This window comes from Muscardinus avellanarius (assembly GCF_963383645.1).
Source record: "Muscardinus avellanarius genome assembly, chromosome: 12".
NCBI classification, from domain to species: Eukaryota; Metazoa; Chordata; class Mammalia; order Rodentia; family Gliridae; genus Muscardinus; species Muscardinus avellanarius.
Window position 1 is genome coordinate 73,739,585 of NC_137798.1, and position 280,877 is coordinate 74,020,461.

General features: G+C 43.9%; 2 protein-coding genes across 4 annotated transcripts; one reads left to right on the plus strand and one right to left on the minus strand.

The window, feature by feature from the left end:
- Positions 1-41,369: 41,369 nt before the first annotated feature.
- DCAF5 (DDB1 and CUL4 associated factor 5) lies at positions 41,370-176,306 on the minus strand (the record flags this gene model as incomplete). 3 transcript variants are annotated; one of them, XM_080707414.1, is made up of 9 exons in its annotated part: positions 41,370-43,139; positions 52,491-52,618; positions 72,396-72,462; positions 99,841-100,054; positions 129,631-129,760; positions 131,619-131,755; positions 133,420-133,456; positions 137,857-138,000; positions 176,093-176,306. In XM_080707414.1, 9 exons carry the CDS (start codon positions 176,304-176,306, stop codon positions 41,370-41,372), a joined length of 2,841 nt encoding a protein of 946 aa, XP_080563540.1. The 3 variants fall into 3 exon arrangements, with proteins under 3 accessions (XP_080563540.1, XP_080563539.1, XP_080563541.1); XM_080707413.1 differs by having other exon boundaries at positions 131,619-131,758; XM_080707415.1 differs by lacking the exons at positions 41,370-43,139; positions 52,491-52,618; positions 72,396-72,462 and adding an exon at positions 98,793-98,879 and having other exon boundaries at positions 131,619-131,758.
- Positions 176,307-237,727: 61,421 nt separating this feature from the next.
- On the plus strand, positions 237,728-258,674 carry EXD2 (exonuclease 3'-5' domain containing 2; the record flags this gene model as incomplete). Its single annotated transcript, XM_080706977.1, has 8 exons — positions 237,728-238,063; positions 242,438-242,694; positions 245,551-245,677; positions 250,718-251,049; positions 252,376-252,482; positions 252,706-252,841; positions 254,079-254,435; positions 258,458-258,674. The coding sequence occupies 8 exons, from the start codon at positions 237,728-237,730 to the stop codon at positions 258,672-258,674; spliced, it is 1,869 nt and encodes a 622-aa protein (XP_080563103.1).
- Positions 258,675-280,877: the final 22,203 nt, after the last annotated feature.

Below are 280,877 nucleotides of genomic sequence, written 5' to 3' on the forward strand. Positions count from 1 at the left end.
TGCAGGACCCACAGTCTGCCCTTCCTCAAAACCCTTTCCATTCTTGGCTCCTGAAACAAAGAGGCGCAGAAAATCCTCTAGGCCAGGCTCATCAGAATAGCACCCAGGTCACACTTAATTAAGAGGAGTAATTTGAAGACACAGTAGTCAGACAATGGAAACATTAAGAGTTTCCAGTGAAATGTAAACTTGACAGCCCGGGCTGGGTCTCCAGAAGCCTCTACAACATTCTCAGAGACAGAGAAGAGCTTCTTCCCTAGCCTGGGGGCTGGGAGTGGGGTTTGGCTGGGAAGATGGTTTGAGAAAGAGAAGCCAGGGATAGAGCTCAGTGCTAGAGCCCTTCCCTAGCATGCTCCAGCCTGGGTCCATCCCTAGCACTCCTAAGAAAGGAAGAAAGAAAGAAATCAAACCCTTATATACAAGCCTGCATGGTGGCACATGTTTATAATCCCAGTCCTTGGGAACCTGAGAGAGGAGGACCATAGGTTCATGGCCAGCCTCAGCGGATTAGTGAGAACTGATAGGTCCGGTCCCCACTCCACTCCCCCCATGTGACCCCTCAGCAGGGACAGGAGGCAGAACCCTGGAAGCCAGAAGCAGAGATATCGCGAGACTCAAAACATCACAAGACAGATTCCAGAGGTTGCGAGATGACAGATGTCGCGAGAAAATTGGCATGCCTATAAAACATGGCGGTGCTTCCGCTGCGCCATGGGACTCAGCCAACTGGGACTAGGCGCGACTCTCCAGACACATGGCTCCTTGGTCCCTTCCCTCACGGCCTGCTGACTCCTCAAGGGTGCCAGGTCTGAATAAAGCAGCAGCTTTTGATAACCTGGCTGATATTTTATCTCCTTCGCGACTCCCTAGCTCCATTTTTAGCGTTTCAAGAACCTGTTTCCAAATAGTAATAACAACAACAACAACAACAATAATATAAGGAGCCAGGTGTGGAGGCGCACACTTTTAATCACAGCATTTGGGAGGCTAAGACCGGAGGATCGTGGTTCAAGGACAGCCTCAGCTACTTAGTGAGGCCCTTTGCAACTCAGTGAGACCCTGTTTCAAAATAAAGAATAAAAATAGGGCTGGGGTGCCGGGGTCCAGCCTCAGCCAGTCCAGGGGTTTTGAAAGAGATGTAGGGTCAGCAAAATTGAAGAATGAGAGACACCGTACTTAGTAGCAGGGGGAAGGCATCTCTGCTTATGCCCTAGAATATACTTTATTTATCCATGAATCTGACAAATTACAGCAAGCCACATCATACATATTTTGTTTTTCATTTAGTTTTTCAAAACCACATTACACATTGTTTTTCATCTAGTTTTTCATTAACCCGAATTTCACATAGCAGGCACACCTCAAAGCCATCTATTTTTTTCTGGTTTTTGTTTTTTATTAATTTGTAATAAATTGACCTACAAAACTTATTACTACTCTACATCACACATAATAAACTTTAAATGAACTTATCCTATCCTCTATCTTAGCTACTAAATATTAAACTTACTGTATCTACTTCTAAAATTAGCTGCTAGTTTTATCTGCTATTTTGGCCACTTGGTATTCTATTAACTTATTTTGACCCAACCACCAAACCCCCACTAAACTTATTCTATTTTTCTAGCATACAATACCTATACCTAATTTTCTATAGTACCTATTAAGTTGTTTACCAAGAGAACTCTTTTGTGCTTTAGTGAGCGGGCACCAAGGAGGTCCCTGCCTGCCCAACCCTCTGTAGGAACGGCAGAGTCCTGACATCAAGCCATTTCCCAGGAATATTAACTCTGTGCTTGCCATTCATCATACACTCCTGTATAGGGAAGTGGAGGATGGTTGAAAGTGGAAAAGTATTCTGATTAGCTCTAGCCCCCCCGAGGGGGATACCACAGTCGACCCCCTAACTTATAAGCAACATATAGAGGGCCTTGCACAGCAGGCATAATTTGCCTAAAGTTAACCTTTTCCTTTCATGGCTAAAACCTTAAGTGAGTTAGGTGTTGTAAGCAGAGGAGCAAAGAGCCCTTTTCTATGTCGCTTCTTGAAAGTTCTCCCACAGTCATATTCTTCTTAGTGCTATTCCCAGCACAAATCTTAGGGCATTTTCCAGTCATATTCCCATCCATTTTCAGATTATTACAAAACAGCAATCTTCATTCCAAGAAAATTTCAAACTTCAGTAATATTATCATTATTATAACTAAAATCAAGAGGGAAAATGGCTTCAGTTTTGCCAGAGTCTTCCAGCCCTGCGGAATTCTCTTCCCAGCTGCGACCCTGTCATACAGCAGGAATGGCGCCACCTCAGCCACTGGGGTGTAGTTCGGAGGTAGGATGCCCCTGGGTTCCATCCCCAGTACCACAAATAATAATAATGATAATAATAATAATAATAATAATAATAATAATATAGGGTCAGGGGTGCAGCTCAGTGGTAGAACCTCTCTGAGTTCAATCTCCAGTTCCACATAAATAAATAACCCTATATATGCCTGTAATCCCAGTACTTGGGAGCTGAAAAAAGAGGACGACAGAATCTGTACCAACCTCAGCAACTTAGCAAGGTCCTCTGTAAGATCCTGTTTCAAAAATAAAATATAAAATATGGCTGGGGTGTAACTCAGAGGTAGAAAGCCCTGGGGGGTGTAGCTTGAAGGTAGAATGTCCCTGAGTTCCATCCCCAGGACCATACACACACACAAAAATGTATATATTGCCTCATACATTCATTTTTTCAAATCTTTTAATCTTTAACAATTTTCTCATGACATAAATATTATTCAATACTAGTTTTTTTTTCTGTTGTTTTTATACTAGAGATTGAACCCAGAGGCATTCTACCTCCAAGCTACACCCCCAGCCTAACTTTTGTTTCTTATTTGCAAACTGGGTCTCACTAGATGGCTGAGAGCCTAGCTAAATTGCTGAGGCTGGCTTTGAAACTGAGATCCTCCTGTCTCAGCCGTCCAAGTACTAGGATTACAAGCATGCGCCACCACGCCCGGTTATACATACATATATATATATATATATATAGTATATATATATTAGTAATTATTAATATATATATATATATATATATGTGTGTGTGTGTGTGTGTGTGTGTGTGTGTGTGTTACTAGGGATTGAACCCAGGGGCATTCTACCTCTGAACTACATCCTCGGCCTTATTTTATTCTTTTATTTTGAAACAGGTTCTTACTAGGTTTGCAGCTGAGCCTGGCTGCAAACCTACAATCCTTCTGCAAACCTGAAACCCTTCCATTTCAGCCTCCCAAGAACTGGAATTACAGGCGTGCACTACCGCACGTCTGTGTATGTGTTACTGAAGATTGGACATGGGGCATTCTACCTTTGAGCTATGCCTCCTGCCCTTTTAAATGTTTAACTTTGAAACAGCATCTCACTAAATTGCTGAGGCTGGTCTCAAACCTGTGATCCTCCTGTCTCTACCTCCCAACTACTTGGATTACAGGCCCGCACCCAGCTTCACTGTCCCATTTTTTTTATAGCAAAATCCCTCAACTAGCCAGCCTGTCCACCTCCCAAGACTCCTCTCAGGCCCAGTGCCCGCCCCTCTGAGCAGCCTCCTCTAGGCTACGGGGCTGGGGTGGTCCCCGGTCACCTCCCTCTGGCTCTGAGCCGGCATTGGTTTCAGGCGGACCGGACCTCCCGGGCTCCTCTTCTTCAGCCTCCTCTATCTCTCCACATTGCAGACCAGGACTCTGTCTTCTGTTTTCTTCTCCTCCTGTCTGTTTCTCTAGGGAATCCCATCTCTCCCTGCGAGGCAGTGAAATGTGTGTCTACATCCTGACCCTCCACCTCGTCCTCCCCCAGCTCAGGACTCCTAAGGGTGAGGCCCTGATCAATAGGATTAGTGGGGCGCGCGAGAGTGCTGGGGAAGTTCTCATTCCGTTCCTCCCCACACCCCTGCCCTGCCCCTCTCCCCCAGGGGAGAGGGAGATGGCTGTCACCTACAAGCCAAGAGAAGTGGCCTTAGAAGGGGACCTACCTTGTTGGCATCTCCATCTTAGACTTCAGCTTCCTGAACTGCCAGAGGTGAATCTCTGTGGCTTCAGGGCCCACCTGTGAGATCTGGCTAGGGCAAGCTCCAACTGACCAGGGGCAAGCAGATTAGCCACGGAGGGGATTAGGGCGAATAAACAAATACACGTTCCTCTAGCCCTCTCTGTTGACCCCCCTTGAAATCCTACCCTTAGAAATTCACACTCCAGGAATGAGAGGAATGCGCCTCCAGCCTCTGAGAAGCTCCAGCCCCTCCCTTGCTAAGGCCCCTCTTCAGCCTCGGGGCCAAGCCTCTCTCTCCCCAGGAAGGTGCCTCTGAGGGCAGGGCTGTTCTTCCTCACACTGGGTTCCTCCAAATAGCAGCGATGCTTAAAACGTTTTTTAAATTTCTTTTCTTTTCTTTTCTTTTGATGTGGTATTGGGGATTGAACCCAGGTTCATTCTACCTCTGACCTACACCCGCAGCCCTTTTTATTTTTTTTAATTATTTTTATTTTTTATTTATTTTTATTTTTGTGTGTGTGTGGTACTAAGGCTGGGACCCAGAGGCTTTCTACCTCCGGGCTATACTCCCAGACCTATTTTATATTTCATTTGGAAACAGGGTCTCACTAAATTGCTGAGAGCCTCACTAAGTAGCTGAGGCTGGCTTCGAACCTGTGTGATCCTCCTGTCTCAGTCTCCCAAGTGCTGGGATTACAAGTGTGCACCACCACATCTAGCTATTTTTTACATTTTGAAACAGTCTCTCTAAGTTGTGGAGGATCTCAACTAAGTTGCTGAAGCTGGTTTCCCATCTCAGCCTCCCAAATACTGGGATTACAAGCGTGTACTATAGATACCTAAAATTTGCCCCGGGTGTGGTGGCGCACGCTTGTAATCCCAGCATTTAGGAGGTTGAGACAGTAGGATCTGGGTTCGCAGCCAGCCTCAGCTACTTAGTGAGGCCCTCCACAACTCAGTGAGATCCTATTTCAAAAATAAAGAATAAAAAAATAGGGCAGGGGATGTAGCTTGGAGGTCAAATGCCCAAACCTGCAAAATAAATAAATAAATAAATAAAATAAAATTTGCTATATAAAAAAGAATCTGGCATATTATGCATGCCTATAATCTCAGTACTTGGGAGGCTGAGACAGGAGGATCACAAGTTTGAGACCAGCCTCAGTAATTTAGCAAGACCCAATTCAAAATAAAAAACATAAAGGGCTAGTCAGGTATGGTGGTGAACACTTACAATCCCAGTGCTTGGGAGGCTGAGACAGGAGGATCGCACAGGTTCGAAGCCAGCCTCAGCTACTTAGTGAGGCTCTCAGCAACTTGTGAGACCCTGTTTCCAAATAAAGTATAAAAAATAGGTCTGGGAGTATAGTCTGGAGGTAGAAAGCCCCTGCGTTCCATCACCAGTAACACACACACACACACACACACACACACACACACACACGATAGATAGATAGATAGATAGATAGATAGATAGATAGATAGATAAATATAGATATATGGCTGTGGTTGTAGCTCAAAGGTAGAATGACACTGTGTGCAATCCTCAGTATATAAAGATAGGAAAGAAGGGAGGGAGGGAGGAAATGAAATCCCAGGAAGGAGGGTCAGGTGCAGATACTAGAAGCCATCACCAGAGCCTGATTCATCTGTCTGGGGCTAGGCCCAAAGTCTGCATTTTAAGCAAGCACAGGGCTCTTCTGCCACAAAACACCTCAGATAACACTGAAGCAGACTGTGTAAGAAATGCTAATGCCCAGGCTCTGTCCCCAGACCTGGCGTGTTTGGTTCTGGTGAGTCCACACATCAGGATTTCAAAGCCCTGTCTCCTGTGCCATCAGCCCTAAGTTAGAGAGCCACTGACCTCCCAGTCGCTCCGGGAACAGGCGTGGGCCTGGGCTGACCTCTGGGCTGACCTCCTGGGAGATGTGAGTCACCCTACCCGCTGCTGGCGGTGAGGCAGTGAACAATTCAGCTGGCAGCCTTTCTGAGGCGCCCTGGCCAGGTCTCTGCTGGTTGCCGGGGAAATACAGAGACAGGGTCCCTCTCAGAGTTTCCAGGCCCCATGGAAGCCAGTGCTGGAAAGTGGTTCACAGCCAGGCTGGGTGCTGGTGATGAGCTGCTGATGAGAGGCTGGGGAGGGCGGATGGCGGGGCCAGCGGGCTCCACGCGGCCAGCACTGGTGGGACGTGGGGTGGTTTTGTGAGGAAGGAGTGGTGAAGTGTCTGGCCTTGAAGCCAGGTGTGCCCAATCTCGAAGAAGCCCAGCTTCATCAGTCCTAAGGTTGCCTCCTGAGGTCTGTGGGGACCTTGGGGCTTGCTGACCAGGAGTGAGTATCCCTCTAGTAACTGGGGGCTGAGGTTGAACCAACACCACCACCTCAGTCCACAGTGTCTCATCCACCCGCTCTAGCCTGATCTCCCCAGCAGATCCTGATATCCAGTGTGTGGGGGGGACAGGATCCCCACCTCACCACACCTTGCAATTGCCCAGCCCACCTGGTGGGGAGCAGAGTAGACCTGACCAGCAAGCCAGGCAGCAGGGGTAAGTGAGTAGGGGGCATCCGAGGGGCATAGGGAAGCCTGGTGCAGAACCCAGCCCACGCACGCAGCCTAGCAAGGGGCTTGCTAGGTTGATTAGTTTCTTTACTTGCTAAGGCTGGCTGGGAACCTGTGATCTTCCTGTCTCAGTCTCCCAAGTACTGGGATTACAAGCATGCACCACCACACCCGGCTTTACTTTTCATTTCGAAATAGAGTCTTGGTAAACTCCTGAGGGTCTCTCTAAGTTGCTGTGGCTGGCCTAGAACCTGTTTCAACCTCCCAAGTACTGGGATTACAGGTGTGCCACCATGCCTGGCCCCAAATTTTGTGGGTTTTTTCTTTTTTTTTGTGGGTCTGGGGATGGAACCCAGAGGCATTTGACCTCTGAGCTACAGCCCCTGCCCTATTTTTTATTCTTTATTTTGAAACCGGGTCTCACTGAGTTGCAGAGGGCCTCACTAAGTAGCTGAAGCTGTCCGCGAACCATGATCCTCCAGGTCTCAGCCTCCCGAATGCTGCGATTACAAGCGTGCGCCACCACGCCCGGTTCCCACATTTTGTTGTAAGCTTTGTCTTTCTTTCCACCATTGCCAACTAGTTTCTTGAGATTGTAGTGATAATGATATTGCCCCCTAAACCAGGCATGGTGGCACATGCTTGTAACACTTATAATCCCAGTGCTTGGGAGGCTGAGACAGGAGGATCGCACAGGTTCGAAGCCAGCCTCAGCTACTTAGTGAGGCTCTCAGCAACTTAGTGAGACCCTGTTTCCAAATAAAATATAAAATAGTTCTGGGAGTATAGCCCGGAGGTAAAAAGCCCCTGGGTTCCATCCCCAGTACCACCAAAAAAAAAAAAAAAAAATGACGTTGCCCCTGAATGACATTTTAGAGCCTCCTTGGATCCCATTTGAGAATAGTACTGCTATTTATTGCCCAGGATTCTGCGAGGTAGGACGTTTCTCATTTGGAGTCTTCAGCTCTCTGGGTTAAATATTGAGTGGGGGGATCCTCAATGCACTCACTCAATGAAAGCTGCGCAGGCTGATTAAAATGCCATCTTTTTTTGCTTTGAGCTAAAATTACTTGATCTCATGCTGATTGGAAGCTCTGGCAGCTAAATGCTTTTGATTAATTAAAAATGCAGAAATAAATAATCATTATTTATTGCACGCATTCATTTCTCTCAGCAAACTTCTCAAGTACGAGATTCTAGAAAAAAAAAGAATGCTAGCAGTACAAGGGGATTGCTGCTAATATCAGGGCAGGGACCCCAGATGGGAAAGGGTCAGAGGGTGGTGGTGGAATCCCTTTAGCTAATTCACCTCCAGATAAATTAGGGCCTGTTCTGAAAGGGTGCCCTTGTACTCTGGGGAGGGAGCAGGAGGTCACCCACAGAACCTGTCCCCATCCTAGGCAGGCCAGGACTGCTGTCTGCAGTGGGGGAGGAGGGGAAGCTGAGTCACTGGGAAGCCATCGTGGCCAAGCCTTTGCCTTCACAGACATGGTTATTATAGTAGCTACCTTTTCTGAGCTCCTACCATATACCAAGCATGTTACACACTCTCTTGCTAAATTCTCCCAACAGCCCTCAGTATTAGGTGTCAACATCTTCAGCCGGGCATGGTGGCACATGCTTATAATCCCAGTACTTGGAAGGCTGAGACAGGAGGATTGCAAGTTTGAAGACAGCCTCAGCAAGTAGTGAGACTTTCATCTTAGCAAGACCCTGTTTGAAAATAAAAACAAAATAGGGATGGGAGTGTAGCACAGAGATAGAATGCCTCTGGGTTCAGTCCCCAGTGCCACACACACACACACACACACACACACACACACACACACACAGCATTTATTGAGTCCCCACTGCATGCTCAGTCCTTTGTGGTTTTTTTTTTTTTTTTTTTTTTTTTTTTTTTTTTTTTTTGTGGTACTGGGGGTGGAACCCAGAGGCTTTCTACTTCCAGGCTATACTCCCAGACACATTTTATATATATATATATTTTTTTTAAAATTTGGGAACAGGGTCTCACTAAGTTGCTGAGAGCCTCACTAAGTAGCTGAGGCTGGCTTTGAACCTGTGTGATCCTTCTGTCTCAGCCTCCCAAGCGCGGGGATTACAAGCGTGCGCCACCACGCCGGGCATGCTCAGTCCTTTTGGATGACAGGTATTCAGCAAAGCTAACCCAGTCCCTTCCTCATGGAGGGCTGATCTTACTTGGAGAATTGTAGATCAGTGTAGCAGAACATTTTCAGTAATATTGCCAGGTCGAGCTGTTCCAGAAAGCCCCTATCTCCCTACCATGGAGAAATGCTGCAGAAAAGCTGGGCGTGGTGGTGCACACTTGTAATACCAGCACTTGGGAGGCTGAGACAGGAGGATTGCACAGGTTTGAAGCCAGCCTCAGCTATTCAGTGAGACCCTGTTTCCAAATAAAGTATAAAATAGGTCTGGGAGTATAGCCCAGAGGTATGAATCCTCTGGGTTTCACCACCAAAAAAAAAAAAAAAAAAAAAAAAAAAAAATGCTGCAGAAAATACAAGAAAAACACTTAAACATGCCTAACTGAGCTCAAGTGAAAGAGGAAAATCCCCGGATTCCAGAGATGGTGCAATGATTCCAAGCAAAGCCTGGGTTTGTGGAGTTTTGCCTACATAAAGGTGAGGCTCTTTCAAAGATGGGAGACAACCACAGCTGTTAGAGGCAGGGGAGCTGGAACTGCACACCCCAAACCCAGCTCAGAGCCTAAAGAGTCAGGGAAAGGAAGGCTGGGAAAACTATCAACCCAGCCTGCGGAAGAAGCTATTTCCTAGCTAGGGCTTGGGTGGGAGAAAAGTCCTGTGAAAAATGGAGGGTCCGGGCCTGCTCCATAGGAGGAAAGGTAGAATGTTTGCTCTACTTTCCTGTATTTGGCCTGTCATTGGTCCCACGACCCCCTGTGCAAAAAAAAAAAAAAAAAAAAAAAAAAAATTAATTAATTAAAATAAAAGTTAGTCCATGCCTGGTGTGGTGGCACATGCCTGTAATCCTAGTATTTGGTAGGGTAAGATAGGAGGTTCCCAGGTCTGAGGACAGCCTCAGGAAGTTAGTGAGACTTTAATCAGCCTAGAGAGACCCTGTTTCAAAATAAAATAGAGTTGAGGATGTGCGGTAGAATCCCCGGGTTCGACCCCTAGTACCACACACATACTCACACACTCCAGGCAGTGCATAGTGATGTATGCCCATAATTCTAGTACTTGGGAGGCTGAGGCAGGAAGATTGCAGATGTGAGGTCAGCCTCAGCAACTTAGTGAGGATCAGTTTCAAAAAATAAAAAATAGGCCAGGCATAATCATGCACGTTTGTAATCCTCCTACTTGGGAGGCTGAGACAGGAGGATCACAGGTTTGTGGCCAGCCACAGCTACTTAGTGAGGCCCTCCACAACTTAGTGAGACCCTGTTTCAAAATAAAGAATAAGCCAGGCGTGGTGGCACACGCTTGTAATCCAGTATTTGGGAAGCTGAGACCAGAGGATCGTGGACAGCTTCAGCTACTTAGTGAGGCACTCTAACTTTAGTGAGACCCCTGTTTCAAAATTAAAAATAAAAAATAGGGCAGGGGGTGTAGCTCCGGGGTTGAATGCCCCTAGGTCCCATCCCCAGATCCACACACACACACACAAAAAAAAAAAGAATAAAAAATTGGGCTGGGAGTGTAGCTCAGAGGTAGAATGCTCCTGGGTTCAATCCCCAGTTCTGCAAGAAAAAAAGAAGAAGGAGAAGAAGGAGAAGAAGGAGAAGAAGGAGAAGAAGAAGAAGAAGAAGAAGAAGAAGAAGAAGAAGAAGAAGAAGAAGAAGAAGAAGAAGAAGAAGGAGAAGAAGAAGAAGAAATAAAAAATAGAGCTGGGGTGTAACTCAGGGGTAAAAAGAGATTGGGTTCACTCACCAGCACCAAAAATAAATAAGTATATATATATAAATATTAAAAAGAACTATGGTTATAGCTCAAAAGTAGAATGCCAGTGCACCTAGGTTTGATCCCCAGTACCTAAATAAATAATTTTTTTGTGTGTGTGGTACTGGGGATGGAACCCAGGGGCTTTGTACCTCTGGGCTATAGTCCCAGACCTATTTCTTTTAATACTTTATTTGGAAACAGGGTCTCACTAAGCTGCTGAGAGCCTCACTAAGTAGCTGAGGCTGTCTTTAAACCTGTACAATCCTCCTGTCTCAGCCTCCTAAGTACTGGAATTGCAAGCATGAGCCACCACGCCCGGCTATTAAATAAATTATTAATTTATAAAATTAAAAATAAAGCCGAGCGTGGTGGCGCATGCTTGTAATCCAGCATTTGGGAGGCTGATACAGGAGGCTTGCAGTTCGAGGACAGCCTCAACTACTTAGTGAGGCCCTTTGCAACTCAGTGAGACCCTGTTTCAAAATAAAAAGAATTAAAAAAAAATAGGGCTGGGTGTGTAGCTTGGAGGTAGAATGCCCTTGGGTTCCATCCCTAGGACCGCAGGGAAAAAATAAAATTAAAAAATTAAAGATTTTATTTTTTATATTTATTTATTTATTTTTTGGTGGTACTGGGGGTGGAACCCAGAGGCTTTCTACCTCTGGGCTACACTCCCAGACCTATTTTATATTTTATTTGGAAACAGGGCCTCACTAAGTAACTGAGTCCTGCTTCGAACCTGTGCGATCCTCCTGTCTCAGCCTCCCAAGCGCGGGGATTACAAGCGTGCACCACCACGCCCAGCTAAGATTTTATTTTTTAATTGAAAGTTAGTTTAGTACTTAGACCCTGGCAAAAGTAAACCTCAGAGTATGCTGTGACATTTCCGTAAGCCAGGCTCACAGACATTCCACAGCAAACACAACTGCTTTGAAGATGAGCTTCCAGCCCAAACTACAAGCCACACATAAGAGACAATCAGGAAAAGCGAAAACAAAACGACTAGGCGCAAAATATTCACCTCCAGAGAAAAGGAAGTCACAGAAAAATATGAAAACATAAAGTAAATATCTTTAGTGATTGCAAAGAGTTTTAAATAGAAAAACAATAAAGAACAAGTTAATATGGAAACAAATTACAGATGTTTAGTTTCTAGAACCTCTAGCCAAATAGATGTTCTAGAAATGAAAAATTAAGGAGTTCAGAAATTACTTGTTAAAATTAATGGATTAAGCTGGGGACAGGGGTGCATGCCTATAATCCCAGTAGTTAAGAGACTGAGACAGGAGGATCTTAGGTTTGTGGCCAGCCTCAGCTCTTAGTGAGGCTCTCCACAACTTAGTGAGACCCTGTTCCAAATAAAAAATAAAAAATAAAAAATAAGGCTGGGGGTGTAAGTCGGAGGTAGAATGCCACTGGGTTCAATCCCCAGGATTGGACACACACAGATACACACACACACACACACACACACACACACACACACACACACACCACCCTGGCTGCCTCTCCTCTCACCTAGCACCCGAGCCACCACCCCTCCGAAGAGCAACAGCTGTGCCAGAATCATGGGCCAGGGTGTAGCCCAGTGGCAGAGCATTTGCCTAGCCTGTGTAAGGCCCTGGGTTTTGTCCCTCACCCTGCAGAAAAGAAAAAAGATTACAATTTCAACTCTTACTAAGTTTCCAGCCTGCATTCCTAATCATATGAGTCAATTAATTAAAATTAAATTCTCTGTCTCTGTGTCTGTCTTCTAGGCAACCAGGCAGGTGAGGGAGCTCAGCAGGCCAAGGAGGTGTTAGCTCAAAGAAGAGAGAGAGAGAGAGCACTTTGTGGACAGAGGAATGGCCCAGGTCCAGGCCCTGAGTCAGGGCATGGAGCACACTAAGCCTTGAAGGAATGCGGGGCTTTTTTTCCTAGGCGCAGTCAGAAGTCTGGTGGGGTTTTAGTGGGGGACGTCTGCAGTCCCCGAGCCAGGCATGCCAGGGCTGGGTCTTAAGCAGGTCTCCTTGGCCCCAGAGGTGATGCTGGGACCCCAGCACCACCCAGCACCCTCCTAAACCATTTGGGGATGTTTGTTTCGTGAGTCCAGCATACATTCTCCCCTTTTTTTTTTTCTTTCTTTTTTGTGTATGTTGTGTGTGTGTGTGTGTGTGTGGTACTGGGGAACCCAGGGATATTCTACCTCCAAGCTATACCCCCAGCCCTATTTTTTATTCTTTATTTTGAAACAGGGTCTCACTGAGTTGCGGAGGGCCTCACTAAGTAGCTGAGGCTGTCCGTAAACCGTGATCCTCCTGTCTCAGCCTCCCAAATGCAGGGATTACAAGCGTGCGCCAACACGCCCAGCAATTCTCCCCTTCTTTAGGAAGTAGTACTCATTTCATTCTTATGTGCTCCATCTCTCTGTCTCTTTCTCTCTCTCTCCTTCCCTCCCCTTCCTCCTCCGCCCTTTCTTCTCCTCCCTCCCTCCCTTTCTCTCTCTTTCTCTCCCTTTCTGTGCAGTCTTGGTAGAGTTGTCATTCTAACTTCCTTCCTCAGGACTCCAGGTTTTGAACAGAGAGACCAAGGACAGGATGAGGCCAGAGCTCCTGGCCCCGGGCAAGGGCTAGGGTCGGCGCCCGTCCTGGAGAGTGGACTGAAGCTGTTGGTTTGACAGGTTTGTCATTTGTCTCTGCTATGGTTTGAATATGTTTTGTCCTCACCAACTGATGCTGAGGCATAGCCCCCGTGTAGCACTGTTGAGAGGCACTGGACTTCTAAGAGGGGTTTGGGTCGTGAGGGACCGCCCTCATAAACAGAGTGATCGTTGTGTTTTGTTTCTTTTGCAGAAGCGAGTCCTCTTTCTCAGGGGACTACACTGCCCACCCCAAGAGCGAGAGCTGGTAGTTATGAAAGGAGCCTGGCGCCTCCTTCCCCTCACACACGTGCTCCTCTGCCGGGACCAGGTCAGCCAGGCTGAGGCCAAAGCCAAGCAGAAGTCAGCGCCATGCTTTCAGACCTCCAGACTGTGAGCTACAGAGATCTCTTTTATTTAGAAATTGCGCAGCCTTCTGTATTTTATTATATCAGTAGAAAACAGGCTAAGACAATTTCTATTACATAGTAAGATAAGTTTCTATTAACCCCCTAGAGTGCTTCTGCGTTCACTAAAGTTTGTGAACCACTGAGCGAGAGGAGGGCAGGTCCTTATTCAGAAGTCTGGAGCCTTCCAGGCTGCCCGCCAGCCCGAGCCAGCACAGTCCTGTGCAGCTGCTCCTTAACGTGAAACCTCGAGCCTGATAGTTCACAGAGTTATGGGCTCCGAGCCTACACAAGGAAGTGGTGGGGGCACGCGCAGGACCCAGCTGAGCTCCCTGTGCACATGATGGGCCTGCCCTGGACTCCAAGCAAACCGCCCTCCACGGAGACCAGCCTAGCACTTCTACAGCCTGGGGTTGGGACCGGATTCCTAAGAGAGAATTTCTTAGGAAAGTAGCCAGTGGCTCCTGCAGGGAGCTGGGTTGTGTTATGCTCACATCTTCAGTCCTTACTCTTGTGCTGGGCACTAACAGCTCAGTACACATACGAGGGAGGGAGGGCGAGAGGAAGGGCCGGAGCAGGGAGCTGCTTCATCTTTTACCTCAAAAACGTTGAGAATAGGTTCCTCTGTGTAAGGCTGACTAATGGCCAGAATGTGGCAGAATTATTTAAATACCAAAAGGCTTCCCTTCTGCTTGGACAGTAGCCATAGTCCTAAGCCCCCCCCCCCAAGTGCCCCCAGTGCTCAGCTGCCCCTCTCCAGGGACCCTGTCGCAGTCGCTCAAGCTGAGGTCAGCAGTTAGGTCGGTGCCCTGCGGTCCAGGTGTTATGTGGACTATCACTTGTGCCCATGGATCTTCTGGCCCAAGAGCACAGCTGCTTCCCAGCCAGGAAGTTTAGCATGGTAATGGCATCAAGCCCACTGAAACCCCAGGGCCAGACCTCCGGGGATGGTGTGTGGAATCAGGCGGCACCTTGCGGCCCCTCTTCTCACACCCAGAAGTGGCTGTCACAGTGGTTTTAAGGGTGACCACTGCTTGGACTGCATCAGGGAAGGCCTTGACCTTAGAATCATAAGACCCGGGTCCTGCTCTGGCTCTGAATGTCCGGACTGTGTGGCCTTGAGCAATTTCCTCAGCCTCTCTGAGCTCCTGTACAAAATCTTCCTTGCACAAGGTTGTCTGGGGAATAAATGTATAGAAAACTTGGGAGCTCGATCCCTCTTCTCAAGGTCCTGTGCTAAATCCAGAGCTGTAAATATAGCAAGGAAGGCTCTGCCCCCGCCTGCTGGCTCCGCTGCTCCCGGTGGCTCGCCCAGTGCCCGGCGATGGCAACCAGGAGGCCTGCTATAGGTGGTCCTCCCTCAGCCACGGGGAGCCCCCTCCTCTGCGGGACCCCTCCTTCTGTAGACAGCGGTGTCCTCCCCCAGCCTGTCCCCACCACACTCACGCTCTGCACGCGTAGGCATGCGCACCCTTTCACACACTCACACACTCACAGCACGCTCACATCGCCACCCACCCCCGCACACATGCCCCCACACATCCACACGCATAGTTACAAGAGCATGTGAAAACCAAAGTGCAGTGCGTGAATTCCTTTGAGGTTGATCACACACACATTTTTTTTTTTTTTTTTTTTGCATGTCTGGGGATGGAACCCAGAGGCATTCGACCTCTGGGGATGGAACCCAGGGGCATTCGACCTCTGAGCTACATCCCCTGCCCTAGTCTTTATTCTTTATTTTGAAACCGGATCTCACTGAGTTGCAGAGGGCCACACTAAGTAGCTGAGGCTGTACGTGAACCACGATCCTCGGGTCTCAGCCTCCTGAATGCTGGGATTATAAGCGTGCGCCACCGCGCCTGGTGATCACACACATTTTTAAACATCTTAATAGAGATGTATTAGCCTGGCATGGTGGTGTATCTTGTAATCCCAGTACTTGGGAGGCTGAGTCAGGAGGATCACAGGTTCACGGCCAGCCTCAGCAGCATAGTAAAGCTCTTCGCAACTTGATGAGACCTTGTTTCAAAATAGAAAATAAAACAGTCAGAGGTATAGCTTGGAGGTAGAATGTCCCTAGGTTCAACCGGCAGCATGTGCATGTGCGCACACACACACACACACATGTTATATATATATATATATATATATACACACACACACACACACACATATATACATATATATATATATATATATATTCGGGCTGGGGGTTTTGCTTAGAAGTTCAACAATAACAATAATAATAGTGTTCATTTATTTTCATACATAATGGAGAAAAATGACAAAACTCTCAAACTAGGACTCACAGCAATGTTTAGGATAAGACAAAAGTAGGCAGGACAAAGTTTAAGTAGAAAGGCATGAGATGCAGCTGGTCAGGGCTGAGATAGGAGGATCGCACATTTGAGGCCAGCCTCAGCAAGTGAGTGAGGCCCTCTGCAACTTAGTGAGACTCTGTTTCCAAATAGAAAAATAAAATAGGGCAGTAGCTCAGAGGTAGAATGTCCCTGGGTTCAATACCCAGTGCAGCCAGAAAAAATTTTAACAATGAAGGAAAAGGAAAGAAAGAAAAGAAGAAAGAAGGAAGGGAGGGAGGAAGTCAGATGCTTTGAAGGTAAATCACATGTAAAAACACTAATAGCTGCAGGAACCGTGATGGGCTGGGGCTGGGGCCCTGCAGCAGCAGGGGTAAGGGTTAGCATCTCAAGGTGTGGCTTCTTTGAGGCAGCAGCCGCAGGAAGAGCCAGGACCTGCCTCAGAGAAGGGCCTTTAATTCTTCTGTGCTTACTGCTTTCTGTGCCCTGCAGAAAAATCTTTGCCTACCCTGGGCTCGATATTGTCCTACTACTGTAGTGGAACTTCAAACAAAACAATTCCCAGAGCTCAGCTGAATCCTGGAATGGCTAAACTTCCCTCTAAACCAGAGTTGAAAGCCGGGCATGGTGGCGCATGCTTGTAATCCCCGCGCTTGGGAGGCTGAGACAGGAGGATCATCAGGTTCAAAGCCAGCCTCAGCTACTTAGTGAGGCTCTCAGCAACTTAGTGAGACCCTGTTTCCAAATAAAGTATAAAATAGGTCTGGGAGTAAAGCCCAGAGGTAGAAAAGCCCCTGGGTTCCACCCCCAGTAACACACACACACACACACACACACACACACACACACCTCAGAGTTGGGGAACTTGGCTAAATCCATGGGCTTTCAGTAGAGACTGCAGAAGAGATACATCTTTGACATGGAGCTAAATTGGCCCTGGAATAAAAGGTTTCAGTTCATCCCCAAAGAGTCTAAAAACAAAGATAATACTCCAAGCTGGGCATGGTGGTGCATGCCTGTAATCCTAGTACTTTGGGGGGCTGAGGCAGGAGGAGCGAAGGTTCACAGCCACCAGCCTCAGCAACTTAGCAAGGCTCTCTGCAACTTTGAGAGAGCTTATTTCAAAATGAAAAATAAAATAGGGCTGAGGGTGTAGCTCAGAGGCAGAATTACCCTGGGTTCAATCCCCAGGACCACCAAAAAAAGAAAAAGATCAAAATAATCTGCATGTGGAGCCGGGCATGGTGGCTCTCACTTGTAAACCCAGCACTTGGGAGGCTGAGACAGGAGGACTGCATAGGTTCGAAGCCAGCCTCAGCAGCTTAGTGAGGCTGTCAGCTACTTAGTGAGACCTTGTTTCCAAATAAAATATATAATAGGTCTGGGAGGGTAGCCCAGAGGTAGAAGTCCCCTGGATCCCATCACCAGTACCACATTAAAAAAAACAAACAAAACAACTCATCTGCATGTGTCTTAACTGCCTATTAGAAAATCTATCACTCAAGCTGGGTGTGGTGGGACACACTTGTAATCCCAGCATTTGGGAGGCGGAGACAAGAGGATCATGCAGGTTCAAAGCCAGCCTCAGCTACTTAGTGAGGCTCTCAGCAACTTAGTGAGAGCCTGTTTCCAAATGAAATATAAAATAGGCCTGGAGCTGGGCATTGTGGCGCATGCTTGTAATCCCAGCATTCGGGAGGCTGAGACCTGAGGATCACGGTTCACGGACAGCCTCAGCTACTTAGTGAGGCTCTCTGCAACTCAGTGAGACCCTATTCCAAAATAAAGAATAAAAAATTGGGCAGGGGTATAGTTCGGAGGTCAAATGCCCCTGGGTTCCATCCCAGACCTGCAAAAATAAATAAAATAAATAAATAAATTAATTAAATAGGTCTGGGAGTGTAGCCTGGAGGTAGAAGGCCCCTGGGTTCCATCTCCCATACCACATACACACACACAAAAATAATTAATAAGGGCTGGTGGTGTACCTTGGTGGTAGAATGCCCCGAGTCCAATCCCCAGAACAACAACAACAAAAGAAATTAAAATCAGGGTCATTCTGCCTCTGAGCTACACCCCCAGACCCGCCTTTTGATTTTCACATAGAGTTTCACTAAGTTGCTAAGGGTCTCACTTAGTTACTGAGGCTGGCCTCAAATATGTGATCCTCCTGTCTCAGTCTTCCAAGTGCTAAAATTATAGGCATAAACCTCCACAAGCAGCCATTTATTTGTTTTTATTTTTATATTTGTGTGTGTGTGTGTGTGTGTGTGTGTGTGTGTGTGTGTGTAGTGATGGGGATAGAACCCAGAGGCATTCTACCCCTAGGTTACACCTCCAGCCCTCTTTATTTTGAAACAGGGCCTTACTAAGTAGCTGAAGCTAGCTACAAACTTGATTCTCCTGTTTCAGCCTCTCAAGTACTGAAATTTCAAGCATGTGCTACCATACTAGGCAACTAGACTTTCTTTCTTTCTTTCTCCCCCCGCCCCCACCATGCCAGGCAACTAGATTTTCTTCCTTTCTTTCTTTTCTTTCTTTCTTTACTTCTTTCTTTCTTTCTTTCTTTCTTTCTTTCTTTCTTCTTTCCTTTTTCATCTTTCTGTCTTGTTTTTTGGTACCAGGGATTGAATTCAGAGACATTCTACCTCTAATTTATATCCCCTATCTATCTATTATTATTATTATTATTATTATTATTATTATTATTATTATTTTGTAATGGGGATGGAACCCAGGGGCATTCTACCTCCGAGCTACATCCCCAGCCCTATATTTTATTCTTTATTTTGAAACTGGGTCTCACTGAGTTGCAAAGGGCCTCACTAAGAAGCTGAGGCTGTCCTTGAACCATGATCCTCCAGTCTCAGCCTCCCGAATCTGGTATTACAAGCGTGTGCCACTATGCCCGGCTCCATTATTATTTCTTATTTGGAAATAGGGTCTCACAAGATTGCTGAGAGCCTCACTAAATTGCTGAGGCTGGCTTTGAACCTGCAGTCTTCCCCTCTTAGCCTCCTGAATACTAGGATTACAGGCACATGCTACGCCTGGCTTAAGTGTTTTTAGAGACGAGGTCTCACTAAGTTGCCCAGGCTGGCCTCAAACTTGCAGTCCTCTTGCCTCTGCCTCCAGAGTCACTGGGATTACAGGCATGAGTCACCACCTCCAGCTCACATTTTATTCTTTGAAAGAGACTGTTAAAAAAATGGCAAGGCAAGTCGGGTGTGGTGGCACATGCTTGTAATCCCAGCATTCAGGAGGCTGAGACAGGAGGATCGTGGAGGATCGTGAGGCCCTCTGCAACTCAGTGAGACCCTCTTTCAAAATAAAGAATAAAAAAATATGGCTGGGGGTGTAGCTCGGAGGTAGAATGCCCCGGGTTCCATCCCTAGTACCGCAGGAAGAAAGAGAGAAAGAAAGAAAGAAAGAAAGATAGAAAGAAAGGAAGAAAAAAAGAAAGAAAGAAAGAAAGAAAGAAAGAAAGAAAGAAAGAAAGGAAAAGAAAATGGCAAGGCAAGCTACAGACTGGGAGGAAATATTCATAATGAATATTTCTTTAAAAAATTTATATCCAGGCCGGGCGTGGTGGCGCACGCTTGTAATCCCCGCGCTTGGGAGGCGGAGACAGGAGGATCGCGCAGGTTCGAAGCCAGCTGTGCTGGCGTAAGAGACCCTGTTTCAAAAATATAAAATAGGTCTGGGAGTGTAGCCCAGAGGTAGAAGGGCTTCCAGGAACCCCAGTACCACCAAAAAAAAAAAAAAAAAAAAATTTATATCCAGAAAATATAACTAATGCTTACATCTCAACAATAAGAAGGAAACTTTATTTATTTATTTATTTATTTATTTATTTATTTATTTATTTATTTATTTATTTATTTTGTGGTACTGGGTGTGGAACCCAGGGGCTTTTCTATATCTGGGCTATACTCCCAGACCTATTTTATTTTTATATCTAGAAACAAGGTCTCACTAAGTTGAACCTGTGTGATCCTTCTGTCTTAGCCTCCCGAGCACTGGTACTACAAGCATGTGCCACCACTCCCGGCTGCAACTTGATTTTTTAAAGGTAAAGAGTTGCCAGGTGTGTACTTGTAATCCCAATAGTTGGGAGGCTGAGACAGGAGGATCACGGGTTCAAAGCCAGCCTCGGCAATTTAGTGAGACCCAGTTTTCAAATAAGAACTAAGATTGGGCTGGGGGTATAACTTGGAGGTAGAATGCCTCGGGGTTCAATCCCCAGTAGCCCCCATCCTAAAAAAACATAAATAAAGGTAAAGGCCTGAACCTACATATCACTTATAAGTTATATAATAGATAAACATATGAAAAGGTGCTCAACATCATCGGCATCACTGAAATATTAACTATAACCACAAGGAGACATCACTACTCACTCATTATAACGGCTACAATAAAAATACCAACAGCAAGCTGGGTATTTGGGAGGCTGAGACAGGACGACTACAGGTTCGAGGCCAGCCTCAACAACTCAGTGAGGACCCTAACAGCTTAATGAGACTGTGTTCCAAAATAAAAAGGGCTGGAGGTATAGCTCAAAGGTAGATTGCCCCCCCCCCACACACACACACACTACCACCACCACCACCACAAGTGTTGTTAAAGATGAGGAGCAGATAAGCATGTAAAATCTGCACTTTGGTGGTAGGGCAAATACTCACCCCTGCAAAAGGACCCAATACACATATGATGTGAAAGGAAACTAATTAGTTATGGATGGTGCGCCATAGTATATGCTAAATACCTTTTTTTTTTTTTTTTGGCGATACTGGGGGTGGAACCCAGGGGCATTCTACCTCTGAGCTACACCCCCAGCCCTAAACTCTTTTCAAATATTATTTAAATCACAACATATAGCATGAATTACCTGTCTTTCAGAGTGAGAAATCTAAGAGTCCCGAAGGTTCAGGGATTCTCAGAAAGGTAAGCCAGAGACTCTCAGAGAGGTAGGTCGAGTATATAAATTTGAGCGGCTAAGCTGGGCGTGGTTGCGCACCCTTGTAATCCCAGCATTTGGGAGGCTAAGACTGGAGGATCGCGGTTCGCGGTCAGCCTCAGCTACTTAGTGGGGCCCTCCACAACTCAGTGAGACTCTGTTTCAAAATAAAAAATAAAAACATTGATCTGGGGGTGTAGCTTGGAGGTAGCTTGCGGGCCAGGCTCAGGAGCAGGATGGTGGGCACAAGTGAGCTGTCCTCACTGGCTATCCCGGGTCCCCAGGATCCGCGTCCTGCGGGAGGCGATGTTTCTGCTATGAAGTTAGAGAACAGGGGGAGTGAATCTGTGGTGATGGAAGAGTAATTTCCTGGCGGAGCGTGAGTGGAGGCGGGGAGGCTGGGACAGGAAAGGACAGAGGGAGTGCCCTGGGCGGCAGGACTGCCCGTGTCTTGACCGTACAACATGGCTAATGACTCTTGACTGTTGTGTAGTAGGGGGCACGGTTACACAGGCATGTAAAGGTGTGAAAATCAGGGGGGTTTTCACTGGGATTCCTCAATGAAGATGAGTGTGCTTCATTGTATACAATTATACCTCAATTTAAAAAATGCCCTCAAAATGCAAACATAAGGAAGGAAAAAAGAAGAAATGCTAAATATTAGTGTTACAAAGAAAGAAAAAAAAAAGACCAACACATCTCCCTTATTTTGTATCCCTAAAGTAAAGATTTTACTGGGCTGGGGTGTAGCTCCCTGGAAGAGCGCTTGCCTAGGGGGTATGAACTCCTGGGTTTCATCTCCTGGGCCACGAAACAAATATCAAAAAGAAAACAATGAAGGTAACTGGGCATGGTGGCACATGCTTGTAACCCCAGTACTTGGGAGGCTGAGATGGGAGGATTGGAGGTTTGAGAACAGCCTCAGCAAATAGTGAGACTCTCATTAACCTAGCAAGACCCCGTTTCCAAATAAAAATAAAATAGAGCTAAGGGTGTAGCTCAGAGGTAGAATGCTCCTGGGTTCCAACCCAAATGCCAGAAAGAAAGAAAGAACAAACGAACCACTGAAGTGGAGGATTTCAGTATGAAGAGGGTTGTCTGGAAGCCCCTCTGCCCAACCAGGCCACGACATCTCCAAGAACTGTGTGTGGCGGGAGCTCTGGGGTCCTGCAGGCTGCGGGTCCTTTCCAGGTGACCCTTGCTTCCTCGCCCACGGTGCAACTGTTGTTGGCCCTGAAGCAGGACGGAAGGGTCTGGCGTTTTATTCTCTCCAGCCAGGCCTGAAACAGCATTTCCACTTACTGCCTTCATTTTCCGGGGCTGGTAATTTTCTGAGCCCATTCCTCTGGGCTATGCTATTCTCATCTCAGATATAAGTAGGAAGGGGACTTTCATCTGCAGTCTGAGAACTGAATGGGTCTCTCTCTGGACCTATTTTTAACCTAAGTACTCAATAAATACCAGCCCACAAGCAGTCATAAGCCTGTGTGCACCAGACAAATAGAAGCTAATTATAGACAGCAAAACCTGTTTAAAAATGCAAAGAGGAGTTTATAAAAATTAAGATGGAATGTTTTAGTATACCTCTTTCACGATTAGCCAGAACTAGTCATTAAAAAAAATTATATGCCAGGCGTGGCAGTACATGCAATAAAAAAAAATTATATGCCAGGCGTGGCAGTGCATGCCTGTAATCTCAGTACTTGGGAGGCTGGGATAGGAGGATTGCAGGTTTGAGATTAGTGAGGCCCTCAGCAGATTAGTGAGGCCTTAGCAGATTAGTGAGGCCCTCAGTAACCTAGGGAGACCCTGCTTTAAAAGATAAAAAATAGCAGGGCGTGGTGGCACACGCTTGTAATCCCAGCATTCAGGAGGCTGAGACAGGAGGATCATAGTCCAAAAACAGCCTCAGCTACTAGTGAGGCCCTTTGCAACTCAGTGAGACCCTGTTTCAAAATAAAGAATAAAAAACAGGGCTGGGTTATAGCTCGGAGGTAGAATGCCCTGGTTTTCATCCTCAGTACCACATACACAAACAACAACAACAACAACAACAACAACAACAATAATAATAATAATAATAATAATAATAATAATAATAAGCCAGGCGTGGTGGCACATACTTGTAATTCTAGTACTTGGGAGGCTGAGACAGGAGGATTGCAGGTTCAAGGACAGCTTCAACAAGCAGTGAGACTCTCATCAACCTAGAAAGACACTGTTTTCAAATAAGAAATAAAATAAATCTAGGGGTATAGCTCAGACGTAGATTGCCTCTGGATTCAATTTTCAGTACCACACACAAAGTTAAATAAACAAACAAATAAATAAAATAAAAATAAAAAAATAAGCTGGGCATGGTGGTGCACAAAGTACTTGGGAGGCTGAGACAGAAGGATTGCAGGTTAGTGGCCAGCCCCAGCTACTTAGTGAGACTCTGTTTCAAAAATAAATAATAGCCGGTCGTGGTGGCACATGCTTGTAATCCCTGCACTTGGGAGGCAGAGACAAGAGGATTGTGGAGGTTTGAAGCCAGCCTCACTGGGTTAAGAGACCCTGTTTACAAATAAAAATATAAAATAGGTCTGGGAGTATAGTCCAGAGGTAGAAGGGTTTCCAGGAAACCCAGTACCACCAAAAATAAATAAGTAAATAGATAAATAATAAAAATAGGGCTGGCGGTGTAGCTCAGAGGTAGAATGCCCCTGGGTTCAATCCCAAGTATTGCAAACAAACAAACAAACAAACAAACAAATAAGGGCTGAGGGTGTAGCTTAGAGATAGAATCCCCTGGGTTCAATTCCAAGTACACCTCAAAAATTAATTAATTAATTAGTAGTAATTAATTAATTAGTAATTATTAATTGAAATAGGCCTGGGGTGTAGCTCAGTGATGCCTCTGGGTTCCATCCCCAGCAACACACACACACACACACACACACACACACACACACACAAAAGGAAAGAAATAACTACCAGCTGGTAGTCCCAATACTTGGGACAGAAAGAAAGAAAAAGAAAAAAATAAAATAAAAAATAATGAAAAAGAAGCCAGGCGTGGTGGCACATGCTTGTAATCTCAGCATTTGGGAGGCTGAGATAGGAGGATCACGGTTCAAGGACAGCCTCAGCTACTTAGTGTGGCCCTTTGCAACTCAGTGAGACCCGGTTTCAAAATAAAGAATAAAAATAGGGTTGAGGGTGTAGCTCGGAGGTAGAATGTCCCTAGGTTCCATCCCCAGTACTGAAAAAAAAAAAAAAATATATATATATATATATATAGCTTAATTGGTTAATGAGCCCACCCATTCTTTGGCATGCCTGTGTGTTCTCCTGAGATACCTGGCAGGGAGAAGAGCCACAAGGCCCTGAGTACGTGGAGCTCACATGGGTGGCATGGGTCTGCGCTGGGGCAACAGGGGCAGGGCTGAGCCAGGCTGCTCCCACAGAAGCAGCCTGAGAGGAGGGCGGGGTGGGGATGCAGGCTGTAACTTGGGGCACCTGGCTGATTCAGTAGTGGGTAGCAGGCTGGCAGCCTGGGAAGCTGTACGCACTGTCTGGTGGAATCCATTGTCACTTCCCTGGCACGGTGGGTACACCTGCACCTTAGCTCAAGGTCCAAAAGCCTTCTGCACAGCTGCCAGGGCAGAACATGCGCGACTACACGTTACTCTGTGTATTCATTTGTTTGCTGTCTGTTGTTTATTTGTTGTCTGTTTGTGTGCTGAAAACTTGAGCTCCTCGGGGTAAAGGATCTTCAAGGAGCAGGTGGGGCGGGGGCCTCTGGTTTGCATGTGACAGCTAGCTGGTGAGCCTCGCTTGCCCACACTGTTCCTGGAAGGAAGTCATGGTGTGTGTAGGGGTGTTGAGGTGCTGGAAAACACCTCAGCAGAGGACGATTCACCATTCTTACCTCAAACAATGAGACTGGCCAGGGCCCATGCTTGTATACCAGTGACTCTGGGACTAAGGCAGGAGGATCACGAATTTGGGGTGCCAGCCTTGGCAAGTGTCACAAAATAAAACAAGAAGGTCTAGGGATGTAGTTCCTTGTATTTAAACCCCAGTACCACAGAGAGAGAGAGAGAGAGAGAGAGAGAGAGACAGAGAGAGAGACAGAGAGAGAGACAGAGAGACAGAGACACTAGAGTCTCTCAGTTATGTATACTTTATCTAAATTCTTACCCCTGGAGGGTAGAATACATTATCTCCATTTCCCGGATGAGGGATCCTCAGCTCAGGGTTTAGGTAACTTGCCAAAGGTCACATGACTAATGGGGCAAGGCTGCTTCTCCAGGACCTTCTGTCTTTCTTTCTGCCCTGCTGCCCCCCAGGACACTTGGCAGGGAGGCTAAGCTTTGGGATGACATCCGCAGGCATGGGCAGTTGCTATGGGAACAGAGAGGCTGGTGGAGGAGACGCTGGGAGCCTGTGTGTAGGAGAGGACACTTGGGTCGGATGCTGTTTTACGCTCCATCAGTATCTCGCCCTAGAAACACGGAGAGCTGGCGGGAGTCCTCCTGCCCAAGGGCACAGGGACCGAGAGAGAGGTGCATGCATGTGATGAGGACCCTTAGCCAAGAGTAACAGTCCTAGGCCTCCGTGGCCCAGGGTGCCTGTGGACTCTCCAGGGTGGTAGCCCCTGTGCGGCATCAGATCTGGAAGTGCCTAGCACCGAGTGGGGCACGTAGTAGGGGCTCAATCACTGTTTGCCATTATTATAATGAAGATTTAACTTGCTTATGCAGAAATTGAATTGGAAGCTGAATTTCCTTCTAGCCCGAGACCAGGGGAGCTCTCCAGGGCCAGGGCTGAGGAACCAGATGAAATCTGTTCTTAATGGGGGTTCTGTGGAAGCTCAGCAAGTAGTTCTATCAAATTAGAACACCCCCAATAGATGTGAGGGGGTGGATCTCTTCCTGAGCCTGGTCCCTTCCATCCCTTTCCCCTTGAAAATCAGATTATGGGGGAGGGCAGGGCCAGGGAGGAAACTGACTAACACAATTACCAGCCCTGGCGTGTCCATCTCAGCCTGGGCCAGGGCAGGGGGAGGAGGGAGCAGAGGGGAAGCCAGAGCCTCTCTCAGGAAATGACAACTCCAAGAAAGCAGAGAGGACAAGCTCACCCGCCCTGCCTTGCCGTGGGGCCCACCCTGGCGCTGGCGGGCTGGTCTCTCTGGTGTTCTCACAGGGACCAGCCCTCCCTTGCACATCACTGTGGCGATTCTTTTATAGCCATGATACCAGTGTCCTGGCTTCCCTCTCCCTGGTGATGGGGTGTTGGTACCCATCAAGAATTCTGTGCCATTATCCATCCAACGGCAGCCGTCTTTACTGCTCCTGATAGCTGGGCTTGGATTTGCCATCATCCTGTCTCAGCCTCCCAAGAACTGGGATTCTAAGCGTGCACCACCACATCTGGCTAGACTTTCCTTCAGGGACTGCAGGAAGCTCTTACCTTTCCCTAGGTGAGAACTGGAGGGCGGGGCCTAGAGAAGCCGTGAAAGACTGGCCACTGCCCAGTCAATCCTGATGGGAGACTGGCTTCTGTGGTGGCACCTGAAGGCTGCAGTCACGCCCTGCCTGGCGCACTCGTGGATGCCCCTGCTCTGTTTCCAGAAAGGAGACGGATCTGCCTTTCCGCCCCCCTCATTTCCCACCCACGGGCTAAGCTAAGAGCCCTGGGAAGTTTGCTAGGCTACAACGCTGCAGAAGACTGTCCACAGAAAATGGCGCCAACTCAACACAGAGAGCTGCATATGCTCTTGTCAGCTCTGCCAGTTTAAATGGGGCCTCTGGGGCTACGGCTCAGTGGTGGAGGGCTTGCCTAACACACATACATTGGATCGTAGACTCATAAAACCTTTCTATTGACCTCTGCTTCCACACCCAACACTGTCTGGCATTTAACAGATTTTTTTTTTTTATGGTAGGAATTGAACCTAGAGACATTCTCCCTCTGAGATATACTACAGCCCTATTTTATTTATTTATTTAATTTTATGACTGTGTGTGTGTGTGTGTGTTTGTGTGTTACTGGGGATGGAACCCAGGGGCATTCTACTTCTGAGCTACACTCCCAGGCTTTCTATCTCCGAGCTATACTCCCAGACCCATTTTACATTTTATTTGGAAACAGGGTCTCACTAAGTTGCTGAGAGCCTCACTACTTAAGTAGCTGAGGCTGGCTTCGAACCTGTGCGATCCTCCTGTCTCAGCCTCCCAAGTGCGGGGATTACAAGCGTGCGCCACCACGCCCGACAAGTATTCTGGTCTTATTATGTGATTTATTTTTTATTTTTGGTGCTGGGGATTGAACTCAGGAGCATTTTACCTCTGAGCTACACCCCCAGCCCTATTTTATTTTTTAATCTTGAAACAGGGTCTTACTAAATTGCTAACCGCCTTTCTAAACTGCTGAGGCTGGCCAAGAACCTGTGATCCTCCTATCCCAGTCTCTCAATTACAGGCATATGACACCAAACCCAGCTGTGAAATTGTTTTTTATCCCTCTGGGTTGAAGATCTGAAAATAAACTACTGCCTCAAGAACTTCTCTATGTTCTTGGGATGCAAGGACCTTTGACCAGTAATGACCATGTTTGTGTTTTTTAACTGCGAAGTGTGGGGAAAGAACTGGTTCCTGAAGCCAGGCACTAAGAAATTATCAAGGAAAGGAATTCAAATGATTAATTGGAAATTTTTAGTTTTTTAATTTTAATTAATTGGTATTTTGTGGCATTATGGATTGAATCCAGGGGCATTCTACCTCTGAGCTACCCCCTAGCCCTATTTTATTCTTTATTTTAAAACAGGGTCTCACTAAGTTGCTGAGGGCCTCACTAGATTGCTGAGGCTGGCCTGTGATCCTCCTGCCTCAGCCTAAGTACTGGGATTACAAGCATGCACCACCATGCCTGACTACCATTATTTGGGAATTTTACCTTTGATGACTGGTGGCTTCCTACAGAGGTTTGAGCCCTTCTGAGTAGAGGAGCCTGAGACATTTCCTCCCTGGGGAGTGTTCCTGCCAGTGGAGTATCTCAGCAAGCCTCAGGTTTGCACGTTACTCTAGGCCTCAGAAGAGGAGGGGCTTCTGCTTCAGGGACTCAGGGGTGCCTTGCACCTTTCCACTCCAGGGGCCTTTTTACACCACGGAGGAGCAGGAGTCCTCAGGTCTTTGGTGAAGAATTCACTTGTACGTAATGTGAATTCCTCTGTCCTCATTTGGTTTCCTACATTTGGACTTCTCAAAATCACCTTCTTCTTCTTCTTCTCCTCCTCCCCTCCCTCTCCTCCTCCTCCTCCTCCTCCTCCCCTCCTCCTCCTCCTCCTCCTCCTCCTCCTCTCCTCCTCCTCCTCCTCCTTCTGTCCTGGGGATGGAATTCAGGGGAATTCTACCTTTGAGCTACACCCCTCAGCCCTATTTTTTATTCTTTATTTTGAAACAGGGTCTCATTAAGTTCCAGAGGGCCTCAGTAAGTGGCTGAGGTGATCCTTTTGTCTCAGCCTCCCAAATGCTGGGATTACAAGCCTGTGTCACCGCACCCAGCTCAAAATTAGCTTCATTTAAAGTGAAAGAAGTCAGGTTTTGGGAAGGGTGACGGTTCAGGCAGGGAGAGAGACAGAGTAGGAGCACGGGGGTTTGTTAAGTGACACAAGAATAGGGATGGAGATGGGATAAGTGATCAGGGAGGGGATCCAAAGAGACCATCAGCCCACCCGCTGTTGGATGAGGGTAGCCTTCAGAGGAAAATACCAAGACAAGGTCAACAAATGTTGTTATGGGAACAGTTGAAGGTTAGGGAACAGAAAACATTCTGTGGTACGTGGGCAGGGTGGTCATAGACCATGACATGACCATCTGTGGTCAGAATGTCCATGACAAGGTTATGGCAGGGCCCAGATGAATCAAGTGGGAGAAGGGATCTGGATTACATTTTCTTAGAAAAGCCAAGCTAGGTGTGATGGTGAACAATTGTAATCTAAGTACTTGGGAGACTGAGACAGGAGGGTCACAGGTTCCCTGTCAGCCTCCACAACTTAGTGAGACCTTTTTTTTTTTTTTTTTTTTTTTTTTTTTTTCAGTACTGGGTATAGAACCCGGGTACATTCTACCTCCAAGCTACACCCTCAGTCTTATTTTTTATTCCTTATTTTGAAACAGGATCTCACAGGCATAAATAACTAAGGCTGGCATTGAACCTGTGATCTTCCTGTATCAGCCTCCCAAGTACTGGGATTACAAGCGTGTGCCACCACACCCAGCTGAGACTGTTTTAAAAGAAAAGAATAAGATGGAGCTGTGGTGCTGGGCGTGGCGGTGCACGCTTGTAATCCCCGCGCTTGGGAGGCTGAGACAGGAGGATCGCATAGGTTTGAAGCCAGCTACTGAGTGATGCTTTCAGCAACATAGTGAGAACCTGTTTCCAAATAAAATATAAAATAGGTCTGGGAGTATAGCCCGGATGCAGAAAACCTCTGGGTCCCACCCTCAGTACCACCAAAATAAATAAATAAATAAATAAATAAATAAATAAATAGAATAGGGCTGTGGGTATAGCTCAGAGGTAATGCCCCTGGGTTCCATCCATCTCCATTACCATACACACAAAACAAAGAAGGAAAGAAAGAAAAGAAAGAGAGCCACACTAGGCATGGTGGTGCACAACTGTAATTCCAGTATTTGGGAGACTGAGACAGGAGGATCTCAGGTTCCAGGCTAGTCTGAGCAATTTAGCAAGACCCTCAGCAATTGAGCAAGACCCTGTTTCAAAATAAAAAAAATAGGGCTGGGGGTGTAGGTCGGAGGTAGAATGCCCCTGGGTTCAAACCCCAGTAACACACACCACACCCTTGCTCCCCAGAAGGAAGCAGAGAGGAACTGGGCAGTGCTCGGACAGGGTCATTCTCTCAGCAGACACTGGGAGGGGAAGCAGCACCGTGAGTGCCCAGGGCTCCGCGGCCACTTGCTTCCCCTCACCAGTTTCTTGTTCTCAGACTAGCTCTGTGGAGCTGCTTCTGCAGCTGGCTTTATTCAGAAGTCTTTAGAACAAAAAAGGAACCCTGCATTTCACAACACTGAGCAGACTTCCATGCTGGTTCTCATAAGTGCTGAGAGGGAATAGATAAGGAGGAGATGACATTTTTGGAGAAGTCACCAGGATCCCTTATCTCTATTTGTTTCTAACATTTTGCTTAGTATTAATAGCAGCAGCATGGGCAGAGGAACCAAAGGCCATTCACTGGGCTTGAAGGAGACATGATTATGATGATAATTAATAGCAGATCTCGCCCAACCCCTCGGTCCTGGGGACTGGACCCATGGGCACTCTACCACTGAGCTGTATCACCACTCTTTTGTATTATTTGACACAGAATCTCACTTAGTTGCCCAGGCTGCCTTGAACTCAAGGTCCTCCTGCCTCAGCCTCCCAAGTAGCTGGGCTGACAGGTGGGCACGACCATATCCAGCTAAAACAGCCTTTTATCAGGTATCTTCTGCACGCTGGACAGTGTGCAAGATGCTTTATGTTTTCATGAACCTGTATAATAATGTTGCAAGGTACGTCTCATCTTAACTTTGTATGAGGAAGTTCAACTTGGAAAGGTTAACAAGTTGGCCCATGTCACGAGGCAGTGAGTCTACCTGAGTCGGCTTTATTTTTTGGTGTTGGGGATTGAATCCAGGGCCTGCTAAATACATACCTCACCACTGAGCGATAGTCCCGGCCCCTCTCTGGCTTTTAGAGGCCACATTCTTCCTACTCTCCCATTTTTTCCAGCCCGTTTTCCACCCCTCCAGCAACCTCACCTCTCCCTGACTTTCTGGTCTTCTAAGGCAGCTGAGCTCTGATTCCAAGCAGAGGGGAAATAGGTTTCTTTGAACCAGAAAGGGGCTCAGGGAGACAATTGATAGAGTTGGAATAAGCTTGTTAGTTGCCTCTCTGCTGGTACCAAGGGAATGACCAAAGATGGGCAAGAAGGGCGCAGAAGGATCTGGGACACAAGGCCCAGGTGTGCAGAGACTGCTTCTCCATCTTGCCCTCTGGTTCTGCTGCCCCTCTGAGCAGGGCCGTGTTTCCTCAGGGCAGGAAGAGGTGTGTGTGTGTGTGTTGCTGAGGATTGAATCCAGAGCATTTACCTTTGAGCTATACCCTTAGCCCAATTTTATTTATTTTTGTAGTACTAGGGATGGAACCACATGGGCATTCTACCTCTGAGTTACATTTCCAGCACTATTTTATTTATTTATTTTTATTTGGAAACAGGGTCGTACTGAGTTGCAGAGGGCCTCACTAAGTAGCTGAGGCTGGCTGAGCACCTGCCATTCTCTTGTCCCAGCCTTCCATGTACTAGGATTGCAAGCATGCACTATATACCCGGCTGGGGCAGGAAGCTTTAATTGTAGGGCAGTCTGGGGAACTGGACCGCGGAGCCTCTCTTGAGCCCTGAAGCCACATGGCTGAGAGGAAGCAGGTCCCTGTAACTGTGGGCCTGGCAGGTCCAAGCACGAGTGCTGGGCTCAGGGTTTCCCTCCACCCAAGCCTGAGGTCCTGAGCTGGCTGGTCGGGGCTTAGGAGAGGAGAAGCAAGGAAGGCCGAGTGAGGGTGTCCTCTCTGGAAAGGGTGGACTCAGCGGGACACTGGGGGGCTCCCCCTGTTCTGGATTGCGTGCCCACCTGTTGCAGTGCACAGGACTAGGCAGCAGGCCAGCAGGTCGTGCCTCCAGCAGCAGCCTCCAGGATCAGGCACTAACTACCCAGACTATAGAAGCACGAGCAGTCCTACTCTTGCCTACCTAGATGTCATTTAGGGGCTTCCTGTGTGTGTGTGTGTGTGTGTGTGTGTGCATGCGTGCAGCCCTGGGATTGGATCCAGGGGCATTCTATCTCTGAGAATACCCTCTGCCCTATTTTATTTTTTGGCGGTACTGGGGATGGAACCCAGGGGCATTTGTGCCTCCGAGCAACACCCCCAGCCCGATTTTTTTTATTCCTTATTTTGAAACAGGGTCTCACTGAGTTACAAAGGGCCTAAGTAGCTGAGGCTCTCCGTGAACAATGATCCTCCTGTCTCAGTCTCTCAAATGCTGGGATTACAAGTGTGCACCACCATGATTGGCTCCCTATTTTATTTTTTAAGAGTCTCGCTAAATTGCTAAGGCTGGCCTCAAACCTGGGATCTTGCTGATCTCAGCCTCCCAAGTACTGGTATTACAGCATAAGCCACCACACCTGGTTTTATATTTTGAGGCTGGGCCTGGAGCTTAAGGAAAGCGAAGACCTGGCCCTGGGAATTCCAGGAATCGGGCTGTCCTGAGGCAGACACTCAAGGTAGTGCCTGGCTAAAGATCTCCTTCCTGCCTTTCACATCTTTGTCCTTGGCCCCAAAGTGCTCCCAGGGGAGGGTGCTTGATCTATCGCTTGATCTATCACAGGAGCCAATTAGAACAGAAAGTAACTTACAATACAAATGAGCTGATCTTCTTAAATGAAGACATGCTTAGCCTCTTGTGTCTCTTGCTCAGCAATTCCAGCTTACCTGCGAGTTTGGCTTCTTGAAGGAGATCCTGTAAGTACTCAGCATTGGTCCTCTGTCTGTTCAGGGCTCCCCTCCCCGCCCCGCTCCAGCACCCCGCTCCTCCAGGGCAACATCAAGAATAGCCCGGCCTACCCCTCCTTCTTTCTCAGTGAAATCTGAGAGCTCACCTTTTCCTGAATTCATTTCATGTATATTACCCTGGATGATGAAGAGGTATAGGTGTGTTGAGCAGGCAGAGGGTCCAAACACTTACATAGCTTATCCGCTAGTCCTGTAGTTTGTCTACAGGACTCCACATCAGGAGAGGGCAGTCAGTAGACTGAATATAGCTGCTGACTGGCCTCTGGAGGACTACACCAAGCACACTGATTCAGCGGGGCCGACACCTGGGGCATCTCCATGGGTCTCTCCACAGTGGAACAAACCACACTGAGGGGTTTGGATACTGGCCTTTGTGTTCACTCTTGCCATGCAGTCAGCCAGACCTGAATGTGGCAGCGTCTGGGCCAGCTGTCTACCTGTGGTGTGACCCAGCTCCTCGCGGCAGTTCCTGTCCGTGGAACCCCAACCCAGGCAGCTGCTTGAGGAACCAATTGCTGGAGTTTTCTTGGAGCAGGAATGTCTGAGACTGGGATCAAGGTAAAGGGATAGGAGCTGCAAGCTGCTTATCACAGCTGGTTAAGGGAAAAGATCGACCTGGACCAAATAGTCAAGAGAACAATGATCTGAACCAGCCTTGTAGGCCTGCAACTAGGCAGACTACATTAAAACCTGTCCTTTAGCCGGGCGTGGTGGTGCACGCTTGTAATCCCTGTGCTTGGGAGGTGGAGACAGAGGATCACGCAGATTCCAAGCCAGCCTAGCTGGCTTAAGAGACCCTGTTTCCAAATAAAAGATATATAGGTCTGGGAGTGTAGCCTGGAGGTAGAAGGGTTCCAACCCCAGTACCACCAAACAAAACAAAACAAAACCCAAACCCCACAAACCTGTCCTTTTTTTTTTTTTTTAACCACTTGAAAGATTTCCCATTTCAAAGACCCAGCATGCCTAAAACCTAAAGAACTCAGCTCCCATCCTCTGGTCCCTTTTATCTTTTCTTCTAGTCCCCCAGCAAGTTTATGGTTCTCCTCTGAAAGTCACCCAAAAGATGAGTTTACATCTCCCAAGTACTGAAACATGGGGACACCATCCAGCAACCCAAAGAGGTCAGAGCTGGGGAAAGGCGCCGGCCCTTGTGTTGACTTTGTAGTGGTCAGAGTGGTGACAGCTTGGTGGACTTTCTTTTGCTGAAAGCTGCAGCCAAATCAACCTGCCTCTTCACAGGCCATTTTCCATCTCTGACTTCTCGCTACTGCTGTGCTGCTGCATGTTATGATCAAAGCCCTCACCGAAGTCACACTGCTGGGTGCCCCCCCCCCCAAGGCCCAGGAAGCAGCTGTGAGAGCACTGGTCTCAGAGGAGGTCCACCACTGCCTGGGCTTGGCCTCTGCCTCTCCAGAAGGAAGGAGTGGAGCCACCCCGCCTCTGCAGGGTGAGCTCAAAAGGCTGCTCTAGACCCGGATTCTTCCATGCCCTCCCTACCTTGCTCTGGCTTCTTTCTGGCAGATGTGTTTCATTTGAAAAGCTTTTCCCCCTATGTGTAATTTCATTGCCTCTTTTCCAAGAGAATGCAAAACCCTTCCCTCAAGCATTTCTCCAAGTGTCCCTCTTACCTGTGCTCCTGGATCTGCAGCTCTATGCTGAGAGGTCAGGGGCCCACTGAACTCCTACCCCTACTCCCCAGTCCAGTCAGACTTTCCTGTTTTTTTATGGCTTAGTTTCTTCTCGAATCAGATGTCCAGGGTATCAGGGTGTCTGTCTCTGTCTCTCTCTCACACACACACACACACACACACACACACACACACCCCTGATCCTACATGGAAAACTCTGGCCAGCATGTCTTTGGCACACACAGAACTTTTCCATAGCTTGCGCCTTTCTGGTTCTCTTAGGGCTGGCCCAGCTTCTGAGGTCTGGAGTGTCTCCAGCACCACACCATATTAAGTCTATAGTTTAGTAAAATCTGCTGCTCCTTGCCCCAACCCTGCAGACTTGCTGTCAAAGCAAGGGTCTATGAGGCCTGTCAGCCAGGCTGGCTTTTCTTTCTTTTTTTTTTTTTTTTAAACTTACAGCTCTCAGAGTTGACTCCCCAAGTCAGAGGAGGTGCCTAATGCCCCAAACTCTGCTATGTCAAGTCCACTATAATGGGGATAATGTACTCTTCCTGATGTTTCACGTTAAGGCTTGTGAATAAACAGTAAATTCTTTTTCTCTTAACTTACTTTCTACTCCATTAAGATGTATGGCTACAATGCACCAATAAAAAAATTTAAAAAATTATATACTAAGCTGAGCATAAACATTATAATGTGTTTTCTTTACAGAATAAAAACATCAATGTTAAAAAAAAGAACTTTCTATATTCCTTGGCAGATCCCATCCAAAAAAGCCTTTGATGTGATGTGCGCAAAGGGAACAACAACAAGCAAGGAGAGCACTGAGGGCAGGAGTTAGTGGCAGCAGACAGTGCAGTGCTCCCCAGGAACCAGGGGCTGTTCTAGGCTACATATGCATGTATGTAAAATAACGTTATACTTACGTCACAAATGTGTTGATAACACATATAATACATTTAACAACACACACTGTTATTGCATATGTTATATACAGCCTGCTTGTTTTGTTTGAGATGAGGTCTATGTTGCAGGCTGAACTCCTGGTCTCAGGTGAGCCTCCCACCTCAGCCTTCCAGGACCTAGGACTCTAGGTGCATACTCCTGCCCCCAGCTACACTGACTTCTGGTTCTGGCAGGCAGTATAGAGCTCTCAAGAATAAGAATTCATCAGCGTATAATCTAGAGAACCCTCTCATCCCCAGGGAAGGAAGCTGATTTAGAGGAGGAGCTCCATCTCAGTTCCCAAAATTTGGTGACCTACCCAAGGCTCATGCTGCGACTTCATTGAGAAACCTGAATAGAATTCTCTTGCCTTGCTACCACCATCTACCAATTCCCACCACCTACCAATCTCTTAGGAGGAAAAGAAACTAGCCTTAACTATTTATTTTATTTATTTTTATTTTTTTGGTGGTACTGGGGTTCCTGGAAGCCCTTCTACCTCCGGGCTACACTCCCAGACCTATTTTTGCATTTTTTTTTTTTAATTTGGGAACAGGGTCTCCTAAGCCAGCGCGCGGGGCTAGCTTCAAACCTGCGCGATCCTCCTGTCTCTGCCTCCCAAGCGCGGGGATTACAAGCGTGCGCCAACACGCCCGGCTAGCCTTAACTATTTAAAGTGGTGTCCTGGAGAGGTTAAAAATGTTAACAAACATTAACTCTGAAAAATGAAGAAAAAAATAACATAAGTAAAAAAATAGGTTAGAACAGGCCCCAAATAAAATCGACCAATTTAGAAATAGTCAAGTAGGGAGATGTGTGTTATGCTATGAAAGCCTATGCCAATCACCAAAGACCATACACACGCCTGCTTCTTGTACATGTTTAAGTAGGCTGGTGTTCGATCATTCTATAGTTCCCCTCCCCTCATGGTATTTATACCTTCTAATAAAGGGGGCTGCAGATAATTGCTTCCAAATGAATCATGCATTTTTATTGACCTCTATTGTAAATTGGGGATTTACTGGGGGGGTACTAGGGGTTGAACCCAGGGGCATTCTACCCCAGATCTACACCCCAGCCCTTTTTATTTTGAAACAGGGTCTAAGTTTCTGAGGCTGGCCTCACACCTATCATCATCTTGTCTTAGCTTCCTAAGTACTGGGATTGTAGGCACGTGCCACTGTGCCCAGCTATAAACTGGAAATCATACTTGGGGGGTTTGGGTTGGAGAATCTTGGTAACCGAGTGTTTAGTCAGCTCCAAGTGCCAAGTGCTAGTTATACGGGTCCAAGAAGCTGCTGAACTCACCTGGCACTTCATTTCTTCCACTGGAGAGCCTAATCCCCTTCCCCAAATGTCTTCCCTCTTATTTTCCCTAGATCACAAGAATGTCTCAAGCCTAAGGGCTCTGGGAGGAGATCTGGGCATCTTAGTGTTTACTGTCTTTCCCTAGTTTTGGTGTGGTGCTTAACAGAGGCAGATACAGGGAGACTTGACACCAACATTCTGTACTTCAGTTAGACAGTCGGGAGCTCATGGCTTTGGGCCCATCAAGGAGTCATTTCCCAACTTTAGTAATTTGAAATGACTAAACTTCAGTAATTTTGAATATCCATTTCCTTACAACATAAGCTCTGCAGACCCTTCTGTACAGCTCCGGTAAGACTCTTTCTCTTACTGTCCTTGGTCATATTAGTGTAAGGCCCCCTGAAACTTATCTTTGCCTGTAAGTCTCCATCCTGAGAAGCATCTTACCACCTATGTACTACTAATAAAAGCAATTAGAACTGGGCATGGTGGTTGGTACACACTCGTAATCCCAGTACTTGGGAGGCTAAGACAGGAGGATCACAGGATCTTGGCCAGCTTCAGCTACTTAGTGAGGCCCTCTACAACTTAGTGAGACCCTGTTTTACTAAGCTGGGGGTGTAGCTCAGAGATAGAATGTCCCTGGGTTCCATCCCCAGTACCAAATAATAAACTAGTAAATAGATAAAGCAATTAAAGTGCAGATGAATCACACATTCTCATTTATACTATTCTCTATATAAGGAGCACTAACAAATTTGCAATTACCTTTTTTCTTTTTTGGTACTGGGGATGGATCCTAGGGGTATTCTATCTCTGAGCTGAATCTCAGCTGTTTTTTAAAATTTTAAAACAGAGTCTAAGTTGCTGAGGCTGGCCGCAAACCTGTGATCTTCCTGTCTCAGCCTCCCAAGTACTGGGATTACAAATGTGCCTAGCTGTAATTACTTTTAAATTATTTGAATTCATATCATTTAAGTATAGTATGAATGCTCAAGGAAATGAGCACTCTCTGACTGGAATATCTAACTGGAGAAAACCACTTGTCAAAATTGGTTATCCTGCTGCTAGGGGCAAGTCTAGGCCTCACTGAGCCTCCCTTCACCATGATGTTTCCACCCTGTACATACCTTGCTCAGTCACAAGGACAGCCTTCCTTTGGAACTGCTGTTTTCCTGAAAAGAATCTTAGTTGGAAAGCACTTTTCAGTTAACTGTAGTAGGCAGAATTATAGGCAGGGCATATAAATTTTGCCCTTTCCCCCTTTTTAATGATAAAAGTCTGTGGGCTGGGGATGTAGCTCAGTGGTAGCATGCTGCTGAGTTCAATCCTCAATAATGCAAACAAACAACCAAAACAATTAAAAAAAAAAAAAAAGGAAACAAGTTAGGAATGAATGCCAAGACAGGTCAGGAAAAGCAATTTGATTTTTGGAAATACCAGAATTCATCATGGAAGTCAGGTGTGGTGGTGCATGCTTGTAATCACGGTACTTGGGAGGCAGAGAGGAGGATAGCAGGTTCCAGGACAGCCTCAGCAACTTAGTGAAGCTCTCCACAACCTAGTGAGACCCTGTTTCAAATAAAGAATAAAAAATAGGGCCGGTGGCACCACACTTATAATCCCAGTATTTGGGAGGCTGAGGCAGGAGGACTGCAGTTCGTGGCCAACCTCAGCTACTTAGTGAGACCCTGTTTCAATATAAAGAATAAAAAATAGGTCTGGGGTGTACCTCGGAGGTAGAATGCCCCTGGGTTCCATCCCCATTACCACCAATAAATATATAAATTAAATTAAATACAAATTTTAAAAACAGGGCTGCAGGTATAGCTTGGGGGTAAAATGCCCCTAGGTTCAATCCCCAGTATTAAAAAAAAATTCATCATGGGATAATATGGGGAGGGAGTTGTTTTCAGGATCTATCCTGAGTCCCTATAAATCCAGTAAACCAAATAGATACCCTCTTCCTACCCTGCATACATTTTGTTTAGATGTGGCCTTTGTCCCATCTGTGACAACGACCTTTGTCACAGATGGGGTATGTCTTCTAGTTCTTCAGCATGGCTTTGAATCAAGTTCCCAACTAGGCAAGAATTAAAACAAAAAAGAAACAAAGGAGGAGGGGTGTCTAAGCAACCAAGTCTTCCCAGGAAGAGAAGAGGAAGACAGGAGAAGTGAATAACAGATTTATTTGCATATACACAAGAGAAGAGTTAACGCTGCTGGGTGAGAAGAGGCAGGGCTGTGAGGAGGTAAGGCTTCAGCAGAGGAAGGCACCTTGACAGACAACAAGAGACTTTCCGTTCATTAAATCAAGCACAGGTGAAACTTCATTTGCTCCAAGCTGACAGCTCTTTAACTCATTTGCCTGCTGTTCTTGAGAATCATTTACAAAACCAGGTGGGAAATAAAGTGGAGTGAAATGCTTTTACATATCTGGTCCTGCCACTTGAAATTTCATGTACAGGATGCAGAAAAAAACCCAAGAGGTACTTTCAAATAGTCCTCAAAGATTATCAGTGCCATCTGTCCTGCTAGTAAAAATATCAAGAAAGAATTTTATGATTAAATGCACCTCCAAATTTGAGACCTCTATTCTACAAAGGTTGAGGCAAAGGGACCCCAGGAATGTTCCTGACAGGTTTCCTGGATCCCCCCACCCAACACACACAACATCTCTGATGTGAGGATGCAGCGGCTACGGAAACAGCCATCTCTGAGCCCACTCAGTGGGGATGCCATGGTGGCCTGTTCCTGGAAGGAACCTGCAGCGCTGGGAGGAGCCTCTCTCAAGGATGGAAGTCATCCTAAGAATGATCTTTCTTGGTTTCCAATTTAACCAAAATGAATTTTGACTTCTCTTTTTAGTACCCAAATGAGATAAAGTCTTTTAATACAAAAGTCCAAGTTCTGCATTTGGGAAGTGTAACTACCAATAGATAGTTCCCAAGGAAAACTTACTTCGTTTTCTCTAAGAAGATATGTGGATTGTCTTGAGAAGCCAGAAGAGGCAACCTGCTGATTAGATTAGTCAAACAAAATATAAAGACTGGGTGTGCTGACTAAGAAGGGGAAGAGAAACAGACACTGAGTGGTTGTATCTTTTTTTGTATATAAAGGTTTAAAAATTCCAATTTAATACATTTTGGAAAAGTAAATGTAAAATTACTTGGGCTTATAAAACCAGAATTTACAATTATCTGTGAATAGTCAAAGACAAATCATAGAACCATTTTGATTACAAATCCAAAGTAATTCTAATGTTGGTTACAGGATCACTGTTCAGCCCCCTAGGAAAAGTCCAGTTGTTGGGTTGTATGCAACCCCACTCCACTCCCACTCCCTCATCTCCTCCTAAAACAGTGCTTTCATAGCTCAGCCCATCATTTGTAGACTAGGCACGCCCTCCCCTCCGCGAAACTCTGCAAGATTTCACCTTGGCCTATACCAAACACCTCCCTTTTATTATAAAGAAGCCCCTCCACAAGTTTGCCTGACTTCATCTGAGCCTCAGGCTCCACAGGTGGTCTCCCATTGGTCCCAGTTCCTGCAGGACAGGTCCTGGTCTAAGTGGAATGCTGGGTCAGGGAGGCCACAGTGGTCTGAGTTGGGTCCTCCCTATGCCAATCCCAGCTGGGCTCCCTGCTGTCTAGCACCTTTGCTTTCAAGAAAGTTACACTGTTCTCTCTTCCTCATTTCCTGCAGTGTTCTACCTTTCATGACATCTATGCCAGCAAAGCATTGGTCATTCCCAGGGCTTCCTGCCTTGTGCAACTCTTCATTGATAACTGAGTGACTGTAACCACCAAGCCCAATGCTAAAAATCTCTTGCTCTTTCTCCCTACTGCTACCTACCTCAGCAGAACAGAGTCTCTTCTGGGAGCCAGAAATCGAACCAGATGATCCTCTCCACCTACCCTCTGCTTTCAATAGACCTAAGTCAATAAGAATCTGCCACTTTGAGATGCCCATTGCTCTGTAAAGTTCAATCAGAACACCACAACCTTTGTCAACAGCAGCCTGGGGGAAAATGCCGGTCTCATTGATTCTGATCAATGGTTTTGGGTTGAATTAAAAGAATACAGTACCATACTGTTCTTCACTACACTTCTTCATAAATACACCTCTAATGGCCACGTTAGCAGTTTGAGCACAAAGCTCTTGAGAGCTATCTTTCCCCTTCTTTCACTATGTCTTAACTCCATCATACGGAGCACCTGCTGGCCTTTTGAGTGCCTCTTAGAAACTAGCACCTAGCTGGTTAACGTGTGTTCTCCACTACTGGTCATATTTCATGGTCTCCATATAGGACACATTGAAGCTTCACTCAATTTGCAAAAGTGAAATTTATCAGGGACCGAAATGCTCTTGAATCTGATCTTAAGTGCTAACCTCTCTAGCATTAAAAATGCTCCACTGTTGTACGTCCAAATTAAATGCTTAGTAAAGAGGGGTTACTTAGAGAAAACATGGAAGATTTCTTTAAGGAACCATGCTTTCCTTTCCAGCATAGCCAATGGTCTGAAGGCCTATTTCCATTCTCCTCTCTACTCTCTCAGCATAAGTCTACAGCCCACTGGTAGTATAATCTGAATTAACAGGCACTCCTTGCTAAGACCAGAACACCTACAACATGTGAACAGGGTGAGATGGCAAAAACTGCAGACCCATAGAGTACTTGCTGATGGACAACTAAAAGGTCTCACGAGACAATGAGCTCACACGCACCACTGCACACACACACAAGTCCCAACAAGGATTTACTTTCACAGAACCTGGCACAGGTAAACTATGCTCACATCTCATTAGAAAGGAGTCATCTGGATTTTCCTCCCTTTCTTAACACAGCACAGCCAACGGCCAGCTAGACATTCAGACCCATTGTTGAATGTTGAATAGAAGGGAGCAGCAGCAGAAACAAAATTTCAGGCCCTGGTTGTATGTGCCTTTAATACTTTTTTTCCTTTCCTGTGTTCACTAAACAAGAATTTTTTTTGTAAGGCTACTTTTTGTAGCTTTTTGTTTTCCCTTTGTATTTATCATGTTTTAAATTTCTTCTCTGAAGAGCAATTCTCTGAATCTGTGTCTTCCAATTCGACTCGGTGCCTTTTGAAGCCACTGTGGCCATGAACAGCCCTGCTGCTGTCTGTGGCTGAGGGGTCAGTGGGGTCCTCTCTTGTTCCAGCAGTGGGGGTCTCACAGGCCATTTCAGACCCACAACAATCTTTGTGTAGGAGTGTCCCTGTCAGGGACGAGTTATCATGGTCAGCGTCTGAGTGTCCCGGGGAAGAGTAGGCTACTGCCTCTAGCTCTCCAAAGTTTTGCCCGTTGTTGTGGGGGTGAGGGGGCCGGGAGTGCAAGTGTCCGTTGTTGTGGTTGGCACAGATGGTTTCGAGGCTCCTCTCCTCACTGTCATCAGACTGGGTCCTGGGACAGTTGCCAGACTCACTGTTGAGAGTGGAGCCAGATGCCTTGGGGACAGGAGAAGAGGCTGGCTCCTCAGCCCGGCTGCCCAGGGCCTTGCTCAGGGCCTTCCCATTGAGCTTCTTGGTTTCGAAAGTGTGTTCTACAGAGCTTCCATTGTTAGTGTCCTGAGAGGTGCTCTCTGGCGCCTCTGCCCAAGAGTGAGTGCTATGCTCATGGCCAGGGCCACTGCTGGGGTTTCTAGTGAAAGTCTCTTCTTTAAAAGCATCCTTGCTGCAGCCCTCAGGTGGGAGGTCCTGGTTCCTCTGGGCCACAGCTGTATTTAGACAGGTCTCCTTACTGGAGGAAGGAGCTGGGTTATCTTTGTGGCTGGTTCCTGCTCTCCCTTCGTCTGCCTCCCCTGTCACTAGGGAAGTCTCTCCATCTTTGTTGTTTGAGTAGGAGATATAGGAATAGCGGAGCCATTTGTAAGCTTTATAAATCTTTCGCTCAACTGACTCTATGTCAGAAGTTGGTGACGCCCGGCTGGGCTGACTCTCCAGAGTGGAAGTGCTCCGCTCAGGGGAGGACGTGGGGGAAGAGGAAAGGTCATCCACTTTGATCTGGGGGTAATCATAGTTGTCTTCTCCAATGTAGGTGCTGGTGGGCTTGACTGGGGCACTAGGCCTCTCTTCTCGGGGTGTCTTTTGTCGCCGTCGCATGGCGTTCCGTTGTCGGGTAGAGGCTCGGCGTTCATTCAGTTCCTCCTCATCCTCTGAGCTGCTGGAGCTGCTGGAGCTGCTGGACTCATCTTCAGGACTGGGTGACCGTGGCCGGGGAAAGAGATCTGTATCCAGTTCAACGTCACAGGCGTTCTCTTCAGAATCAGATTCGTTGGACAGAGCCAAGAGGCGCTTGTCCTGGTAGCGCCGCAGAGCAGACAGGCGTTGCTGCCGAGAGGCTGCGTCTTCGCATGTGGGTGTTGGTGGGGTTGCTGCCACTGCATTTGTAGTGGTGACCCGCAGAGGCCCTAGGTGGAAGGCGTTGTCAGCAGACTCATCTACTGTGGGAGGCGGGGAACGGGGCAGTGAGGCGGAGGACTCTGAGTCAGTGTAGCCAGAGCGCTCGCTGACCCCTGCGTGCAGCTGAAGGATAGTACTCTCACTGAGGTCGCTGTCTGAATCAGAGCTCCAGCCCTCAATCTCTCGGCGTACCAGAGAGTCGAAGAAGGCCATCATCCGGGGGTCTTCCTGGACTGATTGGTTGGCATAGTCATGGGACAGGCCACTCCCACTGTTTAGCACAAGGCTGATGTACTCTTCATGGGTGTAGAGGCAGCGGGAATCATCCTCAATCCGACCATCCAGGTCACCAGTACATCCTGGCTGCTTGTACGGGCTCCAGATCTGCACAGATGAAAAACAAAAGCAAACAGGACTGACTGAATGTATTCTATAGCTGGTGGTGATAAAGAACACCAAGGCACCACCAGGCGTGGTGGCGCACGCTTGTAATCCCAGCATTCAGGAGGCTGAGACTGGAGAATCATGGTTCGCGGACAGTCTCAGCTACTTAGTGAAGCCCTCCACAACTTAGTGAGACCCTGTTTCAAAATAAAGAATAAAAAACAGGACAGGGGGTATAGATCAGAGGTCGAATGCCCCTGGGTTCTATTCGCAGACCCACAAAAAAATAAAAAAAAGAACACCAAGGCATAATTTCCTCAGACCCTCCCTGTCATTTTACAGTTTCTAGCCAATTTTATTTATTTATTTATTTGTTTATTTATATATTTGGTACTGGGGTTCCTGGAAGCCCTTCTATCTCCGGGCTATACTCCCAGACCTATTTTATATTTCTGAAACAGGGTCTCTTACACCAGTGTGGCTGGCTTCGAACCTATGTGATCCTCCTGTCTCCGCCTCCCAAGTGCGGGGATTACAAGCATGCACCCGGCTCTAGCCAATTTTAAAAGTATGGTCTTGGCTGGGTGTGGTGGCACACACCTGTAAACCCTACACTTGGGAGGCTGAGACAGGAGGATCGCACTGGTTCAAAGCCAGCCTCAGCTACTAAGTGAGGCTCTCAGCAACTTAGTGAGACCCTGTTTCCAAATAGAATATAAAATAGGTCTGGGAGTATAGCCCAGAGTTAGAAAGACCTTGGGTTCCACCCTCAGTACTACCAAAAAATAAAGTATGGTCTTGAGCCAGGCCTAGTGGCAAATGCTAGTAATACCATTACTTAGGGGCTGAGGCAGGAGGCAAGATCACGGCCAACCTCAGCTACTTAGACCCTCTGCAACTTAGTGAGACCCTGTTTCAAAATAAAGCATAAAAAAATAGGGCTGTGGGTGTAGCCTGGAGGTCGAATGTTCCTGGGTTCAATCTCTAGTTCCACACACACACACAAAAAGGATGGTCTTAGCCAGGTGTGGTGGTACAAATGTGTAATTCTAGTACTTGAGAGGTTGAGACAAGAGGATCATAGATTTAAAGCCAGCCTCAGCTATTTAGGGAGGCCTTCCACAACTTAATGAGGCCCTGTTTCCAAATTAAAAAAAAGTATGTTCTTTATCAGACTAAATCAGGCGAGCAGCACATGAAAACTGAGGCTTCCAATGTCAGATGTATCAAAAGACCTAAGTCTTGTCTGTAGGCCCAGGATAATTACATACTGTTTCCCATAATTGCCTCCCCTTCAATTTCCTGTTAGTACATTAGAAATTATAATCGTAATCTCAGAGGATGAAAGATGATTGAAAGACTGGACAATGTGAGCCAGGAAAAGTGGTGCACACCCGTAATCCTAGCACTTGGGAGGCTAAGACAGGAGGATCACGGGTTCATGGTCAGCCTCAGCAACTTTTTTTTTTTTTGGTGGCACTAGGGACTGGGCTATACTCCCAACCCTATTTTATTTTTATTTTGAAACAGGGTCTCATTAGGTTGATGAAAGTCGCACTACTTGTCTCAGCCTCCCAAGTACTAAGATTATAGGTGTGCACCACCAAGCTCAGGAATTTAGTGAGGCCTTCTGCAACTATTACGACCATGTTCCAAAAAAAAAAAAAAAAGGACTGGGATTGCTCAGAGGTAGAATGACCCTTGCTTTAATTCCCAGCAACACACACACACACACACACACACAAAAAAAAAAAAAAAAAAAAAAAAAGAAAGAAAGAAAAAAAAAGATTGGACAATGTGTAAAAAACTTGCATAAGAGCTAAGCAGCCCATACCTGTAATCTCAGTACTTGGGAGGCTGAGACAGGAGGATTGCAAGTTCAAGGTTAGCCTCAGCAACCTAGCAAGACCCTGTTTCAAAACAATTTAAAAAAGGTCTAGGGGTATAGTTTGGAGGTAAAATGCCTTGGGTTCAACCCTGCCCCCCCAAAAACAAAATAAAAACAAACAAAAAAACCCCAAAACACAAACCTTTAGAAGGTTGAAACTGCACACAGAGAGATACCACTTTTTTTGGGGGGTACTGGGGATTGAACCCAGGGGGATTCTACCTCTGAGCTACACTCCCAGCTCTATTTTTTATTTTTTATCCTTCCTTCCTTCCTTCCTGTACTAGAAATGGAACCCAGGGGCTTTCTAGCTCTGGGTTACACTCACAGGCCCATTTTATATTTTTTTAATCTGGAAACAGGATCTCACTAAGTTGCTGAGAGCCTCACTAAGTAGCTGAGGCTGGCTTCGAACCTGCGCAATCCTCCTGTCTCAGCCTCCCAAGTACTGGGATTACAAGCATGCTCCACCATGCTCAGCTGAGATACCACCTTTTTTTTTTTTTTTGCAGTACTGGAGATGGAACCCAGGGGCATTCAACCTCCACGCTGCACCCCAGCCCTATTTTTATTTTTATTTTTGGTAATGGGGATGGAACCCTGGGTCATTCTACCTCCAACCTACACACCCAGCCCTATTTTTTTTTTTTTAATTATTTTGAAACAGGGTCTCAGTTGCAAAGGGCCTAAGTAGCTGAGGCTGTCCATGAAGCGTGATCCTCCTGTCTCAGCCTCCCAAGTACTGAGATTACAAGTGTGTGCCACCGTGCCCGGCCCCAGCCCTATTTTTTATTCTTGATTTTGAAATAGGGCCTCACCAAGTTGCAGAGGGCCTCACTAAGTATTTGAAGCTGGCCACGAACCTGTGATCCTCCTATCTCAGCCTCCCAAATACTGGGATTACAAGCGTGTGCGACCATGCCCGGCTGAGATACTTTATTAAAGCCAGAACCCAGTCAGCATCTCTATGACAGTTAATATCTCAGCCTACAGCTCCACTTCTCTCCAGTTGCAACATTTCTATTTTATTCTTTTTTCGGTGTGTGGTATAGAACCCAGGGGCATTCTACCTCTGAGCTACACTCCCAACCCTATTTTTTAGTCTTTTATTTTTTTGAAACATGGTCTCACTGAGTTGCAAAGGGCCTCTCTAAATAGCTGAGGCTGTTTGTGAACCATTATCCTCTGGTCTCCACTTCCTGAATGCTGGGATTACAAGCATGTGCCACCATACCCAGCTTATTGTTTTTTTGAGATGGGTGTTACTAGGTTTCCCAGACTGGCAATGAACTAACAATTCTCCCATCTTAGCCTCCTGAGTAGCTTGGACTACAGGTATGTATTATTTCGCTCAACCTTGAACATATATCTATATTTAACTAATGGTAATTGCTTACTGGAGTTTGGTAAGAATAGCCAACTGCCTACACTGTAGTTCCCCTTGGCCATGCATGCATCAGTTACCCAGGAAACTGGGTTCTCTTAACCAGGGAGCTGCTTGCTTTCTCCCCAGCTTTTTTGTTGGCTGCAGGAAGAGGTAAGGAACACATCTCCTGGAAGGGTGACTCCAGCTCCTCCTTTAACAACACTTCGCTTCCTGGTCAGGGACATGGGCTCATAGCTAAAAGATGGCAGAACTAGGATTCTAACTCAGAAAGAAACAAAAGGGTCCAAAAGACAGTTGGGTCTGTCTGATTCAAAGGCCCAACTTTACAAGTTGGATAAGTTATGCAAAAATCAAGTTCAAAGTAATTAAGCTGTCACTGCAAAAGGGAATGATTAGCTCCACCTGACTGCCAGACTGGTCCGCAGCAGCACAGAGAAGCTGGTTACATCAGCATGTAGTCATGGTTACCTAATGAAATTCCAGGAGATTTTCTTGTCTGACAGGGGCTGTCTATCTTTAGATGGCATCCAACCCAGAGAAGAGTGGTCCCTCATTCTCCATCCTCTGTCAAGACAAAGGCTTTGTTTCCCCACAGCTATCTCAAGACAAACTCACCTCCTTCTGGGGACTTTCCTGAGGCTCATTACAGCGGTGCTTGACTTGGCAGTCCCTGAGAGGTGGGGACTCCCAGGAAGACATGCAGTTCACAGGGGGCTGAAGAAACTGTCTAGAGTAGCTTCTTCCCAGTTCCCAAATCAGATTCATTCTTCCATCAGTTTTGTTCCCTGACCACAACTCCTCAGGGGTTCTCCCTTCTCTAGCTTCATAATCTCATTCAGGTGTGGTTATGTGTGTCACTAGGGATTGAACACAGGTGCAGTCTACCTCCAACTGGCACCCCCAGCCCTTTTTTATATTTAACCAATTAATTAATTAATTTTGTAGTACTAAGTTAAAGATTAAATCCAAGGACATTCTATCTCTGAGCTATACCCCTAGAGCATTTTTATTTTGAAACAGGTCTTGCTAGGTTGCTGAGAGTCTATTTGCAGATGCTAGCCTTGAACCTGCAATCCTTTTGTATCAGCCTTCCAAGTACTGGGATTATAGATGTGTGCCACCATATCCGGCTTCTCCAGCCCTTTTTACTTTTTATTTTGAGACAGGGTCTCCCTAAGTTGTCCACCCTTAGTGAGACTCTGGCCTCCAACTTGCAATCTTCTTGCCTTGGCCTCCCAAGTTCCTGGGATTACAGGTTTGCACCACTGTGCCAGGCAAGACTGCATTTTTAACAAGCTCTCAAGGGTAGAGGTAAATCAGTTTTAAGAAACACTGAATACAGTTAGCTGAAAATGAAGAGTCTTTTTGAAAGGATTCTGAGCCAGGTGTGGTGGCGCACGCTTGTAATCCCCACGCTTGGGAGGCAGAAACAGGAGGATCGTGCAGGTTCGAAGCCAGCCCCGCGCGCTGGCTTAGGAGACCCTGTTTCCAAATATAAAAATGTAAAAATAGGTCTAGGAGTGTAGCCCGGAGGTAGAAGGGCTTCCAGGAACCCCAGTACCACCAAAAAAAAAAAAAAAAAAAAAAAAAAAGAAAGGATTCTGAAGTTCTTTGTGAGACTCAACATTTGGAAAACATTTAGACATGGTCTCCAGCACAACGCTCAAGCTATAGATGATTATCTCTCTCTGCAAACAGATGTATGGGGGACCAAAGAGTTTGGTGTCTTAGGAAAGAAACAAAAGGGTCCAAAAGACAAACCCCTTAGGATTTTTTTTGGTCTTATTTTAAGTTCTGAGCCAAGTCTTTTATCTCCCCAGTCTAAACAGTAAAATGTTATTATCATGTTCTATAATATGAAGCTCACTCTATTTGTACTTTACAGAAATTCAGAATTTGTTAAGAGAAGTGTAAAATAATAATGGTGAGCCGGGTGTGGTGGCACACGCTTGTAATCCCCGCGCTTGGGAGGCGGAGACAGGTGGATTGCGCAGGTTCAAAGCCAGCCTTGCTGGCTTAAGAGACCCTGTTTCCAAATTAAAAAAATATATAAAATAGGTCTGGGAGTGTAGCCCAGAGGTAGAAGGGCTTCCAGGAACCCCAGTACCACCAAAAAAAAAAAAAAAAGGTGAAATGTTGGTCTACTTCACAAGCCAGTTTTAAGGTTCCAATCTACCCAATTTTCCATTTTCCATGTATTCACTTCAGGAACGAAAATCATAACATTTAACTTGAAGATTCTTCTTCAAGTTAAAACAGGGAGCTGGGCATGGTGGCGCATGCTTGTAATCTCAGCATTCGGGAGCCTGAGACCAGAGGATCGCGGTTTGTGGACTGCTTCAAGGCCCTCCGCAACTCAGTGAGACCCTGTTTCAAAATAAGGAAAAAACAAATTGGGCAAGGGGTAGAGCTTGGAGGTCAAATGCCGCTGGGTTCCATCCCCAGACCCACACACACACAAAAAGTTAAAAAAGGTAGCAATACAAGGCAAGGAAAGAGAGAAGGTAGGTAGAGTGGAGAGAGAAAAGCCAATCATAGGCTAGGCACAAATTTGGTAGGTGATGCTCTTTGAGTCACTAACTCTCTCAAAAGGAGCAAGAAGGAAGTGACATTTATTAAAATAGATTTCAGGCACAGGTAATTCCCAAGGCACTCCTTCCTAGGTGGCAAGTCCTCACTTTATAGATGGGAACCAGACCTTTGGTGCTGTGTCTCATTGGCCTTTCAGGGTGATGTGGGCACAGGCAAGGGCAGTAATTCCAGCAGATACATGAAGCCAGCATTGCATTGGTCTCCTCCTCTTTCCCCCCTTCTGCAATGCTTTGTACATCACACCATTCCCAAGCAGAGGTGAATGGGAAGACACCTGTGAGCCCTGTGAACAAGCCAAAGCTGAGAACTCCACAGCTTTTGCCTTCTCGCTCACTGTGGTCATCTGTGCAGACTTAAGGTTTCAAATAGCTACAGGCACCTCCTGGTTCCTATGGGAACCTGAGAGCAGTGAGCTGCTCAGTCTGTGTAACCTCAGAGAGAAAACATTTTCTTTCTTGAGAACTTGGCTAGTTTCCAACCTATGACCTTTAGGGTAAAGACTTCAGTTGACTAAACAATAATGGGGGAAACTTAGCACAGAAGCATCCCAGAGTGCATGGCCAAACAGGAATTTCTCTTCTAAAGGAGATGCCCAAGCAGAGAGCTCTGTGAGAAAGAGAATGACATCCACAGGCCTAGACTGGACACATTACAGTGCCAACCCATTAGTCATAGGCCAAAGGAAAGGGGAAAGCAATGTCAGGGATAGAGTCATTTCCATGATGGCCCAAGTGAAGAACTCACCGGGATGATTAAAGCAGGCCTGCCTGCTCCCTCCCCACCAGAATGGCAAATACGGTGGGACAGAGGGCCCTACCCTAGCTTTACCACCAATTAACTGTGTGATCTCAGTAAATTTATAAGTTAAATTTCAGCATCTATAAAAAGAAAAAAGTTGTAAAAATGTCCTTCAAGTCCCATTCTAGCCCTCTATAAAAACCAATGCAGTAAAAAAAGTTAGCCCTAGTGCCCAGGACTAACAATGCCCAAAAGAGAGGAAATGGACTAAGAGCAAATACAAATACTAACACATGTACCAATATTATATTTCTGATAGTTGTCCCTCATCATCAAATGTAACTTAGTTCCAAACAATTAAAAAATAAAAATTACACATTGTTTCAAACCAGTTCTCACTTTTTCTTTGAAACTTTTCAGTTTCAATGGCTTTTTTTTTTTTTTTTTTGGTGCTGAGGACTGAACTTGGGTATTCTATCTGAGCCCGCCCTTTTTATTTTTAGAAAGTTTTTTTTCTTTCTTTTTTTTTTTTTTTTTTTTTGTGGTACTAGGCATGAAACCCAGGGGCTTTTCAACCTCTGGGCTATTTTCCCAGACCCATTTTTTAATACTTTATTTGGAAACAGGGTCTCACTAAGCTGCTGAGAGCCTCACTCAGTAGCTGAGGTTGGCTTCGAAAATGTGCAATCCTCCTGTTTCAGTCTCCCAAGCACGGGGGATTGCAAGTGTGCGCCACCACGCTGGGCAAGCCCTTTTTATTTTCATTTACTTATCTACTTTTTTGCAGGTCTGGGGATGGAAACCAGGGGCTTTCGACCTCTGGGCTACATTTCCTGCCCTAATTTTTTATTCTTTGAGACAGGGTCTCACTAAGTTGTGGAGGGCGTAAGTAGCTGAGGGTGTCTGTGAACCGCGATCCTCCAGTCTTAGCCTCCCAAATGCTAGGATTACAAGTGTGTGCCACCATGCCGGGCTGCCCTTTTTATTTTTAAATAGGGTCTCAGTAAGTTGCAGAGGGTCTTGCAAAATTGCTGAGGCTATTGTCAAACCTGTGATCCTCCTGTCTCAGTCTCCCAAGTACTGAGATTACAGGAGTATGCCACCATGCCTTCATTGGCATTTTAGGGGAAAAAATTTCAGGAACTTTGGTGTATTTAGTATTACATCCAAGTAGCCTCAATCACAAAATGTAGTAGTTTTTGGATACACCCTGAAATGATTCAGGTGGTGCAAGCTTGAAATCCTAGGACTTGGAAGGCTAAGAAAGGAGGATTGTAGGTCCAACAACAGCCTTAGCAATTTAGCAAGGTCCTCTGCAACTTTGTGAGACTTTATTTCAAAATGAAAATAAAATAGGGCTCAGAGTGTTGTCAGAGGTAGAATGCCTCTGGGCTTAATCTCCAGTAAAACACATACACACACACACACACACACACACACACACACACACACACACACTGTCTCATTCTCATTCCCTCCCTCCCCCCCCCTCTCTGATTCTGGGGTCATACCCTGAGGCCACAGGGAAGCCAGGAGTTTTTGCACCAGCATTCATGTGAAGTTTGGAGATTTCTGTAATGTCATTAGTGCTAGGCTGATGCCTATATGGCCTTCTTCATAAAAATTGCCAAGTCTAAGTAGGATGGGGTGGTGCACTTCTATAATCCTAGCACTTGGGAGGTGGAGACAGGAGGATTGTGGGTTTGAGGCCACCCTCAGCAACTTAAAGACACCCTACTTCAAAATAAAAAATAAAATAGGGCTGTGGGTATAGCTCAAAGGTAGAACACTCTTGGGTTCTATCCTCAGTAGTCTCCCCCTCAAAAAAGCCACGTCAAGTAAATAGTTAATTACCTACATATACAAGCAAGGTGATGTTGTATGTAACATATAAGCACACATATTCATATAAGTACATATATATGTAAAATATAGGATTTTTAATGTACTTGTATATAGCTCTTCTCACTGGTGTGGGGCCCTTTACCATAGCAAGTGAAAGAAAAGCTATCTATACTTTTCTATGGAATTGTGTACATGCATGGGCACAAATACATATATTTCTAATAAAAGATACATATAAAATGTACTGATTTCTAAACAGATATAGTAAAATCCTACTAAAAAGAGGGCTTTAAATAATTTTTAAATATCAACTTTTCAAAGTTTTAAAATTGGAAAATTTTAGCCGGGTGTGGTGGCACATGCTTACAATCCCAATACTTGAGGGGTTGAGAGGAGAATCTCAGGTTTGAGAACACTCTCAACAAGTAGTGAGATGCTCATCAACCTCGTGAGACCCCATTTCAAAATAAAAGTAAAATAGGGATGGGGAGTAGCTCGGAGGTAGAATGCCTCTGAGTTCAAGCCCCAGTACCACAGAAAATAAACATTTTTTTCCTTTTTGTGGTACTGGGGATTAAATCCAGGAACCTTCTACCTCTGAGCTAAATCCCCAACTGCATTTTTTATTCTTTATTCTGAAACAGGGTCTCACTAAGTTGCAGAAGGTCTCACTAAGTAGCTGAGGCTTGCCGTGAATCTTCGATCCTCCTGTCTCATCCTTCCAAGTACTGGGATTACAAGCATGCAGCACCATGCCTGGCTAAAAAAAACAAAACAAAACAAAACAGAATTCTGATAGACCTTAGTATGTTAAGTGAGGTCCTATGTACACTGTTGCAGTTTCTTCTCCTTATGAACTATAATACTGTTTCTAAAAAGACAGAAGGGGGAGGTGTCTCACCTTGATAATCTTTTCTACACCAGAAGAGCAGATCATATAGGTGTGGGGATTAAATCGGACCTGATTAACAATAGACCGATGCCCTTTCAGTACCATGAAGGCTCCATTGACCACTCTCCCAATGCCACCTGAGAAGAAAGAAGAAAACAATAATTAAACAATGAAATGGGTCAAAGTAAATAGATTTAGTAATGGCAGATAAACAGCTCTGAATAGGAGCTGAGTTTTTTTTTTTTTTATTATTACTTACTAGAGCACCAGCAGGATGCTTAATCTTAGAGATGAAGTTGGTCTAGAAAGGGGGGTAAAACACCTCTCAGCATATGTGCTCTTACCAAGAGCCTTTACTGAGCCTGTAAGCACTGCCCAACCCACCCGCTGCAATTCCACTGTCAATGAAACCAAGCTACTTAGAATGTTCCTTAAGTGTGTGATCCTCAATTTAGAACCCAAGAGTTAGCTTAGAAAAGCCCAATCGAGCAACATGAGTCTATAAGGCTTGGAAATAGTTTGCTGAGTACGGACGTGCATAAACAGAAACATATAATGATTTAAATGCACAAAAGGCATCTTGGATTCATTTGCCCTCAGTTTCTATGATGAAGTGGGGGTGGGAGGAAAATAAGATAAAAACACAGCTCACTGGAAAATAATGGAGAGAATCATCCCTCCCACCCCAACCCCCATAGCAGGAAGGAGATTCATATCACTGCAGGGTCCAAGAATTAAGAATTTGAATTAGAGGGTAGGCCTTAAAAAACACCATGTATGAGCAAGGTGTGTAGTATAAACCTTTAATCCCAGCTACTTGGGAGGCTGAGGCAGGAGGATCTCAAATTCAAGGACAGCCTGGGAAACTTGGACTCCATCTTAAAAATTTTTTTAAATGAAAAAAGGGCTGCAGTATAGCTCACTGGTAGAGGGTTTGCCCAGAATGTGCCAGGTGCTGGATTTAGTTTTTATAGTTTTATAAAAGACAAAAACAAAAAGTTCTATCATATATGGATTAAACTCAATAGGCCACAATTCTTTTGTTTTTTTTTTTTTTGGTGGTTTTCTTTTTTGAGGATGGAACCCAGGGGCATTCAACCGCTAAGCTATACCCTCAACCCTGTTTTATTTTTTAAGTCTTTTAAAATTTTTTTGTGGTACTGGGGTAGAACCCAGGGGCTTTCTACCTCCGGGCTATACTCCCAGACCTATTTTTAAAATTTTATTTGGAAACAGGGTCTCACTAAGTGGCTGAGAGCCTAAGTAGTTGAGGCTGGCTTTGAACCACTGCCATCCTCCTGTCTCAGCCTCCCAAGCACGGGGATTACAAGCATGCAACGCCATGCCCGGCTAATTTTGAAACAGGGTCTCACTGAGTTGCGAAGGGCCTTGCTAAGTAGCTGAGGCTGTCAGCAAACTACGATCCTCTGGTCTCAACCTCCTAAATGCTGGGATTATAAGCATGCGCCACCATGCCTGGCTTAGGCCACTGTTTTTATTTATTTATTTTTTATTTTTGTGGTATTGGGGGTAGAACCTAGGGTCTCACTAAGTTGCTGAGACCCTCACTAAATAGCTGAGGCTGGCTTCGAACCTGTGTGATCCTCCTGTCTCAGCCTCCCAAGCGCAGGGATTACAAGTGTGCGCCACCATACCCAGCGGCCACTATTTTTTTAAGGACCATTCTATAGTCTTTCTTTTTCAGTGAATGAGAAGCTGTGAACTTTAAACAGATGAAAGATTTTTATCATTTATGACTTGGGACGAACTCAGAGGTTCAATGCCATTATTAATGGTACGACAGAACACTCCAGCTCTGAGTTCTGAAAGGTTGCTTCTGAGCAATCACGAACAGTCATTATAAATGTTTCTTGAAGTCTCAGTACCCAGTGCCTAGAGAAAAAACATCTAGAACAATGTCCCTTCCCCTGAAATGATCTTGTTCTAGTGCTGTCTTCTGTTTTTCGCCCCCTGACACAACTCCTCCATGCCGCACTTAAGAGATTACCCTTTATTGCAATGGGCATCTAGAAACAAACAGCAAAAAGGCTTAATAGCAAAAGGAGTCAGACTGATTTACTCCTTGATGGTGCCAACTTAGCCAGTTCTCGGTGCTTACTTGGTGAGTGACAAAAGTATCCTTTTCTTAAATGTTTGACTTTATTAGTATTTACATTATCCAGGATGGAAAATACATTTAAAGTTATTCATATCTTAGTCCAACATCATTATATTTGCTAATAAATCACAAAAGAAGAAGAGATTGACCAGGACATAGGATGGGAAGGCTTCAAACCTGCAATTCTCCTGTCTCAGCCTCCCAAGTACTGGGATTACAAGTGTGCACCGCCATGCTCAGCTTTGAGTTTTACTTTTCTAACCTCCAGCTCTTGTCCCTATCTCCACATACTGGGTGGTCACTAGCTAAGAAACTTTGGGTTAAACTTAGTGTCAATATTTTAATCCTACTGTCTTCAAAGAGAGAGAGAGAGAGAGAGAGAGAGAGAGAGAGAGAGAGACAGACAGACAGACAGACAGACAGACACACCAAGGATTGAACCAGAGGCCTTTTACCTCCAAACTACACTCCTGGTCCTATTTTCTAGTTTTATTTTGAAACAGGGTCTCTCACTAGGTTGATGGGAGTCTCACTACTTGCTGAGCCTGTCCTTGAACCTACAATCTTTCTATCTCAGCCTCCCAAGTACTGAGATTACAGGCATGTACCATCATACCCTGCTTCAAAAAAGGAATTTACGTAACTCAGAGAATATAAGTGACTAATCCTAACTCATTCAGCTAGTAAAAAGCAGAGGCAGGATTTGAACCTCAGTCTGTTTATGATGGTTTGGATTTAAAATGTTCTTCTAGCCCTCACAGAAACAAGGCAGCAATGTTAGAAGCAGGGCTCATTGCTAAAGAGGGGTCCCTATGAGGTGTGGCCATCTCCTCCCCTTGTCCACTCTCTGCCTCTGGTCTCCACACTGTAAGAGTGGAGTCTGGTGTTCACCCTCTTTCTGCTTCCTGCTGCCATGCTCTGAACTCTGTAGACCCAGTCTGAGACAGGCTGAATCCTGAGCTCTCTAAAAACTGTGAGCAAATAAATATTCCTTCCTCTAAATTGTGCAGTCAGTTGTTTAGGATTATAGCAGTGACAATGTTGATGGAAACTGATATCAGAGGAGTGGGGTCACTGGTATTTCTAAGTGTTACCAAGTGGATTATAAATCTTTGCAAATAGTTTGTGAGAGAAAGTTGGAAGGGCCAGAATATAGCTAGAAAGGTGGGTGGAAGAGAATTCAGAGATTTCAGAGGGCAAAGAGGACTCCATAGGAAAATGAAGTTGAAGCCAAAATTAAAGATGATGGGCTGATTACACTGGTGGAATAAATCTCAAAACAGAAATATATCTAAACTGCATTATTGATATTGGTGGTTTTTTTTTTCTTTTTTTTTTTTTGGTGGTACTAGGGGTGGAACCCAGAGGCTTTCTATTTCCGGGCTATACTCCCAGACCTATTTTATATTTTATTTGGAAACAGGGTCTCACTAAGTTGCTGAGACCCTCACTAAGTAGGTGAGGCTGGCTTCGAACCAGTGCGATCCTCCTGTCTCAGCCTCCTAAGCACAGGGATTACAAGCGTGCGCCTCCATGCCCGGCTGAGAGTGGTGTTTGTGTTCAGCGAATTGTATACCAAATTTCAGGAGCAGAAAGCAGGCAGAGAGACTTTATAAATTTGCAGTTTGCCCAGCAAGTCATGTGTAAAATTGTGGCCCAGAGAGATGATGTTGTGGAAGGAAGTAAGATGGCTAAAATTCCAGTGGTCATGATAAAGGCAGGCCCAGAAGATATGAGTGAAAAGGGCCCTGCATCAGTGATTAACAAAAGCATGACTACTTTTCCTGTTGGCCATCAATCTTGTCAATCTAGGTGCTCACATAATGCTGGTTTTGCTAAAATAAAGAAATCATTGAGACATCCTCCCAGATTTCAAAGACAGGCCTGGGAAGTCAGGTTAGAATCCCTAAAAGTAGGTCCAAATAGAGCAATTTGTGAAGCTGTGGAAGTGAAGCCAAAGTTGCATGGAGGAACCTCTGAGATTTAGAGATGCCAGAAATGTGGAAAAACCATAAAAGGCTTCGAGTTGTGAGCTATGGAGACAGGCTAAAAAAGTGGGTATGCTACTCACTGCAATCAACAAGTCATATGAGAGGGAATGCAAAGACCTCTTGGAGATTGCATCTCACCACCATGTGCCCCAAATGCCAGAAATAGAGCTACAGAATTAAATGCTTGCCCTGCTGGATTTTGATACTATTTTGGTCTCACTCCTTCTTTCTATGGCCTTATTTCTCCCTTTTGGAATGCAAATGTTTACTCTGTGCCATTGTACACTGAATGCATATAACTGGGCTCACAGCCAAGAGTTTATCATAAGTCTCAGAGATGACTTTGGACTTTTGAATGATGTTAAAACTGTTGAGAATGTTGAACTCTTGAAAATAACTAAATGTATTTTTCATTGTGAGGTGACTGTGAGGTCTGAGGAACAGGGTTGAAGTGTAATGGGTTGGATTTAAAATGTCCCCTTAGGCCAGTGAGGCCGGGATCGGAGCATGCCGTGAGGCAAGGCCAGTGCTGGGGCCTCCGAGGCCGGGATCAGAGCCTACTGAGGGGTTAGGCCAGTGCCGGGGCCACTGGCCAGCATCGGAGCCTTCCGTGAGGCAAGGCTGCTATTGAGGCCTCTGAGGCTGGGATCGGAGCCTGCCGAGGGGTTAGGCCGGTGCTGGGGCCAGTGAGGCCGGGATCGGAGCCTGCCATGAGGCAGGGCCGGTGCCGGGGTCTCGGAGGCCGGGATCAGAGCCTGCCGAGGGGTTAGGCCAGTGCCAGGGCCAGCGGCTGGCATCGGAGCCTTCCATGAAGCAAGGCTGCTACTGAGGCCTCTGAGGCCCGGATCAGAGCCTGCCGAGGGGTTAGGCTGATGCTGGGGCCATCGGCTAACATCGGAGCCTGCTGTGAGGAAGGCCGGTGCTGGGGCCTCCGAGGCCGGGATTGGAGCCAGCTGAGGGGTTAGGCCAGTGTCGGGGCCAGCGAGGCCAGAACTGGGGCCTCCCATGAGGCAGGGCTGCTGCTTAAGCCAGCGAGGTCTGGATCAGTCCACCGGGTAGCCAGGCCACAACTGGGGCCATCAAGAGTTGGACTGGTATTTGCAACATGGCATGCACAGAGAAAATTAAAACCAGATGCTTCCCCTAATCAGCAGTAACTAGGAGGAAAGGGGCAACAGGAAGAGGTCGAGTTATAGAAAGGGCCCTATAGTGAAGCAATTAAGGTGACCAATCAGAGGGTATGGAATAGGGGAGGATAGAGCCTCTTTAAAAAGCAGGAGGTACATAAACATATGTATCAAAGTTAATCACCAAACAAGCATGGGATCGAGGGAGGGGGAGGGAATGGGATGGGGACTGGACGAGGGCTAATTGGATGATGTGTGCTTGTATATCCTCTCAAGTGTTGTATTCCAATGTGATGTATGATTACAATGCACCAATAAAAATAAATTAAAAAAAGAATGTCCCCTTAGCTCTCACAGAAACAAAGTAGCAGTGTTGGAAACAGGGCATGGTTGCTAAGGAAGGGTCCCTGTGGAGTGTGGTCTTGGGGATTATATATGGGGGTGTCCTTCTTTTACTTGCTCTTGGCTTCCAACCTCCAAGATATGAAAACAAAGCCTTATGCTTACTGTTTCTCTGTTTCCTGCCACCATCTATCTATCTATCTATCTATCTATCTATCTTTCTTTCTCTTTCTTTTTCCCTTTTTCCCTTTCTTTCTTCCTTTCTTTCTTTCTTTCTTTCTTTCTTTCTTTCTTTCTTTCTTTCTTTCTTTCTTTCTTTCTTTCTTTCTTTCTTTCGTGTGGTAGTAGGGATTGCACCCAGAGGCATTCTACCTTTGAGCTACACCCCCAGCCTATTTTTTTTTTTTTTTCTTATTTGGAAACAAGGTCTCATTAGACATCAAGAGTCTTCTTGCTGAGGCTGTTCTCAAACCTGTGATCCTCCTGGCTCAATCTCCTATGTACTAGGATTACAGGTGTGCGCCACCATGACTGGATCTTGGTTTTCTTTTGAAATCCTAAAATTAAAAAGGGAGAGGGATTCCACCCAATGGTATCCTGACCTTTAGATATCACCATGGGGCATTTAAACTCACTGCCAACATTGAATACTCCAGAGTATTCAATGAGAGCAGAGCTGGACCTTTACTCTTACACAACTAGAACCTCAGTTTAAGCTAACATAGAGCAGGTGCACAAATACCTCTTGAATGAAAAGTGCAACTTTAGAGTAAGTATAACCAAAGGAGGACAGATAAGAGGATCTGCCCGGCTGGCAGCAATTTTAATATGAGGTTTTTTTCTCTTTCTTCCCACCCAAATTGATACCTCTAGTGCTAACAAATCTAAAAAAGGAACGAAGTCAATAGAGCCAAGAGACTAATGATAAAAACAGGTATAGACGCCAGGTGTGCTGGTGCATACTTGTAATCCCCGCACTTGGGAGGCAGACAGGGGGATCGCGCTGGTTTGAAGCCAGCCTCGCTGGCTTAAGAGACCCTGTTTCCAAATAAAATATAAAATAGGTCTGGGAGTGTAGCCCGGAAGTAGAAGGGTTCCATCCCCAGTACCACAAAACAACAACAACAACAAACAGATACAGAGCCATGTGTGGTGGTGTATGCCTGCAATCTTAGTACTTGGGAGGCTAAGACAGGAGGAGTGTGGTTTGAGGCCAGTCTTAGCAACTTAGTGAGACCCCATTTCAAAACAGAAAATAAAATTGGGCTGGGGGTGTAGTTCAGAGGCAGAATGTCCCCAGGTTCAATCCCCAGGACCAAAAAGCAAGAACAAAAACAGGTACAAAAAGAATTATTGCTGCCATTGTTTCAGGGAGCCAAGGCTGTATACACAAAATCATAGCAATGCATGGCTTGAGAGGTTCTCTACAACATCTTTTCTAGTTTCCAATGATTGAATGTAGTTGCTACTATGTACAGTTTACATAAAAAGGTTTATTAAAAATAAATTTTTATTAGTTTTGAAGATTTGTATAAACCAGATAGTTTCTGCTTTAATCTGAATTGGCTAAAGTCAAGATGCCAATAGTAAGACCTTGAGGTCTTTCCTCCATTATCCTGCCAGAATTGCTGGTAAATAGCAAGGTCAAACTGGATAGATATAGGGAATTTTTTCCCCAAGAACTGGTATAACCTACCTAATCTTCCTTCAGGGTCATCTCCAAGACTGAAAGCCCTGGTGAAGACTGACTCTACTCCATGGCTCTGTGCTGAATCATGACCTAATCACTACTAACCAATACCAGTGAAATAAAATAGCACATATTGAGGAAAAAGGTAGGTAGGTACTAGGGATCAGACCCAGGGGCATTCTACCTGAGCTACACCCCTCAGCTCAATTTTAGTTTTTGTTTTGAAACAGGGCCTTGCTAGGTTTCTGAGGATCTCACTACTTGCTGAAGCTGGCTGAGATCTCTGATCCTCCTGTCTCAGCCTCCCAAGTACTGGGATTACAGGTGTGTGACACCACACCCAGCTACTCAGTCTCTAGCTGCCATTTGTTTACATGTTATGGATGGCTTGAGAATGCCCACCTGACCTCATGCGATAGACGAGGCTGCTATGTTGGAGGTGGGACTTGGCTGCTGGGGAGGGTTCCCTGGGGAGTGCGGCCCAGGACATTGCTCCCTAGCGAGTGGCTGCAGCTTCCAGTCCCTCTTTCTCTACCTTGCCATCAAAAGCTGGCAATAAGATCTCCTCTGCTTCCCACAATCATGCCCCGAGCCCTCAGATGTGACCCAGCCCAACATGGACCGAAAGCCCTAAAACCTCCAGAACTAAGAGTAATTAGATCTTCCTTCCTCTAAGTTGGGGCCATCAGGTTCTGGGGTAGTGAGAGTGCTGACTGAAACAATATTCTGTACAATAACCATTTCTTTTTGTGTGTGATACTGGGGACCCAACCAGGGGTGTTCTACCATTGACCTACCATTCCCAGACATTTATTTATTTATTTATTTTTTATTTTTGCAGTACTAGGGGTGGAGCCCAGGAGCATTCTACCTCTGAGCTGTACCCCCACCCCCTGTTTTTTATTCTTTATTTTGAAACAGGGTCTCACTGAATTTCAAAGGGCCTCACTAAGTAGTAGCTGAGGCTGTCCTCAAACCACGATCCTCCTGGCTCAGCTTCCCAAATGCTGGGATTACAAGTGTGCGCCACCACACCTGGCTCCTATTTTTTATTTTAAAATAGGTCTCACTGAGTTGCCAAGGGCCTCATTAAGTAGGTGAGGCCGTCCCCAAACTGTGATCCTCCTGTCTCAGTGTCTCAAATGCTGGGATTACAAGTGTGCCCTACCATGCCCAACTCCAGACCTTTATTTTGAAATGAGATCTTGGCCAATCATACATTGGCCTTGAACCTGCTATCCTCCTGTCTCTGCCTCCCAACTACCGGGGTTGCAGGCATATGCCATCACACCTGGTTTATATAATAGTCATTTCTGGCTGGCTTAGCTAAACATGCTGTACTCCCCTGTAGTTTCATTCAAAAGCCAAATCCAAAGTTCTCCTAGAGCCATCTTTCTTTGGTTTGGAAAGGATGCTAGAGAGGTAGGGAATACTATAATCACCTTATCTCTTCTAGTATAAGACCCCAGAAAAGAAAATGAGAGCAGGCCATCTCAGAGAAATTCAGTGTCAGTAACTCATTCACTACCTTAGGGGATCCTAAAATCCAAGCAACTCAGAAATGATGTTGCTCAGAATTTATTGTGGTACTGGGGGTGGAACCCAGAGGCTTTCTACCTCCGAGCTATACCCACAGCCTTTTTTAAAAATATATTTTATTTGGAAACAGGGTTTCACTAAGTTGCTGAAAGCCTCACTAAGTAGCTGAGGCTGGCTTCGAACCCGTGCGATCCTCCTGTCTCAGCCTCCCAAGTGCAAGGATTACAAGTGTGTGCCACCACGCCCAGCTTCTTGCTCAGAATTTAAAGAACATAGCCAGGGGTTTATCCCCTTAGGCCTTCCAAGGGCCAGAACGCCACACTCCTTATTCTAGCCAATTTCAGTCACTTCTTTCTTGCCAACGTCACTGGTTTCATAAAGTCCTTCAAGAATGACTATGCTTTCAATTTGAAAGTTAAAAGCAATGTGGTCAAGATTTCTTTCTTTTCTTTTTTTCTTTTTTTGAGGGTCTAGGGATGGAACCCAGGGGCATTCAACCTCCAAGCTACAGCCACTGCCCAATTTTTTTTTCTTTATTTTGAAATCGGGTCTCACTGAGTTGCAGAGGGCCTCACTAAGTAGCTGAAGCTGTCCGTGAACCTAGATCCTCCGGTCTCAGCCTCCTGAATGCTGGGATTACAAGTGTGCACCACCACACCCGGCTTGGTCAAGATTTCTTGATACCTTAGTTTAAGAATAACTTATTAATCATGCTGTGAAGTGGTCCTCAATGGCTCTTGGGGATATAGAACATGGCACTTAAGTATTTTGTAATGATATCAATTCCAAATGCAACCTGAATAAAATACCACTATTGATTTTCTTGTTAGAGTCCTTGGATTCTTTTCTTTCCTAGTAACCAATTAATAAGTGGAATAAACACCTTTGTGAGAGTGGGAAGCAAAAATTATTGAGTAATGCTGAGATTAGGGAGGAGAAGGTATGAGGCAGTAATGAGGAACAAAGCCCAGATGACTGGAAAGGGCCAATGAAAGAAAAAAATTAAGCCTGTAATCCTAGTACTGGGAGGCTGAAACAGGAAGATTGCAGGTTTGAGGTCAGCCTCAGCAACTTAGTGAGGTCCTCCAAAACTTAGTGAGACCCTGTTTCAAAAAAAAAAAAAAAAAAAGAGGGCTGGGGGTGTAGCTTTGAAGTAGACTGGGTTCAATCTTCAGTACCAAAAAAAAAAAAAAAAAAAAAAAAAGAAAAGAAAAGAAAAGACAGAAAACAAAAACAACCTTGCATGCATTTCCAGAAAAGAGCGCTGGCTCTTATGAAGAAGAAAATAAACCTGACATTGCAAGATTTAGATGCTGACATATCAAAGTAGTAAAAATAGCATCAGGCATATAAGAAGAGCTTGGCAAACGATTGCTAAATGGAAATGAGTGAAGAACAATTATTAGGAGTGTATTTAAAAAACTAGCAGGAGCTGGGCACAGTGGCATACACCTTGCAGTACTTGGGAGGCTAAGATAAGAGGATACTGTAGTTCTGAGGACAGTCTCAGAAATTTAGCAAGAGCCTCAGCAACTTAGCAACATCCTGTTTTTTAAATTTTTATTATTTTTTAAAAGGGCTGGGGTATAGCTTGGAGGCAAAATGCCCTGGACTTAATTCCTAATATCAAACTAACCAACCAAACTTTAGCTGGGAAGCAGTGGTATACACCTGCAATCCCAGCTACTCAGGAGTCTAAGGCAGCAAGATCACAAATTTGAGGCCAACCTTGGCAACTTAGCAAGATCTCTTCTCAAAATAAAAAGGGCTAGAGATGTAAAGCCCTGTAGTAAAGCATTCCTGGGTTCATTCCCAGTATAACAATAATAATACTATACTTAGGTAAAAGAGACAGATAATGGTATTAGAAACATTTTCAGCATTTCATGGGAGAACTTTACTTTGTAGTTCTATACTGAGACAAACAAAATCCTACAAAACATACCAATTAGGTAACAGTGGTCACCCAAATGATACAATGGACATCAAGCCTCTATAGTTACCTTCTTAGGCTATGTGATACTTGCCAAAGAACCCAATGGTTAATTCATTTTTCATCCTAACTTACCTGACCTATGTAAGGCTCAGCATAACTTCTCCCTCCCTGGTTCTCCTAGGACCTCACTGGCCACTCTTTCTTGATCTCCTTTTCCTCCTCTCCTTAACTTCTAGACATTGGAATGACTTAGGGTCAGTCCTTGGTCTCCTTTTCTTTTTTCTTTTTTCTTTCACTACTGGGGATAGAACCCAGGGGCATTCTACCTCCGAGCTACACCCCCAGCCCTACTTTTTTTTATTATTTTATTTTTGGTGGTTCTGAGGATGGAACCCTTCTACCTCCGGGCTATACTCCCAGACCTATTTTTTAATATATATATTTTATTTGGAAACAGGGTCTCTTAAGCCAGCGAGGCTGGCTTCAAACCTGTGCGATCCTCCTGTCTCTGCCTCCCAAGCATGGGGATTACAAGCGTGTGCCACCATGCCTGGCTTTATTATTTTATTTTGAAACAGGGTCTCATTAAGTTGCAGAGGGTCTCACTAAGTAGCTGAGGCCTTTTGCGAACCGTGATCCTCCTGTCTCAGCTTCCCGAATGTTGGGTTTACAAGCATGCGCCACCACACCTGGCCTCCTTTTCTTGACTAGCTTCACTTGCTTGGTGATCTCATCCACTCTTTTGGCTTTAATGACTACCTAGATGGTACCAAAACTTAAATTTTATTTCTAGTCTGGACCTTACTCTAACTTCAGACCTCCAAATTATTTATTCAACATCTCCACCTGTATGTTTAAGAGAAATCTCAAACTACCTGATCCTTGCCCTTTGACAATCTTCAGGAAATCCTCATGGTTTTGCCTTCAAATTTTATCTAGAATCTAACCCCTACTACATTGGTTAAAGCCACCACCACTCTCCTATTAGACCTGGTATTCTCATTTCTGTCCTTAGAGTCCCACTCCTATTATCTATCCCTAATCAGCAGCCAGAAATTGGTTGTTAGCTCAGCTAAATACTGACAAAAAAAATAAAACAAAACAACAAAACCCTGATGTGGTCAGTATGGGCCAATCCCCGTGCTCCAGACCTATCCTGCTTAAAGGTCATCCAACCATGTAACTACTGTGATAAAATTTTCACCCCTATCCTAACCTCAATAAAAAGCTTTGCTTAACTACAACACAGGGCTCTTGAGACAGACCCGCTAGTCAAAAAAGTCCAAGAGTCCAAGCTTAAGCCCAAATAAAGGCTCTTTGCTTTCTACATAAAGGAAAAAAAATTCCTTAAAATAGATCACTGCATGTCACTCTGCTCCGTATTCTCTAATGGCTCCTCATTTACTCAGTAAGAACCTAGATGGGACTTCACTTGGTCTTAACATATTGGCTTTCATATGATCTATCAAACACACCAGGTACACAGACTTCTGGATCTTCACGCAGGCTCTCCCTGAAATATTCTTCCTCTAGATGGCTGCATGGCAGACCAGACTTCAGAATCCTCTAAGGTTTTTTCTTTTTTGGTAATGGAGGTTGAACCCAGAGGCATCTTACATACAGACTATATCCCCAGTCCTACTTTATTTTTCATTTGGAGACAGGGTCTCCTTAGGTTTCTGAGAGCCCCACTAAGTTCCTGATGCTGGCCCTGAACCTATGATCCTCCTGTCTCAGCCTCCCAAGTACTGGGATCACTAGTGTGCACCACCACACCCAGCTACCTTTTAATATTTGTTCAAATGTGATCTTCTTGGGCCAGTAGTGGTAGTGCTTGCTTATAATCTCAGGACTTGGGAGGCTGAGACAGAAGGATCGCAGGTTTGAGGAAACTCTCAGCAACTTAACAAGACCCTATTTCAAACAAAAGGATTGAAAAGGGTTAGGGGTCTAGCTAAGAATTAGAACACTCCTGTGTTCAATACCGAGCACCACAAAAATGTGACCTTTTCAATGAGGCCTATACTGAACATCCTATCAAAAACTGTGTTCCCCTGCTGCCTCCAACACTACTTCCTATATTCCTTACTGTGTTCTACTTTTTCTATCACACATCTAACTTTTGTTTTCTTTTTGTGGTACTGGGGATTGAACTCAGGGGCATTCTACCTCCAAGCTATACCCACAGCCCTTTTTATTTTTTATTTTGAAACATGGTCTCTCTAGGTTGCTAAGAGTCTTGCTATATTGTCAAGGCTGGCCTCGAACCTTCGGTCCTCCTGTCACCCTCCCAAGTACTGGGATTACAGGTGTGTACCACCATGCCCAGCCCATATCTAACCTTTTAAACACACTATTTTATTGTGTTTATTGTTCATTTCTATTTCTCTTACTAGGAAGTAAACTCCATGATAGCAGGGTTCCTTTGTCTCTAGAATAGTGACTAGCACAATGGTAGGTTTTCAACATATACTTGATGAATGAATGAAAAGATGTGAACAGTATTACACTGTGGAATACAAGTATGCAATAATCTCCATCTGTGGGCTCTATTACTGAGCACGTGGACCACCAAGTGTTTATGTCTATCCTCCTGTTCCAATTTCAGATGTTTCTTGAATAGCATTTTTACTGTAGTAAGAGCAGAGATTCCTGAATCACTGGTAAAGAGTTTATTGCTATGAGGGACAAAAGACTACTTCTCTTCCTGGTATGCAACCCTCCCCCCAAACACACACACATACCTTTTGGTATTGGAGATTGAATCCAGGGACACTTTAGTGCTGAGCTACAATCCTAGCCCTTTCTGTTGTTGTTTCTTTGTTTTTATGGTACTAAGGATTTAACCCAGGGGCATTCTACCTCTGAGCCATACCTCTGGCCATTTTTTATTTCCCTTGGAAACAGGGTCTTGCTAGGTTGCTGAGACTGTCCTCGAACCCGTAATCCTCCTGTCTCATCCTCTCAAGTACTAGATTCACAGGCATGCACTACCAGCATACCAAGTACTTAAAAAAAAAATTTTTTTTTGTTTTAAAACAAGATCTCACCAAGTTGCTGAGGCTGTCCTCAAACTTGTACTTCTCTTGTCTCAGCCTCCCAAGTATTAGGATTAAAAGGTCTGCACCAAGGCACCTGGCTTTTTCCTGGTACATTTTTAAAACATGCCCTACCAATGTTTTAGCATTTCCAAAGGCCTGAGTGAACAGTTACAGTGTCTTTAAGTTTCAAATCAGGAAGAGAAATCCAATCAAGGATACTGACAACACAGAGAGGGCAGTGGCTGCTTCTTGGGAACTATGTAGCCACTTAGGAGATGAGAGAAGCCAGTGCTGTTAGTAAAGCTCCAACAGCTCTATACACAGCAATGGTTAGTTGTACAAAAAGTCAGTTTTACTGAGTTCTTTCAACACATGCACTTCACATGTGTCTGCAAATAACCACTTGTGACCAATTAAAAACAGGTGTTTTTCCAATTACATAGGAGGAAAAACCAGATGCCTAGGGCTAATTCACTGAGAGTGAATACATGTCTAGAAAAAGGAGGAAAGAGACTACACACATGTGGCCTGCAACACACATTTACAGCTGTTTCCAGCCCACTTCCTCAGCCTGCTGCTGGTGGGGGTGGCCGCACTGACTTGGCAGTGAACACATATGCTTCTCCCTTCCATTCAGGGAAGAATTTGAATTTGTCAAATAAGGAAACCTTTTAAACTACTGATCAGTCAAAAGCAGTCTTCATGTAAGAACAGCCAGCCTTTCAGGAGGGCACAAAGGACAATGCTTATTCTGTAAGGTTTTTTTTTTTTTTTTTTTTTAAACAGGAGAAAGCTTTTAAAATGAGAAATAATAATTGAGTAGCTACTAAGTACTCTCAAAATAATCCTAAGAAAGTAGATATTATTGCTATTGATAATGTTATTGTCTTGGTTCTACAGATGAAGAAACAGAAATTTGGCAAGATTAGGTAATTTTTTTCTATACCCCCAACTGGAATATAAATAGATCAGGAACTGAACACCAGGCCTACCAATATGTCTTTCTGTAAATAGTAAGGCATTTGAAATAGAGGCACATTTCTGTGAAAACTTTAATGCCCTTTCTAACAAGAATTAGGAGAAAAGGAAAGAAAAATAAATATTTTCAGGAGATCCTCAACTCCCTCATACTTTGCGAGGTCCATCATTCCCATATATAGATTACTAGGGAGAAGCTAGGAGTGGCAGTGCACAACCATAATCCCAATGCTTGGGAGGTCGAAACAGGAGAATTGCAGGTTTAAAGCCAGCCCTAACAACTTAATGAGACCCTGTTTCAAAACAAACAAACAAATAAAACACATAAAATAGTACTAGCTCAGAAGTAGAACACCCCTAGGTTCAATCTCCAGTACCACAAAAAACAAACAAATGAAAACAACAATAAAAAACAGATGCCCTTCAAAATTGCCACTCCTCTTCATTATTCTGTTTTTTTTTTTTTTTTTTTTTTTTTTGTACTGGGGATTGAACCTAGACACATTCTGCCTCCAAGCTACACCTCCAGCCCAATTTTATTTCTTAGTCTCACTAGGTTGCTGAGATCCTCCCTAAGTTGCTGAGGCTGCCTTTGAGTCTGTGATCCTCCTGTCTCAGCAGCCTCCCAAGTACTGAGATTACAGAATGTGCCATCACGCCCAGCTCTTTCCTCTGAATTTTTAAGGTTTTTTTTTTTTTTTTTTTTTTTAAGAAATGAGTTATGCTGGGCATGGTGGCACACGCTTGTAATCCCAGCGCTTGGGAGGCTAAGACAGGAGGATCACATGGGTTCGAAGCCAGCCTCAGCTACTTAGTGAGACCCTATTTCCAAATAATATATAAAAATAGGTCTGGGAGTGTAGCCCGGAGGTAGAAAGCCCCTGGGTTCCATTCCCAGGACCACCAAAAAAAAAAAAAAAAAAAAAAAAGAAATGAGTTATTATTTGAAATCAACTTACAAAAGGTGATTTAGTCTTGCCAAGTAGCAAGTTTCATCTCTTTGGAGTCTATATGGTATTTATAAAGAGAGAAAGAGAGACAGAGACAGAGAGAGACAGACAGACAGACAGAGAGACTGACAGACACATACTGATTGGCAATATTTCTGGATAGGAGAATAGATAAGAAAAAGATGCTCTTGCCTTTGGCTCACACTCAGGACTCTCTCAGCAGGCATTCAATAAATTGATTGCTTCTCATCTAAAGTCAAATACTCATTATGCCATTAAGGTATAAAGCAACAAGCCAGCTTTCCTTTATTAATCTGCTTTAGTATCTTTAATTCAACAGGTATGCAGAAAAAAAAGCAAGCAAGAGTGTGTAAACAAGTGTACATGCTTGCCCTCAGTGAGGCTGTCTGCGAACCGTGATCCCCTAGTCTCAGCCTCCCAAATGCTGGGATTACAAGCGTGCGCCACCATGCAGGCTTTTTGAGGGTCTTGCTATATTGCCAAGATAATCCTTGAATCCTGTGATCTTCCTGTCTCAAGTACTGAGATTACACACACACACACACACACACACACACACACACACACAAACACACACATTTTTTTTAAGGTCTGGGGATGGAATCCAGGGGCATTCTACCTCTGAGCTATGCCCCAGCCCTATTTTTTATTCTTTATTTTGAAACAGTCTCACTGAATTGCAAAGGGCCTAAGTAGCTGAGGCTGTCCATGAACCTGGATCATCCTGTCTCAGCTCCTAAGTACTGGGATTACAAGCATGTGCCACCATGCTCGGCGACCAGAAAATGCTTTACAATGGGGACATGGGGCACAGTGGGGGGTGTGACTAAACAAAAATATGCATATAGATCTATAAGAACCATGGCTCCATTCCCCTATTAGACTCTTAGAACCATAGTTTAACTGTCAAATACCCTACAGGTAGGAGATAGAAGATTCTTCTTTCAGGAAACCAAATGATTTCAATAGTAGTCGAGAGAATGTCCAAAATTGAAAATTCAAAAACATTATGAGCATGTTATGCCGGGTGTGGTGGCACACGCTTGTAATCCCCGCACTTGGGAGGCTGAGACAGGAGGATCGCATGGGTTCGAAGCCAGCCTCAGCTACTTAGTGCAACTTTCAGCAACTTAGTGAGACCCTGTTTCCAAATAATAAATATATATATATATATATAGTCTGGGAGTATAGCCCGGAGGTAGAAAGCCTCTGGGTTCCACCCCCAGTACCACCACCAAAAAAAAAAAAAAAAAAAATTATAAGCATGTTATACAGGTAGAAAGACTGTTACTGGTTTTAAAAAATAAGCTTTTAAGCCGAGTGTGGTGGTACACGCTTGTAATCCCAGCATTTGGGAGGGTCAGACAGGAGAATCGTGGTTCGCCGACAACCTCAGCTACTTAGTGAGGCCCTCCATAACTTAGTGAGACCCTGTTTCAAAATAAACAATAAAAAATAGGGCAAGGGGTGTAGCTCAGAGGTTGAATGTCCCTGGGTTCCATCCTCAGACCAGCAATAAAAAAGCTTTTAATATTATTTGATTAAAAAATTACATATCTGTACTATTTTAATAAGTACTTAATTATAATAATAGTAAAAGAAAAAAAAAAGAACAAGAAGGAAGCATAGAAAAAGGCAGATAAAAGAATGTGGGTGGGTTCTGTCAGAATAGTGGCAGGAAGGCTGAATCTTCAAATGAGCAAAGGCTGCTAAAAATAAAAAAAGGTGCTTTAGTTACATACAGAGCAAGATGATGATCAAAGAGACAAGCTTCCAAGACTGATGATGTAATGTTGACAAGACATACAGAAAAAGCCCTTCAACTACCAATCAGTGCATCCAATGAGAGATAATCCGAAGGTGCTGTCCTTGTGTACTGAGAAACCCAAGCACCCAGAATGAGCCATGGCCTGTGTGGAAATGATAGGCTTCTAGCCAATTCTCAGTATAATTTCAGTAGATTCTAGGTTCAATGGCCTCTAAAACAGCTTGTGACACTGGGTATCTTTCTTTTTTTTTTTTTTTTTGGTGGTACTAGGGTTCCTGGAAGCCCTTCTGTCTCCGGGCTACACTCCCAGACCTATTTTTACATTTTTATTTGGAAACAGGGTCTCCTAAGCCAGCACACATGGCTGGCTTCGAACCTGCGTGATCCTCCTGTCTCTGCCTCCCAAGCGCGGGGATTACAAGTGTGCGCCACCACGCCCGGCAACACTGGGTATCTTTCTAAAACACTAGCACACTTTAGAAACAATGAACCAAAGATTTTTAAGATTGTTCTCTGGCCTAGTCAGACTATACCTACTGAATTCAGTTAATCCTTAAACAAAGATAGTACAAATTCAGAGAAAAGAAATCAGTATATCAAAAGAACCAATGTCACTTATTTGAGAAACTACTGAATAAAATTGAGTATGTGTACTTTGTGTGTGTGTGTGTGTGTGTGTGTGTGTGTGTGTGTGTGTGTGTGTGTGGTACTGGGGACAGAACCCAGGGACATTATACCTCTGAGCTATACCCCCATCTCTATTTTTAATTCTTTATTTTGAAACAGGGTCTCACTAAGTTGCAGAGGCCCTCACTAAGTAAATAGGCTGGCTGCAACCCTGCAGTCCTCCTGTCTCAGCCTCCCAAGTACAAGGGTATTTACTTCTGAAAAACATCTAGAAGGGGACAAGAGAGCTAGCTTATAAGAAGAGGATGGGACATGGAAGATGCATCAGGGTGCACAGAGACAAATAAGGACACAGTAATAAGGTAGTCATCTGTAAGCCAAGGAGAAGGAGGAGCCTCCAGACAAACCAACGCTGCTGGCTTCTTATCTTGGACTTCTGGCCTCCAGAATTTTGAGAAAATAAATTTCTGCTTTGTAAACTATCCAATCTGTGGTATTCTGTTATTAGTGACTAGGTGGCCCACACCCTAAAGCAGCACAGCAGTGATCAGGGAAAGGGAAAAATCTATTGCTGATTCTTTCTCAATACAAATGTGAAAAGATTCCAGAGAAAAGTTCTAAAAAGAAGAGGTTATTATACACTTTGTATTTAAGAAGTCACATTGACTTAGTAATTCAAAGCTTTTCAAGATCAGGTAAAAGATACAACTAAGCCAAAGATTGATACCTGGGCTCAAGTATCAATCTAGGACTTGAAGGGTGAGACACTGAATCCAAAGTGACACCTAGTGATAGATTGCTGCTGTCCCATCTGGTGGTGCGTCAAAGGTAAGCTGCTTCCATCATGCTTTCAAATCCTAGAAGGGGAAAAGCCCTTCTGTAACTCAGTAACTAGACCACAGAAAGCAGCTAGCCAAAAGTGGGCTTCAACAGGTTTTAAAAGGCAGATGTTTGGTAAAAATATTGTTCATTCAGCAACAGGCAAAGCCAAAAACTTACCTCAGCTGTGAGCACTAGACACATTTTGGGTCAAACACTTGGCATCTTTCTATTATTTTTCTAAAGGCCATTTTCCAGCTACCATGCATCACCCAGAGCAAATGGCTGTATTGAGCTGTTCTTGGTATAAAATATGAGACATTTTTCTGCTAGGAACACTCACTTAGCATATGAGGACACTATTATCAAAAATCAAGAAAGATAATTCATGCTATTTGTATCTCAGATGGTTTGGATCCTAATTTACAGAACATGCAGGCTTTTCTAAGAACATATCTACAGAAATTGCAGAAATATTTGTTTGATGTTTGAGGTTTCTCAAACTCCAGAAAATGTACCTTTTTGTCAACAGAGAAGGCCTACCTGTAGTTAACATTACCAGAGGCAAAAGGAAGGGAAGAGTCCTAACACTGATTATAAAGTAATAAGCAGGAATGTGAAAATGAGGAACAAAGGAAAAACATGTAATAGCAATATAAAAATATTCCAGGTGTGAAACAGGAGGAGAGGAAATAAAGGAGTTGTATGAGGTCAAAGGAAAGGTCTTGAGATAGAAAAAAAAAAGCATCATTTATAATACATCAAGTATTTATAAGAGATATAGCTAAATCTGGCTTCTAATTTTTATTTAAAAATTCCCTTTGGTCATTTTTCTGATAAATTGCTTATTATGTTAAAAGAGAAAATACCTTCCTCTATCAGGACAGATCTGTCCTCTCAGGGCAATGTGTGCCAAAGGTCAACAGAACAGCCACACCAGTGGGTTTGTACCGGGGACATACTCACCTGCTTCTGGATCTGCAGGAATTCTCCACATGTACAGGTTGAAGTCATCTGAGCCTGAAAGGATATACTGTTGGAACAAAAAATAGTTTTTATGTATTTTTATTTTTTTTTTTTTATTTTTTTTTTTTAATTAATTTATTTTTTAAATTGGTGCATTGTAGTCATATATCAATCACATTGGAGTACAAGACTTGAGAGGATATACAAGCACACATCATCCAATTAGCCCTCCTCCGGCCCCCGTCCCATTCCCTCCCCCTCCCTCCATCCCACACTTCTTTGGTGATTTACTTTGATACATTTGTTTATGTACCTCCTGCATTTTAAAGAGGCTCCGTCCTCCAGTATTACATACCCTCTGATTGATCACATTAGTTGCTTCACTATAGGGCCCTTTCTATAGCTCAACCTCTTCCTGTTGCCCTTTTCCTCCTAGTTATTGCTGATTAAGAGAAGCGTCTGATTTATATTTTCTGCGATATTTCTCTGTGCATGCTGCGTTGCAAGTACCAATCCCACTCTTGATGGTCCCAGTAGTGGCCTGGCTACTCAGTGGACTGATCCAGACCTCGCTGGCTCACGCAGCGGCCTTGCCTCATGGGAGGACCCAGTTCTGGTCTCACTGGCCCCTGAACCGGTCAAACCCCTAAGCTGGCTTTGGTCCCAACGTTGGAGGCCGCAGGAGTGAACTTGCCTCACACCAGGCTCCGATGCTGGCCATTGGCCCCTGCACCGGTCTAACCCCTTGGCAGGATTCCAATCCCAGCCTCGGAGGCCCCAACACTGGTAATGCCTCACGGCAGGCTCCGATGCCGGCCTCACTGGCCCCAGCACCGGCCTAACCCCTTGACAGGCTCTTATCCTGGCCTCAGAGGCCCCAGTACCGGCCTTGCCTCACGGCAGGCTCCGATGCCGGCCTCGCTGGCCCCAGCACCGGCCTAACCCCTCGGCAGGCTCTCAACCTGGCCTCGGAGGCCCCAGTACCGGCCTTGCCTCACGGCAGGCTCCGATGCCGGCCTCGCTGGCCCCAGCAGCGGCCTAACCCCTCGGCAGGCTCCGATCCCGGCCTCGGAGGCCCCAGCACTGGTCATGCCTCAAGGCAGGCTCCGATGCCGGCCTCGCTGGCCCCAGCACCGGCCTAGCCCCTTGGCAGGCTCTTATCCTGGCCTCGGAGGCCCCAGTACCGGCCTTGCCAAACGGCAGGCTCCGATGCCGGCCTCGCTGGCCCCAGCACTGGCCTAACCCCTCGGCATGCTCCGATCCCGGCCTCGGAGACCCCAGGACTGGTCATGCCTCACGGCAGGCTCCGCTGCCGGCCTCGTTGGCCCCAGCACCGGCCTAACCTCTCGGCAAGCTCTTATCCTGGCCTCGGAGGCCCCAGTACCGGCCTTGCCTCACGGCAGGCTCCGATGCCGGCCTCGCTGGCCCCAGCACCGGCCTAACCCCTCAGCAGGCTCTTATCCTGGCCTCGGAGGCCCCAGTACCGGCCTTGCCTCACGGCAGGCTCCGATGCCGGCCTCACTGGCCCCAGCAGCGGCCTAACCCCTCGGCAGGCTCCGATCCCGGCCTCAGAGGCCCCAGTACCGGCCTTGCCTCAAGGCAGGCTCCGATGCCGGCCTCGCTGGCCCCAGCACCGGCCTAACCCCTCGGCAGGCTCTTGTCCTGGCCTCGGAGGCCCCAGTACCGGCCCTGCCTCACGGCAGGCTCCGATGCCGGCTTCGCTGGCCCCAGCAGCGGCCTAACCCCTCGGCAGGCTCCGATCCCGGCCTCGCACTGGTCATGCCTCAAGGCAGGCTCCGATGCCGGCCTCGCTGGCCCCAGCACCGGCCTAGCCCCTTGGCAGGCTCTTATCCTGGCCTCGGAGGCCCCAGTACCGGGCTTGCCTCACGGCAGGCTCCGATGCCGGCCTCGCTGGCCCCAGCACCGGCCTAACCCCTCGGCATGCTCCGATCCCGGCCTCGGAGGCCCCAGCACTGGTCATGCCTCACGGCAGGCTCCACTGCCGGCCTCGTTGGCCCCAGCACCGGCCTAACCCCTCGGCAAGCTCTTATCCTGGCCTCGGAGGCCCCAGTACCGGCCTTGCCTCACGGCAGGCTCCGATGCCGGCCTCGCTGGCCCCAGCACCGGCCTAACCCCTCGGCAGGCTCTTGTCCTGGCCTCGGAGGCCCCAGTACCGGCCTTGCCTCACGGCAGGCTCCGATGCCGGCCTCGCTGGCCCCAGCAGCGGCCTAACCCCTCGGCAGGCTCTTATCCTGGCCTCGGAGGCCCCAGTACCGGCCTTGCCTCACGGCAGGCTCCGATGCCGGCCTCGCTGGCCCCAGCAGCGGCCTAACCCCTCGGCAGGCTCCGATCCCGGCCTCAGAGGCCCCAGTACTGGCCTTGCCTCAAGGCAGGCTCCGATGCCGGCCTCGCTGGCCCCAGCACCGGCCTAACCCCTCGGCAGGCTCTTGTCCTGGCCTCGGAGGCCCCAGTACCGGCCTTGCCTCACGGCAGGCTCCGATGCCGGCTTCGCTGGCCCCAGCAGCGGCCTAACCCCTCGGCAGGCTCCGATCCCGGCCTCGGAGGCCCCAGCACTGGTCATGCCTCAAGGCAGGCTCCGATGCCGGCCTCGCTGGCCCCAGCACCGGCCTAACCCCTTGGCAGGCTCTTATCCTGGCCTCGGAGGCCCCAGTACCGGCCTTGCCTCACGGCAGGCTCCGATGCCGGCCTCGCTGGCCCCAGCAGCGGCCTAACCCCTCGGCATGCTCCGATCCCGGCCTCGGAGGCCCCAGCACTGGTCATGCCTCACGGCAGGCTCCGCTGCCGGCCTCGTTGGCCCCAGCACCGGCCTAACCCCTCGGCAAGCTCTTATCCTGGCCTCGGAGGCCCCAGTACCGGCCTTGCCTCACGGCGGGCTCCGATGCCGGCCTCGCTGGCCCCAGCACCGGCCTAACCCCTCGGCAGGCTCTTGTCCTGGCCTCGGAGGCCCCAGTACCGGCCTTGCCTCATGGCAGGCTCCGATGCCGGCCTCGCAGGCCCCAGCAGCGGCCTAAACCCTCGGCAGGATCTTATCCTGGCCTCGGAGGCCCCAGTACCGGCCTTGCCTCACGGCAGGCTCCGATGCCGGCCTCGCTGGCCCCAGCAGCGGCCTAACCCCTCGGCAGGCTCCGATCCCAGCCTCGGAGGCCCCAGCACTGTTCATGCCTCAAGGCAGGCTCCGATGCCGGCCTCGCTGGCCCCAGCACCGGCCTAGCCCCTTGGCAGGCTCTTATCCTGGCCTCGGAGGCCCCAGTACCAGCCTTGCCTCACGGCAGGCTCCGATGCCGGCCTCGCTGGCCCCAGCACCGGCCTAACCCCTCGGCATGCTCCGATCCCGGCCTCGGAGGCCCCAGCACTGGTCATGCCTCACGGCAGGCTCCGCTGCCGGCCTCGTTGGCCCCAGCACCGGCCTAACCCCTCGGCAAGCTCTTATCCTGGCCTCGGAGGCCCCAGTACCGGCCTTGCCTCACGGCAGGCTCCGATGCCGGCCTCGCTGGCCCCAGCACCGGCCTAACCCCTCGGCAGGCTCTTATCCTGGCCTCGAGGCCCCAGTACCGGCCTTGCCTCAAGGCAGGCTCCGATGCCGGCCTCGCTGCCCCAGCACCGGCCTAACCCCTCAGCAGGCTCTTATCCTGGCCTCGGAGGCCCCAGTACCGGCCTTGCCTCACGGCAGGCTCCGATGCCGGCTCACTGGCCCCAGTAGCGGCCTAACCCCTCGGCAGGCTCCGATCCCGGCCTCAGAGGCCCCAGTACCGGCCTTGCCTCAAGGCAGGCTCCGATGCCGGCCTCGCTGGCTCCAGCAGCGGCCTAACCCCTCGGCAGGCTCCTATCCCGGCCTCGGAGGCCCCAACACTGGTCATGCCTCAAGGCAGGCTCCGATGCCGGCCTCGCTGGCCCCAGCACCGGCCTAACCCCTCGGCAGGCTCTTGTCCTGGCCTCGGAGGCCCCAGTACCGGCCTTGCCTCAAGGCAGGCTCCGATGCCGGCCTCGCTGGCCCCAGCACCGGCCTAACCCCTCAGAAGGCTCTTATCCTGGCCTCGGAGGCCCCAGCACCGGCCTAACCCCTCGGCAGGCTCTTATCATGGCCTCGGAGGCCCAAGTACCGGCCTTGCCTCATGGCAGGCTCTGATGCCAGCCTCGCTGGCCCCAGCACCGGCCTAACCCCTCAGCAGGCTCCGGTCCCATCCTCGGGGGCCCCAACACTGGCCTTGCCTCACGGCAGGCTCCGATGCCGGCCTCGCTGACCCCAGCACCAGCCTAACCCCTCAGCAAGTTCCGGACCCGACCTCGGAGGCCCTAGCACAAGCCTTGCATCATGGCAGGCTCCAATGCCGGCCTCGCTGGCCCCAGCATCGGTCTAACCCCTCTGCAGGTTCCAATCCCGGCCACGGAGGCCTCAGTAGTGGCCCTGCCTCACAGCAAGCTCCGATGTCGGCCACTGGCCCCGGCGCCCGCCTAACCCCTCAGCAGGTTCCGATCACTGTCTCTGTGGTTAGTATTTCAAAGGTTCCAGTTGTAATGTATCAGATCTCTGCCTCCCCCGAATATTGGCCACTGGCATTGCCACTGCCTCCACCGTTTCAAATCCTTCCCAGGCTCTTTTTCCACTCTGAATGTTGTCCAGTGTTCCTAAGCATGCGTGATGGTAGCATTCGACATTTGGTGTAATTTCTCCAAAAAAAATAAAGTTGGTAAGATCCGGTTTCTGCTTCTCCTGAATACAAGTCTCTACCACCATCGCGAAGAACTCTTTCAACACCGCATTTCTCCTTGGTCTCCGCTAAACTCTCTCCTTATATGTGATGTCTGAGATTCTTAACAATATAGAGAAATAGCAGTCCTCTTTCACGGCGAATTTTTCCATAAGTTCCAGTGCATTTAGATAAGTTTTGTCTGCATCTCCAGTGTCCTGGCATCCATAACGGCTTTCTTACCACCTCTCCGATATTTTTCTTTATCTTTTTCTGTTCTGGGCCCGGTTTCTCCAGGGGTCTGGCGTGCTACTCGCAGTTCGGCAGGGACCCAGAGTCCCGCGATCCGGGCCCCAGCTGGCGTGCCCTGTGCTCGACCCCCGCCCAGAACCCAGCGTCTTACTGGGCCTTGTTTCTCCAGGGGTCTGGCGTGCTACTCGCAGTTCGGCCTGGGGCCCAGAGTCCCGCGACCCGGGCCCCATCTGGCGTGCCCAGCCCGCGACCCCTGCCCAGAACCCAGCGTCTTACTGGGTCTGGTTTCTCCAGGGGTCTGGCGTGCTATGCGCAGTTGTTCGGCAGGGGCCCAGAGTCCCGCGACCCGGGCCCCATCTGGCGTGCCCAGCCCGCGACCCCCGCCCAGAACCCGGCGTCTTACTGGGTCTGGTTTCTCCAGGGGTCTGGCGTGCTACGCGCAGTTTGGCCCGGGGCCCAGAGTCCCGCGACCCGGGCCCCATTAGGCGTGCCCCGCCCGCGACCCCCGCCCAGAACCCAGCGTCTTACTGGGCCTGGTTTCTCCAGGGGTCTGGCGTGCTACGCGCAGTTCGGCCCGGGGCCCAGGGTCCCGCGACCCAGGCCCCGGCTTTTGTGCGCCGTGTGCGACCCCTGCCCAGAACCCAGCGTCTTACTGGGCCTGGTTTCTCCAGGGATCTGGCGTGCTACTCGCAGTTCTGCCTGGGGCCCAGAGTCCCGCGACCGGGGCCCCATCTGGCGTGCCCAGCCCGCGACCCCTGCCCAGAACCCAGCGTCTTACTGGGTCTGGTTTCTCCAGGGGTCTGGCGTGCTATGCGCAGTTGTTCAGCAGGGGCCCAGAGTCCCGCGACCCGGGCCCCATCTGGCGTGCCCAGCCCACGACCCCCACCCAGAACCTGGCGTCTTACTGGGTCTGGTTTCTCCAGGGGTCTGGCGTGCTACGCGCAGTTCGGCCCGGGGCCCAGAGTCCCGCGACCCGGGCCCCATTAGGCGTGCCCCGCCCGCGACCCCCGCCCAGAACCCAGCGTCTTACTGGGCCTGGTTTCTCCAGGGGTCTGGCGTGCTACGCGCAGTTCGGCCCGGGGCCCAGGGTCCCGCGACCCAGGCCCCGGCTTTTGTGCGCTGTGTGCGACCCCTGCCCAGAACCCAGCGTCTTACTGGGCCTGGTTTCTCCAGGGATCTGGCGTGCTACTCGCAGTTCTGCCTGGGGCCCAGAGTCCCGTGACCGGGGCCCCATCTGGCGTGCCCAGCCCGCGACCCCTGCCCAGAACCCAGCGTCTTACTGGGTCTGGTTTCTCCAGGGGTCTGGCGTGCTATGCGCAGTTGTTCGGCAGGGGCCCAGAGTCTATGTATTTTTAAATAATTGGATATGTATTTATCCAATTATAATATATAATAATAAATAATATCAACATATGTAGATTTAGAATATATACCTGAAAAAAGAAACTTTTTCTTTTTTGTGCTTTTATTGGTACATTATAGTCTCACATCATAATGTAAATCATGTTGACAATGAGAGAAACTTTTATTTATTTATTTATTTATTTATTTATTTATTTATTTATTTTGTGGTACTGGGGGTGGAACCCAGGGGCTTTTCTACCTCTAGGCTACACTCCCAGACCTATTTTATACTTTATTTGGAAACAGGGTCTCACTAAGTTGCTGAGAGCCTCACTGAGTAGCTTAAGGCTGGCTCTGAACCTGTGCGATCCTCCTGTCTCAGCCTCCCCAGAGCTGGGATTACAAGCATGTGCCACCATGCATGGCCTGAGAGAAACTTTTTAAAAGGTAGATAAAGAAGATAAATGGGCATATATTTATAAGGAACCACATAGCAAACATCCTTATAAAAATACCTACAAATCAAAAGGCTTGTGGCGGCTAGGCATGGTGTTACACACTTGTAATCCCCGGACTTGGGAGGTGGAGACAGGAGGATTGCGCTGGTTCCAAGCCAGCCTTGCTGGCTTAAGAGACCCTGTTTCCAAATAAAAATATAAAATAGGTCTGGGAGTGAACCCCAGAGATAGGAGGGTTTCTAGGAACCCCAGTAAAACACACACACACACACACACACACACACACACACACACACACACACGCTTGTGGCTAAAACTCAGCAGCAATGACAACAAAAATGAACAAAAAACTTAAGCAGAATTTCTCCAAAGATGATAAACAAATGGCCAAATAGTATAGGAAAAGATATTCAATATCACATCTAATTAAGGAACTGTAAATCAATACTACAATGAAATACCATGGCATTCCCATTAGGATAGCTCTTATCAAAAGAAGAGACAAGTATTGGTAAGTATTGGTAAAGAGGTAGAGAGTGGAACCCTTGTCACTAACATTGACTGTGGGAATGTAAAGTGGTGCCGCCACTGAAGAAAATAGTATGCAAGTTCCATACTGGGGGCCTCACTAAATGCTGATGCTGACCACGAACCTGTGATCTTCCTGTCTCAGCCTCCCAAGTACTGGGATCACAAGTGCGTCACTGGGTCTAAAAGGTGAAAGGGTGGAAGGAGCAACAACAGAGTCATGGCTGTCGTGAAATCTACTGTTTTAACAGAACAGGAAGCATGGTGCAGCTTCCTCCTGGATACTCTGCTCAGATTCCCTTGGGGCTTACTGCTTGGTACGCTTTGCCTGATCTCCATTGCTAGTAGTGACATGTCTTCGCCTGAGGGCTTTCTCCAAAGCCTAAAAGTCTGTTGGGAGAAATGAATATTCTACAGGAGCAGCCTTCAACCAATGGCTGGCACAGTTTGGTGTAACAATAACCCAGCTTCCTGGTCCCCAAATAGAAAAACTTCTGAGATTTGTGTTCTATACCATTTTCCCCTCAAAGTCAAACTCTGATGGCCCACATGGTAGTTCTTTCTTTTCCTGCACTTACTTCTTGACTCCGCTACTATTTGTTTACTGCATTTCCAAAAACACCACCTGAAACTATTTTGAACCCAAACTAGAAAGGGCATTACAGATCACAAAAGAACTGTCCACTAATTACATGTATATATGATACATAACTTATTACTCAACATCTCATTGCTTCATGCTGTTTAAAAGAAGTTATATATGTTATATAGAATGTTGCCTTTCCTCCCTCCCCAAACCACCACAAAAGAAATGAATAAAAAAAGAGTCATCCATGTCTGGGCTTATCAAAGGTTTTACTATTTCACTGTGAAAGAACAGCGGTTTCCTATTTGTTCAGCTATTCATCAGGGCAGAGTCCTGAAAAGGTAAAAGGAAACTCCCAGGCGGAATGCTGACTCAGAAGATTGCCTTAGAAGGAAGAAAACTCTCCTACAGAGTTATAGCCTGTTGGATTTAGTATGACAGATCCTGAAATATGTAGAAAATGCATAGAATGCACAGCCTTCCTCTCAGATATAAGGGTAACTCCTGATCTTTTTCTTTTAAAACTATTCTTCCATCTACCACATGTACCACTGGAACAGCTCAGGCTGATTTCCAAGGAGGGGGCCTTGACCCACTGAAGTCTAGTCAGGCTGTTTAAGTATTCACACACACTAGATCACAAAATGCCCAGAGGAATTAATTTATGGCATTTTGTGGTTGTCTGCTGGACCCCTGCCAGCATTAAAAGTTGGCTGCCTGGGATACTGCTGACTGTGAGAACCCAAAATAAAAATGAATTCATTCCTTTATTCATTAAATAAATATTTATTAAATGTCTACTATGTGCTGGGCACTGTTCTAGGGAAAGGAATTTAGAATGGAACAAAAGAGACCCCATCCCTGCCCTTATAAAATTTACATTCTACTGAGTGAAAGAAGAGAAATACACACACACACACACACACACACACACACACACACACACACATACACATACACACATATAATGTAAGTAAGGGGGAAGAAAGTTCAACAACAATAAAAATACACATATGCAATGTATATGTGTGTATATGCAGTAATGTTAAAGTAAAACACTAAACAGCATGTTAAAGCATATAATGAGTGGTGGGGATGATTGGTTTCCGTTTTATATAGGTTGGTCACAGAAGGTCTCTCTGATAAGACAGCATTTTGAGGCGAGCCATGAAGGAAATGAGGAAGCAAATTATATGCGTATCTAGGAGAAGAGTATTATAGGAGAGGGTACAGAATTCAGGGCTATTTATGTGTGGTACTGGGGATTTAACCCAGGAGCACTCTACTTCTGCGCTACATCCCAGCCTGATTTTTATTCTTTATTTTGAAACAGGGTCTCACTAAATTGCAGAGTGCCTCACCAAGTAGCTGAGGCTGACCCTGAACTTGTGTCTCGGCCTCCCCAGAAGTGTGCCACGGCACCTGGCTTTAGGAGCCCCTTTGGTCTTCCTTCCTTCCTTTCCTAAGATATGCAGAAATAAAGATTATTTCAAGTGGGCTGAGTGCAGTGATACATTTGACATCACCAGAGTAGGAATTTAAAATTCTTCTCTTCTAAAGCTGTTCTAAAATAATCACTGCCTGTCGGGTATGGTGGCACACACTTGTAATACCAGCATTTGGGAGGCTGAGACAGGAGGATCATGGTTTGCAGCCAGCCTCAGCTACTTAGTGAGGCCCTATGCAACTCAGTGAGACCTTGTTTCGAAATAAAGAATAAAAAATAGGGTTGGGGTGTAGCTCGGAGGTACAATGCCCCTGGGTTCCATCCCCACTACCAGAAAAAAAAAAAAAAAGGAAAAAAAATCACATTGCCTCCTTGACTCTGGTTGGTTGGAGCCTCAGACTAAGGCCTGCTAATGGTTAGTACTCTAGAGGACCAGCAGGGCATTGCAAGTCTTTTTTTTTTCCCCCTTTAGTAACGGGGATGGAACCCAGGGGCATTGTACCTCTGAGCTACAGCCCCAGCCTTATTTTTTAGTCTTCCTTATTTTTTAAATTAAAAAAAAAATGCGGTACTGGGGATGGAGCCCAGGGGCATTCTACCTCCGAACTATGCTCCTGCCCTATTTTTTATTCTTTATTTTGAAACAGGGTCTCACTGAGTTACAAAGGGCCTCACTAAGCAGCTGAGGCTGTCCTCGAACTGTCCTCGAACCTGTCTCAGCCTCCCAAATGCTGGGATTACAAGTGTGCGCCAATATGCCAGGCTCTAGGCTTTTTTTTTTTTTTTTTTGAAACAGGGTCTCACTGAATTGTGAAGGGCCTCACAAGTAGCTGAGACTGTCTGAGAACTGTGATCCTTCAGTTTCAGCCTTCGGAATGCTGGAATTACAAGCGTGCGCCACCATACCCAGCTCACTGCAGGGTTTTTTTTTTTTTTTTTGCTGGTCTGGGGATGGATCCCAGGGGCATTCGACCTCCGAGCTATACCCCTTGCCCTATTTTTTATTCTTTATTTTGTAATAGGGTCTCACTAAATTGTGGAGGGCCTCATTAAGTAGTTGAGGCTGTCCACAAACTGCGATCCTCTGGTCTCAACCTCCCGAATGCTGGAATTACAAGTGTGCGCCACCACGCCCAGCTTCACTGCAAGTCTTGATGAATTATCTCACAAATACATGCTATGAGATACAAGGGAAAATGAGCAAGAAAGCAAAGAGAAAATAGTCCCAATAACAATCACTACCAAAATAAATACAAAGTACATAATATACTAAAACTTATAAACTAGGCATAGTAGCAATGTATAATTTCAGTATTTGGAGGCTGAAACAGGAAGATCACAAACTGAGGCCAGTACACAGCAACTTAGTGCTCTATTCCCTTCCTTTTTGTTTTGTGCGGTACTGGGGACTGAACCCAGGGAAATTCTCTAAGCCACACCTCTAGCTCTATTTTTATTTTGAAACAGGGTCTTGCTAAATTGTTGAGTTTATGCTTAAACATATGATACTCTTGTCTCAGCCTCCCAAGTACTGAGATTACATTTGTGTGCCACCACTCTCAGCTAAGAGTCCTTATTTATTATTATTTTTTTGGTGGTACTGGGGTTCCTGGAAGCCCTTCTACCTCTGGGCTACACTCTCAGACCTATTTTATACTTTTTTATTTTTGGAAACAGGGTCTCCTAAGCCAGCACGGCTGGCTTAGAACCTGTACGATCCTCCTGTCTCCGCCTCCCAAGCGGGGGGATTACAAGCCTGCACCACCACACCTGGCAAGAGTCCTTATTTCAAAAAAAAAAAAAAAAAAAAAAAAAAAAAATAGGGGTAGGGAAGCTGGGAGCAGTGGCGCATGGCTATAATTCCAGTATTTAGAAGGCTGAGACAGAAAATCACATTGTCAAGACCAGCCTCTATGTGAGATTCTCAGCAAACGAGCAAGACCATTTCAAAACAAAACATAAAAAAGGGCTAGGGGTATAACTTGGTGGTAGAATGCTCCGGGTTCAATACCAGTACCACAAAGAAAGAAAAAAGAAAAGGGCTGGGGGTATAATTTAAGAGGTAGAGCCGGGCGTGGTGGCGCACACTTGTAATCCCCGCGCTTGGGAGGCAGAGACAGGAGGATCGTGCAGGTTCGAAGCCAGCCATGCACGCTGGCTTAGGAGACCCTGTTTCCAAATTAAAAAAATGTAAAAATAGGTCTGGGAGTGTAGCCCGGAGGTAAAAGGGCTTCCAGGAACCTCCGTACCACCACCAAAAAAAAAAAAAAAAAAGAGGTAGAAGAGCCCTGGGATCAATCCTCAGTACCACATACATACATATATACATACATACCAACAAAACAAAATTTTATAAAATAATATTTGAATTAACCATAAAGTTGAACTTTACCTCAAGTGGTAAAAACAGGTATAGATTCTTTTCCTTCTCTCTCTCTTTCTTTTCATTTTTTGGGGGAAGGGACTGGTTGTACCGGGGATTAAGCCCAGGGCCTTACACATGCTAGGCAAATGCTCTACACCATGGCCCTCTTTTTATTCCTAGTCCCTCCTTTTTTCTTTTTATCTGAATATCTAACTTTCCTTCCTTCCTTCCTTCCTCTCTCCTTTCTCTTCCTCCCTCCCTCTCTCTCTCTCTCTCTCTCTCTCTCTCTCTCTCTCTCTTCTTTCTTTTACCTAGGGCATTTTGCCTCTGAGCTATACCCCCGCCCTTTTTATTTTTTATTTTGAAATAGTTTCACTAAATTGCTGAGTCTGGCCTTACACCTACAATTATCCTATCTCAGCATCCTGACTACTGGGATTACACACATGCACAACTACATCCGGCTGATATCTAATTTTAAGTAGTATCTGTACATTTTTACCCAGGCAATCTGGTGTTTTGAGTCTGAAGCTGACCCAAGTAAAGGGCTTGTGTATGCAGGTATGTGTGTGTGTGTGTGTGTGGGGGGAGTTGTGGGAATTGAACCCAGGGACATACTACTTTCAAGCTACACCCCCAGCTCTTTATTTTTCAATTTAAAACAGGGTCTTTAGCCGGGCGTGGTGGCACATGCTTGTAATCCCAGAGCTTGGGAGGCTGAGACAGGAGGATCTCACAGGTTCGAAGCCAGCCTTGCTGGCTTAAGAGACCCTGTTTCCAAATAAAAATATAAAATAGGTCTGGGAGTGTAGCCCAGAGGTAGAAGGGTTTCCAGGAACCCCAGAACCACCAAAATAAATAAATAAAAATAAAAACATACATAAATAAATAAGAGAAATTGTTTACCAAATTTTCTTTTTTTTAATCTAGCAAAAAACAAGTATTTTATTTTTTTGTTTTCATTTTATAACCTTTAAAGTTTTTTAATTCGCTGGACGTGGTGGTGCACACTTGTAATCCCAGCATTCGGGAGGCTGAGACCAGAGGATCGCTGTTCGCGGACAGCCTCAGCTACTTAGTGAGGCCCTCTGCAACTCAGTGAGACCCTGTTTCAAAATAAAGAATAAAAAAATTGGGCAGGGGGTGTAGCTCTGAGGTCAAACGCCTCTGAGTTCCATCCTCAGAAAAATAAGTAAGTAAGTAAGTAAGTAAGTAAGTAAGTAAATAAATAAATAAATAAAGTTTCTTAATTCAACTAGGGCAAATATATTTACACAAAGCCACCAGAACAAAGATCACTTAAAGAGCTTGATGTAAAAAATATTATTGCAGTATACTACAAATATGGAACCTTTTTATATGAGCTACAAAAAGCAGCATTTACGATTATAGAATTCAGTGCAATTTTTTACAACAAAAATCCTATAAATTAAGAAGGAAACAGCAACACAACAAAAGAAAATATACCCTTCAGACACATGAGCTCCTCTCTGGCGAAGCACATGGGGACTATGTTCCCTACAGCTTCTATTCATGATAGAATCCTTTTTTCTGGGATATGCAGATGCCTTTTCTGGGATGAGGGACTTGAAGACAATAGTGCCTGCCACAAGTGTGGCTCTGTTTGTATGGGAAGTGGATCAAATGGCAGCCTGAGTTGCACCTGATTCTGGGTCAGACTCCCTTTTAACCTCACCTGGGATAACATGTCACCAAGGGATGGTCAAAGACACTGCCCAAAAGTGGTGGTGCTTTCACTGCTGGAGAGACAGACAGCCTGGCCTTCCTTGTGGCCCTGAGAAGGCAGGACCAGATGGGCCCATGGCAAGTACTTTGGTGACAACCCGCCAGAAAGGAGGGAAATGTTTAAAATTTACATAGGGAGAGCACAGGGTAAAAAGTAGAGGGAGAAGGGGACTATCTAAATTTGCAGATGTTGCTGCAGAGAGCTGGGTAGCACTTACTGGTGTTCCCTAGCTTAGAAACAGAAAAGAGGACAAATAGAAAGGAGGAAAGGGAAAAATCCCTGATAATAAGCCCAAAGCAAACTTCAAATCCAAACCCATCCCTGCAAGCCAAAACTTAATTCTTTGGCTCTCAGACACTGCCTCCATCCCAGCTTCTGCCTGCTGGTATTAAGTGGCTCAACACCCTCAAGGGAAGAATTATGGGTCACCTTCCCTGGTCCTACCTCTTCTCATATTCCTCAACTCATGTGCCATGGCTTGGGGGGTGTTGCAGGTCCTGACCTGAGAAGATGGGGTGAAGAAGTGGGTGAAGGTGGAGGGCAGTGGCAGCTGCTGCAGCAGGCCATGGGGCAAGCAGGGTAGGGTAGAGAGCAGCATGTGGGACAGGGTAGAAGGTGAAGGGCCCAGGATGGATGGCTGAAGCAGGAATGATATGGATGAGATGGCTAGCAAGAAAGGTGGCAGGGTGGCCAGGGATGATTGAGTGAGTCAGGTGGGACAAGGAAATAGGAGTCAGATGGGGCTGGGGGATATGGTGCACTTGGGCAAGTGGCTGGGGATGAGAGTGGGGGTGAATGCCAATGGCAAGAGCTGCAGCTGCAGCATGATGTTTACCCAAATTTTCTATGTTTAACATTTTAATCCCTTTTGTAAAAAAATATCTACATATTGCTATTCAGTTTTTAAAAAGGCAGAAGTTAAAAAAGGTGATACAACATTTGTGAACAAGCGGAGAAATGAGTATGAAGAATTCATTTACCATTTCTAAGTTTTTTTTGTTTTGTTTTGTTTTGCGGGTCTGGGGATGGAACACAGGGGCATTCGACCTCCGAGCTACACCCCCTGCCCTATTTTTATTCTTTATTTTGAAACCGGGTCTCACTGAGTTGCAAAGGGCCTCACTAAGTAGCTGAGGCTGTCTGCGAACCATGATCCTCCGGTCTCAGCCTCCCAAATGTTGGGATTACAGGCGTGCGCCATCACGTCCGGCTCCTAAGTTTTTACGTCTAACTTCTAAACTGTGGGGCAAACCACAAATTAAAAAAAGATCACTTTCTATGAGTCTTTACCTTGTATTCTGATTGGGAAGAACAGGGAGAGATTAAAAAAGGAGGAAGAATGTTTCAGAAATCCTACTTAAAAGAGTATTGAGGTGAATGAGCCCTCATTTCCCAAAATGGTCTGAGTTGAAGGGGAGGTAGGAGAACCATAGGCTGCTTCAGATCAGAGAAAAGACATAAATTTAATCTAGCTCTGTGGACAAGATGGGTGATACCAATGCAAAAGTAACTGCGTGCTGCTGTACGGATCTACCTTAACCACAATCCTTCCTGGGGCCACAAAGGTGAATGGCAGGCCACGTTCCCACCCACTTCACTCTGTGGTCCAAGAGGTCAACCACTATGCGTGCAGTCTCAACATTTTAAGGAGTTAACCTGAGGGCAAAGCATGGCAGGCTTTTAGCTAACACTGTCAATATGGAGATATTACTTTGCTCAAGCACAGGGAGAAATCAACAATAGCTCCTTCTCAATAGATTTCAAAAGGAACACACCATATTCACCACCAGCAGCAACAATGAACAAAAGATTACCTCACTGCCACTCAGTCACTGTCTTATTTGTCCTAAGGTCCTCTGTTAATCCATTTACCTTTACAGATAATGGCCACTCAAGAATATTCTTGCCTGGTGTGGTGGTATGCACTTGTAATCCCAGCATTCAGGAGGCTGAGACCGGAGGATCTCAGTTTGCGGACAGCCTCAGCTACTTAGTGAGGCCCTCTGCAAATTAGGGAGACCCTGTTTCAAAATAAAGAATAAAAAAATAGGGCAGGCGGTGTAGCTCAGAGGTCAAATGCTCCTAGGCTCCATCTCCAGACACACACACACACACACACACACACACACACACACACAAAATATATATATATATATATATATATTCCTTACTCTCTGGTACTGTTATGCCTCCTATAACTGCCAAGAACTCCTGTGCCCTTTTCATTTCTTCTTTTTTTTTTCCTTTTTAAGTTTTATTTTATTTTTGAGGTACTGGGGATTAATCTGAGGTTCTTATACACTATCACTGAGCTATAACCTTAAAATTTTCCGTAAACATTTGTAGAAACCACTAATGAAGATATGTAGTCCTGTATTTTCTTTTTAGGATGTTTTAAAATCACTGATTCAATCATTCTATTTGAGATATGTCTATGTGAATTTTTTCCTGAGTCATTATATATATCCCAGACACGTGTCCATTTTATATGGGCAATATAATTTATTGACCTAAAATTCCCTTTTTATATGTATTCAAACAGTACTGATGTCCCTAATTTCCCTTTTCATTTCTTAAAGCATATTTGCTATCTAGAAAGATCTCTTTCCATTTGTAAGAAACTTTGCTAGTTCAATACCCAGAAAAGCTCAGAGTCACCCAATACTCTCCCAAATTTTTTTTTAGTGACTTGAAAGTTTAAGAAGAATCTAAATATGAGCTGTCACAGAAAAATTACTAAACAGAAGCTTCTTGGCAAAAACATCAAATTAATTAGCACCCTCAAACAATACAACTATTTGTCCCTTCCTAACACTTTTATTTAACCCTTAATGGTTAAATAAACTGAGGAAACCACTAATTTGGAATAGACAATTCCCTACTGTTTATATAGTATAAGCTTTGTAGGGTTTAGATGTGGATATAACAAAAATGCCCCACCCTCAACCTGAGTTAAGAAGAAAAGATTCATAAAGGATAAGCATTCACCAGATACACTCTAAGAACAACGACGTGTATGTCTCACCAGGACCTTTGATAATAACAGAAAACTCTCTTGCTGTTCTCTAATCACATAGATAGACAGACAGACGGACAGACAGAAAGATAGAGATGGAGAAGCAGATCAATGTGAGGGTGTGTGGTGTGCATGTCTGCATAGCATTTGATATTCTTGAACATCTGCTAAAGGAGAAGGAAAAATATCAATCAGTTACTATTCACTGAGAGCTTACATCATTCTCTCCAAAGGCTCTTTCCATAGTAATTGATTAATTATTCTCCAGTAAATGGCATGCTGGTCTAATTAACCTTATTGACTAGGATAGGAAAACCAGATGGCTCTGTAGCCTGGATAAGTAACAGAAAAGAGATTGCTATTTAACATTTAAATCAAGCACAGCTCTTATTTCTCTCTGACTTTCTGTTTCTAGAAGGGGAAAAAATATGATGGAACCACTTTATGATGAGCTCTCTAGAAGACCACTTCCAGCTGGGTGTGATGGCACAACCTATAATCTCAGTACTTGGGAAGGATTGCAGGTTTGAGGACAGCCTCATCAACATAGTGGGACTCTTAGCAACCTCGAAAGACCCTGTTTAAAAAAAAAGAAAAAGGACTTGGGTGTAGCTCAGAGGTAGAATGACCCTGGGTCCATTCCGTGTGTGTGTGTGTGTGTGTGTGTGTGTGTGTGTGTGTGTGTGTGACCATTGCCAGAAAATGGTTTTCTAATTAGTATAAAATTCATCTCTGATCATATAACTTATACTCAGTGTATACCATGAATATCCAAAGCAATCCCAAGCAAATTTCTTTGGAAATGAGAAAAGCCATACGTTTGTTTTGTGTTAAGAGAGATAGAATTCCATTGACTCCCAAGAAAAGCATATAAACATGTATAGCTGTAATATTAACACTGTTTTTCCATGTGAAGTTACATTGTTCTTGCTTGTTATTTCCATTGCATTAGACTCCTAGAACTATTTGGTTTATTAACATAAAAAATTAATTCTGAGTAGGAAACATTTTATTTATAAAGTAATATTCCAGGAGCCGGGTGTGGTGGGGCATACTTGTTTGTAATCCCAGCATTTGGGAGGCTGAGACAGGAGGATCATGGTTCCCAGGCAGCCTCAGCTACTTAGTGAGGTCCTTTGCAACTCAGTGAGACCCTGTTTCAAATATAGAATAAAAAATAGGGCTGGGGTGTAGCTCAGAGGTATAATGCCCCTGGGTTCCATGTTCCATCCCCAGTACCGCAAAATAAATAAATAAAAATAAAATAAAATAAAATAAATATTCCAAACTGGCATGATGGTACATACCTGTAAGATAAGATGAGACAGGAGGATCATAGGTTCAAGGCCAGCCTCAGCAACACAGTAAGACCCTTAGCAATGGATTGAAATCCTTAGCAACTTAACAAGACCCTAAAAAGAAATATTCCAACTAGGTGTGGTGGTGCATGCCTGTAATTCCAGTACTTGGGAGGCTGAGACAGAAAGATTGCATCACAGTTTTGTGGCTGGTCTCAGCAATTTAATGATACTCTCAGCAAGCTAGGAAAAGAGCTGGAGGTGTAGCTCAGAGGTAGAATGCCCCTGGGTTCAACAACAACAACAAAAAAGGTTGGGTGGATATCCTATAATGGCAGCCAACAATAGTCAATCAGGAAAGAAATTTTATTATTTTTATTTATTCTTTTTTTTGTGTGTGTGGTGAGACAGGAGAACTGTGGTTCGTAGTCAGCCTCAGCTACTTAGTGAGGCCTTTTGCAACTCAGTGAGACCCTGTTTCAAAAATAAAAAGACTAAAAAAATAGGGCTGGGGGTGTAGCTCAGAGATACAAATGCCCGTGGGTTCCATTCCCAGTACCGCAAAAAAACCAAAACCAAAAACAAATAAACAAACCAAACAGCCTTTAGTAGCCAGTTTTCCCTCTGTGGGCCTCAGTTTTAGTATGTGGAATCTGGGGAGTGGGGAGATGGCACCACTCACTGAAGACTATCTGTATTTATACTCTTCACTCAAAGGTCTCCAAGCATTCCAAGAAAAGAACATTATTTCATCCTTTTTCTCCAAAGTTTGAAGACACTCAGAAAAGACTGAGAGTCATATATCTAAGGAGGCTGGGCAAGTATAGAAGGAGAAGTTGAACCCTGTCTATATCTAACCCTGTTATATCTAACAGGGTTTCCAAGTGGGACCCACATTCCTACACAGGAGCTATGCATTCTAAGAGAACTTTGATATCATGTCACCAGATCATATAAATTCTACTTGTCCCTAAGAAAAAATCCAGGTTGTATAGTACTCTTTTTCAACCAAACCAGACCATCTCTAGCAGGCCTGTATATACTCTAAAATCTTTGTTTTCTAAGTTTCGTCCATCATTAAATGAACTAAAAGATGATCTAATCCAAAGGAAAAATCTTAATCCAGGATTGATAATAGCCTCTAAGTTCCAGGAATTCCATACATTTATTTTTACATTATTATTATATACTACTATTTTCCTGCGATGAAAGTTGATAGCTTTTAGATTTTCAAAGAGGTCCAGAGTTCAGAGAGTTAAAAATGGCTAATTTAATAAACAAGTAATTTTCACTCTATCTCTTCCCCTCTCTTTTTCTTGGATTGAATCCAGAAGTGCTCTACCACTCAGCTATATCCCCAGCCCTTTAATTTTTTTTTCTTATTTTGACACAGGGTCTCAATATGCTGCTAAGGCTGGCCTTAAACTTGCAATCTACCTTTTCTTTATGAAACAAAAAGTCAGTATCCAATACCTAGACAACACACACAAGGAGTTCCTCTGCTACAACATCTGTATTCAGCTTGTCCCTATCAGCCCATGGAGGACCATATCACCAGCTGATCCCAAAACAGTTGAGGAGGAGTGCACAGTCATAAGCAGGATCACTACTGAATTCAGTCCTGGTCTGGACCTACTACTGATTAGATCAGCCATTTCCAATTATTCTGGACCTGAGGTTCACATTGAGATGAAACCTATCCAACTATACCTAAAGGTCTCTCAGAGAACTTAAATACAATAGTGGGGGGGAAAGGCAAGGAGATGAAAAAAAAATTAGTCTAAAGTCACAAAACGAATCAAAGGATGGAATCTATGTGGAATTTTCTCCTATTAAAAGTATTTTTTTATTTCAGATAAAAGAGAATATAAAGCTGGGTGTGGTAGCTGAGTGTGGTGGCACACGCTTATAATCCCAGAATTCGGGAGGCTGAGACCGGAGGATTGTGGTTCACGGACAGCTTCAGCTACTCAGTGAGGCCCTCTGCAACTCAGTGAGACCCAGTTTCAAAATAAAGAATAAAGTGCTGGGTGTGGTGGCGCACACTTGTAATCCCCGCGCTTGGGAGGCGGAGACAGGAGGATCATAAGAGACCTGTTTCCAAATAAAAATATAAAAAATAGGTCTGGGAGTGTAGCCCGGAGGTAGAAGGGCTTCCAGAAACCCCAGTACCACAGAAAGAAAGAAAGAAAGAAAGAAAGAAAGAAAGAAAGAAAGAAAGAAAGAAAGAAAGAAAGAAAGAAAGAAAAGAGAGAGAGAGAGAGAGAGAGAGAGAGAGAGAGAGAGAGAGAGAGAGAATGAGAATATAGGGCAGGGGGTGTAGCTCGGAGGTCAAATACCCCTGGGTTCCATCCCCAGACCCGCAAAAAAAAAAAAAAAAAAAAAAGAAAGCTGGGCATGGTGGTGCACACTTGTAATCCCCGGGCTTGGGAGGCTGAAACAGGAGGACTGTGCAGGTTCGAAGCCAGCCTGAACTGAAACAGGAGGACTGTGCAGGTTCGAAGCCAGCCTCAGCTACTTAATGAGGCTCTCAGCAACTTAGACCCCGTTTTCAAATAAAATATAAAAATAGGTCTGGGAGTGTTGCCTGGAGGTAGAAAGCCTCTGGGTTCCATTCCCAGTAACACACACACACACACACACACACACACACACACACACACACACACACATACACGACATGTTCCCAAGTGGGCACCACCAGGACAGCATGCATGGAGTTCTTTTTTAATTTTTTTTTTTTTTTTTTTTTTTTTGTGGTACTGGGGATGAAACCCAGAGGCTTTCTACTTCCAGGCTATACTCCCAGACCTATTTTATATTTTATTTGGAAACAGGGTCTCACTAAGTTGCTGAGAGCCTTACTCAGTAGCTGAGGCTGGCTTTGAACCTGTGCGATCCTCCTTGTCTCAGCCTCCAAGCGCAGGGATTACAAGCGTGCGCCACCACGCCCAGCCTGGAGTTCTTTCTTAAAAAGAAAAGTTTGTAACCTTCAGAGTGCTTTTCTGGCCTGAGAACCCTTAACTGGTCCATTCCTATACCTCTGTTCTACTCATGTACCATCAGCACAGGGAGGCCAGGATATATATTCAAGGCCAGTCTGTTGGGATAACGGGTAGAAGTCAGCTCTTTAGGGGCTGGAACAGGATGATTTCATTATCATGATTTGGGGAGCCTGCCATCTGTCAAGTTAAATGATTCATGTAGATTCCAGTACTCAGATACTCCAATGCTCAATCTTTTCAAGAAAACATACTTTCTTTCCTTCCCCATCCCTCTTTAAGTAAGATGTATCCAGCCTAGCATTAGGTGAGACTAAAACAAGGGAAATGTTTTAAATGATCAGGCTGTTCATTTCCAGGCACCTGTGCCTCTAGTCTAAAAGGCTGACTTTTCAAAAGCCTAAGCCTCTCTACTGGACTCACAATCTAAGACAAGAGCCATTTAAGGAATTGTGAAAGAAAGGGAACAAAAGCTGAATGCTGTGTGCCAGAAAAGTTAGCAGTGGAACGCTGATATTCCACTGTAGTTCTATAAGAAACTGGCTCACTGAGGGTATAGAGAAATGTGTAACCTAGAAGAGAGAATACACCTAGTCATGAGGCTTCAGGGAGAAACAAACACACAAAATCCAAAGATATAATATGAAGTGAAAGCAAGGAAAATTGCAAGAACAGAAAGTGAGCAAGACTAAAAGAATGTTTAGCCGGGTGTGGTGGTGCAAACTTGTAATCCCAGTACTTGTGAGGCTGAGGCAGGAAGAGCACAGGTTGATGGCCAGCCTCAGCAAAATAGGACTTGGGGTGTAGCTCGGAGAAAGAATGCCCCAGGGTTCCATCTCTAGCAACACACACACACACACACACACACACACACACACACACACACACACACTCCAGTTTAAGTTACTGGGGCTGGTATGCCTGCTTAGGAGACTGAGGTGGGAGGATCACTTGGCCCAGGAGTTAGGGGCCAGCCTGACCAACATAAAACAGAGAAACATTAAAGTATTTGTTGAGATTGTTTCTGCCGATACTCAGCTAACCTAATGTCATCTGTCACCTAATCTAATGGTTTAAGTTATTAAACTTGAATAATGAAAATATTATACTAGAGCCAGGCATAGTGGTGCATCTTTGTAATCCCAGCATTCGGGAGGCTGAGACCCAAGGATCACGGTTCGCAGACAGCCTCAGCTTCTTAGTGAGGCCCTTTGCAACTCACTGAGACCCTGTTTCAAAATAAAGAATAAGCCAGGCGTGGTGGCGCACGCTTGTAATCCCTGCGCTTGGGAGGCTGAAACAGGAGGATTGCACAGCTTCGAAGCCAGCCTCAGCTACTTAGTGAGGCTTTTAGCAACTTAATGAGACCCTGTTTCCAAATAAAATATAAAAAAGGTCTGGGAGTATAGCCCGGAGGTAGAAAGCCTCTGGGTTCCACCCCTAGTACCACCAAAAAAAAAAAAAAAAAGAATAAAAAATAGGACAAGGGTTGTAGCTCAGAAGTCGAATGCCCTTGGGTTCCATCCCCAGACCCGCAAAAAACAAAACAAACAAACAAACAAACAAACAAACAAACAAAACTAGAAACAAACTATGTATTTAGAGCCAAAAGTAAGGATGACAGACTGTATGTAGGATTGTGAATGAAAATCTCAAAGAATGTGTGTCTGGCGAGGTCATGTCCTTGTGTCTATTGTGGCGTCAGACACACTGTGAATGCTCAGTAAACGTATGCTTTCATCTTTTAAAAGGTGGAGGGTAAAAAAGGCATGAAGTCAGGAATCATTCAGCTGGAGCTGGGAAAAAACAACTTTACTCATCTATGAATTAGTGATAAACCATGAAGCTAAATATATGAAAAAAAATCTCACTGAATGAAATACAGAAGTTTCAAACTGGTGACTCTGGAGGAGAAGAGGTATAGTACAGATTTGTTTTATCCATACAATAAAATATAAATTTACTGCAATTACAAATAAGAAGGCTTTACATACAAGCCTATCTTTCTCTTTAAGAAAATCAGAGCCTTGGCAACACAGAGGTGCCCATAGCAATGGACTGAAGCTGAGCAGAGGCCGTGCCATTTGGATGGATGAACTGGGCTCTCCAGCTAGCCAGGTCCCACCATTCCTAACTGTGCACTCCCAGACTAGTTCACTCATTTTTGCAGCTCGCGTACTTCTAATCACATCAAGTTATGATCATCATACAGTGAAAAGTGCTCTCTCTACTAAGAGCTCAAACATCTGATTCCTAGTTCTGACTCAGCTACAGAGTTGTATATGTGGTGACATATTACCGAATCTTTAAGAATCTCAGTTTCCTCATCTGCGAAAGGAAGAATCTGAGCCGGGCGTTGGTGACATACTCCTATAATCCCAGGACTTGGGAAGCAGGAGAACTGCAAATTCACAGCCATCCTCAGCAACTTAGCAAGACCTTCTACAACTTAGTGAGATTCTGTTTCAAAATGAAAATAGTAAAATGGGGCTGGAAGTGCAGCTCAGAGGTAGAATGCCTCTGGGTTCAATCTCCAGTACTACCAAAAAAAAAAAAAAAAAAAGTGAAGTAAGAGTGTACAAAATGATCCCTATTAGCTCTGTGATTAGAATTCACCTACAGTGGGGGCAAAAACATGCAGAAGACACAAAGTCTTACTTCATACTTTATTCAGAGTCTAATTTCTTGAAAAGTTCATTTCATTTTGAAACTAATGAACTGCCCCAGTGAACCTAGTGATAGCCTAAAAGGAAGCACAGACACTCTGGTCCAATATCTGAATCCATCTGTGCAGCTTGATTAACCCTTTGTAACTAAAAGCCAGAAGGCTGCCTCAGATAGATGGGATTATTTACTGCTTTTCTTGTACATGTTCATTCCTATCATGAAAATTCTCAGCTTCTTCTCTACAATGGTTATCCAGCTTATGACTAAATAAAGAGTTGCAGAAAACAGAGCCTCAGGCTATAGGCATCTCAGAGTATACACAAATATAAGGACCAACTGGGTATTGTGGTGCATGCCTGTATCCTAGCTACTTAAGAGGCTGAGGCAGAAGCATATCAAGTTCAAGGACAGCATGGCCAACATAGCAAGTCCCTCCTCCCATCCCCATCATATAAAAATGAAGACCAATATAAAGAAAAGGTAGACCATGCAGATCATACTGAACTGTGGTAGATGCTGTTTAGTCCTGTGTGTGAAAAGTCCAGGACTGGGATATATTTGAGCTCTTGTGCAACACTTAAAAAACTATAGCTTCAGCTAGGCGTGATGGCACATGCCTGTCAGCTCAGTATTTGGTAGGCTGAGACAGGAGGATTGAAGGTTCAAGGACAGTCTCAGCAAGCAGTGAGGCTCTCCTCAACCTAGTGAGACCCTGTTTCAAAACAAAAACAGGGATGGGGGTGTAGCTCAGAGGTAGACTGCCCCTGGGCATTCAACCCCAGTGACAGACAGACAGACAGAAAGACACACACACACACACACACACACACACACACACACACACACACACATAGCTTTAATGCAAATCCATTATTTAATTCATCCTCCCCAAAGTCCCTGCAAGTTGAACAGGAAAAGTATTTATCAATTCCGATTTGAAGTTGGAGGACCATTACACCTAGAAAGCTGAATACCATGCAATGATCTAAGCACTAAAGATTTATTTCAACAAATATATACTTTGCTCTCACTGGATATCAGAATTTAGAGAAAAGACAATAATAGATTAGCTATATTTCTTTTTTCTCTGAGCTGCCCTCTCATCTCTATTTTATTTTGAAACAGTCTCACTAAATTGCTGAGGGCCTCACTAAGTTGGTGAGGCTAGTCTTGAACCTGTAATCCTCCTATCTCACCCTCCCAAGTACTGGGTTACAGGCCTGTGGCACCACAGCTGGCTAAAAGACTATGGCTTTTTTTTTTTTTTTTTTTTTTGTACTGGGGATTGAACTCAGGGGCACTCTACTTCTGAGCTATACCCCTGGACCTTTTTATTTAAATTTTGAAACAAGGTCTTACTAAGTTGCTAGAGTTGGTCTTGAAACCTAAAATCCACCTGTCTCAAACAAGCTGAGAGTGCTGGTGCATGCCTGTAATTCCATTACTTTGTAGGCTGAGACAGGAGGATTTTCAGGTTCAAGTCCAGCCTCAACAACTTATACCTTTTTTTTTTTGAGGTACTAGTGATTGAAACCAAGGATATTCTATCTCCGAGCTACACCCCCATCCCTATTCTTTTATTCTTTATTTTGAAACAAGGTCTCACTAAATTGTGGAGGGTCTCATAAAGTAGCTGAGGCTGGCTGTGAACCTGGATCCTTCTGTCTCTGCCTCCCAAATACTAGGATTATAAGCACACACCACACTCAGCTAAGCCAATTATTTTTCATAGCAGACAATCATCTTTTCTGTTGTGAATATGATTGGCTCATCTCTAGAAACAAATTGCCTACAGTATCAAATAGGCAAATAATAACAAAGTCATTTAGGTGGTATGGCCTCTCCTGAAGACAACATTTATTTAACTGAGGCCATCTAGTGGTCTCCAGTGCAAATCTCTACTAGTAGGACCTAGGACTTCACTGGAGTATAAATTTTGAATTTGGACATATATTCTCTAACTATAAAGAGGGAAACCTCTGTCTTGGAAAACTTAAAAAAAAATATCATTGAGCCAGGCATGGTGGCGCATGCTTGTAATCCCTGCGCTTGGGAGGCTGAGACAGGAGGATCACACAGGTTCAAAGCCAGCCTCAGCTACTTAGTGAGGCTCTCAGCAACTTAGTGAGACCCTGTTTCCAAATAAAATATAAAATAGGGCTGGGAGTGTAGCCTGGAGGTAGAAAGCCTCTGGGTTCCACCCTCAGTACCACACACAAAACAATATATTCTCATCTATCAACATGCAATTCAATTCAACAAGTGTTTGTTCTGCTCTTGATACATATACTAATCCTTGAACTATATTAGGGAGTTTCTAACAACCTTAGTCTAGGAAGAAAAATCCAAATTTCTTGCCTCTAAAAAGCCAGCTTTGGCCAGGCATGGTGGCACACGCTTGTAATCCCAGCACTTGGGAAGATGAGATAAGAGGATTGCACAGGTTTGAAGCCAGCCTCAGCTACTTAGTGAGGTTCTCAGCCACTTAGTGAGACCCTGTTTCCAAATAAAATACAAAATAGTCTGGGAGTATAGCCTGGACATAAACACCCCTGGGTTCCACCCCCAGTACCACCAAAAAAAAAAAAAAAAAAAAAAAAAAAAAGCCGGCTTTTGGAACTTTTCATTTTATGTTTATTTTATGCCTCTTACCTCAAAATAACTCTAAAGAGGTATGGGACAGCCTGTGAGAATGGTATGTACAAATCTAACATAGTTGTTGGGTCCAAAGATGAGAATACCAAGCACTAGCAAAAGACTAGAGTTTTTCTTTTTCTCCAATCTGGATGTTAAGTTGCAATAAAATTGGTTATCCTTGAGAAGAAAAAAAAACTATTTATTTGATCAATCTTTCCCTATATTTGTTTTTACTCAGATAAGTTACTCAGACAACCCCAACTAGTCACTGAAACCCATTTCAGAAATTCTATGGCCAAACAGAGTGCAAGAATGCCAAGTATGTTTTTAAACTGCCAGCTTTAGATCAACATCAGTATCCCATTCCCTGTGGCACTGAGAAAAGGCTGGAAACTCACAGCGTGAGCTCTCCATTCCCAGTTGTGATTCTGGCGGTAAAAACAAATAGAGCAGCACCTGGCTCTCTCTCAAACAAAGCCACTTAGACCATTTCATCCAAGAAAAAGATATCCTCTTGAGCCGGGCGTGGTGGTGCACGCTTGTCATCCCCGCACTTGGGAGGCAGAGACAGGAGGATCGTGCAGGTTTGAAGCCAGCCTCGCTGGCTTAAGAGACCCTGTTTCCAAATAAAAATATAAAATAGGTCTGGGATTGTAGCCCGGAGGTAGAAGGGTTTCCAGGAACCCCAGTACCACCAAAAAAAAAAAAAAAAAAAAAAAGTCCTCTCAAAAGGCCATTTGAGATACATATATCTTGGATGGTACTCTTAACAGTGTTTGATTCACCACTACATTTTTTTTTTTTTTTTTTGCAGGCCTGGAGATGGAACCCAGGGGCATTTTACCTCCGAGCTACACCCCCTGCCCTATTTTTTATTCTTTATTTTGAAACCGGGTCTCACTGAGTTGCAGAGGGCCTCACTAAGTAGCTGAGGCTGTCCGTGAACCGCAATCCTCTGGTCTTAGCCTCCCGAATGCTGGGATTACAAGTGTGTGCCACCACGCCCGGCTACCACTGCATTTTAATGATACAAAAAAAAAAAAAAAAAAAAAAACCACAGTAAAACTGTCTCTCAGTGGTAGACTATCTTCCATGGATTACTTCGTTTTTTGGAACTGGTACATTCTTAGAACTAAATCTGTTAAAAAAAATGTGGCAAAACTGGGTTGCTCGGATCCATGCTGTAGGTAGCTTTGTTTATAATGTGTGCCTCCTAGGTACACATTACCTAGGTACCTCTCTGGCAACTTAGATAAAGAAACTCACTATAAAACCAGAAAGTATCTAGATATTTGCTGCTGGTCCTCAATGTTTCTAGTGGACAATGTGCTGTAGAGAAAGAGATCAGTACACAAGGGTGCAGGGAGGCAATAGGTAGAAGGCACTTACCTGGTCACGGTCTCCTGCAAAACAGCAGCTTTTCATGGTGCATGAGTTGAAGTATCCCTGATTGTCAAACTGGAATACAGGCAGGCGGGAGTGAATGTCATAAAGCACAGGGGGCAGGCGACGCCGCAAGGCCAAGAGCTGGGTCCCATTGCTGTTGAATCGCACACTCATGGCACTTTGGAGGGATAGGTTGCCACCGTAGCGCAAGAGAGAACTGGAAAGCAGAAAGCACAGGGATCAGGCAGGCTGGACAAAACCTGAAAAACATACTTAATTTATCTCTTTATATATGCCCAGGACTGCCTTTTAAGCTTGTATATAATCATTCCAGCAAAAGAATATTTCTATAGAGTAGTTAGAACATAGGTGGGCATGCCTGGGATTACACATGCCTGTAATCCTAGCACTTGGGAGGCTGAAACAGGAAGGCTGCAGATTTGAAGCCAGCCTCAGCAATTCAGTGAGGCTCTCAGTAACTTAGCAAGATCCTGTTTCCAAATTAAAAAAAAAAAATAGGGTTGGGGGTTTAGCTTGGCAGTAGAATGTCACTAGGTTTATTCTCCAGTAACATACACACACACACACACACACATACACACACACACACACACACACACACGTACACACAAAGTAAGAAGGTAATAATGAGGATAAGAATTGATCCTTGGTAGTCAGGCGTGGTGGTACATGCTTATAATCCCAGCGCTTGGGAGGCTGAGACAGGATGATCGCATGGGTTCGAAGCTAGCCTCAGCTACTTAGTGAGGATCTCAGCAACTTAGTGAGACCCTGTTTCCAAAAAAAGTATTTAAAAAGGTCTGGGAGTATAGCCCAGAGGTAGAAAAGCCCCTGGGTTCCACCCCCAGGACCACAAAAAAAAAAAAAAAAAAAAAGAATTGATCCTTGGTAGCCAGGCATGGTGATGCAAACCTATAATCCCAGTACACCGAGAGGCTGAGACAGGAAGATCACAGGTTCAAGGAGAGCCTTGGCAAGTAGTGAGATCATGTTTCAAAGTTGAAATAAAAAATAATATAAGTAAAATAGGGTTGGGGGGTATAACTTAAGAAGTAGAATGTGGGGAAGATGGCGACTGAGAAAAACAGTGTTTATGAGTTCTGCTAACAATCGATCTCCATTGCCACAAAATCAGCAATTTGATAGCCAGAAAACACCATCAGCAGAGAAATAAAAACTGTAAATACAAGGGACAGAGAAAAAGAAGGCTAGGAGAACAACCTGAGACCAGAAAAGAAACCAGCCCACATTGAGGCGGTGGAGCCATGCTGGGACCATAATGCCTCGCAGCATCAGGCTCCAGAGAAGAAAGGGACTCAGAACGGAGCTCAAACCAGGAAAGAAATACGCCAGCCTCATGGCTGAGGGTGCAGCAACAGCGCCATATTGTCAGCAGGGGCGGCGAGTTCACTGCGCCCGCGAGAGCTCCAGATCAGCGCACTCAACAACCCACCAGGCTCCAGAGAAGAAAGGTAAACAAGAAGCTGAAGTGAGCAGCTGTGGATCATTCGGGTATAATTCAGCAGTTTTTTAAGTGCAAAGAACGTCTAAAACTCCCAGTGGTCAAGCTCATCACGGCCTCCAGGGACTCAGAATGGAGCTCAAAACCAGAAAGAAATACACCAGCCTCACGCCTGCCGGGGGCAAGGCAGCAGCGCCTTATTGCCAGAGGCGGCAGCGAGTTCACCGCACCTATGACAGCTCCAGCTCAGCGCACTCAATAACCATAAATGAAATTGTGTCCCCTAAAGGAGAAATCCCAGTACGGCACCGCGTTTTTTTATTCACCCACACAGGCCTCCATTTCCTGTGCACACCCCTAGGAACTTGCGCAGCTTTGAAAATTTCCCTAGGTCTGAGATTTTGCAGTCCAACCCAGTGAAGGAGTTGCAGTGGCAGAGATATCACACCCTAGTCGCAGCTCCCCATGGGAAAACACCCAGCCTGGTACCCCCATGGTCTCACGCAGCCTCGATTACCTGGGTCTGAGACTTTGCAATACAACCCAGTAAAGGAGTAGTGGTGACTGAGATTACCACAGACTCGAGATCCAGAGCACCCTAAGTGAAGTCGTAGTGACCCAGGGAAGAACCCAGAGAAGGCACAAACTTATGAAATCATGGGAAAGAGGAATAACAATGGAGCAATGAATGCCCATAACCCCACAACATCAGAACCTGATAACACAGAAATTCAGAGATCTCCAGAAGATCAAATCAGGAATACAACTGTAGAAATAACACAGGACTTTAGAAAATAATTTAGAGAGAGTCTAAATGAAATAAAGGGTGTAATCATTGAAGTAAAGGCATCAATTCAAACTATAAACAACTGATTAGACCACATTGAGAATAGAATCTCGTTCCTAGAAGATATCACTCCAAAAATGAACACATAGTTTACAATTTAGAAAAAAAAAAATCCGACAGCAGGAATTTGACATTGAAAAAATATGGGCCCATTCTAAGAGAGCTAACCTAAGAATAATTGGAATAGAGGAGGGAAAAGAAGGTGAAACCAAAGGGATCAATAATTAACATATTCCAAACTCTTAAAGAAAACAATTTCCAGCCAAAAAATTTCTACCCAGCAAAACTATCAAATAAGATGGGGAAATAAGAAGCTTCCATGACAAACAGAAACTGAAGGAATTTATATCTTCAAAACCAGCGCTAGAGAAAACACTCAAGGAGATTAACTATAAAGAAGAAATAGGTAATACATGCCAGAACCAAAGAAACAAGATTTTCCATCCTGCAGACAATGAAGAGAAGAAGAATAAACAGTATCTCAAACAGAAATAAAATCTTAACATGTTAGGAATTAAAAATTATCTCTCAATAATCACACTGAATGTAAATGGTCTCAACTCCCCAATAAAAAGACATAAAGTGCCTAAATGGATTAAAAACCAGAATCCATCCATCTTCTCCTTACAAGAAACTCACCTTACAAGTAAAGATAGGAACAAACTCAAGGTAAAGGGCTGGAGCAAGGTAATCCATGCTAACGGAACTCGAAGGCAAGCAGGAGTAGCAACTATGATATCAGACAAGTTAGACTTCAAACCCAAACTTATTAGAAGAGACAAAGAAGCTCATATTTTACTGGTAAAAGGAATAATCCAGCAAGAGGAAATAATAATAATCAGCTTATATGCCCCAAACATAGGTACAGCTACTTTTGTAAATCAAACTCTTTGTGACATGAAGTCACACATAAATCCCAATACAATAATACTGGGAGACTTCAACACACCTCTCACAATACTAGACCGATCTTCCAGACAAAGGGTCAGTAAACATACCTCAGAACTAAAGAACACCATTAATCAAATGGACCTGTTGGACACATATAGAATATTTCACCCAATTACAGCGGAGTTTGCATTTTTCTTAGCTGCTCACGGAACCTTCCCCAAAATAGATCACATCTTGAGACACAAAATGAGCATCAGCAAATTCAAAAAATGTTACATACTTCCCTGTGTCACTTCAGATCATAATGGAATGAAACTAGAAATCAACTATAAGAAGACCCAGAGAAACAATATAAACATGTGGAGACTGAACACCACACTTCTGAATGAAGAATGGGTCATAGAAGATGTAAGAGGTGAAATCAAGAAATTTCTAGAAACAAAAGAAAATAAAGATACAACATATCAAAACCTCTGGGACACTTTGAAGGCAGTATTAAGAGGAAAATTTACAGCACTGAGTGCTCACATAAGAAAAACAGAAAGTCTTCAAATAAATAACCTAACGACACACCTCAAAGCCCTTGAAAAGCAGAAAAAAACTGAACCCCAAAGCCAGTAGAAGACAGGAAATTATTAAAATTAGAGCAGAGCCAGGTGTGGTGGCGCACGCTTGTAATCCCCGCGCTTGAGAGGCGGAGACAGGAGGATCGCACTGGTTTGGAGCCAGCCTCGCTGGCTTAAGAGACCCTGTTTCCAAATAAAAAGTATAAAAAATAGGTCTGGGAGTGTAGCCTGGAGGTAGAAGGGCTTCCAGGAACCCCAGTACCACCAACACACACACACACACACACACACACACACACACACACACACACACACCAAAAAAAAAATTAGAGCAGAAATTAACAAAGTAGAGAATAACAAAACCAAAAGCTCGTTTCTTGAAAAAATTAACAAGATAGATAAACCACTAGCCAGCCTAACTAAAAAAAAGAATCAACCCAAATTATGAAGATAAGAGATGAAAAAGGATACATTACTACAGACAGGGTAGAAATCCAGAGGATTATCAGAAACTACTTTGAAAAACTATACTCCAACAAAATGGAAAATCTGGAGGAAATTGACAGCTTCCTAGATAAATACAACCTTCCTAAACCGAGTCAAGAAGATATAGAACACTTAAACCAATCAATAACAATCAAAGAGATTAAAACAGCAATAAAGAGCTTACCATGAAAGAAAAGCCCAGGACCAGATGGTTTTCCAAGTTAATTCTATAAAAACCTTTATAGAAGAGCTAACCCCAATACTCCTCAAACTCTTTCATGAAATAGAAAAAAGTGGGACTCTCCCAAATACATTCTATGAAGCCAACATCACACGAATACCCAAACCGAATAAAGACAGTTCAAGGAAGGAAAACTACAGGTCTATATCTCTGATGAACTTGGATGCAAAACTATTAAACAAAATACTAGCAACACACATTCAAAACCACATCAAGAAAATCATACACCATGACCAGGTAGGGTTCATCCCAGGGATGCAAGGATGGTTCGACATATGAAAATCAATCCATGTAATTCACCATATAAACAAAATCAAAGACAAAAATCACATGATCATTTCAATGGACGCTGAAAAAGCATTTAATAAAATCCAACATCCATTTATGATAAAAACACTGCAGAGAATTGGAATAGAAGGAACATATCTCAACATCATAAAGGCAATCTACAATAAGCCTACTGCCAATATCATATTAAATGGGGAAAAACTTCGAGAATTCCCCCTAAAAACAGGCACGAGACAAGGATGTCCATTATCACCACTTCTCTTCAATATAGTACTAGAGACTCTAGCCAGAGCAATAAGGCAATAAAAGGAAATCCTTTCACTATTTGCAGATGACATGATACTAGAGAAAATCCAACAAACTCGATATTGCCACCGGCAGCGGCAGCAGCAGTGAATTCACCGAGTCCAGTACAGCTACATCTGCGTACTCAAGAACAGTGAGTCAAATTGCGGGCCACAGAGGAGAAATCGCAGTATTGTGCCTCTTGGGACTTGACCCAGTGAGGGAGTGGTGGTGGCAGAGATATCACACCATAGGAGAACGTGCAACCTGGCACCCCCCATAGTTTAAAGCAGCCTCTATCGACTCCTTGGGTCGGAGACTCTGTGATACAACCCAGTAAAGGAGTAGTGGGGTCTGAGATAATACAGACTCGAGATCCAGAGCACCTTAAGTGAAGCCATAGTGACCCAAGGGAAGAACCCAGAGAAGGCACAAACCTCCGAAATCATGGGAAAGAGGAATAACACTGGAGTAATGAATGTGCACAACCCCACAACATCAGAACCTGATAAAACAGAAAATCAGAGATTTCTAGAAGATCAAATCAGGAAAATAACTGTAGAAATAATAGAGGTGCTTCGAAAAGAACTCAGAGAGAGCCAAAAAGAGATAAAGGATGCAATTAATGAAGTAAAGGCCTCAATTCAAAGCACAAACAACCGATTAGACCACATGGAGAACAGAATCTCGCTCTTAGAAGATGAGCAATCCAAAAATGAATGCATAGTTTCTAATCTAGAAAAAGATATCCAACAGCAGGAATCTGACATTGAAGAAATATGGGCCCATCTTAAGAGAGCTAACCTAAGAATAATTGGAATAGAGGAGGGAAAAGAAAGTGATACCAAAGGGATCAACAATCTCTTCAAGGAAGTAATAGCAGAAAATTTTCCAAATATAGAGCAAGAGGTTGATACACAGATCCAGGAAACTTATAGAACTCCCTTTAGACAGGATCCGAGAAGAGGATCCCCACGCCACATCATTGTCAAAATGACCAATGTGGAAGCCAAGCAGAGAATCTTAAAGGCAACAAAAACAAAGGGCCAACTGACATTCAGAGGCAAACCAATTAGAATCACTCCAGACTTCCCAAACCAAGTCATGAGAGCCAGAAGGGCTTGGAGTAACATATTCCAAACTCTGAAAGAAAACAACTTCCAGCCAAAAATTTCCTATCCAGCAAAACTTTCTATCAAATTAGATGGAGAAATAAGAAGCTTCCATGACAAACAGAAACTGAAGGAATTTATGTCTTCAAAACCAGCGCTAGAGAAAATACTCAAAGAGATTAACTACAAAGAAGAAATAGGTAACACTCACCAGAACCAGAGAAACAAGAGTTTCCATCCAACAGACAACTAAGATTGGTTATCTGTGGAGATTCATTATTTATGTAGTCTTTTACCTATCTCTAAGTTGTATTGTTTGCCTTTATTGTTGTTAATTTTTAGGATTTCTAGTTGGAATATTAATATACCCTCAGATATAGCATTTGGAAATATTTTATCCAATTCTATTAGTAACTTTTAACTCTGTTTACATTGTCTTTGGATATACAATATTTTCTTTTATTTTTTAGGGAGTTTGTATATTCTTCTGTTGCCTGTGCCATTGAAATCATATCCGAGAAATCACTGCCAATTTCAATGTTGTGAGGTTTTATGACCCAGATTTTCTCCTAAAAGTTTATAGTCTTAAGATTTATATTTAGGTCTTTTATCTATTTTGAGTTAATACTTGTATATGGGATTAGGTAAAGGTCCAATTTTATTCTTTTCCATGTAATTATTATGTTACAACAATATTTAGTTAAAAGATTATTATTTCCACCACCAAATGTTCGTGGAAACCTTGTCAAAAATAACTTGACAATATAGGGAAGAATTTAGCTCTAGGCTTGTATTTAACTCCAATGGTCTATATATCTGCCTTTAGAACAGTACTACACTGTTTCAATTATTGTAGCTTTATATGGTTTGAAATCAGAAAATATATATCTGCTAGCTTTGTTCTCTTTCAAGATCGTTTTGGGTATCTAGAATTCATATTCCATATTAGGATAGATTTTTTTCTGAAAAATAAATATATAAATATATGATAGTTTCACCTAAAAAAAAAACAGAAAAAAATATGCTCTAGTAAGAAAGAAAGCAAAAAGAAATATTGAAATGCTATCTTTAAATCATCAAACGCTTGGTATCAGACAAATGAAACTGTTATGTGAGATTATCATTTTTAATTTTGGATAAATTGCTATAATACTAGATGTCAACCACTAAGCCAAGCATGGGAAGGAGGGATGGGGAGAGAATGGGGTGGGGATCGGGTGGGGGCTGACTGGGCGATGTGTGCATGTATGTCTACAAAAGTTTGTATCCCACTATGATGTATGAATACAGTGCACCAATAAAATAAAATTAAAACAACAACAACAAAAAAAAAGAAAATCCAACAAACTCAACCAAAAGGCTTATAGAACTGATCAACAAATTCAGCAAAGTGTCTGGATACAAAATCAATCTTAAAAAATGAGAAGCATTCCTGTACACCAACCATAAATCCACTGAAAAAGAAATTCAGAAAACACTTCCACTGAGGATCTCCCACAAAAAAAATAAAATACTTAGGAATAAACTTGACCAAGGAGGTAAAAGATCTCTACAAAGAAAATTATAAAACATTGAAATAAGAAATCGAAGAAGATCTTAGAAGATGGAAAGATCTTCCATGTTCATGGATTGGCAGAATAAATATCTTTAAAATGGCCATCCTCTCAAAAGTGATCTACAGATTCAATGCAATGCCCATTAAACTACCTCACAGAAGAAAAATCAGTCCTTCCTTAAGTTTATTTGGAATAACAAAAAGCCAAGAACAGTCAAAGTAGTTCTCAGAAACAAAAACCATGAAGGAGGAATCACAATACCTGACTTTATAAACTATACTACAAAGCCACTGTAATAAAAACAGCATGGTACTGTCACAAAAACAGATACATAAACCAATAGAGCAGAATAGAAGACCCAGAAACAAGTTCACACACTTTCAGCCAATTGATTTTTGAAAAAGGGGCCAAAAACATACACTGGAAAAAAGATAGCCTGTTCAACAAATGGTGTTGGCAAAACTGTTTAACCATATGCAGAAAATTGGAAATTAATCCCACTTTCTCATCCTGCACAAGAGTGAATTCAAGATGGATCAGAGACTTGGAAATAAAACCAGAGACCTTGAAGCTCCTTGAAGAGGGCATAGATCCAACACTGCAACACACAGGCACCAGATAAACACTTTCTCAACAAGACCCCAAAGGCCCAACAATTTCAACGGTGAATCAATATGTGGGATTGCATGAAACTGAAGAGCTTCTGTTCACCAAAGGAAACTGTCAAGAACCTCAATCAAGAGTCAACAGAATGGGAGATTTTTGCCACCTACACCACCGATAGAGGACTAATATCTAGAATATACAGAGAATTCAAGAAACTCAACACTAAAAAAACAAATCATCCAATAACAAAATGGGCAAGCGAACTAAAGAGACACTTCACGAAAGAAGAAATTCAAATGGCCAATAAATGCATGAAAAAATGCTCAACATGATTGGCAATCAGAGAGATGCAAATCAAAACTACCCTAAGATTTCACCTAACTCCAACTAGAATGGCAATCATTCAAAACACAAACAACAACAAATGCTGGTGAGGATGTGGAGTCATGGGAACTCTAAAACATTGTTGGTGAGATTGCAAATTAGTGCAACCACTTTGGAAAACAGTATGGAGAATCCTGAGAAGAATGGGAAGAAACCTACCATTTGATCCAGCAATACCACTTCTGGGTATCTACCCAAAAGAAAGTAAACCAAACTACCAAACTAATGCATGTGTATCTATGTTCATAGCTGCACAATTCACCATAGCCAAACTATGGAACCAGCCAAGATGTCCATCAACAGATGAATGAATTATAAAACTGTGGGATATATACACAATGGAATTTTACTCAGCCATTTAAAAAAAAAACTCAATTACATCATTTTCTGGGAAATGGATGGAACTGGAGGACATTATGTGCTTTCCCTAATATGTGAAAGCTAAGGAGAAATGGGTCATAGGAGGAACTCTAGATGAAAAAGGAAATCCTATAGAGGAGCAAACAAGACAACCTGAATGAGGGGATGGGTGGGGGGAAGAAGGAAATTCTCTAAAACACACAATGTACTTAAACATATCAAAGTCAACCACTAAGCCAAACATGGGAAGGAGAGATGGGGAGGGAATGGGGTGGGAATTGGGTAGGGGCTAAATGGGTGATGTGTACAGATATGTCCACACAAGTTTTTTTTACCCCTATATGATGTATGAATATAATGCACCAATAAAAAATTAAAAGAGGTAGAATGCCTCTGTGCTCAATCTCCAATGCCCCCCCCACAGCTCCTTGGTTGCATTAAAGGAAATTATTTAAAATGTAAGACCTCTTCCATCTCCAAAAGTCAAATGTCCAAGAAAAGGATAACAAAACATCTTGAAAAAAAGACAAATACTGATATCATTATTTGTTTATCTAAGCTCAGTGCACACCCAAAGGGGTATTCATCAAGGCTTGGGAAGGGAGTCATAGCCACCCTAACTAGCTAAATTATTTATTTACTTCGTAGTACTTGAGATTACACCCAGGAGTAAGCCGGGCATGGTGGCGCACACTTGTAATCCCAGCATTCGGGAGGCTGAGACCAGAGGATTGTGGTTCATGGACAGCCTCAGCTACTTAGTGAGCCCTCTGCAACTCAGTGAGACCCAGTTTCAAAATAAAGAATAAAAAATAGGGCAGGGGCTGTAGCTCGGAGGCAGAATGCTTCTGGGTTCCGTCCCCAAACCCGCAAAAACAAAACAAAAAAAAAAAAAAAAAAAAAAAAAAAACCCCAGGAGTATTCTACCAACAAGCTATACCCAGCCCTATTAACAAATCAATGAATCAAGCTATCTATCTACATCTATCTATCTATTGTACTGGGGATTGAACCCTGAGGCATTCTACCTCCAAGCTATACCCCCAGCATTCCCCTGTTTTTTTTCTTTTGAAACAAGGTCTCACTAGGTTGCTGACAGTCTCACTAAGTTGCTGAGGTTGGTCTTGAACCTGTGATCTTCCTGTTTCAGTCTCCCAAGTACTTGAATTACTGGTATGTGCCGTCAAGCACAGTTAATGTGAAATGTTTTTATGGAAGACATTTTAATAGTATTTTACAAGTGAAAACTTAAAACAGTTATACACAGCTGTGTATGGTGGCACACCCTTGTAATCCCAATACTTGGGAGGCTGAGACAGAAGGATTGCAAGTTTGCGGGCAACCTCGGCTACTTGTTGTGAGGCTCTCCACAACATAGTGAGACCCTGTTTCTAAATAAAGAACAGAATTCGGAGTGTAGCTCAAAGGTAAAATGTCCCTGGGTTAAAAAAAAAAAAAAAAAAAAAAAAAAAAAAAAAAACAGCTATATGCTACCAGAAGAGATAACCATGTTCATTTTCCTTTTGGAACAGTGGAACAGATTAAGGGGGTGAGAAAGGAGATAGTGTAGAGGCAGCTGCCTACCTAGTGTGGTCATATAAACAGCCTGTCCCACCACCAGAACAGTCAAGTCCTATGTCCCCCACCTTCCCAAAGCAGTCTTCTTACAAAGAGGAGTAATGCTCTGGTGCTGCAGCTATGTGTGGAAATGGCTTGGAAAAAACGGCCTGTCATCCTCTTATGAGTGAAATGAAAGGGAAGAGAGACTTAGAAAACCATCATTAGAACTCCAGACATCAAGGAGCAGCCTGCTACCCCTGCAGTCCCCAAGTAATAATCCCTGCAGAGAAATGCTCTAATAATAGTCCTAAACACAGGGCATACTCACTCACATATGGAGAATGAATGACAGAACTGTTTGAGCCCAGGCATTTCCTTTACAGGGTGCCCTGGCCACCACAGGCATGTGGTGTTATCTAAACACTGAGCTCAAAAACAAACAATAAGAGGCCTTCAATCCAAGACCAGCATGGAGTGTGCAAATAAACCAGCATTTGTAGACTGACAGGGGTGGGGGAATGCAGGGGATGGAGTGTAAACAAAACTCAACACAAAGAAACTTAGCCAGCCCCACCAGCCACAGCAGCAGGGCTTGTATAAGCCCAAGTATCCTGATAAGAAGCTGGGGCCTCCAGCTAATGTCCTTCCCATTTGTTAACAGGAATGTCTGCCCGTTCTAGCCAGGCCTATAGAAGAGTCTTCCCAGGACAGGGATGCAGTCCCATCCATTCTCACTCAAGATCCTAACCCACATGTGCAAACTGGCCACACTACAGGGGTCTGTTTGTGGACCCCTGAACAATCATTCACTTTTCTCCTGCCTGTGTTTCTAGGCAGGAAACCCTGACTTCTCACACAGAAAGTATGTAGTGGAGTCTTGCTTCTAGCATGCTTAGGGGTGCTATCTATAGAACAGCAACTCCCAACAGTGAATACTTGATGTTGAGGCACAAAATTCCAGAGGGATGCAATGACACCTGAAATTCAGAAAGTGAATCATCATTAACTGTAACTTCTTGGCAGAGGTTCTGCAACTGGCCACTCCTGTTGGGGGAAAAAAAAAAAAAAAAAAGGGTAATCTAGTTCACCTGGGAGAGGAGGCTTAGAAGCAAGTTTGTCCTCACAGTCAGGATACATATATATTGTCAAAGATTCTGTATTTCACAGTTCTAAGTGTAATATGCATAAGAAATCATCTGGAACATTTTAAAATGTATGTTCTCAAGATCCACCCCCAGATATTCTAATTCAACCTGGGAAGTGGGTCCAGGTATCTGATTTTAATAGGTAACCCCCAGACAATTCTGATGCAGGAGACTTTCAAATCACACTTTGAGAAACATGATTCCATTTTGGAATTTGGGGGTTGTAGAGAGAAAACAAGATAACAAAATGAGAAAAGAGTGATTATCAGAATCTCAATAAAAAGCAAACCACAAAATATGGCAATCTGAACAGCTCCATATCTATTAGCAGAAAGACTTCCTTTTTATTTTTTACCCCCCTGTGGTCTGGGGAACACACGGGGTAATCTACCCCAAACCCTATTTTATTTTTATTTTGAAACAAGGTCTCACCAAGTTACAGAGGGCCTCACTAAATTGCTGAGGCTAGCTGCAAACCTGCGATCCTCCTGTCTCAGCCTCCTAAGTACCAGGATTACAAGCATGCACCACCATGCCTGGCTTCCAATTCCTTTTAAGATCAGAATTATACTCCACCAACGATGTCTGAAATGCTTCTTTCTAGTCCTTTATACATTCTCTGAAGAAGAAATGTCTTATTTCCTCTGGGCAAAGTAGCAATGCTTATATGCAGGAATGCCTCAATCTTCATTTCCTTTCTGGATGCTCTTTCGCTCTTTCTTTCTTTCTTTCTTTCTTTCTTTCTTTCTTTCTATTTTTCTTTCTTTTTTTTTTCAGTACTGAAGATTGAACCCTATTACCTCTGAGCTGCATCCCAGCCCTATTTTATTCTTTATTTTGAAACAGGGTCTTACTAAGCTGCGGAGGGTCTAAGTAGCTGAGGCTGGTCGCAAACCTGGATCCTCCTGTCTAGGTCTCCCAAGTACTGGAATTATAAGCGTGCGCCACCATGCCTGGCCTGGATGCTGTTCTTGATGACAGAGATGCCACTGCCTTTACTACTCCAGAGAAATGGCTGCCACTACACACCCAGAGAAATGTGACATAAGCAGTATTGTGAAAGGACTTGCCAGCAAGTTAAAATGAGTTCAAACAAAAATACCACCATAGGAAAAATAAAAGAAATGCATCCCCAACCTATCTTCAACCAAGGATTTGCTATAAAATGCAAGAATGTAGTAGGATATCATCGAAAGGTCAGCATGCAAAAGACTTGGGACGAAAAGCAAGAGCACCTCAGAACTTCAGGAAAACAGTCCTCACTAGTGTAGTCTCCAGAGTTTTGTATGTTGTTGTATATTGTACCCTGCCCATCCCCCACCCTCATGCTAGGAAAAAAACTCAATTAGATTTCATTATTACTCTACTGGGGTAAAAGTACTTGGCCAAAGCTAAAGCTTAGAACTGAAGAGAAGCAGGCTGAGGCTATTTTCAGGGAAAGTGACCCAGAGTATCATGTCTAGCACAACACAGGAAGTTGAAAGATCTTTCAAGTTTAGATTCCTTGAACCAAGATTACAATAAATCTACGATTAAGTAATTCATCTGATGCTACCTAATAGTGCCTACAAAGTTTTCCAAAACCCACTGGCATGAATTCCCTCATAATTTCTATGAAAAAGCTCCAAAGACTGAAATGTTTGGAGTTAAGACACTGCTATTCCAACCAGACATCAGAGCTGGTTCATTCCATAAGCTGAAGGGCAAAAGCAAGTTCCTTTGGATGGAAAAAAAATTTTTCATCAGTTTCTGTTTTAGGACAGGATGACTAAAAAGGACATGGGACATTTTGATTTCCTATGACACAACCTAAGGGTTGAATATGAATGACATGTTTAAATATGACAAGTCTTAGAAGATATTAGAATTAGGTACAAGTGGGCAAATTCAGGGAGCCACAAGTCCATTACTGGTCCCATTCAAGTGTGTTTTAGGGTCCTGATAATCCCTCAACCACGCACAAGCATGTATATAATCTCTCTCCCTCTTTCCCTCCCCGCTCTCATTTTGCTGCCCCTCAAAGTCCTAGGTGATCCTCTTGTCGCAGCCTCTGCAGTAGATGGGAGTACACACACCAACCAATGTGCTGGCCTTTTTTTTTTTGTTGTTGTTGTTGTTTTTCTAAAATGATACAATCCTTAGGCCCATGATTAAAACTTCTCTAAAGAAAACCCAAATTAGCCGGGTGTGGTGGCACATGCTTGTAATCCCTGCGCTTGGGAGGCGGAGACAGGAGTATTGCGCAGTTTCGAAGCCAGCCTCGCTGGCTTAAGAGACCCTGTTTCCAAGTAAAAATATTAAAAAATAGGTCTGGGAGTGTAGCCCAGAGGTAGAAGGGTTTCCAGGAACCCCAGTACAAAAAAAAAAAAAAAAAAAAAAAGAAAGAAAGAAAACAAAACCCAAATTGTTGGGCAACAAACCTGCTGAGAAAAACTCATTGTGATCTGTGACTGAGCAGATTATTATAAACATGATTCACTAGTAAGTTTCTCTGGCTTGAAATATATTTACGAGTTCAGTATATTTGTTGAATATCCAGAAATTTAATTGAGGTTAGTAGAAGGGCTTGATTAAATATCTGATAAGGAGATCTTTACATAAACAGATGACATATGCAGTCTTTCTAAGAAGTAAAATGGATGGCAGGCAATGCAGCATTTTGTTTTGTGGTATTGGGGGTTGAACCCAGGGGCATTCTACCTCTGAGCTACACCCCCAGCCCTATTTTATTCTTTATTTTGAAACAGGGCCTCACCAAGTTGTGGAGAGTCTCCACAGAGAAACCCTCTGTGGGTTGCAAAGGCTGGCCTTAAACCCGCGATCCTACTGTCTCAGCCTCCTTAGGACTGGGATTACAGGCAGGAGCCACTGCACCCTGCTCAATGCAATGTTTCTAATTGTTGTCTTCCAGAATAGGAACATGCCCAGAACTAACACATTTTCAAGCTTAGGTTATTGCTTTTGGCCAACACATCCCAAGAACTACACAGGATCAAACCATATCCCAGAGTGAATTAGGCAGTACTATAGCAGGAATCTTCAAGGACACTCATGACATTCTCACAGGATTGAGGACTCAATATTTAGTCACTGAAGTTCATCAGATGGCCTGACTTTTCAAAATCCTCCTTTACTACGAGTTTTAGAAAATAGAGATGAATTTGGTAAGCAGCTATTTAATCTTCATTGCACACTGCATCAGCCCTGACCTCACAGTATATAAAACTGGGGAGAGTTCAATGAACAGTGGTTGGCAAAAGAAGAAAGAAGCAAGGGGAAGGAGGTACGTGGAGATGGCAGTTGCTACAGCAACAATGCAGAAGGAGTAGGTGGGAAGATACGTAGGTAAACAGGCAGCTCTTAATGGCAGAAGAAACTGGGGTGGGTGCACTGAGTGCTAGGTAACAAGGCCACAAAGCTAGAGAAATGTTAGGAAATAAGCAAAGTCTGAAAAAAATTTAAACAGAAGAGGGTCAGAAAATAAAAACCATAATTTAGTATTTTCTAAAAAGAACTCTTATGCAAAGAATTAAAAACAAGAGAGGAAGGTCAAGGAAAGAACTCTCTTTACACTGCTGACCAATGAGAGGAAATCAACTTGCTTCATATAGGAGCCACTCACTGAGAATGCACCCCAAACCAAACTCACCTCTGGGTGGCAACAATACGAAAGACTCAGAACAAAGGCTTTAAATATTTTTACAATAACCCTTTGTAAGAAATAAACTTTAAGCCAGGCGTGGTGGCTCACGCTTGTAATCCCAACATTTGGGAGGCTGAGACCAGAGGATTGTGGTTTGCGGACAGCCTCAGCTACTTAGTGAGGCCTTTTGCAGCTCATTGAGACCTGGTTTCAAAATACAGAATAAAAAATAGGGCAGGGGGTGTAACTCAGAGGTCGAATGCCCCTGGGTTCCATCCCCAGACCCACAAAATAAATAAATTAATTAATTTTATACCACATTCCAGTATACCCACATTAATTTAGCATAAACTCATTAAGCAATGATTACAACCTACTAATATTATGTTGTTGTTTTTTGTAGTACTAGGAATTGAACCCAAAAACATTCTACCTTTGAGCTACACTCCCAAACCTATGTTATTTTTTTATCTTGAAACAGAGTCTTGCTAAGTTCAGAGGGCACTGCTTACTTACTGAGGCTGGCTGTGAACCTGGATCTTCCTGTCTCAGCCTCCCAAGAGGATTACAAGCATACGCCATCATCATCACTTCTGCTATAGGGCATTTGCAGATTCTGTAGCCTTGAAATGTTCCTATCAAATATGAGTTATATCTTTTCTTTTTCCTCTCTTTCTTTCCTTTCCTTTCCTTTTCTTTTTTTTCGGGGGGGGGGTGTATTGAGGATTGAACTCAGGGGCATTCTGCCACTGACTACAACCCCAGACCTATTTTTTATTTTTAACTTGAAACAGGGTCTCATTAGGTTGGTAAGAATCTCACTACTTGCTGAGGCTGTCCTCAAACCTGTGATCCTCCTGTCTCAGCCTCCCAAGTACTGAAATTACGGGAGAGCGCCACCAAGCCTGGCTGAGTTATCTCTTTCCTCTTTGTATTCCAAGTGCTTATCCAGTGCCAGGAACATAATAGGCATTCAGCAAATAGTTGAGAAAATGATCTAATAGATCATGAACAGAAGTATAAAAAACTGACTTAGAACGCTAAGGAAGGAAAAAAAATTCCACCAAGGTTCACATGGCTCCTGACATGTCTGCCCACATCACCCAATTTTGAAGCTGGGCATGGTGGTACATGCCTGTAATCTCAGTATTTAGGTTGAGAAGATTGGAGGTTTGAAGCCAACCTCAGCAACTTAGGCCCTTTGCAACTTAGTGAGATCCTGTTTCAAACTAAAAAATAATATAGGGCTTAGGGTATAACTTTGAAGTAGAATGTCCCTGAGTTCAATCCCTAGTACCACACATAAACAAAAATAATCTTGAGAGGCAAACCGTAGAGAAGTATAAAGTCAGAGAAACAGCAGTAGTCCTCTTCCATAGGTGCAGAACTGTGGCCCACAAAAGTAATTTGACAATGGTCATGCAGGTCTCTTCCTCTTCACAAGACACCACCATACATCTGCTTTTTAAATCTTATTTATTTATGGTACTGGCAATTGAACCCAGAGGCATTCTACCTCTGAGCTATACCTCTCGCCCTAGTTTTTATATTTGAAACAGGGTCTCACTAAGTTGTGGAGGGCCTCACTAAATTGCTGAGGCTGGCTGTGAACCTGTGATCTTCCTGTCTTAGCCTCCCAAATACTGGGATTACCACACCTGCCTTCGTCCATCTGCTAGTCATGTAATAGTGGCCAACAAAAATTAAGAATTTAGCCAGATGCATTGGCACATGCCTGTAATCCCTGGGATTTGAAATCTCTGAGATTGGAAGAATTGGAAGCTAGAGGCCAGCCTGGGAAAGTGAGACTGAGATGCGGTCACATAATAAAATAGTATAAAAAGGACAGGATAGAGCTCAGAGGTAGTTAGTTTTCATCTTTATTTTTTGTGGTACTGAGTATGAAACTCAGGGACTTTCTACCTTTGGGCTACATTCCAGACCTATTTTATATTTTATTTGGATATAGGGTCTAAGTTGCTGAGAGCCTCACTAAGTGGCTGAGGCTGGCCACTTTTTTTTTTTTTTTTTTTTGGTGGTACTGGGGATGGAACCCAGATACATTCAACTTCCAAGCTACACCTCCTGCCCTATTTTGCATTATTTTATTTTGAAACAGGGTCTCACTAAGTTGTGGAGGGCCTCACTAAGTAGCTGAGGGTGTGCATGAACTGCAATCCTCCGGTTTCAGCCTCCTGAATGCTGGGATTACAAGCCTGTATGTATGTATGTATGTATGTATGTATGTATGTATGTATTTACTTATTGTTAATATTTTGGTGGTACTGGGGATGGAACCCTTCTACTTCCGAGCTATACTCCCAGACCTATTTTATATTTTATTTAGAAACAGGGTCTCTTAAGCCAGCAAGGCTGGCTTCAAACCTGCGTGATCCTTCTGTCTCTGCCTCCCAAGTGCAGGATTACAAGCGTGCGCCACCACGCCAGGCAAGCCTTTTTTTATTTTTAAAACAGGGTCTCACTGAGTTGCAAAGGGCCTCACTAAGTAGCTGAGAACCGCACTCCTCTGGTCTCCGCCTCTCAAATTCTGGGATTACAAGCGTGCACCACCATGCCCAGATTTGTTTTCATCTTCAAATTATATTATTGCATGAATATTCTATGAATGGATCCAAGCAGCAAGCATTCTTTTAGATTGGCATTTTTATTTTTTTTTATTTTTTTGGTGGTACTGGGTATTAAACCCAGGAACATTCTACCTCTGAGCTACACCTTCAGCCCTATTTTATTTGTTATTATGAAACAGGGTCTTGCTAAATTCCTGAGGCTGGCCTTCTGTCTCAGATTATAGGCCAGAGCCACAGCACCCAGCAAGAATTATTTAAAAGTTTAATAGTTACTCAAAATGTTTAACAAAGAATTACCATATGACCTATTTCCAACTCCTACATATATATGCCCAAATGAATTAAAAACTTACTAAACCAAATACTTGCTAAAATTGTTAATACAGCATTACTCACAATAGCTGAAGATAAGTCAATCCTTATAACCATCCATGAATTAATCGATAAAAAAATGTGAATATCCACACAACTGAAATATCACTCATCCATAACACGGAATCATCTATAACATGGATGAATCTTAAAACATGCTAAATTAAAGAAGCCAGACAAAAGGTCACATACTACAGGAAATAGTCAGTATAGATAACTCTATAAAGATAGCAAATCACTGGGAGCCAGGGACTAGAGGGAGGGAGCAACATTCTGTGGAGTAACTGTTTATTCTGTGGAGTAACTGTTTAATGGGTTTAGGTTTTATTTGTGGGTAATCTTTGAATAAGGCAGATATGGTGGTTGCACAATATCATAAATGTGCTAAAATACCACTGAACTGTTCACTTTATTTATTTTTTAATTTTTTATTGGTGCACTGTATTCATACGTCATAGTGGGATGCAAAAAACGTTTGTAGACATACATGCATGCATTGCCCAGTCAGCACCCATCTGATCCCCACCCCATTCCCTCCCCATCCCTCCTTCCCATGCTTGGCTTAGTGGTTGACATCTAGTATTATAGCAATTTACCCAAAATTAAAAATGATAATCTCACATAACAGTTTCATTTGTCTGATACCAAGCTTTTGATAACTTAAAGATAACATTTTAATATTTCTTTTTGCTTTCTTTCTTACCAGAGAATATTTTTTTTTCTTTTTTTTTAATTTTTTTTTTTTTCTTGAACTGTTCACTTTAAAATGGTTAATTTTAAGCTGGGCATGGTGGTGTACGCTTGTAATCCCCGTGCTTGGGAGGCTGAGACAGGAGGATCGCACGGGTTCAAAGACAGCCTCAGCTACTTAGTGAGGCTCTCAGCAACTTAGTGAGACCCTGTTTCCAAATAAAATATAAAAAAAAGGTCTGGGAGTATAGCCCGGAGGTAGAAAGCCTCTGGATTCCACCCCCAGTACCACCAAAAAAAAAAAAGGTTAATTTTATGTAAATTCCACCTTAAAATTTTTCTAAATTATCTTTTAGAGATATAACGTATTTATAAGCCAGACATGGCGAATTGGGCATGGTGGTGCACACTTGTAATCCCAGTATTTGGGAGGCTGAGTCAGGAGGATCGCAGTTCACGGACAGCCTCAGCTACTTAGTGAGGTCCTTTGCAACTCAGAGACCCTGTTTCAAAATAAAGAAAAAAAAAATAGGACTGGGGGTGTAGCTGGGAGGTAGAATGCCCCTGGGTTCCATCCCCAGTACTGCAAAATGAATGAATGAACGAACACCAGGCATATGGTATATGCCTCTAATCCCAGTACTTAGATGAGAGGATGACAGGTTCAAGATTAGCCTTAGCAACTCAAAAGACTCAGCAACCAATAAGAGCCTGTTTCAAAACAAAAACTTAAAAAAGTTCTAGGGGTTGTAGCCCAGAGGTAAAATGCCCCCTGGGTTCAACCCCCATATCCCCCACCCCAGACAGTATTTATAAAGGAAATAATACAGTGCTATATGAAAGTTAAATCCAAATAATTGGAGAAGTGTTGTATATCAGTAATAAAACAAGATCAATTAAAACATGGTTGACAATTATTGAAGCTAGGTGCTAGGTACAAGAGTTTATTTTACTGCTCCTTTTTATATATTTGAAAATTTACCATAGATATTTTTTCTGTGTGTGGAACTGGGGGGATGACATCCAGGGGCATTCTATCTCTAAGCTATACCCCTAGTCTTAGGTTTTATTCTTTATTTGAAACAAGGTCTCACTAAGTTGCAGAGGGCCTCTCTAAGTAGCTGAGGCTGGCCATGAACTTGTGATCCTCCTGTCTCAGCCTCCCAAGTACTGGGATTACAAGCATGCGCCACCACACCTGGAGTTATGAAATATTTTTAAAAGAAACAATTACCATTCAATTTTAAAATAAGAAAGTCCACTTGATTTAGGGTTTGGTATCACCTCCTCTTAAGTAATTAGAATTAGGGAGTATTATAGAACAGATATGAAAAGATACATGCTTCCAGGTCTCCCATCCATCCACTAGTTATCCCCCTAATGCTGTAGTCTGAAGATAAGTCTTTTAAGGGACTTTATTACAAATAATGAACATTATTACGAATAATGGTGTGAAGGAATACACCCAGAGAAGCTCTGGCCTAAAAGCCCAGTGACCGTGGGTCCAAGTGAACTTGGTAGCAAATTCAACACAGATCACTCTGAATAACCATAGCTTCCATTATTCAAGATAAAGAAAAATTGCTAAACCACCTGTAGTGTTTAAAAATAGCAGATCCATAGAATCACAATTCAATCTCCAGGTATGGACTTCAGGAAGGAGCACATTAACAAACTATCCAGGTGATTCTGATGTTCCTTAAAGTTTGAGAATCACTAGGTTAGAATATCAAGAGCCTGGATTTCTCCAGAAGACAAAATTGATTCTATAGCTCCATCTTGTGGCCTAAAAGCTGGAAAACAATTTCACTGAAAGGTGTTCAAAGGTCAGCAAGAACCTATCCATCTACCTATCTACCTATATCTATCTTTCTTCCTCCCTCTTCCTTCCTTCCTTCCTTCCTTCCTTCTTTCCTTTTCTTTTCTTTTCTTTTCCTTTCTTTCTTTCTTTCTTTCTTTCTTTCTTTCTTTCTTTCTTTCTTTCTTTCTTTCTTTCTTTCTTTTTCTTGTGGTACTGGGGATGGGACCCGGGGGCACTGTACCTTTGGCCTACACATCCAACCCTCTTTTTTATTCTTTATTTTGAAACAGGGTCTCACTGAGTTGCAGAAAGCTTCACCAAGTAGCTAAAGCTGTCTGCAAATCATGACCCTCCTGTCTCAGCCTCCCAAATGTGTGCCACCACGCCCAGCTAGCAAGAATATTTTTTCATCTCCTCTAAAGATTTATTCTTTAGATAAATTTTGACCCATTCCATTACACTTAGGGATTACAGGTCCAAAACTATGGAAAGTTAGCTTTGAAAATTCAGACTATAGTCAAATGTGGTGATACACACTTATTATCCCAGTACATAGAAGGCTGAGACAGGAGAATTTCAGGTTTAGGGACAGCCTCGGCAAGTAGTGAGACGCTCACCAACCCAGCGAGACCCCGTTTCAAAATAAAAATAAGAGAGCCAGGCGTGGTGGCACATGCTTATAGTCCTAGTACTTGGGAGGCTGAGACAGGAAGATTATGCAGGTTCAAAGCCAGCCTTAGCTACTTAGTGAGGCTCTCATCAATGTAGTGAGACCCTGTTTCCAAATAAAATATAAAATAGGTCTGGCAGTGTAGCCTGGAGGTAGAAAGCCCCTAGATTCCATCCCCAGTACCACACAAAAAAAGTGATGATGACATTAAGACATTAATAATAAAAGCAAAGAAGAAAGGAATACAGTTGGGCATGGTGGCGCACGCTTATAATCCCAGCATTTGGGAGGGTGAGGCAGGAGGATCACAGTTCACGGACAGCCACAGCTACTTAGCAAGACCCCATTTCAAAAATAAAAAGACTAAAAACTAGGGCTGGGGGTGTAGCTCGGAGGTACAGTGCCCCTGGGTTCCATCCTCAGTACAAAAAAAAAAGGGGGGGGGGAACAGTGCTAGGGAGGAAATGAGGCTTTAAGAATTTCATGTGATGGAACACTTGCATGGGTATGCATGGCAAATGGGAGATGAAAAAAAGAGAAAAGAAGAGCTAATTAGAAGTCATACTGTTATGTGCTCGCTTCAGCAGCACATATACTAAAAATTGGAACGATACAGAGAAGAATAGCAAGGCCCCTGTGCAAGGATGACACGCAAATTCGTGAAGCATTCCATATTTAAAAAAAAAAAAAGTCATACCGTTATTAGAGCTAATCATTCTGACAACCAAACTCCAATGAGTCCCAGCTTTTCAGCTGTAGTTTTTTTTTTTTTTTTTTTTTTTTTTTTTTTTTTTTTTTTTTTTTTTGTGGTACTGAGGGTGGAACCCAGAGGCTTTCTACCTCCGGGCTATACTCCCAGACCTTTTGTATATTTTATTTGGAAACAGGGTCTCACTAAGTTGCTGAAAGCCTCACTAAGTAGCTGAGGCTGGCTTCGAACCCGTGCGATCCTCCTGTCTCAGCCTCCCAAGCATGGGGATTACAAGCGTGCGCCACCACGCCCGACTTTCAGCTGTAGTTTTTTGTGTCATCTAAACTGCTGGGTCCTCCTGACCCTCTTTTCTTCCCCTCCTTTGGAAAGTTGTCTTTAATGGACAAATCATAGGGAAGGAGGTAAACATGTACTTGAACATACAGTGGCCCTGAGCCAGGAATGGTGACATACTCCTGTAATCCCTGTACTTGGAAGACAGGATGATGTCAGGTTCAAGGACAGCCTCAGCAAGTAGTGAGACTCTCATCCACCCAGCAAGAAGACCCTATTTCCAAATAAAAAATAAAACTGGACTGGGGGTGTAGCTCAAAGGTAGAATACCTCTTGATTCAAGCTGGGCATGGTGGCGCACGCTTGTAATCCCAGCATTTGGGAGGCTGAGATCTGGAGGATCGCGGTTCACGGACAGCCTCAGCTACTTAGGGAGGCCCTCTGCAACTCGGTGAAACCCGGTTTCAAAATAAAGAATAAAAAATAGGGCAGGGGGTATAGCTCGGGGGTCAAGTGCCCCTGGGTTCCATCCCCAGACCCGCAAAAAAAAAAAAAAAAAAAAAAAAAACCCTCTTGATTCAATCCCCAATACCACAAAAAAAAAAAAAAAAAAAAAAACAAATAATGACCCTGAATTTCTTTTTTTTTTTTTTTAACATATTCTAAGCTGGGCATGATGGCACATGCCTATAACCTCAGTCCTGGAGAGGCTGAGACAGGGCAATCATAGGTTTGAGGTCAGCCTCAGCAATTTAGTGAGACTTTGTTTCAAAATAAAAAATAAAATAGGGCTGGGGGATGTAGCTCAGAGGTAGAATGCCATGTTCAATTCCCAGAAAGCCAATTACTTGGGAGGCTGAGATAGGAGGATCACATAGGTTCGAAACCAGTCTCAGCTACTAAGTGAGGCTATCAGCAACTTAATGAGACCTTGTTTCCAAATAAAATATAAAATATAGAACTGTGGGTAGAAAGCCCCTTGGGTTCCATCCCCAGTACCACAAATAAATAAATAAATAAATTCCCAGTAAAACAAACACACATGCACCCACACGCATACACACACACACACACACACCCTTACAACAATACAGTAAGACATTTGTTTCCAGCATTTGGCTATTAAGAATAAAGCAGCTGGGAATATTCTTGTGTATGTCTTTGGTACAAATATATACTCCTTTCTCTTAGGTATATCTAAGAGTGAGGTTGCAGAGTGACGTGGTTAGCTTTAGTAGATATGGACACATGTTTTTCCCTAATGGTTCTACCAATTTAGACCCACCTAAAACATCCTAATTTGCTGTAACCCCTGGTCAACACTATCAGTCTTTTTAATCTTAACCATCCTGGGTATATACTGATAAACTCATTGTGGTTGTTTTGTTTTCTTTTCTCTTTTTTCTTTTTTTTTGGTGGTACTGGAGGTGGAACCCAGGGGCTTTCCTACCTCCCGACTATACTTCCAGACCTCTTTTTATTTGGAAACAGGGTCTCACTAAATTGCTGAGAGCCTCACCAAGTAGCTGAGGCTGGCTTTGAACCTGTGCGATCCTCCTGTCTCAGCCCCCCAAGTGCTGGGATTATAAGCGTGCACCACCACTCCCGGCTCTCGTCGTGGTTTTAATCTTTAATTACCTCATGAGGTAGAAATTTTCACTCACTGCACATTTCTTTTTCTTTTCTTCTTCTTCATTTTTTTTTTTTTTTTTTTGTGTGTGTGTGTGTGTGGTACTAAGGATTAAGCCCAAGGGCATTCTTAGACTCTGAGCTATACCTTCAGCCCTATTTTTTATTATTTATTGTGAAATAGGGTCTCACTAAGTTGCAGAGGGCCTAAGTAGCTGAGGCTAGCTGCAAACCTGTGATCCTCCTGTCTCAGCCTCCCAAGTGCTGAGATTACAAGTGTGCACCACTACATCCAGTTCACTGCCCATTTTCTGATATGTCATTTACACAACACCTAAAAGCGCCATCGTATATGGCAAATCTTTGTAGGGATCCCTGGCTTGCCCTAGTTTTATTAAGTGGGAAAAGAACCACTCTCTCTATTATCCTTGTCAAAGCAAGACACTGTTATCTGTCATAGAACTAACAGTTCTTGACAGAAACTTAAAAGATTAGAAGGAGAAAAAGTGGTGGGTGAGCAGACAGCTAAAATAGGCAGTGAAAAGAATGAGACAAGCAGAGTGACAGCAGGTAAAACTGATTTTTTCTGAATTCTCTACACATTGGAGGATTTCAGTTCTATAATCTATTCAAAGACCACTGCAACAGTGCAAGCAAGACATAAGTGGAATGCTGGCAGTGACAAGGAGGATGGTTGTGAAAAGACATCAGTAGAAATAATCTACATAAGTACACACTTGCTTAAATATTCAATGCAAGCCAGGCATGGTGGCACACCTATAATCCCAGTGCTTGGGAGCCTGAGACTGGAGAAATGCAGGTTCAAAGCCACACACACACACACACACACACACACACACACACACACACACACACTGTTAAGACCACATCAAAAATTTTATAGGAGAACCTATAGCTAGGTGTGGTGGTGCACACTTGTAATTCCAGTACCTGGGAGGCTGAGACAAGAGGATCACAGGTTCAAAGTTAGCCTCAGCAACTTGGTGAGACCGTTTCCAAATAAGAAATAAAACCGGGTTTGGGGTGTAACTTGGAGGTAGAATGCCTCTGGGATCCATCCCAGTACCAAAAAATAGGAGAATCTGTGACTCCGTTTTGGCCGACCATTAAACATAGAAAAATAAAGTCCAATGATAAATCTTTGACTTTTTCAAGAGAGGTGAGAAACTGCCATTTTTCTGTGTGATTTTTCCAAACTCTCTTATATTATATAGATCAAACAAAGGCTGTGGGTTGAAGTTGTACTATGGGCAGGTAGTTTCCAACTTCTGGTCTAAAGTTGCATAGCAAAATAAATAGTATGTGCAGGTTTTCAGGGTTAGAAAAGCAAGAAACTTGGAAAGCCAGCATATAGACAGACTAGGCCATGAGACGGTAAAAAGGGGTTATCTTAGGGATTGTCTAAAGGACTCAGTGCATAGTTGGAGAAGTCAGTAGTGGAAAAATCTGGCAGGAATTCTGCAAGGAGGCACATGTGAAAGAAAACTAGGACATGAAGGGATATAATTAGGAAAAAAAGGGGAAGTGCAGGAGTATGATATATCTGCATATAAATACACACAAACATATACAAGTTATTTCACCTATGCCTTAACTTCCTTGTCATTAAAATAACAGAACCTACTTCATAGGCTCTCATAAGGATTAATAAGACAATTATCCATAAAATTATCATTACCCCGGCATGCCTAGTGTTTAATAAATGTTAGCTGGTATTTATTATTACAAGGCACTGAGAGGTGAAGTAATTTTCTCAAGAGCAAACAGCTATTAAGATGTACTGCCTGGATCTGTAACCAGGAGGTATGATTTCAGATCCTATACACTAAGTCACCAAGCTCTTCTGCCTCCCCTTTCCTTGCTGGGCTAGTTTCTTAATCTGTATAATGAAGAAGTGAGATCATATGATAATTAAAGTCCTTTCTAAAGCTGACATTTTATTCTGTCAACTAGCTCTCTAATTAGCTTATTCAGGGCAGTAAAGGGACAAAAGTGACTGTGATCAACATTCACAGGCTATAAAGCTTAAGTACTTTGAGAATTACAGCTAATGCTTGGAACATGCCAGAGAAACCATTCAAGAACTGAACAATCCACAGGTTTATCTGAGAAGGAAAAAGCATTCAGGGTAGAGGCCTGCCATTGCTCCAAAGTGATGATATTTGTTTTGAGGAGGCCCTGACTTCATCCCCCCACATGCCCATGCTACTATAAGCTGGAAGTCACTTAGAAGCCTGGTAAAGAACCACAATGGGCTTTGGATCTAGAATCTTCAGAGCACTAAGCCACTCTTATCTTTTGGGATCAAGGGTCTTTATGAGAACTTGGTAAAAGCTCTCTTGTCCTGAGGAAAAATGCCACATATGCTTGCTCTGATAATCACACACAATTTTACCTGTAAGAGATTCTCAAATTCCCTAATATTTCTCTCTAATTTCAAGCATCCCTAAAATACTTCTATCCTGTTCCAGGCCTGTCCTTCCAAGGGATTTAGAATTGCCCAAAGATCTGGTCTGGGGTTTCTAGGCAGCTGTGCTCAGGAGACAAATTACCTACTACAACTCAGCATAATTAATCCTACATGGAAAAAACAAAGGGCTCTCTCTCCCTGTTCTACATCAATTTATATGAGGGAATTCAAACAAAAACATCTGCAACTTTATTCCTAAACTCCAATAAATGTGAATTAACAAGCATTCTAAGAATACTTTTTTCTACCTGACATCCATAAAACTTAGTAGAATATTCGAAGAATTAAAATAAACAGGAAAAAAAAATCTTAGTTTCCATGGAACTGTACTCTTTCTTTTAAAAAAAAGGAATCAGTCAAGATTGTCAATTAGCTTTCCCAGGTGACTTTCATCCCATATGGGCTTTGAAAACTATAGGTTACCAAAGAAACCACAAAACCACAGGCATAATTGAAGAAGAAATCAAAACAAGAAGATATTTTTCCCCAAAACACTAACAACAGTTAACTGGAAAAATCATATTTAATAAGGAAATAAGTGGAAAGGGGAAGAAGGCTTATACAGGCACAAGCAAGAAACTAGTGGAGAAGCCGGGTGTGATGGTGGTGCTTTTAATCCTAGTACATGGGAGGCTGAGACAGGAGTATCACAGTTTCACAGCCAGCCTTAGTGAGGCTTTGCAACTTAGTGAGACTCTGTTTCAAAATAAAAAATAAAACATAGGGCTGGAGGTATAGCTCAGAGGTAGAATGCCCCTGGATTTAATCCCCAATATCACATACACACAAAAAAGAAGCTAGTGGAAAAGACTTAAAGAGAGGAGAATTTAAACACACATACCCTCCTCTTCTCTCAAAACACTGCTGACATCATAAATGACTCAAGCTTTCCACTGAAGATGCATAACGTGGTGCCCCATCCCAGCTGCCAGCTTGCAGTTTTAAGTGAGGGAGATAGTAGGTTGGGAGAAAGTTGGCATAGTCAGTACAAACCCTGCCTTCTGTAAAAAAGATGAGGCAGAACAGCTGTCCCTAAAGAATCCACAGAGTGGTAGAGAACACTATTGTTGGACATAGAAACTGTCTTCCTTAAAATAGCACAACTTAACTGGGCATGGTGGCACATGCTTATAATCCCAGCATTCGGGAGGCTGAGACCAGAGGATCGCGGTTCGCAGACAGCCTCAGCTACTTAGTTAGGGCCTCTGCAACTTAGTAAGACCCTGTTTCAAAATAAAGAATAAAAAATAAGGCAGGAGGTGTAGCTTGAAGGTCGAATGCCTCTGGGTTCCATCCCCAGACCCGCAAAAAAAAAAAAAAAAAAAATAGCAGGCCTCCTTACCCACACAGAGAAAGGCACACATTAAGGGGCCTGCTAGTACATGCATTGAAAAATCAGGAGCCTGGAGGACATGCAACAGAGGGAACTTCAGGAAGCCCTGCTGGACACTAGAGATACCCCTCTGTACTACACAGATCTGCAAAAATAGTTCCAACTCCCTCTGAACACTCCATGGAAAGAATTAGCTAAGACTGATATAAAAAAAAGATTAATTTTCAGCCGGGTGTGGTGGTGCACGCTTGTAATCCTAGCATTCAGGATCGTGGTTCGTGGTTCGCAGACAGCCTCAGCTACTTGGTGAGGCCCTCCGCAGCTCAGTGAGATCTGGTTTAAAAATAAAGAATAAAAAATAGGGCAGGGACTGTAGCTCAGAGGTCGAATGCCCCTGGGTTCCATCCCCAGACCCGCAAAAAATAAATAAATAAAAAATAATTCTCTATACTTAAATGATCTTTCATTTGTAGCCCATGAAAAAATTATAACCTAACCTACTTTCCATGACACTTTTCTATAATATTGCTTTACAAAGTGAGAAACTGCTTCCATATAAGATTTCCAGGAAAGCTAACTGTCTTTTATAAGCCAAAGCTGGTTTTATGTATAGTTGCCACAAAAGGTCATCCCTCCCTCACCAAATTTGAGGAACATGAAAGAGCCGCCTACTCCCCACCATCCCCACATCTTTAATGATGCCTGAAATTCCCCCATCGATGATACATACTACCAGAGTAGGACTGCCCTAAGTGTACTCATTTAATAATGAAAACAGAAAGAGAAACACATTAAGGTCCTAATATCAAGCCAGGTATGGTGGCGCATGCTTGTAATCCCAGCATTTGGGAGGCTGAGACAGGAGGATTGTGCAGGTTTGAAGCCGGCCTCAGCTATTTAGTGAGGCTCTTTGCAACTCAGTGAGACCCTATTTCAAAATAAAGAATAAAAAATAAAAAATAGGGCTTGGGGTGTAGCTTGGAGGTAGAATGCCCCTGGGCTCAATCTCCAGTACCGCAAAAAAAAAAAAAAAGTCCTAATACCATATTGTACTGGCCTTTAACCTTTTGTAATGGTCATTGATCCTTTTGAGAAAATGGATAAGGCAAGCAAATTTCCTTCTCAGCAAAATAAATTTACATGAATATACAAATATATAATTTTCATATAATATGGGAAATTCACCTGCATGGCAGCCCCCTCCAGCCAGAAGCCCTGACTCAGCAGCCATGCGTTTGACAAAGCCCTTCACTTTGCCCAGCAGGAGATCTTGTGGTGTGAAAAACAGTGGGCCTCAAGAGAAAAGGCAGCACCTAAGGAAGGCTCAGCATAATTGCTTGGAAGTAAACTCATCTAGAATCCAGATTATAATTTGTGACTTCATCAGCAAGAAGTGTGGATTCCTTATTCTGTCTGCTGCTTGGGAATAGGTTTGCTTCAGAAACACCAGTACAAGTTAAGAGACGCCCAACTGCCGTGAATGATGGCACACACCTGTGACCCCAGTACTTGGGAGGCCTTAAGATAGGAGGATCACAGGTTCAAAGATAGCTTCAGCAACTTCGTGAGATCCGATTTCAAAATGAAAACATTTTGAAAGGGCTGGGGGTATAGCTTGGAGGTAGGATGTCCCTGAGTTCAACTCTGCATGCCAGAGAGAGAGAACACCAAATGAGATCAGCTGCCACACCCCTTCTCACAATACTTGCTATCTGATCACTTTACCTGAGAAATGAGGGAGGAGAAAGTTGGAATACCTTATAAATCAGCTGGGGGCTCACCTCTGAGGTTTTCGAATATCCCAGAGTCCCACTCCTTCCTTTGAATTGGCTGTAGCCAGTAACCTGGGCTCCACAGGGTTAAACATGACACTGTGAAAGGCTGATGGATAGTTTGCCAGGCAGAAGGGCTCTGTGAAAAGAGAATTACAACTGGTTCATTCCAGGAATCTCTGAGTCAATGCCAGGCAGATGAGCAAGAGTGTGAATGTAAGTTGGAGCATACTCATTAACAATTACCCCAAGAGCCATAACCCCAAAGCAGTACATCACCCTTCCAGGCACCCCTCCCTCCTCAAAATCCCCCTGAACCCTGTGCATACTCCTTGCAGAAGTATGTCAACAACGACTTAAACACATTTAAACAAATGTTAAGCCAAAAAACTCAAAGATCTATATAGCACCGAGAAAGAAGGTAAGCAGTTTTATAGTTAGTTATATCTATAACCCAAATTCATTAGTTTTAAAAACTAAAAGTGCTTTTTTTTTTTTTTTTTTTTTCGGGTCTGGGGATGGAACCCAGAGGCATTTGACCTCCAAGCTACACCCCCTGCCCTATTTTTTATTCTTTATTTTGAAACAGGGTCTTACTAAGTAGCTGAGGCTGTTTGTAAACCACGATCCTCTAGTCTCAGCCTCCCGAATACTGGGATTACAACTGTGTGCCACCACGCACGGGTAAAATTAAAAGTTTTAAAACTGCAAACAAATTTAACTTAGGCCGGGTCTTGCTAAGTTACCCAGGCTGGCTTCAAATTTGTAATCCTCTTATCTCAGCCCCCTGAGTTACTGGAATTACAAGGGTGAGCCATTGTGCCCAGACAGAATTTTTTAAAAATACCTAATAATTGAATTTCTCTTGCATCTGAGCCAGTTCCCAGTTAACTTCACCTAGAACCCTGCTACTCTTTTGCAAAACTTATTGGGCTCCAGGTGAGAATGGAATCATTCCTGCCTAAAAGTACATTCCTATGGAGCCTGTTAGAGTTAGAGACAGAAAGCAAGCACTTCTCAGTCTATGATTTCCAAATCATAACTGCACAGGACCTTGGCGCGGGGAAAATATTGAGCCATCTCAGCCATTAGGCAGTGCAAATAAAGGAGAATTTCATCTACTAAACACACAGAAATTTTGCCACAGCTGCTGCTTGCTGTGACATGACCTGCCTGACCCTAAGGACAAGCTTCTCCGATCATGTGAGCATCAATAACAAGCATAGCCCAGCATGTTAAATGCTTGAAATATACAAAAACAAAAAGACCTAGCTGTGACAGACAAAACAGGCAGGATAGTAAATTTGTGTACACAGGTATGATCATTACAAAGCCAAACTAAGGGTAAAAGTGGGTGTGGAAGTAGTGCTGGAGGAATGGGTCTTTAAAGAAAGTTACAGAAAGAAATCCCTCTGCAGGAAATGAGCTAAAATACATTTCCTGAAGAACTTCAGAGAAAGTCAGCAAAACAAGTCTTCATTTCACATGTCAGAGACAGAAAAAGCACATTTGAAGAAGCTAACACACAACTGCCCTTACACAGAGCACATGTGCCACCATTTTATGATCCTACACACAGGTAAGGTAAAGTTCTATGGTTTTTTCAAAAAAAAAAAAAAAAAAAACACACACACCTAAAACTAGAGCTACAAGAGTGTGTGCAACAACCCCATTTTCTATACACAACCAAGAATATGTGGGCGGGTGTCTATACCACACAGAGCTAACCCGTGGCAGCCACATCTTCTGCTCCTGGGCACCACAGGGCCAAGGCACAAAGCTCTGTGGAGATTAGTGGGCTGGAGAAGGGCTGGCACTTCTGACTACTTAAAGACACAATGGGACCACAAAGACACCATGTTGCCATGCGAGGGCCTCGCATTTCCTCTCTTGATATGACAGCACTCACACTCTGACACTGAGGTCATAAACTGAATCTGAAAGAACTGACATCAAACTGTTGAATACAATCTAACAGCCTTTGGTAGTGACCCTACCTCCATGGGGAGACTCCCGGATGTCCCAAATAAGAACTCGACCATCATCTGAGGAGCTGGCAAAGATGTTATCATTCACTGGGCTCACCGATAAGCCATATACTGCATCTTCATGAGCAAACACATCCAAGGTCTCACTGCTGAGAAAGAGCGAGAGACATACAGGCATACACATGGACACAGGAGCAGCATCCCAGCCCTCTGTACCTAGGGTGCAGTCCCTCAAGGAAAAGGCAACCTAGCTAAACCTAAAGGATATATTTCCTAAAAAGGAAATACTCAACATTCGTGTGTGTGTGTGTGTGTGTGTGTGTGTGTGTGTGATCTAGGGATTAAATCCAGGGTCATTCTACCTCCCAACTATAGCCTTATGTTGGTTTTTTGTTTTGTTTTGAAACTGGGTCTCGCTGGGTTGCTGAGAGTCTCACTATGCTGAGGCTGTCCTTGAACCTGTGATCCTTCTGTCTCAGCTTCCCAAGTACTGGGATTATAGGTGTGTGCCACCACGCTTGGTTGCATTAAACTTTCAAGAAGAAAATAAAAGTATTATTTTTATAGACTGCATAATAATTTTCATGCTAAATAAGTTTTTTTATGGTATTGGGGGGTCAAACTCAAGGACATTCTACCTCCACAATGTTTTGTTTTGACACAGGGTCTTGCTATTCTCCCTATATTGCTGAGGCTCTCCTCCCGTCCCAGCCTCACAAGTGCCACCACGCCTGCCTAATAAGCATATTTAAAAGTGACTCAATACCTGAGTTTGTGTTTTCATTTTTTCATTTATTACAAAATATTTCCAGATTTGAGGGTAGTACTTGATTTTCAAAATGCAAAGGGAAGCTTTAAAGCAGCCAGACCAGATGCTGCAAGGGTGGGAAAGGATCTCCCAGTAGTTTGGCATGATGATTAAGAACACAATCCTGAGCCAGACAGCTTAAGTTCAGATCCTAGCATCACTTGACATTAAGTTACCTAACATCTTTTTTTTTTTTTTTTTGGTGGTGGTGGTGGTACTGGGGTTTCTGGAAGCCCTTCTACCTCTGGGCTACACTCCCAGACCTATTTTTATACTTTTTTATTTGGAAACAGGGTCTCTTAAGCCAGCACACGCGGCTGGCTTCGAACCTGTGCGATCCTCCTGTCTCCGCCTCCCAAGCACAGGGATTACCAGTGTGCACCACCACGCCGGCTAAGTTACCTAACATCTTTATGCCTCCTTTCCTTCTTCCATAATGGAGAGCACAATAGTATCCCTCAAGTAGAATGGTATCTGGGACACAACAGTAAAAACTAAGTAAATATTAGCTTTACTTGTTATTAATTTTTTTCCCTCTCTCAATCTCTTCCTTTTTTGTGTGTGGTCCTGGGGATGGAACCCGGGGGGGCTTTCTACCTCTGGGGTATACACCCAGACCAATTTTATATTTTATTTGGAAACAGGGTCTCACTAAATTACTGAAAGCCTAACTAGGCTGCTGAGGCTGGCTTTGAACCTGTGTGATCCTCCTGTCTCACCCTCCCAAGTACTGCGATAGGCATGCACTACCATGCCTGGCTCAATCTCTTCCTTTAAGTATTCATCTAAAGACTATAATTTCATACCAAGTTTGCAAATTTATTTCTTTTTATAATTTAAAAGTTTATTTCAAAACTATTAAGAAATGCTTTTCAGAAAAGGACCAATAGTTTGATGTTGTTTTCTTCAAAAATAACTACTCTGGTCTAAAGAAATTTTGCCTCTTTATTTTTCATGGGAAATAAAAAGTTAACCACTTCCACACACTGACAATCCATTTACCTTTCAACATCATGGAGGATAACTTGTTCATCATTTCCTGTAAAGGAAAAATAGCAGACATTTGACAATTCCTTCAAGTTGGCCGCCGTCCACAGTACAATGCGGTGTTTTAAAGTTTTCAGGAAAAGAAATATGAACACAGTCAATACTGATACAAATTAGGAGTGTTGACTAGAAAAATAATTTAAGGATAAGGTATTTTTGTAAAGTTGTTTTTTTGTTTTGTTTTGTTTGGGTTTTTTTTTGGTGGTACTGGGGGTAGAACCCAGGGGCTTTTCTGCCTCTCGGCTGTACTCCCAGACCTATTTTATATTTTATTTGGAAACAAAGTCTCACTAAGTTACTGAGAGCCTCACTATGTAGCTGAGGCTGGCTTCAAACCTGTGAAATCCTCCTGTCTCAGCCTCCCAAGCACAGGGATTACAAGCATGAGCCACCATGGCCAGCTGAGAATTTTTAAAAACATAATAGCAATAAAGTATAACAAAATAAAAGCTTCCAAAGCATATTATCCAGTGAATTAGGCAAAAAACCTAGATGGAAGCCAGTACACACTTGTAATCCCAGTACTTGGGAGGCTGAGACAAGAAGATGGCAAGTTCAAGAACAGTCTCGGCTACTTAGTGAGGCCCTCTGCAACTTAGTGAGCCCCTGTTTAAAACAAAAGAAGGATGCCGGGCGTGGTGGCGCACGCTTGTAATCCCCGCGCTTGGGAGGCAGAGACAGGAGGATCGCGCAGGTTCGAAGCCAGCCGCGTACGCTGGCTTAGGAGACCCTGTTTCCAAATAAAAAAAATGTAAAAATAGGTCTGGGAGTGGAGCCCGGAGGTAGAAGGGCTTCCAGGAACCCCAGTACCACCAAAAAAAAAAAGGGGGGGGGGCGTGGTGACGCACACTTGTAACCCCCGTGCTTGGAAGGCGGAGACAGGAGGATCGCGTAGGTGCGAAGCCAGCCGCACTGGCTTTAAGAGACCCTGTTTCCGAATAAAAAGTATAAAAATAGGTCTGGGAGTGTAACCCGGAGGTAGAAGGGTTTCCAGGAACCCCAGTACCACCGAAAAAAAAAAAAAAAAAAAAAAGGGGCTGGGGGTGTAGCTCAGGGATAAAATGCCCCTGGGTTCAACCTCCAGTAACACACACACACACACACACACACACACACACACACACACACACAAAACTATAAGGAAAAGAGTAAATGATTAAATAATTCACTTATCCAAATTAGCTTTCTTTTCCTCTAGCAAAACATTAACTGTAAGACCTAAAACAAAATCTCTAAATTTCTATACCTCAGCTGTTTATCTAAAAATAGAAATAAGTGTATCTAAATCATAGGGCTTTGTTAAGATATAAGTCTATAAAAGCATTCAAAATAGGACTGAGCACGCCGGGTGTGGTGGCGCACACTTGTAATCCCTGTGCTTAGGAGACAGAGATAGGAGGATCGCGCAGGTTCAATGCCAGCCTCGCTGGCTTAAGAGACCCTGTTTTCAAATAAAAATATAAAATAGGTCTGGGAGTGTAGCCTGGAGAAGAGTTTCCAGGAACCCCAGTACCATAAAAAAAAATAGGAGTGAGCACTTGATAAGCCCCCAATAAATATTAGTATTTACTATGATCTTCATCTTTTTTTTTTTTTTTTTTTTTGCAGGTCTGGGAATGGAACCCAGGGACATTCAACCTCTGAGCTACAGCCCCTGCTCTATTTTTTATTCTTTATTTTGAAACTGGGTCTCACTGAGTTGCAGAGGGCCTCACTAAGTAGCTGAGGCTGTCCAAGAACCGCGATCCTCCTGTCTCAGCCTCCCAAATGCTGGGATTACAAGCATGTGCCATCACGCCCGGCTTGATCTTCATCTTTTTAACACTAAAATTTGATGACTATGTGATTCTAAGTGATGGAATGCTTTTTCTCCACAACTTTTATTCCATTAAAAAATCTAAATACACTATATTCATTATATACCTTTGAATATTTCATATAGTTAAAATACAAAAACCTGTGCCAGGCTTAGTGGTGCAACCTTGTAATCCCAGCATTCAGGAGGCAGAGACCAGAGGATCGTGGTTCTAAGCGAGACCCTTCACAATTTAGTGAGACCCTGTTTCAAAAATCAGAAAAACAGGCATGGTGGTGCACACTTGTAATCCCTGCGCTTGGGAGGCTGAGACAGGAGGATCACACAGGTTTGAAGCCAGCCTCAGCTACTTAGGCTCTCAGCAACTTAGTGAGACCCTGTTTCCAAATAAAGTATAAAATAGGTCTGGGAATATAGCCCGGAGGTAGAAAGCCTCTGGGTTCCACCCCCTGTACCACCAATAAATAAATAAATAAATAAATAAGACTAAAAAATAGAGCTGGGAGTGAAGCTCAGAGGTACAATGCCCCTGTGTTCTGTCCCCAGTACTGCAAAACAAAACAGAACAACAAAAAACAAAAACAACCCTGAATATGAAAAGACAAGACTGCCGGGCTGGGTATGTAGCTTAGAGGTAGAATGCCTCTCGGTTCAATCCCCAACACCACACACACACACACACACACACACACACACACACACACACACACACACACTGAATAAAAACAAATTCAGAGCCTGCCACATATAGTAAGGTTATGTAGTTGTTATAGTTTTAGCTTTATTTTTGTGGTATTGAGGATTGAACCCAGGGGCATTCTACCTCTAAGCTACACCTTCAGCCCTATTTTATTTTTTACTTTTAAATGGGGTTTCACTAAATTTTTGAGGCTGGCTGCAAACCTACAATCCTCCTGTTTTAGCCTCCCAAGTATTAGAATTAAAAGAATGTGCAGCCCACCTGGCTTATAATTTGGTTTTAAAATGTCCCCCAGAGCCAGGCATGGCAACACACCCCTGTAATCCCAGTACTTGGCAAGCTGAGACAGGAGGATTGTAAGTTCACAGCCAGCCTCAGCAATCTAGTGAGCACCCCTCCAATTTAGTGAGACCCGTATCAAAAATAAAAAGATAAAATAGGGCTGGGGGTATAACTCAGAGGTGCCCCTGGGTTCCATCCTCAGTACCACAAAATAAAAAATAATGGTTGCAAGCAATAGGAATAAACTCAGGTCCTTTTAAATCAGGGAAAAGCAAAAGGACTTAAGTAGAATATTTAAACAGTGAGAGTAGGGATGGAACCCAGGGAATTTATACCTCTGAGTTATATCCCCAGCCCTATTTTATTTTTATTTTTGGAACGGTTTTGCTAGGTTGATAAAAGTCTCACTACTTGTTGAGGCTATCTTTGAACCTGCAATCCTCCTGTCTCAGCCTCCCAAGTACTGGGATTACAGGCATGCACCATTGCACCCGGCAATAAATTTTATTTATTTATTTATTTTATTTATTTTTGTGGTACTGGGGGTGGAACCCAGGGGCCTTTCTACCTCCAGGCTACATTCCCAGACCTATTTTATACTTTATTTGGAAACAGGGTCTAAGTTGCTGAGAGCCTCATTAAGTAGCTGGAGCTGGCTTTGAACCTATGCTATCCTCCTGTCTCAGCCTCCCAAGTGATGGGATTACAAGTGTGCGCCACCATGCCCAGCTAATAAGCTTTAATTAAAAAAAAAAGTCCCCCAGACTCCATGCACTTGAGAAACCCATATTGGAGGCAGAACTCGGTTGCTAGGGAAGGGTTCTATGGGCACGGCTAGGTACAGGGTGGCCCCAACCTTGCCCAGTTGCAGCGTTTGCTCTCTGACCTTTTGCTTTCTGCTCCCCATCATGATGCTCTGAGGATGTATAGCTCCAGTTTCTGCTTGCAAGCAGACCAAAAATGGACTACAATCTCTAAGTTCTCCAAATCTGTAAGCAAATAAACCTTTCTTCCTCTAAGTTTTACATGTTAGGTGCTTGGGTAAGAACAGAATGAAAAGCAGTATTTGTGTGTGTGTGTTTGTGTGTGTGTGTGTGTGTGTGTGTGTATCAGATTGCAACATGAAAAGTTTTCTGCCAAAGAAAAAGAGAGGGAGGGAAGGAAAGAGATAAGAGGGAAGGAGGGATAAACCCTAATTCTTATGTTTAAACTGCTATACTAGAAAAGATAAACTATGGGAAACCAATAATTCTACAGCTCAAGAAGATATCAGATGAAAAATAATAAGGTATTTAAGCACTCATATTTCTTTTCTTTTTTGTGATATTGGGGATTGAACCCAAGGAAATTCTACCTGCAAACTACACCCCTAGCCCTATTTTTTATATTTTATTTTGAAACAGGGTCTCACTAAGTTGCAGAAGGCCTCACTAAGTAGCTGAGGCCTACTATCCTGTGAACCTACAATCCTCCTGTCTCAGCCTCCCAAATACTGGGATTATAAGCGTGCGCCTCCACACCTGGCTAAGCTCTCCTTTTCTAAAATCCCAACCATAGTGAATTTCCCAAACTGGAATTTCTCTTGTCTTCTCACCTCCAGAGAATACTTTGGTGTTCCCACTGTTGAAAGCCAGACAAAAAATGTTGGAATGGTGCTCTCCTTTTAGCTGTACGGGCTTGACCCTGGAGTGGATGGCTTGTTCCATGTGCCATAGCAGAACCCTGCGGTCGTCTCCTCCTTGAGAGGGAAGGAAAAAATATAAGGTTAAAGCAGCTGATTTTGCAAGGCTGACACTTGGTTTTGCTAGCCTCAAATCCTATCTTTTCCAAATTTGTATCTCTCAACTCCATAAGATTCTGAAGGGGCATAAAAACTCAGGCTCTCCCCACTTACCACAGGACATATGACCTCTAGGCCACACATTCTCCCAGAAACTGCATCTTAAATAGTCAATACACAAATTAAAGGGGATAAGGACTAATATTGAGGACCCCCCCCAACACATAAAGCCACCCATTCCTATCTTTCCACACACCCACTTGTTTAAATATTTATTGTTTTGCTACCTAAAATCTTTCTACTAAAGTCATTTTGCTTTTTCCTGGTCAAAAAGAATCTGAGTTGATTTCTATTGCTCACAACCAAAGAACTATGAAGTAGTATTTCTTGCACAATAGTTCTCAAAACAATCTCCTTGAAGTGATCTCACTGACAATGGTACAGTATACAAATGACAACTAAGAAATTTCTTGATTCTAATAGGAGCTATATGGAACGCAGCTTTAACAAAGTTCAGCCCAGCTCTCTCCTCTACATAACTCACAATAGTCTGAATTAAGTAAATAATATTACACTGCAATAGCTAGCTCCTAGAGAATGAGAATGGTATGTTCTATATATTCCTTATACTTGCAGATACATTAAAAATGTCTAGAAAGATGAATAAACTTAACAATGGTTACTTGTTAGCTGAATGTGGTGGTGCATGACTGTAATCTCAGTATTTGGGAGGTTGAGCCAGGAAGATTCCAGGTTTAATGACAACCTGAGCTTGCAGCAAGATTTAGCAACCTAGCAAGACTGTTTCAAAGCAAAAAATAAAAAGGGCTGGGGGTGTAGCTTTGAGACAGACTTTCCCTGGAGTTTAATCTCCAGTACTGTATGTGCATATGTTCACAGACACGTGTCAGGGTATGTGCGTGCACACACACACACACACACACACACACACACACACACCTGGGAAATAAGATCAGAAGAGAGAAGTAGAAGCAAGACTAATTTTTTAAATTTGCCATTGTTTGATTCTTGCTAGGCAAATACTGAGTTTGAACCGAGGGGCATTCTACCTCTAAGCTACACTCCCAGTTCTTTTTTTTTTTTTTCTTTATTTTGAAACAAAGCCTTACTAGGTTACAGAGAACCCCACTAAGTAGCCGAGGCTTACTGCAAACCTATGATCCTCCCGTCTCAGCCTTCCAAGTATTAAGATAACAAACGTGCATTACCACACCCAGCCCAAAGAATCTTAACTGCACATTACTTAGTAAGAAAACACAATCTGAAAAGGCTACATATATACTGTATAATTCCAATCATATGATATGATAAAAGCAAAATCATCAAGACAACAAAATGATCAGTAACTGCCAGGAAAGGAGGGATGAACAGGTAAAACACAGAATTTCTAAGGCAGTGAAAATCCTCTATATATTACAATGATGGATACATGTCATTATATATTTGTTCAAACCTATAAAATCATACAACACCAATAATGAACCCTAATATAAACTATGGACTCTGAGTGGATAAAGTATGTCCACTGTAGATTTATCAAGGGTAAGAAATGGAGTGCTCTGGTAGAGGATGTTGATAATAGGGAAGACTATGTATGTGTGAAGGTAAAAATATATGGGAAATCTCTGTATCTTTTAATTTTGCTATGAACCTAAACCCATTCTGAAAAAAAATCTTTTTGTTCCTTTTTTTCTTGCATGTGTAGTGCTGAAATTGAACCCAATAACATTCTACCACTGAGGTACACCACTCCAGTCCATTTTATTTTATTTTATTTTGAAACAGGGTATCACTAGGTTGCCGGTGGGTGCATTGGCATCAAATCTGCAATCCTCCTGTCTCGGCCTCCCAAGTACTGTGATTACAGGTGTACATCACTGCACACAGCTTAAAAGAAATAGTCTTAAAACAAAAAAATTATAGATTGAAAATAAAAAAGAAAGTCCTTATTAATTAGGGATTCATAATGAAATGAGTAAAATAACATAGTATATTGGTGAAATTTTCTTTTTGTGTGTATATATGTGGTACTGGGGATTGAACATTCAACTCCGGGGACATTCTGAGAACGATATTCTAGCCCTTTTTATTTTTATTTTTTTGAAACAGGGTCTTGCTAGGTTGCTGAGAGTTTTGCTATGTTGCTGAGGCTATTCTTGAAATTGCAATCCTTCTGTCTTAGCCTCTCAAGTATGGAATATTCTTTATAATGGTACAAAAGGCTGGGTATGGTGGCACATGCTTGTAATCCCAGTACTTGGGAGGCTGGTTTGTGGCCAGCCTCAGCTACTTAGTGAGACCCTCTGCAACTCAGTGAGACCCTGTTTCCCTGTTTCAAAGTAAAGAATAAAAAATGGGGCTGGAAGCTCAGATGTAGAATGCCCCTGGGTTGCATTCCCAATGTCTGTCTGTCTGTCTGTCTGTCTGTCTCTCTCTCTCTCTCTCTCTCTCTCTCACACACACACACACACACACACAATGGTACAAAAAAGTGGGGCATGGTGGCACACACTTGTAATACTAGTACATGAGAGGCTGAGAGAGAAGAATCACAAGTTCTAAGCCAGCCTCAGCAACTTAGTGAGACCCTCAGTAACCTAGCAAGACCCCATTTCAAAATAAAAAATAAAATAGGGCTGACGGTATAACTAAGAGGTAGCATATCCCTGTGTCCAATCTCCAGTACCACAAAAATAAACAAATAAATATAAAATGACATGTCCTGCCAGGAGTGGTGGAACATGATTGTACTCCCAGTACCTGGAAGGCTGAGACAGAAGAATCACAGGTTCACAGCCAGCCTCAGCCTCTTAGTGAAGCCCTCCACAACTTACTTAAACCGTTTCAAAAGAAAAAATAAAACAGAGCTGGGAGTATAGCACAGAGGTTGAATGCCCTGGATTCAATCCCCACTACCACACAAAAAATAAAATAAATTACATGTTCTGAGTATGGAACATGATGACAGCCCAAGTCTATGGGAGATTGGAATCACTCAGATAAAAATTATCATTGTAATATGCCTACCTCTTTACTTTGTACTCAAAGTATAAGTAGATGTTAAATGCATCCTCTCTTCCTCCTCTTCCCTGCCCCATTTCCTTAAGCAAGATGTTAAGAGGCCAGTGTAAAGACAACCATTTTTCTATCTGTGTTGGCAAAAAACTCAGTGAATACAAAACCAGGCCTCAGCTCAAACTGCTGGGCTGATTTTAAGCCAGCAGAGGGAGGAGAACAATTGTGCCCAAACCTCTGACCCCAAAAAGCAAAGGAGGGCTGGTAAAACAAGAATAAATCAGTTTGAAATGCAAAAGAAACTCTGTAGGTCTCTTGTCCCCCTGAATCACCTAGACAAATAATTAATTAATTATTTTTATTATTTTGTGGTGCTGGGGATTGAACCCAGGGGCACTGTATCTCCAAACTACACCCCTGGCCCAATTTTTTCATTCTCTATTTTGAAACAGGGTCTCACTAAGTTGTAGAAGGCCTCATTAATTAACTGAGGCTGGCCACAAACCCAGATCCTCCTGTCTCAGCCTCCCAAGTACTGGGATTACAAGCATGCGCTACCATGCCTGACCTCCTAGACAATTTTAAAAGATTATAGCCGGGCATGGTGGTGCACGCTTGTAATCCCCATGCTTAGGAGGCAGAGACAGGAGGATTGCGCAGGTTCGAAGCCAGCCTCGTTGGCTTAAGAGACCCTGTTTCCAGCTGGGTGTGGTGGCGCACACATGTAATCCCAGCATTTGGGAGGCTGAGACTGGAGGATCACGGTTCGCAGACAGCCTCAGCTACTTAGTGAGACCCTCTGCAACTTAGTGAGACCCTGTTTCAAAATAAAGAATAAATAATAGGGCAAGGGGTGTAGGTCAGAGGTCGAATGCCGCTGGGTTCCATCCCCAGACCTGCAAATAAATAAATAAATAAATAAATAAATAAATAAAAATAAAAAGAGACCCTGTTTCCAAATATAAATATAAAATAGGTCTGGGAGTGTAGCCTGGAGGTAGAATTTCCAGGAACCCCAGAACCACCAAAAAAAAAAAAAAAAAAAGAGAGATTATAAAGTTCCACCAGGAGAGATTGTGACCTGCAAATAGTCCAAGTGAAGAATATGATCTTTTTTTTTTTTTTTTTTTTTTTTGCAGGTCTGGGGATGGAACCCAGGGGCATTTGATCTCCGAGCTATACCCCTGCCCTATTTCTATTTATTTCGAAACCGGGTCTCACTGAGTTGCAGAGGGCCTCACTAAGTAGCTGAGGCTGTCCGCGAACCATGATCCTCCAGTCTCAACCTCCCGAATGCTGGATTACAAGCGTGCGCCACCAGGCACGACTGAATATGATCATTTAAAGCAGCTGTGGTCTTTGTATTTGGGTACTTATGGGGTCAATCATACTCAATAAAGTGAAGAAGCCTGGGCTCCTCCTCTTCAGGGCAGAAGCAGAACAGAGCCCTCTCAGGAGCTTTCAGCTCCATGCTCGTGCCAGTAACAGGCAAGAAACAAGCAAAGGCCAAGTTTGTTTTTTTGGTTTGTTTGTTTGTTTGTTTTGGTGGTACTGGGGTTCCTGGAAGCCCTTCTACCTCTGGGCTACACTCCCAGACCTATTTTTTACATTTTTATTTGGAAACAGGGTCTCCTAAGCCAGCGAACCTGCGCGATCCTCCTGTCTCTGCTTCCCAAGCGCGGGGATTACAAGCGTGCGCCACCACGCCTGGCAAAGGCCAAGCTTTTTAAGCTGGTTTCCTCATAACTGTTTAGCTTCAGCACATCTGAGAACTCCAGGAGAATACTTTGATTCTGGATATTGGAGGTTGATTTCATTTTGCACTAAAATCACTAATTCTTCAAAAAAAGGTACTATATAGCCAGGTATGGTGGAGCACACTTGTAATCCCAGCATTCAGAAGGCTGAGACCAGAGGACCGCGGTTCGCGGACAGCCTCAGCTACTTAGTGAGGCCCTCTGCAACTCAGTGAGACCTGGTTTCAAAATAAAGAATAAAAAATAGGGCAGGGGGTGTAGCTCGGATGTCAAATGCCCCTGGGTTCCATCCCCAGACCCGAAAAAAAAAAAAAAAAAAAAAAAAGTAGGTCTGGGAGTGTAGCCTGGAGGTTGAAGGGTTTCCAGGAACCCCAGTACCACCAAAAAATAAATAAATAAATAAAAAGAGGGCTGGGGGTATAGCTCTGAGATAGAATGCTCTGGGTTCCATGTCCAGTACTACATACATAAAAAAAATTTTTTAATTTTATGAGCTGGGCGTGGTGGTGCACACTTGTACTCCCAGCATTCGGGAGGCTGAGAATGGAGGACTGTGGTTTGCGGACAGCCTCAGCTACTTACTGAGACCCTCTGCAACTTAAGTGAGACCCTGTTTCAAAATAAAGAATAAAAAATAGGGCAAGGGGTGTTGCTTGTTGGTCGAATGCCCCTTGGTTCCATCCCCAGACCTTCAAAAAAAAAAAATTTTTTTTTAAATAGAGCTGGCTGGCTGGCGCGCTCTCTCTCTCTCTCTCTCTCTCTCTCTCTCTCTCTCTCACACACACACACACACACACACACACACACACACACACACAGACACACACACACACACACGAACCAGGCATGGTGGCACACACTTGTAATCCCTGTACTTGGGAGTCTGAGACAGGAGGACCACAGGTTTGTGGCCAGCCTCAACTACTTAGTGAGGCCCTTGGCAACTAAGTGAGACCCTGTTTCAAAATAAAGAATAAAATACAGGGCTGGGGGCGTAGCTCGAAGGTAGAATGCCCCTAGGTTAAACCCAGTACTGAAAAAAGAATTTAAAAAAAATTAATTCAGGCATGGTGGCACACGCTTATAATCCCAGTATTCGGAAGACTGAGAATGGAGGATCATGGTTCACAGACAGCCTCAGCTACTTAGTGAGACCCTCCGCAACTTAGTGAGACCCTGTTTCAACACAAAGTATAAAAAATTGGACAGGGGGTATAGCTTGGAGGTGGAATGCCCCTGGGTTCCATCCCCAGACCCGCAAAAAATAAAATAAAATAAAATGGGCCAAGGATGAACTCAGTGGCTTAGTGTCCCTCAGTTGAATTCCCAATGCTACCACACACACATACACAGAAAGCCAAGCATAAGACAGGACTGAGGGTACACTCAGAACTATGAATCAAATACTTCCACAATATAGTGTTACTTGAAGAGCAAAATTTAAATATCTATCAAAGGAACTGTTAAAATTATTCTTCAGGCAAAAATAGGGCTGGGGGTGTAGCTTGGAAATAGAATGTCCCTGGGTTTCATCCCCAGTACCATACACACAAAAAAATTCTTCAGGGAAGTAAGCCAAATATAAAAGAACAAATACTGCATGATTACACTCTTTCCAAATTTAAAAAAAAATTAAAAAGAGCTGGTGGTATAGCTCGAAGACAGACCACCACTGGATTCAATCCCAAATACCAAAAATAACTAATTAAGGTCCAAGCTGGATGTGGTGGTGCACACTTGTAACCCCAGTACTTGGAGGCTGAGACAGGAGGACTACAGGTGCACGGCCAGCCTCAGCTACGTAGTGAGTCCCTCTGCTACTCAGTGAGACCCCCGTTTCAGAAAACAAAGAATAAAAAAAAAAAAAAGGGTTGAAAGTGTAACTCAGAAGTAGAATTCCCCTGGATTTTATCCTCAGTACTATTTAAAAAAAAAAAAAAAAGAGGCATAGTCTGTGTACTGCATAGCCCAGCTACAGGTGTGAATGGGAAATAAATGTTTTTTAATTTCCCAAATCTGAAAATGGACATATGTACAGTTCACACACACAAGCTATATATATATATATATATATATATATATATATATATATATATATGTGTGTGTGTGTGTGTGTGTGTGTGTATGTATATGTATATACACACACATAATTTAATCCCTGATTTTGAAGAATTAATATATATCATTTTTCTTTTTGTTTGTGAGGTTGTTATTTTTATGGTACTGGGGATGAAACCCAGGAGCATTCTACCTCCAAGCTATACCCCTAGCCCAATTTTTTTTAATTAATTATTTAATTATTTTTGTGGTACTGGGGATGAAACCCAGGGGCTTTTCTACCTCCAAGCTATACAATTAGCCCAATTTTATTCTATTTATTTATTGTGGTACTGAGGGTGGAACCCAGGGGCTTTTCTACCTCTGGACTATATTCCCAGACCTATTTTATATTTTATTTGGAAACATGGTTTCACTAAGTTGCTGAGAGCCTCACTAAGTAGTTGAGGCTGGCCTTAAACCTGTACAATCCTCCTGTCTCAGCTTCCCAAGCACTGGGATTACAAGCGTGCGCCAACACGCCCGGCTTATTCTTTATTTTGAAATAGGGTCTCACTAAGTCACAGAGGGCCTCACAAGTTGCTGAGGCTGGCCACGAACTTTCGATCCTCCAGTCTCTGTCTCCTAAGTATTACTGAGATGACAACGTGTGCTACCACATCCAGCTTATAGGCCATTTTCTAGATAAAGATGAAAGAGGGGAAAAAATGCTAATAATCCAAGGAACTGAACTTGGAGCTCAAAACCAAACTTGTACTCATTCTACCAACATGCAAAAGCCAGAATACCACATAAAATTCCAAATGAGGATGTTAGGAACTTTATTATAAGAGTAACATTTTTCACTGTTGTCTATATTTTTCCCCTAAGAATGTCTGGCATTCCTTTGTAAAATATTTGGCCATTCTTAAACATAGTGTTCTGTGGCACAAACTACACCCCCACTTTCACAGTGTTGTACAACCACCACTATCATCATCCATCTACTGAACTTTCTCAAGTCTCCAACCTGAAACTCTATACCCACTACATAATCACTTCCCATGGCCAAAGCCATTCTTCCTCCATATATACCATTTTTATCTCTCTGCATTTGACTATTTTCTATACCACATAAGTGGAATCTTATATATTTGTTCTTAAGTATGAATAATATTCCACTGTATGTCCAGACTACATTTTGTCTCATCTATTGATTCATCCATTGATAGACATAGTCACATCCACCTCTTGGCTATTTTGAATAATGCTGCCATAGAACATGAATATGAATATACAAATACTTGTTGAAGTCTCTGCTTTTCATTCTTTGGGCCATATTACTGGATGCGAAATAGTTGGGCCATATATTCCTATTAGCAACCTACAAATGTTTTGAATCTCTCCAACTCCTCAGCAACATGTTATTTTTTTTTCTCTCTCTCTCTCTTTTTTTTGTGACAATCATCCTAGTGGGTATAAGACATTTGCTGGCCTTTTTGACCTTTAAATAATTAATAGCCTAAAATAACTCTCAAGTCTTTACTGAATATCTGGATGCACGTGTGTGTGTGTGTGTGTGTGTGTGTGTGTGTGTGTGTGTGTGTTACCGGGGATCAAACTAAAAGCATTCTACCTTTGAGCTACACCTCCAGCCTTGATTCATTTTTAATTAATTAATTAATTAATTTTTTAGAACTGGGGGTTTAACTCAGGGGCATTCTTCCCCCAAGATATACCTCCAGCCCTATATTTTATTCTTTATTTTGAAAATTAAGCTGGGTATGGTGACTCACAGCAATCTGGAGGCTGAGATAGGAGGATCGCAGTTCGCAGTCAGTCTCAGCTACTTAGCGAGGCCCTTTGCAACTCAGTGAGACCCTGTTTCAAAAATTAAAAAATATGCCGGGCGTGGTGGCGCACACTTATAATCCCAGCCTTCAGGAGGCTGAGACCAGAGGATCACGGTTTGTGGACAACCTCAGCTACTTAGTGAGGCCCTCCGCAACTTAGTGAGACCCTGTTTCAAAATAAAGTTTATAAAATAGGGTAGGGGGTGTAGCTTGGAGGTCAAATGTCTCTGGGTTCCATCCCCAGACCCGCAAAAATAAATAAATAAATAAATAAGACTAAAAAATAGGGCTGGGGGTGTACCTCAGAGGCAGAATGCCCCTGGTTCCATTCCCAGTACTGAAAAAAAAATAAGGGTCTAAGTTGTAGAGGGCCTCACTAAGTAGCTGAGGATGTCCTCGAATCTGCAATCCTCCTGTCTCAGCCTCTCAAGTACGGCACTACAAGTGTGCGCCACCACCTGGCTTATTTTTTATTTTGAAATAGGTTTTCACTAAGTTGTGGAGGGCCTCAGGAGCATATCATTATACAAGGGTTTTGAGTTAATTTTTTTTACATATCACTTTACATTTACCTACCTGGAATTCGGCTACTACTTTTCTGCTTACTCACTCTACCCGGAGAGTTACCTGACATTTATAGCCACTGGCTTAACATCTCACAACCTGAAGGAACTAACCTCATATATAAATTTGGCAAATTTTATATGCAGTCTCTCCTCAAATCACTTAAAAAACATTAAGAGCATTCATCTCTATTTATCCAGGTCTGCACTGCTGCAATCTGACCTGTTTTCAAGGTGGTGTAACATGGGGTAGCACAGCATTCTAAACCACAGGCTTACCGGGGCGTGGTGGTGCACACCTACAGTCCCAGTACTCGGGAGGCTAAAACAGGGCTCAGGGTGTAGTCCAGAGGTAGAATGCCCCTGGGTTCCATCCCCAGTACCACAAAACAAGAAAAGTCACGAGTCCACTGCCATAGAGGAATGCAGCTCACAGTTGCCATTGTCCCAATTTTTCAAAAGAAATAAGCACTCTGATTTTTGCAAGTTGAATGCAGACCCAATACAGCATGCATTGGGCCCATGGATCAGTTAGGCTGACTGACTTCCCCCACTGGACAAAGTATGTTGAATGGCAATTTCTAAGTCGGGGTGGGGGACCAAATGACGAGTACAGGCAGGACTGAAGAGAAGGCAAGGTGGTATGTACTGATTTTGTTCTTCACTACTGTAGCAGTCAGGGAATAGATAATAACTACAGGTAACAACTACAGGTACTAACTTCTTTGACACCATCTTTATCTTATAAGCCTCTTTGGAAAGCTGAGTTCACTATCTACTTATTATCTCATTTTTTCCATATCTCCAATTAGGCATTTAGAGCAGAAACATTAAATCTATTTTAAAGATGTCAAAAGTGAGTCACTGAGCAGCCAGGCATGGTGATCTAATACTTGGGAGGCTGAGACAGGAGGATCACAGGTTCGTGGCCAGCCTCAGCAACTTGTGAGGCCCTCCACAACTTAGGCCCTGTTTCAAAATAAAGGATAAAATACGATTTGGGAGTGTAGCTCAGAGGTAGAATGCCCCTGAGTTCCATCCTCAATACCACAAAAAGAAGAAAAAGTGAGGCACTGAGCTGGGCATGGCAGCACATAATTGTAACCCCAGTACTTGGGAGTCTGAGAAGGATCATAGGTTTAAGGACAGTTTCGGCAAGCAGTGACACTCTCATTAACCTACTGAGACCCTTTTTCAAAATAAAAATAAAGTACAGCGAGGGTGTAGCTCAGAGGTAGAATGCCTCTGGGTTCAACCCCCAGACGCCCACCACCCCCCCACGCATACACACATGTCAGACACTGGCTTACCTTGGCTAACTCGCTTAGATTATACATTAAGTAGGAAGTATTAAAGCCTTAATTAAACAGTGCAAGCCCCATTTTGAAATAGGATGGTTTTCCAAAATTAGATCACTAGTAGCACGAATGAAGTGTAATAAACTTAGGGTTTTAGAATTCTAACTCAGTACACCAGTCTTTAGACAATGTCTCTAATTGAAACAGAAAAAAATATCCACAAATACACCAGAGTTGCAGAACAGAATTGGAAAAAATTTAAGACTTTCTCCAATGTCTCCATTTTCTCAGTGAGGAAACTGAGGAACAAAGTGTTAACTTACCCATCCAAGAGCATACCACCCTTAGAGGAAGACTGAGACTCCATTCCAAGCTGATTCCAAAGCCCCTGCTCCCCCTAAAGTGTGGTAAACATAATCCACTGGATGATTTTATTCAGTGGAGAAATGATTTTAATAATTATTTATTTTAAGGTATATTAGAAAAAATTTAGCACATAAAACCCATGACTTCAGTGACATTATAGCAATATAAAGATTCTTTTCAAATATTGTTTTAAGGGGACTCTACCTTATAAAAGAATAGTATAAGCTGGGTGTGGTGGTGCACTCTTGTAATCTCAGTACTTGGGAGGCCGAGACAGGAGGATCGCAGGATGGTGGCCAGCCTCAGCAGCTACTTAGTAAGACCTTCCACAACTTAGTAAGACCCTGTTTCAAAATAAAGAATAAAAATAGGGCTTGTAGTGTAGCTCAGAGGTAGGAGTCCCCTGGGTTCTATTACTCATTGCCACAAAAACAAGTGATACCCCTTAAATATCACAAAAATAAAAAATGTGGGGCTCAAACTTATGTAAGTTACAGAATAGATTACCAGGCACCTTCAGTACTACCTTCTAAGAAGGCCTTTAGACTAAGGCTGGGCTAAACACCCAGATGCAAAAGAGGTAACCAGGGAATAATCTCAGAAGGCATTAGGAGAATGTGACTTTGTGTATGTGTGTGTGCGGGTCTGGGGATGAAACCCGGGAGCATTTGACCTCCGAGCCATACCCCCTGCCCTAGTTTTTTTATTCTTTAATTTGAAACCGAGTCTCACTAAGTTGCGGAGGGCCTCACTAAACAGCTGAGGCTGTCTGCGAACCGCAATCCTCCTGGGATTACAAGCGTGTGCCACCACGCCCGGCAGAATGTGACTATTTTAATAAAGAAAATTGCAGTCCAATCACCTGCACTGTAATCAGCCCAAAAAAAGAAAACAAAATGACTGAAACTTAAGATAAAAACATTCAGCTTCACTAGTAAAACAGAACAGTTACATGTATGAGAATTCAAGCAATACTGAATTTTTTTTGGGGGGGGGTTCTGGGGATTTAACGCAGGGGCATACTACCTCCAAGCTAAACCCCCAGCCCTATTTTTCATTCTTTATTTTGAAACAGGGTCTCACTAAGTAGCTGAGGCTGGCCATGAACCTGTGATCCTCCTGTCTCAGCCTCCCGAGTACCAGGATTATCAGTGTGTACCACCATGCGTGGCAATACTGAACGTATTAAATGACACCACTTTTCATATACTGATTGACTTGGTAAATAAGAAACAATGCCCAGCAACAGCCATGATGCAGTCTTATTGGCCCAACCACTTTGGAAGATCATCTGATAATAAATATCAAATGCATTTTTGTGTATATACATGTGTGTGTGTGGCACAATGGAATCCAGGGGCATTTGATGGGATCCAGAAGTAGACTTACTTCTGAGTTACACCTCCGGCCATATTTATTTATTTGCAGATCTGGGGATAGAACCCCGGGGCATTTGACCTCCGAGCTACACCCCCTGCCCTATTTTTTTTATTCTTTATTTTGAAACAGGGTCTCACTAAGTTGCAGAGGGCCTCACTAAATAGCTGAGGCTATCTACCAAGCAAGATCCTCCATGCTCAGCCTCCCAAATGCTGGGATTACAAGCGTGTGCCACCACACCCGGCTTATTCTGTAATTTTGAAATAGAGTCTTACTAAATTGTGAAGGTCTTCACTAAGTACCTGAGGCTGTTTTTGAACCTGTGATCCTCTTATCTCAACCTCCCAAGTACTGGGATTATAGGCATGAACCACCATGCCTACACTCCCAGACCTATTTTATATTTTTATTTGGAAACATGGTCTCTTAAACCAGCAAGGCTGGCTTCGAACCTGTGCTTTGATCCTCCTGTCTCTGCCTCCCAAGCACAGGGATTACAAGCATGCGCCACCACGCCCGGCCTTATTATTTTTTGTGTGTGTGTGTGTGGGGGGGGTCTGGGAATGGAATCCAGGGGCATTTGACCTCTGAGATACATCCCCCTTCCCTATTTTTTATTCTTTTTTGAAAGAGGGTCTCACTGAGTTGCAGAGGGCCTAAGTAGCTGAGGCTGTCTGTGAACCATGATCCTCTGGTCTCAGCCTCCCGAATGCTGGCATTACAAGCATGCACCACCATGCCTGGTTTATTTTTTGTTTTGAAACAGTGTCTCACTAGGTTTCTGAAAGCCTCACTAGTCGCTGAGACTGGTCTCAAACCTGCAATCCTCTTATCTCAGCCTCTCCAAGTAATGGGATTACAGGTGTCCGCCACCATGCTCAGCTTGATATAGGCATTTGACAGGATATAATGCTGCCATAATATTATGCTGTAATCCCAAAATGTGTTCCATGCATTTCAGGTCTGCAAAGTCAAAACTATTTTCATAATAACAGAAAAATTGTATTTACTTTTTTCACTGTGCTGACATCATACTGATGTTACATAAGCAATCAAGAAGAAAGGAGTAGAGGGGAGGAAGGAGGGAGAGAGAAGAAAAGGAAAAGGAAGATGGAAAACCCGAAAAACTCAGTGAACCAATAACCAATACCTTCCAAATGATCAATGCTTGATGGTATAAGACAATGCCAGGGAAAGATCCATTCAAAGTTTAGGAAAAACTAATGTATTTTAATGTAACAGACTGATAAGTTCTTTTGATACCATTTTAGTTGAATTCTACATTGCAACTAATCTTCTGTGTGTGTGTGTGGAGTGGGGGAAGGGACTGGGATTGAATTCACACCACTGAGCTACATCTCGAGGCCTCTTATCCTTTTTTTTTTTTTTTTTTTTTTTTTTTTTTGGTGGCACTGGGGTTCCTGGAAACCCTTCTACTTCCGGGCTACACTCCCAGACCTATTTTATACTTTTTTATTTGGAAATAGGGTCTCTTAAGCCAGCGCAGCTTCGAACCTCCTATCTGCCTCCCAAGCAAGCGTGCGCCACCACGCCTGGCTTCCTTTTATCCTTTTATTTTATTCTGTGTGTGTGTGTGTGTGTGTGTGTGTGTGTGTGTGTGTTCTGGAAATTGAACCCAGGGACATTCTATCTCTGAGCTACAACCCCCCAGCTCTGTTTTTTTTTTAATAAGGTGTAAGTTGCAGAGGGCTTCATTAAGTTGCAGAAGGTGGCGATGAACCTGTGATCCTCCTGTCTCAGCCTCCCAAATAGCTGAGATTCTGGGTATGTAACCACCATATCTGATGTAATTAATCTAAAACCTAACTTGTTGAGTTTTGATGAAATATCAAAGAATACTCAGTTATCTAAGGCAATAAATACTCTTCCCTCTTCTAACCACATATTGTGTAAAGCTGAATTTTCTTCATATTTCTTCAGCTAAGTCTCTTTTCCACAGCAAATTAAATATAAACACCTTCTATTATGACAGATATCAAAGCAATTTGGGAAATTTCCTAGTGACATTCTTCTCACTATTATTTTGGAAAACATTTCTTTCATTCAAATGTTGTCTTAAAATGGGCATAGTGATACATTCCTGCAATCCTAGTATTTGGGAGGCTGAGACAGAAACATGGCAGGTTCACAGCCAGTATGAGCAACTTAGCAAGGCCTTCCACAATTTAGTGAGATCCTGTTTCAAAATTAAAAATAAGCTGGGCGTGGTAGCGCATGCTTGTAATCCCAGCATTCAGAAGGCTGAGACCAGAGGATCGCAGTTCACGGACAGCCTCACCTAAATAGTAAGGCCCTCTGCAACTTAGTGAGACCCAGTTTCAAAATAAAGAATAAAAAGCAGGGTAGGGGATGTAACTCAGAGGTTGAATACCCCTGGGTTCCATCCCCAGACCCGCAAAAAATAGAATAAAATAAAATAAAATAAAACAGGGGTTTGGGGTATAGCTCAGTGGTAGAATACCCCTGGCTTCAATCCCCAATACCACAAAAAGAAAATTAATATTAAAAGTCCATTACTGCCTTTCGGCTCTCCAAGCAACACCATGGCAGTTGACAAAAGTAAGTGCCTTACTATGCCGGCAAGAAGGGAGCCAGGAAGAAAGTGGTTGCTCCATTTTTTAAGAAAGATTGGTATGACATGAAAGCACCGACTATGTCCAGTGTAGAAATACTGGAAAAACACTATTCTTGGAGACTCAAGAAACTAAAATTCCATCTAAAGAGCCTCAAGAGTCATATGTTTGAAGTGAGCCTTACTGATCTGCAGGATGACAAAGCTGCATTTAGGAAATTCAAGCTAATCAGTGTGGATGTTCACAGCAAAAACTGCCTAACTTCCATAGCATAACACGACAAAATGTGTTCCATGGTCAAAAAGTGGTAGATCAGCCGGGCGTGGTGGCGCACACTTGTAATCCCAGCGTTCGGGAGGCTGAGACTGGAGGATCGTGGTTCTTGGACAGCCCCAGCTACTTAGTGAGGCCCTCCACATCTTAGTGAGATCCTGTTTCGAACATTAAGAATAAAAAATAGGGCAGAGGGTGTAGCTTGGAGGTCAAATAGCCCTGGGTTCCATTCCCAAACCCGCAAAAAAAAAAGAAGTGGTAGATCATGATTAAAGCTCATGCTGATGTTAAGACTACCAATGGTTATTTGCTTTATTTTTTCTATGTTGGTTTTACTAACATATACAACAATCAGATACAGATGATTTCTTATGCTCAGCACCAATAGATCTGCCAAATCTGGAAGATGTGATAGAAATTGTGATCTGGGAGGTGCAAATTACTTAAAAGAAGCAGTCAAGCCAAGTGTGGTGGTATATGCCTGTAATCCCAGCACTTAGGAGGCTGAGACAGGAGGATCGCACAGGTTCAAAGCCAGCCTCAGCTACTTAGTGAGGCTCTCAGCAACTTAGTGAGACCCTGTTTCCAAATAAAATATAAAATAGGTCTCGGAGTATAACCTAGAGATAGAAAGCCTCTGGGTACCACCCCTAGTACCAAAAAAAAAAAAAAAAAAAAAAGAAATGGTCAAAGCCAGGCATGGTGGCACACGCTTGTAATCCTGGCATTCAGGAGGCTGAGACAGGAGGATCACGGTTCGTGGACAGCCTCAGCTACTTAGCGAGTTCCTTCACAACTCAGTGAGACCCTGCTTCAAACAAATAAAAACCCTTAAGAAAAAGGGCTGGGAGTGTAGCTCAGAGGTATAATGCCCCTGGATTCCATTCCCAGGACCAAAAAAAAAAAAAAAGTGGTCAAACTGATTTCAGAAAGCGTTGAGAAAGACATTGAAAAAGCTTGCCAGTCTATTTATCCTCTTCACAATGTCTTCATTAGAAAGTAAAAGTGCTGAAGAAGCCCAAGTTTGAATTGGGAAAACTTATGAAGCATCATGATGAAGTACTATAGTAGTTCTGGAAAAGCTATTCGGTATTAGACAGGTACTAAAGTCAAACTGGCTGATGCCTATGAACCATCAGTCCAAGAATCTGTTTAAAGTTTAAATTTTTCATACTGACAAGTAAAAAGTCCTATTTGTAAAAAAAAAAAAAAGTTTATTATTGCTAGTTTTAAATAAAAATTTTAAGCTTTCTCAGTTATAAATTCTAATACAATGAAAACCAAAAATATGGTGCCAGGCATGGTAGTACATGCCTGTAATACCAATACTTGGGAGGCTGAGACAGAAATATCTCAGGTTCTTAGACAGCCTCAGCAACTTAGTGAAGTCTCCTTAACTTACTGAGATCCTGTTTCAAGATAAAAAATAAAACAGAAAGCTGGGCATGGTGGTACACACTTATAACCCCAGTACTTGGGAGGCTGAGACAGAAGGATAAGCAGGTTCACAGCCAGCCTCAGCTACATAGTGAGGCCCTCCGTAATTTAATGAGACCCTGTTTAAAACAAAACAAAAAAAAAGAATAAAAAAATAGGGCTGGGGTGTAGCTCAGAGGTAGAATGCTCCTGGGTTCAATACCTATTACCCCCCCCCCCAAAAAAAAAACCACATATAAGAGAATAAAGAATTCTGGAGACCAAGTTTAGGACTATTGTTTTAGAACAGTGGTTTTCTTTCTTTCTTTCTCTTTCTTCCTTTCTTTCTTTCGTACTGGGGGTGAAACCCAGGGGCTTTTTTTTTTTTTTTTTTTTTTTTACCTACGGGCTATACTCCCAGAACTATTTTATACTTTATTTGGAAAAAGGGTCTCACTAAGTTGCTGAGAACCTAAGTAGCTGAGGCTGGCTTTGACCCTATGTGATCCCCGTCTCAGCCTCCCAAGCTCTGGGATTACAAGAGTGCGCCATCACACCCAACTAGAACAGTGGTTTGCAATTCAGGTGATTCTGTTCCCCTGAGCATTTGGCACATCTGCAGATGTGGTTGTCAGAACTGGGGAAATGCAACTGGCATATACTGAGTTAAGGCCAGAGATGCTGCTAAACATCCCACAATACACAGTATGGCCTACCTTAGAGGACTATCCAGTCCCAAATGTCAATACTGTTGAAAGACCAGCTTTAGGCCTCTTTTTCCGGCTGGAACCATAGAGGTCGCCAAAGAGAAGAAAAAGAAGGTTCCTGCAGTGCCAGAAACCCTTAAGAAAAACTGAAAGAATTTCAGAAAGCTAAAGGTAAAGCACCTGAAGAAGAAGTTTGCCCAAAAGATGCTTTGAAAGGCAAGGAGGAAGCTTATCTATGAAAAAGCTAAGCACCATCACAAGGTATATAGGCAGATGTACTGTACTGAGATTCGAATGGCTAGGAAGGCAAGAAAAGTGGGCAATTTCTATGTCCCTGCAGAGCCCAAACTGGCATTTGTCATCAGGATCAGAGGCATTAATGGTGTGAGCCCAATGGTGAGGCATCCACAAGGTGTTGCAGCTGCTCCACCTTCACTAGATCTTCAATAGCACCTTTGTTAAGCTCAATAAGGCTTCAACTAACATGCTGAGGATTGTGGTGCCATACATTGCATGGGGGTACCCGAAACTGATGTCAGTAAACAAACTAATCTACAAGTGTGGCTGTGGCAAAGTCAATAAGAAACAAATTGCCTTGACAGACAACACTTTGATTGCTCGATCTCTTTGTAAATACGGCATCATCTGCACGGAGGATCTGATTCATGAGATCTATACTGTTGGAAAGTGTTTCAAAGAAGCAAATAATCAAGGTATCTTCTGTACAAGGTGGGATGAAGAAAAAGACAACCCATAATCCCCGCGCTTGGGAGGCTGAGACAGGAGGATCGCGCAGGTTCGAAGCCCCCCAGCTACTTAGTAAGGCTCTCAGCAACTTAGTGAGACCCTGTTTCCAAATAAAGTATAAAATAGGTCTGAGAGTATAGCCCAGCGGTAGAAACCCTCTGGGTTCCACCCCTAGTACCACCAAAAAAATAATAATAATAAAATAAAATGACAACCCATTTTGTAGAAGGTGGAGAAGCTGGCAACATGGAAGACCAGATCAACAGGCTCATTAGGAGGATGAACTAAGGTATCTACCATGGTACTTTTGTAATTTGGTCAGTTAATAAGAGAACCTGTTTTCAAATTGAAAAAAGAAAGAACAGCTTTAGGAGGGTATACAATTATGTATGAAGAAATTTATTTATTTGTTTGTTTGCTTATTTATTTATTTATTTTTGTGGTACTGGGGGTGGCACCCAGCGGCCTTCTACCTCTGGACTACACTCCCAGACCTATTTGATAATTTATTTGGAAACAGAGTCTCACTATGTTGCTGAGAGCCTCACTAAGTAGCTGAGGATGGTTTCCAACCTGTGCAATCCTTCTGTCCCAGTCTCCCAAGTACTGGGATTACAAGCATGTGCCACCACACCTGGCTATGTATGAAGAAAATTTTAAGTTAAAAAGGTAACAAAACTGGACATGGTAGTGCACACCTATAATCCCAGTATTTGGGAGGCTGAGACAGAAGGCTTGAAGGCTCAAAGCCAGCCTCAGCAATTTGGTGAGATCCTCAGCAGTTTAGAAAGACTGTTTCAAACTAAAAAATAAAAAGGCTGGAGCCAGGTGTGGTGACGCACGCCTGTAATCCCTGCACTTGGGAGTCTGAGACAGGAGGATCGCACAGGTTCAAAGCCAGCCTCAGCTACTGAGTGAGCTCTCAGCAACTTAGTGAGACCCTGTTTCCAAATAAAATATAAGAAAAAATAGGTCTGGGAGTATAGCCCGGAGGTAGAAAGCCTCTGGGTTCCACCCCCAGTACCACCAAAATAAATAAATAAATAAATAAATAAATAAATAAATAGGCTGGGAGTATAGCCCTGTGGTAGAATGTCCCTAGGTTCAATACTCAGTACAAAAAAAGGTAACAAAACAGCAGATATGGCCTAATCCCAATTTTATTTTTTAAAATATGTACATGCACATACCAAAAAAGGTTAAGAAATATTAACTATGGTCATCTTAAGTAAATAGGATTGTTTTTTCTTTAAACCAAATTATTATTAAAATACACTTTTTTAAATTGTGGACAAGACTGTCTCAGTAGTATAGAGTTAGTGATATGTCAAAGTAAAAAAGTTAGCTGGGTGTGGTGGCACACACCTATAATCCCAGCTGAGCAGGTTTGAGGCCAGTCCCAGCAATTTAGTGAGACCCTATCTCAAAATAAAAAAAAAAAAGCCAGGCTTGGTGGTGTACACTTTTAATCCTAGTACTTGAGAGGCTAAGACTGGAAGATCATAGGTTAAAGGATAGCCTCAGCAATTTAGTGAGGCTCTCAGCAACCTAGTGAGACTCTGTTTCCAAGTAAGAAATAAAACAGAAGCCAGGTGTGGTGGCGCATGCTTGTAATCCCAACATTCGGGAGGCTGAGACTGGAGGATCATGGTTCGCGGATGACCTCAGCTACTTAGTGAGGCCCTCTGCAACTCAGTGATACCCTGTTTCAAAATAAAGAATAAAATATTGGGCAGGGGGTGTAGCTCGGAGGTCAAATGCCCCTGGGTTCCATCCTCAGACCCAACAAAAAGAAAAAAAAAGAAAAAGAAATAAAATAGGTCTGGGGATATAGCTCAGCGATAGAATGCCTCTGGGTTCAATTCCTAGTACCATACATACAAAATGAAAAAGGCCTAGGGGAGCCAGGCGTGGTGACGCACACTTATAATCCCAGCATTTGGGAGGCTGAGACTGGAGGATCGAGGTTCGCGGAAAGCCTCAGCTACTTAGTAAGCCTCAGCTAATTAGTAAGGCCCTTCGCAACTCAGTGAGACCCTGTTTCAAAATAAAGAATAGGACTTCCAGGAAAAGAGCAACAGAGCAAAGCAGTGTTTAGGAGTCCTGCTAAACTCGATCTCTATTGCCACAAAATCAGTGCTTTTCATAGCCAGAAAACACTATCAGCAGAGAAATAAAAAATGTAAACACAGCCGGTTGTGGTGGAGCACCCATGTAATCCCCGTGCTTGGGAGGCGGAGACAGGAGGATTGCGCAGGTTCAAAGTCAGCCATGCTGGCTTAAGAGACCCTGTTTCCAAATTAAAAAAAATATATATATAATAGGTCTGGGAGTGTATCCCGGAGGTAGAAAGGCTTCCAGGAACCCCAGTACCACCAAAAAAAAAAAAAAAAAAAAAAAAAGTAAACACAAGGAACAGAGAAAAAGAAGACTAAGCCGGGCGTGGTGGCACATGCTTGTAATCCCTACGCTTGGGAGGCTGAGACAGGAGGATCCTGCAGGTTCGAAACCAGCCTCAGCTGGCTTAAAAGACCTTGTCTCCAAATAAAATATAAAATAGGTCTGGAAGTGTAGCCCAGAGGTAGAGGGCCCCTGGGTTCCATTCCCAGGACCACCAAAAAAAAAAAAAAAAAAAAAAAAAGAAGAAGAAGACTAGAAGAACAACCAGAGACCAGAAAAAAAACCAGCCCGCATTGCAGAGGCACACTGGCACCATCATGCCTCACAGCACCAGGCTCCAGAGAGGAAAGGTAAAAAAGGAGCTGAAGTGAGCAGCTGCGGATCATTTGGGTGTAATTCAGCAGTTCTTTCAGCGCAAAGAACATCTAAAACTCCCAGTGGCCAAGCTCATCATGCCTTCCAGGGACTCAGAACGGAGCTCAAAATCAGAAAAGAAATATACCAGCCTCACGGCCGAGGGTGTGGCAGTGGCACCATATTGCCAGCAGCAGCAGTGAGTTCACCACGCCTGCGACAGCTCCAGATCAGTGTGCATAATAACTGTAAGTAAAACTGCAGCCCCTAAAGGAGAAATCCCAGCACTGCACCCCCAGGGACTTACGCAGCTTTGATAATCTCCCTGAGTCTGAGATTTTGCAGTGCAACTCAGTGAAGGAGCAGTGGTTTTTCCCATGGGAAAACACCCAGCTTGGCACCCCCATGCTCTTGCGCAGTCTCAACAAACTCCCTGGGTCTGAGACTTTATGATACAAGCCAGTAAAGGAGTAGTGCAGCTGAGATTACCACAAACTCCAGATCCAGAGCACCCTAAATGAAGTTGTGGTGACCCGGGGAAGAGCCCAGAGAAGGCACAAACTTCTGAAATCATGGGGAAAGAGGAACAACAATGGAGCAATGAACGCCCACAACCCCATAATATCAGAACCTGATAACACAGAAAGTCAGAGATCTCCAGAAGATCAAATCAGGAATATAACTGTAGAAATAATACAGGACTTTGAAAATAACTTACAGAGAGTCTAAAAGAAATAAAAGATGCAATCATTGAAGTAAAGGCATCAATTCAAACTATAAACAATCGATTAGACCACATGGAGAATAGAATCTCGCTCCTAGAAGATGATCACTCCAAAAATGAACGCATAATTTATAACTTAGAAAAAATATCAGACAGCAGGAATCTGACATTGAAGAAATATGGGCCCATTTTAAGAGAGCTAACCTAAGAATAATCAGAATAGAAGAGGGAAAAGAAGGTGAAACCAAAGGGATCAATAATCCCTTCAAAGAAATAATAGCAGAAAATTTTCCAAACACAGAGCAAGAGGTCCAGGAAAGTTATAGAACTCCCTTTAGACAGGATCAGAGAAGAGGTTCCCCACGCCACATAACTGTCAAAATGACCAATGTAGAAGCCAAGCAAAGTATCTTAAAGGCAACAAAAGCAAAAGGCCAAGTGACATTCAGAGGCAAACCAACTAGAATCACTCCAGACTTCCCAAACCAAGTCATGAAAGCCAGAAGGGCTTGGAGTAACATATTCCAAACTCTGAAAGAAAACAACTTCCAGCCAAAAATTTCCTACTCAGCAAAACTATCTATCAAATTAGATGGTGAAATAAGAAGCTTCCATGACAAATAGAAACTGAAGGAATTTATATCTTCAAAACCAGCACTAGAGACAATCCTCAAGGAGATTAACTACAAAGAAAAAATAGGTAATACACGTCAGAACCAAAGAAACAAGATTTTTCCATCCAGCAGACAACGAAGCGAAGAAGAATAAGCAGTATCTCAAACAGAAATAAAATCTTAACAGGTTAGTTATTAAAAATTATCTCTCAATAATCACACTGAATGTAAATGGCCTCAATTCCCCAATAAAAAGACATAAAGTGGCTAAATGGATTAAAAACCAGAATCCATCTATCTGCTGCTTACAAGAACACACTTTACAAGTAAAGATAGTAACAAACTCAAGGTAAAGGGCTGGAGCGAGATAATTCATGTTAAGCAGCCATCCTAACAAATGTGAAGCAGTATTTCACTATAGTTTTTATTTGTATTTCCTTAATGATTAGTTATATTATGATAATGATAAGTGATATTCATGTGTTTATTGGTCATATAAAAATCTTTGGAGATTCATTATCTATTTTAGTCTTTTACCTATTTCTAAATTGTATTGTTTGCTTTTATTGTTGCTAATTTTTAGGATTTATATTCAGAATACTAATATACCTTCAGATATAGCATTTGGAAATATATTATCCCATTCTATCAGTAACTTTTAATTCTGTTTACATTTTCTTTGGATGTACAATATTTTTCTATTTTTTATGAAGTTTGTTTATTCTTTTGTTGCCTGTGCCTTTGGAATCATATCCAAGAAATCACTGCCAATTTCAATGTTGTGAAGTTTTATGACCCTGGTTTTCTTCTAAAAGTTTATAGTCTTGAGATTTACATTTAGATCTTTTATGTATTTTGAGTTAATATTTGTATATGGTGTTAGGTAAGGAACCAATTTTATTCTTTTTCATGTAGTTATTATTTTTGAACAATATTTAGTGAAAATATTATTATTTCCTTCACCAAATGTTCTTGGAAACCTTGTCAAAAATAACTTGACCATATATGGAAGAAAAAAAAACCAAACATATCAAAGTTAATCAGGAAACCAAGCATGGGAAGGAGGGAGGGGGAGGGAAAGGTTAGAGATTGGGTAAGAACTGATTGGGTGATGTGTGCATGTATATCTTCACAAGTTTTTTTATCCCATTAAGATATATGACTACAATGTACCAATAAAAATTTATTTGAAAAAATTAAAAAATTTTTAAAAATTAACAAAATAAAGAATAAAAAATTGGGCAGGGGGTATAGCTCAGAGGTCAAATGCCTCTGGGTTCCATCCACAGACCTGCAAAAAAAAAAAAAAAAAAAAAAAGGCCTAGGGGTATAGCTTGTAGATAGAATGCTGCCTATAAGCATTCAATACCCAGTATCCAATGGGAGGCTGAGACAGGAGGACCACAGGTTCATAGCCAGCTATTAGTGAGACCTTCCACAACTTAGTGAGACCCTGTTTCAAAATAAAGAATAAGAAAGAGAGCTGGGAGTACAGTTCTAAGGTAGAATGCCCCTGGGTTTAATCCCCAGTATCACAAAAGAAAAAAGGGGGGGGGGGTCTGCCCAAATAGAGCTAAGAAGACAGGGTGATGCACTGCAAAGTATTTCCCAGACCACAGCTTGTCTTTATCTCCAGTATTAAGGAACTGAGTGGACAATATATCACAATTTATCCTAATTATATCACTGCTATTCTTCATTCATTTTGAGCAGTTTCTGGATTTTTTGCTTTTATATATAAAAACTGCCTGCCAGCTAGGCATAGTGGCACATGCTTATAATTCCAGTACTTTGGAGGCTGCGATAGGAGGATCATAGGTTCACAGCCAGGCTCAAAAACTTAGTAATGCCCTTTGCAACTTAAGTGAGATCCTATTTCCAAAAAGAAAATAATAAAATAGGGCTGGGGATGTAGCTAAGAGATAGAATGCTCCTAAATTCAATCACTGATACTACAAAAAATAACAACAAAAAACTGTCTACCTAGACTTTTCCAAAATTCTTTGTATAAGCAAAATTAACAACATAATAAAGCTTTCTTTTTCTTCTTGGACAATTTTTAAAAGATTGAATCAATGTCAGGTGTGGTAGTGCACACTTGTAATCCCCACGCTTGGGAGGCAAAGACAGGAGGATCATGCAGGTTCAAAGCCAGCCTCGCTGGCTTAAGAGACTCTGTTTCCAAATAAAAATATAAAATAGGTCTGGAAGTGTAGCCTGGAGGTAGAAGGATTCAATCCCCAGTACCACCAAAAAAAAAAAAAAAAAAGACTGAATCACTGCAGGCCCTAATGCGTTCAGTCCTAAGATGGTACAGTATACCTGCCCACCTGCCAATGAAGATAGAGATGGCAACTCTGAGAATAAACCAACGGCTACTTGAAGCTAGCTGCCAAACACTGCATTTCAGTTTTTTTTTTTTTTTCGTTTGTTTTTTTTTGCGGGTCTGGGGATGGAACCCAGGGGCATTCAACCTCTGAGCTATACCCCCTGCCCTATTTATTATTCTTTATTTTGAAACTGGGTCTCACTGAGTTGCAGAGGGCCTCACTAAGTAGCTGAGGCTGTCCGTGAACCAGGATCCTCTGGTCTCAGCCTCCCAAATGCTGGGATTACAAGCATGCGCCACCACGCCCATTTCAGTTATTTCTCACTAGTATATCTAAGGCAAAGATCATGCTTCAGGTATCTACAGCAGCAGAAGTATTCACCAAGCCTTTAAATTTAGTCAAAATATCTACAAAAAAAGAAAGATAACCTTCCTCAGAAGTTTCAATTAGTCATTTGGTTTTATTGTTAGGGCCAAGTGATACAACTAGAATTTAGATACAAGACATGAATATGAAGTAAGCTGTATAACAAGACAGACATCTGGATTTGCAAAGAATTCCTTCTGAGTAATGTTCTTGGAAGGAAACAAACACTTAGCAAAGTAAGAAATATAGTTTAGCAGACTAAGAATTAAAACTAGAGACTTGGTCAGGAAGGACTGACAGTCTGCATCTACATTGGAAAATCTGTACTTACTTACCCAAAAAATAATGTGTATCACCACTGGGCGTGGTATTGCATGCTTGTAATCCCAGCATTTGGGAGGCTGAGACAGGAGGATCACGGATCGTGGCCAGCCTCAGCTACTTAGTGAGGCCCTTTGCAACTCAGTGAGACCCTGTTTCAAAATGAAGAATAAAAAATAGGGCTGGGGTGTGTAGCTCGGAGGTAAAATGCCCCTGGGTTCCATCCCCAGTACAAAAATAAATAAATTATTAATAATAATAATAATAACAATAATAATAATATGCATCACCAATTTAATCAAAACAACTATGTCTAAAACAATGAAACTGCAGGTAGAATGTACTGACAAAGTAACCCACATAAAGAGTTAACACTTTACTTGAAGAAGTACATTATAGGTGCAGAAGCTCATGAATTTCCTATTGAGGGAATAGGTCATTTACTACACACTAGTTGTGAGCTACTAAGTTCGTTTTTGCTCCTGTTTTATTACATAGGTTGAGAAACTCTTAAGTGAAATAATTGGGACCAAAAGTGTTTTGGATTTTAGATGTTTTTCAGATTCTAGAACATTCACAGATACATAATAAGATAGATATCTTAGGAATGAAATCCGAGGCTTAAAATGAAATTGTTTTTTAGGCGGTTTTCTTGTTTGTTTTTGGTATTGGAGGTTGAACCCAGAGCATTCTAGCTCTAAGCTATAACCCCCTACCCTATTTTATTTTTTTACTTTGAAACAAAGGCTTGTTAAGTTGCTGAAGCTGACCTGGAACCTGCTATTGTCCTACTTAGCTTCCCAAGTACTGGGATTACAGGCAAGAGCCACCATACCCAGCCATGACATTTTTACTTCACATACACCTTATATACATAGCATGAGAGTAATAACACAATATTTTTAGTGTAACTGCATTTTTACTGTGACCCATCACATGTAGTCAAGTATGAAATTCTCTACTTGCAACATCATGTTTGCCCTCAAAAAGTGTTGGGTTTTGGAGCATTTCAGATTTCAGAGTTCTGATGAAGGATACTTGAATGGAAAAGACTTTAATTACATGATCAAGATCCTTTCCAGGAATAAAATTCCATGATTCTAGAGAGACAGAATATTAGTAGCATAAAAATCACAGTGAGAGTGGTAAAATCAAGACTAACCAGATTTCTTTTTTGTTTTGTTTTTGGTGGTACTGGGGATGGAACCCAGGGGCCCTCTACCTTTGGGCTACACTCCCAGATCTATTTTATATTTTATTTGGAGACAGGGGTCTCTTAAGCCAGCTAAGGCTGGCTTCGAATCTGCAGGATCCTCCTGTCTCAGCCTCCCAAGTGCAGGGATTACAGCCTGCGCCACCACGCCCGGCTCTAACCAGATTTCTTTAATCAAAAGATTCCACAACAATAAAGACATTCTAACTCCAATGGGCAATACAACTGAAAAAGTATAATTCCTAACCTATACCTGAGAAAGCCAACTTTTACTACAAATGTGCTCTGGTACTAGATAGTTACTCCATACAATTAAGACTGTAATATTTTTTTTGTGTGTGTGTGTGGTACTAGCAATTGAACCCATGGGCAATCTACCCCTGAGCCACACACCCCCATCCCACTTTTCTTTTTCTTTTTTTTTCTTTCTTTTTTTTTTTTTTTTTTGGTGGTACTGGGGTTCCTGGAAACCCTTCTACCTCCAGGGTACACTCCCAGACCTATTTATATATTTTTTTTATTTGGAAACTGGGTCTCCTAAGCCAGCACGGGCTAGCTTCAAACCTGCACGATCCTCCTGTCTCCGCCTCCCAAGCAGGGGGATTACAAGCGTGCATCACCACGCCCGGCAATGCTATAGATTTTTGAGGGATCAGCAAGAGATGTGAAATAATGAAAGTTACGTTTGGAGAAGTTTGTTTGTTTGTTTGTTTGTTTGTTTTTTTATTGGTACTGGGGATTGAGCCCACAGGGATTCTATCTCTTGAGTTACATCCTTAGCCCTATTTTATTTTTATTTTGAAACAGGCTCTCCCTAGGTTGATAAGAGTCTTACTACTTGCTGATGCTGTTCTCCTCCCAAGTACTGGGATTATAGCCCAACTGGGAAATTTAAATTATAATGGCAGAGCCAGGCTTGGTGACACATGCTTATAATCCCAGTACTAGGGATAGAACCCAAAGGGCATTGCCACCTCAGAGCCACACCTCCAGACCTTTTTATTTTTTAATTTGGAAACGGACTTACTAAATTGTTGAAGCTGACTTCAAACCTGCAATCCTCCTGTCCTCCCAAGTACTGGGATTACAAGCATGTGCCACCACACCCAGTTAAGCCAGACAGACTTTTTCCCCCCTCAGTATTTAGAGGATTAAACCCAGGGGCATTCTACCTCTGAGCTGCACCCCCAGCCCTATTTTTTCTTCATTTTCTTTATTTTTGCAGCACCAGGGAAGGAACCTAGGGGCATTCTACCTCCAAGATATACTCCTAGTCTTATTTTTTATTCTTTATTTTGAAACAGGGTCTCACTAAGTTGCAGAGGGCCTAAGTAGTTGGAGGCTGACTGTGAATCTGTGATCCTCCCACCTCAGCCTCCCAAATACTAGGATTGCAAGCTTTTGCCACCACCCTTGGATTTTCTTTCTTTCTTTCTTTCTTTCTTTCTTTCTTTCTTTCAACCCAGAGGCATTCGACCTCTGACCTACACCCCCAGCCCTAGTTTTTATTCTTTAATTTGAAACAGGGTCTCACTAAGTTGCCAAGGGCCTCACTATCCGCAAACCGCGATCCTCTGGTCTCAGCCTCCCAAATGCTGGGATTACAAGCGTGTGCCACCACACCCAACCTTTTAATTTTATTTATTTATTTATTTATTTATTTATTTATTTATTTATTTATTGCAGGTCTGGGGATGGAACGCAGGGGCATTTTACCTCTGAACTACACCTCCTGCCCTTTTATTCTTTGTCTTGAAACAGGGTCTTACTAAGTTGCAGAGGGCCTAAGTAGCTGAGGCTTGCCACAAACCTGTGATCCTCCTGTCTCAGCCTCCCAAGCACTAGGATGACACAACTGTGCTGGTGGCAAGTCACCATTCTAGATCTCAACTCTCTTTGCTGGAAAATTAAAATCCTTCCACTTCTCTGATTTCATAAAGAAACTATAAAAGATTTACCTAATGCAATATTTTCAAAGCTTCAAACTTTCTCACACCTTGAGTTTTCCCACATTTATGTAATACCTCTACCATTATACCCCTCCCCCAATTTGGTATTTAAGATTGAACAGGGACATTCTACCTCTGAGTTATACCTTAGCCCTTTTTTTCATTTTTAATAGGGTCTCACTAAATTGCTGTGACTGGCCTTGAACCTGCATTTTTCCTGTTTCAACCTTCCAACTACTAGGATTACATACAAACGCTCACCACCTTGCCAGCGTCATTATTTTCTCTAAATTAATCTTAAATTTTTATTTATTTTGTGGTACTGGAGATAGGACCCAGGGGCATTCTACTTCTGAACTACACCCCAGCTCTTCTTGTTTTTGTGTTGAAACAGAATCTCACTAGGTTTCTGAGCATCTCCTAAATTGCTAAAACTGTCTTGAACCTGCAAGCTTCCTGTCTCAGCCTCCCAAGTTCTGAGATTCCAGGTATGCACCACATCCAGCTTGGCCAATCTTTTTTTTTTTTTTTTTTTTTTTTTAGTGGTACTAGGGGTGGACCACATCCAGAGGCTTTCTACCTCCGGGCTATACTCCCAGACCTACCTATTCTATATATTTTTTGGAAACAGGGTCTCACTAAGTAGCTGAGGATGGCTTCGAACCTGTGAATCCCATCCTCCCAAGCACAGGGATTACAAGTGTGCGCCACCATGTCCGGCTTCAGCTTGGCCAATCTTTGATAGATATTAATTAGCTTACTGGAGAACAGGTGGAACAAATAATATGCAACCATGATTATCCATATTACTTTATTCTTCTCACAAGACCCCTTTGGGTTATTCTAACAAAATCCCCCAAAGCAATCTCATTTGGCCTTTTCCTTTCCTAAATATCATAGGCATTTTTGTTGTATTAAGTCCTGCAAACCAAAGAAAAATCAAATATTATTAAAGTATCAGGAGGTAGAGGGAAAAATTAAAAAGGATCATGCACTGTTACCAATGAGAACTGAGCACTCCTAAAATGACAGCTTCTTGAAAGCATAGTTTACCTTTGACTTATCATCTCTATTCTTCCCCATAGCTCCTGTCTTACACACCCAAAACTATTTGCTGAACAAACACACCAGAGAGTAAAATTTAACACCTTCATAGTAAGATTACCAGTAAACTGACTAAAACCAAACATTTTACCTGTAGACATTATGCTTTTAGACTAATTTTATTTAAAAAAGACAAAACACCTGATTCTATAAATGTGATGTGTGACTAGTCATTGGGCAACAGGAAATGACCATTATTAACAGGTCAAATTAAACAGAAGTTATAATGACTGCTATTATTTGATCCTTAAAAAGAATCTCTGATAACAACACTGTGGTAAAATTTACAAAACTTTTGTTGTTATTGCTTGTGGTACCAGGAATTAAACCCTAAGGTACTCTACCTCCAAGCTATACCCACAGCACTATTTATTTTAAAATGTGTTCTCACTAAATTGCTGAGGGGTTCACTAAATTGCTGAATCTGGCCTCAAACCTAAGATTCTCCTGTCTCAGCCTCCAAAGTACCGGGATTACAGGCATGTGTCAACACATCCAGCTAACAAAACATTTTAACAGTTTGCCTCATAGAGAGCTTTCTCAATTTGTCACATGTACTGTGTGCTATGTGCAGTATTAGATGCTGGTGTCAATCTTCTAAAAGCTTTTTGTAAGGCACAAGTGAAATAACACTAACACTTTCAGTAGCACCCAGAGCAATAGCAGGGGTAGGCCTTGGTGTTACTTCAATCTTCATTACAACCCTGTGAGGTATTGTCCTTATTACATGGATGAAGAAACAAACATGGAGAATAAGTGATTTGCCAAAGGTTACTGACCCAGCTAGCACGCAGAGTTGAGCTAGTATTCACTCGAGGCAGTCTGACTTTGGGGTTTACACTTTTAATCTTTCTACATAATTATGGATCCTACACTGATCAATAAGGTCAAAGGCCCACATGAAACAGAAATAGGCTTAATAGTTATCTCCACTTATAAATATTATGACCAAGCAACTAAATGTAGCTCCCCATTCACAACTCCTATTTAATTAACACCTTGAAACAGCACAGTTGCTATTGAAATGCTTCTGAAGGTGCTTTTCCTACATTTAGTCATAGCACAAAAGAGATCATAATCTCTCACTGTAATTCAAAACTTCATACTTGTGGGCTATTAATCTGCTAGCTCTACAGGTTCCAACGCCTTAGGCCTCAATGAAGAGGAAATAGTATTATAGCAACTCTCATCTCCAAAGAGCAAAGTCTTTATTTTTGTTTACTGCTAAGACTCTGTTTGCACAAACCTTTTATAAGATATAAGAAGGTACAGTTTATATTTCAAGTCATATATACCCAAAAAACTACTTTCTGAGTGAGTGGTCTTTTCATCCAAAGAAAAAAAGCAAACATATAAAGGGCCCACAGTAGGAAAAAGAAAAGGCATAGACAAGGCAGTGAAGGCAATTAAAAAATGTACTAGGGGCTGGGGATGAGGCTCAATGAATATCCTAATCTTAATTAGTATCTCTTGGTAAGAAGCACTTTAATGATGCTGCTCCCCCAAGTCCTTAAAGGACTAACACTCACATATATTCTAAGAAAGACTAACTTTCAAGTATAAGCAAGACTTAAAGTAATGTTCATGGTGGCACATGCCTGTAATCCCAGTACTTGGGAGGCTGAGACAGGAGGATCACAGGTTCAAGATCAGCCTCAGAAACTCAGTGAAGCTTTCAGAAACCTAGTGAACCCTGTTTCAAAACAAAACATAAGAGCCAGGCATGGTGGTGCATGCCTGTAAGGAAACTGAGACAGGAGGATCACAGGTTAAGATACTAGCCTCAGCAATTTAGCAAGACTCTTAGTTTAAAAGAAAAAATAGTCTGGATAGCTCAGAAGTAGAATGTCCCTGGAGTCAATCCCCAATTACCACAGAACCAAGTTATGTTCATTCATGACCAAGTAGCTTATAAAGTACCTTCACATTTCATTGACCATCTACTATCATCCTGTAAGGTAGTTTGGCCAATCTGTCAAATTCATTTTATAGCCGGGCGTGGAGGCACCTGCTTGTAATCCCAGCATTCGGGAGGCTGAGACCAGAGGGTTGTGGTTCACGAACAGCCTCAGCTACTTAGTGAGGCCCTCTGCAACTTAGTGAGACCCTATTTCAAAATCAAGAATAAAAAATAGGGCAAAGGATGTAGCTCGGAGGTCAAATGCCCCTGGGTTCCATCCTCAGACCCCCCAAAAAAATTCATTTTGTGGATGAAGAATGAAATTATTTACCTAAATTTATACAACTGTGATTGGTAGAGCCTCCAATTCAAATCACATGACATCAAATCCCCAAGTGCCTTCCACGTTCCATTGAGCCTCTTCATTTCACATCAAAGAGCCACAAAACTCATCTACACAATTTGCACAGGCATAGTATAAATACTGTGATAACAAGTGTCAACTATGAATGATACTACATGTTATAAGCACAAAAGGAAAAGGGGAAAGAAAGCAGTTTTTGGTCTAAGAGGCCTACCTCTAATACCCAATCTGTATTCTGCCTAATATAGCTCTCATTACAGCCCTTCAGATAGACACTGGTATTCTCACTGTATGACTCAGAAAATGGGCTCAGAGATGCTTAATAATTTAAACTAAGGCCACACACTAATGACATAGCAATAGCAATGATTTTAACCACATGTCCACTTTATACCACTGCTTTACATAGTATGATAGTGAAGCCATTTTCTGGAAAAATAAAACAAAAAACTGTGAAACGCTGCTTCACTAGCTGAGGGCTTAACTCAGGAACCTTTTACCTCCAAGCTATATCATACTCTCCAGCTTTTTTTTTTCCTGGTACCATGGATGTTCAGAACCCAGGAACATTTATCTCCGAGCTACATTCCCAGCCCTATTTTTTAGTCTTTTTATTTTTGAAACAGGGTCTCACTGAGTTGCGAGTGGCCTCACTAAGTAGCTGAAGCTGTCCACGAACCATAATCCTCCAGTCTCCCCCTCCCGAATGCTGGAATTACAAGTGTGTGCCACCAGGCCTGCCCCTCCCCCCCCCTTTTTATTGCAGAGGATCTAATCCAGGGGCATTTTACCTCTGAGCTACACCCCTAACCCCATTTTCTATCCTTTATTTTGAAACAGGGTCTCACTAAGTTGTTGAGGGCCTTACAAGTTGCTGAGGCTGTTCTTGAACTTACCATCCTCCTGTCTTAGCCTCCCAAGTACTGAGATTACAGGCATGCGCCACCATACCAAGCTGTTTTGTTTTGTTTTGTTTTGTTGGTACTGAGGATGGAACCTAGGGGCATTTATTCTACCTCTGAGCTATACCCTCTGCTCTACTTATTTATTTTGTGTGTGTATAGTACTGGGGATTGAACCCAGAGGCATTCTACCTATGAACTACACCCCCACTCCATTTTATTTTTTTCTATATTGAAACAAAGTCTCATTAAATTGCTGAAGCTACATGGTGGCACACACTTGTAATCCCCATAGTTGGGAGGCTGGGACAGGAGGATTGGGTTGCAGCCAGCCTCAGCTACTTAGTGAGGCCTCCCCAACTTAGAGACCCTGTTTTAAAATAAAGAATAAAAAAATGGGCTGGGGGTATAACTCAGAGGTAGAATGGCCCTGGGTTCAATCCCCAGTATTGCAAAAAAAAAATTTTTTTACTGAAGCTGGTCTGGAACCTGCCATTCTCCTTTCTCAGCCTCCTCAGTACTGGGATTACAAACCTGTGCCAACACAACTGGCTTAAAGTACATTTATTTATTTATTTACTTATTTACTTATTTACTTACTTATTTTTGCAGTACTGGGGATTGAACCCAGGGCATTCTACCTCCAAGCTACACCCCCTGTCCTATTTTTTATGCTTAATATTATACAGGATAATATTATTTATCCTCAATAATTTACAATTACAGTCACATAGAATGCTGGGATATCAGAGCCAGCCATATTTATATGATTTCATTTGTGTATTTTGTTCTTGTATCTGTCTGGATTAAAGCCCTTTTTTAGAGTGATTATTAAAATGATACATTGTTCATAGTTTGTTCATTGTTTTCCTTTACTAGTTGTTTGGGTGGGCTCACATTTCTTAGAATCGACACATACTATTTGATAGAATTAACTTAGCAAAAATAATATTCCCCTGGCCATAGAAAATACTTTTTTAGCTAAGGATCCAACATTTTTCTGCCTCAACAGCTGGCCTCTTCCCAGGGCACAGTGAAGCCAGCAATATTAAGAGTAAGCCAGAATGTTCATATATGAATGTAGCATTTTGAATCTCACTACCATGTATAGCCACATGCATTAATTTAAAAAAAAAAAAGTAAAACCAGAGAAAATCAGGACCAAGAAAAGATAGATGCTTTGAAGTAAGATTATAAGCAACAAGTGAGAAAATACTTATTTGACATTTAAATACATCAACATATTTTAATCTAAAAAGCACTTTTTAGGGGCCGGGCGTGGTGGCACAGGTTTGTAATCCCTGCACTTAGGAGGCTGAGACAGGAGAATTGTACAGGTTCGAAGCCAGCTTCAGCTACTTAGTGAGGCTCTCAGCAACTTAGTGAGACCCTGTTTCCAAATAAAATATAAAATAGGTCTGGGAGTACAGCCCGGAGGTAGAAAGCCTCTGGGTTCCACCTCTAGTATCACCACCAAAAAAAAAAAAAAAAAAAAAAAAAAGAGCTAGGAGGGTAGTACACACTTGTAATCCCAGTACTTGGGAGGCTGAGACAGGAAGAATCGCAGGTTTGCAGCCAGTCTCAGCTACTTAGGCCCTCCACAACTTACTGAGACTGTTTCAAAATCAAATATAAAATATAGGTCTGGAGCTGACATGGTGACACATGCTTGTAATTCCAGCATTTGGGAGGCTGAGACAGGAGGATCACCGCTCAAGGACAGCCTGAGCTACTACTACCACGTAGTAAGGCCTTTTGCAACTCAGTGAGGCCCTGTTTTAAAATAAAGAATAAAAAATAGGCTGGGTGGGTAGCTCGGAGGTAGAATGCTCCTGGGTTCCATCCCCAGTACTAAAAAAATAAATAAATAAATAAACGGAGGTGTAGCTCAGAGGTAGAATGCCCCTGGGTTCAATCCCCAGTACTGCCCCCCAAAAAAAAAATTATATGTGCTTCCTCCTAGGTGATAATTATTAATAAGGGGCAATGATAGATTAAGAATATGTAGTGTAACATGATAAATTTTAAAATATGTAAACATAATACTTCAAATAGTTTTAAACATGGAAAAAAATTTTTTGCAGCACTGGGGATGAAAACTAGGGGCAATTTACCTTCGAACTACACTCTCAGACCTATTTTTAGTCTTTATTTTTAAAACAAGGTCTCACTAAATTGCAGAGTATCCTCACTAAGTAGCTGAGGCTGGCTGCAAACCTGAGATCCTCCTGTCTCAGGCTCCCAAGTACTAGGATTACAAGTGTTGAGCCACCATGCCCGGCTTAAACATGGAAGATTACTGAAGGACTTCCCAGAACAAAAAAAAAAAAAAAAAATTAACTAGGTTTAAGAATTCAAGGTTTAAGCCGGGCGTGGTGGCTCACGCTTTTAATCCCCCGCGCTTGGGATCTCACAGGTTCGAAGCCAGCCGCGCTGGTTTAAGAGACCCTGTTTCTAAATAAAAAAGTATAAAATAGGTCTGGGAGTGTAGCCCAAAGGTAGAAGGGCTTCTAGGAACCCCAGTACCGCCAAAAAAAAAAAAAATAAAGAATTCAAGGTTTATTAAACTACCAAAGAGAGCTTTCTTATCTGAAGCAAGTAGGGGGAACATTATGATAACACAAGCCGTACTGATAATGAAAGGTGAATAGCTAAAAAGGCTGTAACCAAAACTCTACACATTCAGGGAACAAATAAAAAAAGCTAGGTCTATCTGGGACAAACTGGAGGAGCCAATGGAAAAGCCTGCTGGAAGAACTAAGAAGGAAGCCGGGTGTGGCAGCGCAGGCTTGTAATCCCAGCATTGGCAAGGCTGAGACCAGAGGATCGCAGTTCACTGACAGCCTCAGCTACTTGGTGAGGCCCTCTGCAACTCAGTGAGACTTGGTTTCAAAATAAAGAATAAAAAATAGGGCAGGGGGTGTAGCTCGGAAGTCAAATGCCCCTGGGTTCCATCCTCAGACCAGCAAAAGGGAGTGGGGGGGGGGCAGAAGTAGATAAAAAGGAAGCAGGAAGAACTGAGCTAGAGAGGAGGAGGAAGGGGAAGGAACAAGGGACAAAGAAGGCTAGAATCCAGGAAGTACCCTTGGTGATGGGATTCCCAGGCCTAGAAAAGTAAGGAAATGAATGCCCAGGACCAGCACCTGCCCTGTACAAAGGACCCTCATCTACAGACTAAAATTAACCTAAAGGAAATGAACTAGTCAAGACCAGAGAACATGCAGTCTCTTTAAGATATAGGGTAGCAGGGCATTGGGGTATACACCCGCAATCCCAGTACTTGGCAGGTTTGAGGTCAGCCTCAGCAATGTAGTGAACCTCAGCAACCTAGTGAGGGCTTGTTTCCAAACAAAAATATAAGGGCTGAGAGTGCAGCTCATAGCTCAGAGATGGAGCGCCCCTGAGTTCAGTTCCCAGTAACACACACACACACACACACACACACACACACACACACACACACACAAAATACAGGATAAGATCCTGCACAAGGATAAAGGAAATAGGGCTGGCTACATAGCATGTATGCACCAGACCCTGGGCTTGATTGCCAACACCAAGAGGAAAGAAAAGAATATGCGAAGTAATAATTAGTAGAGAACAGCAGGTATTTTAGTGCTTTTTTAAGCATATGAACTTTAAAAGGGTAAATTATGCAAATTATGCCTCAATTTTTTTGTTACTGGAGCTTGAACCCCAGGAATTCTACCTCTGAGGTACACCCCCAACCCTTTTTATTTGAAATGAGGTGTCACTGAGTTACTTGGCACTGGCCATAAACCTGTGATTCTCCTGTCTCAGCCTCCCTCCTCCTGGAATTACAGGTGCATACCATCGTGCCTGGCAATATGTGTCTTCTTACGAGTGTTAAACTGGGTGATGCAAGAGTAGTTATGATTCAATAACATGATTAGGTGTCTGTAAAAAAAATTTTTTTCTAATATTCCCTTACTCAGAAGGTAAGATGACTTATGTCTGGGAACACATCTGTTGGAATACATCAGTCTCTGCGATCAGGAGTATTCTGAATACAGAAGAAACAACCGAGGGAGAACTGAGAGCTCCCTCTTTAAAGGTTCTCCATTTTTGCCCTTAAAATTTACTAGATAAAATCTTATGGGGGGAGGCTTTTGTAAGGGGTAGCCTTGAAATGGCATATCACCTTTCTTCCCGGGATGATCTAGAGCCAATGCTTATCGAGTCAAAAGAGAAAATGATCTGGGGTGGAAAAGTGGGGTCACTTTTGGAGAAATCCCAGAAGGTTTGTCCCGAAATGATCACACAAGTCTTATCCCTGCTACCTCCAAACTAGACATCCGCCCTGTGTCACTTCCGACTGTTACTTGTGAAGACAGATCCTTTGCACATGATTCCAGAAGTTCCTGGTGAGCTGCCCACTGACGCAAATTAGAAAGCTATTCGGAGATCGACCTGGGCGAAGCTAAGCGCCACGTCCCAGCGTTGGGCGCCCCCTGCATCCCTCGCAATGTAGGGAAAGGGAAGAAGGAGGACCGAAGGCGGGAGGGAACAACCGATCACCAGCCTTCGCCCTCCTCCTTGAGCCGGGTTTCGGGGAGCCGCCCCCTCCCCCGCGGCCGCCCATCCCCCTCCGCCTCCGCCTCGGGCCGCGACCCCGAGGAGGAGGGGGCGGTGGCGGCTAGCGCCCCCACCGGCGACAGGCGCACCTCGCCGGGGGCAGCGGCCGCCGCGGCCCGTCCGGCCCCAGCCTCCCCGGGAGCAATAGGCCATCGATTCAGCGGCCTGTCGCTAGAAGCCCCGGGAGAGCGAGGCCTACACCGCCGGGCCGGAGCCCCGGCCTCGATTTCGCCACTCTCCCCACACAGGAGGGGGAGCCGGGGGTCTGGCAGGCCTGGCCGGGCGGGGGCGGCAGCGCAGACCACCTGCGCCGGCCGCCGCTGGGAGCCGAGTGCGGGCGCCCGGCCCCGCCAGCCGCCCGCTGCCCCGCGAGTGGCGCATTCAAGTTGGGGCGGCTGCCCCTCAGCCCCGCCGCGCTCGGGGCCGCCGCAAAACGCGGCGCGGAAGCGGCCCCGCCGCGCCCGCCCGCCCGCCCGGCCCTCGGGGCGCCCGCCCGCCGCAGCCGCCCGCCGTCCGTCCCCGGCGGCGCCCGGCCCACTCGAGCCCGCGGCCCCGGCCCGGCCCGACCCGCCGCGGAGCCCAGCGCCGCGCCGGAGAGCGCGGAGGCGGAGTTGCCGTCAAACTTTGCCGAGCCGAGCCTCGCCCTCCGCGGCCCGCGCCGGGGCGGCCCGGGCGCTGGCACTCGGGGACGGCGAAGTCGGGACCTGTCAACCATTTTAGGTCTTTTTGATGGAAGCCATCCGCTCCCCAGCTCCCTCCTCCTCCCTCCCCGCCGGGGCTTAGTCTGACACCGACCCTTCCCGCTTCCCACCGCCGCGGAGCGCCGCGGGCGGGAGGCCGGGGAGGCCGGAGGGGCCGGGGCGGGCGGGGAAGGGGGTTGATTTACCTGAGACCAGCCACTGGCCTCCATTGTTGGAGAATTCAATGGCATTGACACAGCCGAAGTGGCCGAGGAGGTCCTTCTTGTAGAGGTTTCTGCAGCCCCGCAGGCGTCTCCTCTGAAAGTCCTGAGTGAGCAGGGGGTCCCCATGCAAGCCCCGCTGGGACAAGAAGCCCACCACTGACCTCACGCTGCCCCCCAGGCCAGCTCTCCTCTTCATGCTGGAACCGCCGCCGCCGCCGCTCGCGCCCCGCCCGCCGCCCGCCCCGCGCCGCTGGGCTGCGCCCCGCCGGGCCGCCGCCTCCGCGCCCGCCGCCAGGCCCCGCCCCGAGCCCGCGCCGCCGCGGCCCCGCGGGGAAGCCGAGCGCGCGGCGGAGCGGCCGCGGTGGCGGAGGGGAGGCGCCGGAGGACGGGCCGGGGCCTCCTCCCTCCCGCCGCCTCCCCCCCCGGGGCCGCCCTAGCTGGGTCCCCGAGACCAGAACCCGGAATTCGGACTGGGCGTTTGCAGGAAGGGGGCCTGGGGGTGGCGTGAGCGCACCTGGCCCTCCTGCCCCCCACGCCCATAAAAGCCGTGACGCTGTCTCATCTCCCCAGTTCGGTTCTCTGATACTCCCTTCCTGTCCACCCTTCGGTTAAAAAAAAAAAAATGGCTAAATTGTTCAGTCTGGTAGGTAACAGAGCGGCGTACGGGAAAATGGAGAAAGGGCTCGGGAAGCGAGAAGGGGCTGGGGATGCGGCGAGAGAGCACAAGCCCCCGCATGCAGAAGACAATTGCCAAAAACGAATGGAGAAAGTCCGTCCGCCCATTAGTTCCAGATGCATTTGTAAGACACGAGAAGCATTATTGGAACGTAGTGGTCTCTTATTTAATTGGGAGCGATGAACTCCGCATTAAGATCTTGAGCGTGGAGCCCTGAGGTTGAACAGCTGCTAGCCAGCAGCTGCAGTCCAGACGAAAAGTCGCTTGTCCTTCAGTAGGATGGGAGTCAAGGAGTTGACCCCAGTGAGGAAACTGGGTAAGTGCTTTGGAACTTTTCCAGATACAGTTAAAAGTTCCCTTTTTCACTGTGGTACTTTTCCTAGAAGCTCTCCATCATGAAGTGGTAATAAACTAATGAAATAAGGTGTCAGTTTTGTCCTTTCAATTTAGCAAGATCTTCTGACTACCCTGGAAAGATTGGCTGAAGATAAAAAACAAGAAGAAAGAAAAAAAAAGATGGACTGAACTTGGAAAAGGTTTACCTGTCAAAATTATCTACTCATATTATTTATTTTGTGTGTGTGGTACTGGGGGTGGAATCCAGGGGCTTTTCTACCTCAGCGCTATGCTCCCAGACCTATTTCATATTTTATTTGGAAACAGGGTCTCGCTAAGTTGCTGAGAGCCTCACTAAGTAGCTGAGGCTGGCTTCGAACCTGTGTGATCCTCCTGTTTCAGCCTCCCAAGCAAGGGGATTACAAGCATAGCCACCACGCCCGGCTTCTACTTATTTTTTTTTTTGTATAATAACAATGACAAATAAGACTGATCATACCAGTAATAAATATGCAAGTGTTTAATTTGCTAAATTTAATAAAAATTAAGTGCCAGAAATTAGAATTTTAAAGTCGGGTGTGGTGGCACACGCTTGTAATCCCAGCATTCGGGAGGCTGAGACCTGGAGGATCACGTGGACAGCCTCAGCTACTTAGTGAGGCTTTCTGCAACTCAGTGAGACCCGGTTTCAAAATAAAGAATAAACCGGGTGTGGTGGCGCACGCTTGTAATCCCTGCGCTTGGGAGGCTGAGACAGGAGGATTACTACAGGTTCGAAGCCAGCCTCAGATACTTAGTGAGGCTTTCAGCAACTTAGTGAGACCCTGTTTCCAAATAAAATATAAAAAAGGTCTGGGAGTATAGCCCGGAGGTAGAAAGCCTCTGGGTTCCACCCCCAGTACCACCAAAAAAAAAAAAAAAAAAAAAAAAAGAATAAAAAATAGGGCAGGGGGTGTAGCTTGGAGGTCAAATGTCCCTGAGTTCCATCCCCAGACCCGCAAAAAAAAAAAAAAAAGAAATTAGAATTTTAGTAAAATATTTTTTCTCTAGGTAGGAAAATGTATACTGCTTTATTTTTTAAAGTTTTATTCTAAAGCTAGGTATCATGTGCACACCTGTAATCCCAGTACTTGGGAGGCTGACAGGAAGATTGCAGGTTCACAGTCTCAGCTACTTAAGCCCTTCGCAACTCAGTGAGACCCTATTTCAAAAAATAGAAAAACTAAAAAATAGGGTTGGGGGTGTAGCTCAGAAGTACAATGCCTCTGGGCTCAGCCACCACTACTGCAAAAAAAAAAAAAGAAAAAACATGGGTGCACCTCAGTGGTAGAGTGCCCCTGGTTCCATCCCCAGTACCATCACCACCAAAAATAATAATAATAATAATAATAATAATGTCCATTATAATTATCATGTACAGACCAGTAGTATACCAGCTTGATCAAAGATTTATTTATTTTGCTGTACTGGAGATTGAACCCAGAGGCATTCTACTTCCGAGCTATACCCCAACCCTATTTTATTATTTATTTATTTATATATTTATTTATTTATTGGAACTGAGGATTGAACCCAGGGGCATTCTACCTCTGAGCTACACCCCCACTCCTATTTATTTTGAAGCAGGGCCTTACTAAATCGTGGAGGTCTTACTAAGTAGCTGAGGCCAGCTGTGAGCCTGTGATCCTCCTGTCTCAGCCTCCCAAGTATGGGATTACAGGCATGTACCACCATGCCCAGTTTATTCTTCATTCTGTTTGTGTGTGTGTGTGTGTGTGTGTGTGTGTGTGTGTGTGTGGTGCTGGGGATGCAACCCAGAGGCTTTCTACCTTTGAGCTACACTCCCAGACCTATTTTGCATTTTATTTGGAAACAGGGTCTCACTAAGTAGCTGAGGCTGGCTTCGAACCTGAGTGATCCTCCTGCCTCAGCCTCCCAAGTACTGGGATTACAAGGGTAGGCCACCACGCCTGGTTTATTCTTCATTTTGAAACAGCATCTCACTAAGTTGCAGAGGGCCCTCCCTGAATAGCTGAGGCTGGTGCAGAACCTGCGGTCCTTCAGAGCAGTATTATTATGTGTAATTAATCTCTTATTTTTGTGATTATTTGTCTCCCCACTCTGCTGTAAACTCACGGAGAGCAGGGACTGCCTCTGTTCGGCACATGCTGACACTCAGTGGCCACGTTAATATTCACTGTGAATGAACTTAGAAGTAGGAAGGAATTTGGAGAAGGTGACAGTTTCAGTTGGGAATGTTTGAAGTTGGAGGCACCTGTGTTGGATTCTAGTGAGCCCATCCCCTGCAAGGCCCGTTTCCCATTCCACTGTTCCTTTGCTTCACGTGCTCAACCCAAACAGTCAAAAACAGGGAATTGAGCCGGACATAGTAGCTCATTAATATAACCCCAATACTTGGGAGGCTAGGACCAGAGGATCCAAGGTTTGAGGCCAGCCTCAGCAACTTAGACCCTTAGCAACTTGATAATACCCTGTTTAAAAATATAAGAAAAAGTAAAAAGGCTGGACACATAGCTGAGAGGTAGAAAGCCCCTGGTTTTAAGCCCCAGTATTAAAAACAAACAAACAAAAGAGCAGGGAACCCTTCGTCTAGGGTAGGGAAGATGGACACAGTAACAATGTCCTTTCTTTCCTTCATTCTTTCTTTTCCTTTTTGCTTTATTATTTTATTGATTGATTGATTAATAATAGAGATTGAGCCCAGGGGCATTCTATCTCAGAGCTACATTCCCCAACCTGATCTTATTTATTTGAAACAGGATCTCAGTAAATTGCTGAGGCTGTTCTGTCTCAACTACCTTTTTTTTTTTTTTGCGGGTCTGGGGATGGAACCCAGGGGTATTCAACCTCCGAGCTACACCCCCTGCCCTATTTTTTATTCTTTTTTTTTCATATTTATTTTTAATTGGTGCACTGTATTCATACATCATAGTGGGATACATACTTTTGTAGACATACATGCACACATTGCCCAGTCAGCCCCCACCCGATCCCCACCCCGTTCTCTCCCTATCCCCCCCTCCTATGCTTGGCTTAGTAGTTGACATCTAGTATTAGAGCAATTTATCCAAAATTAAAAATGATAATCTCACATAACAGTTTCATTTGTCTGCTACCAAGCTTTTGATGACTTAAAGATAACATTTCAATATTTCTTTTTGCTTTCTTTCTTACCAGAGAATCTATTTTTTTCTATTTTTTAGGTGAAACTATCATATATTTATATATTTATTTTTCAGAAAAAAAAATCTATCCTAATATGGAATATGGACTCTAGGTACCCAAAACGATCTTGAAAAAGAACAAAGCTAGAAGATATATATTTTCTGATTTCAAACCATATAAAGCTACAATATTTGAAACAGTGTAGTACTATTCTAAAGGCAGATATATAAACCATTGGAGTTAAATAAAAGCCTAGACCTAAATTCTTCCCTATATTGTCAAGTTATTTTTGACAAGGTTTCCACAAACATTTGGTGGTAGAAATAATAATCTTTTAACTAAATATTGTTGAAAAATAATAATTACATGGAAAAGAATAAAATTGGACCCTTACCTAATCCCATATACAAATATTAACTCAAAATAGATAAAAGACCTAAATATAAATCTTAAGACTATAAACTTTTAGGAGAAAATCTGGGTCATAAAACCTCACAACATTGAAATTGGCAGTGATTTCTTGGATATGATTTCAATGGCACAGGCAACAGAAGAGTATACAAACTCCCTAAAAAATAAAAAACATATTGTATATCCAAAGACAATGTAAACAGAGTTAACAGTTACTAATAGAATGGGATAAAATATTTCCAAATGCTATATCTGAAGGTATATTAATATTCCAACTAGAAATCCTAAAAATTAACAACAATAAAGGCAAACAATACCCTTTAGAGATAGGTAACAGACTAACATAAATAATGAATCTCCACAGATAACCAATCTTAGTTATCTGTTGGATGGAAAATCTTGTTTCTCTAGTTCTGATGTGTGTTACCTATTTCTTCTTTGTAGTTAATCTCTTTGAGTATTTTCTCTAGTGCTGGTTTTGAAGACATAAATTCCTTCAGTTTCTGTTTGTCATGGAAGCTTCTTATTTCTCCATCTAATTTGATAGAAAGTTTTGCTGGGTAGGAAATTTTTGGCTGGAAGTTGTTTTCTTTCAAAATTGGGAATATGTTACTCCAAGCCCTTCTGGCTCTCATAACTTGGTTTGGGAAGTCTGGAGTGATTCTAATTGGTTTGCCTCTGAATGTCACTTGGCCCTTTGCTTTTGTTGCCTTTAAGATTCTCTGCTTGGCTTCCACATTGGTCATTTTGACAATTATGTGGCGTGGGGATCCTCTTCTCCGATCCTGTCTAAAGGGAGTTCTATAAGTTTCCTGGACCTGTGTATCAACCTCTTGCTCTATGTTTGGAAAATTTTCTGCTATTACTTCTTTGAAGAGATTGTTGATCCCTTTGGTTTCACTTTCTTTTCCCTCCTCTATTCCAATTATTCTTAGGTTAGCTCTCTTAAAATGGGCCCATATTTCTTCAATGTCAGATTCCTGCTGTCGGATATTTTTTTCTAGATTAGAAACTATGCGTTCATTTTTGGAATGATCATCTTCTAAGAACGAGATTCTGTTCTCCATGTGTTCTAATCGGTTGTTTGTGCTTTGAATTGAGGCCTTTACTTCATTAATTGCATCCTTTATCTCTTTTTGGCTCTCTCTGAGTTCTTTTCGAAGCACCTCTATTATTTCTACAGTTATTTTCCTGATTTGATCTTCTAGAAATCTCTGATTTTCTGTTTTATCGGGTTCTGATGTTGTGGGGTTGTGAGCATTCATTGCTCCAGTATTATTCCTCTTTCCCATGATTTCAGATGTTTGTGCCTTCTCTGGGTTCTTCCCTTGGGTCACTATGACTTCACTTAAGGTGTTCTGGATCTCGAGTCAGTAGTATCTCAGACCCCACTACTCCTTTACTGGGTTGTATCACAGAGTCTCCGACCCAGAGAGTCGATAGAGGCTGCTTTAGACTGTGTGGGGTGCCAGGTTACACGTTCTCCTATGGTGTGATATCACTGCCACCGCCCCTCTCCCACTGGGTCAAGTCCCAGTGAGTACAGTACTGGGATTTCTCCGCTGTGGCCCGCAATTTGACTCACTGTTCTTGAGTACACAGATGTAGCTGTAGTGAATTCGGTGCTGCTGCCGCCGGTGGCAATATGGCGCCGCTGCTACGCCGTCTGTTGGGCTGGCGTTTTTTTTTTTTTCTTGGTTTTGATTTCGACTCTGAATCCCTGCAGCGTGTGCTGAGCTCAGACACTGGGAGCTTTAGATGCCCTGTGCGCCGAGAAATCCCGCCTGGCTGTTCCGTAGGGGCTCCCCTCGGCTTGCTGTGGCCGTCCTGTGAATTCGCCGGTGCCGCCAGCAGTATGGCGCTGCAGCCGCATCTGCCGCGTCCTCGGGCGTGAGGATCTCCTCTGTGGCTCTGTTCTCAGTCCGCTTTCTCTCTGGAGCCTGGTGATTTTTTTTGTTTCTCTGGTGATGTTGTTTTCTGGCTTTGAAAGGGGCTGATTTTGTGGTAATGGAGATTTGTTGTTAGCGGGGCTCTTAAGCCCCGCTTTTCTCGGTCGCCATCTTCCCGGAAGTCCTCTCCCTTCCTATTTTTTATTCTTTATTTTGAAACCGGGTCTCACTGAGTTGCGGAGGGCCTCACTAAGTAGCTGAGGCTGTCTGCGAACTGCGATCCTCCAGGTCTCAGCCTCCCGAATGCTGGGATTACAAGCGTGCACCACCATGCCCGGCTTCAACTACCTAGATATTGGAATTATAGACATGTGCCACCACGCCTAGCAGTAATAACGTTTGTGTGTGTGTGTGGTACTGGGGATGGAACCCAGAGACATAATTTATTTGGAAACAGGGTCTCACTAAGTTGTTGAGAGCCTCACTAAGTGGCTGAGGCTGGCTTTGAACCTGTGCATGATCCTCCTGTCTCCGCCTCCCAAGTACTGGGATTACAAAGGTGCGCCACCACACCCGGCTCAATAATAACACATTTAAAGTGGTCTTTAAGCCAGGCGTGGTGGCGCAGGCTTGTAATCCCCGTGCTTGGGAGGCGGAGACAGGAGGATCGCGCTGGTTCGGAGCCAGCCTCGCTGGCTCAAGAGACCCTGTTTCTAAATAAAAATATAAAAATAGGTCTGGGAGTGTAGCCCGGAGGTAGAAGGGCTTCCAGGAATCCCAGTACCACCATAATAATAATAATAATAATAATAATAATAATAATAATAATAATAATAATAATAAATAAAGTGGTCTTTAAGGCAGGTGTGGTGGCACATGCCTGTAATCTCAGTACTTGGGAGGCTGAGACGTGAGGATCCCAGGGTAGAGGAGAGCCTCCACGACATGGCAAGGCTCTAAGCAACCTATCAAGACTTTTATTTCAAAATAAAAAGGGCTGAGAGCAGCAGGGTGTGGTGGCACACATTTGTAATCCCAGCATTTGGGAGGCTAAAACAGGAGGATCATGGTTCTAGGAGAGCCTGAGCTACTTAGTGAGGCTGCACCTCAGTGAGATCTTGTTTTAAAATAAAGAATATTTTTTTAAAAATAGGGCTGGGGGTGTAGCTTGGAGGTAGAATGCCCCTGGGTTGTGTAGCTTGGAAGTAGTATGCACCTGGGTTAAAAAAAAAAAAAAAAGTGGTCTTTAAAATGGCTGTGGTGAGCCAGGCGTGATGGCACATGCTTGTAATCCCAGCATTCGGGAGGCTGAGATTTGAGGATAGTGGTTCACAGCCTCAGTGACTACTTAGTGAGGCCCTTTGCAACTCAGTGAGACCCTATTTCAAAATAAAGAATTAAAAAAGCCAGGCGTGGTGGTGCACTCTTGTAAACTTGTAATCCCAGCATTCCTGAGGCAGAGACCAGAGGATCACAGTTCAAGGACAGCCTCAGCTACTTAGTGAGGCCCTCTGCAACTTAGTGAGACCCTGTTTCAAAAATAAAGACTAAAAATAAGGCAGTAGGTGTAGCTAGGAGGTCAAGTACCCCAGACTGCAAAAAAAAATAATAAAATATTTTTTTTTTTTAAAATAGGGCTGGGGGAGCCGGGCTGGTGGCACATGCTTGTGATCCCCGTACTTGGGAGATGGAAACAGGAGGATCGCGCTGGTTCAAAGTCAGCCTTGCTGGCTTAAGAAATCCTGTTTCCAAATAAAAATATAAAAATAGGTCTGAGAGTGTAGCCCGGAGGTAGAAGGGTTTCCAGGAACCCCAGTACCACCAAAAAGAAAATTAAAAAATAGGGCTGGGGGTGTGGTTCGGAGGTAAAATGCTCCTGGATTCCATTTTAGTACTACCAAAAAAAGAAAAAGAAAAAAGAAAGGAAGAGAAAGGAAGGAAGGAAGGAAGGAAGGAAGGAAGGAAGGAAGGAAGGAAGGAGCTAAGAGCGTAGCTTGGAGAAAGAAAGGAAGAAAGAAAGAAAGAAAGAAAGAAAGAAAGAAAGAAAGAAAGAAAGAAAGAAAGAAAGAAAGGGGCTAAGAGTGTAGCTTGGAGTTAGGAAGCTCCGGGGTTGAAAGATGGGTATGTTGCTGGGCAGGGTGGCTCATACTTGTAATCCCAGCATTTGGGGGGAGGGGGTTGAGACCTGAGGATCAGGGTTTGAGGACAGCCTCAGCTACTTAGTGAGGCCCTCTGCAACTCAGTGAGACCCAGTTTTAAAATAAAAAATAAAAATAGGGCTGGGGGTGTAGCTCGGAGGTCAAATGGCCCTGGGTTCCATCCCCAGACCTGCAAAAAAAAAAAAAAAAAAAAAATTTACCAAAAAAATTTAAAGTGGTCTTTAGCTGGCTATGATATGATGGCACACGCTTGTAATCCCAATACTTGGGAGGCTGAGACAGGAGGATCGCATGTTCAAAGCCAGCCTCACCAACTTAGCAATTCTCTCAGCAACCTAGTGAGACTCTATTTCCAAATAAGATATAACTTTTAAAAAATCATGCTGGGGCCGAGTGTGATGGCACATGCTTGTAATCCCGGCATTTGGGAGGCTGAGTCAGGAGGATCGCAGTTCACAGACAGCCTCCGCTATTTAGTGAGGCCCTTTGCAACTCAGTGAGACCCTGATTCAAAATAAAGAATAAAAAATTTAAAAATAGGGCTGGAGCTGTAACTTGGAGGTAGAATGCCTCTGGGTTCCATCCCCAGTACTGCAAAAAAAAAAAAAAAAAAAAAAAAAAAAAAAAAAAACCCAGAGGTAGATGTGGTATTCTGTTCCCACACACATGGGTACGCGCACACAGACACACAGACACACACACAAATGGTAGTCTTTACTGTGGCAATACATACACACCATCTTCTTTCCTCTTAAGCACATACTCCTCCATAATTTTAACTGTGACTCAGGTGTGGTGGCACACACTTTTTTTGTTGTTGTTGTGGTACTGGGGATGGAAACTAGGAGCATTCTACCTCCGAACTATACCCTCAGCCCTATTTTTTATTCTTTATTTTGAAACAGGGTCTCAGCCGGGCATGGTGGTGCACGCTTGTAATCCCCGCGCTTGGGAGGCAGAGACAGGAGGATCGCGCAGGTTCGAAGCCAGCCCTGCGCGCTGGCTTAGGAGACCCTATTTCCAAATAAAAATGGAAAAATAGGTCTGGGAGTGTAGCCCGCAGGTAGAAGGGCTTCCAGGAACCCCAGTACCACCAAAAAAAAAAAAAAAGAGAGAGAGAGAGAGTGGAACAGGGTCTCACTGAGTTGCAAAGGACCTTACTGAGTACCTGAGACTGTCCTAGAATTGCAATCCTCCTGTCTCAGCCTCCCAAATGCTGGGATTACAAAATGCACCACCACGCCCAGCACACATTTTTAATCCTAACACTTGGGAGGTAGAGACAGGATGATCAAGGATTAAAGGTTCACAGCCAACTCTACCAGTATTGGGAATGGCCTAGGAAGATTTGAGAAAGCTCTGATTATTAATATATTTCAAAAATTGGGTGAGGGGCAAATCTGTGCAAGGACTTGGTTTCTGCCTAAAAGCAGGCAACTATTCCAATGTAAATTAACCTAGCTAAAAGTAATTAAGTCAATAGGAGAGGAGAACTAGGCCTTTCTCTATCTAAAGACAGATCTACATGATGATCTAGGGAAGATGGAGCAGGATTTGACGTTGCCCTTCATTAAAGGAGACACCTTGCCACACCTGGCTGGGGGAGGTACCTTACAGGGAAGGTTACTAGTCAGGATTACGGGAACAAGATGGAGGTCATAGGTATAAAAAGGTCAAGTCCACATGTGAGCCCTTTGGTGTATTCATTCGAGTCACCCCTCCATGCCACTCTGGCATGGGGCTGTATTTCTATTTTCTGTATTTCTATCTTTCTAATATACTTCTTTAAATCTTCAGCAACTGTCCAAGCTATGTATATTTATTCTTAGCTCAGGACAAGAACCTGCAGTTTTTTTCTGTTTTTTGGTCGTTTGGGGTTTTGTTGTGGTTTGAGGGAAAGTGTGTCCCGGGACCCTAACAGGGGTCCCCCGGAACAGTTTCCCCATAACCATACTCTCCCAATCTGTAACACCAACTTCAGCTATTCTGAAACTTAGTGAGATCCTGTTTTAAAATAAAAGAATAGCTGGGCGTGGTGGCACAGGCTTGTAATTCCAGTACTTGGAAGTCAGAGACAAGAAGATCTCAAATAGCCTCAGCTACATAGTGAGACCTTCTGCAACTTAGTGAGACGTTTCAAAATAAAAGAATTAAAAATAGGGCTGGGGAGCCGGGCATGGTGGTGCATACTTGTAATCCTAGCATTTGGGAGGCTGAGACAAGAGGACTGCGGTTCACGGACAGCCTCAGCTACTCAGTGAGGCCCTTTGCAACTCAGTGAGACCGTTTCTTTCTTTTTTTTTTTTTTGCGGGTCTGGGGATGGAACCCAGGGGCATTTGACCTCCGAGTTACACCCCCTGCCCTATTTTTTATTCTTTATTTTGAAACCGGGTCTCACTGAGTTGCAAAGGGCCTCACTAAGTAGCTGAGGGCTGTCCATGAACCACGATCCTCCGGTCTCAGCCTCCCAAATGCTGGGATTACAAGCGTGCGCCACCACTCCCGGCTGAGACCCTGTTTCAAAACAAATAATAAATAGGACTGGAAGTGTAGCTCAGAGGTAGCTTTCCCCTGGGTTCCATCCCCAGTCCCGCAAAAAAAAAATAATAATAATATATAGGGATGGGGGTGTAGCTCAGAGGTAGAATGCCCCTGGTTTCAATCCCCAGTACTGTAAAATAAAATTTTAAAAAATACAAATAAGCCAGGTGTGGTGGTGCACGCTTGTAATCCCCGTGCTTGGGATGTGTAGACAGGAGGATTGTGCAGGTTCAAAGCCAGCCTCGCTGGCTTTAGAAACCCTGTTTCCAAATAAAAAACATAAAAAATAGCCCGGAGGTAGAAGGGTTTCCAGGAACCCCAGTACCACCAAAATAAATAAATAAATAAAATACAAATACATAAATAAATACAAATAAATTAAATAAAATAATAAAATAGGGATGGGGGTGTTGCTCATAGGTAGAATGCCCTGATCCTCAATACTGCAAGAAAAAAAATTTTATTTAAAAATTACTCCCAAGCTGGGCATGGTTGCGTACCCTTGTAATGCCAGCATTCAGGAGGCTGGAACAGGAGGATTGAGGTTCTTGGACAGCCTCAGCTACTTTGTGAGACTGTTTCAAAATAAAGAATAAAAATTAGCCGGGCATGGTGGCACATGCTTGTAATCCCAGCATTCGAGGCTGAGATCAGAGGATCACGGTTCATGGACAGCCTCAGCCACATAGTGAGGCTCTCTGCAACTCAGTGAGACCCTGTTTCAAAATAAAGAATAAAAAATAGGGCAGGGTGTGTAGCTCAGAGGTCGAATGCCCCTGGGTTCCATCCCCAGAACTGAAAAAAAAAAAAAAAAAAAAAAAGAATAAAAATTAGGGCAGGGGGTGTAGCTCAGAGGTAGAATGCCCCTGGGTACCATCCCCAGACCGCAAAAATAAATAAATAAATAAATAAAAATTAAAATTACTCTCTTTCCCCCAATCCTTGGAAAAACCATTTCATTTACCTCAGCCTAAAAATAACCCCGGATCTGGTGACATGGTAACCCAATTTTAGGATTTGCTGGAAACTTCCATAACTGCTCAGTGACTGAGAAGAGCAGAAATATAGGACCATTTACTATCTTTATATCCTACTGCTACTCTGGGTACCTTTCTGTAAGAAGAGTGAATAAAATCTTTCTCCCTATTTTAACAGTTAAAGTTGACAGAAAAAATACAAGATACTGAGTTCAGTTCAAATATCAGATAAATAAAAAATTATGTTTTTATAAGTATATCCCACTCAATAGTTGGAATGTACTGAAATAATTATTTATTATTTATATGAATTTTTTCTTTCTTTTTCTTTTCTTTTCTTTTTTTTTTTTTTAGTACTGAGGATTGAACCTAGGCATTCTACCTCCAAGCTACATCCCCAGCCCAATTTTATTTATTTGAAACAAGAGTCTCACTAAGTTTCTTTCTTTTTTTTTTTTTTTTTGCAGGTCTGGGGATGGAACCCAGGGGCATTCTACCTCTGAACTACACCCTCTGCCTATTTTTTTATTCTTATTTTGAAACCGATTCTCACTGAGTTGCAGAAGTAGCTGAGGCTGTCTGCGAACCGCGATCCTCAGATCCCAGCCTCCAGAATGCTGGGATTACAAGCATGAGCCACCACGCCGGGCTTCACTAAATTTCTGAGCCTTGATACATTGCCAAGGCTAGCTTTGGACCCTTGGTCCTCCTGTCTCATCCTCCTAAGTACTGGGATTACAGGAATGTACCACTATGCCTGGTTTATATGAAGCTTGAATTACATCAGAAATCCTTTATTTATTTTTTGTGTGTGGGTCTGGGGATGGAACCCAGAGACAGAATCCGAGCTCCATTCCCTGCCCTATTTTTTATTCTTTATTTTGAAATAGGGTCTAAATTGCGGAGGTTCTCATTAAGTAGCTGAAGCTGTCCACAAACCGTGATCCTCCGGTCTCAGCCTCCCGAATGCTGGGATTACAAGCCTGCGCCACCATGCCCAGCTTGACCTCCTTTATTTTTATTTGCAAAATCTAGCAACCTGACAAGCATGGTGGAAAGTTTTATAATCCTAGTATTCAGGAGGCTGAGACAGGAGGATCACCGGTTGGAGACCAGCCTCAGCAACTTAGTGAGATCCTGTTTCAAAATAAAAAGTGAAAAAATAATGGGGATGGGGGGATGTAGCTTGGAGAAAGAATGCTCTGGGTTCAATCCCCAGTACCATTAAGAAAAGAGAGAGAGAGGGGCATAGTAGTGCACACTTGTAATCCTAGTACTTGGGAGATTGAGACAGGAGAATTGCAGGTTCACAGCCAGCCTCAACTACTTAATGAGGCCCTTTGCAACTTTTTTTTTTTTTTTTTTTTTTTTTTTTGGTGGTACTGGGGGTGGAACCCTGAGGCTTTCTACCTCCGGGCTATACTCCCAGACCTTTTTTATATTTTATTTGGAAACAGGGTCTCACTAAGTTGCCGAGAGCCTCACTAAGTAGCTGAGGCTGGCTTCGAACCCGTGTAATCCTCCTGTCTCAGCCTCCCAAGCACGGGGATTACAAGCGTGCGCCACCACGCCCAGCAACCTTTGCAATTTATTAAAATCCTGTTTCAGCCAGGCAAGATGGCACACGCTTGTAATCCCAGCGCTTGGGAGGCTGAGACAGGAGGATCATGCAGGTTCGAAGCCAGGCTCAGCTACTTAGTGAGGCTCTCAGTAACTTAGTGAGACCCTGTTTCCAAATAAAATATAAAATAGGTCTGGGAGTGCAGCCCAGAGACAGAAAGCCCCTGGGTTCCATCGTGTTTCAAAATAAAGAATAAAATAATCGAACTGGGTTGGAGCTCAGAGGTAGAATGCTCCTTGGTTCAATTCCCCCCAGTACCACAAGGAAGGAAGGAAGGAAGGAAGGAAGGAAGGAAGGAAGGAAGGAAGGAAGGAAGTAAGTCAATCTAGCTGTCCAGTGTGGTGGCACATGCTTTTAATCCCAGTACTTCAGAGGCTGATACAGGAGGTTCGCAGGTTCATGGCCAGGCTCAGCTACTTAGTGAGGTCCTCTGCAATTTAGGGAGACCCTGTTTCAAAATAAAGAATAACAAATAGGGCTGGGGATGTAGTAACGGAGGTAGGATGCCCCTCTGTTCAATCCCCAGTAACGCAAAAAGAAAAACAAAGATAAAGCACAGCTGGGCGTGGTGGCGCACGCTTGTAATCCTAGTACTTAGGAGGCCGAGACGGGAGGATCACGGGCTGGAAGCCAGCCGCAGCAGCTTAGTGAGGCTCTCAGCCTTCCAAGTATCAGCATTACAAGCATGTGTCACTATTCCCAACATTCTGTTTTGTTTTGTTGTTTCAGTCCTGGGTATTGAATCCAGGAACATTCTTTCTCTGAGCTACACTCCCCACCCTATTATTTTTATTTTTTATTTTGAAACAGGGACTCCCTATGTTTAGAAGAGTCTCACTACTTTCTATCCTCAAACCTGCAATCATCCTGTTTTGGCCTCCCGAGTACTGGGATTACGGTAGTGCACCACCACATCTGGCTCTAATTTATTTATTTATGTATTTATTTGTGGTACTGGGGAATGAACCCAAATGCATCCTACCTCTAAACTACACCCCAGCCTGACTTTATTTCTTATTTGGAAACAGTCCTGCTAAGTTTGTGAGATTCTCATTACTTGCTGAGGCTGTCCTCTAAAGTGTGATCCTCTTGTCTCAGCCTCCCAAATACTGGGATTATGGGCACGCACCACCACACCTGGCTATTTATTTATTTATTTATTTATTTATTTATTTATTTATTCTTGCGATACTGAGGACTGAACCCAGGGGCATTCTACATCCGAACTACACCCCAAGCTCTATTTTTTATTCTTTATTTTGAAACAGAGTTTCATTAAATTGTGGAGGGCCTTCACTAAGTAGAGAGGCTGGAGACAAACCTGTGATCCTCCTGTCTTAACAGCCTTCCAAATACCAGGATTACAAGCATGCACTACCATACCCACCTTTATAATTTTTTTGTGTGTATGTGGAACTGGGGATGGAACTTAGGGGCTTTCTACCTCCAGGCTACACTCCCAGACCAATTTTATATTTCATTTGAAAACAGGGTCTCACTGAGTTGCAGAGAGCCTCAATAAGTAGCTGAGGCTGGCTTTGCACCTGCGTGATCCTCCTGTCTCAGCCTCCCAAGTACTGGGATTACAAACATGGGCCACCACGCCCAGCTTCTAATTTTTTTTTTTTTTTTTTTTTTTTTTTTGGTACTGGGGGTGGAACCCAGAGGCTTTCTACCTCCGGGTTTTTTTTATATTTTTATTTGGAAACAGGGTCTCGCTAAGTTGCTGAGAGCCTCACTAAGTAGCTGAGGCTGGCTTTGAACCTGTGTGGTCCTCCTGTCTCAGCCTCCCAAGCGCGGGGATTACAAGCGTGCCCACCACGCCCGGCTTAATTTATTTTTTAAAGTGAAATTTCCCCCTATATTTGGGAGGCTGAGACAGGAAGATCACAGGTTCCTTACCAGCCTTGGCTACTTAGTGATGTCCTCTGCAACTTAGTGAGACCCTGTTTCCAAATAAAAAATAAAATAGGACTGGGGGTGTGGCCTAAAGGAAGAATGTCTCTGGGTTCAATTCCCAGTTACACACACAGAAAAGAACATTTTTCACATGTCTGGAAGTGTTTCCAAGCTATGAAGTGTTGGATATAGTTAATATTTGCTACTAGAATTTCCTACTCATATTTCCACATTTCAACTTACTTCCCAGACGTTTGGTTCAAGTTTGTCATGCATACTTCCTCATGATGAAGAAATCTACTTTAAAATAATTCTTGTAAAATGGCCAAAGTGGGCAGAAATTCTCAATGGCCAGGATTATTCATTTGGTATTTATTCAGTGATATTTACCTATGCTATTCTATGCCAACCATCTGGATTTTGTATATTTGAAAATTTCCTGACAAAATCATCATGATCCAGCTGTTTTTATTTATTTTAACTTAAGGTTTTGCATGAATAGTGAACTCTCAGAAAGAGTTAGTGTTTATTGCACTAGGTCATTTAGCCAAGAGGTTTTTTTTTTTTTTTTTTCCCCCAGAAACAGTTCTATGGAGGTATAATGTTCATTAAGTATATATACTTAAGTATATCTATTATATACTTATATATTATACTTAATACTTAAATATGTTTATTTATTTATTTATTGGTGGTACTGGGGATTGAGCCCAGAGCATTCTACTTCTTTTTTTGGGGGGCGGGGGGTCTGAGGATGGAACCCAGAGGCATTTGATCTCCGAACTACACCCCCTGCCCAATTTTTTATTCTTTATTTTGAAACAGGGTCTCACTGAGTTGCAGAGGGCCTCACTAAGTAGCTGAGGCTGTCCACGAACCGTTATCCTCAGGTCTCAGCCTCCCAAATGCTGGGATTACAAGCGTGCACCACCATGCCCAGCTAGGGCATTCTACTTCTGAGCTATACCTCCAGCCCTATTTTTCTTTTTTGGTACTGGGGATGGAACCAAGGGACATTCTACCTCTGAGCTACATTCCCAGCTTTTTTTATTTTTTATTTTGAAACAAGGTCTCACTGCATTGCAGAGGGCCTCACAAGTTGCTGAAGCTAGCGGCAAATCTGTGGTCCTTCTGTTTCAGCCTCCCAAGCACTGGGATTACAAGTGTACCATGCTTGGCTTCTATTTTCCTTTTTTATTTTGAAACGGGGTCTCACTAAGTTGTGGAGAACCTCACTATAAATTGAGGAAGCGGGCTACAAACTTGAGATTTCCTATATCAACCTCCTGAGTACTGACATTTTAAGTGTGCACCACCACACCTGGCTCATTGAGTATCTTCAGTATACTAAATACCAGCACCACCAAAGAAAAAGTACTTATACGCACACTGTAACAATATGGTCAGGTTGTACTTTGTAATGGAAAAAATAAAACAAGCTTTCTTCTGTATTCTCACACAGAACACTTTTTGTGATCTGATATGTGCATGTTTGACCCACACACCAAGCAATTCGCCACAGGTATCGTACAATTCTTATAGTTTTCTCTTATAATCCTCTTTATTTCTATAAGACTGGTAAAGATATTATCTCTTTCATTCTTGATTTTAGTAATTTGAATCTCCTCGATTCTGTTACTATCTACCCGGAGAGTGTCAGACCCCATAGGTTAAGGGCCTACTCCCATAAGACTAAGTTTCTGACCAACTGGCTATAAGTTAATTTTACTTTGACCAACCCCCTCCTCTCTTTGGATTCAATAATTTCCCAGAACTCAGTGAAACACTCAGTTTTATTGATTTATTGTAGAGGCCACTATAAAGGATACAGCTGAACAGCTAGATGAAGAGGTGCCTAGGGCAAGGAATGGGGGCAGGGGTCTCCCACACCCTCGCTGGCCAATCATCCTCCAGTACCTCCCTGAGCTCAGCAACTTGGGAACTCAACACATCTGTTATTCAAGCTGGGTGTGATGGCAAATGCCAGTAATCTCAGCAGAAGGATCAAGAGTTCAAGGTCAGCTGGGCCTGTTGGCACACACCTGGAATCCCAGTACTTGGGACACGGAGACTGGAGAATCGCAGGTTCAAAACCAGCCTCAGCAACTTAGTTAGGTTGTCAACAACTTAGTGAAACCCTGTTTCCAAATAAAAAATAAACTAGGGCTGGGGGTATAGCTAGGAGGTAGAATGCCCCAGGGTTCAATCCCCAGCACCACAAAAAAGAAAAAAAAAAAAAATTCAAGGCTGGTCTCAGCAGTTTAGCACCTCATAGTCTGCCTCAAATTAAAAAATAAAAATTAGGCCGGGCGTGGTGGCACACGCTTGTAATCCCAGCATTCGGGAGGCTGAGACCAGAGGATTGCAGTTCGCGGACAGCCTCAGCTACTTAGTGAGGCCCTCTGCAACTCAGTGAGACCCGGTTTCAAAATAAAGAATAAAAATTAGGGCAGGGGGTGTAGCTCGGAGGTCAAATGCCTCTGGGTTCCATCTCCAGACCCGCAAAAGTAAATAAATAAATAAATAAAAATAAATAAATAAAAATAAAAATTAAGGACCGGGTGTGTAGCTCAGTGCTCAGTGTTAAGTAGCAGACCATCCCTGGCTTCAATCCTTAGTCTGCAAATAAAAAACTAGTAATATTCCATGTGTGGTGGCTCATGCTTGTAATCCCAGTACTTGGGAGGCTGAGGCAGGAGGATCGCAGTTAGCAGCCAGCCGCAGCTACTTAGTAAGGCCCTCCGCAATTTAGTGAGACCCTGTTTCAAAATAAAGAATAAAAAATAGGGCAGAGGGTGTAGTTTGGAGGACAAATGCCCCTGAGTTCCATCCCCAGACCCGCAATAAATAAATAAATAAATTATTATTCAAAGGTTCTTGTTTCTTTGTTTCTGTCATGCAGGGGATTGAACCCAGGGGTGTTTTACCTCCAAGCTACACCTCCAATTTTTTGTTTGTTTTGGTGGTACTGGGGTTCCTGGAAGCCCTTCTACCTCCGGGCTACACTCCCAGACCTATTTTTATATTTTTATTTGGAAACAGGGTCTCCTAAGCCAGAAAGGCTGGCTCTGAACGCGATCCTCCTGTCTCTGCCTCCCAAGTGCGGGGATTACAAGCGTGCGCCACCACGCCTGGCTGTGGGGTTTTTTTTTTGTGTGTGTGTGGTACTGGGGGTGGAACCCAGAGGCTATCTACCTCCGGGCTATACCCCCAGACCTTTTTTATATTTTATTTGGAAACAGGGTCTCACTAAGTTGCTGAAAGCCTCACTAAGTAGCTGAGGCTGACTTCGAACCTGTGCGATCCTCCTGTCTCAGCCTCCCAAGTGTGGGGATTATAAGTGTGCGCCACCACGACTGGTGAAATGAGCACTTGGGAGGCTGAGACAGGAGGATCGCACAGGTTCGAAGCCAGCCTCAGCTACTTAGTGAGGCTCTCAGCAACTTAGTGAGACCCTGTAGAAAGCCTTTGGGTTCCACCCCCAGTACCACACACACACACACATACACACGTGACGAAAGAATAAGAAGTGAGAGGAGGAGCCAACATGGTGGCAGCCAGCCTCCGCAACAGTTGCTGGCAGTGGCCAAATAGGACAGGTATTCCTCTAAGAAACCCCAGACATCAGATTTTGGCTTAATATCAGATTGGGACAATATATATAGAAGACATTTATAGCCATGACTTCCTAACTAAAATATAAGAAAGAAGAGACGGACCAAGATGGCGTTGACAGCAGTAGCAGAGGCAGCCATTATTCGGGAGAGGTAGACAAAACCAATCCAACCCGCCTTGGAACTACTGGAGAAATCTCCCCCAAAAAGACTGCTCCTGCCCCACATGCTCAGGAATTCTGGACAACACACTATGTAAGAAAAATGCTCGGGAGGAGGGTCAAGATGGCAGCGGCAGCAATGGCCAGTATCGGAGAGAGGCAGGTAGATTCATTCTAATCCACCTTGAACTTTTGAGGGAATCTCCCTGAAAGTAGACTGTACCTGCCTCACATGCTCAGGAACTCTGGACAACATACTATGTAAGAAAAATGTTCGGGGCGCGTCAGATGGAGCCCTGCATAAGCAGGTCTGTCGGCGCCCGCGTCATGGGAGCCAAGGGTGCTCCTCTGCACAGCGCTGGGGCTGGGTGTGCTCAGAGCAGCAGAACCCGCTCTCCGTGGTGAAGCTGTGGGCCTCCGCTCTTGGTGGGGAGATAAAACACATTGCTACCAAGTACTTGTGCCCCCAACTCCTGCAAAAGACACGCACTATTTTATTTTATTAAAAAATATTGAAGAGGGAGGAAGATGGCGGTGGCTACAGTTACAGCTGCAGCGGCAACCATGGCTGCAGCGGTGATGGTTAGCAGCGGCTGAATAGGATATGCATCCCCTTGAGAAACCCTGGACAACAGATTTTGATTTAATAGCTGATTGGGACAACACACAGAAACATTTCCAGTCATGACTTCCTATATGAAATATAGGAGAGAGAGTGGAAAATGGCAGAATTAGAGGCAAGACTGCAGCGCAGCGCCCACCACTACAAGAAAAATGATTTTTGGAGTAATATTCCAGAAGAGATCAGAAAGCAGACTGCTCCTGCCACATATGCACGGGAATACTTAACAACAACATACTCTAGGAGAGACCAAGAAGGCGGCAGCCAGTATTCAGGAGAGGCAGGCAGATCCAACCAAATCCACCTTGAATAAGAAATCTCTCCAAAAGTAAACTGTTCCTGCCCCACATGCTCAGGAACCCTAGACAACATACTATGTAAGAAAAAGTTTTGCGGAGACAGACCAAGATGGTGGTAGTGGCGGCGGCCAGTGTTCAGGAGAGGCAGACAGATCCAATCCAATCCACCTTGAATTTTTGAAACTATCTCCCCAAGCTGGGCGTAGTGACGCACGCTTGTAATCCCCGTGCTTGGGAGGCAGAGACAGGAGGATCGAAGCCAGCCACGTGCACTGGCTTAGGAGACCCTGTTTCCAAATAAAAAAATGTAAAAATAAGTCTGGGAGTATAGCCTGGAGGTAGAAGGGCTTCCAGGAACCCCAGTACCACCAAAAAAAAAAAAGAAAGAAAAAAAGAAAGAAAATATCTCCCCAAAAGTAGACTGTTGCCACATATGTGCAGGAATTCTGGACAACATATTATGTAAGAAAAATGTCCGGGGCAAGTCAGAGGGAGCCCTGCCTGTATTGCTGGGCCGATTTGCTGCACTGGTCCTGGGAGACCTCAGCTCATGGCCGCTGCGCTCCACTGTGCTGCGCTGGGGGCCAGGGTGTGCTTGGAGCAGTGGATCCCGCTCTCCATGCTGAGGCTGTGAGCCTCCACTTTCAGTGGGGAGATAAAATCCATTGCTGCTAGGGAATTGGGCTTTCAGCTTCTGAAAATGACAAGTGCTGTTTTCTCCTACTAAAAAAGAAAATTGAGCAGGGCATGGTGGTACATGCTTATTATCTCAGTACTTGGAAGGCTGAGATAGGAGAATTGTAGGTTCTAGGACAGTCTCAGCAAATAGTAAGACTCTCATCAACCTTGTGAGATCCTGTTTCCAAATAAATGAAATTGGACTGGGGGTATAGCTCAAAGGTAGAATGACTCTGGGTTCAATCCACACACACACACACACACACACACACACACACACACACACACACACAGCTCCACCATCTTGTATCCTATTAAGATGTATGACTACAATGTACCAATAAAAGATTTACCCCGCGCCTTGGAGGCTGAGGCAGGAGGATCACGCAGGTTCGAAGCCAGCCTTTGCTGGATTAAGAGACCCTGTTTCTAAATAAAAAATATAAAATAGATCTGGGAGTGTAGCCTGGAGGTAGAAGTTCCCTGGGTTCCATCCTCAGTACCACCAAAAAACAAAACAAAACAAAAAAAATTAAGAAAGTTTTTTTTTTTTATGGTACTGGGAGTGGAACCCAGAGGCTTTCTACCTCCAGGCTATACTCCCAGACCTTTTTTTACATTTTATTTGGAAACAGGGTCTCACTAAGTTGCTGAAAGCCTCACTAAGTAGCTGAGGCTGGCTTCGAGCTCCTGTCTCAGCCTCCCAAGCGCGGGGATTACAAGTGTGCACCACCAGGCCCGGCAAGAAAGATTTTTAAAAAACAGGATTTGGAGATCTTTGTGGACAGTAGTTGTTATCTTCCCATCAAGGACCTGACAGTCCAGATATGTGGTGGTAGCCCTTGCAGCCAACTTAGAGGCAAAACTCTTACCACAGGGAATTTTAGCCTCAAAGGCCAAACTTATCATATTAACTCGAGCCTTAGAACTAAGTAAAGAAAAGATAGTAAACATCTACATCAATTTCAGGTATGGCTTCCTCACTCCACACGTCCACAGAGCATTATACTGAGAAAAAAAAAAAAAAGAATACTAAACTCTGGAGAGAAGGAATTAAAACACCCACAGGAGATCCTACAACTCCTTAAGGCCATCTGGAAACCCAAGCAGGTAGCAGTCCTTCACTGCCAGGGATACCAACTGGGAAAACAATGGAAGCAGTAGGAAATGCAAATGCTGACAGAGGCAAAAAGAGCCTCAACTTAAAATCCCCAGGCTGGTTGCACTCCTGTTCCCATGGATGCCAGAGACCAGGCCATGTATTCCTCCCAGGAAAAGGAATGGCTGGTGACAGAAGGGCCCCACAAGACTCCCGATGGACTGAATGGTTTTACCTAGCGATGGGCAGGTTGCCATTCCTTACCTGTTAGATGCTCCCTTAGTTAGAGCAACTCACAAGGTCACCAGTCTAGGCTGAGAAAATACCAAAAACGCCCTCAAAAGGTACTTCTACATTAGCACTTGTCAGCTTTGGCCAAAAAGGCAAGTCAATGTTATATTCTTGCAGTCAGCCCAATTCAAAGCAAGGACCAGAACAGGCCAAACAGTTGAGGCCACCCCGTTGGAAAATATAACTGCCCCGATGTGGCCAGTACCTACTAGTGAGAGTATGCATTCTTTCTGACTGGGTAGAAGATTTTCCATGCAGGACTGAAAAATCCCTGCCTTGTAGATAGTTTCAAATAATGGCCCTGCTTTCATCTCAGAGGTCATACAAGCTACAACATGTAGAATACCCCTGGGTTCCATCCCCAGACTCGAAAAAAAAAAAAAAAATTAGGTGCAGACACTTGCCCTCTGAAATATTGTATGCTGGCCTTTCCAATTGTGTTTTCTCTCTGGGAGTCTTCGAGAATCTGCTTGCATCAGTTAATGTTGGGGCTAGGAAAAAAATCAACCCAAAACTTTCCACTTGGACCTTAAATAGGGCCCAAATAAGTTTTTTCTCTTCTGTCTACCTGTTTCAGCCAGAGGACTCAGTATGGGTAAAAGACTGAAACCTCACTCCACTAAAAGCATAGTGGAAGGGACTCTTTACTATTAACTACCCCCACAGCTGCAATATTTGTCAGGATTCATCATAGCCAACTCAAAAGGGCTGCACCAGAACAACACGGGAAGCTACAACAGACCCAGGCAACTCGACCACGTGACCCTGTGGAAGACACCATGCCCGCTCCAGTCACACCCAGAAAGATGACTGATCTACGCACAGCTGAAGTCTGAGGATATTCTTCATCATAAGGACTTTGCTAGGGTTATCCAAAATAAGCCAGGCCACACCCTCCCATCCCTTCTTACTGCTGGCAAGCTCAAACAGTCCTACACTCTCACTCGCTCTTTCTTTTGCTGATAATAGAAATTCAAAAGATGAGACCCCAATGGTAGGTGTTATAATGGGATCTTCAAGGGGGAACGAGATAAGAGCCTAAGATGGGAACCACCCTGTACCCACCATGTGGAGCCTAAGCCACATACCTGCCACATGGGAGGAGCTAGAGGAAATAGGGCTCAGGAAAAGAAACTGAAACTTAACCCAAGCTTCCACACCTGTCAAGCCAATCAAGACCTGCCCTGATGCCATGAAGCTATATAATCTATATGCCGATGTCATTTGGAGATCAGTCTTCAGACTTTAGTCCTCTGGGCCCTGCTGGTGGAAATAAAGGAATTCTCCTTCCCAACCTGCTTTCCAGGGTGTCATCTCTCCATGCCCATTCTCCTGCAACATTGCTAAATTACAAGCCTCACTAAGTTGCCCAGGTTGGCTTTGAACTTGGGATCCTCCTGCATCAGCCTCTGAAGTTTCTGGGATTACAGGTCTGTGCCAACATATCCAGGTCATTCACCAATTTTGTGAAAGATTTTAGTGAAATCTAACTCATTAATTTTTCCCATTATATCAATCAGTTGCATTTGCAATTAATCAGAAGATAATTAAGAAAGAAGATATTGAGGTGGGTATGGTGGTTTGCACTTGTAATCCCAGTACTTGGCAGGCTGAGACAGGAAGAGTGCAGGTTTGTGGCCAGCCTCAGCAACTTAGTGAGATCCTCTACAATTTAGTGAGAACTTCTTTTAAAATAAAGTTCTGGAGGTGCAGCTCAGGGCTAGAATGCTCCTGAGTTCAATCCAGAAGAAGAAGATGGAGAAGGAGAAGAAATTAAATATTAATTAATTAATTTAAGATGGGCCTGGTGGCACATACTTGTAATCCCAGTACTTGGGAGGCTGAGTCAGGAGGATCACATGTTCAAGGCCAGCCTCAGCTACTTAGTGAGGCCCTCTGCAACTTAGTGAAACCCTATTTCGAAATAAAGAATAAAAAATAGTGCTGGAAGTGTATCTTGGAGGTAGAATGCCCTTGGATTCAATCCTCAGTACCTCAGAATAATAACAATACTACTACTAATACTAATACTAATAATAATTTATTTCACTAATGGACACTGAACTCAGAGGCACTCTATAAATGAGCCATATCTCTAGCACTTTTTATTATTATTTTGAGGCAGAGTCTCACTAAGTTACCCAGGCAGCCTCATTGAATTTGGGATCCTCCTATCTTAGCCTGGCAGAGTAGCTGGGCTTACAGCCAGGCTGTAAATATAAATTGTTATTTTTTTTATTTTATTTTTCTTATTTTTTGGTGGTACTGGGGGTGGAACCCAGAGGCTTTCTACCTCTGGGCTATGCTCCCAGACCTTTTTTTTTATATTTTACTTGGAAACAGGGTCTCACTAAGTTGCTGAGAGCCTCACTAAGTAGCTGAGGCTGGCTTTGGACCTGTGTGATCCTCCTGTCTCAGCCTCCCAAGTGCAGGGATTACAAGCATGTGCCACCACGCCCGGCTAAATTTTTAATATTTTAACAAATGTATTTAGCCACGCGTGGTGGCACACACTTGTAACCCCAGTTCTTGGGAGGCTGAGACAGGAGGATCGTAGATTTGAGTCCAGCTTCAGCAACTTAGGGAGACCCTATTTCAAAGTAAAGGAATAAAGTAGGGCTGGGTGTGTAGCTTGGAGGTATAATGTCCTTGGGTTCAATCCCCAATACCATACACACACACACCCAAAAATGTATTTAAAATCCCAGTACTTGAGAAGCTTAGGCAGGAGGATCATAGACTCAAGGCCAGCCTCAGGAATTTAGCAAGACCTTCAGCACCTTAGTGAGACCCTCCCTCCCTCCCTCCCTCCCTTCTTCCCTCCCTCCCTCCCCTCTTTCTTTCTTTCTTTCTTTCTTTCTTCCTTCCTTCCTTCCTTCCTTCCTTCCTTTCTTTCTTTCTTTCTTTCTTTCTTTCTTTCTTTCTTTCTTTCTTCCTGTGTATGTGATACTGGGAATTGAATCCAGGGCACTTGACCTCTGAGCTATACCCATAATTCTATTTTTATCTTTTATTTGCTAAGTTGCTGAGGGCCTAAATTGCTGGGGCTAGCCATGAACTTGCAATCCTCCTCTCTCAGCCTCCCAAGTACTGGGATTACAAGTGTGTGCAACCACATCCGGATGTTTCTAGAGTTTTATATGTGGAAATATGAACTGTGTGTGTTCACATGCGCTGGGGATTTAACCCAGGGTCTTGAGCCACACAGGCGCTCTATGATCTATACCCCGGAGTTCCATATTGAGCATTTTTATAAGCGACATACTTTTTTTTTTTTTTTTGGTGGTACTGGGGGTGGAACCCAGAGGCTTTCTACCTCCAGGCTATACTCCCAGACCTTTTTTATATTATATTTGGAAACAGGATCTCACTAAGTTGCTGAAAGCCTCACTAAGTAGCTGAGGCTGGCTTCGAACCTGTGCGATCCTCCTGTCTCAGCCTCCCAAGCGTGGGGATTACAAGCGTGCACCACCACGCCCGGCTCTTATGTAATTTTTGTTTAAAAAAAATCACATGATAAACCAGGCATGGTGGCACAGGCTTGTAATCCCAGTTCTTGAGAGGCTGAGACAGGAGGATCGCAGGTTTGCACCAGCCTGAGTTACTTACTGAGGCCCTCCACAATTTAGCGAGACCCTGTTTCCAAATAAAGAATAAAATAGGGCTGGTGGTATAGCTCTGAGGTAGAATGCCCCTGGGTTCAATCCCCACCATCACCACCACCACAACAAAAAATCACATGAAATGGAAAAGCTTCTAAATATCATTTCTCAAAATATTCTTTTGGAACAGTTTTCAAAAACCAGTTGTTTTTTTGCTTGTCAAAATATCAGCCTTACTTTGAAGGCACAGAATTTTAAAATATTGCTTCTTAGCATCTATAAAGTAGCATAATACTGACAGCTACCTTATTATCATTGCAAAGTCAGCAAAGTTCGAATGCTTGTCTTTTTGTAAAAGAAAAGTGCAGGTTATTTAGAGATTCTGACAACTATTGTAATACTCTGACAAAAACCCCTCTCAAACCTCCATGTGAAGCCAAATATCTCCAGCATCAATCACCTTCTCATCACAGACAACTGTTATACTCTGATGCATGAGAGTCTTATTTCTACAAAAATTAACACCTTACCTAGGCATGGTGGCACACGCCTGTAATCCCAATACTTGTGAGGTTGAGAAAGAGTCGTAGGTTCAAGGACAGCCTCAACAAGTAGTGAGACTTATCAACCTAGCAAGACTGTTTCAAAATAAAAATAAAAAGTAGTGCAGGAGGGTGTAGCTTGGAGGTAGAATTCCTCTAAATTCAATCCCTGTTAACACTAACACACACACACACACACACACACACACACACACACACACAACACCTTGATGTTGTGCCCTAGGCACAAAAAGTGTAATATGGGAGTACTACCATCCTTCTATCTGTGTCATGGAACTCCTGTCGCCAGATTTTCAGTGACTTGTAACCAGCAGTATTGCAGACAAAATAAGGATTCTGGCATCTATCTGCAAAGGTGAATTACTTTGGGGGATTAAAAAATGTAAATAGAAATCTCACATTGTCTCCAGCATGCTAACGGGTCACCATACACACCCTGGATGTGCACTTCCCATGCTACTGTGGGGCCCGTGTGTCGGAGCTTGGACCATTCCATTTGAGGCCTAGACAGTCAGTAAACTGGTGTCAGAGAGGCCTGGGCTAGAAATTCCAAAATTGGCTCCATCATTTATCAGCTCTGTAGTTTTGTGCACATTCGATCACCACTGTGCTTCCGTGTCCACAATTTAAAGTGGAATATTCCACTTTAAAATAACACTTCATGAAACTGAGTTAAGGATTAAATAAGATAGTTTATTTTTTGTCACCAGGCATGGAGGTCCACGCTTGTAATCCCAGCATTCAGGAGGCCGAGGCAGGAGGATCGCAGTTCGCGTTCAGTCTCAGCTACGCAGTGAGGCCCTTTGCAACTCAGTGACACCCTGTTTCCAAATAAAGAATAAAAAATAGGGCTGGGGGTCTAGCTCAGAGGTAGAATGTCCCTGGGTTCCATTCCTAGTACTGCAAAAAAAAAAACCCAAAAGATAGTTTATTTTCTTGTTTTATTCTCTTTTTTTGTGTGGGGGGGTACTGCTTAATGCTAGAGATTGAACCCAGGGATATTCTATTTCTGAGCTACACCCCCAGCCCTAGTATTTTTTTTTTTGGGGGGGGGGACAGGGTCTCATTAAATTGCTGAAGGCCTTAATAAGTTGCAGAGGCTGGCTTCAAATTTGTGATTCTCCTGACTCAGCCTCTGTACTGGGATTATAGTAATGTGCCACCATGTCCAGCTAATAAAATAGTTTTAATATGACCATAATATGACTTTTTTTTTTTGCAGTACTGGGGATGGAACCCAGGGGCATTCTACCTCCAAGTTACACCCCCAGCCCTATATTTTATTTTTTTATTTTGAAGCAAGGTCTCACTGAATTGCAAATGGCTTCACTAAGTAGCCTGGTTTGTTTGTTTATTTATTTATTTATTTATTTATTTATTTATTTATTTTTGTGTGTGTGTGTGTGTGTGTTTTTGGTTTTTTTTTTTTTTGTAGTACTGGGGGTAGAACACAGGTGGAAACCCAATAAACCCACACACACACACACACACACACACACACACACACACACACAGAAAAGAAAAGAAAAAGGAAGAGACAGGATCTCAGTAAGTTGCAGCCCCACAAATACTGAGATCATTGGCATGTACCACCATGCCCAGCTTTCTTGTGGCATTGGGGATTGAACCCAGGGACATTTTATTTCTGAGCAACACCCCCAGCCCTATTTTATTTCTTATTTTGAAACAGGGTCTCACTAAGTTGCTGAGACTGTCTTCAAACTCATGATCCTTCTTTTTATTTATTTATTTATTTTTGGTGATACTAGGGATGGAACCCAGGGGCCTTCTACCTCCGGACTACACTCTCAGACCTATTTTAAATTTTATTTGGAAACAGGGTCTCACTAAGTTGCTGAGAGCCTCACTAAGTAGCTGAGGCTGGCTTTGAACCTGTGAAATCCTCTTGTCTCAGCCTCCCAAGTGTGGGGATTACAAGTGTGAGCCACCACGCCTGACCAAACTCATGATCCTCTTTCCTCAGTCTCCTGAGCACTGACTGATGTTCCAGGCACGTGCCACCATACCCAGCTGTTACCTGCCTTTCTCCCAAAATTGGAATGTTCAAATGTCTCCCAATAGCTGGGAGTGGTGGCTCATGCATTTAATCCCATCATTTGGGAGGCTGAGACAGGAGGATTGCACAGGTTCAAAGCCAGCCTCAGCTACTTAGTGAGGCTCTCAGCAACTTAGTGAGACCCTGTTTCCAAATAAAGTATAAAAATAGGTCTGAGAGTATAGCCGGAGGTAGAAAAGCCCTTGGGTTCCATATCCAGTACCACCCAAAAAAAAAAAAAAAAAGTTTAAATTTAGGCAACAAGTTAAATACCATTATTTATCTCTTTACCTAATCTCAATTATCCTCTAAAAGGAAACCATGAAGCCAGGTATGGTGGCACATACTTGTAATCTCTGTACTCAGAAGGCTGAGACAGGAGGATTGCAGGTTCAAAGCCAGCCTCAGCAACTTAGCTAGGCCCTCTGCACCTTAGTGAGACTCTGTTTAAAAAAAATAGGGCTGAGGGTGAAGCTTGGAGGTAGAATGCCCCTGAGTTCCATCCTCAATACCACAAAACAAAACAAAACAAAACAAAAAAACAGGTTCTCATTAAGTTGCTGAGGTGAGGCAGGCAAAGACAGGTCTCAGCCTCCCAAGTGCTGAGATTACAGGCATGTAGTGCATGCCTGGCTTATTATTATTATTTTTAAAGACTGGGGTTGCAGATTAGAGGCAGAATGATCCTGGGTTCAATTTCTAGTACCAAAAGGAATTTTTTTTTTTTTTTGATAAGCAAACAAAAAGCGTTAGATGTGGAATTGCTCAGAGTCTTCCCAGAGATTTTCTTTTTAATTGGAGCTTGAACCCAGAGGCATTCTTCCTCCAAACTACACCACAGAGATTCTCCTAAGTATCCCAAGTACTGGGATTACAAGTATGGACCACCTTACCCAGCTCCAGATAATCTTTTGACTCCAAAGAAACTCCTGGGTACCAGTCCCCACGTACAACAGAAATCCAGTTCCCCCATGGTGATTAAAATCAATCACCTCAAGCTGGGCGTGGTGGTGCACGTTTGTAATCCCTGCACTTGGGAAGCTGAGACAGGAGGATCACACAGATTCGAAGCCAGCCTCAGCTACTTAGTGAGGCTCTCGGCAACTTAGTGAGACCTTGTTTCCAAATAAAATATAAAATAGGTCTGGGAGTATAGCCCAGAGGTAGAAAGCCTCTGGGTTCCACCCCCAGAACCACACACACACACACACACACACACACAAAAAAAAAAAAAAAAATCAATCACCTCAGCTGGTTGGAGGAGTTTCTTCCCAGGTATTGTTGGTTCAGTGGCATAAGGGGCCCCAGATGGCCAGGTGGCATCTCAATTTCCTCTCAATGGAACTGTTGTGTTTCACGACACAAGCATTTCTCTGTTGGGAACTAAGACTTTCCTGGTTGCACATGCCTATAATCCCAGATATTCAAGAGACTGAGGCAAGTGGTTCACAAATTTAAGGCCATAATGAGCAATTTAGAAAGATAAGCTATAGCCAGGCGTGGTGGCGCACGCTTGTAATCCCAGCATTTGGGAGGCTGAGACCTGGAGGATCACGGTTCGCGGACAGCCTCAGCTACTTAGTGAGGCCCTCTGCAACTCACTGAGACCCGGTTTCAAAATAAAGAATAAAAAATAGGGCTGAGGGTGTAGCTTGGAGGTAGAATGCGCCTGGGTTCCATCCCCTGTACTGTGAAGGGAAGAAAGAGAAAGAAGGAAAGAAAGAAAAGAAAGAAAGAGGGAGGAAAGAGAAGGGAGGAAGGAAGGAAGGAAGGAAGGAAAAAAGATAGATCAGGATTGGGGTGTAGCTTGGAGGTAGAATGCCCCTGGGTTCAGTCCCTAAATACTGAAGAGGAAAAAAAAATCTGAGACCCCACTTTCAATTCTTTTGGAATTGAAGTGAAATTGCTGTATAATATGGTAACTCTTTCTTTCTTTCTTTCTTTCTTTCTTTCTTGTTTAATTCATTTATTTTTTTGTGGTGATTGAGACTGAATCTAGGGGCATACTACATCTGATATACACCCCCAACCTTATTTTGTTTTTTATTTAAAAATAGCATCTAAGTTGCTGAGGGCCTTCCTAAGTTGCTGAGGCTGCTTCCAAACTGTGATCCTCCTGTCTCAGCCACCATGCCTAGCTATTTTTAATTCTTTTGAGGAAGTACCATACCTCAAGAGATATCTTTTTTTTTTTTTTTAATGTGTGGTACCAGGATTGAACTCAGGGGCATTCTACTTCCAAGCTACACTTCTAGCCCTATTTCTTATTCTTTATTTTGAAACAGAGTCTCATTACGTTGTAGAGGGCCTCACAAGTTGCTGAAGCGGAGCTGGGCGTGGTGGTGCACACTTGTAATCCCAGAGCTTGGGAGGCTGAGACAGGAAGATCGCACAGGTTCGAAGCCAGCCTCAGCTACTTAGTGAGGCTCTCAGCAATTTAGTGAGACCCTGTTTCCAAATAAAATATAAAAAGAGGTCTGGGAGTATACGTGGAAAAGTCCCTGGGTTCCACCTCCAGTACCATTAAAAAACAAAACAAAACAAAAAAACCCACCAAGTTGCTAAAGCTGGCCACACACCTACAATCCTGTCTCAGTCTCTCAAGCATTGAGATTACAAGCGTGCATCACTATGCCTGGCTTTTGGCAGTTATCTTTTTTCTTTTGCAATAGTGAGGACTGAACCCAGGGGCATTCTATCTTCGAGTTACACCCCAGCCCTATTTATATATTTTTTTTTTTTGGCGGAACTGGGGATGGAACCCAGGGGCATTCTACCTCCAAGCGACACTCCTAGCGCTATTTTTTATTTTTTATTTTGAAACAGGATCTCACTGAGTTGCAAAGGGTCTCACTAAGTAGTAGCTGAGGCTGTCCGTGCACCGCGATCCTCCTGTCTCAGCCTCCCGAATGCTGGGATTACAAGCGTGTGCCACCATGCCTGGCTCAGCCCTATTTTATTTTTTATTTTGAAACAGGGTCTTCCTAAGTTGCTTAGAGCCTCACTAAGTAGCTGAGGCTAGACGTGAACCTGTATCCTCCTGTCTCAGCCTTCCAAGTACTGGGATTACAAGTGTGTGCCACCATGCCTGGCTTCACCATATTTTTTATTTTTTTGGTATTGAGGGTGGAACCCAGGGGCCTTTCTACCTCGGGGCTATACTCCCAGACCTATATTATACTTTATTTGGAAATAGGGTCTCACTAAGTTGTTGAGAGTCTCACTAAGTAGCTGAGGCTGGCTTTGAACCTGTGAAGATCCTCCTGTCTCAGCCTCCTAACCGTTGGGATTACAAGTGTGCAGTGTGCGCCACCACGCCTGGCTTCAATATATATATATGCTCCCAGACCTTTTTTTTTTAATATATATTTTATTTGAAAACAGGGTCTCACTAAATTGCTGAGAGCCTCACTAAGTAGCCAAGGTTAACTTTAAATCTGTGCAATCCTCCCATCTCAGCCTCCCAAGCTCAAGGATTACAAGTGTACACCACCACGTCTGGATTCAACAGATATCTTAACTGAGAAAATTAATATAAAGAGTTGTTGGAAGCCAGGTGTGGTGGCACACCCTTGTAATCCCAGCATTTGGGAGGCTGAGACAGGAGGATCCTGGTTCACAGCCAGACTTAGCTACTTAGACCCTCTACAACTGGTGAGACCCTGTTTTAAAATTGAGAATTAAAAGTAGGGCTGGGAGTATAGCTCAGAGGTAGAATGCCCCTGGGTTCAATTCCCAGCATACCCCCCTCACGCACACAAGTTGTTAGAAAGCTGAGCATGGTGATGCATGCCTATAATCCTAGTACTTGGGAGGCCGAGAAAAGAAGATTGCAGGTTTGAGGCCCTCTGGGACTTAGTGAGACCTTGTTTCCAAATAAAAAATAAAATAGGGCCAGGAATGTAGCTCAGAGGTGGCGTGCCCCTGGGTTCAATCCCCAGCATCACACACACACACACACACGCGCGCACACACACACACACACACACACACACACACACACACACGAATTGTTGGAGATATCACAGACACTGAAGAACCAAGAGGGGAAATTAGAACAAAGAGGTCGTAACTGTATGAAGTAGATGGTGAAATATGGGATTAAAATCGAGTTTATTGGGACAAAACTCTTGAAAGGGGAGCCCTAGAGAGCTGGAGCCCAGACTCTGAGTGCACATGATGCTTGACGTATCCCGGGAGCTGTAGAGTTCAGAGCGGCTCCCAGTGCCGGGCCTCAGACCTCAAGGAGAGCTGCTGGCTGGGGAGTTAGAGGGCTTGTGAAGGGGCTTGTTCTGAGAGTGTGGGGAGAAGTCCAGAGCTGGAACCCACTGCTGCTGGCTTGAAGAGCCGTTGCCTGGGCAACACTGAAAGAAACAGGAAACAAACAGGAAGCACCAAGTCCCTTCTCCCCCCATCCCACTTTCTGATCTCCCACTACTGGCAGAAACTAAGGGAGACAGGGCCAGCAAAAGGGAAAATGTGGATTGCTGAGGTCCAGCTTGAGCCCCCGGAGCAGAGTGTAGAAGGGTGGGTTTGAGGCTGAGGAACAACTTCCTTATAATCAGCATAGTTAGACAACCCTCCTTCAGCTGAGGGTCGGAGCGAGGCAGCAGGCCAGGCCATTTCACAGGGTTTCAGCGTTAGCGAGGAGATGAGTCGTGGAGAGAGAGCTGCAACTTATGTGGAGCAAGGAGACGAGAGGAACTGGTTATAGCACATGGAAGGATCTGCTGGCGTTGATAAACTTAGTGTGAGAAGCCTGGAGTCTAATGTAGTACAATTCAAAGTATAGTCTTTGACTGGCCAGTCTCCAATTTTTTAAAAATTGTGTTTTCTTGGAACTGGGGATTGAATCCAGGGGCATTCTACCTCTGAACTACATCTCCAGCCCTATTCTTTATTTTGAAACAGGGTCTCACTAAGTTGTAGAGGGTCTCACTAAGTAGCTAAGGCTGGCCGTGAACCTGCAGTTCTCTTGTCTTGGCCTCCCAAGTACTGGGATTCCAAACGTGTGCCACCATGCTTGGCTTTAATAAAGTATTAAAAATAATAAAATAAAAATATAAAATATTGGGCGTGGTGGCGCATGCTTGTAATCCCCACGCTTGGGAGGTGGAGATAGGAGGATGGCGCAGGTTCGAAGCCAGCCGCGCTGGCTTAAGAGACCCTGTTTCCAAATAAAAATATAAAAAATAGGTCTGGGAGTGTAGCCTGGAGGTAGAAGGGTTTCCAGGAACCCCAGTACCACCAAAAACAAACAAACAAAAATATAAAATATCAAAGTAAAATATTAAGTATTTAAAGTAAATATAATATTAATTGATATTTAAACATTAAGTATTTAAGTAATATTTTATTATGTATATACAACATATGTATGTGTATATATGTACACATACACACCCCACATTGTATTCAGTTTGTTTTTATCCTCAACAAGATAAAAGCTTGTGCCATGATGCCACTGAGCACAGTGTTTGGTGCCTCCAGAACTTCTGTAGGAAGATTTTTCTCATCCAAGCACTTGAGCAGCACTGGTCTAGGAAGTATTTAAAGTATTTAGTGACACAACTTTGTGTGGGCATGTTGGCACACACCTGTGATCCTGGTATTTCAGAGGCCGCGACAAGGTGAAGGCCAGCCTCCGCAATCTAGTGAGACTCTCAGCAACCTAGTAAGACCCTGTTTCAAAACAAAAAGTGTAAAGGGCTCGGGGTGAATACTCCTGGAGTTAGAATGCCCCGAATTTAACACACACACACACACACACACACAGTAACTTCTACCAACTGTTCTTTTTTGTATCTAATTCTAACAATGATTTTCTCTCCAATGTCTTTTCCTCTAAAATATCCCTACCAAAAGCTAATATTCAAATTGAACTAATTAAGAAAAAAATATTTTAAAAAAGTGGTAAAATCATGGCTCTCAGATATAAGTGAATATGGGTCAAAGGTTTTAGTTGTTGTTTTTTGTGGAACTAGGGATGAAACCCAGGCCTATCTACCTTGGGGCTACACTCCCAGACCTATTTTATTTTTTTGAATTTGGGAACAGGGTCTTGCTAAGTTGCTATGTCTTGCTCAGCTTAGTACTTGGGAGGCTGAGACAGGAGGATCCAGGTTCATGGCCAGCCTCATTTACTTAGTGAGGCCCAACACAACTTAATGAGACTCTGTTTCAAGATAAAGAATAAAAAAATTGGGCTGGGGTACCTTGGAGGTAGAATACCCCTGGGTTCAATCCCTAGTACCACAAAAAATAAAAAACTAAAAACAATAAAAATACGATAGGGCTGGGGGTATATAGTTTAAAGATAGAATGTCCCTGCTTCCGATCCCTAGTATAGAAAAAAAAAAAAAAAAAAAGTTTTCACCGGGTGTGGTGACGAACGCTTGTAATACCGTGCTTGGGAGGCTGAGACAGGAGGATCGCACAGGTTTGAAGCCAGCCTCAGCTACTTAGTGAGGCTCTCATCAACTTAGTGAGACCCTGTTTCCAAATAAAATATAAAATAGGTCTGGGAGTGTAGTTCCACCACCACCAAAAAAAAAAAGTTTTCTTTAACATAAGCTGCTGATTTAGGGGAAATATCTTGAAAGTAAGTAATTTTCACTGAATCTTCATTTTCACTATGGCACCCTACCCTAACTAGACAAAGTATTCTTTACCTTCTCCAGGGAATCAATTCTCAGCCTTTTACAGGGGGCAGGAGAAGAGATCTGGTGGTTTAAATCTCTTGAAACAGAATTTGAACTGTTAAAATTATGGGAGGCCTTGTTTGTTTGTTTGTTTGTTGGACTGAGCTCCTGCACTAGACCCCAAGAGACCAGACCAAATGAAAATGGAGTCCCTCCTGCTGCTAACTACTGTTGTAGGAAACTAGGTCCCCAGAGACAAGAGCCAGTGCCGAGAGTTGGATAGCAGGTCACTTTATTCACAGGTGAAGACTCAGTAAGCAAAGTTTCAGGTCTGAGCCCCAAACTCAGAACATGCAAGTTCTTTTACATTTGGTCACTCATTTTACAGGGGAGGGATAAGCAAGAGATGTGGTTTTTCCCTAACATTACAAGATGCGGAAGTGGAATAGCAATTAGTACATTGTTTCTCAGTTCGGTGCCTTATCTCACAGGCTCTGCTCATTAATGTCTTAGGGGGCCTATGAAGTAGCTTCACTTCTCTGTCTTATTCCTAGGCTTCTAGCCAAAAGGAGTGTCAAGTACCTAGCCAGGATCCTGTCACAGAATAGCTCCAAGGACAGAGCTGGGCTCCGGCCTCACTACCACATAATTTTTTTTTTTTGTATTGGGAATTCAGGGGCATTCTACCTATGAGTTACACCCCCAGCCCTTTTTATTGTTTATTTATTTATTTATTGCGGGTCTGGGGATGGAACCCAGGGGCATTCGACCTCCGAGCTACACCCCCTGCCCTATTTTTTATTCTTTATTTTGAAACCGGGTCTCACTGAGTTGCAAAGGGCCTCGCTAAGTAGCTGAGGCTGTCTGCGAATCGCAATCCTCCGGTCTCAGCCTCCAAAATGCTGGGATTACAAGCGTGCGCCGCCTGGCTTTATTGTTTATTTTGAAACGAAGTTTTGCTAGGTTGCTGAGTCTCGCTACTTGCTGAGGCTGGCCTGGAACCTGTAATCCTCCAGCCTTAGCCTCCCAAGTCCTGGGATTCCACGTGTGGGCCAACGGCACTCAGGTTCCTTTGCTTCTTGAGATGCCTGATGCTCCCGGTTTTGGAGCCTGTGAGGTTCCCTGGGGGCAAATCAGGCCTCCTCTTGACCATCTGCTTTGATGGATGGTCAGTTTGCTAAATCAGTTCGCACTGTCCTCTTGCTTTCCAGCTTCTAAACTTTTAGTGATTTGATCTCCTCTGCTCTTCTCTAGAGGCTGATTATATAGACAGACAATACCCACTCCATATATGATAATAGAACTCTAACTCCCAAGCTCGGTGGCAATTAGGACTTGGACCATGAGTCAGCCTCCCTATATTTTGCCCCACTTCTAACTCAGGACCAATGGGAGAAAACTAAACCAATCATATAAGAAGCCCGGCTTCTGGCTAGCCCGCTTCCGGTTTCCGCTTGTTAATGATCTCCAATCTGAGCATGTCTGAAGCCCCACTTTTACTGTGGCTATTCCCCTGCCTGGCTTTCCAGGCCCTGCCAAACACAGTTCTGAGAGCTAACTCCTGCTACAGCAAAGCTGGAGACCCTCTGTGTTCATCAAGGTGGTCCTCATCTTCTTTCCAGAAGTTTGGACCCTTGCTGATTCTGTCTCTGATTGATACCTCAAGCTTCTAGGGCTTTTTTGTTTTTAGGGATTGAACCCAGGGCTATTCTATCTCTAAGCTACACCACAGTCATTATTATTATAATAATTATTATAATTATTATTATTATTAATTTATTTTTGCTGTACTGGGGATAGAACCCAGGGATATTCTACCACCAAGTTACACCCCCAGCCCTATTTTTTATTCTTTTTTTGTGTGTGTGTGGTACTAGGGTTGAAACCCAGATGCTTTCTACCTCCGGGCTATACTCCCAGACCTTTTTTATATTTTATTTGGAAACAGGGTCTCACTAAGTTGCCAAGAGCCTCACTAAGTAGCTGAGGCTGGCTTCGAACCTGTGAGATCTTCCTGTCTCAGCCTCCCAAGCACGGGGATTACAAGTGTGCGCCACCACACCTAGCTTATTCTTTATTTTGAAACAGGGTCTCACTGAGTTGCAAAGGGTCTCACTAAGTATCTGAGGCTGTCCGTGAACCGTGATCCTCCTGTCTCAGTCTCCCAAATGCTGGGATTACAAGCGTGCACCACCATGCTCAGCCCTATTATTTGTTTTGAAACAGGGTCTTGCTAGGTTGCTGAGAGCCTTGTTAAGTTGCTAAGACTGTCCTTGAACCTGTAATCCTTTTGCCTCAGCCTCAAAATAATGGGACTATAGGCATGCGGATTATAGGCTACCACAGCCTTTGAATTTTTTATACCTTTACCTACAAAGCTTCAGCTCAGCCCATTCCTCTCCCTTAAGTGTGCCGTTCCCTACTGAGTGGAAGACATGATGATTCACCAGTCTTTGAACACGCATTCTTTACTGACTTGTCCTACTGTATGCATATGTGTTTGAACAAGCATGTGAACATGCACACTCATGAGAGTGTGTCTCACCTTCATTCTCAGGGGACTTCATGCACTTCTAAATTACCATAGGCAGCCAGGCAGAGTGGGGCATACTTATAATCCCAGTACTTGGGAGGCTGAGACAAGAGAATCGTGCGAGGTTCGAAGCCAGCCTTAGCTGGCTTAAGAGACTCTGTCTCCAAATAAAATATAAAATAGGTCTGGGAGTGTAGCCCAGAGGTAGAAGGCCCCTGGGTTCCATTCTCATTACCACCACCCCCCCAAAAAAAAAAATATATATATATATATATAGAGAGAGAGAGAGAGTGTGTGTGTGTGTGTGTGTGTGTGTGTGTGTGTGTGTGAGTGGGGGTATAAAATGCCCCTGGCTTCAATCTCTAGTATCACAAAATAAACAAATAAATTAATCAATTAATTACCATAGGCATCTCTTCTAGTGATAACCCCATTCCAGCTCTATAAGAAAACAAAGTTCTCTATCCCCATAAACCACCAGAAAAGCCTAACTCTTCTCACAAACAGACAGTCTTTTGTGTTTCTACCTGGCTTCTAAGCTCTTGCGTGTACAAGTAATAGCTACCCTATAAATTATAAGTTATCTTATCTGTATAGTAGATGATGATATTGTAAAGTTAAGAGAAGAAAGGTGAGTAGAAAGGGTGGACAGAGACTCAATGAAAGAGGACTTTCAGAGCTATTATGCTGTGGTTCCTCGTGTGTGTGTGCGCACGCGCGCACGCGTGTGTGCGTGTGTGTGTGTGTGTGTGTTGCTAGGGATTGAAGTTGGGGATTTTATCTCTGAGCTACACCCTCAGCTCAATTTTATTTTTTGTTTTGGAACAGGGTCTTGTTATATTGCTGAGATTGTCATTGAAACTGTGATCCTCCTGTCTCAGCCTATCAAGTCCTGGGGTTATAAACATGCATCACCACATCCAACTTCAGCCTTTTAAATTTATTTTATTATTATTATTATTCTTGTGTGTGTGGTACTGAGGGTGGAATCCAGGGGCTTTTCTACCTCTGGGCTATACTCCCAGACCTATTTTATATTCTGTTTGGAAATAGGGTCTCACTAAGTTGCTGAGAGCCTAAGTAGCTGAGGCTGGCTTCGTACCTGTGTGATCCTCCTGTCTAGCCTCCCAAAGCGCTGGGATTACAAGCGTGCATCACCACACCCAGCTTGTTTTGTATTTTGAAACAGAATCTCACTAAGTTGCTGAGGCTGGCCTTAAAACTGTCAATCCTCTGTCTCTGCCTCCCAAATACTGGAACTATAGGTGTGCACCACCGTGTCTGACTTTTTTCTTTTTTTTTTTTTTTTGGTGGTACTGGGGTTTCTGGAAGCCCTTCTACCTCCGGGCTACACTCCCAGACCTATTTTTACATTTTTTAAATTTGGAAACAGGGTCTCCTAAGCCAGCGCTCGTGGCTGGCTTCGAACCTGCGGGATCCTCCTGTCTCTGCCTCCCAAGTGCGGGGATTACAAGCGTGTGCCACCACGCCCGGCTATGACTTTTTTCTTTCTTTCTTTTTGGCAGTACTAGTGATCAAACCCAGGTCTCCCACATGCTAGACAAGTGTTCTACCATTGAGCTACATCCCCAGCCCCCAGGCTGTTCATGCCTCTCAATTCCACCTGCAAGTAGTGGCTTCCACCTTCACCTCTGTGGCAGGAGAGAGCACCGGAGCTCCAGCCGTCAGGTACTTCCCCTGCCTCCCCTTGCTCCTCTCCTTCTCTTCCTCTTCCTCTTCTCCTCCTCTGTGGTGCTGGGGATTGAACCCAGCACATCACTCATGCTAAGAACAGGTTCCACAGTGAGCTGCACTGCCAGCCAGAGCTACTGGGTGCTGTCTAGGCGAGGGAGAAGCAGGGAGGCAGTGATAAAAGATAGAGCCCATGGGAGTTATCTGTCCTCCGTTCAGCAACACTGCTGAAAGCCCTAGGAAAAACCTCGCTCATACCTCATTGGCCATAACTTAGTTATGTGGCCACATCTATTCTCAATGGAGATAGAAAACTGTACTGTTTGAAAATGCATTTTTTTAAACCGGGTGTGGTGGCGTACGTTTGTAATCCCAGCATTCGGGAGGCTGAGACCAGAGGATTGCAGTTTGTGGACAGCCTCAGCTACTTAGTGAGACCCTGTTTCAAAAATAAAAGAATAAAGCCGGGCATGGTGGAGCATGCTTGTAATCCCCACTCTTGGGAGGCTGAGACAGGAGGATGGCACAGGTTCAAAGCCAGCCTCAGCTACTTAGTGAGGCTCTCAGCAACTTAGTGAGACCCTGTTTCCAAATAAAATATAAAATAGGTCTGGGAGTATAGCCCGGAGGTAGGAAGCCCCTGGGTTCCACCCCAAGTACCACTAAAAAGTAAAACAAAAGAAAAGAAAAGAAAAGAAAAAATAGGGCAGGGGGTGTAGCTCAGGGGTCGAATGTCCCTGAGTTCCATCCCTAGACCGGCAAAAAAAAAAAGAAAAGAAAAAAAAAGCATTTTTAAGTGTGTGTGGTACTAGGGATTGAACCCAGGGACATGCTATCACTGAGCGACAATCCCTGGACCTATTGTATTTTTATTTGAAACAGGTTCTGACTAAGTTGCTGAGGCTGGCCTTGGACCTGGGATCCTCCTGAGCACTAAGACTATTATCAGTGTGCTCCATCACGCCTGGCTTGGATCTATGTTTTCAACTCACTTGGCAAATACTTGGCAGTGTACTTGTTGAACAGTATGCTACTGATGAGGTGGAATCGAAGAAATAAAGTTTTAGGTAGAAAGAAGACACATTGGGAAGAAAGGAAAAAATATGGTTTTAAAATCTGAAACAGCTTGATTATTCTTAAAAATTCAAGCCAAGCCCATACTTTTAAATCATAATAAGCTGGCTCAGAAAATTCCTGAGGCAATTAAAACCGAGAGGTTTCACTTTTTGAAAGATCCTCAAAAAGGTGGCACCTTTTGTTAAAAGAGCCCCATACCTTGGCAGTCCAGGCTTCCTGTCTCCACTCCTAAGGAGTCCTATCCCAAAAGAAATTCCCAGAAATTGTGAACCAGAAAGCTTAAAAGAAGAGTCCACCATCCCATGTGACCTGGTCACCTCCTCTCTAGGAGGCTCTTATAAGAAGTATATAGCTCTGATGACCTCTTGGCCCTTTGGGGACCATCCTGGACCAATCTGAGCCAATTTGGGCAGTTGTGGGGCAGCTTTTGGGCCATTTGGGGCAGCTCTGGGGCAGTTTGTGCAGCTCTGGCCCCTTTCTTCCCACTGAGACTTGAGCGATGGCTAGCGTTTCCTCTGAATGTGTATCTTTACTTGAATTAAAACCTCTGCCTTTATCTCTGACTGGTACGTGTTGAAATTCTTTTCACCATGGGAGCCAAGAATCCATAGAAGTTATCATGTTGCCCAAGACACTAAGACTATATTTACCTTTGTAAGTAACTGTCAAGCCGGGCATGGTGGCGCACGCTTGTAATCCCCACTCTTGGGAGGCTGAGACAGGAGGATTACACAGGTTCGAAGCCAGCCTCAGCTACTTAGTGAGACTCTCAGCAACTTAGTGAGACCCTGTTTCCAAATAAAATAACAATTAAAAAAACTAGTTCTGGGAGTATAGCCAGGAGGTAGAAAGCCCCTGGGTACCATCAAAAAAAAAAAAAAAAAAAAAAAAAAGTAACTGCCCAAGTCAGGAATGGTGGCACACGCTTGTAATCCCAGCACTTGGAAACTGAGACAGGAGGATTGCAGGTTCAAAGTCAGCCTTGACAATTTAGCTAGGCCCTCAACAATCTAGTGAGACCCTGTTTCTAAATAAGAAATAAAATTGGGCTAGAGGTGTAGATTGGAGGTAAAAGGCCTCTGGGTTCAATCCCCAGTACCAAAAAACAAAACAAAAAACTGCGCAAGCATCTTCATAATTTACTGTACCATTCTGCATCCCCACCATAATGAATAAAGTCACACTGCTTCACATTCTTACCAGCATTTGGTGGTGGGTGGTCAGTATTTTTTATTTTAGCCATTATAATAGGTATAGGTAAATACTGACATATAATTTTTATTATAGTTTGTAGTTTTCTAATAATATGTGGTACTAACCATCTTTTTTTGAGTATTTGTGTATTTTCTTTGGTGAGGTGTTTCTTCAGATCTTTTGCTCCCCTGTTTTTTTGTTTTTTTCAGTACTGGGAATTATTTTTATTTTTATTTTTTTTTTGGTGGTACTGGGGTTCCTGGAAACCCTTTTACTTCCAGGCTTCACTCCCAGACCTACTTTTTTTTTATATTTTTATTTGGAAACAGGGTCTCCTAAGTCAGCCAGGCTGGCTTTGAACCAGCTCAATCCTCCTGTCTCCGCCTCCCAAGCTCGGGGATTACAAACGTGCGCCACCACGCCCAGCCAGTACTGGGAATTAAACCCAGGGGCATTCTACCTCTGAGCTATACCCCTAGCCCTATTTTTTATTCTTTATTTTTAAACAGGATCTCACTAAATTGTAGAGGGCCTCACTAAGTAGCTAAGGCTGGCTACAAACCTGTGATTCTCCTATCTCAACTTCTCAGGTACTGGGATTCCAAGCATGCACCACCACATCTGGCTGCTCCCCCGTTTTTTAAATTTTTAGTACTGGGAAACTGAACCCAAGGACAGTCTACCTCCAAGCTGCACCCGAGTCATTTTTATATATTTTATCTATAGTGCTGGGGATTAAACTCAGGATCATTCTACCTCTGAGATACACCCCCAGACCTTTTTTATTTTTATGTTGAAACAGGATCTCACTAGGTAGATGAGGGCCTAAGTTGCTAAGTTTGATCTTGAACCCGCGATCCTCCTGTCTCAGTCTCCCAAGTACAGGGATACAGAAGTGTGTCACCATGCCTAGCTAAATAGTATTTTTTAATGTGGTGCTAGGGATCAAATCTGGGCCTCACACAGTGTAAGCCTGTGCTCTATCAACCTTGCTATAAGCACAGCCCTAAATAGAACTTTTATTATCATAAAAATCTAACATTATAAATTCTCATTGGGATTTCTTTTTTGACTTTTCAGTTATTTAGATGTTTTTAAAGTTTCTAAACGTATGGAGCTTTATTTTATTTTATTTTATAGTTTGGTACTGGGGATTGAACCCAGAGGCATTCTACCTCAAAGCTACACACCTAGCCCTATTTACTTTCTTTTTTGAAAATAGGGTCTTACTAGGTTGCGGAGTCTTGCTAAATTGCCAAGTCTGGCTTTGAACCTGCAATCCTCTTTTCTCAGCCTCCCAAGTACTGGGATTACAAGCATGAGCCACCATGCCTGGCTAATGTATGGAGTTTTTAAAATAATCATTTTATTATTGATTTTTAACTTAATTGTGATTGTAATATTGAGGAGATAGAAAGGAAATAGGCAGATAGGGAAAAGGCCTTGGTAGAAAAAAGTTAATTTCCTGAGTTTCCTAATGCCTGAAACTCCAAAGGCTCAGAGATAAGAAGGCCAGAGCTTCACAAAGCCATCCTGAGTTTCCTAATCAACAAACTCACCGAGCAAGTCTGGCATTCCTGAAAAGAGACCCTTCAAAGGACTTGCAAATACCCTATGCAAATTCTCCTTGGAATCCCAAAAGTCACCCTAACCACAAACGGACTTGCAAGCGGTCAGGCATTGGCCAGTTGAATGGCAAAAGGGGGACTTTCCCGCTCGGGACCCCCTCCCCTTTTGGGGAGCTGTTCTCTCTCTCTCTCTCATAGGTCATGTTGGCCCTGAGAGAAGGCAGAGTGCATCTGAGGGCACGTGCCTCGGGCGACTCTCGAGTAGTGACCAGAAGGCCTCTGCTGGACATCATGGCTGGCCAGGCCCCTAGGGGTGACTTGTACCTCTTTTCTAGCAGATCGCGTGGACTCTGGGAGAAAGTAGTTTGCAACTGATGGGCACTTGGCTAGGGCGACACTCGGGTAGTGACCCTGTGTTCAGCCACCCTTGCCCCATTCCCCGCTGCTTCCAATAAACCTTTTACTCCCCTTCCTGAGGTCTGCGGGTGTCATTCTTCGCTCACCGTAGACAAGAACTCGCCGGGTTTTCTCTCAAGAAACCCCCGTTTCAATATGGTCAGAGAATGTGGTTTGCATGGATAGCATTTTTTGCAATTTGTAGATAGTTGCTCAGTGGCTGTATCTGTCAGCATTCTTGTAGTCATAATCTACATATCTGACCACATAACTTAGAGGAAAGAAGATTTATCTTAGGGTTTTGGGCTCAGTCTATGTGAGGTTGAGATCTACCTCAGAGCATGGTGGAGGAAGAGCACTTTATGGGCTGTGCTGTTTCTATCCCAGCAGTGGTGGGAAGAGAAGAGGGTAGAAGGAGAGGAGAAGGGGGAGAGGAGGAAAGACAGAGAGGGGAAGAGTAACCAATTATATAATCTCCGAGGCCACATCTCCAGGTCCACCTCCTCCAGCCACACCCTACAGACCTACCTGGTGCCACCCAGGTAAATCCATTGCAATGAATTTATCCACTTTGGGGATTACAACCCTCAAGACTCAGTTACATCAGATCCAAACATTGATAAGTGAGCTCTTTAGGAGACTCTTTTTTTTTTTTTTTGAACTGGGGATTAAATCCAGGGGCATTCTACCTCCAAGGTACGTCCTCAGCCCTATTTTATTTTTAATTTTGAAACAGGATCTAACTAGGTTGCTAAGAGTCTCACTATTTGCTCAGGCTGTCCTCAAACCTGCAATCCTCCTGTCCCAGCCTCGCCAGTACTAGGATTACAAGCATGTGCCACCACACCTGGCTTTTAGGGGACATTTCATATCTAACTATGACAGTGGCCTAAATCAAAAATAGTTTTTTTTTTATAAGCCAGGTGTGATGGTTCAGTCTTCTAATCTCAGTACTCTGGAGTCTGAGAAAGGAGGATCATAGGTTCAAAGCTAGCCTCAGCAACTCAGTGAGGTTCTCAGCAACTTAGCAAGACCTAGTTTCTAAACAAAAAAATAAAATAGGGATAGAGTTTGTTTGGAGGTGGAATGGCCCTGGTTTCAATCCCTAGTACCACTACCAAAAAAAAAGGGGGGGCATAAATTATTAATGGTTAGAGGATAATATACACTGCTAAAATAAAGGACACAGTATTTAAACATGCTGTTTCGCTCTATTTACGGTCATTATTTAATTATTAAGAACATTAATACAAAGTCGGGTGTGGTGGCACACACTTGTAATCCCAATACTTGGGAGGCTGGGTCAGGAGGATCGCAGGTTCAAGGACAGCCTCAGGGAGTGTGAGACTTACATCAACCTAGTGGGACCCTGTTTCAAAATAAAAATAAAAACAAGGAGCTGGGCGTGGTGGCACACACTTGTAATCCATGTACTTGAGAGGCTGAGATAGGAGGATCCAGGTTCTCTGCCAGGCTCAGCTATTTAGTGATGCCTTCCGCAACTTAGTGAGACTGTTTCAAAATAAAGAATACAAAAATAGGGCTGGAGGTGTAGTTCGGAGGTAGAATGCCCCTGGGTTCAATCTCCAGCACCCCCCACAAATAATAATAATAATAATAATAATAATAAAGTAATAATAATAAATAAAAATGAGGTAAGGGCATAGTTCAGAGGTAGAATGACTCTGAGTTCAATCTCTAGTATCACAAAAAGAAAAAAAAAGAAGAAGAAAATGAATACAGTAGAGAAACATTACCCAGGATAAGGAAGAAAATCAGGTGTGTTACATCGCATTTGTGAGGGTTCCATAGGCTTCTTCTAATGTCAAATGAAAAAAACAAAAATGTCATCCCAGAAACAAAAGCACCACTTTTTTAAAGAGACCTCAAACCTTTCCAATTTTAACAGGTCCTTTTGTTCAAGAGTGGGGAAACAGCTGCCCCAACAGCTTCCGTACAAGATGGCGCCGTCCATCCTCTCTCTCCGGCTGGGTTACGTCTTCCGGGCCTGCCGCTGGACCGGAAGTGGTTTCGGCTCTAGTGGATCCGGGTGGGCGAGCGCAGGCGGTCGCAGAGGTTCCGGCTGTGCCGTGTGAGGTGTGAGGTGCTGCAGGTGATCGGGCCGGTCCGGGGTGGCAGGTAAGTGAAGTTCAGTCTGGCGAAGACTTCACTGGGATTGTGTGCCTGGCGGAGGAGCTTTTCAGTGTCGGTCGAAAAGGGTCGTGACGCTCAGGATGCCGCTGTGAGCGTGGGCGAGCGATGGCGGGGACGCGCTGCCCCTAGGCGGGCAGGTCCTGCCCCTCTCCCCGCCCTCGGGCGCGGCCTCCGCGCCTCAGCCCGTGGCGGGGGCGGGCCCACCTGAGCCCCCACCGCGCCCTCCCGGGCCGCCCCGGCCGCCCCGCGCGCTCTGGGAGCGCCTGCCGAGCCCTGGAGGCTCCTGGACCGTCAGCCGACGCCGAGGCCCTGCCCACCGCGCCCGCTCTCCTCGGCCGCGCGGGATGCTCGCATCCTCGGAGATGGCTCTCTCCGGGATCCTGGGACCAACCCGGCCCTGGGCACCTGCCGGGCCACGCCCGCTGCCGGGACAGATGAGAGCAAGCCGCATTCAGTACTTATTACAAAACCAACACTTGCTCCTTAAAGCAAACAAACCCAAGCCCGTGTAAGCTTTTGGATTCACACTGCCTTAAATATGGTGTGTGTGTGTGGGGGGGGGGGGCTGGGGATTGGACCCAGGGAGATTCTACTTCTGAGCTACACTCCCAGCCGTATTTTATTTATTTTGCTCCTGGGAATTGAACCCAGCTACACCCCAGCCCTACTTTATTTTTATTTTGAAACAGGGTCTCACCAGGTTGATGAAAGTCACACTTGTTGAGCCTGTCCTTGAACCTGTGATCCTCCTGCCTCAGCCTCCCTAATACTGGTATTACAAGCAGGTACAAGTCCAACCAGTTTCTTTCTTTCTTTCTTTCTTTCTTTCTTTCTTTCTTGCTTGCTTGCTTGCTTGCTTGCTTGCTTGCTTGCTTTGCTTTCTTCTTCTTCTTCTTCTTCTTCTTCTTCTTCTTCTTCTTCTTCTTCTTCTCTTTTTTTCTTGGTACTGGGGGTAGGGGCATTTCTACCTCCAGGCTATACTCCCAGACCTATTTATACTTTATTTGGAAATAGAGTCTAAGTGAAGAGCCTCACTAAGTAGCTGAGGCTGGCTTTGAACCTGTGCGATCCTCCTGTCTCAGCCTCCCAGCGCAGGGATTACAAGTGTGCGCCACCATGCCCGGTTTATTTCTTATTTTTGAATTAAAATTCAAAAATAAAATTAAATTGCATTAAATTAAATTAAATTGCAGAGGTTCTTGCTAAGTTGTTGAGGCTGGCCTTGAACCTATGATCCTTCTGTCTCAGTCTCCCAAGTACTGGGATTACAGGTGTGTGCCACCATGCCTGGCTTTTACCCACTCCTTGAGAACCCAAAACTATTTAAGCCTCATAGAAGGAATTACAACGGAAATATTTGTGTATTTGTGTGTGTGTGTGTGTGTGTGTGTGTGTGTGTGTGTGTGTGTGTGTTTGCAATGTTGGGGATCTCAGCCAGCCAGGCCTTGCACATGTTAGTTCTGAAAGGTTTTGTAAATGATCTAAATTAGAAAATGCAAGAACAAAGTGGTTTAATAGGGAGAGGGAATGATTAAATTTGGTCAAGTCGAACTTAAAAAAAAAATTTCAGCCAGGCATGGTGGCTTACGCTTGTAATCACAGCATTTGGGAGGCTGAGTGAGGAGGATCACAGTTTTTTGTTGTTGTTGTTGTTGTTGTTGTTGTTGTTTTTGGTGGTACTAGGGTTCCTAGAAACCCTTCTACCTCCGGGTTACACTCTCAGACACCTATTTTTTATATTCTTAAGCCAGAGAGGCTGGCTTCGAACCTGTCTTCACCTCCCAAGTGCCGGGTGGGGGGGTGGAACCACGTCGGGCTGGGGATCACAGTTTGAGGACAGCCTTACCTACTACTTAGTGAGGCCCTTTGCAACTCAGTGAGACCCTGTTTCAAAATAAAGGATAAAAAATAGGGCTGGGGGTTTAGCTCCATGGTAGAATGCCCCTGGGTTCCATGTTCAGTACCGCAAAAAAAAAAAAAAAAATGTATCCAGGTGTGGTGGTGCATAGTAGCACATGTCTATAATCCTTGTACTTGGGAGGCTATACATGTGCAAGGACAGCCCAGCAAGTAGTGAGATTCTCATCAACCTAGTGAGACCCTGTTTCAAAATAAAAATAAAAATAGGGTTGGAGATATAGTTCAGAGGTAGAATGCCCCTGTTTTCAATTCCCAGTACCACACAAAAAATTGTTATTTTTTATATATTTGTTTTAGTTGTATACACTTTTAAAGTCCTTACACATCCCTCCCCTTTTTTTTTTGGTACTGGGGATGGAACCCAGGTGCATTCTACCTTCAAGCTATACCCCAAGCTTGCTTTTATTTTTTCTTTTGAAACAGGGTCTCACTAAATTGTGGAGGGCCTCACAAGTTCCTGAACCTGGCCGTGAACCTGCAATCCTACTGTCTCAACCTCCCAAGTACTGGAATTACAAATGTGAGCTACCATGCCCAGCTTTGCACACACTCTTATAAGAAAAAAATCATGTAAACATTTTAGCTAAACAAGACAGATCTTCATATATATATATATATATATATATATATATATATAATGTATAATTTATTTTATTGTATTACCAGTCTCTTCCCTCTTCCTCCAAAGTAAGAATTGTTAACAGTTTGGGTTGTATTTTTTCTACATTCTTTTCTTTACATTTATTGATAAGTGTGTGTACATGTAAGATGTGTGTTTATATGATTTTGTGTAATTTTTATTTTTGGGGTTTTTTTTGTGATAATGGCATTTGAACCCAGAGGCATTCACCTTCGAGCTATACCCCCAATTTTATTTATTTGAAAACAGTCTCACTAGGTTGATGAGAGTCTCACTACTTGCTGAGGATGTCCTCAAATTCGCAGTCCTCCCATCTCAGCTTCCCATATACAACAATTACAGGTGTTTGCAACCATACCTGCCATGATTTCGTATTAAATTTTTTATTTTTATTTTTATTTTTATTTGTTGGTATTGGGTTTTGAACCCAGAGGCATTCTACCTCAGAGCTACACCCCCAACCCTATTTTTTATTCTTTATTTTGAAACAAGGTCTCCCTGCGTTGCAAAGGGCCTCATTAAGCTGAGGCTGGCTTTGAACCCGCACATCCTTCTGTCTCAGCCTCCCAGATGTTGGGATGACAAGCGTGCGCCACCAGGCCCAGCCTGTATTAAATTTTTATAAATGTGTGTTTTGACAAACATGGCATAGTGTACATATTCTGCATTTTGAGGTTTTGTGCTTAAAATGGGCCTTGGAATATTTTATTTGTTGTTATAAAGAGACCAACCTATTCTTTTTTTCTCTGTATGTTACATAGTTAACATTCCATAGTATGTGAAATTCCATAGTTTTTTTTCCAGTTTCCCACTGTTACACACTGAGGGGGGGAGCATCATTCCATGCGCCTCTGTGAGCCCATGTGAGTGCTTCTCAAGAATAGACACCTGTAAGTGGAATTGTTAGATAGAAAGGTATGGACTTTTTTTTTTTTAAGTACTGAGGATTGAAACCAAGGGCATTCTTCTTCCGAATTATACCCCAGCCCTATTTTATTTTTATTTTGCAAGAGGCTCTTGTAGGTTGTTGAGAGTCTCATTACTTATTAAGGTTGTTTTCAAACCTGCGGTCTTCCTTCTTAGTCTCCCATGTATAGGGATTACAAGCAAGTACCAACACACCCGGCCTAGAACATTTTTTTATTTCCCACAAAGAAACCCATATCTATTAACAATTACTCCCCATTCCCAACTCCACTGCTACCTTAGCCGTAGGCAACCACTCATCTTTCTGTCTTTATAGATTGGGATATTTGTATAGACGTAATAATCCAATATGAGTTTTTTTGCAACGGCTTTTTTTCTTATTTCTTTTTGTTTTTGTGGTACTGGGGATGGAACCCAGGCTCTTCTATCCCTGAGCTACATCTCCAGCCCTATTTTATTCTTTTTTATTTTGAAAGTGTCTCTAGGATAGGGATGACCTCACTAAATTAACCTAAAGCTAGTCTTGAACCTGTGATCATTCTGTTTAAACCTCCCAAGTACTGGGATTGTGCACATGCGCCACCATGCCAGCTCCTGTTTCATAAATGTGCACCAGCACGTTCGGCCTAACTGGCTTCTTTGATTTAATGCTTTCAAGGCTCAAGCTTGTGTAGAATATATCATTCCATTTTATTGCGGAATAAAATTACATCCTGCTGTGTATTTATTTCCTAGCACTGCAGAAACAAAGGGACACAAACTGGATGGCTTACAAGGGAAGTGCATTCTTTCACAGTCCCGGAGGCTGGGAGTCCGCCATCACAGTGTCCATGGGTCTGTGCTGTCCCCTTTGGTCTTGGAGAGACCCCTTCTTGCCTTTCTAGGTCTGGTGGAATTCCTTGGCTCACAACAGCATAACTCTAGTCTCTGTCCCTAACTTCATAAGGCCTCTTCCTCGTGTGTCTATCTTTACCTTTGAGTCTTGTGTCTCTTTTTCTTTTTCTATAGGACACTAGTCATTTTGAATTAAGGGCTCACCCTACTCTAATATGACTTCATCTTAATTACTTCAGAAAGGCCTTGTTTTCAAATAAGCTCGCATTCACAGGTACTGAGGATTAAAATTCAACATATTATGTGCGGGGAGGGTGCTGGAGATTGATTCTAGCGGTGTTCAACCTCAGAACTACAACCCCAGTCCTATTTTTTCTTGTGTGTGTGTGGTCCTGAGACTCGAACCCAGAGGCATTCTACTTCCAAGCTATGCCTGAGTCCTATTTAATTATTTTAATTTGAATCAGTATCTCATTAAGTTGTGGAGGATCTCACCAAGTAGCTGAAGCTGACCACGAACCTGTGATACTCCTGTTTCAGCCTCCCAGGTACTGGGATTACAAGCATGCACCACCACGCCTGGCTTCCTAATCCTATTTTATTTATGTATTTATTTGTGGTGCTGGGGACTAAATCCAGGGGCATTCTACCTCTGAGCTACAACTCAGTCCCTCTTCTTTTTTTTTAACTTAGCCTTGCTAAATTGTTGAGGCTGGGCTGGATGTGATGGCACATGTTTGTAAGCCCTGCACTTGGGAGGCAGAGACAGGAGGATCGTGCAGGTTCGAAGCCAGCCTTGCTGGCTTAAGAGACCCTGTTTCCAAATAAAATATAAAATAGGTCTGGGAGTGTAGCCCGGAGGTAGAAGGGTTCTATCCCCAGTACCACCAAAAAAAAAAAAAAAAAAAATTGTTGAGGCTGGCTAAGTTGTTGAGAGCTTTGCTAAATTGCTGAGGCTGGCCTCAAACCTGCAATCCCAAGTACTGGGATTATAGGCAAATAATACCAGGCCCATCTCTTGCTTTATTTTTCTCTTTTATTTTCTTTTTTGTTTTTTGTTTTTTTTTTTTTGGTGGTACTGGGGTTCCTGGAAGCCCTTCTACCTCCGAGCTACACTCCCAGACCTATTTTATATTTTTGAGACAGGGTCTCTTACGCCAGCGCGGCTGGCTTCAATCCTCCTGTCTCCGCCTCCCAAGCTCAGGGATTACAAGCGTGCGCCACCACGCCCGACTTTTATTTTTTATTTTGAAACAAGGTCTCCCTAAGTTACCGTGATTGTCCTCAAACCTGCAGTCTTTCTATCTCAGCCTCCCAAGTTCTGGAATTATAGGCCATTTTCAACATATCTTTTTGGAAGGCACAATTTAACACATAACATGTAGAAATGCTTCATTCTGTGTTTCCACCCATCAGCTAGTGGACATTTGTGTTATTTCCACTTTGGGGCTATTGTGAATAATGGTACTGTGAACTTTTGTGTGGGCATGTTCTCATTTCCCTGGATGTATAGCTGGGAGTGGAATTGCTGTGTCATATGGGAACTGTAGGTTTAACTGGGGAACTGCCAGATTGTTTTGCAAAGCAACTGCACCATTTGACAGTCCCACCCACAGTGTTTGAGTTTTCTCATTTGTTCATATCATTGCCAGCACTTATTTATTATCTTTTCTTTTTGAGGGCCATTGTAGTGATACCTTATTGTGATTTGGATTTGTATTTCCCTAATAATTAATTGTTTTAGTCAGTATTCTCACTGCTGTAATCTAAAACAACAGACCACCATGGTTTAGAGGAAGGAATATTTACTCGCTTACAGTTCTGGCGATTTCAGAGGTTCAGTTCATGTCAGATCAGGTCTGCAAAGCTGAAGACATGGTGTCAGGAAGCAGAGAGAATGGGAGAGAGGAAGACTCTGCTCTCACATCAAGAGAGAGAGTAAGGGGAGGAGGGACCATATAAAATTCCCAAGGCCAAACCCCAAGGAACCCCTCAACTAATCTGCCTCCAACATGGATGCCTTATTTCCATGACATAAGAGAGACATTTTAAATTCAAACCACAATACTAGCTGGGTGTTGTGGTGCATACTTGTGATCCCAGTACTTAGGATGCTGACACAGGTTTGAGAACAGCCTCAGCATCTTAACAAGACTTTCAGCAACTTAGTGAGACCTGGTTTCAAGATAAAAAAAATAAAAATAGCTGGGTGTCTAGCTCAGAGGTATGCCTGGCTCTTTTGTGCTTTTTTTTTTTTTTTTTTTTTTTGCAATACTGGGGATGAAATCCCCAATGCTGGGATTACAAGCGTGCACCACCACGCCTGGCTCTTTTGTACATTGTAAAATAGTATATATTGTTATAACCAGGTGTTATAATCCACCATTTGAGAGGATGAGACAGGAGGATCGCTGTTTGCAGACAGCCTCAGCTACTTAGGCCCTTTGCAACTCAGTGAGACCTTGTTTTTCAAAAAGAATAAAAAATAGGGCTGGGGGTGTAGCTCAGAGGTAGAATGCCCCTGGGTTCCATCCTCAGTACTGCAAAAAAAAAAAAAAAATAGTGTATATTGTTGTTATGAATGGAATATCTTCTTTCACATTATTATAATGGGTTTGGAAAACTTTCATATCAGACTTTCTAAATTGTCGTCGTGTCGTCGTTGTCCTCCTCTTCTTCTTCTTCTCCTTCTCCTTCTTCTTCTTTCTTGTGGTACTGAGGATTGAACCCAGGGGCATTCTACCTCCAAGCTACAAAGTTACATCCCCAGCCCTATTTTATTCTTTATTTTGAAACAGCATCTCACTAAGTTGTGAAGAACCTCACAAGTTGCTGAGGCTGGCTGAGAATCTGCTATCCTCCTGTCTCAGCCTCCTGAGTACTGAGATTATAAGTGTATGCCACTTCGCCCGGCTTCTAAATTGTCTTCTATGTTCTGTTAGAAATAAATTTTAAAGCCGGGCGTGGTGGCGCACGCTTATAATCCCCCGCACTTGGGAGGCAGAGACAGGAGGATTGCGCTGGTTTGGAGCCAGCCTTTCTGGTTTAAGAGACCCTGTTTCCAAATAAAAATATAAAATAGGTCTGGGAGTGTAGCCCAGAGGTAGAAGGGCTTCCAGGAACCCCAGTACCACCAAAAAAAAAAAAAAAAAAAAAAGAAAGAAAGAAAGAAATTTTAAAGCCAGGCGTGGTGGCGCACGCTTGTAATCCCAGCATTCAGGAGTCTGAGACAAGGAGGATTCGGGTTCGCGGACAGCCTCAGCTACTTAGTGAGGCCCTCTGCAACTCAGTGAGACCCTGTTTCAAAATAAAGAATAAAAAATTGAGCAGGGGGTGTGGCCTGGAGGTCAAATGCCTCTGGGTTCCACCCCCCAGACCCGGAAGAAAAAAAAAAAGAAATTTTGAGAGTATCAAAAAGACACATACTTGAAAATTGTTTAGCAAGGCAAGTTTACTTTTTTGCAAAAAAAAGTGCTCCCGGGTAATTAATTGAGAGCACACTTGAGGAAGAACCCGGTGCTTCTGCTTTTCCTGGTAGGAACTACAGCTTCAGATTCTTCAGGGTCAGCTACGGAGGACAACCAGGGATCCTGGGCTTAAAACTTGTAATTTCTTAGGAGATGCTAATTTCACCAAGGAATCTGTGTTTCTCCAAGGTTACAGAATGACAGTTTTACAAAATGGAGTTTAAGTTAAGCTCTTCCTTTGATAAAAAGATCTAATTATATTCTCACAGCTAAAAGTTGGTTGATGACTTATTATTTACCCAAGTGATTTTGATTCAGCCATCTGTTTAGAAGCTGTGGTTCTTTTTCATCCTGTGTTTTTTTTTCCCCCTGCTGATTCACAGTTTTTTCCTCTTTCGGCTCCAGATTAAGAGTATTTTAATGGCTCTCCCTGCTGTTGGTTTAACCTCGCTCCAGAGTAGCCCCTACGCTGCCATCATGTGTTCTTGGATATATTAGTCTGATCCTGTCACTTTCTTTTTAAATTGGCATTCCATTACTTAAAAGACTTTATCCCATTAGGTCAGCATGCCTATAATCCCAGTGATTTGGGAAGCTGAGACAGGAGGATCACAAATCCAAGGCTAGCCTGGGCAACTTAGTGAGGCTCTGTCTAAAACTAAAAAAATAAAGCTGGGCATAGTGGTACACGCTTATAATCCCTGCACTTGGGAGGCTGAGACAGGAGGATCACACAGGTTTGAAGCCAGCCTCAGCTACTTAGTGAGGCTCTCAGCAACTTAGTGAGACCCTGTTTCCAAATAAAATATAAAATAGGTCTGGTAGTGTAGCCCAGAGGTAGAAGGCCCCTGAATTTCAGCCCCAGCACCACAAATTAAATGTAAATAAATAAATAAAAGGGCTGGGAGTATAGCTCAGTGGGAGAGCTCACTGGATTCAATCCCCAGTGTCACACACACAAGAGGAGGACCTTTCGTGACTTGTCCTATATGTACTTATTCCAGCATCATCTGTCTCCTGACTTATACAGTATGTACTATACTATGCACTAAAAATGTAGTTTTGAGGACCAATTAAAAATTTGGTAGTAGCCACATTCAAAATGTAAAAAGACCCAGGTGTGGTGGTGCACGCTTGTAATCCCAGCATTTGGGAGACTGAAACAGGAGGATCACGGTTCTCAGACAGCCTCAGCTACTTAGGCCCTTTGCAACTCAGTGAGACCTTGTTTCAAAATAAAGAATAAAAAATAGGGCTGGGTGTAGCCCAGAAATAGAAAGGTTGGGGTTCCATCCCTAGTACTGCAAACACACACACACACACACACACACACACACACACACCCACCAAGTAAGTTCACGAACCAAAGTGAACTTACTTTCAATAATGTATTTAGAGCCAGGCATGATAGTACATACCTGTAATCCTAGTATTTGGAAGGCTTGGAAGGCTGTGACAGGAAGATTATAGGTTTGAGGCCAGCCTCAGCAGTTTAGCAAGGCTGTCAGCAGTCTAGCAAGACCCTGTTTCAAAGTGAAAAAATAAAATAGGGTTGGCAGTGTAACTTGGAGGTAGAATGCCCCTGGGCTCAATCCCAAGTACCCCCTTCCTAAAAAGTTAACATGGAGCCAAGTACAGTGGTGCACACCTGTAATCCCAGCTATTCAGGACACTGAGGAGGCAGGAGGACTACAAGTTTAAGGCCAACCTGGCAACAGAGAAAAACCCCATCTCAAAAATAAAAAGAGTTGGGGTAGTTCTGAGGTTGAGTGCCCTTGAGTTTGATTCCTAGTACTAAAAAGAAAAAAAAAAAGAGGGAGAAAAAGAAAGGAAATAAAAAATTATCGAGCCAGGCTCAGCGGCACATGCTTGTAATCCCAGCACAGGGGAGGCTGAGACAGGAAAACTGGAGAATCACAGTTCGTGGCAGCCTCAACAGTTTATGAGGCCCTCTGAAACTTAGCGAGACCCTGTTTCAAAATAATAAAATAGGGCTAGGGTACAGCCTGGAGATAGAATGTTCCTGGATTAAATCCCCAGTAACCCCACACACAACAGGAATTATCAAGCTGGGCATGGTGGCACATGCCTGTAGCCCCACTACTTGGGAGGCTGAGACAGGAGAATCGCAGGATTTGAAGCCAGCCTCAGCTAGTTAGTGAAGCTTGCAGCAAGCTAGCTTTGTTTCCAAATAAAAAATAAAAATAGGGCTGGGGGTAGAGCCCTGGGTTCCACCCCAGTACCCCCCCACACACAATTGAGATATTTTTACATTTTTTTGTAGTCTTCAAATTTTAGTGTATATTTATTCATTTTTTTATTTGTTGTGGTACTGGGGATGGAACCCAGGGGCCACCTACCTCTGGGCTATGCCCCCAGTTCTATTTTATTTCTTATTTGGAAATAGGGTCTCACAAAGTTTCTGAGGCTGGCTTTGAACCTGTGATCCTCCTGTCTCAGCCTCCAAGTACTGAGATTATAGGCATATACTACCACATGCCTATAAGAGTGTTTTGTGTGTGTGTGTGTGTGTGTGTGTGTACATTTTTTTTTTTCAGTACTAGGGATGGAACCCAAGGGCATTCTACCTTACAAGCTACACCCCCAGCCCTATTTTTTTTTTTTTTTTTTTTTTTTTACTTTGAAACAGGGCCTCTCTAGGTTGATGAGAATTTCGCTATTTGCTGAGGCTGTCCTTGAACATGACATCCTCCTGTCTCAGACTCCTCAGTACTGGTATTACAAGTGTGTGCCACCATACCCAGCTCCTATTTTAGTTTTTATTGGTAGATAGTATCTTAATTAGTTACCGGGGGCTTTACTAAATGCTGAGGCTGGCCTCCAACTAGCAATCCTCCTGTCTCAGCCTCATAAATACCAGGATGATATGCATGTACCATTGTGCTTTGCTTCAGTGTGTATTTTATACTTAGAGTACATCTTTTTTTTTTTCTTTCTTTTTTTGGTGGTACTGGGGTTCCTGGAAGCCCTTCTACCTCTAGGCTACACTCTCAGACCTATTTTATATTTTTATTTTTGGAAACTGGGTCTCTTAAGCTAGCGAGGCTGGCTTTGAACCTGCGCGATCCTCCTGTCTCCACCTCCCAAGCGTGGGGATTACAAGCGTGCGCCACCACGCCTGGCCCTTAGAGTACATCTTAAGGTTAGTACCTCTTTAATTTGCTTAAACTTTTGCCTGTAACTGTTAGGCTTCATGGCATTCACATCCTTGTACCTGTCATTCTTTTGCCTTGAGGAACATATCCTACACGCCTTGTCTACCTGGAGGGTGTGTGTGTGTGTGTGTGTGTGTGTGTGTGTGTGTGTGTTACTGGGGATTGAACCTGTGGCATTCTACCTCCAAGCTGCACCCACAGTCCTTTTTATTTTTTGTTTTGAAACAGGATGTGGCTAGGTTACTGAGAGTCTTACTATATTACTGAGGTTGGACTCAAGCCTATGATCCTCCTGTCTCAGCCTCCCAAGTACTGGCATTACAAATATGTGCCATCATGCCGAACGTGTTTCTCTTAATAGCACCCTTACTTTCTTCAGGGCTGTTTCTGTGCGTGTATGTGCTTTTGTTGTTGGTATTGTTATACCATATTGCAGCTTGTTCATTTACATCTATTTTCTCTTTTCCAAGTGTGTGTGTGTGTGTGTGTGTGTGTGTGTGTGTGTGTGTGTGTGTGTGTCTGGGGATGGAACCCAGGGGTATTCTGCCTCAGAGCTACACCCTCTGCCCTATTTTTTATTCTTTATTTTGAAACAACGTCTCACTAAGTTGCAGAGAGCCTCATTAAGTAGCTGAGTTTGTCCACAAACCATGATCCTCTGGTCTCAGCTTCCCAAATCTTTATTTTAAAACAGCGTCTCACTGAGTTGCACAGGGCCTCACTAAGTAGTAGCTGAGGCTGTTCAGGAACCCCGATCCTGTCTCAGCCTCCTGAATGCTAGGATTACCAGCGTGCGCCACCACACCCTGCTTCCTCTTTTCCAGGTTTTGATTGTGCCTTTTAACTCTTTTTACTTTATGGCAAAGTATGTCTAGGTTTATGTTTTGGTACTAGAGATTGAACCCAAAGGAATTTTACCTACAAGCTACATCCTTAGCCTGATTTTATTTTTTATTTGGAACCAGGGTTTCACTAGGTTATTGAGAGCCTTGCTAAGTTGCCAAGACTGGCTTTGAACCTGTGATCCTCCTGTCTCAGCCTCCCAAATACTAGGATTATAGGTTTGCGACACTCTACCTGACAAAAACTTCTATTTGAATTATGAATATATACTAGTATAGAATTTCATATTCATGCCGGGCATGGTGGTGCACACTTGTAATCCCCGCGCTTGGGAGGCTGAGACAGGAGGATCGCACGGGTTTGAAGCCAGCCTCAGCTACTTAGTGAGGCTCTCAGCAACTTAGTGAGACCCTGTTTCCAAATAAAATATAAAAATGAGTCTGGGAGTATAGCCCGGAGGTAGAAAGCGCCTGGGTTCCACCCCCAGTACCACCAAAAAAAAAAAAAAAAAAAAAATTCATCTTCATGTAGAACTTGAAAAATAAAAATTGTTCAAAACTCTACTACCATAGTTAATAGTTTGATGTTCAATTATTTCATAAAATTTTTTTAAAATCAGAATTTCAGCCGGGCGTGGTGGCGCACGCTTGTAATCCCCGCGCTTGGGAGGCGGAGACAGGAGGATCGTGTAGGTTCGAAGCCAGCCGCGCTGGCGTAAGAGACCCTGTTTCAAAAATATAAAATAGGTCTGGGAGTGTAGCCCGGAGGAAGAAGGGCTTCCAGGAACCCCAGTACCACCAAAAAAAAAAAAAAAAAAAAAATCAGAATTTCAGGTTTTTAGCTGGACATGATGATGCATGCCTCTAATCACAATACTTAGGAAGCTGGTACAGCAGGATTGCATGTTGATGACGAGGCTTAGCAATCTAGCAAGGCCCTCAGGTACTTAGTGAGACCCAATTTCCAAATAAAAAAATAAAATAGGGCTGGGGATGGGGAGTATAGCTGAGAGTTAGAATACCCCTGGATTCATTTCTCATTACCATAAAAATAAATGAATAAACAAACCAATAAAACAGGACTGGAAAGGTAGTTTGGAGGTAGAATGCCCCTGGGTTCAATCCCTGATACTAAGAAGAAGAAGAAAAAAGATATGTATCTTTATCACCATTCCAGAAAGTTCCTGCATGCCTGGAACGCTCCTCCCTGGGTTTTGGATGTTGCGTCCCTTACTGTTCTCAGAGCTCAGCTTCAGCTCATCTGCCTCTCACCTCCACCCTCGCTCCTCCACATGTGACCATTGCCGAGATGTGTTACCAGCCTAGAATGGTTGGGACTGTTGTAGAATTTTATTTTATTTTATTTTATTTTATTTTCATGGGTCTGGGGCTAGAACCCAGGAACATTTGACCTCTGAGCTCTACCCCCTGCCCTATTTTTTTTTTTTTTTTTTTGGTGGTGCTGAGGGTGGAACTCAGGAGCTTTCTATCTCTGGGCACACTCCCACATCTATTTTATATTTCATTTGGAAACAGGGTCTCACTAAGTTGCTGAGAGCCTCACTAAGTAGCTGAGGCTGGCTTCGAACCTGTGCGATCCTCCCGTCTCAGCCTTCCAAGCGCTGGGATTACAAGCGTGCGCCACCATGCCTGGCCCTGCCCTATTTTTTATTCTTTATTTTGAAACAGGGTCTCACTAAGTTGTGAGGGCCTCACTAAGTAGCTGAAGCTGGCTGTAAACCACGATCCTCCAGTCTCAGCCTTCCAAATGCTGGGATTACAAGGGTGCACCACCACGCCCCGCACTGTTGTAGAACTTTATATAACTAAAGTCTCTTTTGTATCTGGCTTCTTATACTTGACCTAGTTAGAGATTCATCTGTGTTGCAGGTATCAGTTAATTTATTTTTATTGTTGAGTAGTATTTTTTATAGACATGTACCACATGGGCTTTTCTAATTTGTCTATTATGAATAAATATGCCATGAACATTCTTTGGGGGGAGTACTGGGGATTAAACCCAGGGGCATTCTACCTCTTAAACTATACCCTGAGCCCTATTTTATTGTTTTGAAACAGGGTCTCAATAGATCACCGAGGGCCTCACTAAGTTGCTGAGGCTTGCTGTGAATCTACATTCTTCCTGTCTCAGTCTCCCAAGTACTGGGATTATAGGTGTGTGCCACCACTCCTGGCTGCTATGAACATTTTTTTTTTCTGGTAGTGCTGGAGATTGAAACCTGGAGCTTTCCATCTCTGAGCTCTACCTCAGACCAGTTTTGTTTTGCTTGTTTGTTTGTGGTACTGAGGAGCTCAGGGGCATTCTGTCTCCAAGTTATACATACCCCCATCCCTGTTTTCTCTTTATTTTGAAACAGGGTCTCACTAGGTTGGTGAGAGTTTCACTACTTGCTGAGGCTGGTCTTGAACCTGTGATTCTCTTGTTTCAGCCTCTCAAGTACTGGGGATTACAAACATGCATCACCACTCTCAGCTAAAACAGCATAGCTATTATCTTACCATTCTTTAAACTTACTATAATAATTGTCATGATTCTATTTTTCTACTCCAACAACTGATTATCTCTATAGACATGATTATAACCCCAGGTTGTTATAAATATGAAATTGTTTTTTAAAAATTTATTGAAGCCGGGCATAGTGGCGCACACTTGTAATCCCAGTGCTTAGGAGGCTGAGACAGGATTGCATAGGTTCGAAGCCAGCTTCAGCTACTTAGTGAGGCTCTCAGCAACTTAGTGAGACCCTGTTTCCAAATAAAGTATAAAAATAAGTCTGGGAGTGTAGCCCAGAGGTAGAAAAGTCTCTACCCCCAGTACCACACACACACACAAATTATTGAAACCTTTATGCTGGGCATGGGGATACTTGGTTGTAATCCCAGTACTTGGGAGGCTGAGACAGGAGGATCACAGGTTCAAAGCCAACCGTGACAATTTAGTGAGGCTCTCAGCAACTTTGTGAGACCCTGCTTCCGAATAAAAAATAAAATAGGCTTGGCAGTGGAACTTGAGGTAGGATGCGCCTCGGTTCTGTCCCAGCACCACACCACGTATACACAGATAGTAATAGAATAAATTTTACTCAGACATGGTGGTGTATGCCTGTAATCCAAGTTCTTGGGAGGCTGAGACAGGAGGATCACAGGTTTGCTGCCAGCTGCAGCAATTTAGTGAGACTCTCATCAACCTAGAAGCACCTTGTTTCAAAATAAGTGCTTGAAATGTAGCTCAGAGTAAAATGCCCTGGGTTCATTACCCCGTACCAAAAAAAATTTTTTTTTTGTTGAAACATTGTGTGTGTGTGTGTGGGGGTAGTACTGGAGAATATAGCATTCTACCTCTGAGCTACACCCCCAGCCCTATTTTATTATTTTTATTTTGAAACAGATTGTCAAGCTACAGAGGGCCTTACTAAGTTGATGAGGCTGGCTACAAACTTGAGCTGCCCCTATCTCTGTTTCCCTAGTGCTGACACCTTCAAAAAGTGATGAAGAACAGTACACAGTGGGAAACCCTCGGCCATGGAAATGCATGGTGGCGCACGCTTGTAATCCCAGCATTCGGGAGGCTGAGACAGGAGGATCATGGTTCAAAGACAGCCTCAGCTACTTAGTGGGGCCCTCCGTAACTTAGACCCTGTTTCAAAATAAAGAATAAAAATAGGGCAGGGGGTGTAGCTTGGAGGTAGAATCCCCCTGGGTTCCATCCCCAGTACCACACACACAAAAAAAGAGTTTTTAGAGAAAACTTGTTTATGCATAAGTTTCTGTTCTGTATATAAATATATTTTTGCTATTTGTTTTGCAGATTGTGGGATTGGTGAAATGCTTTGCTAAGCAGTAAAAAGCTGAAGATGCCTAGACAGAACTTCGTGGCCTTGACAGTAACCACCCTTCTGGGGGTGGCTATGGGGGGATTTGTCCTGTGGAAAGGCATCCAGCACCGAAGGAGTAAGAGGAGTCGTGTGACCCGGCGGCAGCAGCAGGAGCTGCAAGCGCCACTCTGGGGGGAGCGGCCCCCTTCAGAAGAGGTCCAGCCTCCCTCCTGTGTCCCCAGAATCTCATGGGAGGAGAGGATCCTCCAGGCAGATGTGGTGACAGTGTCTCGGGAGGCAGAGTGGGACCAAATCGAGCCCGTGCTTAGGAATGAGTTACAGGATTTTCCAGTGCTTGGTATCGACTGTGAGTGGGTAAGTTAAAAAGAAAAAAAATCTCTTGTTTTTCTGACTAAGGGCCTTGATGGTCAAGTACAGAATATTCAAGATGAAAAGAGTTTTAGCTTCTTCTCAACTTGCTTGTAAATAGCTTTTAGCAGAGGCAGCTACTGCTCTTCGTAGGAGAGGGCAATGCTTGTGATCCTGGATTCTGGAGTGAGGCAGACTGGCAGGCATTCTGGGTTTTGTTTTGTTTTCTGTGGCACTGGGGATTGAATGCAGGGGCATTCTATCTCTGAGCTATGCCCCCAGTCCTGGAACCAGGGTCTCACTAAGTTGCGAAGGGCCTGTGTTTCTGAGGCTGGCTGCCTGGCTCCTGTAAATTCCGTTTTTCCTGCCTATTTTACCTCAGAGAGCTACTTAGCCTCTCTGAGTCTCAGCTCACTTGTCTGTAATAGGGGTATAATGGTACCTACCATCAGAAGCTTTCCTTTTTTTTTTTTTTGGATGGTACTGTGGTTCCTGGAAACCCTTCTACCTCCGGGCTACACTCCCAGACCTATTTTATGTTTTTATTTGGAAACAGGGTCTCTTAAGCCAGTGAGGCTGGCTTCGAACTAGCGCGATCCTCCTGTCTTCGCCTCCCAAGCACATACATACATATGTGTGTGTGTGTGTGTGTGTGTGTGTATACATGTGTATACATGTGTATATATATATATGTATATATATATACACACATATGCATATATAGAATATATATTATATATATTAATACTAGGGGTTGAACCTAGGGACATTTTGCCTCATGCTGTGCCCCTAGCCCTTTTTGTTATTTATTTATTTGTTTTTGGTAGGGGCATTCTACCTCCAGGCTATGTCCTAGCCCTATTTTTTTCTTCTTCAGTCTGGAGATTGAACCCAGGGGCATTCTACCTCTAACCTGCACCCCAGCCCTATTTTTATTTATTTATTTATTTATTTATTTATTTATTTGTGTGTTTGTTTTTGAGGTACTGGGGATGGAACCCAGAGGCTTTCTACCTCCGGGCTATACTCCCAGACCTATTTTTTTATTTTTAATATTTTATTTGGAAACAAGGTCTCACTAAGTAGCTGAGGCTGGCTTCGAACCTGTACAATCATCCTGTCTCAGCCTCCCAAGCGCAGGGATTACAAGCATGCACCACCACGACCCGGCAATTCTTTTATTTTGAAACAGGGTTTCACTAAGTAGCTGAGGCTGGCTGCCAACCTGAGATCCTCCTGTCTCTGCCTCCCAAGTAATGAGACTACAGACTTGCACCACCACACCTGGCTACTATTAGTATTTTTGTTTTGTTTTTGCTTTTGCAGGTCTGGGGATGGAACCCAGGGGCATTTTACCTCCGAGATACATCCCCTGCCCTATATTTTATTCTTTACTTTGAAACAGGATCTCACTAAGTTGTGGAGGGCCTCACTAAGTAGCTGAGGCTGCTGCGAACTGTGATCCTCCAGTCTCAGCCTCCCGAATGCTGGGATTACAAGCGTGCGCCACCACGCCCGGCTATTAGTATTTTTAATAGCCTTTTCATAAGGATGTCATTGAGAAGATTGTTAAGGAGGTCTGTTTAAGTGGAAATTGTTACTTGAATTAGGATGTAGAAAGATTTGAAACATTGCCTGTTTTGTTTGCATCATCTCATTTAGTTTTCTCAGTAATTCTAGGTAGGGAAATACTATTGCTCATTCACTTTACAGGTAGAAAACAGGCTTAAAAGGTCCTGTTATTTGCTCCAGGCCTCGAAGCTAATAACATGTATTTTAGTCCAGGTTCTAAACACTGGTTGGCCTTTCCAGTAATTATCATTGCCGGCAATTACTGCATATTTGTGAGGAGGAGGATGTGGTCTACCAGTTGTTCTGTCATTCTGATTCATGAAGTGAACATTGATCTCCTTGAAGTAGAAGAAATTACAGAAACGTAAATAAATAATTCCAAGTTATCGTCTCTTATTAAGTCAGCGTGACACCTTGCCAAGATTCTCTGATATCCATCTTCTGGCTATCTGGAATACAGCCAAAAATCCAGGAAATGTAATCAGAGGAGGCCCTGAGCAGAATTACTGCCACAAATCAGTTCCAGGTTTGTAGGAGAGGCTTCTCGATGCCAACACAGTGTTGACCAACCAGAGAATACCTGACAGTGTGGGACAAGCTTAGCAGTCACAAAAGCCCTCGCACCTCAGCCCCTGACAGTCAGTCTTCCTGTAAGCAGTTGTACTCCTTGTTTATACTAGGAACCTGCAGCCATCAAGAAAGGATTGGAGTCAGGGTTGGTGGCACATGCCTGTCATTCTAGTATTTGAGAGGCTGAGACTGGAGGATTGCAGGTTGGGGACAGCCTCAGCAAGTAGTGAGACTCTCAGCAACCTAGCAAGACAGTTTCATAACAAAAAATAAAAAGGGCTAGAGGGTGTAGCTTAGAATCCCCCCCACTCAAAAAAGTATTGTGTGCTTTTAGTCTATGCTATATTGTTTTAGAAATATTTACAAGATTGGTGTAGTGGCTCACACTTATAATCTCAGCCCTTGGGAGGCTAAGACAGGAGGATCTCAGGTTCATGGCCAGCTTCAGCAGCTTAGTGAGGTCCTTGCAATTTAGTGAGACCCTGTTTCAAAATAAAGAATAAAAAATCTGGCTGGGAGTGGAGCTTAGAAGTAAAATGCCTCTGGATTCAATCCTCAGCAACACACACACACACACACACACACACACACACACACACACTTATATCAACAACAACAAACAACATTAGGTTTTTATTTTTGTTTTTGTGATACTGGGGATTAACCAAAGGGGTTCTACCTCTGAGCTACACCCCAGCCCTTTTTATATATAGTATCGGAACTGAGAGTCTTACTGAGTCAATGAGGCTGGTCTTGAGCCCGAAATCCTCATGTTTCAGCCCCCAAGTACTGGAGTGACAGGCATGTGCCATCACACCCAGCTTAATATTAGATTTTTTTTTTCTTTTTAAATACTGGGGATTGGGAGCCGGGCATGGTGGCGCACACTTGTAATCCCCACGCTTGGGAGGCGGAGACAGGAGGATCGCGTAGGTTCAAAGCCAGCCATGCTGGCATAAGAGACCCTGTTTCGAAAATATAAAAGAGGTCTGGGAGTATAGCCCGGAGGTAGAAGGGCTTCCAGGAACCCCAGTACCACCAAAATAAATAAATATATATATAAATAAATAAATACTGGGGATTTAACCCAGGGGCATTCTACCTCTGAGCTATACCCCTAGCCCTATTTTTTTTTATTCTTTTTTTTTTTTTTTTTTTTTTTTGGTGGTACTGGGGTTCCTGGAAGCCCTTCTACCTCTGGGCTACACTCCCAGACCTATTTTTACATTTTTATTTGGATACAGGGTCTCCTAAGCCAGCACGCGTGGCTGGCTTCGAACCTGCGCGATCCTCCTGTTTCTGCCTCCCAAGCGCGGGGATTACAAGCGTGCGCCACCACGCCCGGCTTTATTCTTTATTTTGAAACAGGGTTTCAAACTGAGTTGCGGGGGTTGGAGGGGCCTCACTAAGTAGCTGAGGCTGACTGAGAACCTGCGATCCTCCTGTATCAGCCTCCCAAGTACTGGGATTACAAGCATGTGCCACCATGCCCAGTTCAATATTGGGTTTTCCTTTTTTTGTGTGTGTGGTGCTAGGGATGGAACCCAGGGGCATTCTGTCTCCAAGTTACACCCCCAGCCCTATTTTTTATTCTTTATTTTTGAAACAAGGTCTCACTGAGTTGCAAAGGGCCTCACTAAATAGCTGAGGCTATCTGCAAACCCAGATCCTCTGGTCTCAGCCTCCTAAATGCTGGGATTACAAGCATGCGCCACCATGCCCGGCATAATATTGGGTTTTAATGGTGAGCTTTAGTAGATTAGAAAAATTCAGATTAACTTTTAATTGGATAGAGTTGTTCAGGTTGAGCTTTCCTAATCTGAAAATCCAAAATCTTGAGATGCCCAAATTGGAAAATATCACACCTGATTTCAAATGAACTCCTTAGCCCTTTTTTCTTAGCCTTTTGTAACCAGTGTTTCATGTGACTCGCCCCTGTGTGTCCCAGCGCTCCTGTGTCAGTGGCCACTGTTTATGGGCTGCTCATGTTTCAGTGCTGCAGTTGAGCCCTTAGGAAGCTTTGTTGAGGCCATTGCTTCACGGGTTCACGGCATTTGTTAGTACAAGCTCAGGCTCTCCTTAGAGGTAGCCCCAAATCTGGTCAGCTGCTCCAGTGGGTAGCTGAACTATGGCTCTTAGTCTCTTCGTCTCTCTTTTTTTTAACCACAGTTTTGTGTTGTGCTTGCTGCTATGCAGGGATATGAACTATGGACCATAGTCTCTCTTGCTCTGTTGCAGGTGAGTTTGGAAGGCAAAGCCAGTCCTCTGTCACTCCTACAAATGGCCTCCGCCAATGGCCTCTGTGTTCTGATTCGCTTGCCCAAGCTGATCTGTGGAGGCAAAGCACTACCAAGAACGTTATTGGACATTTTGGCAGATGGCACCATTTTGAAAGTTGGAGTGGGATGTTCAGAAGATGCCAGCAAGCTTCTGGGGGATTATGGCCTCATTGTGAGAGGGTGCCTGGACCTCAGATATCTAGCTGTACAACAGAGGTTTGTATGAATGCTGGGATTATAGGGGCAAACATTTGAGTAAAATTTAGATGATTGGGATTCAATAATGAAACATTTGAAATTATTTAGAAACCTGGTGCCGGGCGTGGTGGCACACGCTTGTAATCCCAGCATTTGGGAGGCTGAGACCGGAGGATCGTGGTTCACAGACAGCCTCAGCTACTTAGTGAGGCCCTCTACAACTCAGTGAGACCCGGTTTCAAAATAAAGAGTAAAAAAAAGCCGGGCGTGGTGGCGCACGCTTGTAATCCCCGCGCTTGGGAGGCAGAGACAGGAGGATCGCGCAGGTTCGAAGCCAGCCGCGCGCGCTGGCTTAGGAGACCCTGTTTCCAAATAAAAAAGTATAAAAAATAGGTCTGGGAGTGTAGCCCGGAGGTAGAAGGGCTTCCAGGAACCCCAGTACCACCAAAAAAAAAAAAAAAAAAAAAAAAAAAGAGTAAAAAAAATAGGGCAGGAGGTCTAATGCCCCTGGGTTCCATCTCCAGACCTGCAAAAAAAGAAAAGAAACCTGGAAGCTTCTGAAATGCATATTATATTGGGAAGATATCCTAACTTCTGATAAAAGTTACCTAGAATTTTTTGTTGTTGTTGTTTCTATGCTGGGGATTGAACCCAGGTTCTTCCACATGCTAAACAAGTTTTCTAACACTGAACTACATTACCAGCCTTTTTGTGTGTGTGTGTGTGTGTGGTACTAGGGATTGAACCCAGGGGTGTTCTACCTCTGAGCTAATATCCACAGCCCTATTTTATTTTTTATTTTGAAACAGAGTCTCACACTAAGTTGTGGAGGGCCTTTTTAAGTTGCTGATACTGGCTGCGAACCTGCAATCCTCCTTTCAGCCTCCCAAGTACTGGGATTACAGGTGTGCACCACCACATTCCCTTTCCCAGCCCTCTTTCTTTCTTTCTCTTTCTCTCTTTCCCTTCCTTTCTTTCTTCCTTTCTTCTTTCTTTCTTTCTTTCTTTCTTTCTTCTTTCTCTCTTTCTCTCTTTCTCTCTTTCTGTCTTTCTTTCTTCTTTCTTGGTGCAGATTCCAACCAGGAGATAAATGTGAAATTAAAAACACATCAGGACCTGGGTACACACCTGTAATCCCAGTACTTAGGAGGCAGAAACAGGAGGATTGCAAGTTAGAGGCCAGCTTCAGCAACCCAATGAGACTGTTTCCAAATAAAAAATAAAATAGGGCTAGGGGTGGAGCTCAGGGGTAGAATGCCTCTGGTTGGAATCTGTCATCTTTGAATATATATATATTTTTGCCACCATGCATCCATTTTAATCAGAAACTTTTTAGAGTACAGAAGGAATAGATTATTAAGTTTTTGATACTTTTACCTCCTCAGTGAAAATGGCCTTATCATTTTTCTAATTTAAGAAGTGATACATAAGCTGGGTGTGGTGGCACACGCTTGTAATCCCAGTACTTGGGAGGCTGAGACAGGAGGATCACAGGTTCATGGCCAGCTTCAGCTAATTAGTGAGACCCTCTGCAACTTAGTGTGGCCCTATTTCAAAATAAAGAATAGCCGGGCGTGGTGGCACACGCTTGTAAACCCAGCATTTGGGAGGCTGAGACTGGAGGATCATGGTTCGCGGACAGCCTCAGCTACTACTTAGTGAGGCCCTCTGCAACTTAGACCCTGTTTCAAAATAAAGAATAAAGCCTGGCTGTTGGCGCACACTTGTAATCCCCGTGCTTGGGAGGCGGAGACAGGAGGATCGCGCAGGTTTGTAGCCAGCCTCACTGGCTTAAGAGACCCTGTTTCCAAATAAAATATAAAATAGGTCTGGGAGTGTAGCCCAGAGTCGGAAGGGTTTTCCAGGATCCCCAGTACCACCAAAATAAATAAATAAATAAATAAATAAATAAATAAATAAATAATAAAAAATAGGGCAGAGGGTGTAGCTCAGAAGTCGAATGCCCCTGGATTCTATCCCCAGACACCCCCCAAAAAATCAAACAACAACAACAAAAAAAAATAATAATAAAGAATAAAAATAGGGCTGGGGGTGTAGCTTGGAGCTAGAATGCCTCTGGGTTCAATCCCCAGTACCACACACACAAAAAGAAGTAATACATAAACAATATTGACAGGCATTTAGAGTGTTTACATTTCTTTACTATAAATAGTGCTACAATGAAGATCATTTTATAGACTTTCTTTTTAGGATAAGTTCCCAGATGTGTAATTACTGGATCAGATAATTTTCTTGTTCAAATTTTTAACAACTATTTATTATTAAACTGCTTTTCACAAATATGTACAGTTGAGCTAGGTGTGGTGGCACATTCTTGTAATCCCAGGACTTGGGAAGCTGAGACAGGAGGTATTGTGGGTTTGCAGCCAGCCTCTGCAACTTAGTGAGACTCTGTTTCAAAGTAAAGAATAAAAAATAGGGCTAGGGGTGTAACTCAGAGGTAGAATGCCCATGAGTTCAATTCCCCCATACTCTACACACACACAGAGACGCATACACACACACACACACACACACACACACACACACACACACACACAAATTTTATTTGTTCTTAACTTTTTTGTGTGTGGCACTGGAGATCAAACCCAGGTTCTCACACCTGCTGAGCAAAGCATTCTGTTACTGAGCCACACTTCTAGCCTATCAGTTTATAAGTTTTAGATAAGACTGCCTGATTCTTCATTGCAGCAAATGCAGTTCTTTTTAGAAGACTTTTCAATCTAATAGATAACAAATTATTTTCTCTGATTCCTGCTAATCGAATATTCTCTGTGTATTGGCCATTCGTATGTCTTTTTATCCTGCTAATGCCCTTTGTCCCCTTTTGACACATGGCTTTATTTACTGTAGGAACAATTTGCTCTGTAATGGACTTAGCCTGAAGTCACTTGCTGAAAGTATTCTGAACTTCCCCCTTGACAAGTCTCTTCTACTTCGTTGTAGCAACTGGGATGCTGAGAATCTTTCAGAGGACCAGGTACTTATTAGAGTGGGTGACAAATGAGAATCACTGCCTCTGAAGTGCAATTGTTTTTTTTAAAATTCTAATCCTCAAATATGGTACAAGTATTGGTTAGAGATGTCTTAAAATAACATAGCATCTGATGATATTCAAGATAGCTGGTCTGTAACAATGTATATGCCACTTAAGTAAAAAAGTCTCTATTTTAGTTTTTGAGCATTTATTACATGACAGATATTTCAGAAAATAAAGTTTTTTATAAATATGAATGTATAATTAAGAAAACATTTTGTTACAGTTGGGCATGGTGGTGCACACTTGTAATCCTGGTACTTATGAGGCTGAGACAGGAGGATCGCAAGTATGTTTTGCCTGTGCTACTTAATGAGGCCCTCTGCAACTTAGTGAGACCCTGTTTCAAAATAAGGAATAAAGCTGGGCGTGGTGGTGCACGCTTGTAATCCCAGCACTTGGGAGGCTAAGACAGGAGGATCACACAGGTTCGAAGCCAGCCTTAGCTATTGAGTGAGGCTCTCAGCAACTTAGACCCTGTTTCCAAATAAAGTATAGAAAATAGGTCTGGGAGTATAGCCTGGAGGTAGAAAAGCCCCTGGGTTCCACCCCTAGTACCAAAAAAAAAAAAAAAAAAAAAAAGGAAATATAATAGGGCTGGGCCGGGCATGGTGGCACATGCTTGTAATCCCAGCATTTGGGAGGCTGAGACAAAAGACAAAAGGATCATGATTCAAAGACAGCCTCAGCTACTTAGGCTGTTTGCAACTCAGTGAGACCCTGGGTTTTCAAAAAATAAAGAATAAAAAATAGGGCTGGGGTTATCCCTCAGAAGTAGAATGCCTCTGGGTTCCATCCCCAGTACCGCAAAAAAAATAAAAAAAATAAAATAAAACATTTTGTTATAAGAAATAGTAGTTTCTATCTTACTCTTCCTAATATGAATTCCTTTTCATTCTTAGAGGAAAGCACTTTAATTTCTTTTTGGTATTTCCATTATGACTTCTTCCTATGGAAGATATTAATACTCTTGGAATTCTCCTACTCCCAAACAAGTGCTTATTTCCTACCCCATTCTCCTAATGTTAGTAACCATTAGGCTAATTTTCACTATTTATTTTGATACTATTTATAACTAAGCCACTTAGACAACTACAGCTACATTTTTTCTTGTACAAACCTTTTTGTTTCCCCAAATAATTCATATTTTATTTGCTTAGTGTCCTGTACACCCACTTTTGTAATTTGTAATTCTATGATAATCTGTGACAATCTATGATAATTTTTATTTGCCTTAGTGTTCTATACACCTGTTTTTGTAATTTGTATTTCCATGATAATTTGTATCTTTGTTTGCTTGGTGTTCTGTAAGCCTATTAATTTTCCTCCACTTGGCTGGTTCAGGCACATCAGATAATTTGCTCATTTCCTTTATATGTGGAATTGCCCTCCCCTCCTCCATCCCGCCCCTCTCAGGACTGGTTGTACTGCAGCCCTGCTGCCCAATTCGTGTCTTTTTTTTTTTTTTTTTTTTGTCTTGGTAATCTACATTCATAACAGCTACCTGAGAAAGAGAATTCATGACCCTCTCCAAGCCTGAAAAGATACTGGATCTCTCTCTCTCTCTTTTGTGCGTGGTACTGGGGGTTGAACCTAGGGACATTCTACCTCTGAGCTACATCCCATCCCTATTTTATTTTAGTTTTTTATTTTGAAACAGGGTCTCACTAGGTTACTGAGAGTCTCATTACTTGCTAAGGCTGTCCTCGAAATTAATCCTACTCTCACCTGTACCGGGATTACAGGTGTACGCCACTACACCTCGCTTCCCACTTTCTTCAGCAATAGTTTGGTGGAGTGTAGCATTTAGGGTGGAATTCACTTCAAAGCTCTGAATGCAGTGAGTCTTATCATCTAAATTCCCGGATTTATGTTGAGAATCTGATGTTATTTTCTTTCTGGAAGATGTTCTTTCTGTCCTAGTTTTTTTTTTTTTTTTTTTTTTTTTTTTTTTTTTTTTTTAACAGTGTGGGTCATTTTCTTTTCATTGTGTTTGAATTTAATGAGCCTTTTAAATCTTAGAAGCTCATGTTTTTTAATTCAAGGAGTTATTCTCCAATTATTTCTTTGAAAATGTCCTAGTCTCATTTGTGTTTCTAGAACTCATATTACATATATAATATCTTAGACCCTGTGACTCAGTCTCTAATTTTCTTAGGGAAGTATTCATCTCTTATTTTCCTTTTCATCTTGTTTCTAGCACTCATATATATTTTTAGATATTGGATTTCTGAATTGAAACTTTCTTAAAGAAGTGTTTTCTCTCTTACTTTCCATCTCTGTCTTTTATCTTTTATCATCTGGGAAATTTCTTCAAGTTTATCTTGAGTTTTTCTATTGAATTTTAGTTTTGCTTTAGTTTTTAATTATCCCTTAGTTATTCCATGAGCTACTATGCTCAGCTCACACTGAAATATTTAGAGGTGAAGTATCATAATGGATGCAACTTAACATTAAAATTGACAGTTGTGAATCAATTGTCATTACTAGTCTTTTAAAATTTTCTATAGTATTATGGTTCACAGACAGCCTCAGCTACTTAGTGAGGCCCTTTGCAACTCAGTGAGACCCTGTTTCAAAATAAAGAATAAGAAACAGGGCTGGGAGTATATCTCGGAGGTAGAATGCCCCTGGGTTCCATCCCCAGTACTGAAAAAAAAAAAATATATATATATATATATATATATAGTCTGAAAATTGTCAGAATAAAAAGTTAAGGGGGCATGGTGGTACACACCTGTAATCTCAGTACTTGGGAGGCTGAGGTAGGGGGATCTCAGGTTTGAGGCCAGCCTCAGCAATTTAACAAGGCCCTCGGCATCTTAGACCCTGTTTCAAAATAAAATAATAATAAAATAGAGTTGTAGCTCAGAAATAGAATGCCCCTGGGTTCAATCTCCAGTACTACATACACAGAAAATAATTATCACCAAATTTGAAGCTAAATTGTGATCCATATTATTACTGTGAGAATTCAGAATTTCCAGCAACTCTTATTCATTTTCTAATAATGCTTATTGTTTTTATTCTAACTATAATGTTTAATGAGATTTTAGAAAATTTTAATATTTGCATTTGTGGGGTTTTTTGTTGTGTGTGTGGTTATTGATTTACATTTTCCTTGTGACTAATTACACTGAGTGTCTTTTCATGTATTTACTGGCCACTTATTTATCTTCTTGGGAGAAAAGTCTGTTCAGATTTTTTGCCCACATTTTATGGGTCATTTATCTTTTTATTATTGAATGTTAAGAGTTCTTTATATATTCGGTATACTAGTCCCTTATCAGATACATGAATATTATATATATATATATATATATATATCTTTTTTTTTTTAATTTGCATTACTGGGGAGTGAACCCAGGGACATTCTACCTCTGAGCTACACCCCTAACCCTATTTTTTATTCTTTATTTTGAAACAGCCTGGCTGTTTTCTTCCATACTGTGGGCTGTCTTTTCACTTCTTTGATGGGATCATTTGAAATACAAAAGTTTTTAATTTCTATGAGCTCATTACTTAAATTTTCATTTTGTCATTGATGCTTTTAAAAATATCATATGCAATCATCTGCACAGCCCCCAGGGTCTTAGGTTTTCTTCTGAGAGTCTCGTTTTAGCGCTTGCATTTAGGTGTGTGATCCATTTTGAGTTAATGTTTGCGTGTCTCCTGAGTTAGAGATCCACATTCATTCCTTTGCATGTGAATATTTAGGTGTCTCAGCAGCATTTGTTGTAAGTGCCTTTGTTTCCTTGTCATTTGAAAGCAGCTTGTTCAAAGGCACTATGAACTTCACATTCAAGTACTCTTCAGTGGGAGACAGTGCACTAATAAGTAGATTGTGGACCTGGTTTTATTCTAAAAGGTAAAACATCCTTACCAATAGAATTATTTACATGGCTAGGTTATTAAAGTCAAATTGGAGGAATTGCAAAGTCCTCACACCCTTTCTTGGGAAGCTGTTCATTTTAGTTTTCACTGCTTTTGTTTATGACAAGCTTACATGCTGTCATTTGCTTGGAAGGACCAAGCCCACAATTAACACTCATTTGTTTCCCTTGTTTGCAGCATCTTATTAATAGGTATGGCAGGTCCTTTTTTTCTTCTCTTTCTTTTTTTCTTGGTGGTGGTACAGGGGATTGAACCAAGGAACATTCTACCTCTGAGCTCCAACCCAACCCAGTTTTTTATTCTATATTTTGAGATAGGGTCTCACTTAGTTGTAGAGGGCCTCACAAGTTCCTGAGGCTGGCTGAGAACCTGTGTTCCTCCTGTCTCAGCCTCCCAGGTACTGGGGTTACAGCATGTACCATACCTGGCTGTGGCAGGTCATTTCTGACTGACAGTCATGTAGGCTTCTTAAGGAATCATGGTTTCAGCTCTTCGAGAAGATGACTACCCCGAAGTGAAGTTCACAAACTTAACTATAAGTCTTGTGTTAACTTGAGAAAAATCTGTACAGCAATTTAATAGCAAATAGAAACTTCACTGATTTATATAAAGATTTTCCAGCCTTTAGAATAAATCATTATTATAGCTAAAAACAGAATATGCAAGTTCATTATACTATTCAGTCTACTTTTGTAGAGTTTGACGCTTTTCATAATACAAAGTTTTTTTTTGTTTTTTGTTTTTTGTTTTTTTTACTGGGGTTCCTGGAATCCCTTCTACCTCCTGGATACACTCCCACGGGCTACACTCCCAGACCTATTTTTTTTTTAAACTTTTTTATGTAGAAACAGCGTCTCTTAAGCCAGCGAAGCTGGCTCGGAACCAGCACGATCCTCCTGTCTCAGCCTCCCAAGCGCGGGGATTACAAGCGTGCACCACCACGCCCGGCATAATACAAAGTTTTAAAGAAGGTTATTATACATTTTTAATTAGGATCCTGAAAGTTGCCTGTATTTTTGTGATTCACTTTGAAGTTGCTCTCTTTCGTTTGCCTTCTAGGTTCCACTGAGCTCTGATTTTTCTTTTCAGGTAACTTATGCTGCCAGGGATGCCCAGATTTCAGTGGCTCTCTTTCTCCATCTTCTTGGATACCCTTTCTCTAGGAACTCACCTGTGGAAGAAAACGCTGACCGCGTTGGCTGGAGAAAAGTCTTGGAGAAATGCCAGAATGTGGTAGACATGCCATTCCGAAGCAAAGCAATTAGCAGATTGGGAGAAGAGGTTAATGGGGAAGCGATTGAATCCTCGCAGAAGCCAAGAAATAAGAAGTCTAAGATCGATGGAATGGTGCCAGGCAACCACCAAGGGAGAGACCCCAGGAAAAATAGAAGAAAGCCCCTGGGGGTGGGCTATTCTGCCAGGTAACTGAGTTGTTCCCTGGCTAGTTCCCAGGGGACAGCTTCCAGCAGAGAGGGTATGATGCTTCCCTGTGAGTCTAGAGAAGGCTTGGATCAGGTAGCAGAGGCTCTCCAGGGGTTAATACTACTTTTCTTAGCTGGGCATGGTGACAAAAACCTGTAATCCCAGTACTTGAGAGGCTGAGACAGGAGGATTGCAGGTTCAAGGCCAGCCTCAGCAACTTAGTGAGAACTTGTTTCAAAATAAAAAAGGCTAGGGAGTAGCTTGGAGGTAGATTTATATCCCCCCCTTGTTTTTGGTAGTAGGGGTTGAACACAGGAGCAATCAATCTCTGAACTATACCCTAAGTGCTCCCTTCTCCATTTTGGAGGGTCCTAGGGGTGAATCTAGGCCATTCTACGTCCAAGCTATAACCCAAGCCATTTTTGTTTATTTTGAAAGAGGGTCTCACTAAATTGCTAAGGCTGGCCTTGAACCTGCGATCCTTCTGTCTCAGTCTCCAAAGTACTACGATTACAGAAGTGTGCCACCACGCTCAGCTTCCACTTCTACTTTTCTGTTTTTTGACAACTGAAGTGGAAATGAGGAGTTTAGCCTACCTTTGTCACTGATCCTGATGTGACCTTAGGCCTATAGTTTCTCTACCTCTATGTGGGGGATGATTATTATTGTTTCAAGTCAGCTGTGAAAATTAATAACATGAAATTCCTCATACTTTTAGAGAGAAATGTGCCACCAGATTTCTTGTTCATGTGGTATTTGATGGTTTGGAATGATATTCAGGTTTAAATGAACATTATTCTGTAGCCAAAGAATATGTGAGTCATCTGAGAAGATTCTCATTGGCTTTGAAGCCAAAGTTTGGTTCCTGTACCAAACTGCCTTTAGGAACTGGATGATTAAATTGAAGGAAGTATTGCATGTTAGCCAGATATGAATTTATATGGTCTCATTACTTTAGCCTGATCCTTAAAATTTTTACTTACTTTGTTTAATGCATTCACTTGGTAGTTTTTTTTATTGCTTTGTTCCTGTTCACATGCACAGCAAAGCTGTGTATACACTAACCAAGTCACTCTCTTAATGTCCAGTCCAAAAGTATGAGCTCTAGAGGCATCACAAACTAATTTCTCTCATTATGCTTCCCTAGCCCAATGCAGGTGAAATGAATGTGGTTTCTTGCACTGTTACTTATTTATTTTCATACTTGGTTTGTCTGACCCAGTGCTGAGAATAGTTTGAGTCACTCAGAAGGTGTCATGGAAAGGAAATGGGTACTTTGACAAAGAGTCAGCTTTCAGCACGAGATTTCTCTCCCTTCTCTGCAGAAAATCGCCTCTTTATGATAACTGCTTTCTCCATGCTCCTGATGGACAGCCCCTCTGCACTTGTGATCGAAGAAAAGCTCAGTGGTATCTGGACAAAGGCATTGGAGGTGTGAGAGCCAGCATCATAGTGTATCTGTAATTAGGTGCATGTGGGTACTGGCAGGAGGGGGTGTGGATAAGGAAGGGGCAGATAGAGGAAGGCAGAAAGACATGGGGGACTGGCTAATCACACCCAGAAACAGTTCTCTGCCTGCACAGAAAACAGTTAAGAGGATTCTTCTTCGGATGGGGAGAAGCAGTTCAATGCTGACACTTCTTCTTTTCTCTAAGAGCTGGTGAGTGAAGAGCCTTTTGTGGTCAAGCTACGGTTTGAACCTGCGGGAAGGCCTGAATCCCCAGGAGACTATTACCTGATGGTTAAAGAGAATCTATGTGTAGTATGTGGCAAGACAGACTCCTATATTCGGTGAGTGTGGTGTTGGACCACCAAGTTTGTGTGCCTCAGATGGAAATTGCCTTTGTAGCTTGTGCAGAGTCCTCAGAGGCCTTGATTGAGTCTGCCCACTTTTTTTTTTGTTTGTTTGTTTTGTTTGTTTGTTTTTTGTTTTTGTTTTTTTGGTGTACTGGGGGTGGAACCCAGGGGCTTTCTACCTCCGGGCTATATTCCCAGACCTATTTTATATTTTATTTGGAAACAGGGTCTCACTAAGTTGCTGAGGACCTCACTAAGTAGTTGAGGCTGGCTTTGAACTTGTGTGATCCTTCTGTCTCAGCCTCCCAAGCACGGGGATTACAAGCATGCACCACCATGCCCGGCAAGTCTGCCCACTTTGGCTGAGAGGCATGGCTCAGTTTTCCTGAGATATTTGATGTTGACCTCTTTAGCAGCCCCTAGCCCTCCTAAGCCAGTTCTCAGTTTCTGGAATGTAACACTATTCTCAGTAACAGTCAGCCATGGAGAAAGTGGTTCCCTTTTGCTCATGAAGGTCTGAAGATCATTTTATTCAGATACTGTGTCCTTAGAGCCTTCCTCCAGGCCCTCAAGCTTCCTGAGCTGTGGTATTGCTCATGGGGCTCCCAGATGACCCAGAGGCTGCTTTTAAATGGAGGGAGGCTGCCCACTAGGTCTCAGTGTCCACACATGGGTTTTTCTGTGTTTAGTTATCCACTTTTGTCCTCCTCCCCATGACAAAGGAGACAGATAGTTGTTGTACCAAGAGTTTTTCTCGAGGACATGGTTCTCTTTAGAAAATAATGGTAGACCTGGTGAACCAGGGAAACAATGGCAGAGAATTGGATTCCTCAAATGGAGGAATGCTTAGGTTGCCAGGTTTCTTTGAGAGTCATTTTCTAGGTATCAGTGGATACTAGAATCTCTTCATTTCTCAGAGAGTTTTTCTTTTGGGAGCAAAGGTTGTCATTAATCTCTCTCTGACCCTTTCCTGAAGCCAGCACCAGTTGGTCTGGACTTACTTCAAGAAGAAAGGAATCTAAAGCACGGGTTGGTAGGAAGGTAGGAACCCATAGCACAGGTCGGCGGAGAGCAGAATATCAGCATTGCCTTTGTGTAACTGCTCTTAGACTGCGGGGCCCAAGGCTTCTGCTATATTTAGGCCCAGGTTAGACTCCTTTTAGCCCATTTGCTAGACGTGTGTGCTCTGCCTTATGCTAATGAGCACTGCTCTCTGGTGGGCTCCTTTCAGGAAGAATGTGATTCCACATGAGTACCGGAAGCACTTTCCGATTGAGATGAAGGACCACAACTCCCATGACGTGCTGCTGCTCTGCACCTCCTGCCATGCCATCTCTAACTACTATGACAACCATCTGAAGCAGCAGCTGGCTAAGGAGTTCCAGGCCCCCATTGGCTCTGAGGAGGGCTTGCGCCTGCTGGAAGATCCTGAGCGCCGGCAGGTGCGTTCTGGGGCCAGGGCCCTGCTCAATGCGGAGAGCCTGCCTGCTCATCGAAAGGAGGAGCTGCTGCAAGCACTCAGAGAGTTTTATAACACAGACATCATCACAGATGAGATGCTTCAAGAGGCTGCCAGCCTGGAGACCAGGTATAGCTGACTTGGTCAAAGAGGGATTGGGGAATAATCCAATGAATTTGCTTTCACAACCTGTGAGAGTGCTTGCCAGGGTGGTGCACTAGAGCTTAGGTGCAGCGCCTAGCGTCGTGCTTAGCCCCATGTCCAGTGTCTTAAGATACCATTGGGGTAGGTGTAATTCCAGTACTTGGGAGGCTGAAACTGGAAGAAGATCACAGATTTGAGGCCAGTGCATGGTAACTTAATGAGACCCTATTTCAAAATAAAAAATAAAATAGGGCTAGAGGTGTAGCTCAGAGGCGGAACACCCCGGGTTTAATCCCTAGTAGTTGTGCGTGGAGGTGGAATAGAACAATCTCTTTGAGAATGTGGTATCTATCCTTCACTCTTTAAAGTCAAATACTTAAGCCCATTCATCTTGGTGATTAGCATGAGAGTTCAAATGCAGTGGAGTTACGTCTTAGGAATTCTGTGCTGACATAAATCCTGAAGTCAGCACGTAGATGAAAGCAACCTTCCAGCAATACCATGAAAACTCTGAAGTTGTACAAGTGCAGTGGTGTGGTTTTGGGTCTCCAGCACCAGGCACAACTATCAATTTTTTTTCAACAGTATAGCAGTCCATAACACCCCAATAGTGATGCTGGCTGCCTACAGGGTTTTTGTTACCTATGGTAGCAAATATTTAGTTCTTATTTATTCAAATCTAAAGTGTTTATTTTACTCATGCTACTTACCTATAACAGATATTGCAAATATTTACTGAACGGATATTTACGGATCCACTATGTCCTGCTGACCAAGCTATTAAACTTTACATAAATTGCCTTATTAAATTCTTATAACAGCCGGGCATGGTGGTGCACGCTTGTAATCCCAGCATTCGGGAGGCTGAGACCAAAGGATTGTCATTCTCGGACAGCCTCAGCTACTTAGTGAGGCCCTCTGCAACTCAGTGAGAGAGACCTGGTTTCAAACTAAAGAATAAAAAATAGGGCAGGGGGTGTAGCTTGGAGTTTGAATGCCCCTGGATTCCATCCCCAGGTCCGCAAAAAAAAAAAAAAAAAAAAAAAAAAAAAAATTCTTATAACAACCTGATGTGGTAGGATTTAGATTTATTTTTATATAGTCAGGTATGGTGGTGCATACCTGTAATCCCAGTACTTGAGAGATTGAGACAGGAGGATCAGCTCAGGGGTAAAATGCCCTATACTCCTAGCCTTATTTTCTTTTTCTTTTTTTTTTTTTTTGTGTGATATTGGGGATGAAACCCTGGGGCATTGTACCTCCGAGCTACACCCCCAGCCCTCATTTCTTAGTCTTTTTTAAATTTTTGAAACAGAATCTCACTGAGTTGCAAAGGGCCTCACTAAGTAGCTGAGGCTGTCCATGAACCATGATCCTCTGGTCTCCACTTCCTGAAAGCTGGGATTACAAGCGTGTACTACCATGCCCAGCCATGCCCAGCCTTTGTTCCTTTCCTTTCCTTTTCTTTCTTTCTTTCTTTCTTTCTTTCTTTCTTTCTTTCTTTCCTTCCTTCTTTCTTTTTCTTTCTCTTTCTTTCTCTCTTTCTCCCTTCCTTTCTCTCTCTCTTTCTTTCTTTCTTTCTTTCTTTCTTTCTTTCTTTCTTTCTTTCTTTCTTTCTTTCTTTCTTTCTTTCTTTCTTTCTTTCGGATCTGGGAATGGAACCCAGGAGCATTTGACCCCCGAGCTACACCTCCTGCCCTATTTTTTTATTCTTTATTTTGAAACAGGGTCTCACTATGTTGCAGAGTGCCTCACTAAGTAGCTGAGGCTGTCCGCAAACCATAATCCTCCGAGCTCAGTCTCCTGAATGCTGGGATTACAAGTGTGTACCACCATATCCAGCTCCTTATTTCTCTTTTAAAACAGTGTCTCACTAAGTTGTAGAAGGCCTTGCTAAATTGCTGATGCTGGCATTAAACCTAAGATGCTCCTGTCTCAGCCTCCCAAGTACTGGGATTATAGATGTGTACCACCACACCGGGTTAGGATTTTTTACCTGGTAACAGCTAATATTATGTCTTACATTTTTAAAAATCTTTCAAAAATGAAAATGATTATTATTTAATTTTATCCCTATAACTATTCTGTCCAGTTCTAGAATATTATTTTCTAAGTTTTATACTAGATGCCTTGATATTAAAGTTAAATAACTTTCTGGGGTCTTATTATAGTGGGTGACCCTGGCTCCTTTGACTATTTCTCACATGTATTTTTTAAACCGAGACCTCTCCCTTCAGCCACAGGCCTTTCTAACAAATGCATCTTGCTAAATTGTATAGATCGGTGCTGGATTGATACTGAGAACAGCTGTGTGGAGACAGATAGGCAAGTTAGTGGGAAGTTCATGAGCTGAATAATAAAATATCTGCAGATACTCAGAGAGTAGGATGAGGAAAGAGCTGTGGGGGCAGGATGCTTCCTTGAGAAGGCTCAGCTTTATTCACAAGGGGAGAGCACTGTTCATGTGGTGTCAGAGACGTTTTCAAGGCCTCTCTGCCTGCCTGGGAAGGAAGTAGAGATTTGTCTTCCCTTTTAGATAGCAGTAGCACATGCACACCATGTAACTACTGGAGAATTTCACTGAGGCTGGAGCATTTCACTGAGGCTGAAACACTTCCCATCCATGTGGTCTGGCATCTGTGTGTGTGTGTGTGTGTGTGTGTGAGAGAGAGAGAGAGAGAGAGAGAGAGAGAGAGAGAGAGAGAGACTGACCAACCAGGGATTTGAACCCAGGGCCTTGTGCATGCTAGGCATGTACTATACCATTTAGCCACATCCCCAGCCTGCATTCTGGCATTCTTTTTGGGAGTAAGAAGGCACTAAAGAAGTGTACCACTTTGCATTTACATTCAGGTATTCCAGTATTATAAAAAACTGGACCACGTGGGATGATTTAACAGCCTCATAATAATAATGAGTATGACTCAAAATAATCAATAACTTAAAAGAAGAGTGATATGGTCACTGAGCAACCTTGGAATAAGCAAAAACCCAACATTCTTTACCTACTACCAGCCAGACATAGCGCTGATAGTAGGTAAAGCCAGACATAGCCCAGCAAGAGCTGAGCATTATGCAATGTCTTTCCTGCAAGAATAGTTAATGCCCCCAGTGCCTTCTGTTGGATTGTGAGCCATAGTCCAAACATTTTTTTTTAATGTGGTACTGGGGATGGAACCCAGGGGCATTCTATTTCCAAGCTTCACCCCCAGCCCTATTTTTTTATTCTTTATTTTGAAAAAGGTTCTCACTCAGTTGCAAAGGGCCTCACTAAGTAGCTGAGGCTGGCTGCTAACCCGGATCCTCCTGTCTCAGTCTCCCAAATGCTGGGATTACAAGTGTGAGCCACCAAACCTGGCTGCAGTCCAAACTATTTTTTTAAAAGCAGAGATGTTTCAAAAACATTAGCCATTCAGGTGTGGTGGCACACGCTTGTAATTGCAGTACTTGGGAGGCTAAGACAGGTGGATCCGGGTTCTCAGACAGCCCCAGCTACTTAGTGAGGCCCCTTGCAACTCAGTGAGATGCTGCTTCAAAATAAAGAAGAAAAAATAGGGCTGGAGCTGGGCATGGTGGCACACACTTGTAATCCCAGCATTTGGGAGGCTGAAACCGGAGGATTGCAGTTCGTGGACAGCCTCAGCTACTTAGTGAAGCCCTCCACAACTTAGTGAGACCCTGTTTCAAAATAAAGAATAAAAAATAGGGTTGGGGGTGTAGCTCGGAGGTTGAATGCTGCTGGGTTACATACCCAGACCCGCCAAAAAAAAAAAAAAAAAAAAAAAAAATAGGGCTGGGGCATAGCTTGGAGGTAGAATTTCCACAGGCTCCAATCCCAGTACTGCCAAAAAAAAAAAAAAAAAAAAAAAAAAGAAAAGAAAAGAAAAAAGAAACAAAGAGAGAAAGAAAGAAAGAAAACATTAACCAGACCACCTCCGCATATACTCCTGACCTAAACTGCCTTCTGTGTGTTTCCCTCAAACCTTTTGAACTTAATGTCTTGGTAGGATTTCCAATGAAAACTACGTTCCTCATGGGCTGAAAGTGGTGCAGTGTCATGCCCAGGGTGGGCTGCGCTCTCTTATGCAGCTGGAGAACCGCTGGCGCCAGCACTTCCTGGACTCCATGCAGCCCAAGCACCTGCCCCAGCAGTGGTCAGTGGACCATAACCATCAGAAGCTACTCCGCAAATACGGGGAGGACCTTCCCATCAAGCTGACATGAAGGCTGCTTTTCACCCACATCAGGACAGCTGGGGAGCTGGAGCCAAGGTTGAAAAGTCATCTCTTCCTGTTTTAAAATGTCTTTAATTGTCAAAGTCTGGGTGGCAGCTCAGAGTATTGACCTGTACAAATCCCAGGGTGCTTCTGATGGAGCAAGGCTATTGTTTGAAGGGAAGCTGATGATTTTGAATTTTAACTGGGCAGAGTATTTTTTTTTTTCTTTCCTCTTATTTTTGTGGACAAGAGAGGTCTTAGCTATAATATTCTCCCTCTGTTGCTTATCCTACACAGAGGGAAAGTGAAGATTTCTCTCTGAAGCAACTTGTCAGAACTCCCAGAGAATGTAATATGTCTCTTCTCTGTCCACCATTCTAATTCATTTTTAACAGGGGCTGTCTAGGGCTTCAGTCCTCTCAGGTTAGGGGGGAGAAAACGGTTTTCCAGAGTTTGCAGAAGTGACCAAGGAGGCACATTCATATTCCCAGTGCAAGCTCATAATTCTAATCTCTTTGCTGCCTCATAATTCATCTGTTTAGGATCCATCTCATCTATGTTTCTTTGGTTTGTCACATGCTTGAAAATGCTCCCTTTGCAAATCTGGGATCAAAGCAGCAACTTCCTGCTGCGTGCTTCCACCCCAACACTGGGGGAATCCTTTTGTGGAGATCAGCCCCGGGAGAGCATAGGACTCTGCTTTTCCTCATGTCGCTCGCTCATTGCCTGCTTCCTGCACTCTCCTGCCCAAGCTGGAAGGCTGTTAGCTCAGCCCCTTTCTAGGGGAGGCTAATCCTTCCCCAGAGCAGTAACCATCCTCCATGTGCCACAGGCCACAGATTGGCAATCCTGACTGTTTTCAACATTTCTTGCACCCCAGGGCCATTTGGTCAGGTTGTAATGTGGGGACTTCGCTACCTTCTCTGAAGTCTGGGGCACCAAAATAAGTCATTTGTTAGCTGTTCAAAAAGGTGGTTTCCTCTTTTAACATATTAAGATATCACTTTGAGTATGAAATCAGTTTATTAGCGATTAGTAACTTTTCTAAACTATTGGGAAAATGTTCATATTTTACAAGATTTTAACAAAATCTTGAAAAGGATTTTATGGCTAGGGTCCAACAAGAGCTGTATTTTGGAATTTTGTCCAAGTTTGTGATAATTTATCTAACATTGATAAATAAAATACTAAGCATAAGACTCACTGACTGTGAATGTAGACCTTTCTTATTAACTTTATAAAATCAGTCTGTATTATTGGGAAAGGAGCTCTTCTCCCTCTGGGTGGCTGCCTTTTGACAGTACCGTGGTGCCTGTGCGTGATGTACCGTGCAGGCAGTGCAACATGGCGGCAGGCGTGTCAGGGCCCACAGGCCCAGGTGCACATCCTGTAATCTGTCCCTCTGCCCCTTCATTTCCACTTGTCCTCACACAGGCATTTCTGGGATCTAAACTAGAAATCCTTGAAAGCAAATCGTACCAGCCACTTTGGGGAATGTTGTTCAATATAGTAGATTGTCTCATGGTCCTGCTGCTGGCTGCGGAGGCCAGGAGAGAAGGAAGGAGACAGGTGGGGAAAGCAGCCCAGTACTTAGTCATGGTAGTAGACAGACTTGCCACAAGATGGCACTCATAGGTTGGCTTTTACATTTATCCTTGAGACAGGAGCAGCTTTTATACATGGTACTAAACATAACTTGTGACCTGTTTCACAGTTTGAGTAGCTGATTTTGAGTCATTTTAATAGCTTTATAAGAATTTTATCCTCTGAAATAAGAAGGTAGGGTTCTGTTCCTCTGTTACTCAGGCAAAGAGATGAAAAACACTTATTTTGCAATACAGTCAAACCTGCAGTCCTCCTGTCTTAGTTTCCTAATTACTAGAATTGCAGGTGTGCACAACCATGCCCTTTTTACTTTTTATTTTAAAACAGAGTCTTGCTAAGGTGCTGAGAGTCTTGCTAAGTTGTTGACTTCAAACCTCTCAGCCTCCTACATACTGGGACTACAGGCATGCTCCTCTGCACCTGGAATATTTTTATTTTCTTTTAAGATTTCTTATAAGATTTCTTTTAAGATTTTTTAGGTTTTTGTGTTTTTAATAGATAAGCAATAGACTTGCCATCCTAAAGTAAATGAGGCATACGTTCAGGGATATGTTTCCACTTAAGAGTGTGGCCATAGCTGGACGTGGCGGCGCATGCTTCTAATCCTGGCATTTGGGAGGCTGAGACCGGATGATCGCAGTTCGTTGACAGCCTCAGCTACTTAGTGAGGCCCTCTGCAACTTAGTGAGACCCTGTTTCAAAATAAAGAATAAAAAAAGAGGGCAGGGGATGTAGCTTGGGGGTCAAATGCCTCTGGGTTCCAACCCCAGACCTGCAAAAAAAAAAAAAAAAGAGTGTGGCCATAAGATACTTATTCATGTCACAGAGAAATCAAATGACAAAATGTGTTCTTTTGAAATAAAACCATTTTAATCCTTTGTTTCTGACTCTTAGAATCTCAGCAGGTAGAAAGCTTTGGTTCAGCTTCTCACTCTGCCTGCTCGTTGGAGCCCATCATTTGACTGTGAGTTAAATTCTTAGTTCACTCTTCCTCTCTATCTTTTATCCTTTCTTCCTTTTTTGTTCATTTTGCCTTATCCGTATGAGAGATATCATTCACTTTTCCTAAAGATGATGTGCTAGTTTACTAATTATTATGTATTACAAGTAGATATTTGTAATGAGCCATGTTTCTATTCTAAGATGGTCATTAGAGTTTCTCATTCCCTCAGGAATATTGCAAGAATCAGTTTTTCTTGGGAGAGATAAGCTAAAAGTGGGTGTAAGAATGATTCTTGTTATGAATAACTCTTGATCCAAATAACACAAATACATAATCCCCCAGACACTTCTATTTTGGAATTCAGCTACTCTGTGTGGGCATTCACAGAGATGCCCCCTTGGGCTGGAGCCAGCACCTCTGGACATTCCTAGAGCAGTTTATCATCAGGAGATTGAGCTGGCCCATCTCTTCTAAGTACCTATTCCACCAGCTTGCTAGCAGCTGCCTTAGTCACTCCCTTTGTGTGAGGCCCTGACTGGAGGCCCCTAGACACTGTGGATAACTGGACCAAATGGGTCATCGTTTGGGAGATAGTCAAGAGCTGATTTCCTTTGCCAAGAAATAGGGAATGTTAAAAGACCTACTTCATGCATCCTTGGTCATGCCTTCTTCTAATAGGGCACGTGTTGCCAGAAGGTTGTTCTCTGCTCTGAGTAGAGTTAGTTAACCTTCTCCAGACCCAACCCAAAGCATCGCCCTCCTTCGAGCCTGCCTGCTTTCTTTTCCTCCCTCCCTCCCTCTTTCTTTCCTCCCTCCCTCTCTCCTTCCCTCTCTCCCTCCCTCTTTCCTTCCTCCCTCCCTCTTTCTCTCCCTCTCTCCCTCCCTCTTTCCTTCCTCCCTCCCTCTCTCCCTCCCTCTTTCCTTCCTCCCTCCCTCTCTCCCTCCCTCTCTCCCTCCCTCTTTCCTTCCTCCCTTCCTCTCTCCCTCCCTCCCTCTTTCCTTCCTCCCTCCCTCTCTCTCTCCCTCTCTCCCTCCCTCTTTCCTTCCTCCCTCCCTCTCTCCCTCCCTCTTTCCTTCCTCCCTCCCTCTCTCCCTCCCTCTCTCCCTCCCTCTTTCCTTCCTCCCTTCCTCTCTCCCTCCCTCCCTCTTTCCTTCCTCCCTCCCTCTCTCCCCCTCTCTCTCCTTCCTTCCTTCCTTCCTGAATTGAGAGTTGAACCCAGGGACATTTTACCTCTGAGTTACAACCCCCGCCCTATTTTTTATTCTTTATTTTGAAACAGGGTCTCACTAGGTTGTGGAGGACCTCACTAAATGGCCAAGCCTGGCTGTGGACCTGCGATCCTCCTGTCTCAGTCTCCCAAGTACTGGGATTACAAGCATGCATCACCACACCTGGCTTCCTGGTTTTATTTTTACTTGAAGACAGAGTCTCACTAAGTTGATAAGAGTCTACTACTTGTTGAGACTGTTCTCGAACCTCTGATCCTCCTGTCTCGGCCTCCCAAGTACTGGGATTACAAGCATGTGCCACTACACCTGGCCCCAGCCTCCATCTTTGTTATCCTTGGATTTTTTTCTCCTGACTGATGGGTGGCTTGTTGCCTTTCTGCCAACATAACCTTTAAGAACCGCTGAGTTTCGAGTCAGCGTTACTATGAGCACAGTGTGCGGTCCAGCATCTTCCTGGGTTGGAGTGGCTGCTTATATTGCACTTCTGCTTCCCAAAGATCTCCCTCCTCAGCTGCAACATGCAAGGGCCGAGTTGGGAGTCTGCCTGCTCAGTCTACCAGGGTATTTATTAAATCCTGGATGAAAACCAGAAATTTGAGCTTAGTAAGCAAAAGGGGTTGAGAGATGGGAGATTGACACGGGCAGTTTTAAAGGCTGTATATTTATTTGGCTCAGGGCTGGGGGTGCGTGGTTCATAGACTTTATATATCACTTTTTCCTCTACTCTCTTCAGTGCAGAGTGGGCTCATGACCTTGGTTTTGCTTCCATTGACAAGTGTGCTTTTTTGTTGGTTTGGGGTTTTTGTTTGTTTTGGCAGTGCTAGGGAGGCTCTCTACCACTGAGCCACATTCCCTGCTCTTATCTGTTTTTTTTTTTTTAATGTAGTATCGGAAATTGAACCCAGAGGCATTCTACCTCCAACCTACACCTCCAGCTCTTTTTATTGTTTTTGTTTTAAAACAGGATCTTGCTAGGTTGCTACGAGTCTTGTTACATTGCTGAGGCTGGCCTCAAACCTGCAATCCTCCTTATCTCAGCCTCCCAAGAAATGGAATTATAAGCATATGCTACCATGCTCAATTTCACCTGTTATTTTTGAGAAAGGATTTCCATAAGTTGCCCAGGCTGACTTTGAACTTGTGATTCTCCCGCCTCCAAATTGCTGGGATTGCAGGAGTGTGTCACAGCACCCAGCCAGCTGTGTGTCTCTGGCTTTATAATAACTTAAATTTTCTAGGCTCCTATAAATTGGGAGGTATGAATTGGATGTGCTGGAAGGGCTTCTGAGCTTTAGCATTCTTTAGTACCTCCCACTCCGTCTGTACTGGCATGTTCCCTTGGGTGCTGTGGACACTCATTGTACACTCATGTCCCATTGCTGGCCCTGGGAATGGATACTGCCTGGAAGGCACAGGCCTGAAGGGAGCAGGTCCCCACACCATGCCTTCCTGACCTCCTCCTAGTCGCATCTGGTGCTCCTCCTGGAGTCAAGGTGTTTTACCAGAGATGTGCTGCGTGTGATGCTAGAGAGCCCGTGTTTTCACTCAGTCCACTACTTAACCAGAGAGACAGAAGGGAATTGTTTATCTTTAGCCACTCGGCCAGTGCTATAAGGTGTATTAAGAGGCACGTGTAGAGTGGAAATGAGGCATGTGTGCCAGGTATTGTAGACGGGAGGCCACTGAGGAGAAACAAAGACTTTTTCATTTTAAGAATAAGAGAATTTGAGTATATATCATAGAATATTGAATAGAATTGGGTGCTTTAAAAGGAAAGTACTAAACCAATAAGTAAAAACATTCCCTCCTTTTCTGTGTTATTATGACTGCTGGAAAGCAAGAAACATGGCCGTCCTGACCCATGGCCATCCATCCCCGAGCTCTGGATGAGTTAATTCACGGGGATCCTGCGTCCTGGATAACCCTGTCTTGCCTTGGACTTTGTCCTGCTCACCTTTGCCTTTGTCTGGGCATCAGCTAGACACACGTGCAAAATGTAAAGTTTCCATTCTTGTTTTGTTTGGTTTGGTACTGGGTATTGAACCCAGGGGCATTCTACATTTGAGCTGCACTCCCAGCCCTTTTAATTTTGTAACAAGGTCTCCCTAAGTTATTGAGGGTCTCCCTGAGTTGCCTTGAGCCTATGATCCTTCTGTCTCAGCCTCACAAGTACTGGGATTGTAGTAGGCATGTACCACCAAACCTGTACCTTGGCTGAGTTTGCTTTATTTTTTTGTGGTACTGGGAATTGAACCCTGGGGCATTCTGCTTCTACCCCCAGGGTCTCACTAAGTAGCAGAGGGCCTCACTAAGTAGCTGAGGCTGGCCACGAACCGCGATCCTCCTGTCTCAGCCTCCCAAAGACCGGGATTACAAGTGTGCGCCACCACCCCTGGCTGAGTTTACATTCTTTAAGCTGCAGAAAGACATCTTCTTGTCTATATCCATTCCTAGTTTTTGAGTTGGGGTTCTCACCATGATGACTAACTGGCCCTGAACTCATAATTCTCCCAAGCAACTGGGACCATAGGCACATACAACAACACTCACAGAAAATACATTTTCTAGACTAGTGCTAAGTTTCAGTCCCAAAGGTAGTGTATTGGCTTTTCTTTGTGTAACACAGATTTGTACCAAGTGTGCTCAACCTGGAACTCTTTTCAAAATCACTTAGATATAGACTTGAGCCCCTGGTTTCTACCAAATTGATTTCATTTTTTTAGTTGTCATTCCAGGAAAAAAATGACCACCGAACCAAAAAGAAGGCTCAAGTACATTTCTCCACCCTCTCCTAGATGGTCTCTAACTGTATCTAAAATTCTAACATCATCTTTCTATCCCCTGAAGCTGACAACAACCCGTCCAGCTGCGTAGTTTCTTTTACATCAAGATACGAGTGTTAAGCCCTGGAGGGTTGGTAGGCCTGAGCTGAAGCACATATGGCCTCCTCTGAGTTCTTGGATACAATGAGCAGGACTAAAATTGGCTCAGAAAAGGAACCGAAGATGGCTTGGAGTTAGTTTTTCTTTGTAAAATGTTGCACAAGTGCAGAGCTGTTGGCTGCCGTCCCCCTCTCAAACCATCGGCAGCACTTGACCTTGGCCAAGGTTTTGCCTCATCCTCTCGGCATTTCAGCAGAGCTGCGTTGCAGCCATGGAATGCTTAACCAAAAGCACATGCTGAAGTGTGCTTTCCAAAGAGCAAGTTTTTGCAAAAGGTCTGCATAGTGTTATTTTCTCAAAACAATAGCTTTCTCTGAACCACCAACCCAGCAAATCTCTAAATGGTGATTCTTTGACTGACTTATACAAAGTGCTCGGATTTTTATTGTTGTTAATAATACTTAATTGAATAGCTGGATGAATTTTGACAAATGTATAGGCCCGTATAACCATCAAAGGCTAGAGTTTTTATATTACATGAAACATCTATCTTGATGTACTTCTGGAAATTGGAAAGTTATTTATTCATCCGGCTGAGCAAGTTACTCTAAAAGAGTAAATCCAGGTCAATATGTGATAAAGATTTAGTGGTCTGAGTCCAAGCAGTTTTCCTATATCTAGTGGACTTGGTTATTGCAAAGCTTCATAAAGTTTGATTTTCATAAATTAGTTTTTAAAAATGGGAAATATGGCTAGGCATGCTGGCACATGCCTGTAATCCCAGTACTTGAGAGGTTGAGACTTGAAGATCACAGATTTGAGGTCAGCCTCAGCAACGTAGCAAGACCCTGTTTGAAAGAAAGTTTAAAAAAAGTTAGCAAAGGGCTGGGGGTGTAACTCAGAGGTAGACTGACCCTAGGTTCAATCCCCAATTACCAAAAAATAAAAAGTAATATGTGCATATACTATTGAGTTTTTAAAAACAATCTAATCAAATCTTCCCAGTCCTTTACCTCCATAAAGGTAACCATCATATTATTTGTATTGTACATCCATCAGAGAGAGAGTGAATATGGTTTGGTTTCATTTATTTATATTTATTTATTTTTGGTGGTACTGGGGTTCCTGGAAGCCCTTCTACCTCTGGGCTACACTACCAGACCTATTTTATATTTTTTCATTTGGAAACAGGGTCTCTTAAGCCAGTGCGGCTGGCTTCGAATCTGCACGATCCTCCTGTCTCCGCCTCCCAAGCGTGGGGATTACAAGCGTGCGCCACCACGCCCGGCAGTATTTTTGTATGGTACTGGGGACTGAACCCAGGGGGCATTCTACCTCTGTACTACACCCTTTTTGTTTTTTTATTATGAAGCAGTGTCTTGCTAAGTTACTGAGGGTCTCCCTAGGTTGCTGGGGCTGGCCTCAAACCTGTGATTCTCCTGTCTCAGTCTCTCAGGTGCTGGGATTTTAGGCATGTCCCACCATGCTGGCTTCCATTAAAAAAATTTTTTTTTTAATTTAGCAGTAGCTCCTGCAACACACCGATGTGCTTTTTGTTAAAGTAATGCTTAATTGCAACCTAAAAACCCAAATTTTATGAATCCCTAGACAGACACCTTTTCCCTGTCATCCAAATTTACAAACATGAACAAGGGTTATTATCCTTAAAACATAGAGTTGACCTCAATTTTATTTATTTACTCAGATTGAACCCAGGAATATACTACCTCCAAGATACACCTTCAGTCCTATCTTATTTTTTTATTTTTGAAACAGGGTCTCACTAGGTTGATGAGAGTCTTTCTACTCAACTACTGCCATCCTCCTGTCTCAGCCTCACAAGCACTGGGATTACAGGTGTGTCCCAGGCTTGAACTGTATTTTTTATGACTCGCGGGCTCAAGTGCAGAGAAAGGAGGCCCCCTTTCCCCAACCCTCTCAGTAGGAGGAAACAGCTTGCAGGGATGGCTTTCCTTGGCTCCCAGCCTTCTACTCTATTTCCTCCAGATTAGAGCTTCTAAAGATCCAGTCCCAAGAAAGGAGTGAGGCCCTTGGTGTTCCCTCCCTCCCCCAAGACCCAGATGGGTCCCCTGGGGCTATTTTGCCCTTGGTGCCTTTTCTGCTACCTCCTTTGTCTTGCTGAAACCTAATCACCCAAGGCCCCTCGGTCATCACTGAGAATACTCTCACTGGCCTGGCAGCTTCCTTTGAGCGTCCATAGAGCGGCTGTCACTTCGGAGCTGCATCTGCTTACTGACAAGCTTGAGGACAGGATGGAGGAAGGCTTTGGGACCGTGTTCAATATGCAAGCAGTTCAGTGTTCTGGGGGTGGGCTGGCGGGAGGGTCCTTGTAGAACGGGCAGCATCTACCTAATTTCAGTCTGTGGTCTGTGCAGAGTCCCTAGTGCTGGACGGTTCCGCTGCCAGTGGCCATGCCCGAGCAGGAAAACAGAAAGAGGCAACATGTCTGGTGTGTTTTAAATAGATTCTGCTTGCTGCAGCCAATAAGCCCGCAGCTCAGAAAGTAAGTGACCCTTCCCAAGAGCTTTTTGTTGGCCAGTACTCTTGCCTACAGCCCCTGGACTGCACCCTGCCCATGTTAACAGTCCTCTCCTTGCCCTCTGCTTGGTTTCTCTTCGGGCCTTTCTGGCTCTAGTCATGGTTATAATTTTATTGGCTTTTACCCTCTGCCATTTCTTTCTCTGAAGCTGTTTCTCCTCATGCTCGGTATCTTTTCATCTCTTGGAGTCAGTCTGTGTCCACTCCACCAAGTGCAGGTCTCCCTCGCCACCCGTCTGACTCTGGAACGGCTCCTGCGTTTCCCCTTGCCCCCACTTTCCCACGGCCTGCTGGACTCAGCCCAGCTCCTCCTCGGCTTGTGTGCAGTGGGGGAGAAGGCAGGGGAGGCTGCCATTGGAGGGTTTAGACAGTGAGGCCCCGCAGTCAGTGCTGCTGCACCACCAGGGTACCCCACTGAGCACAGAGGCATGCTCCTTCCAGCAGAGCAGAGCTGAGGCTCCCGAGGACCAGTGTGGCCTCTTCCACCTACCACGGAGGCCTCCTACAAGACCCAACAGTAATTTTCAGAATATTTTAATTTTGATCTCTGGATTCCCAATAAGAAGTAATGACAAGAAGAAAGATGTGTGTGTGTGTGTGTGTGTGTGTGTGTGTTGTGTGTGTGTATTTTTTTTTTTTTGCAGTGTGTGGGATGGAACCCTGGGTTATTCTACCTCCAAGCTACACCCCCAGCCCTATTTTTATTCTTTATTTTGAAACAGGGTCTCAGTGAGTTGTGAAGGGCCTAAGTAACTGAGGCTGTCTGCAAACTGCGATCCTCCTTTCTCATCCTCCCAATTGCTGGGATTACAAGTGTGTGCCACCACGCCCGGCTGAAAGCTGTTATTTTTAACTTAGTAGTGGGGGATTGGCTGTGTTGATCCAGGAAATAAGTAGGGTATGGGGAGTGAATGAAGAGTATTAGAATCTACCTTGAGGTGGATCGTGGCTGGAATCCAGTGGGATTATAGGTGAACGCCACTGCATCTGACTCCCATTAGATTACATCCCGGTCCTTCTGTCCAGTCTCAGATGTGAAGTGACAACTCAAGACTGGGAAATAGACCTAGGATGGCAGCTGTTTCTTGGCAGCAGGTAAGCCAAAGGAGAGGGATCAGAGAAATCCATGGTGAGGCAGAGGGAAGGGGGGGTACAGAAGTCATAGCCCTGCCCCCAGCCAGGGAGACAGAAGGAAGAGGAAGGCCAGGTGGAGGCTCACTGCCGGGGAAAGCTAATAAGCTGGCATGGGCTGGGGGTGGGTGTTTGGCTGGAGATGTTGCAGTTTTGCCAAGTGGAGGTAAACACCATGAGGTCAGTGCAGAAGAAAAGGGATCCTTGACAACCCTTTCATTTTTTTTTTTTTTTTTGTGTGTGTGTGTATGTGTGTGTGTGTGTGTGGTACTGGGGATCGAACCTAGGGGCATTCTACCTCCAAGCTACACCAATAGCCCTATTTTTTCCTTTATTTTGAAACAGGATCTCACTAAATTGTGGGAAGCCTAAATAGCTGAGGCTGGCCATGAACCTGCCATCCTCCTGACTCAGCCTCCCAAGTACTGGGATTACAAGCATGTGCCACCACACCTGGCTTCCATTTTAAATTATGTATTTCTGCTGGGCATGGTGGTGCATGCTTATAATCCCAGTATTTGGGAGGTTGAAACAGGAGGGTTGCTGAGGGTTTGACTCAGAGGTAGAATGCCACTGGGCTCGATTCCTAGTAACACAGGCACTCACACTTTCTGTCTCTCTCCCCCATTACATACATACATATTCCTGTCTTATACTGTTATATTAGCAACAATATATATAAATAAATACATATTCCTGCCATTGTGCTATATTAGCAACGGCGCACACACACACACACACACACACACTCCTGTCTTAGTGTTATATCAGCAACAAAAAACAAATCAAAAAAGATCAGTCTGCATCTGCAAGGGAAGGGCAGGGGTGGAGGATGCCAGGCTGCATGCTCCCCTTAGCTGGGTTCCTACGCCTCCTTGCCCATGGTTTCTTGGGCTATGGAGCTATGGCAGCCCTTATTGGAACACCTGAGTGGAGTCCCATGTAGCTCAACAGCCCAACAGAAGGCCAGGGGCCAGGGTAGTCAGCAGAGCCCCTCCAGGCTGCAGGACAGCCAGGGCAGGGGGCTGTTGGCCAACCAGTTGGAGAGCTGGGCTTTGTCTCAGGGCCTGGTCTGAAGGGTGACTTCTGACTCCTGCTCCTTCGCCAGACTCCTCTCCCTTCGGGAACTGAGCTGCACACAGGCCTTTGGAGGGAGAAAGAGAAAGGAAGACTTTCTTGCTTAATTTTGGGGAGTGTAGCTCAGTAGTAGAGCATGTGCTTAGCACACATGAGGACCTGGTTTGATTCCTGGCACCAGGGGAAAAAAAAGGAGGGGGAGGGATAATAAATGATGAGAATTCAAAAGGTACACACAGATATACAATAAAAATGGCTTCCATTCCCGTTCTCCTTGGAGAGGAAAATGTACCAATTTTACATTCTTCCGGCTTATCCTTTTAGGTCTACTGTAATATGAAAGTTTTCAGATTTTTTTTTTTGTGTGTGTGTGTGGGGCGGGGGTTCTGGGGATGAAACCCAGGGGCATTTGACCTCCAAGCTACATCCCCTGCCCTCTTTTTTTATTCTTTATTTTGAAACAGGGTCTCGCTAAGTTGCAAAGGGCATAAGTAGCTGAGGCTGTCCACGAACTGCGATCATCCAGTCTCAGCCTCTAGAATGCTGGGATTACAAGCATGCACCACCACACCTGGCTTAGTTTTCAGATTCTTTATCAAGTAGAATATTTTAAATTGCTTGGATGTAGCCAGGCATGGTGGCACATGCTTGTAATCCCAGTATTTGGGAGGTTGAGATAGGAAGATCCTGGTTTGCGGACAGCCTCAGTTACTTAGTGAGGCCCTTTGCAACTCAGTGAGACCCTATTTCAAAATAAAGAATTAAAAATAGGGCTGGAGGTGTAGAATGCCCCTGGGTTCCATCCCCAGTATTGTAAAAAAAAAAAAAAAAAAAAAAAAAAAAAAAAAAAAAACCACAAATAAATTGCTTGGATATATATGTGTGTGTGTAATGTGTAGGGGGATCAAATAACAATAAAGAAAATTGTATTTTAGCTTGTTAATAGTGTGTGTGTGTGTGTGTGTGTGTGTGTGTGTGTGTATTTTACTGGGGATTGAACCCATGGACATCCTACCTCTGAGCTATACCCCACCCCTAGTTCGTTTCAATTTTTTGTTTTGAAACAGAGTTTTGTTAGTTTGGTGAGAGTCTTGTTCAGTTGCTGAGATTGTCCTCGAACCTGAAATCCTCCTGTCTCAGCCTCCCAAGTACTGAGATTACAGGCTTGTGCTGCCATATATTAAACCACCATGTCTGGCTTATTGTCACTAATTCTTGCTGGGGCAGGGAATGAGTAAAAGTATTAAAATGAGTAAATAGAGGTCTGAGGATATAGCTCAGTGATAGGGCACTTGCCTGGCATGCATGAGGTTCAATCTCCAGCACTGCAAAAATAAAATAAGTAGAACCCTAAAATGCTAGCCCTACAAAGGCCCTTTCAAGTACTTGTACCAAAGTCAACTTTGAGAGAAAGATGCTTCAATAAATAGCTTTTCCAGGGCCAGTAGGCTGGATGACAGCATTCCTGGGACTAAAACCCATTTTTTCCATCACCCAATTATCCTTTCTCCCCAAGATCATACTAAGTGCTCCCTTTTTAGGTAGTGGTCTTTGTAAAGATACAATTCAGGGATGTAAAACAAGTGATTAGACATATATTTCGAAAAAAATCAGTAATCCCAGGAAAAACCTGAAGTCAAATTCCAATTGAGCCGGGCATGGTGGTGTACGCCTATAATCCTAGTATTTAGGAGGTTGAGACACAAGAATTTCAGGTTGAAGACCAGCCTCAGCAACTTAGCAAGACTCTCAGCAAAGTAGTGAGAATGAATTAAACCTGGATCCTCCTGTCTCAGCCTCCCAAGTACTGGGATTACAAGCATGTGCCACCATGCCCAGCTTTTTTGTATTAAAAAACAAACAAACAAAAAAAGGGCTTGAGTGTACCTCAGAGGTAGAACACCCCTGGGTTCAATCCCCAGTACCAAAAAAAAAAAAAAAAAAAAAAATGCAGTTGAAAAAATAACACCCAGGCGGGTGTGGTGGCGCACCCTTGTAATCCCAGCATTCGGGAGGCTGAGACCGGAGGATTGCGGTTCGCAGACAGCCTCAGCTACTTAGTGAGGCCCTCTGCAACTCAGTGAGACTCTTTCAAAATAAAGAATAAAAAATAGGGCAGGGGCTGTAGCTCAGAGGTAAGATGCCCCTGGGTTCCATCCCCAGACCCGCAAAAAAAGAAAAGAAAAATAACACCCCCCACTTGCACACACGTGCACACGCACACACACGCACATACGTCTATATACACAGGAAGAGGACGGAGACTTCAGTCACAGTCCACAGGTTCTATCATCCTCTCCTGCTGGACTCCAGGTTGAGACTAGGGCCAGGCAGAGGCTGGGAGCGTAGCACAGTACCATCCTCTGCCTGAAGCACCTGCAGTCTTTGGACCTCCTGTCACTGCAGGAAGCAGAGGCAGGTATTTTCTTGTTGGGCATTCAACCCAGACTGAGGGATGCCGCAGGAAGGGGAGGATTAGGGAAGAGGCGCCTGACTCTGCCACCTGGGAGCTCTGGTACCATTTGTGCTATGAGCACTGGCAGCTAGTTGTTTACTACCACCCACCAGGAGGAAACTCCCCAAGATTTATATGCTGATAAATGACAGGATACTTAATTTTTTTTTTTTTTTTTTTTTTGCACTGGCATCAGCTCCAGACACTGAATAATTTCGGCATCCAAGCCAGATTGATGGGCTTTTTGATGGCTTCAGAGGGTGGCTTCAGTGAAGGAGGACATGGGATGCTGTAAATGCTGCCTGGAAAACCCTCAATTGCTTTGAAATGGTAAATTTCCAGGCAACATGGATCTGGTGTTACACGCCTCCTGCATTAACAGCCTTTTCTTCCTATTCAATTATTTTGACTGGTAAGGGAGAAGAAATTACACGTCAGAATATATCGATGGATATTTTCAGCCTGGCTAAGAGCTTCAAAATATACACCAGCCCCAGGAACATTCTCTTAATTTCTGCTTCCCAGTTTTGCAAGGAAAATGGAGGTATCAATTCTAGGCACCATCAGACTGAAGACAGACAGGACCAGGATCATGGCTCTCTCCAGCTCAAATTCTCTCTGGTCAGCCTGGCGTGGTGGCGCACGCTTGTAATCCCCACGCTTGGGAGGCTGAGACAGGAGGATCGCGCAGGTTCAAAACCCCCCAGCTACTTAGTGAGGCTCTCAGCAACTTAGTGAGACCCTGTTTCCAAATAAAGTATAAAATAGGTCTGGGAGTAGAGCCCGGAGGTAGAAAGCCTCTGGGTTCCACCCCAAATACCACCAAAAAAAAAAAAAATCCTCTCTGGTCTTATTACCTGACCTCTTTGATATTGAGCCAAAGTTTGTTCAAGCACTAGGTCTAGGTCTAGGGATCCATCCTGCTATGTACCAAGTGATGAGGTCCTTGGCCAGAGTGGATATTCCTAAGAATCTGGGTCCAGGAAATTGAATAAGGGTGTGTGTGTGTGTGTGTGGGGGGATTCCAGTTCTCTGTCCCTTTGTTTTTTACACACGGGATCCAGAAGCCCTAATTTTGACGCACAGGGCCTCTCCTTCCCCGTGCCTCGGTCCTGGGCACATGAGCAACGTGTTTGTTCTACCTGGTGGTTTTCCATCTCTACCTGACTGGCCCCCCATCCATGTGTCTTCCCTTCCTGAGCCCCAGACTGCGTTTAGAGACGCCTTGCTCAAGCTACAGAGAACTCAAGTTCAATTGAACAAGCCTCCATCTGCTCTTCCTCCCCAGTTCCCCATCTCACTGAATGGTGCCTCACACTAAAGCACTTTTCTCCTTCAGAAGAATTTACATGTTGTTCTCAAATCCCTTCTCTCACATCCTATGAATCACCAGATCCTTTGCGTCTCCCCTCTTTCTCTCTTGCTTGTGTAATTCCCCTAATCCAGGCCCACAGTACTGTTGCTTGGGCAATACCTCTGCCCTATTTTATTTTTTTATTTTGAAACAGGGTCTCACCAGGTTACTGAGGACCTCACTAAATTGCTGAGGCTAGTCTCAAACCTGTGATCCTCCTTGTCTCAGCCTCCCAAGTAGTGGGATTATAGGTATGTGCCACCACACCTGACCCAAGTCCACATTTTTACATAGGCATGGAGGACGTCTGGTCTTCCAACAGCATTATTATCACTACCTCTCCCCCCCACCACCACACCAAGCCAAGCCACTCCATTTCCTGTGCTCCCTGACAGACATCTTGGTGACTCCTGTTTGCCCCTCTTCCTGGAATGCTCTTCTGGATCGTGCCCACCAGCTTGTCCCTTAAGGCTCAGCTCTCAAATGACTCCCAGCGTGTGAAGACACTCCCTTGTGCTTCTGGAGAGCCCTGTGTTCTCCTGGAATTACTTATGCATACTGCTCTGTTGTCAATTACTGAACCTCTCGGAAGCCAGGACCAGGTTTTGTTCATTTTTGTATTCCCAGTACTTAGGAGTGCCTGGCATGGTACGTTTTCAAGAAGAAAAGAAAGGAACTGAAATGCCACCTGACAGGCACAGCTTCACCATCTGAGAGGACTGTTTGGCATTTTCATGGGCCAGAATGGCAAGTAGCAGCAGCCTGCCACCCTAGATATTCATTCATTCATTGATTTACTCCACACACATTTAGTACGTGCTGCCAAGACACCCAACATTGTGCTGCAAACTCACAATACACAAAAGAAGGCTGCCAGGCCCTGCTCAGAGGAACTCCCATTCCAAGGGGGAGACAGGCATGTGGCAGGCTCTGGTCTGGCATCTTGGCAGGCCATCTGCTCTGTTCTGACGACCTTTGCCACTCAGCTCTTCAGAGACTGTGGAGACGGGAGAGGTGACAGGGCAGAGAAGATGGTAATGTCAGGGGGCTTGGAAGAGGCTCAGCCTCTGGGACCCATTCTGCTGACCAGTGGCTTTATTTGTGCATTGCTCTTCCGTATGAATTTCTTGCTGTTAATAAAGAGCATTTGACACATTTCTGATGAGCTCACAGCCTCTGCAGTTCTGTTGCTCCCAAAGTGCAACAGCTGGACCATTTTATGATCAGCAGTAACATTTGTAGTTCAGGGATGTCCACCAGAACGAGGGTCATTTCCTTCTCTGACTTCTGATGGGACTGCGAGAGACTTCCTCATCCTCCCATCTCGGGGTAGCAGTGTTTGGTCCCAGCCCCAGGACTAGGAAGAGTCAGCTGCTCCCTCTAGCAGAAGCAGTTAGGTGACTCCCTGGACCACCCTGACCTAGACGAGTTGCCTCCTTTCCTAGTCCTGCATCTGTCTCTCAAGTCTTTACATGACAAGTGTATGCTTCACACAGCTGCCCTGCTTTTTTTCCTCCTTCCCTTCCCCCCTCCCTCCTACTCACAACAAATATCTAATGAGCATGTACTACATGCCATTACGCTAAGCACTGTAGTAGGAAATAGTGGTGAACAACACATGTAAGAATCCCAGAAGGGGAGTCAGACATGGTGGCTCCTGCCTGTAGTTTTAGACTTTAGAGGCTGAGGCAGGAGGATCACTTGAGCCCAGGAGTTCAAACTCAACTTGGGCAAAATAGTGGTACCCCATCTTTAAAAAAAAAAAAAAAAAGCCCCTGCTGGGTGTAGTGGCACAAGCTTGTAATCCCCATGCTTGGGAGGCGGAGACAGAAGGATCGCGTAGGTTCGAAGCCAGCTGTGCTGGCTTAAGAGACCCTGTTTCCAAATTTTAAAAGTATAAAAATAGGTCTGGGAGTATAGCCCAGAGTGGCTTTAAGGAACCCCAGTACCACCAAAAAAACCAAAAACAAAAAAACTCCAAGGACTGAGGTATAACTCAGTGGTAGAGGGCTTGCCCTGGGTTAGATCCCCAGCACCAAAAATAAAACAAAAAATACAAACACAAACAAACAAAAATTTGCCCTCATGGAATTTATACTTTAGTGGTAGAAACTAATAAGTAAAAAATCAAGGTTATCAGACATACACAAGAGGTTTGATAATGACACTGAAGTTCCTTTCAAAAACCCAAGTCTTCCCCTCCATCTATGATGGTTTACAGAAAAAATATAAACTTCCCTTAAAGATAACTGGTGCATTAAGTGCACTCCCTGGCAGTGGGTACTGTACTTACCACTAGATGGCTGTGACCTTTGCAGGCATCAAACTCATCTGTGTAATGGGATGTTGGAGCCTTCATGGAGTGGTTGTATTCTTTTTTTTTTTTTTTGGTAGGTCTGGGGATGGAACTCAGAGGCATTTGACCTCCAAGCTACACCCCCTGCCCGATTTTTTATTTTTTATTTTTGAAACAGGGTCTCACTGAGTTGCGGAGGGCCTCACTAAGTAGCTGAGGCTGTCCACAAACTGCAGTCCTCTGGTCTCAGCCTCCCAAATGCTGGGATTACAAGCATGCACCACCACACCCGGCTGGTGGTTGTATTCTGAGATCCTATATTGGCACAGTGCATTTTTGTTTGCTTGCAGTACTGGGGATTGAAATCAAGGGCTCTCTACCACTGAGCTACATATTCAACCCTTTTTATTTTGAGATGGAGTCTTGCCAAGTTGCCAGGCTGGCCTTGAACTTGCAATCCTCAGCCTCCTGAGATCACAGGTGTGTGCCACTGTGCCAGGCCAGCACAGTGCCTGTTGCCTGGTAACATGGGTTCTGTTCACCATCCCAGCCTTTTGTGTCTAGAACAGATACAAGCAAGGTGGAGATTCTGACTCCTTCACCTTCCAGGACCTTCCAGGCCCTGCTGCAGGGTGGACAGGACAAGAGGTGTCTAAGCTGGCACATGGTCTCAAGGTTAATGGCATAAAAGGCTGGGCCCTGCCCTGTGCCTCTCCCCTACCTTGCCTCCAGCCTGCTCGGCAGAGGCTCTGGAAGAGGCAGCCACCCTACAATGGTGCAGACAATTGGTCCTCATTGGACCTTAGGTGTGGCCAGAGGCCTGCCTGGGGACAATAATAGCAATGCCCTGCAGGTGCCCTGGGCAGCAGCCAGCAGCCCCTCTGTGGGAATGGACTTCCAGGAGATTGGAGTGGATAAAGCACTGGACTTTACATGTCCCGTTTCATGCAATCTTTCCCAACAATGCTGCAAGGTAATGGCTGTCAATGCCTCCATTTTACAGTTGAGGAAACCCAGGGAGATGGGATTTGCCCACGCCATTCACCTGCCATGTGACAGTGTCAGCCTTTGAGTTGAGTTGTCCCGCTCTGGGGGCAGGGTCTCTCTCTGAGCTGGCCCCTTTCTTCCCTCAGGTTTCCCCATCCCCCACCACATGCACAGGGGGCCCAGTTAATCCTGGACACTGGCTTTGGCAACTGTAAGAGGTAAAGTGTGTCTAAGAGAAATGCCAAATGGGAGAAGATGCCCAAGGAACTGGAAGACCAAGATGTCTCAGGTGGAGGGGTCCATGGACATCTGTCCGTATTGCTCATGTTATAAAGCAGAGGCCAAGGGCAAAGTGAACCCCTCACACACAAAACTTCTGAGCACCCTGAAGACTACCCTGCACTGGTGTGGACCCTGGCATTTAAAGTGGCACAGGATTTAAACCCAGCTCTGCCAGCCAGGCGTGGTGGTGCACGCTTGTAATCCCAGCATCCAGGAGGCTGAGACTGGAGGATGGCGGTTCAGGGGCAGCCTCACCTACTACTTAGTGAGGCCCTCCACAACTTAACTGAGACCCTGTTCAAATTAAAGAATGAAAATTTAGGGCAGGATGTGTAGCTCAGAGGTTGAATGCCCCTGGGTTCCATCCCCAGACCCGCAAAAAATAAAAATAAATAAATAAATAAACCCAGCTCTTCCACCTGGTACGACTCCAGGCAAGCTGAACAGCCCCATGGAGCCTGCGTCCTTACCTGCAGGTGGGGATGGTAATGGTTAATTTGCTCAGGGGTGTGGGAGCTGAGGCCATAGTGTATGTGGAGAGCCGGCACAGTGGCTGGCACCTGGGAGATCCCAAGCCAACTGCAGCCAATAGGATTACCTTTCCCATTTTCCAAATCCAATGAACATTAGGAATCAGCAGTTCTCTTAGGGGAGGCTTTGGACCGATGGTTCTGCTGGGATCTTTTCCTAAGACCAGAGAGGAAACAACACACTATCATGCCTGATCACTGAAAATCTATCTCAGAGAGGTCAGGCTCAGTTCTGGGCCTATGGGGATCAAATCTATGGAGGACCATAGATTTATCATAGAGGTGGCAGCTCCTAGTCCCTAGCCCTGTTAAGGAGCCTTAAGGCACCTCAGTCAACCTCTGTGTCAAATTTCTGTCCCGCCCTCTCATTCCCATCTCCAGAGAAATACTCATCTAAGGGATGGCTGGTTGTGCAGTCTAGCACATGCCAGAAGGGCTATACTCCTCTGGTGGTAAGTGTGTGTGGGGGGGGTCTTGTGTTAGAGACAGAGCTGCCAGGTAGTGACAGTTGCCCCCCTGAGTCCTGGGGAGGAAGACTTATAGAAACCCTGCCAAATCCAGCCCATTCTTCCCTCTCCCACTAAGCCTTTCTTCTGGAGCCAGCAGAGACCCTCCATGGCCTAGCTCTATCCCCCAACCTAAGTGTGGGTTTGGAGCCTCTTACCAGGCGCTGAGGAGATGCCTTTGGATGGCTCTCCCTTCTACCTGCTTCTCTCAAGATTTAAGATACTAGACATGTATGGACCAGGCTGGGGATGGGGGAGTAGCCTGCGGTAACAGGGTTACTCCCTGTCTACCTGGATGACCTCCTGAGAGCCAGTGATGTAAAAACGGGGCACCGGGAAGACAGTTCTGTTACATCCTGGTTGACCTGAGATGCCTGTGGAGCCTGATGTCTGGGGAGCAGGGCCCCCTGGCTTCTCACAGATGCTGCTACAACCACAGACCTGCCTCATGATTCCTGTGGAACCAGGCAGTGGCTTGACTGTGGCTTCTATCTATGCAAACAAACCCTAGCCCTAAGCAATCCGATTAAACTCCCCAAGCAAGAGAGACCTGGGAGAGTTAAGTGTGGGGACACACATCTGCAATTCCAGTGCTTGGGAGGCTGAGACAGGAGAAACACAGGTTTGAGACCCACCTCAGCAACTTAGCGAGACTCAGCAACCTAGTAAGACACTGTTTTAAAACAAACCAAAAAAAATTTAAAAGAGTTGGGGATGTATCTCAAAGGTAAAATACCCCCCTGGGTTCAATAACCAGTACCATACACACACACACACACACACACACACACACACACACGCCTTTACTGTTTGAGACTGCCACACAGCTCAAGTCTCAGACTCCCTGCAAGTTTATAGATCCCTTGTGAGACCCTCTTTGGTATGTTCTTATAATCAGAATGTGTGCGGGCTCACATCCCTGGTTGGGCCATTTGGGACCTGTCTAAGTATCCTTGCCATTAGTCTTCTGAGTCAAAGATCTTTGCAATTAGGACTCTAGGTTTTCTGGAACGGCAACAAAACAAAACAACCCCCCCACCACCACACACACACAAAAAAAAAACCTGAGATTTTCTTCCTTTCACGTCAGCAGAAATGTGCTGAGTATCTCTGATGTCGAGGTCCAGTCCTAAGGGCGGGGGAAATGGAGAAACAGAAACACCATCATTATTTCACTTCACTCCTCAGGGTGGTGCTGATGGTGTGGCTGGGGATGCTGTGATGCTGTGACCTCACTATGTACCTGATTCCTCAGGTGGCTTCATTTGCTAGACTACCTGCAAAGGACTAGCTGGGTTTTCAGAAGAGCCACAATATCTAGCAGTATCACCAGGGAGCAAAATCCCAACTCAGACTTGCCCAGCCCCGGCAACCTCAACTCCCACCCAACCCATAACACAGAAATCTCCCATCCTGGGGCCTCTGCTGGGCAGCCCTTCCTGCTGCCTCCTCCCCTTCCTGCTTCGAGGATTTACCCAGGTTCTGAGGAGCCTTCCCTGCCTACCAAAGCAAGACCATCTTGCAATAAATTATTTCTCCCTCTGTGATTTCTCAAGTCACACCTCTTCACCGCGGTGGACCCTTGTCCTGGCATCCAAGCACCAGTCTAGCCCACCTGCCTCCTGCCTGAGTGAAAGTCGTTCACACCTGGTTCTCAGCACCGCCAGGGCTGGCGCGGAATCTCAATGATGTCGGTGTACTGTCTCTCACCGCCGTGTTTTGCACTTGGTCGAAAAGTGTCAGATGGCTCATAGGCTGGGCTCTGCCCACTAATTAGCCGTGTGGCCTCGGGAGGATCCTTGGGCCTCTCCTGCCTCCCTTCTTCCTAATGAGCCGATGATGATTATAGCTCAGGGTTGTCCCGGGAACAGCGAGGCGGGGTGGAAGGAGGGAAGCGTCACAAAAGCCGGAGCCCCGGGCCAGTGAAAGATGTGGGGAGACAGCGTCGCTCCCCTTCGCTCTCCTCGGCTGTCAAATGTACCAGCTTCCAATCCCTCCTCGGGGCGGGGAATGCTAGGATGCGGAAGATTTTTAGTGTAAACTGAGGGCTCCCAGCCACCCCTTCCCAAGGACTCGCCCAACACACCTAGAGCCCCTCGCCAAGCGCAGCCCGGAACTGCAGCTCCGCGGCGCGGGCCGAGGCCGGGGTCGTGCGGCCCCAGCCGGTGACTCGGGGCCGCGGGGCCGGGGGTGGGAGTGGGTAGGCGGGTCCCTCCAGGGCCGCACGGGGGCAGCGCCCGCTCTCGGCCGGTCGCCTAGCGGTGGGAGCGGAGGCTGGCTCCGGCCGGTCGCCATACCGCCGCGGGCGTCGGTCTGGCCACATCCCGGGGCGCAGAGCGGAGGCCCGCGCCGCCCCGCACCCGGTCCGGCTCG